Source organism: Lynx canadensis, chromosome A1 (genome assembly GCF_007474595.2).
Source record: "Lynx canadensis isolate LIC74 chromosome A1, mLynCan4.pri.v2, whole genome shotgun sequence".
NCBI lineage: Eukaryota > Metazoa > Chordata > Mammalia > Carnivora > Felidae > Lynx > Lynx canadensis.
The window spans coordinates 93,084,831-93,373,188 of NC_044303.2; the positions used below are offsets into that span (position 1 = coordinate 93,084,831).

At 41.1% G+C, this 288,358-nt stretch overlaps 1 protein-coding gene across 1 annotated transcript; it reads left to right on the forward strand.

Annotated features, from left to right (window-relative positions):
• Window positions 1–51,241: 51,241 nt before the first annotated feature.
• KCNN2 (potassium calcium-activated channel subfamily N member 2) lies at window positions 51,242–208,379 on the forward strand. Its single transcript, XM_032592690.1, has 8 exons — window positions 51,242–52,512; window positions 53,157–53,252; window positions 96,696–97,114; window positions 171,561–171,702; window positions 184,286–184,396; window positions 198,524–198,651; window positions 204,959–205,028; window positions 207,777–208,379. Exons 1-8 carry the CDS (start codon window positions 51,286–51,288, stop codon window positions 208,062–208,064), a joined length of 2,481 nt encoding a protein of 826 aa, XP_032448581.1. The 5' UTR covers window positions 51,242–51,285; the 3' UTR covers window positions 208,065–208,379.
• Window positions 208,380–288,358: the final 79,979 nt, after the last annotated feature.

A 288,358-nucleotide genomic window follows, 5' to 3' on the forward strand; every position in this document is an offset into this window, starting at 1 on the left:
GTACAGCCTTACGCTATGAGTCCAGGTTTCACTGGGTATAAATTGAAGCTTCTTAATGTACTTTGCTGCAATATTCAGAAGGAGAAAGCAACAACAGCATGGATTATTCCTTTGCAGAAAGGTCAAGAAGGTGTGATTATGGACCAGTGGACATAATGAAGAGTAGGGCAAATGAAGCCATTCATAGGTTTGTCAGAAAGATCCCCTAGGGAACTATGATACCCTGCCAGACTAGATGCCAAAAGGAATGTGGAGGGCCGGGGAGAGCTAGCTGTCCAGCAGAGCCAACCATTAAGTGCCAGGCAAGTATAACACAAGAAAGAATGTGATAGATGCTACAGGAGAGAAGGTGCAGAATGACTCCTGGCTCAAAAACATGGAGGTACACCTGGCTCAGTCACTTGAGCATCTGACTCTTGATTTCAGTTCAGGTCAAGATCCCAGGGTTGTGGGATCAAGCCCCACGTCGGACTCTGTGCTGAGTGTGGAGTCTGCCTAAGATTCTCTCTGTCTCTGTCTCTGTCTCTGTCTCTGTCTCTCTCTCTCTCTGCCCTTCTCCTGATTGTTCTTTCTGTCTCTAAAAATTAGAACAAAAACATGGAAAGAATATGTGAACAGTTTCTGATGTGGCATCAGGAATGGCTTTACAAATAGAGTCCAAACTGAACCTTGAAGAGACAGGCTGGATTTTGAAAGGTGACATAGAGATGGAAAGGCACACCAGGTAGGGAGAACATCTCTGCTGTCCTGAAGGCTCAACCCGATATGACTCCTTTCTCAAAGTCCTTCTTGTGACTTTCAAGTTGCAGGAACCACCCTCTCTTCAAGCTTTTGGTGGCCCCTTCTCTAGCATTGGCAGTGTTAGGTCTGGACGATTGCACGCATGTCCCAGTGCCCTTACCGAGACGAAGACAGCTTGAAGGCGGGATTCGAGTCAGACTCTGTCATGGAGGGCAGATATCCCGTCGAGTCCTCCAGTCGGAGGAAGTGCCCAGTAACATCAGTGCATGAATGAGAAAGGCAGACAGCTGTAGAGCCAGCACATCGTGTCCTGGTCTTATTTGAGAATTCTTAGTCTGTTCCCTTAGTGAGATTTTAAGTCCTCTTTTCCACCCTTTGGCAATGGACCCTCCTGTGTGTACACACTACACAAGAGAGAAAGGGAAGGTGGTAGGCAGGCAGGGAGGGGGAGGGAGTGGGGAGAGAGAGGATCACTGCCATGCACAGAAAACCATAGTGCTCCAGTGACCGCACTCCACACAATGAATGAAAGACCCTGTGCGAACACAGGACTGCCTCTCAGGAACATCTTTGTGGAAGAACAGTTTAGCAGCGCAGAAAGGATCAGTCGAGTTTTCTTTTCTCCATTAAAACAAAACAAAACAAAACAAAACAAAACAAAACAAAAACCTCTAAAGCACATTAAAAGTTTTAAAACACATTGCAAATGAAAAAATATCACTCAGGGGCGCCTGGGTGGTTCAATCAGTTAAGCACTGGACTTCAGCTCAAGTCATGATCTCACAGTTTGTGGGTTTGAGCCCCGCATTGGGCTCTGTTCTGACAGCTCGGAGCCTGGAGCCTGCTTTGGATTCTGTGTCTCCCTGTCTCTGCCCCTACCCCGCTCCCTTTCTGTCTCTCTCTCTCAAAAATAAACATTACAAAAATTTTTTAAAGAAAGAGTATCACTCTACTCATAGACATGGGACAGTTCAACATTTGTAGAATATGTCATTTTCTTGAGACTCTGTTTCTGGGGTACAGGATCCGTGCTAAAATAAGGTTCCAGTTTTAAAGGTTAAATTTTTTCAAGGGACCGTTGACAAAATGTATTCGGAGAAAACAGGAAAATTACAAATTAGAGAGATAGGACATAGCAACTGTGACTGTATCAAGATGCGGATGTTTCATAAATTATAAGCTCTTGAAGGGTTGGTGCTATGTATGCAAATGGGCAGATAAAAATCATAGTTCCCTTTCCCATAAAGCACAGTTGGAAGTAGAGGAAGTGGTGTATGTGAAACAGACGTCTATGTTCATCAACTGTGGACTGCGTCTAGCAAAATACTCTTTTTAAAGCAAAACTCATTTCCCTTTTCCTGAAGGCGCGTATGTGCCAGGAAATGAGGTACATCATGATCTACGGTCCAATATATCTTCATGTTGGACTTGCCCATCAATCAAAGTCTATCTGCTTTTGCAGCCACTTGACAGTTTCCTGTCTCACACAAGTCTGGAAACAAGCAAAGTTTCTGGCTGAAGACTCTACTTTTCTATAAATGTGGGTGATGGCTGGCTGAAAGAAAATCATATTAACATTAAGTCTGTGCGAACTTTTTAAGTGATTTTTTGTCTTTGCATTGATTGCCTATTTTTTTTTTTTAACATTAGGCATTGACACATTTCCTCCTAAAAAGATAAGGACACTGATTTCAAAATGATTGAACCCAGGCATGTTTGTGGTTATTGAAGTAAGAGGTAAAAATGTAAATAAAATAGCGTTTCATTTACTGTCTCATTTGTGGTTGATGAAGACGCTCTTTGGATTCTGGGAATTAAAGTCACTCTATTTAGCAATGACTGATTTATAAAATAAGAATCTCAACAGTGTAATAACCATGACTCTCACTGGACGGGCTGCTTTGGGGCCAGCACACTTTGGCAGAGACTTCTTTGTTTTTAGTTGGATGAAATTTAAAATTTTGCTTTTAGAAAGTTTGTTTTCAGGATGCCTGGGTGTCTCAGTAGGTTGAGTGTTCAGTTCTTGATTTCAGTTCAGATCATGATTCCAGGGTTGTGGGATCGAGCCCCGCATCGGGCTCCACACTGAGTGTGGAGCTTGCTTGGCATTCTCTTTCTCTCTCTCTGTCCCCTCCCTTGCTCTCTCTCTCCCCCCCCCCCCCGCCCCTCTCCCCTGCTTGCACACTTTCTCTCACAGAATTAAAAAAAAATGTTTATTTTCACTGTCTTTGGCAGGCTCCCTCTCTCCTGGAAAATCATTATCATGTCACCTCTGTCCACTTTGCGTCTTACATTGATATAAACATTTCTTCCCCTCTGCTTTGCTTAGTTTTATCAAGACTCAGTCAAGTGTGCTAAATACCTAGCACCGGGCCAGATATTTACTAGGTGCTCACTTTATTACTGTCATAACTAATAAGGTGTTTGCACATGGATTAGGGATGAATGTTCGGTTTCATTTCCAATATGCTTGATTTACATTTCCAAGTTCTTGCCCTGCTACTTACTTTTTTTAAGTTTTTTTTTTAATGTTTGTTTATTTTTTGAGAGTGTGAGACAGAGTGCAAGTGGGGGGAGGGGCAGACAGAGAGAGGGAGATGCAGAATACTAAGCAGGCTCCAGTCTCCAAGCTGTCAGCACAGAGTGTGATGCGGGACTCGAACCCACAGACCCTGAGATCATGACCTGAACCGAAGTCGGATGCTCAACAGGTCAATTGACGGAGCCACCCAGACGCCCCTCTCTGCTACTTATTATGTTGATACATTGGGCCAGTGACACTTTCCCTGAGTGCCACTTCTTCATCTGTAAATGGGGGAAGTCATACTATCTCACAAGGTGTAGTGAGGTTTCATAAGACAGTGAATGCAAAAGTGTTTTGGTTTCTGTCAGGTGCGTCACACACCGGTAGCTCTTGGTATTGAGAGGAAAAAGAATCCAAACCTCACAATGGATTACTTCCTTGTATTATCTACTCCTATGCAAAGAAAGATCTTTCCACGTTGGAAATAGAAGCAGCATGGCTTTCTCAGCCCCCTGGTGTGTGGGACCATTGAGATGCTAATTTATAGGACCGGGAGCTGCCCCAGCTCTTTCTCTCTGCTTCTTGGCATGAATTTCTGGCATGATCCCTTCTCTTCCTGCTGCTGGCTCTTTGAACAGGCTGTCCAGGCATTTTAAATTTGGCAACCAGTGCCGTGAATTGCTTCTTCTTAAAATAATTCAAATCATTTGATTTGGCTTGCCACTAAGCCTTTCCCCCCTCGATCCATTCTGTAGAAATAGAAGAGGGAAATGTGAATGTCCTCATGGACCCAGCCTAGTTCCATCTTCTGTTCAAGTACAAACCCCCATATGGTCAAGAACACAAGTGTTGCCCTTTCCCAGAACAGCTGACCCTGCCCAAAATTCTTAGCACTAATGCCTGAGGCCTTCTAAGGATCGAATGGAACCCCTGGAGAATTTATATTGGCGGAGGTATGTAAGCTGTCCTCCTGTAAATTCCTGTAGGGGTTAAGCCCTAATGATTGAGGAAGATCTAAAATGGAAAAATCAGCTCTAACTGGAGAGGGTTGCACTTGACAGAATTTCCTAGCAACCTCCCAGTTTTCAAGGCAATGTTTATGTGGTGCTTTTTGCAGTGATGCCTTTGTTATTGCTATGTAACATGGCTCATTTTCTCAGTAACCTATGTAGCTCAAGGAAGATCTATGGTAAAGACTGAAAAACCCCAATTGTCAGTAATTGCAAAGTACCTGGTTAATTACATTTTGAGCTGGAACATGCTTTTTTCGGATCTGCTGTACTGCTATTGTATTTATAAGCTCCCCTGCCTCTCAGAAATTTTATTTTGATCTCTGTAACAAAGAAGATATTAGTATGAGTTGCTATTACACATTTTCTTGGTTTTTGTTCAGTTGGCTTCCACTTACATTGCTCCTGAACCTGTTAGCTTCATTATTTGAACATTTATTCTGAAATAGAAGGGAATTTTCAATTTCCTTCTGCTGGGACACTGACTGTTGTCGATGCCTTCAAATTCAAGTGGACCTTTGCATTCACAAGGGGATCTTCCCAAGGTCTTCAAGAACCCTCAATTGATTGATTTCAAGGTACATTTGGTTTCCCCTCTCCATGGAACAACAGAAGAATTTTTTAAAATGTTTATTTATTTGTTGTTGAGAGAGAGTGTGCTCGAGAGTCGGGGAGGGGCAGAAAGCTAGAGAAAGAGAGAATCCCAAGCAGCCTGTGTGTCTGTGCTGTCAGCACAGAGCCTGACATGGGGCTCGATCTCACAAACTGTTGACATCATGATCTGAGCCGAAATCAAGAGTTGAACACTTATCCAACTGTACCATCCTGGCGCCCCAGAAGTAGAAGATTGTTTTTAAAATTTTTTTTTAATGTTTATTTATCTTTGAGAGAGAGAGAGAGACAGAGCACTAGTAGGGTAGGAGCAGAGAGGGAGGGAGACAGAATTTGAAGCAGGGTCCAGGCTCTGAGCTGTCAGCACAGAGCCCGATGTGGGGCTCGAACCCACAGACCTTGAGATCATGACCCAAGCTGAAGTCAGATGTTAACTGACTGAGCCACCCAGGCGCCCCACTAGAAGATCCTTAATGTTACTTTTCAGACCCTTAACAGTTCTAGATATATAAGCTTACGTCTTTTGTCTGCCTGTAGCTATTAACGACAGCTACTAAAATAAGCCCAACCCTTTACTACCGGATCATCTTTTGCTAGGAACCTAAATTAGCAAAAACTGTTACTGTGATAAGATATTCAGATGTGTGGACAAAGATGAAAGTGAAGAAGAAATATATTGCATGGCAGTTTAAAGCATATCACGGCAGCTCGTGAAGGTGACCCAAAGTTCTAGGGTGTAGCTGTCAGGTATCAGAGGAGATGACCTACCCTCAGATTTGTTTAGACTCACAGTTTCTTCCCTTTGGATATGCACATTTGCAAAAGGCATCTTCCTTTAATATATGTGCATTTCCTGTCTTGAACTCTGGAGATAGGTTTTTGCAGTTAAGTGGCCCTTCCCCTGTTAATTTCACACCATGGAACATTTACAAAAATGCTTCCTAAAATTTACACATGGAAATGGTCATTCCAGGCATTTTACTCGTTGCTTCATAGAAATATTTGTTTGGGCCATCTGCCAGTATGGCTGTTCAGTGAAAGGGTTTGTTTATTTATTTTTTCATAACTACGTGTTTAATTTTGATGAACATTTTATTTCTAATTTGATAAACTGCTTTTGCACAGGGTGTAAGCACTTGCTAAAATGGTTTCCTGGATCATTTTTCTGTTTCTACAGTATTTATGTAGTTGGCCCTGGTGTGTAGATCAGAGCCACCTTCTGATGCAATTTTTAAAATGAATATTCTTTAGGGGCACCTGGGTGGCTCAATCGGTTGAGCCTCTACCTCTGTATTTCGGCTCAGGTCATGATCTCCTGGTTTGTGGGATCGAGCCCCATGTCCAGCTCTGTGCTAACAGCTCGGAGCCTGCTTGGGATTGTCTCTCTCTCCTTCTCTCTCTGCCCCTCCCCCACAATGTTCACGCTGTAAGTAAGTAAGTAAGTAAATAAATAAATAAATAAACTAACTTTAAAAAATATGAATATTCTTTATTGTTGGGGTAGTTTTACATTCATAGGAAAATTGAGCCGAAAGCGCAGAGTTCCTATGTTTGCCCCTCCCCCTACACATAGCTTTCCTATTAATTCCGTGCTTTGGAGTGGTATATTTGTGACCATTGATGAGCCAGTATTGATACATTATTATTATTAACTGCAGCCCATAGTTTACATTAGGGTCAACTTTTGGGTTGTCCAGTTCTATGGCTTTTGCCAAATACTTACTGGCATATACTCTCCATTACAGTATCATAGAGACTATGTTCACTGTTGGAAAAATGCCTTGGGCTCCCCCTACTCATTCCTCTCCCTTCTGCCTCCCTCTCTCCTGGCAGCTCCTGGCAACCCCTGAATTTCTTACCACCTCTATACACCGGGTTGCCTTTTCTAATATAGCTGTTCCCTCTTCAAAACTTGTTTTAAAAAAAATTCTGGCCAAGAACTATGCTTTGGACTTGGATTATTTTCTGTTCATTTCCTCGCTGAACCAGCAGAAGATTTTCTTTTCAACAAGAATATGAATGGTACCACCCAAACGTTACTGCCAAGGTAGCAGAAGTGTAGGACAAAAATAGCCAGCCAGCGGTATAGGTAGGAAAAGGCCCGCTCCCTTGCTAAATGACTCCCTCTTGCATATGGAGCTTTGGAGCCTAAGAGTTAAATGTAGCAAAATGGTAAGTTGCTACGTGGCTTGGGTCTTTGGGTACTCTAGAGAGCCCTCCAAACCATGAGGGTTAGGTCCCCAAGTGCCAAAGATCCATTCCTCTAGGGGTTAAGCCCTAATGATCCAGGAAGATCTAAAATGGAAAAATCTGCTCTAACTAGAGAGGATTGCACTTGACAGAATTTCCTAGCAGGCTTGAGCACGTCCCTGAGGTTCTCTAGCAAGACCCCATGGGTTTGATTGCTGCCCTGCGTACCCACAGCCTAGCTTGATTCATAGACCATGAAATCACTGGAATTAGAAGGTATAAGTGACCCCAGTGTAGGAATCATAGAATGGGAGCCAACAGAAATCAGAGTCCTCTTATCCATGCTTCATGGCTTCCAAATGTCTCTACCCCATGAAGACATGAACACCTGAACACCTGGTCTCCTCTCCTTGTTGTGGGTCACATTCCCATAAGTGGTTTGTTATAACTGGTGATGCCAATTAATTCAAACAACACTCACTGGTTGCAGGCACCTAATAAAATAATTCCAGCGCTTTGGGTATCTGGTCAAATGGGGTGCCAACACTTATTTTACAAAGCTATTAAAAGGCAAGTTTATCGGGGAGCCTGGGTGGCTCAGCGGGTTAAACATCTTACTTCAGCTTAGGTCATGATCTCATGGTTCGTGGGTTTGAACCCCTGTACTGGGTTTTGGGCTGTCAGTGCAGAGCCTGCTTTGGATCCTCTGTCTCCTCCTCTCTCTGCCCCTCCCCTGCTTGCACTCCTGCTCTCTCTCTCAAAAATATATAAACATTGAAAAAAAAATGGCAAGTTTACTGTGTGCCATGGAACATAATTAAACAGTTTAAGGGGCGCCTGGGTGTCTCAGTTGGTTAAGCATTTGATTTTAGCTCAGGTCATGATCTCACGGTTGCTGAGTTCGAGCCCCGTGTCAGGCTCTGTGCTGACTGCTTGGAGTCTGCTTGGGATTCTGTGTCTCCCTCTCTCTGCCCCTCCCCCACTCAAGCTCTGTCTCTCTCAAAAATAAACAGCTTTATGCTATACAACCCAGCTGAGGCAGACTTTCTTTCTTTCTTTCTTTCTTTCTTTCTTTCTTTCTTTCTTTCTTTCTTTCTCTCTCTCTCTCTCTCTCTCTCTTTCTTTCTTTCTTTCTTTCTTTCTTTCTTTCTTTCACATCTCTCACTTCTATTTTACATCTCTCACTCTGTCTTAAAAAAAAGGGACTGGGGCGCCTGGGTGGCGCAGTAGGTTAAGCGTCCGACTTCAGCCAGGTCACGATCTCGCGGTCCGTGAGTTCGAGCCCCGCGTCAGGCTCTGGGCTGATGGCTCGGAGCCTGGAGCCTGTTTCCGATTCTGTGTCCCCCTCTCTCTCTGCCCCTCCCCCGTTCATGCTCTGTCTCTCTCTGTCCCAAAAATAAATAAACGTTGAAAAAAAAAATTAAAAAAAAAAAAGGGACTGTTTTCAGTATTTAGGATTCATACTATTTCATTGCTCTTTTCAGTGCTTAGATGGTTTAAAAATGAAATACTTTACTATATTTTCATCTTTCATGAAATAAGCAGCGTTGATTAAAAACAGACTGCAACAGTTGTCAGCTCCCATTACTGCAAATTCAGACTATTCATATTTCTTTATTTTATTGGATTTGGGCTAATTAAATATTTTGATTGTCGAAAGGATGTTTCTCGAAATAAAGCAACCCTGTTAACGCCCTTTGTAAGGTTATATCTAGAAAGATGTAACAGAAACATGTAAAGAACCCTTAAGAGGTCTCTGGGTCCTTGAACAGAGGAGCTTTTCTGTGGAATGATTGTACTGGAATATTCCATTCGTGGAAGCAAAGGTTATCCATGATGCATAGATACATAGAGTAGGGAAGCTGGCAGAGACCAGGTATTATCTTGAGGGTGAGATTTGAAGGGAGACCAGAAAACCATCCAGCCTAGGTCTTATATTAACCAGGGATCTCCAATTGAGAGACTGTCTCCCATAAGTTTATGCATGCAACATTGAGAAACATTGATAGCACTAAGGGATATTCACACATCTTCTATAATTTATCATTTTTGTAACCGATTTTAGCATTTCTTCATCTATCAGGAGCCCCCCAGATGGAAGCAGCCAGGGGGGTTTTTGATTTATAGGAGGTACGGTTATGGTACCTTACAGAACTTTCAGATCTGTATTATTATAAATCCTTTTTTAGCAATAAGCTTCTTTTTAGCCTGTGACATCTGTGCAGAGTCCCAACCTAGAAGACAGAACCAGAACTGCTTTTTGGAGTGAGAGGTCACCTCAGCCCTGTTCTGGCATCTAAGACACCTCTGGGGGCAGGGGGCAGGGGTGGGGGGAAGCACCTGGGTGGCTCAGTCAGTTAAGCTAGCTGCTGACTCTTGATTTCGGCTTGGGTCATGGTCTGGTAGTTCATGAGTTTAAGCCCCATATCTGTCTCTATGCTGCCAACTAGGAGCCTGCTTGGGATTCTCTCTCCCCCTCTCTCTCTCTGCCCCTTCCCTGTTCATGCGTGCTCTAAATAAACAAATAAATAAAATGGGGCACCTGGATGGCTCAGTCGGTTAAGCGTCTGACTTCTGCTTGGGTCACGATCTTGCGGTTCGTGAGTTCAGGTCCTGTATTTAGGCCCAGAGCCTGCCTCGTATTCTGTGTCTCCCTCGCTCTCTGCCCCTCCCCCACTCACACTCTGTCTCTCTCTCTCTCTCTCAAAAATAAACATTAAAAAAATTAAAAAAAATAAACTAACTTAAATTAAAAACAAAAACATGTGTATAAATATTTAATACATCTGGCTTTCTAGCCCAGCCACTTAAAACATGCTCCCATAAAGTTGTTATAGTATTAAGGCTCATGTATGCAATTTACAAATATGTATATATTCACACGTGAGGATCATGGTCGTATCTGAGATGCGATACACACATGCACGAAAGGAAGGTGAGGAAAGGAATGGTTTGGGGTGCTCTTTGAATCACTGCAGTTACTTTGTAAATGTTTATGGAATAAATTCCAGATTCTGGGCTTAGGCTAAAGCCCTCTGAGAGCAGCAAATGCCTTCCAGAAGGGGCTTTTCAGAAGGGCTGCATCCCTGCAACGTCTTCCCAGACGGTTTTGGGTTTTGTTTTGTTTTCTTTCTGGCCCTTGGTTCATGCCTTCATCTGTCTTCCTAGTGAACCCTAGCTGACCCTTTGCTGCCATCATAACTTTCTGCCTTTGAGACATAGCCCATTCATTGAGATCTTGTAGACATAGAAAGAAAATAGAGGCTTGTCTGGACTGCAGACATTTAGAAGGTTATCGATCTCATTTTTTTTTTTTTCTGGGAAGCCAGCTGTGTAATGTCTCAAACCCAGCTCAGAGGAATACACTTTTTGCAAAGCTTACATCACCTGGCCTTCAGACTCCCTCTGGGAATCATTTCTTCATTGACTCTCTGTTAAGCAACCCTCTTCCAAGGTGATTTTGACTTTGGAAACCCCAGCTCCTTAATCAAAAGACCCCCAAATGGCTCAGGACAGTTCTATTGAGCGTAGTTTAACCTGAGTTTGCAACAATAGCAAAACACATCCATCTTCCCTTAGATGGTGATTGTTGGACTCGAACCTGTGTTGGCCTGAGATTAACCTGCTTCTGACTTTGCTTCTTTTTCAGATCTTACTTTCATGTCTGACACCATCCCCTCCCCAGTTTTGGCTTTAGGGGTACTGTGGTAGTGTTGCTGGCTCCGAAGAGTCCTGCCCCTCTGTGAGATAGGTGCTACAGCTAGTCTTAGAGGGAGCAGGAATTTTGGAGATCGATCTAATGGTTAATTCCCGGCTGCAGAAACGAACTAGTGGCTCTGGGAGATAAAGCGCCATACAGAGTCAGGAGGCTATTGGTGGTATCAGTCAGTACAGGGTTAAAGGGAAGCAGCAGGAAGCAGATTCTATGTCGGGGAGTCAGGGAATGCCAATAGAAATGAAAGTGGCTTACACATTCGCTGTTACTTGCAATTCCATAATAATGCCATATTGAGCAAGATGGACTTGATGGGTTGCCAGGGAACTGCCCATGATGGGTGGTGTGCCTACTGGTCTGCGCAGTGGCTCAAATGTGACCATGAAATGGGTTGAGAGGCACTGAGGGGACAAGAGGAAAGGCACCAGAAGGAGCAGAGCTAATGGGCAGAGGAAGCCGCTGACCAACAGTACACCTGGCTCTTGGCTGTAGTGTATCAGTACTCTAAACAGGTGTGTACCCCCTATGCTTTTAGTTCCACCACTGCATGGCTGCCTCAGGCAACCAAACAACGCAACCCCGAGGTCTACTGTGCACCTGACAATGTCCTGCTTGTTACCTGTCTGCCCTTAGTTGGACTACATTTCTGCTTTCTGGCAGTGCTTATTAGTTTAGTTTCTTTCTTGACTAGGCAGGATAAAGCTGTGTTTTGAGGAAAAGTCAATGGAGTTTAAAGACAGGCACTTGAAGTGCCCGATCTATGGTCTATAACTCATTCTGGAATATTTGAAGTCTCTTGCCAAATTCTTATTAGCACCCATTATTTTTTTCTTTGATGGTATCTTCTAGTATCTTTCTTTGCTAGTAAAATCTGAAGGATGGCTGCTCACGTAGGTAATATAAGAGTATTTTGTTTAATGTATGGATTTATAATTCCAGATCTAAAAGAATTGAGACTTCAAATAATATATAAACTGTAGCTGTAGTATGTATCCTATATTATCATGCCATTATATGTAATTATATACTTATAACAATTATAATGCTCTATTGTATGAGAACATATAATTATATATGATAATTCATATGCATAAATTATTATATATAAATTGCTATTCCACATTACTGTTCACTAGTTGACAGGCACTTGAATTACATTATTTCTGTAATCTTAAATTTGTTCAGGATTCACTGACTGAATTTCTATGCTGTGGGTATAAATTATAACTGCATTGAAATTCTCTTCTTTCCTAACCCCTCCTCCATACTCCCTGCTGTCTGCTGCTTGGGAAGGTTCATTTCCTGTGAATGTGTGTTATTTCATTGTTTTGGTTGTGTTCCTTTCCACCATTTTCACTCAACAATTTAAGTGGTGGAGCTGAAAGAGACCTTGGAGAACCATGATTTCACTGTGGGTAAACTGAGGCTCAAAGATACTAAGTGAGGCATCAGGGATGCCATCCTACACTTTGATCACTCTAGGGTTCTTTCTGATGTCCCCCACCATATCCAGACCTCAGTGCAAAATACTGAAACTCTGGGGACGTATTCAGAAATGCTTAATGCGTCGCAATGGGCAACTTGCCAAGAATGGGGAAAATAAAGTCTCTCAAGGGTGCCCTTCATAAGCAAGGCTATGTTCTAGGTGGGAATGGAGAGAAGTCTGCTGGCCTCTTCTGTGGTCAGTCTCCTACCATGTTATCCTCAGTAGGATGGGGCTTCCAGCCCATCTCCATTGGGGCATCCACCCTGAGCTCCCTTGCAGGCAGGTTTCCTACAGGGGCAAGGCATTTCCCTGAAGAGCCCTGCAAAGGGAAAGAAAGCAGACGCTATTCAAATGCACCTACTAGAAGTTCAAACCCAGCCTTTCTATCATCATTTGGCTATTTGTATGAACATAGTGGAAATTCATAGTGGAAATGAATGCTCTCATATATAGCAACGTAGAATACAGCGTGAAGTTCAGAGAGATAAAAGGGGGTCCTTTAATACCCATAAATATATTTAAAGCTGAGGTGAGTGGCTGGGTAGGAAGTCATTGTTTTATATGAAAATATCCACTCTTTTGCCATGATTTTATTATATTCCTTGTTCATGATAAATAAATCTTTATGCATTGAGGAAAAAGTCTGACTTACATTGCATCCAGGTTAAGCAAAATGTAGTAGAACACAATTATTTATTGCTGCTACATCAAACTGTATAAAATATTTTTATAGTGTTTTTACTAGTGTTCCATTATCATACTAAAATACCGCCATTTTTTTTCATTTTTTTTAAAGAAGTTTAAACCAAAGAGACTTTGCGCCATCCCGTCTTCTGTCTCATTCTGTGTTTTTTATGTGCTAACCATGGCACATATACTGAGCTTGTAGAAATTCTCTGTCTTTGTCCTGGTTATTAGTCCAAGGAAAGAATCAAATGTAGCCTTTGACACAGAGCTCCAGGAAAGACTTCACTCATTTTCCATCTAGCTCGGGTCTCTCCTTAAAGCAGCTGTGGAGAAAATATTCAATAGTGATACCTCCTTGTCTTCTTAAATGGAAGTTTTAACAAAAGTAAAAGCTGATCCCCATTTTCTCCACCCCTCCCCTAATATGAATGAATAATCATTAAAGAGGAAAAGATTCAAGGGTAATCAACTAATGTATTGAATGGGCGGACTCCCTCCGGTGAGATCAGGTACAAGCTTTATGTTCAGATCACTTCTTTTAAATACTCTCTGTCCTTCTTTAATCTGAGTAATTATCTCAGGCAGCCCTCAGATCTTTTCTGGGTACTTGAGAGTATTAGATCAGTGAAGGTTAAAACAAAACAAAACACCTCAGTCCAATTTAAGTAGGAACTTATAAAGCATTCATCCAATTCCTAACTTCTTCCTCACCAGATCTGTCCCAGCTGGTGATGCCATAGCCAGGGCAGGGAGTGGGATGGGGGAGGGGATGATCTGTTCCTCTCAATGCTTGATGCATCTCTTTCCTTAATCATTCAAGAAAAAGCATAAGGTGGGGGATAGTGACAGGTAAAGGAGTAGAGGTTGTCTTGTCTTCGTCGGAAGATCTAGGAAGGAAGAAAATAAGAATAGTCGGAAGAAAGGAGGGAAGGAAGGAAGGGGAGAGAAAGGAAGGAAGGAAGAACGAAAGAAAGGAAAAAAGAAGGAAAGAAAAAAAAAGCAGGCAAGGAAGGAAGACAAGAAGAAGAAAGAAAGGAGGGAAGGAAGGAAGGAGGGAGGAGAGAAGCGAAAGAAAAGAAAGAAAAAGCAGAAGGAAAATTCCCGCCAGGCCTCAATAACTCCCTCATCAAAATGACGTCCCCCTTCGCTTCCGTCCTTCCTTCCTTCCTTCCTTCCTTCCTTCCTTCCTTCCTTCCTTCCCTGATGCTCTTTCACTTATATTACCTGTCAAATATTCTGTATCATGGCGAGCATTGAAATGCTAGCTTTTTCATGAGGTTCACTAGAGTAGACACCCTCTCCACAGGGTCCCCCACATTGTACAACACATCCCTGATAATCTCTAGTTGGACATTTTAGGATCCTTCCCCAGCTCCTGCCCCAGTTAGTGTGTCTCTGTGTTCCCCACATCTGTGCAGAGAGGTCCTTTCAAAAGGCTTTGAGCCCAGTTGCCTTCTTGAGCATTGAGTTGATTTATGGGAAACTCTGCTTTTCCAAACTCTAGAAGTACAATTTGCCCCAATTGTTGTCCTCTCTCCTCATTTTATATTGAGGGTAGTTCCAAACATGTTCCCACCTTCGTCTTCTACAGAAGAGGAGTCTTGTGTCCATATATGCTTTCAAACTCCAAGACCCCTGAGCTCTGCCAAGAACTATGTTATGCTCTTTCTTCTCTGGTAGCAGCATGGGGCAGGCCTACCTGTTTCTGCAGCTCAGGAATTATGGGGCAGGGTGCTGATGATGAGCTAGAAGTCTCCTCTTCTGGAAGACAACCCTGTTTTGTTTGTTTGTTTGTTTTTTAACCAGTAGCTTTCTTGGCCTTCCTCATTTGATCTGGTGGCAGAGAATTGGAAACCCAGGGAAGAAAGGTAAATGCCACAATGTTCTTGTCAACTATGAAAGATCCTTCAGGAAGTTTTCTCTCTGTCATGGATCTCTTGCCTTCTCTTGCATCAGCTTGTAGGTGTGAGGGGCACTGGACATTTTACAGGGGTTTGTAGACCTGTATCTATTTTTTTTTCAGAATATGGTAGAAATGATTTTCCAGTTTCCTCAGTTAGAAGTTTTAAATGAAATTCTAAGAGAACTCAAAATCCCATTCTGTATCCTGTTGCAATAAAACTTACAATTAAGTTGCAAATAACATGAAAACTTAATAGTTAGAATTTCCCATTTCTTGGCTGTATTTCAAAATGAATTTGTAGAACCCACTGTAGTAAGAGTTATTTAACCAAAAAATGGAAGAATGTTCATGTGTGAAGGGACCTTAAGATTTTTCTGGTCCAATCCTTTCACTCCTCAGTCCACATAACTGAAATCCAGAGGTGTTCATTAGCTTAATTGGAGACAGATAATGTGTTAATAGGTTAATAATTTGTTTAAGTCTTAGAAGAGTTTTTTTTTAATTTTCACATTTATTTATTTTTTGAGAGACAGAGAGAGAGAGAGCATGAGTAGGGGATGAGCAGAGAGAGGGGGAGACACAGAATCTGAAGAAGGATCCAGGCTCTGAGCTGTCAGTGCAGAGCCCGACATGGGATTGAACTCATGAACCATGAGATCATGACCTGAGCCCAACTCCAGATGCTTAAGTGACTGAGCCACTGAGTTGCCCCAAATCTTAGAAGAGTTTTTAATGATCTTTCAACTAAAACCTGAGATTTTTTCTTAATGTAATCTCTAAATTCTACTTGGAATCTGAATTTTCAGAATTTGATGGAGACTTAACTCCCATGTAGACATAATCCATTTATTTTAAAAGTAAAAATGCTAATTACAGCTCAAGGGTTATGAACCAAGCATTTTGATTCTCTTTGCTTTCTTCATTGAACTTGGGGATTTATTGCATGTGTGTGTTTGTACACACACACACACATACACACACACACACACACACACACACACATTTGGTTACAGAGCAGGAAAGGAGCAGAATATTTTTATAGATGTTGGAGGCCTCAGTTAAGCATGTAAGAGAGTTTGAGAGATTGGTTTTAAGAGAACCTTTGTGATGTCTTGCAAGCCTTCCTTTGTTATGTTTTTGATATATTAACTACACTTGACATTTTGATGGCAGTGTGTTTGGACACAACAAAATTACTATGCTTTTTTTAAAAGTGAGCTTCTGCTCAGTCTGGACAATGAGGAGCCCAGCTTACATTAGGGTTACCTAATTATACAGCTACAGTCAACAGTATATCATCTCATTAGGAATCTGCAAAGCATCATGGTCAAGAGCATAGACTCTGGAGTCACACTTTCTGGGTTTGTTTGTTTTTAATGTTTATTCATTTTTGAGAGAGAGAGAAAAAAATGCAAGCAGGAGAGGGACAGAGAGAAAGGGAGACACAGAATCAGAAGCAGGCTCCAGGCTCTGAGCTGTCAGTACAGAGTCTGACGCAGGGCTTAAACTCACAAACCGTGAGATCATGACCTGAGCCAAAGTCCGACGCTTAACCGACTGAGCCAACCAGTCACCCCCACTTTCTGAGTTTAAACCTGGATTTGTTACTAACCAGTTGCAAAACTTTGACAGAGTTACCTGAAGTCTATGTGGCAGAGTTTTTCTTACCTTTAAATTAAAAATAATAGAAATAGTCATCTCATTTTGCTGCCATCATAAGTTACAAATAGTGCATCTGCATTGAGTTGGTATTTAAAGGTCAAGCGCTTTAAGGTTAAATCCTTAATAACAGTAACCGAAGTTAACTTGTAAACAAAATATTTTTTTTTACTTACAGCATAAATTGGATTAATTTAGTAAACAATTTCACATTCACTGTATGCCGTATTCTTCTTGTCTAGATAGCAGGACAGAAAACACGTTGAACATAGGAAATACATATCACAATGTAAACATATCAAAAGATGTAATTATGTCATCATTGAGATCTGAAAGCACAGTGGATTCTATAAAGCCCTATAAAATCTAAAGTATTGACATCATTGTCCTATGCCTAATCTTGCTAGAATCCATATTAACACGTTAAAAAGTAGACACGGAGTAGAAATGAAAACACAGTGCGTGAAAATGATCATTAACTTGACCATATTTTGGTCATCTCCACTAAAAAATAACTTTTGTTATGACCCATTCTTCACACGCTGTGTACCAAATCCTATAAAATTCAAAGTAAGTGATAATGCAGTAGGCATTAATGTACCCCAAAATAATGTCCCCCAGTTGTCTATGCCCTAATCCTTGGAACATGGGACTATGTTACATGATGTGGAAAAAGGGTCTTTGCAAATCTGAGTAAGGTCAAGAACCTTGAGATGTAGAGGTTTTCTGGGATTGCCCAGGTGGACCTAACCTCATCAAGTAAGTACTTAACAAAGTAAAGAGCCTTGTCAGAATCGGGTTCAAAGCAGACGTTACCATGTAAGAAAGGTAGAAAGATGTAGTGCCGATGAATGAAGAAAACTGGAGGAAGAGGGCCAGAGTCAAGGAATATTGGTGGCCCCTAGGAGCTGGAAAAGGCAAGGAAATTGCTTTTCTCCTGAAGCTTCTAGAAAGGAACATAGCCTTAGTTTTTAGCTTGTTTAAATCCATGTTGGACTTCTCACCTGTGGAACAAAACTATAAGATAATAGCTTTGTTTTAAACTGCTAAATCGGTCTCCATATGTTATAGCTGCAATAAGAGCTAATACAGATTTTGGTACCAGAACATGGGATGCAGCTGTGGGACACGTGAAATGTGGAGGTGGCTTTGGAATTGGGCAGTGGGCAGAAGCTGGAAGAATTTGGAGGAGCATGATAAAAAAAAAAAACACGAGATTGTCTGGAACAGGCTGTTTGTAGGAAAATGGGTATTGATGACTCACCTAGTGGAGGCTCTGAAATAAGTCAGAAACACGGTAGAAAAACCATGAATTGTCTTAAAGAATACCTAAATCTTTGTGAAGACTGTTCTATAGAAATATAGGTGTCAGAGGCATCACAGGTGAGAGCTTAGAAGGAAATGAGAGCTGTGACTGGAAACTGAAGAACAGGGGCACCTGGGTGGCTCAATCGGTTGAGCATCCAGCTCTTGGATTCACCTCAGGTCATGATCTCACAGTCATGAGAGCATGGACTTTATTCTGTACCAATGGGAGCTTCTCAACAGGGCATTTCATGGCCAGTTCCACCTGTGGCCATGTTAAAGGGTGGGTGCGTCTAGAAAACTGTGCTTCTCCACAATTTCTCTAAAAGCCAAGCCTTGCCACAACGTGGTTAGAATTCCCTTTCTAACCTCTGGTCACTGTTCAGTTTACTCCCTATGTCTGGTTGCTTTCACAGCCCTGTGGCCATGCTAGGCATCCCAAGAAAGGATTTTGTGAAGGAGGTCCTATTTTAAAATTCTGGGTTTTCAATCTATTGTATATTCCAAGTTATGGGTCCTGTTCTTGCATTTCTGTTTGGCAAGTTGCCCCATGGCTATAGCAGCCATTTCTTTCTGGGACATACCAGATTCTGTTTTGTTAGCAGCAATGGACTCTGACTTGGAAGATGAGAAAAGATGCTGTTTATAAACTAAGGAACATTCTGCAGAAGGGAAGGGTTCTCCCTCCTCCACCTAGTGTCTCCTACTGACTATTGTTCAAGAAGCAGCCAGATTAAAGGGGCCAAGAGCAAATCACAGTGCCCATGTGTACACACACACACACACACACACACACACACACACGGACAGGAGATGGAGTGGGATCAAAGCAGGAAAGAATTGAAAACAATGTGTTTCCTGTCAATAACAAGTCACATATTCCTGGAGCCCAAATGAAAATAAATACTGGTTCTGATACTATGCAAAGTAGATATGCAATGCCAGCACTCTGCCCTCTAAGACAAATTGTGAATTGTCAATTGAAACAAAGTCTTAGTGGGTATTAAAGTGTCATTGGTTAAGTTTCTCATCTGCCTCCCTTGAAATAGATATTTGCAAGGTGGTCTTATTTCAGACTGGTATATTTGGGAGCAGAATCCCACAGCACCCAGAACCAAGCTGTCCTTCTGGAATGTCCTTCGCTACACAGTGGGATTCCAGTAAACATTTTGGTGCAGTGCTTTTTGATCTGTTAACACAGTTGCCATAATTATATCACTTCAAAGCACAGACCGAAATCACAAGGCTTTCCTGAAAAAAGCAATTAATTCTCTCTGAGTTGATTTCAACTACATTGTAAGAGCTGAAGCAGAACTTGCGAAAATAAATAAGTGAACAAACAAGATAGTGGAGGGTAGAGAAGCTTAGAATTATGTAAATGACTGAAAACTGTATCAAACTAAATTTGTGGAATCAAAAGGGCAATCTTCTGATAGTGGCAGTGGGTTGGCCATCATTATCATTGAAAACATCTTGGGCGCCTGGGTGGCTCAGTCAGTTGAGCGCCTGACTCTTAATTTCAGCTCACAGTTCATGAGTTGGAGCCTTGCATCAGGCTCTGTGCTGACAGTGCGGAGCCTGCTTGGGATTCTTTCTCTCTCTCCCTCTCTCTCTGTTCCTCTCCTGCTTGTGCTCACGCTCTCTCAAAATAATCAAGTAAACTTTAGAAAGTGTCTCAATCTGTGCTCTTTCTGTGCTATGCCTTCTTTTGGACCAAAGATGAGGCAGAACTTGGCAGTCACAAAGTCATGTTTATTATTCAGTCCCAAAAGAAGTGTTCAGCTTGTCTAATTTTATAAATCAAAGAGGTATATGAAAATACAATAAGTGGTAAGTTGTTGGTACCCCTCTAATTTTAATTTCCTTCTAAAACTACTACTACCTCAACCAGCCAATCCTTTTTTTTTTTTAATTTTTTAATGTTTATTCTTGAGAGAGAGAGAGAGAGAGAGAGAGAGAGAGAGACAGCCAGCATGAGTAGGGAAGAGAGAGAGACACACACAGAATCCGAAGCAGGCTCCAGGCTCTGAGCTGTCAGCCCAGAGCCCTATGCGAGGCTCGAACTCACCAACTCTGGGATCATGACCTCAGCCGAAGTCAGATGCTTAACCGACTGAGCCACCCAGGCACCCCTGAATCAGCCAGTCCTTTAAAATGACATCTGATTTTACTTCTACCAGAAAACCTATGGATATCACTAACTAAAGAGGCAAACAAATAGCCTTTTATGTAGATGTGGGTCTGAAGACTCTGGGCGCATACATGAGTGTCATGTACTTCGAGGCTTATCCTGGTTGCTGGCAGAGCACTTAGATCACTTTATTCTATGTCACCATCAATGTAATATCAGTCAACTTGTGAATAGCTTCTGTTTTTCTTTGTCTTGGTTTGTTTTGGGGGCGTCTCTAGCCACAGTCTCAATCATGTGGTATGCTCTTATTATAGTGTATAACTGCAGGATGTGCCAGCTCTGGTTGAATCATTCATAAGACCCTATCCTGGGTCACGCTAGGTGGATCCCTTAACAGACATGTTATCACTTGGCATATTCCAGAGTCTGACACTAATTCTCCAGCAGCCACAATACCATGGGTTAAGAAATAGACTTGACTGAGGATAAGAGAACCTGACGGAGCCATGAAGTAGCAAGAGAAAAAGAACCTTCGCCCTTTCCCTACCCTCCAACCCCTGCCAGTTCTCTGCCATCTTCCCATCTTCCCAGGATGCTTTGCTGAGATCGTTCATGTTCCTGGCCTTCCCAGTGTTTATTCTCTCATTTTGGTGCATGTGAATGTGACTTTGGCAGTGGGTGATGCCAAGTGGTCTGTGTGAATGACAGCAGTTTACAGGTGTGGTCTAGGGAGCCAGCTGCCTGGTGCCTGCAGAAGGGAAGGGTTCTCCTTTTCCAAGGAAGGCCCAAAGGGGGGCCCAAAGGAAGCTCTATTCCCCCTTTTCAGTAAAGAAGTCACAGTTCCTCTAAGAAATGGAACTTTGGAAGAGCACTTCCTATAGGGAGGACCCTCCTACCCCCAACTCATCCTAGCTAAGTCACCATAAGCAAAGTCACATGGGGACCAGGGCTCCCTTTTAGACACTTCTGATCATTGCTTCTCTCACTGCCAGCCTTGGATGGCAAATACCACAAGACATTCATCATTAGTTTCTTTAGGTGGCCGAAAAGGTAACTTTCTGCCTCATACCATCCTTGATTATATTCCCTTAGCCCTACCCCGAATTCATGCCTGTCCTCCTCATTCCTTACTTAGAACCTTCTGGTAGCCTCACAACCAATCTTTGTGCCTGTGTTTCCTTTCCTGTATTACCAGCTAAATGTTCTTTCTGTAGCCTACACTTCTCTTAGGATCCTCCTCTCTGGATGCTAATAGTATCCAGCCCCGAATGTCTTAGGCACACCATAGCCATCTCCTAATGCAGAATGCCCAGCCCCCTGCCCAGTCTAGCTCCCCAAGGACTCTTGAATCTTCTGAAGGTCTGTTCCCTTGGCACCTGCCTGCTGCCACTTCTCTGCTGGGCATGGTGGCGCCCTGATGCTGCTCTGTCCTCTTTTCTCCTCCCCCTCTGCTGGGCATAGTCTCTCTCTGCATGCAGCACCCCTGAGCCCCCTTGTGAGCACCACCATCTGCAGTGGTTTGTAACAGAAAAGGGAAGACTGGCTCTGTCTCCCGTAGACCTTGTTCTCTCACAGGGAGCCCAATGTGTTACCAAGTATGTCGGAACAGCCCGTTCAGTTACTATGTACAGCTCATTCTCCTATTTGGAACTTGACCTTTATCTAGCTGCCTGCGATAGAAGGGAGTTCTAGTATGAGCTACGGTGCTGAGGCTGAGTTTCAGATTCTTCCATTTTCTCACCTAAGGAGCGGCCATGTGTCAGTCTTACTGTGCCCAGAGAAGGCACTTCATGGGATGAGCTCTGTCCCAACGTGCTCTTTACTAACCCTGCACCCCACTCCCCATCGTAAACATGCACACATGCATACACGCTTCTAATGGAAACACTCCACACACTTTCCATGTATGTCCCCAGACTAGTTTTGAACTCCCAGCAATGCCCATGCTTAACTTAGGTATTTACCACATTTCAGAAAGTTGGCTTGCACGACCTTCATTCTTCAAAGACTCTCAATTATATACAACATGACAGAGTTCTCAGAGTGGCCCCAGTGATCCTGTGCAAAGCTCTTTCTCTCTCTCTCTCTTTTTTTTTGCCTCATTTCCTCCCATCCTGAAGCACCTGCCCTCTAGATAACAATCTCATGGGTAACTTTCTCAGCAGAATATGATTCTTAACAACACCCAGCCTCTACAAAGTCAGTCCCCTTTCTTGGAGCAGACTGTCCTCAATCTGTCTGTTTGACAAATGCTCACTCAGTCATAGAGGTGCAGTTCAAAACTCACTTCTCCGTGAAGTGTTCTTTGATGACTGTGGTTGCTTTTTCCGGTGCCTCTTGTGGGCGCTCGCCCACACTGGAGGACTTGCTATTTGTGCTGTTCATTACCTGTGAGCAGGATCGTTCTCCCACACTGGACCGTCCTTCCATGCCTGATGGGATGATCTTGACTTACCGAATTTTATATCTCAGTGGAGGGCAGAGAAAAGTAGCAGGTACCCAGTGTTTATTAAATGAGGGCGGAGCGTGAAAGAACAACACGATACCCACATCTGCATTTACAAAGCAGACCCACCTTATCCTTGTGAATTAACTTTGCATGGAGTATTCTCCTTCTCTAGTGGATTGTTGGCTCTCTTTCTATTACTGCTTAAAGAGCTGCAAAGTCAACAGGTGGGAGGAGCTTGGGAGGAAGACAATGGAAATGAAAAACGAACAAAGGAGCATTAGGGAGGGGAAAAAAGATCTAGAAGAGCTCACAGTTTGGAGACACAGAAAGAGAGAATAGTGAATGGGCTGGAAATGGAAAATGGGGCTGAGGGGCACAGGATGATTGTTGGGTGATGGAAGCTGAACTGGTCTACAAAATTCTGTTCTGCCCTCTCAGCCCGAACCAGGTAGTATGACATGGGGAGAGGCTCTCTAGCAGTGAATCAGCCACTTGAAGGCCATGAAGACTTTTTGGTATTTTATTAATATTAACAAGACATTAGGAAACAAAGAAGCTTCATTAATTTGAATCCCACTAATGTAGAATTTGTGGCATTTTAAGGGGCTGTGATAAAATGTAGCTTTATGCTCTATACAGAATTGACTATGCAAATTTATGGTATAAATAATTAATCTACTTAAGAAAATCAACTGCTCTTGAGTACCCTCAAGGACTTTAGAGGCACTGATTACATAAAAACAATGATTAATTCTCTTCTTCAACAGTGAGCAAGTATGTTCTCTATAAACATCTATCAGACTACAGTTGGTTCATGTATTTTAAATGACAAATGTGTCTGTAACAGGACTGCATTCCTTGAAAGGTATTCAAAATTTTCTATAAACGTAGAATGGTCTTCTACTCAGAGAACACGTATTGGTGGGTTTGGCCCATTCACTGTTGAACCCCTGTTGGATTCAAGGTCTTGTTCTGTCAGCTGGGGCGGTAAGAGAACCAAATTCAGATCTATACACAGGTTGCTGAGAATATAGTTGGGAGTTTTAATGTATGCAAAAATATCTACATGACAAAAGCTGAAAACCTAAAAAGTTCCACCAGGGAGAGGTATGTATGAGCTCTTTGGGAGTTTACAGGGGCAAAGATTTCTTTTTTATTTCATTTCATTTCATTTGCTTATTCTTGTAATTCTAGGGTTTTGAATTTCAGAGACCATGCTGATTGAAAGTATAGGCTATTCTGGGGGGCACCTGGATGGCTCAGTCCGTTGTGCCTCTGACTCTTGATTTAGGCTGGGGTTATCCCAGGGTCATGGGATCAAGCCCTACTTTGGGCTCTGTGCTGAGTGTGAAGCCTGCTTAGGATTCTCTGTCTTTCTCTCTCTCTCTCTCTCTCTCTCTCTCTCTCTCTCCCTGTCTCTCTCCCCCTGCCTTCCTCTGCCCTTCTCCTCCACTTGTGCATGCACTTTCTCTCTCTAAAATAAAAAAAGTATAAGCTATTCTGGATCCTCAAGAAGCTATTCTGGATCCTGGAGCAGGGTTGAGTAGAAGATACAGAATATGTGACAGAGATATACTAATTATACTTAGTGCAGAAGAGGATGATCTGTCTTAACTAGGTGTCCCCATCTCCTCAGCAGTGAGATAGATAGATAGGAGTTTAATTGACAGAGGAGAGGGGCACCTGGGGGCTCAGTCAGTTGAGTGTCGGACTTCAGCTCAGGTCATGATCCCTCAGCTGGTGAGTTCAAGCCCCACATCGGGCCCTGTGCTGACAACTCAGAGTGTTGAGCCTGCTTTGGATTCTCTCTCTCTCTCTCTCTCTCTCTCTCTCTCTCTCTGCCCACCCCCGCTCTGTCTCTGTCTCTGTCTCTCTCTCAAACTAAATAAACATTTAAAAAAAAAGAAAAAAAGCCTCCTCTACTCTCCCCAGCCCCTCCAAGGACCAAGAGCCAAGTGAAAGGAAATACCATAGAAGATTTCAGAAAAAAATAGTCCTTGGTAAGGCTAAATGGTAGGGAAACGAGTAGAACTGTGTGTGATTCGACAAAACTGGAGAGAGATCCTGACATGGCTTAATTGTCGTGATGAGGAGTGTGCCCTTGGTTTTGGCTTGTCACTCCACCAGATCTGAGGAGGATAAGATCTGAGGTGGACCTAGGCTCCTGCCCAGCTGCCCCATAGTAACAGAACTGTCTGTACCCAGCAAGCCGTGAGCACATTTATTACCACACTTGCTGAAGTAACCACCCACACACCTACCGTTGGCTTTAGGGGTAGGGGCATTTGTTGAAAACCACGGAGGGGAACCTCTTAGCTTCTCACCTTTCACAGATTGAAGTAAACATTCACAGAATCCCAAGAACCATTGTTTTCTGTGTGTCCCTCAGCTTGTCCAGATATTCCTCCTTTTGGCCTGCTTTCACGGGTATATAAATGTGGACTGGGAGGGGAGCACTCTTTTTTTTTTAATTTTTTAAAAATGTTTTCATTTTTCAGAGAGAGCGAGAGAGGGAGAGAGAGAGCATGAGCTGGGGAGAGGCAGAGAGAGAGTGAGACACAGAATCTGAAGCAGACTCCAGGCTCTGAGTTGTCAGCACAGAGCTTGAGGCGGGGCTCAAACCTGTGAATCGCGAGATCATGACCTGAGCCAAAGTCGGATGCTTAACTGACTGAGCCACCCAGGCACCCCATGAGAGGGGAGCACTCTTAATGTCAGAGTCACTTAATGCCTCTGGTGGGGGGGGGAATCCATTTCTCCTTGCCCACATTTATATGCCCCCTGACCTCACCTAATGATAGTACTCGCCTTGTTAACCTTAGTGGGTGCTCTTACCAGTAAACACTCGTGTTTATTTGGCAACGCATGGCGATCGTGCCCTGTCAGAAAGAAGAAATGCTTCTTTCCATGCATGAGGATACAGAGAGAAATGCTGATAAAGAAGGGGAACAACCATCTATTTTAAATAGAGTGAAGAGAAGGAAGGGGGGATGGGATGTGAGGAAAAAGCATGGTGGGGACACTTAGCAAACCATTCACCAAATGCAAATTGGAAGATGGATGGAACAAGTGACAAAGCTAAAAGGGGTGAAAAAATGGATGCGTGGAACACCGCAGAAGTTTCTTTACCCTTCTACCTACTTACGCCCTATGTTCTGCATTTTATTCCTGCCTGCTTTCTCTCATTATTTATCTTGAGGGTTGTCAACCAATCCTTCTTTTTCAGAATGTCTCTTCTCGAAGTTGACAACACAGAGGTTCTTTGCTCTCTTGGGCAGTCCATTCTGTTTGAGCAAAGTCTATTGGATTTGTGCTGGGTGTCATGGGGGCTGAGTGTCATAGGTGCTGGCTTCCTACATTTTCCAGGCAAGTGACTTGGTAAACAGAGTCATCAACTGTATTTCTGTAGATGACATTTATTATTTTTGTTGGGAGATTTCAGTAACAGAAAGCCTTTTGAAGAGATTGTCAGCTGCCTTTGAAACACCTCCATTTTACAGGTGTGCTATAGTTTTGTGGATTTATTGTGCCTAGGAATTGTGGAGCCATACAGCCATTGTTATAGTCCTTTAGTGCCCACCAGGTGCTGGGTAATGTGGGTATGTATAAAGGCAAGTCCTTCCTTTATACACTGTCCTGAAGCTTGGAGTCTAGAGCATTTTTTGTGCCATTTTTTAAAATTTTATTTCATTTTTTAAGATTTTATTTTACCTTTTATTTTCTTAATTAAGTTTTTATTTTGAGAAAGAGAGAGAGAGTGCATGCACAATAGTGGGGGAGGGGCAGAGAGAAGGACAGACAGAATCCCAAGCAGGCTCCGTGGTGTCAGTGGAGACCCCAGTGAGGGGCTTGAACCCACAAACCGTGAGATCGTGACCTGAGACAAGATCAAGATTTGGAGGCTTAATCGACTGTGCCACTCAGGTGCCCCTATTTTTTTTTAAGTTTATGTATTTATTTTGAGAGAGAGAGAGAGTGAGTGCAAGTGAGGGGAAGAGAGAGAAGGAGAGAGAATCCCAGGCAGGCTCCGTGCTGTCAGCGCAGAGCCTGATGCAGGACTCAATCCCATGAATCTTGAGATCATGACCTGAGCTGAATCAAGAGTGGGACACTTAACCGACTGAGCCACCCAAGCTCCCCTAAGATTTTATTTTTAAGTAATCCCTACACCCAATATGGGGCTTGAGCTCACAACCCTGAGATCAAGAATCATGTGCCCTACCAACTGAGACAGCCAGGAGACCCTGTTGTGCCATTTTAATTTTATGAGGTGGTTGACTATGATGGAGCTAGTTAAGTTTGGGACAAAAGCCAGCAGGATAATTTATTTATCTACTCATCTGAGTTTTGTTCTTTCTGCTGTAGCAATGGTGAGAGTTATTTTTCTTTTCACCATCCTAAGAAGCTCTCACTTACCAGTCTCGTGCCTGCCCTTCCATAAGCCATGTGGATGTGAATGTTCATCACATTGGGGTGCCATAAGCATTGTGTTGCATCAACTAATCTCAGTTGCAAACATAAAAGTGAGAAACTCGTCTCTATTTGTAGAATGCATCCATCAGACCCCACCCAGCACCACTGCTTCCCCAGGCTCAGGGAAACAGAATCTCTTCTCCAAATGTGGGAACAGTTTTTCTTTTGAATTCCCTTTAGTACAAGCTGCCTTCAATTTTCTTGTACTCTCCAAAGAGCCTGTAGGAGGAATAATCCCCTGGGTGTTTTGCAGCCTCTGGTTTTGGCTCTGTTAATTGAAACCATTCGTAAACACCTTAAACTTTGGAAACTAGACTTAGAACACAGGCTTCTTAATTTCTGTAGTAGAAACAACAAAATATAAATATCTCATTACAGTATCTTGACACAAAAACAAAGAGGAAAGTGGTACAAAAGAAGAAGAAAGGTTTTATATAAATTATATAAGGAACTATATGCAAAAACTATAAAGCTATATCAATAAGCAACTGTATATAAATACGGAACAGTGAATATTAATAGGCTACACCTCCATGCAATTACATGGATAAATCTTAAAACTGTAATAAAGGCAGGGGCACCTGGATGGCACAGTTGGTTAAGCATCCAGCTCTTGATTTCAGGTTGGGTCATGATCTCATAGTTGGTGGGGTCAAGCCCGGCGTCAGGCTCTGTGCTCTCTCTCTCTCCTGCCTCTACCCAGGATATGGTCAAACCCACCCAGATATGGTCAATTCATTTAGAACAAAGGAGCCAAGAGTATACAGTGAGGATAGGACAGGGTCTTTAATAAATGGTGTTGGGAAAATTGGGCAGCCACATGTAACACAATGAAACTGGATCAGTGTCTTACACCATACTCAAAAATTAACTCAAAACAGATTAAACACTTGAATATAAAACCTGAAACCATAAAAAACTCCTAGAAGAAAACCTAGGCATCACGTTAGCTTAGGTCTCCTTGACATAGTTCTTGGTGATGAATTTTTGAATCTGATATCAAAGGTGAAAGTAAAAAAGCAAAAATAAATATGTAGGACTACATTGAACTAAAAAGCTTCTGCAAAGCAGAGGAAACCACCAACAAATTGAAAAGGCAACCTCCTGAATGAGAGAAAGTAATTGCAAATCATATATCTGATAAGAGACCAATATCCCAAATAGACAACTCATACATCACAATAGCAAAAGAGTCAAAGAATCCACTTTAAAAATGGGCAGATTAGAATAGATATTTTTTCTAGAGATGGGCAACAGACACATGACAGTTGCTCAACATCACTCATCATCTGGGAAATGCAAATCAAAACCATGATGAGATACCACCTCACACCTGGCAGAATGGCTAGTATCAAAAAGACAATACATAACAAATGCTGGTGAGGATGTGGAGGATAGGGAACTCTCGTGCACTGTCGGTGGCAGTGTAAATTGGTGCAGCCACTACGAGAAACATATGGAGGTTCAAATATTCAAAATAGAACTACCCTATGATCCAGCAATTCCACTTTAGGGTATTTATCCAAAGGAAACAAAAACACAAATTTGAAGAGATATCTGCACCTGCATGTTCATTATAGCATTATTTACAATAGCCAAGATGTGAAAACAACCTAAGTGTCCATCAGTGGATGAATGGATGAAGAAAGCGTGGTGTGTGTGTGTGTGTGTGTGTGTGTGCGTGTGCGTACATTGTTGCCATTTGCAACAACATGAATGGATCTAGAGAGTATAATGCTAAGTGAAATACAAAAGACAAATACCATATGATTTCATTCATATGTGGAATTTGAGAAACAAAACAAATGAGCAAAGAAAAAGAGACAAACTGGAAAAAAAAACCAGATTCTTAACTCTAGAGAACACACTGAAGGTTACCAGAGGGGGGGGATGGGTTAAATAGGTGATGGAGATTAAGGAGGGTACTTGTTGTGATGAGCACTGTGTGATGTATGGCAGTGTTGAGTCGTTACATTGTACACCTGAAACTAATATAACACTGTTGTTAACTATACTTGAATTTAAAAAAAAAACATAAAAATTAAAAACCCTCAAATGATGAAAATGATTAAGAGTTGGCCTTCGAAAACATTCTAAAGTAACTGTTTGATATTGTTTAAGGCTGAAGGGTGGTGATAATTGCCTTTAAGAATAAGAATGATCCATTCACCAAACTTTGCAAATGCTTAGTGAAAGCAAATGTGTTTAAAGCACTCACATATAAGAAATAGCCATGAAACAGGGAAGAACATCTTGGGAGCTGTTAGAATATCTGACTGTAGTTATCTGTGAGAAGAGCATAGGTAATCATTATAAATGTATGTATGTATATGTATGTATGATCTGTTCAGGAAAGCAGAAAAGTGAAATGATATCTAGGTTCTTTTAAGAGCCATATTATGAATTCTTACTCTATAAAGGAATTGAATAATGGATCTGAAATGCCAACACCAATTCCTGTAACATAAAGAGTACTCAAATAATACTAGTCATCTTGTCACCAGCTCTAGATATTAATTCATTCATCCCAAAATTTATGTGTATCCGCTATCCTAGGTACTAGGGATGAATCACTGAACAAGACATTATACCATCACTCCTTACATCCTGTTGAAGGGGACATCTTGAAAAAAGTAAACATGGGAATAAAATACTTATAATTTGTTAGTTGTGGAGAAACCAAATAAGGGACAGAAGCACAAAGTGTGTGAGAAGGGAGTGCAGATAACTGCTTCAGAAAGATCTTTGATTCATTTAAAAATGATATGAACTGGGAGTGCCTGAGTGGCTCAGTAGGTTAAGTGTCTGACTTTGGCTCAGGTCACTATCTCGTGGTTCATGAGTTCGAGTCCCATGTCAGGCTCTCTGCTATCAACGCTGAGCCTGCTTTGGATCCTTCTCTTTTTCTACCCTTCCCCCACTCTCTCTGTCTCAAAAATAAATAAAACATTTTTTAAAAATGATATGAACTGATTTTTTGGAGTTTTGTAAAAACCCCTTGCCTTCTGTATAATGAAGAGGTCTGAGAAGGGTAGGAGTGGAAGTGAGAAGGCTAATGAATGAGATGTTCTAAATGACCACCAGAACCATGATGGAGAGATCAGAGATATGTTCTGGAGGCAGTATTTCCAGGACCTGCTGAAATTTGGACATGAAGGAGAGAGTTGAGGGAAAGAGATTTACACCATGGGCAACTGGGTGCCACAAACAGAACCAGGAAATTAAGAGGTGGATAAAATCTATAAGGGATGTGAGATGAGTAACTGAGTCTTAGAAGCTGCTGGGTTTGAGGTGCCTAGAACACTTGCTAGTTGTGATATCATAATAGATACGTGATTTAGAGAAGAGACCACTTGCGGGTAGTAATAACGGAACTTGGAGTTACTTATGGAAAAACATGTTGACATCTGAAAAACTGAATATAGTCTATTTAAGGACCAAGACTACACAGAGTTAATCTTTCCTGGAAATGATCAGGAAACATTTCTTATCTTGCATGCTCTTTGGCTGTATAGCTGGTGTCTCCTTTGTAGGAATATAAAAAGTTTGGAACGATAGCCAGAACTCACCTTACCACCATAACAAGGCTAGCTGAGTTGCTCTTGGAGAATGACCATAGTCAGTAGGGTTTTCATCCTGGAAAAAGAAAAAAACTGCTTTTGGCTTGTGTTGAATTTTAACATGCAGAGCCCAGCATGAATTCATAACTTGAGTCCAATTTGATTTCTTTATGGGACAAATAAGCTTACATATTAAAAGTTTCCTTTGACATTTGGCTTGCCTTGAGTCATTAGACAGAAAAATTAACGACATCTCCAAGTCTGAATTGTACCTTGGATAAAGCCAGTCACTGGGAAATAAAAGATTAGATGTGTTGAGTTTGTACCAGCTAACGAGACTAGATATGTTTTCCTCTGTCTCAGAGGCTTTCAAGTCATTTCCTTGAGCAAAATCAACCAGATATGCACTTTGAGTATCTTTTGCAGCACTTTTTATGAGTGGGGTTTTTTTAAGGTCCATTAAGCCAACATAGTCATTTCACATCTGTATTTTAATTTTTTTCTTTACTTTTTATTTTTCAGGCACAATTTGATAGGTGAACACAAATTATCCAAATGCTATTTCCACCTGAAACCATAATACCAACAACTGGTTGGAGCGAAAAGGACTTCCATGAATTAGTAATAAGCCCAGGGAGGTGATGATAAAGTGAATCCAAGCTGCCACTGATCCCTTCTAAATATGAATATTTATCTAGGGACAAGGAAACACAGTATTCTTGTTGTACATGTAAAAGAGTTTGAATATTTCAGGTCATGTCTAATTGGTGTTCTCAAGGTCCTTTGACACCTTAAGTACTAAATATGGGCCATTCTCATGACATTCCCAAATGGTAGGTACTGCTCTCACTTTACAGATTAAAATATTGAAATTTGGGAAGGATTAAGTAATCTGCCAAGAAAATGGATGGAGCAGGATTTTAAATCCACGTTTTCCTTCCTCTAGCTTTTTTTTTTTTTTACTTCTCCACATCACCGTAATAATGAGGTTAGGTGCCTGAACCAGCCCATAGAATTTGATATAACCATGGGGAGAATGAAGAATGGGGCTACAGTTAGAGTTTTGGAAAAACCCAGTAGTTGTTGTGGGTTTTGGATTTCCTGGAAGTTTCCTGGCCCCAGCCCCTATTGGGGGTCCCAGCAGCCTGAGACAGCACCCCCTCTGGGTATGAAGGTAAGGGGGGGAGGTGTCTAGTATGATGAGAGGCACCTGTTGATTTCTGTTGTACCCTTTCATAGAAGTCACTGAAGAATTTATTCCAGGGGTGCCTGGGTGGCTCAGTCGGTTAAGCATCTGACTTCAGCTCAGGTCATGATCTCGTGGTTTGTGAGTTCGAGCCCTGCGTCGGGCTCTGTGCTGACAGCTCAGAGCCTGGGGCCTGCTTTGGATTCTGTGTCTCCCTCTCTCTTTGCCCCTCCCATGCTCATGCTCTGTCTCTCTCTGTCTCTCAATAACAAATAAATGTTAAAATAAAAAAAAAAGGGGGTGCCTGGGTGGCTCAGTCAGTTAAGCGGCCGACTTCGGCTCAGGTCATGATCTCGCGGTCAGTGAGTTCAAGCCCCACGTCAGTCTCTGTGCTGACAGCTCAGAGACTGGAGCCTGTTTCAGATTCTGTGTCTCCCTCTCTCTGACCCTCCCCCGTTCATGCTCTGTCTCTCTCTGTCTCAAAAATAAATAAACGTTAAAAAAATTAAATCTAGTATTTAAAAAAAAGAAAGAATTTATTCCAGAAAAATGGGGGAGAAAACCCCAAAAGAAGAAAACATGAGTTCCAGGACCCATGAAGGATCTTGTTGGCCTTGGGCCATTCGGGAACTCGAGGACTTAGGGGTCAGTCCTTGGTGGGAGCCCCTGGTGTTGCTTGACCTATTCAGAGGGGGACAACCCCAGTGGTGTTTCTTTTTTTCTGCCAAACTCAGGGAAGGAGAATCATCACAAAGTTTCCCTAAGCGACAAGACTTAGTGTGGGTTTCTCATGGCCACCAAGACAGTGAACTTGCAGAGGTCTTGCCACCCCCAGAAGTCTTGCTGAGGTCTTGCCGTCTCAGAAAACCTGTGACTTGGGCTCCCTTCCCAGGTGTCATTTCTGGTTGGCCCCCGGTCACATCATGCAGTTTCAGCTCCTCATGGTCCTGGCCCCAAGTTGCAAATTGGTGGTGTCAGATGAACTCTGAGCAGTAGACATGCCTCACCCAGGACTTTGTATTTAAAAAAAATTTTTTTAAGCTTCAAATATTTAAAAATTGGGAGGGTTAACATAAAATGTTGGATTCATACTTATCTTAAAAAAGCAGGGGGATGCCTGGGTGGCTCGGTCGGTTGAGCGTCTGACTCTTGACTTCGGCTCAGGTCATGATCCCAGGGTTGTGGGATGGAGCCCTGCATTGGGCTCTGTGCTGAGCATGGAACTTGCTTGAGATTCTGTCTCTCTCTCCCTCTGTCCCTCTCCCTGTCTCATGCACGCCATCTCTCTCAAATAAAAATAAATAAAAACAAAAACAAAAAAAGACAGTAAATCTGGGAATATTGGTCCTGTAGACCTTGATGGCAATAGCTAGCTTGAAGCGAATTGGGTCAGCTTCCTTCGTGTGGGGCAGATGTGCTTCCCAGTGACCACACCTACCTATTGCCTGCCAATGACAGCCCTATTGTCCCGCCCAAAGGGATTTACCCCTGTATTTAAGGCTGGGCTCCTGTAGGTATCTGAGGTTACAGCCTCTACCCAGACCTTCAAACCACAAAGCCCAGTTTACTAGCCTCCCCCTGCTGGGTAAGGAAAGTCTCAGTTTGGGATCCAAAGTCCTAGATTCCTCTTGAAAAGGTTGAGGGAGGAGGGAGAACAGCACACAAGTTAATTTTTCACTAATCCTGCCACGTACAATGGAAAACGCTTTGCTTAGAGAAGATGGCGTGTGTCTCTGGATACATGACTCAGTCAGGATTTGAATTCAGGACTTGCTACCTCCACATCCAAATATTTTCCATGACACAGTGAACGTGAGCATTATGAAATAAAGCAGAAGTTAACATTTTTCCCCCAAAAGAGATTTTCTTGGTTCTGTCTCTACTTCACCTAAGAGAAATTCAAATGATCGCTTGCCCAAAGATTGAGCAGATTGTCATTGCTTAATTGTGTTCTATTTAGGTTTTTCTAACTTCCCACTTGCAAACCAAATTATAATGTATTGTACAAATATTTTCATTATTTGTAGCCAATTGATTATATGCCAGATGATTGGATTCTGAAGACTGCTGATTTATATATATATACATATATATATACATATATACATATATATATATACATATATATATACTTATTGTACACACGTATATGTGTATGTATATATATATGCCGATATGTTTATATAATATCTAGTTAATATATATTATCTACATCATACATACACATGCACATTTCCCTTGGTTGATGTTTCTTTCCCAAGCAAGTGTCTCCCGTTAAAATGATCAATAGCCTGAGTATGATAAAATGTCTATAAAAAATATAGCATTAGCCAGAGATTTTACTCATAAAGAACTAATGACCAAGGTTTATAGACTTTTCTGCTGTTAGGTTTGGTTTTACTGCCAAATTGTAGAAGTTTTAAAGAACTTTTAGTATTTTCAATTTTATTTGGTAATGACACAAATCTGCTATTTGTTAAAATAAGGCACAAACAACAACTGAAAAGTTCATACTGTTAAGAAATATATATCCCCAGAATTGTACTTTTCCAGTCCTTTTCATCATGTCATGAAACAGCATATTGAAATGTCTCCTTAGGCAAGGTGCTGTGAGGACGGTCATAAAAAGCAAGTTAAATAGATAGATTCCCTCAGAGCTTACATTTTAAAGGCATTCGTAAATTGATAGAGATGTACAGAATATTAAGAATTGTATTGTCAGGGTGCCTGGTTGGATCAGTTGGTTAAGCATCCGACTTCAGCACAGGTCATGATCTCACGGTTTGTGAGTTTGAGCCCCATGTCGGCTTCTGTGCTGACAGCTCAGAGCCTGCTTCGGATCCTCTGTCTCCCTCTCTCTCTCTGTCCCCTCCCCTGCTCTCTCTTCTCTCAAAAATAAATAAATAAACAAAAAGAATAAAAAAGAATTAGAGAAGTGTCTAATATCATGTAAGTCATGCTGTATATGTAAGGAGGTGGGTGTGGCAATCATCATATTCATGTACAACATGAAAGATTCCTTCCAGAAAGATTCCTTCTCAGCTAGTATTCACACAACCTATGGGACCTAAACCTCGGTTCTCTATGGTAGAGCCTTAACAAACTCTCAACTACAGTGAGTTCTTGGAAAGCTAGAATTATTTGTGGAAAACCGACATTCTAAGATAAGGTTACAGCGGTAAGATTTTTACACTAGTAATTTTGGAGGTAATTCTTGTAAAATGAGTTACATGCTTTCTTGTTTCATTACCTAGATTATAATGTACATAATTTAAAGGTTTCTTGATTACTCAGGCTTATCATCTGTGACAATCGATTTTGTGTGTCAGTTTTCAGGATGGTTGGCCAAACATAATTCTGCCAGAGTGTTTGTGGATGAAATTAACATTTGAATTGGTGGTCTGAATAAAGCAGACTGTCCTCCCTAATGTGTGTGGGCCTCATCCAATCAGGTGAAGGCCTGACTATAACAAAAAGGCTGAGTTAGAGTGAACTTCTGCCAGACTTCCTTGCACTGGTACATCAGTTTCTTCCTGCCTCTGGATGCAAACTGAAATACTAACTCATCTTGGGTCTCAAACCTCCTGGCTCTACAAGTCACACCATCAGCCCTCCTGCGTCTCCAGCTTGCTGACTAATGACCTTGGGACTTCTCAGCCTCCATTTATGGAGGAACTGAGCCAGTTCCTTATAATGAAGTGTATGTGTGTGTGTGTGTGCGCACACGTGTGCGTGTATAGTCTCATTTATTTTATTTCTCAGGAGAACCCCAACTAATACACCATCCAGACACATGTTAGCATCATTTTGAATTCAGGGGTGACACTAGGGATTATTCAAGTATGAAAGACCACTTACCACATACTGTGTTCTTTAAGTTCTCATGTTGCACAAGTCTTAATGTATGTTGCTTTGTTTATAAATTCACCATTAGTTAGTTTTTCAAGCAATCAGTTGTCATTTCCTCCTTGCTGTTTTCAACTGATCAGACTCCATAAATCTTTTGTTATTCTTATTTTGAGATTTTGACATGTTGGGGGGGGGAGGGGTGGTCAGGAAATCAGACAATCAGGATTCCTGGAAGTCTGAAGGCTTGCTTATGAATAACCAGCCCAGGCTTTTTGACATTGAGTTTTGGCCCTTGAGGGCTGTAGTTTGTTCTTAGTCTTTAGCTAAATTCTGGAAAGATGGATTGCTTGGTTAAGAGGGTGCTATATAGCTGAGTTCTGCTGTGTATTTGGTTTTTGGGATATAATAATTAATATTGCCCCAGTTCTAAAAATACTAAAGCATAAATGTGCATAAGGAGAAATGAATAAAAAAGAAGCTTGAGGTGTGAATACATCTTTCAACTGGGACTCAAATCCATAAGACAGGTAGAATTTGGAGGAAATGTCAGGTGCATCTGAGACCCTTGAATTTTCCATAGAAGCGATAGGGCTTCATGGTCTTTTATACTGGGGTCAGTTGGTGCTATGGGCTGAATGTTTGCATCCTCTCAAAATTCATATGTTGAAGACCTAATCCCCAATGGGATGGTATTTGGAGAGGTGGGGGCTATTTGGAGAAAAAAGAGAAAATGAGAGTGGAGCCCTCATGATTCATGCACTCATTGGAAAACAATGAGAGGATTTCTCTCTTCGCCATGTGAATATATCACACGATAGTGTGTGCAAACCAGGTAGCTATCTCTCACCAGGAACCATTTCAGCCAGCACCTTGACTTCAGCCTTCCCAAGTCTCCAGAAGTGTGAGAGATAAATGCTGTCTTTGTTGCAGAAGCCAGTCAGTCTATGGCACTGGTTATAGAAGCCTGAGCTAAGACAAGTGGGGAAGGGGAAGAGGAACATAGCAAGGAAATCAGAGTGGGAAGGAGAATGCTCATCTCTCCACAGTGGAGGGACGTAGGACAAAGACTACACTATCTTGGCTACTTGGGGGCAAAGATGTGTGGTATGTATAGGGAGCGGGGAGAGGTGGAGAGTGGCTCCCTCACGGAGATACCAGTGAATCACTATGGTACGTAGAGTATCTGTACCCACCTGCTTCCTATATAAGGTACGTTGAGAAGCTGTCCAATCCCTCTGATATCCCTCCCGAGTTATTCATTTAATACATTGACAAGCAAAAAAAAAAACAACACAAAAAACACACACACACTGTGAATCTTGGATGTTTATGTAGCCTCTAGGTGTTTCTTTTTTCCTAAAGCAGCAACTTTTCATTTATGAATTTAATTCAACATTAATTCAACAAACACCGATGGGACACTTCCCATGTGCCAGATGCTGTGGCCACAGAGAAGCGCTTGTCTAGTGGGGTTGGGGAATCACTGGTTACAGTGCTGGAGAGTACAGAAGTGGTGTCCGCTCTCTGTAAGAGATCAGGAGAGGGCTCAAGTACACTCACATGCCTAGGTGTTTTGTTTCTTCCTCTTTACTCTATTTTCGAAAATGTGTTTACTGTGTAAGCCTCACCCACCAGGCAACTTAACCTAAAAGCCGCCCTTTCTTCTTACAGCCACATCACTTCACAGCACTGACCACAACCATCCTGATGATCGCCTTCCTGTGAATTTATATAAACAGGAGCATATGACTTTTTATATGTGAGATCATACTTACCAATTGTTTTGTTACTTGGTTTTGTTTAATAGTTAAGTGTTGGTGATCACTCCAGTTTTCTAGACAGAAGTCTTTTTCGTTCTTTTAAAAAACATGGGAGGGTACTTTGTGGGGGGGCATTTTCCCCAATATATCACACTACAAGGAGCATCATTGTAAATATATCTTTGTACATATGTGCAATGTTTTTATTCACTTATTTTTATTTACTTATTTATTTTTTAAAGTCTATCCATTATTTTGAGAGAGAGAGCACGAGTGGGGGAGGGACAGAGAGAGGGAGAGAGAGAATCCCAAATGGGCTTTGCACTGACAGCACAGAGCCCAAGGTGGGGTTCGTTGCAGGGCTCAATCTCATGAACCATGAGACCATGACCTGAGCTGAAACCAAGAATTGGACGCTTAACCAACTGAGCCACCCAGACGCCCCAATGCAAATGTTTTTTCGAGTAGATACCTGTTGGTGGACAGTTGTGTATTTGACATTTTGGTCGGTATTAGCAAACAGGTTTTCACATAGGCTTTACCAATTTGTACTCCTGTCTGTTGGTGTATGAGCAAACTGGTTTCTTGCATTTCTTTGATTATTTAGGAGGTTTTCTTTCTTTCTTTGAAAATTGTATTTCATCTTCTCAGAGTTGCTTGTTCATACCCTTTTATTATTTCTCCATCGGTTTGTTTTTTTCATTTTCTGTTACCAATTTCTTAGACCTTAAAAAAATTTTTTTTATTCTTTATTTTTGAGAGAGAGAGCGTGAGGCAGAGTGTGAGTGGGGGAGGAACAAAGAGAGAAGGAGACACAGAATCTGAACCAGGCTCCAGGCTCCGAGCTGTCAGCACAGAGCCCGACATGGGGCTCAAACTCACAAACCGCGAGATCATAACCTGAGCCAAAGTCGGACGCTTAACCAACTGAACTACCAAAGGCACCCCGTCCCTCTTAGACCTTTTTTAAAACAAAAACATATTCTTGATTTTAATCCTCCGTGTGTTAAATATGATACTTGTCTTTTTGGTTTTGTCCCCTTTGGATGTTTGCTAATGCTGTAACGTCAAATCAGTTGTCTTTTCCTTTATGGCTGCTGGGTTTAGTCAATTGCTTAGGGAAACTTTACCTTGAGATTATAAAACCATATCTCCTTTATATTTTTCTCTATTTCTGTAGTTTTGTTTCATACATTTAGTGAGTTGTGTTTTTTAAGGATTAGTCAGTCCAGCTACATGAAGAAGGCTTAGAAAGTCTTCCTAAACATTCCTTTGAAGCAACTCTCCTAGTTTTAAAAAAGTTGAATGAGAAAGAAACAAGTTCCTTGTCCTTTGAGCTTCTCGGGGACATAATCTGTGTTGCATGTGTTGCTATCTTCATTGCGAACTAGGCCTTCCTCTTCTTGCCCATTTCATGTTTTAGTCTGTTGATAATTGGGGTCTGCCCAGTCATCAGAAAGTCTCCATCCTTCCCTTTTTCCCTTGAACTCTCCTGTGGACTGTGAAACCAAGGTCTTCCTTTAACCCGGGACGGGAGGATGAAGGTTGCTTCCTAGGAAAATCCAGAGACTCCTCTTAGGAACAAAAATGGAGAAAGAGAATGGAATAAGAAAAGAAAAGCAGAGAAGAGATCATAGGGCCTCCTAAGGACCATAATCCTAAGACCTATAAATACACGATATTTTCTCTGGTGTTTGTTAAAGAAAGTGACAAAAATGAAATGAAAGGGGGGTACCTGGCTGGCTCAGTGGGAAGAGCATGCAACTCTAAATCTCGGGGTCGTGAGTTTGAGCCCCACATTGGGTGTAGCGATTACTAAAAAAATAAATAAATAAACTTAAAAAATATTTTAGAAACAGAGGTGAAAAGCCCTTCCTTACCCCATCTTACATAACTGCCCTGCCCTCTGATGAAGTAGCATTCCATCAATTATTCTAATACCTGTAAGTAAGCCTAATTTTAAGACTCCTTTTTCTCTCTCGTCCTCCAGAGCCCTGATCTTGGGATAAGCAACATACTAAAATCTAGAACAGGAAATGTAAGCCTCCTTTATCTTGGAACTCTGCTTATTAATAACCTCGAAAAACCTTTTTGATTAATCGCATTTCAACAGTTTGGCCCATTTCACGTAATTTATCTTCGAGAACAAAGTGTTCTGTTTCCTACATCTCTTTCCCATTGTCTCTGGGACCACTAAAAAAGTTTTTTCCTCCTAGCAAAGTATTGAATCAATGGAAGCAACACCCTGGCTTTCATTTTGGCCAAAAAGACACGAACAAGAAGCTCCATGAACAAATTAGTTTTTCCCGGAGACAGGGAAGCGGTGGGGAATTTTAATTCCTGTGATGTAATACCCACCCCCGAGAGCCTCCGCAGACAGCCCTGCACGAGCCAGCTTTGCACTGTTGTCTCGGCTTTCATAAGAAAGCCCCTGGTCTGTCTTTTGAAGTGAGCGCTGAAGTGAGTCTCGTCCCCGGTGCTCCAGTCACTTGTCAATATCAAATGAGACCCCTGCCACTCTGCGGTGCCTGCCTCGTGCCATGTCTTCTTGACTGCTGAGTCCTTTAAGATGTATGCTTCAAACAGCCGAACCCCATGCTGCAGGCTGCATGTGGCGTGCACTTTGGCTGCCAGCCCTCAAGACTTCCACAACTGTCGCTGACAGCCTCTTAAAAAAGGCTTCCGTCTCACCGTATTTTAAACGTGTGTTGGAGCTGCTGGAGGGTGAGACAGGGAAGACATCACACAGGGGATGTTAATTAATGGCCCCAAGTAACCACTCAGTGCCGTCTTCAGAGAATGCTTTCATTCTCTTGCCTTCATTGGTTACGGTCATTGGAGGACAGTGATTTTTTTTTTTTTAATTGTAGCTTTCATACAAAATATACCTGTTCTGTTACTTATGTCAATACGAGAAATTTACATTTCCATAATTAAAAGTGCAACAGCTCCTGCTTCTGTTGAAATTCTTCTTAGGATATTCATTGGACCACGAGTCTCTTAGGATTTATAACTATCCAGGTAGAGTCTCCCAAGAAAAGAGCCTTGAATCCTCAAATGCCTTAAAATGCATAGGTTAATAGTCACTTGTGCTGCCTAGGAAAACTGACTCCTGCCCTTCTTTGATCTGAGAGGTCAATTGTTGGTTCACTAGTAGTCATTTTAAGTTGATTTTTTCATTTCAGTGATATATTTCCTTTTACTTGCATATTCAGTATTGTTTGGGGATTTCATGTGTCATATTTTTTATGAGAGAGCATGAATGGGCAAGGGGCAGGGGGGGGAAGAGAGAGAGAGAGAGAGAGAGAGAGAGAGAGAGAGAGAGAGAGAGAGTCTTAAGCAGGCTCTTGGCCCAGCACAGAGCCCAAGGTGGGGTGAGTCTCAAGATTTGTGATTCAAGATCATGACCTGAGCTGAAATCGAGAGTTGGATGCTTAAACCAACTGAGCCACCCAGGTGCCCCTTTTCTCATCATCTCAACTTTCTTGAGATACAATTCATATACCGTATAATTCACCCCCTTAAAGTGTACAAATCAATGATATTTCGTGTATTCATGGAGTTAAGTGACCATCATCATAATCAAATGTTTAAATATTTTTGTCACACCAAAAATAAACACTGTGCACACTCTCCATTTACTGCCCAAGATAATCACTGTATAACTTTTTGTTGATAGCTTGATCCTATTCTGGACATTTCCTATAGATGGAGTCATACAAGTGGTCTTTTGTGACTGGCTTTCCTTCACATGTCTTCAAGGTTCCTTCACGTTGTAGCATGCATCAAAACTTCATTTCTTTTTACCAATAAATAATATTCCATTGTAAGAGTATACCACATTTTATTTACACACGTGGGGGTTGATGGGCATTTGAATTCTTTCTAGTCCTAGGCTATTATTATGAACAATGCTTCTATAAACATTCATGGGCAAGTTTTTTTCTTAATTTTTTTTGGCATTTATTTATTTTTGAGAGAGAATGAGACAGAGCATGAAGAGGAGAGGGAGACACAGAATCTGAAGCAGGCTCCAGGCTCCGAGCTGTCAGCACAGAGTCCGGCGCGGGTCTCGAACTCATGCTTAACCACTCAGGCACCCCTACAAGTGATTTTTTTATGTTAATCTAGTATCCAAAAATCTCCTGAGCTTGTTTGTTAGTTCTGATAATATTTTAGTGGATTCCTTAAGATTTCCTATGTAAAAAATCATGTCATCTGTGAATATAATTTTACTTCTTCCTTTCCATCTGGATGCCTTTTATTTCTTCTTCTTGCCTAATTGCACTGGCCAGAACTTCCAGTACAATATTAATAGAAGCAGAAAGAACAGATATTGTCTCATTTCTGATTTTAGGAAGCACTTAGCCTTTCAACAGTAAATATGATATTAGCAGTGAATTTTTCATTGATGTCTTTTGTTGCATTGAGAAAATATCCTTCTATTTCTAGTTTGTTGCCTGTGTTCATTATGAAAGTGTTTTGAATTTTGTCAAATGTTTTTCTGTGTCTGTCAAGGTGATTATATAGTTTTTGCCCTTTATTCTATTGACATGTTGTATTACACTAATTGATTCTTTTTAAAGTTTTTATTTAAATTCCAGTTAGTTAACATACATCGTAATATTAGTTTCAAGTGTACAATACAGTGATTTGACACCTAAAACACCCAGTGCTCATTACAACATGTACAGCCAGGGCACATGTTGTTTTGTTAACTGTTGGTTTGTTAACTGACCTTATCTTTAGGGGAAACCCCACTTGGTCATAGTATATAATAATTTTTATATGTTGCCATATGCGATTTGATTATATTTTGTTGAGGATTTTTGCATCTATAATCCATAAATAATATCAGTCTGTCATTTTCTTGTGATGTCCTCAAATTCAGTGATTTTTGGTTTCTGCCCACTCAGGTGTACTCCTGAGCCTCTATAGTGAATTCTTTATTTTGGTTATCACACTTTTCAACTCCAGAATTTCCATTTGTTTTTTTTTAGTAATTTCTGTCTCTATATCAGTATTCTCTGTTTGATGAGTCATTCCCATCATACTTCTCTTTAACCTTTCTCTAGGTGTGGTTTAGAGCTGGGTACATGAACCAAACCAGGTCAACAGATGTGTCAGGAGATGTGTCAATGGATGTGTTTGGCAGGTGGGGGACAGAAGATGATCTGCTTTCTTCTGAATGATGGGGGTGTGGGTATGAAGTCTAGAACTGCCACAGCTATTTTCCCCACCTCAAGGTAAAACATTCTGGGGATTAAGCCAGTGTCTATGAAGGAGGTCAATGATAGGAAATAGCTGAGGAAAGTTGCTGGAACCCTGATGAAGTCTTTTTTTTTTTTAAAGATTTTATTTACTTATTTATTTTGAGAGAGAGATGGGGAGAGAGAAAGAATCCCAAGTGGGGGCTCTGCACTGTTGGCAGAGAGCCTGATGTGGGTCTCTATCCCATGGACTGTGAGATCATGACCTAAACCAAAGTCCAATGCCTAGCCAGCTGAGCCACCCAGGTGTCCCAACCCTGACAATGTCTTACTCTCTGAATCAAAAGCATTAAAGTCTTCCCTAGTTAAGACATGTTCAGTTATGTAAGGCTAGAAATACCCCTTGTTAAGAGGACTGGTGAATGAAAGTATCCAGTAGTTTTAAGTAATTAAAATACTTTTTTAATGTTTGTTTATTTTTGAGAGAGGGAGAGAGATAGTGCAAGCTGGGGAGGGGCAGAGACAGAGGGAGACAGAGGATCTGAAGCAGGCTCTGTGTTGACAGCAGAGAGACCGATGTGGGGCTCGAACTCATGAACTGTGAGATCATGAACTGAGCCAAAGTTGGGTGCTTAACCGACTGAGCCATCTAGGCACCCCACTAATTAAAACGTTTTTGAGAAGGAGTCCTCCTAAGTAGTGAGAGAGAAACACTGTCCCATAGTGAGTTTTGTCATTGTATTTGTCTAACTAATATCTGTTGTGGCTTTTCCTGATACATTGCTTCATGTGTATCATTTTGGATCATATGGATAATTTTCATACACTAATAACTGAAACAGGAGAGAAAAAGTGCTACTGAATCTACAGCCATAAAATACAACAGCAACATGGAACGCAACTCATTTTTAAGAAAAACATGGTATATTAGTTGATGAATATGCAAATCTTGAAGATTTGGCATGTACAGTATTCGGTTGCCAATGACCTTGTTATGCTTAATTCAACTTAGAACAACTGTTCTTTCCCTTCCTGTGAGTGGGCACCAACTCTCTCCTTGCCCTAAGACAATTTCTTGGGGGAATGGGCATTTACAAACAGTTCCAGAGAGGGAGACAACAGTATAAAGACCAGCAAAGGGAGATACATAGATTTCCTGAGCCTGTTTAGCAAAAGGCAGAAAAGCAAAAGGAAAACATCGAGCGTTTGATGAGTACATGGGAATGGCATTAACAGGAAAAGAGAAAAAAAGAACTAATGCATTGTATGCACTAATCCGGTAAAGAGGAGAATATAATGATGGGGAAATACATTGGATTTCAGAGAGAAAATAAACCTTCCAGAATTTTTGTAGCCTCATTATGGTTTTTTTTTTTTTAATGTTTATTTGTTTTGAGAGAGAGAGGGAGGGAGGGAGGGGCAAGAAAGAGAGGGAGAAAGAGAATCCCAAGCGGGCATTATGCTGTCAGCACTGAGCCTGATGCGGGGCTTGATCCCAGAACCCAGCCGTGAGATCATGACCTGAGTGGAAATCAAGAGTTGGATGCTTGACTGAGCCACCCAGGTGCCCTGAGCCTCATTATTTTTTTAGCACTAAGCAACCGTAGAATTTTTGGGATTACCAAGTGGGAGCTTTGACCTCGGTATTTAGGGATGGTTTTCCATGTCTTCGATCCATTTTTGCTGACTCTTTACCCCAACTGTGAGACACGTTGGTTTCTCTCTTCTTGTGGCACATAGCTTGGTTTCCTTTTTCTGGTTGTTACCAAACTGGTAGGTTCTTTCCCTACTCAGTACCTTTGGCCAAATAGTCAAAGAAGCAAACAGTATCAAAGGCAAGCAGGTAATTTACCCAGTGGGAGAAGGGAGAAGGGGAGCTCATGCTTCAAGGGCACAGAGAGGCAGAGGGGGCATAAGTTGGGCTGGTGGGGGGCCAGGATGTTTGATGGCAGCCAGATTCCCAGAAAGGGGTGGAGATTTCCAGGAGCTTAGGCCATGGCCCTTTCTCTTTCTTATTCAGTCAGGGGTTTCCTCTCATGGTGCCCCTAAGGAGGAGACCTTAGTTTGTTAATGTAGTGTAGTGAAGGAATAATGTGAATTTGGTCCACATTGTCTGCCATATTGGGTCTGTCTGGTTTGATCTGGTTTCTGGTGGTCTGTTGTGATCTGGCATCAAGCTCATCTGGGTAGGAGCACCTGTAGAGAAGGTACTAGAAAAAAATAGCCTTTAAATTTTATTTTATTTATTTTTAATTTTTGAGAGACAGAGAGAGAGCATGAGCAGGGGAGGGGCAGAGAGAGAGGATGACACAGAATCTGAAGCAGGCTCCAGGCTCTCAGCTGTCAGCACACAGCCTGGTGCGGGGCTCGAACTCACGAACCGTGCTATCATGACCTGAACCGAAGTCAGGCACTTAAACGACAGAGCCACCCAGGCACCCCAAAATACAGCTTTGAGACAAATTCTCTGCTAGGCTCTTTGAGACTCTTCTGGTGACATGGCTCTCCCCACTCTTTGGCATAAAGGAAGAAGCAGTGAGAAGACAAATGGCTACAGACAAGTTCCTCCAAGCCAGGGAGGGAGTCTGAGTCTCCCTTATTACAGAAAAAGGCAAAATGGGCTTGGTGTACTTTTCATTGCCCTACAGCTTCTACTATGGGTCAGGAATGGTGGACCTGCCATCAAACTAGGCAGAAAACTGTGTGTGATTGGACCAGAATCTCTATATTTTTTAAAGTTTTTCATGAGGCACCTTGGACCTGCTTGCGTACAGCACTACCATCTTATCCACACGTGTGTTAGATCCACAGAAATTATCCTGTTGAGCAGATGAAGTCGACAGGAGGACAATAGTCAAAAATCACAGAATCCCAATCACACCAGTGAGGAAATGTCCATGAGGCCATCCAAAGGCGGTGAATGGTAGTGATAAGCCACTACTGTCCATTCCTGGACAACTAGTAGTGGAGTACAAGCCCGTATAAGTAGGTAGAGTCAGCAGGCCATCCCCAGCTGTGGACGAAATGCTAGAAGAATGTGAAACAGACTCAGCAGACAGACTCACAAGGCTGTGTTTGAGGTCTGGACACTCCTCGGGTACTCATTAGCTGTGTGACTTGAGGTAGCCCAGGCACCGCATCACCTGAATTACCCTTTTCTATAAAATGGAAATGATAATGAAACCTTTCCCCTTTCCTACCTTCCCTAAGGGTTCTCATGATACAGAAGTAAGATAACATAGAAGCAACTGCTTTCTGCACTAGAATGTGCTGGGACACCTGTCTGGTTCAGTCTGTTGAGCATCTGACTCTTGGTTTTGGCTTGGGTCAGGGTCTTGTGGTTAGTGGGTTTGAGCCCCACGTCGGGCTCTGTGCTGGCAGTGCATTGGCGCTTCCTCACTCTCTCTCTCTCTCTTTCTGTAAATAAATAAATGAATGAATGAATGAATAAATAAATAAATAAATAAATAAATATTTTATATACATATATACGTATATATGTATATATATATACGTATATATGTATATACATATGTGTGTGTGTGTGTGTGTATATATATATATATATATATATATATATATATATATATAAACTAGAATGATTTAAACTGGGTTTAAACTAGGATTGCTGCCCTTGAAGGGTTTGTTTGGTTTGTTTTTAATGACTTTCTAGATTTGGATGTGTGTTTCTAGCTGCCAAGGGATATTTGTTTATGAAATTGCAAGCTATCTTAAAAAGACTTATCCTAGTCAATAATTTTAGCCTGGTGTTCACCTATTTAATTATGTAACAGGGTTCACTTCTAGCAAAACTAGTATATGTTCTTATTCTTCTTTTTTTTTTTTTTTTTGGCTGGCGCTCCTGAGACTTTGGCAGATTGGCCAATTAGCAAGACACAGATGATAGTAGAAAAAATTTGGAAAGTTAATGAAGTTAATGAATAGTCCCCAACATGGTAATCAGCCCCTGAATAATGGCACTATGGCTAAAAATTAACAAGACTGTCACCAATAAGCTCATTCAGGTCTAGACACTTTCTGATCATGATGCAGAAGTATAAAGAATACTTATAATGATTATTCTAATGTTTTCTTCAAATGTGGTTTATTTCTTAGGAGGTAGGATAATCTGTGGTTTAAAAATGACTGCTCTTGGGGTGCCTGGATGGCTTAGTCGGTTAAAGCATTGACTTCGGCGCAGGTCATGATCTCACAGTTTGTGGGTTCGAGCACTGCATCAGGCTCTGTGCTGACAGCTCAGAGCCTGGAACCTGCTTCGGATTCTGTGTCTTCCTCTCTCTCTCTCTGCCCCTCTCTGGCTTGTGCTCTGTCTCTCTCTCTCTCAAAAATAAATAAATGTTAAAAAAATTTTTTTAATATAAAAATAAAAATAACTGTCCTTATGGCCTCTTAATTGTTCTGTTTTGGCAAATGTGGACTTGTTATTGTGCTAAGAAAATAACTCTGGTATTACCGTGATTCCCCACTTAGATTTACCACTAAGCAGACTAAGTTCAGACAGGCTGTGTCTTTTTGCAACCTCTTTGTTTGGCACCAACCAAATGATTTTCTCATGTGGGCAAAGGAAAAAGAAAATCTCAGAAAAACATTTATTTTGTAGGTCAAAGTTTCCCTCAGACTGTGGGTACCAGATGCCCTGGGTGCCTGCCTCAACTGCTCTGATGGCCTTTGGAAATAGACCAGAAGTATCCAAATTCAGGGAGTCTTGCTTTTGAAGGCACAATGAAGGGGGAGGGCACAAATAATTCCTGTGAAAAAGAGAATTATCAGCAATGGCATATGCAAACCTGCCACTTTTTCCAAGCCCCCCCCCCCCCCCCCCAACGGGGGCTGGGAAAACCCTTCTTCTAAGACACCTAGTAAGTGTATGTGGGCGGGTGTGGGGGGTGTTATGTGTCTGTGCATGTTCACAAGCTTGGGAACATGTTCACAAATACGGGAACAAGCATGTTCACAAATACGGGAACACAGTTCTAGTCTATTCCAAAAAAACAGGTAATTTTTCAAAAAATGGTACTGGAAATCAAGGAAGGCATCTAATTGGTTAGATTTGAAATGCATTTTGTGGATGAGTATGACCTCTGGTGTTAAACTAGAGAAATTCCAGCACTTCTATATCTTCATGGCAGAAAGAGAAGCAAATGTAATTTTCCAAAAGCTTATCCTTCAGGGGTTATGGGGCTTGTTTTGCGACCTTTATTTCCAACTTTCTTCATTGCTTCCCTCTCTTTCCCTCCTGGGTCTTAGAAATATAAATGAGCATCTATTACATGCACAGCACCATCCCTGTGGAAGGACATTGTCTTTGTTGCTCTGTTTGACTTTGTTTCATGTTTCTCTATAATCCTTTATAGGAAAAAAAGGCAAAATTATGATAGTTTTTAAAGGTTTACATCTATATTTAAGACTCATTTGTTAATTTTATAAAGAAGAGAACAATGATGGAAACAGGAACTTCTTAAATGTGTCACAAACCAATAGAGTAAGATGCCCCAAACCAGCAGGTTATGAGGACACCGACAAAAAAAATGAAACAAGAGGCTGTTGGGGGCATCTTGAGGTTTTTCATCATCGTACTGAGAGAGGATTGTTGTACTCTCCACACACAGTCATTTATTAGCAAGGTGACTTTTTTTGGGTGTGTGTGAGCAGGTGATTCCTTAAAACAGAAAGATGATATACCTCTGATTGACTTCTCTCTCCCCAGTCATGGCGAGTTCCATGTTATGATTTCATGAGCTTTAAAAAAAAACAAAACAAAAAACAAAACAAAACAAAACAAAAAACCAGCTGGGTGGAAGCACTATCAATCTGAGTTTTGGTATTCTGGCAATTCCTTATGCTGTGGGTCAGATCTCCATTTCTTTCTTACTGTATGAATTCTGTCCTCCCCCTGAGCATCCTTTGTGAACGATGGGAACTCCGTACGTCATTGCCATAAATCTTAGTCAACGCTCTTTGTTTCTCTCTGATTCATGGTACTGCACCTAATCTCTAACCAAGGCATAGAGATATACATGGCAAACGACATGATATTTTGTCCCTGTTGTTTTGTGTATGGAACCTCTCTTTGAAGCCTTGAACTTGCTATTTGAGAAAGTCAGTGTGATACATAGAACACAGCCATTCCTTATGGTGTTTTACACCATATACCTTACAACCTTATACCTAATTTGCAGCTGGCAACAATTGTGATATTTGGGGAGGCAACTATGTCCTCTTTTTTCTAAATTTATGAAAGGTTAAGCAAAGTAGTGATTTACCGTGGTAACCCTTCCTTGAAGAATTTAATTTGTAAAGAAGAATCAAACTTTTCTCTTTTTTAAAATGTTTATTTTGAAAGAGAGCATGCGCATGGGGGAGGGTCAGAGAGAATCCCAAGCAGGCTCTGTGCTGTCAGTGCAGGGCCCAATGAGGCACTCCATCTCACCAACCCTGAGATCATGACCTGAGCTGAAATGGAGTCTGCTGCTTAACTGACTGAGCCACCCAGGCATCCCCTGCATTCGATTCAGCTACACAGAGCAACTGGAAGAAGCCTATAGAATGGGTTATAAAGTGAAAAGGAATGTATGATTGATTTTGTGCTTGAGTTGAATTTTGTTTCACCCCAGCAGGTGAATCACTTTTGATTTGGAAGGCTTCATTGTCATTTGAAATTCAGGTCATTAGAACTGTTTGCAATGGTCATGCTCACCATGAAATTCATGCACTATCTACTCAGCCACCCCAGCGATTCGATGACTTTCAGAATTCTAAACATGTTTTATTGAATTGCCAAAAATCATGGGAGATGATAAAAACAAAATGCTGTCTCCACTTTTTAGCTATTCAAATTCTATGCTTGACCAAGGCTATTGAAAACTGTCCATTGTGACAGTACTCAATGTCTGAAGTCGAGGTCTATGGGCCTAAAAGCAACCCTGTCCTTTTCTTCTTGTGGATCTGTTTACTTGCACGTACAAAACATTAAAATTGTTTAACCCGTGTCCAAAGGATATCCTAAAATGAATTATTCACTCCATGGCATTGAAAACGCGCACACACACTGAGGACAAGGTACCTGGTAAGCAACTTCAGGGCAGATGCCGAGTAGAATATCAAGAAATTGGATCCAGCTGAAAATTCCAATTACCTAATGAGGGTTATCTGCTTACACTCCAATTTCTTGGTCTAATTCATTATAATATTGATCATAAAAATCACGCTTTAAAATTACGATTTAAAACGGAAACAAATATTCAGCTGGCTAGTGTCTGCCATTTCCTTCCTCGGGGAGAAGGGGATTTCAATTTACAAAGAAAAACGAACTAGAAGGGCTTAAGACGGAACAGTCACAGCCCTCGAAAAGGGTCCCCTACTGCTTTGTGTTGGTATATCCCCTAAGAGAAGAGCACATTGCAGGAAATTGGTGAGACACAAAATGCCATTTTCATGGATTTATTAGAAAGTAAATAATTATACCCGACTCCGGCCAAACTCCAGCACTGTCCCCGGAGTGGACATTCAGCCGGAGTTGTCGTTATTAATAATTTCCCAGCCAGGCTGTAACTACCGGTGCGAATCAGCCCGCTCCAGGCCCCTCTCCCACCCGCCGCCGCAGTCAGGGCTCCGCCAAGGAGATGCTCGGTGTGTGCGCATCAGTGACACCCGCCTTTGCTTTGTCTGTGCTTTGCAGGTGGGGAGGAGGAAGAGGAACAGAAGAGGCGCTGGCGGCCGGCGGCCGCTGAGCAGCCCCCGTACCCTCGAGCAAGCCGCCTCTCCACCGCCGCAGAAGCCAACGGACCTACCCATTGGGGAAGCCAGAGGGCCAGAGCGCCAGAGCCCGGGGACCCGGCGGCCGGGGGCGCCAGCCCCTCATGTTCCGCGGAAGGCGCAAATGTGAGCGGGCGGTAGCTGGGAAAGCCCTCCGCCCCCGCCAGGGGGACCCGGGAAGCCCGCGCGGGCTCCTCCCGCGGACGGTGGGGATCCCCTCCTCCGGCCCCGCCCCCATCCTCCCCCGGCCCCGAGTGCCAAGGCGGTTAACCCTCCCAGCGCCGCAGCGCACTCGGGCCGGAGCGCCGCTCAGCCAATCCCGACTCCCGGGCCCCGGAGCCGAGCGGCGGGGGAATGATCGCGGCGCGGGGCTCGCTCGGAACTCGCAGCGGCCAAACCTGGGCTCAGGCTCCGGGGTTCTCCCTAAGCCCTGCTGCACTGGCGTAGCCAGTCGCCAAACTTTTTCTCTCCTAAGCGGGTGCCCCCGCAGTTATTTGGCGGGCAGCCCGCTGCCCACTCTCCGCGGGACGACTGGGGAGAGGTGGGCGTGAGGCGAGGGGGCTGCTGTTCTGCAGCCCAGCGAGGCGTGCACGCGGGCGGACGAGTGGCAGGGGTTCCGCACTGTCCCCGCGCCTGACCCTCTGCTGGGGTGGCCCAACGTGCTGCAGTGCCCGGCGCAGGTGATCTAGACTGCGCGTCCGGCACCAGCTGGGGGGGGGGGGCGGCGGCGGCGAGGGAGGGAAGGAAGGAGGGAGGCAGGGACACCCCTTTCTTCTCTCTTTTCCCTGCAGCCTGGCCGCACTGCCTGGGGCTCCCCAGCCGGGTGCTGTTCCCAGGCGCTCCCAAACGGCAGGTGCCCCCCCCTCACTCTGCCCTGGCCTGCGCACCCCAGGGTTCTCATCCTGCAGATTCCCTCCTCCCCATCTCTCTTTCACACACGCGCTCCCCTAAGCCGCGCGCGCCGCAAACTCAGTCTCGGTCCCCGCAGGTGATGTCATGCCCATTGTTTTGGTGCGCCCGACCAATCGGACTCTCCGCCTGGATTCTACCGGAGCCGGCATGGGCCCTTCCTCGCACCAGCAGCAGGAGTCCCCGCTCCCGACCATAACGCATTGCGCAGGGTGCACCACCGCCTGGTCTCCCTGCAGCTTTAACAGCCCTGACATGGAAACCCCATTGCAGTTCCAGCGCGGCTTCTTCTCAGAGCAGCCGCCGCCGCCGCGCTCCTCACACCTGCATTGCCAGCAGCAGCAACAGAGCCAGGACAAGCCGTGCCCGCCCTTCGCGTCCCTCCCGCACCCTCAGCACCACCCGCACCTCGCGCACCAGCAGCCGGGCAGCGGCGGCAGCAGCCCATGCCTCCGGTGCAACAGCTGCGCCTCCTCCGGTGCCCCGGCGGCGGGGGCGGGGGCGGGGGATAACCTGTCCCTGCTGCTCCGCACCTCCTCGCCCGGCGGCGCCTTCCGGACCCGCACCTCCTCGCCGCTGTCGGGCTCGTCGTGCTGCTGCTGCTGCTCGTCGCGCCGGGGCAGCCAGCTCAATGTGAGCGAGCTGACGCCGTCCAGCCATGCCAGTGCGCTCCGGCAGCAGTACACGCAGCAGCCGGCATCCGCCTCCCAGTACCACCAGTGCCACAGCCTGCAGCCCGCCGCCAGCCCCACGGGCAGCCTCGGCAGCCTGGGCTCCGGGCCCCCGCTCTCTCACCACCACCACCACCCGCACCCGGCGCACCACCAGCACCACCAGCCCCAGGCGCGCCGTGAGAGCAACCCCTTCACCGAAATAGCCATGAGCAGCTGCAGGTACAACGGGGGCGTCATGCGGCCGCTCAGCAACTTGAGCGCGTCCCGCCGGAACCTGCACGAAATGGACTCGGAGGCGCAGCCCTTACAGCCCCCCGCGCCCGTCGGAGGAGGTGGCTGCGCGTCCTCCCCGTCTGCAGCGGCCGCCGCCGCCGCCGCCGCTTCGTCCTCAGCCCCGGAGATCGTGGTGTCTAAGCCGGAGCACAACAACTCCAATAACCTGGCGCTCTACGGAGCCGGTGGCGGTGGCAGCGGCAGCGCTGGAGGCGGCGGTGGCGGCGGCGGCGGCGGCAGCGGGCATGGCAGCAGCAGTGGCACCAAATCCAGCAAAAAGAAGAACCAGAATATCGGCTACAAGCTGGGCCACCGGCGCGCCCTGTTCGAGAAGCGCAAGCGGCTCAGCGACTACGCGCTCATCTTCGGCATGTTCGGCATCGTGGTCATGGTCATCGAGACCGAGCTGTCATGGGGCGCCTACGACAAGGTAGGCTCTGGAATCCCCCCCCCCCCCCCCCCCCGCCCCAGCCTTCCGGGGCCGCGGGCCGGACGCTGGGTGGTTGGGGTAAGCACTGGTGGGAACTCTCTGCCGGCGGGTCCCGAGCCTCCTCTGGACGGTCGGAGGTGCCCGCCGGGACGGTGAGCACGGCTCGGACGCACCCCTGATCCTCCAGGCAACTCTAGGAGAGGAAGCCTTTCTGTGCGCAGCCAAAGTTCTAGAGGCAGCGAGTGCCCAGCTCATTTGGGCACATTAAATAAGTAGCTCCAGGAGTCAGTGGGGGAAAGCCTGCTCTATTCTTTTATGTGTGCTCGGGATTTCAGAGGCCCCTTTCAACCCAAAGCGCTTAAACTCAGCAATAACTCGCTCTCGGTTTCCAGAGCCGGGATCTGCGCTTGAGTCTGGGATGGCGCGGATGCGCTGCCTGGCCATCCGCCTGCCCTGTTCTCCTCTCCCTTCCCTTTGAGGCCAAGTGATCTGACAGATCACAGAGCCAAAACAGGTACTCCCCTCATCCCCATCCTCCTCCTGGGAGTTCGATTCCACTTGCTGGGGACTGACTGACCCCCACCCCCGGAAGGTGGTCAAAAGTACTTGTTTCTTAAAAGTGCTTCTGTCTGACTGTGTTGCAGGCGTCACTGTATTCCTTAGCTCTGAAATGCCTTATCAGTCTCTCCACAATCATCCTGCTCGGGCTGATCATCGTGTACCACGCCAGGGAAATACAGGTAACTTGGGCTCTGCTATTTATGAATGACCCAGAGCGCTGCCGCCTGCTTGGACAAGCAAGGCAGCTTTTTCCAAGCCCTTGTGTCCTTGCTTGAGGTTACAGAAGACACACGCTGTAGTCTTGCGTTAGCACCTGACCTGTTCTTTCAAGAAGTTCAAAACAAAACAACACAGCATGTTAACATGCAGTCGCTTCTGGGTTCTACCCTTTAAACCTTTAAGATTTCCCCCTCTATTCTTCAGGTAGATACAGTTCTCTAAATCAGTCACTGCATTTGCTTTCCTTAAGGCCAGTTAGGTGCTAGCCTTAATCGGTAGGGTAAATAAATGTGTATTCTTGATTGGTACACCCACTCCCAGTGGGTGCGTCATTACAGAACACAGGGTCCATCTCTGTACAGTATTTTTTATAACGTAGACATTAGAGAAGAAATGTCTCTTAGAAGAAAATAAGCGCATGTTATTCCTAGCTAATATATGTAAATAAGACATGAGAAAAACTCAAACTCTTTCCATATCCCCAAACATTAAAGAAAAAAAAAAATCTGTTCTAAGGTTAGCATACAAATTCTGTATATGTGGTAGTTGGGTCGATTTTTAGTTACAATCATTACATTGCCTTCTTTTTTTTTTAAATATCATTTAAGGGCAAAGGCCACTGCCCTTGTGAGCAGCCTTGTTAGGAAATGTTCTGTTTAAATGCAGCCAGGAACTCTATTGTTAGATTTGGCCATTACTAACAATTTCACAATCCTCGTATAAAATTCGTGGGTCATCTTTGAGTTGTTTACTTGGCTGTAGCCTTCTGTCAGAGGAATAGGAAGGTTTGTGAAGTAAAATAACTAGACTTTTCAAAAATTAAGCAGGATTTTCTAGTTTGGAATTTACACTGATACGTATTTTCTGATTTTTTTTTTTGTGGGGGGAGCAGTTGTTGAGTATTTTTTGGAACTATTAAACCCTCACATTTAGGATACTTTCCTTTGTAGTTGCCTTTAAATTTAAAACATCATATGAAACTTGCCATTTGAATGATTGTTAATTATAAGTTAAATCAGTTTTAGGTTAGTAATTAGCAAGCACATACCAAACATGGAAGAAACCAATTTTAACTATCATGCAAACAAAATAAAGACACCCCTGGCCCTAAAGGGGCCTGGAGAATTCCTTCATCCTACTTTAACATTTGCAGAAACTTGGGACAGTGCCACTTTGAAGGGATAAAGTTAGTGAATCAAGAGTGAGAATATTCAAAGGTAAGTCATAAAACTGTACTGGCCGAACAAGGCGAACGCACATTGGAACACTTTAATAATATGCAGAGGGTCATTTTAATTCAGTGCTTGTGATCGGGGGCTTCTGAGATTCTTTCGGACATTTTTCTTTTTGAAGAAAAGTGAGATCACGACCTGAGCTGAAATCGAGAAGTCAGACGCTTCACGGACAGAGCCACCCAGGCGCCCCTCTTTCGAGAACATTTTTTTAGCAATACTAAAATATGACTTGACACATAATGAGCATAGCTTCTTGTTTTGACTTTAAGAATAGACACTTGGAGCTGGGAAGAACAAAATAGGACTGAATGGTCCTTTGACTCAGTTTACTGATGAGGAATCTGAAATCGTAAGGGGTGAGTAGATTGCCAGATTGCCCAGCAACACAGGGCAGAGTGTGACCAGACCTCCAGCGTCTAGTCCAGATAGCTTCTTTGTCCATGTTTTCTCTCTAAATCTAAAAGTTTGGAATATGGGTAGGTTCAATGTATTAAAATCTTCTCAGGTATTTTTTAAAAAATCAAGTAACTGAAAACAAAACTTGGGGACTAGAGTGGTTTTACTTCATTCGTCCTGGAAAGAGAGCTTGCTGGTGTGTTTAGTAAGCATTGGCTTTCTCACCATTGGGCTTTCCTTCTGAAAAGCACACAACTACATGAGCATTCTCTAGGGAGACATTGGATGATATCAAGAGCAAAGTGTCTTCTGCCTGAAAACACTGACTTTTTCAGAATCATCGGGAGGCTTTTGTAAATAACTTAAAGGACTTTGCGAGGAGTGGCCACATGTTAATTATGTGTTGTTAACAATTTTTTTTGATACCATATTAGCACTCTTGAGCCTTCTAGAAACTAATAAAAATACAAGGAATCATATTTTTAAAGATTTTTCACGCTTGGAATTCCATTCACTGGCTCACTTTGAGGACTATTTCCGTTCCATAAATGCACAGATCTATTGATTAGAAGATGTATGGCATGGGTGACAAAATTGAGGACATGAGTTGTTCCTCTAAAACTTGTAAGCACAGTGAACTTCTCTACTGTTCAGGCGACGTAAATATCACAGGATGTTAGATTTTTTAAATTGGGTTTATTTTATATGATATATAGTTTCTGTTAAAGCAGCCACACTGAAGAGAATTTAAAGATAGATGCTCGGGTAATATCATTTGGTTGTTTTGGGTGTCGCTTTTACACTCAGCATTTTATCTGAGGGCATTTCTTCCTCATGCTGAAGCTGCAAATTCTTATCTGAGTTGCTTTTAAAAATGTATAAATTGGGGAAAGGACTAAATAGACTAAATACACTTAAGGACCCTGAGCTGGAAGTCAAGAGCCAAAAAAACACGTACTAATTTATTGAGATAATAGAGTCAGTGGTATCACCAAAGTAGTTCACCCTGAAGCCCAGTGGAACTAAGTAAGTGCACAGGTTTGTGCATATATGTATGGAAAATGAAGAATTGTTCTTTCTTTCTCTTTCTTTCTTTCTTTCTTTCTTTCTTTCTTTCTTTCTTTCTTTCTACTTATTGATGTCACTGCTATAAGTGTATTTCTTTCATAAGTTTTAAGCAAGTAGGAGTTTTTCAGTTTACTGTTAACAGTTCCAAACATACTGAGTTGCTCTGAGTGAAAGAATTCAGCACAGGGGTTATGTTGCTGATCAGAGCATGTCTTTGGATGTAGCATGTGGTCTTAAAAGGCAGGTTTTTCCTTTTCCCATTTAGCATACCAGCATGATGATTGGATGGTGAGAGCTAGCTAGTGTGGGTTTCTGGTACATGGTATGATTTCTCACTGCATTCAGGCAAAGCGTGATAGCCAGAGTTCTGGCTCTCTGTCCACCGGAATTGCTTAACGAAGCTTGGGGAGGCCCTGACATTTCCGTGGAGAACCTTGGAAAGTAAGTCAGTGTGACCTTTTATAAAATGTTTATACACACTCTGGCAAAATAAGATGGTTCAGGTGAGTCATGGTCGGAAGTGCCTGAATTAAAATAGTGTGATGAGGAGGCTTTGAAAGAACAGAGCTCAGTGCATTGCAGCTATGGTGTCGTTTTCAGTACCACAGACAGCTCAGTGCACCCAGCCTTAGTTTGTCCTTGCCACTAATTACTTGAATACCCCTCCCCAACCAAAAATGGAATCACTGTGTGTATGTATGTGTGTGTCAGAATGCTTCCATAAAATCAAATTTAGTGGGAGCAGTTTTGCAGCTGAGTAGATATTAGACTTTTTTTTCCCAGTAGACATTTGGCTTTACTTTCTATATATCCATTGGTAAAGCCAAGGCAGCAACAACAAAAATAAACCCTGACCCCGAGAATGAATGATGAATAAATAAACAAACTTCAGTAAATGCCTATGTATCACAGTCTTCTTCTTTTTTTTTTTCCAATGTGAATTTATTTATTTTGAGATGGGGCTCTGTGCTGTCAGCACAGAGTCCAGTGTGGGGCTCGATCTCATGACCATGAGATCATGACCTGAGCTAAAATCAAGAGTCGGATGCTTAACCAACTGAGCCACCCAGGAGCCCCCACAGTCTTCTGAAAAAGGAAAAACACTGTAGGGACTGCTTTTATATGATTTGGAAAGGTTACTCTTCTTAAGTCTCAGGTCATATAATAGGAAGAACAGAGGTATGATGTCTTGTGACTTTCCTTTTTGCCTCCTCTCCTTCTCCATGGGATTGGGGGCATGTCTTTGATGGAATAAGTACCCAGTCAAGTTCAAATACCCTTTAAGATCTTCAACATCGGAAAATTGGAATGTAGATTCCACTTCATCTTTGCAACTTCAGTATCCTTGAATTTCTTGTGTGGAAGCAAGTCTAGATGAAATAGTTGCTTAGTATTTTTGAGAGAGACAAACACAAGATTCTAAATTGGGAAAGAAAGCCCCGTGGACCTCCATCTTTCTGGGTCTCATGGAATTTGGAAGCACCGCAGGTACATACTTGAAAGTTGAAAACATTTTTGTTTGATTCTTGTCTCAGTAACAGTATAATTACATAAGTAGCATTAGAGGAAACACTCATAGTTCTTTTGGTATCTTTTGCAGTGGGATAACTAACTCTCTTTCAAGTTCACTTTTCAGTGATGGATGACTTAGACCTAAAACTGGAAGAACAGAAATGAAACATTCTTTCTACTTATGCATCTAGGCCACCCAAAGGAGGAAGGAGTGAGTGAGGGCAGGAGCCTTGATCATGTCTGAAGGCTGTGGCTGGAGAGGCGTGGCCAAACACCCATTTAGCAGACTCTGCCTTGCCTTGGGGAGCCTGGGGAGAATGCTCCCTTACCCCCTCCTACAAAGAGAAAGTAGATGCTTCTAGACCATGCAGAAAATATGGCATAGAGTTACCATTCTTACTCATAAAATAATAATACATGTAGTAATAAAACAGTACAGGAGAATTTAAAATAAATGAGATAGTCGCATTTCATATACTCTCAGACCTATTCTTGAGGGGTGACCACTTTTAAGTTTCTCATATACTCTTCTAGAATTCTTACAAATGACTCTTTAGATGTGTTGAGGTACAGACAACCCTTGCTTTTATTCCTTAATATCTGTTGGAGGTTTTTCCTCATCAACACATAGAGGCCTGTCTCGTTCTCTTTTAGCACCGGAATATTATCCCATTTTATGGCTGTACCATGGTTCACTAATAGGCATTTTGAGTTTTCTAGGTTCTTGCTATTATAAGCAATACCACAAATGAATGTTCTTTTGCATACTGACTTTAATCTACTAATTAGAGTATGTGCATGTGGTAAATATCCAGGAGTCCGATTGCTGAATCAAAGGGAGTTTGTGTTGTAAATTTTTTTTAAGTTTATTTATTTTGAGAGAAACAGGGACAGCATGAGACGGGGGAGGGACAGAACGAGAGGGCGAATCCTAAGCAGGCTCCACACTGTCAGTGCAGATCCCAACGCGGGGCTTCAACTCACGAAACTGTGAGATCATGAGCTGAGTGGAAACTCTGTTCAAGAGTCGGTTGGGTCGCTTAGCTTAGCCCACTGAGCCACCCAGGTGCCCCAAGGGCATTTGTGTTTTAAATGGAAAGGCATTACCCACCAGCCCTTCCAAAAGAGTTTATACATTCACTTCTTCCCCACACATTATTCCTCCACAGCGTCATTAACCCTGGAGATTACAAAAAGGAATTTTAAATATCTTTGGCTGTTTGAAGTTCAAAAAGTTCATTTGCCTGAGAACAGATTTTTTTTTTTTTTGAGAAAAATTTAAGGGCAAAGCTTATGGCTTCCAAAGCTTATTTGCAACATTGTGTGATATCTGGTGGTACCTTATCTGATCTGCTGACAAATAATCACGGGTAAAGATGCTGCCACCAGGGGCGACTGACTATTTGTCACACGTTTTAATGTTTTTACTTAAAACATTTAGAAATGAAGGAAGCTGAAAAAGTAGAAGAAGGAGGGCTTGTGCGTGGGTCCTGAGGTCTCTGCTCTTGTCAACAAGGTAGATGAGGATTGCGGTAGGACTCCAGAAGATAGAGAGGTGGGGAACTCGCCTGAATTGCTTTGTCCTGTGGCGGACAGCTCCGTGGCTGATACCTGCATTGCCAGTAGCTTCTACATCAGTTGTAATGGGACTCTCCGACCCTTTGACTTCGCGTATACGCTGTAGTAACGAAATCACTCAGGACTAATTTTCTCTGCCTGCCTCTGTAAAGATCGCTGCATTATTAATGGGTGTGACGCTAAATAAAGCGATCCTGGTGTGTTTACAGAGCAGCGTCACAAATGAATGGAGAGTGCAGCTTTAGGTTTACCGCAAGAGGGTTTCCTTGATCTGCCAGCTTGTTTCTGGGCCACGTGTTTGTAGAGCTTGGAAAGAAGGGCACCATGGGTTGTCCTCGTCCCCAACCACATCTGGCAGGCTGCGCAGAGGGAGGCCGCACTGATTTCACTTCAGGAAGTCACTGCTGGGCAGGATATCAAGTGGTTTTGCGGGGCCACTTTAGGAAAAATTTCTGCTCCAGAAAAAATAATAGGCTGTCTGCTACTTTGGGAGTGTATTTTTAACCTGAAACTCCTTACAAATTCTGTTTGTAAAACCAGAATCTGCATGGAAGGGATTATCTGGCCCAGTATCCCACCCTGCATGGGAAATCCCTTTCTGTCATCATAGATGAAAAGTGGTAACCCACCTTTCTGCTTGAACCCTTTTCCTGTGAACCGCAGTTTGTGCCCACAAGGCTGGCTGTTCCAGATGGCTGTTAGTTTTAGGAAGATTTTCTTTACATCGAGGTCAAGTCTGGTTTTATTCCTTTCTTGCTTCACATTGTAAAAGTTTTTGAGCCTTGCACATAGGATGGAGAATAAGGACATTCCAAGGACACAGGGTTCGGGAAAGAGGGAAATATTAAGAAACAAAATCCTTGGAAGTCATGATCAGTGCCAGGAAGGGGATAGAAAGGGCCGAGGTAGAACATAATAGGAGGTGTGGGGGGTGGTACACAGCAGACAGGGTAATCAGGGGAGCATTCTCTAAGGATTTGACTTTGAAACTGAGGCATGAAAGAAAAGAAGTCGTCAGCAGTTGGCAGAGTGTGTGGGAACAGTTTGTGCTAAGGCCTCGTGACCAGAAGGAGTTTCCTGCACTTAAAAAATGAGAGCAAACCAGTGTGGCCCGAGAGGGTGGAGAATGGTACTGGGTGTGGAGTGACAGGGATGTAGGATTGTGATATTGAAAGGTCTTGAGGCCTTGATAATGATTTGGAGATTCTTTTTTCTTTCCTTTTTTTTTGCAAAGTGCATGGCCTCGAAGTCATTAAAGAGTTGGGGCACCTGGGTGGCTCAGTCGGTTACGCATCTGACCCTAGACCTTAGCTCAGTTCATGATCTCACGGTTTGTGAGTTTGAACCCCATGTGGGGCTCTGCACTGACAGTGCAGAGCCCGCTTGAGATTCTCTCCCTCTCTCTGTCCCTTCCCCGCTCATGCACATAAATAAATAAATAAATAAATAAATAAATAAACAAACAAACAAACAAACAAACAAACTTAAAAATATTTGAAGAGGAGGTGGCAGACTAAGCTTTAAGGAAAAAAAAAACAAAAAACAGAACATTTAAAGCACGGGAGAGTCATGACCCAACATGTTTAAACAGACCTTTTGCTGATGTTCTGAGCAGACTGGTCTGGAGATGATCAGGAGGTTCTTGGGAAGCCATGTCATAGTGAGAGATGTTGAGGAGTAGTCTGACTTGAGACCCATGTTGAAGGTGGAGTGGACTTCCTAGCACCGTGTTGGATGTGACAGGTTAGGGCAAGGGATGTCACAGGGACAGATCCAAGGTTTCTGGTCGGAGCAACTGAGCCTATGGTGCTAGGAGGGGAAGACACACATTTAAACAAATTTTTTTTAAATGCTTATTTATTTTTGAGAGAGAGACAGAGTCAAGCAGGGGAGGGGTAGAGAGAGGGAGGCACAGAACCCGAAGCAGGCTCCAGGCTCTGAGCCATCAGCACAGAGCCCTATGCAGAGCTCGAACTCACGAACCACGAGATCGTGACCTGGCCCCAAGTCGGACGCTTAACTGACTGAGCCACCCAGGTGCCCTGGGGAAGACACACATTGAAGGGTAAAGATGAGGAGGCAGGAGTTTGTATTAACAGAGAACATTTGAAATGCTTCTGATTATACAGGGTTCTGAGGAAAAGTCTGTAGTGGAACTTTAAATGGGTGTGGTCAGCGTAGAGACTTTTTTTTTAGAGAAAGAGGGAGAGAAAGAGCGTGAGCTGGGGAAAGGGACAGAGAGACAGGGAGAGAGAGAATTCTACGCTGAGAGCATGGAGCCCAACATGGGGCTTGATCCCAAAACCTGAGGTAATGACCTGAGCTGAAATCCAGAGTCAGACGCTCAACCGACTGAGCCCCCTTGACACCCCAGTGTAGAGACTTTTTAAAGCCACGGGGATTGGTGAAGTCATTGAGCAAGAATAAAGATGAGGAAGTCAAGAGTTGATCAGCATCTGACATCTATAGGTTGTGTGAAGGAGGAACAGAAAAAAAGAGGTGAGGTGAAGTGTCCCAGACGAGCAGATGGCAGTCTTGTAAGGAGGGGCGCAGTGCTATGTATCGGATGCTGTGGAGTCTGTTACAGTGGGGTAGAGAAGTACCTTTTGGATGTGGCAAATTTGAAGGTCATTGCTGACCTTGACGCTCAGTTTCAGCGGAGTGGTAGAGACAAAAGACGACAGACTGCAGTTTCCAGTTTAGCAGAATAAATGGATGCCCCCCCCCCACCTTTGTAGAATCACAGAGCAAACATTGGTTAGTTCCCCTTAAATGCCCTCCTCATTAAATAGTCCCAGTTTCTTTGAATGTTCCTGATCAGACTTACAATGTCCCTGATCATATTCTTCTGTACTTGCCCTCTGTTGCTGAATTCCCTTTCCAAATAAGAAAGTTAGAAATGTACTCAGCACTTTCAGATGGGATTGTTAACATCCTTTGTCAAAGATGCCACATGGTACCGACTGTTGTTGGTCTAAAATGGTCATTGCTCACACAAACCTTGCCAAGTAACACTTGTAAAATTGTTCTTGAACTGAATGTATGGCTCTATATTTATTGACACTCTTCTGTAGCATCTTGGTTTCAGACCTGTGTTTCAGCCTGTCAGAATCATATGAATCATAATTCCAGTGTTTACTTATTTAGGTTCAGAAAATGCTGGCTATAGAGTTGCTCTGTTGGTGAGACCCAAATGTGTGCTCAATTCTGTTCCAGAAACATGGTCAGTATTAGTGGTTCTCCCCCCACACCCGCCCCCGATTTGCACGCCTGCCATTGACATATTTAACTCTTCCTCGGGGCTTCTCGCTAGCCGGGAGTTTGAAAAATGTACCCTGGGAATCCGGGCTCAAGGCATGAGTTCATCAGCCACAGCCAGAGCTCGGACATAGGACCTTTTGTGTTGTTAGACATCTGCTCATTCGTGATATTTGGTACAGCCTTAAAAGTAATAGCAACTCTGTGAACCCTGACTATCAGCCAGCCCACATTTCTCTACAAGAATGTCACCAGGGCTAGCAGATCCCTCACTGAATCCACGTATTCCTTGGGAACTGCAGTCTCATGATCTCCAAGTCTAGTGACAGTTAAGTTGACGCACTTACTATTTTAAACTTTGTAATAATGTAGGCTTCATGACCAAATGCCTTTCCTCTTAAAAGTTTCTTTTTCCTTTCCAGATTATAAAATTAATAACTCTTCGTATTAGAAAATTGGCAAACAGAAGCCATAAGAAACAATGTTTGTGTAGTCTCACCACCTGGAGATAATGATTATTTGTGTTATAATGTATTTATGCAAAGTGGATGGATACGGTATTTGCTTTGTATCTGTATAAAGAAACTTGGATTTCTTTTCATGTAATTTTCTATTGATTTCCCCATGCCATTAAACATTCTTAATAGATCCAATTTTTCCCCCATCATATGGCTGTAATCAGTTTAATCCTTTTCCTTATTTTGGATACTGAAAAAATAGAAAGAACCTATATAAGATCATTTTTTTAAAGGTTTTATTTTTAAGTCCTCTCTAAACCCAACGTGGGGCTCGAACTCACAACCCTGAGATCAAGAGTCGACTACACCAGCTGGGCACCCCTGAAATCATTTTTATAATGGTGAACATCCCTGATGATTTCTTGGGGAAAAATTGCCAAGAGAGAAGTTCCTGAGGTCAAGGATATCATTTAAGACAATTGACAGTTTTTCAGATTGTCCTCCCCCAAATTTATATCCTTCCTTTCATTTTTGAAGTGCTTACAAACCACTATGTTAAGTAACCAATGAAGTTGTTTTCTGGAGTGTCTCTGTCACATTTAGCGGTTAGTATCTTCAGTACTGTGCTACTTCGTGAGTCTGGAAATTTGCTTCTCTGTAGTTGGCTGTGTCTTCCTATTTGCCCATGGCTTCTAAATATCAGCTAACCAGGTTTGTAAAAGGGTATCCCTGTGTAACAATTAAAGTTGATATAGAAATAGTGTGTGAGCCGGCATTGGAAGATAACTTTGTCCCCAAATGTTCCCAGTCTTTTTTATTGTAGGAAGCTATAGAAATCCTAATTTCTGAAATTTTTCTCTGCAAACTTTCCTGCTGAGTGGAGCAATCAGACTCTCCTTTGGGTTGTTTACTGTTTTCCTGCAGCATGCCTCGTGGCTTTGTGTATTGCCTCTGGAGCCATTCTGTCTGGGCTCATACCCAGCTCTGCCACTAATTAGCTGTGTGACCTTGGACAAGTTACTTACTCTCTCTGTACTTGAGTTTCCCTGTCTGTAAAAAGAGAAATACAGAGTATGTCTCTCATCGGGTGGTTATGAAGATTACGTGAGTTTATATATACATTATGGCACTTAGTTAATATAAAATATATATATACATACACACACACACACACATATATATATATATATATATATACACACACACACATATATATATATATATGTATATATATGAAGGAATTGGAAGCCCAGCTTCTCTGGGCTTTGGGAAACAGTGATGAATTTTTCTTTCTTTCTTTCTTTCTTTCTTTCTTCTTTCTTTCTTCTTTCTTTCTTTCTTTCTTTTTCTTTCTTTCTTTCTTTTTCTTTCTTTCTTTCTTTCTCTCTCTCTCTCTCTCTCCCTCTCTCTCTCTCTCTCTCTCTTTCTCTCTTTTTCTTTCTTTCGCAAGTCTTATGAGTGGGAGCAGAAAAAAAAAGGTGGGCATTTGGACAGTGTTCATTGGTTTAACAATCTAGAGTGTGTGTGTGTGTCTGTTCTTTTTTTTTTTTTTTTTTTTTAATAAAAGCTTTGATATCTACTGAGGACAGCCACTATTTTTTTTTTTTTTTTTTTTTTTTTTGAACCGAGATACTTCACATTCTCCCTTTGGGCATGTTGGCTACCTGAGAAGGTAAGTGCTCATTTTCACTGTTAGGTTTCAGCTCTGTAAACGAGTGTGAAAGTACTCTAATGTTATGGCCAACAGTTTTTACCAAAATAACCATCCCCACCCCTCCCTGCCCCCAAAACCTGCCATACATGTGGCTTCATGCTGGAAGTAAGGCTTTGTGAGCTAAGTGTATGCAGGTCATAGCTGATGGCATCTCCTCATCACTAATGAGGACCCTGGTGACTTAAAAGAGTTAAATGAGGTGCTTTGAAAAGTAAGCAAAGGGAATAATTTGGATAATGGAAAATTCTGGTGTTAAATCCCTACTGAAAGGATAGGGGTAGTAAACAGCCAAAGGCATACGTGTAAAAGACATAATTGACAGCATTTCTGTGGGCATTCATCGTAGGGCTACGGGATATGTAAATCAAAAGCACTTTTTCTTTCCTGCCCTGGATTTGTCTCTGGCAAGAGTTTTGTTTAGTACGTCACAGTGCTTGGAGAACAGTGGTCTGAAGGAATGGAGAATTTTTGTGCGTAAATATGACAAGTAACATCTCTCAAAGTATTCTTGGTACACTGATTGGATTGACTTTTTCTCAGGGAGCTTGTGTCTTCTCTTCTGTTTCATGTCAAATAATCATTAGTTGAGTCTGTTTGATGCCAGTCTCTCTTTTTGAATGATGTGTTGTTGATGGGTGAGTTTTTGGACTTTGCTTTTTGAATCTGTAAAACACGTTAGGATTCAGACATCATAAACATTGAACCGAACTATTGTAGACAGGTTTTAACAGTCGGTATCTACAGGACTAATTTGTCCTTTGCTTTCTTGAGTATTTGGAGCATATTGGCCCAATAATGCATTTAGCCATAGTGGTTTTTATTTTTAATTTTTTTATGTTTCTTTATCTGTTTTGAGAGAGACAGAGACAGCGTGAGCGGGGAAGGGACAGACAGAGAGGGAGAGAGAGAATCCCAAGCAGGTTCTGTGCTGCCAGCGCAGAGCCAGATGTGGGTCTAGAACTCATGGAACTGTGGGATCATGACCCTAGCTGAAACCAAGAGTCGGGTGCTCAGCCGACTGAGCCTCCCAGGTACCCTATCCATAGTAGTTTTACTCAGTAGGTGTTAAGAAGGAGTTGTTTCCAAGTCATCTGACTACTGAGATTTGGTTATGTAGCTTTTATTGTATTGTCACTGAGGTAGTCTTCTTTCTTTCTGGAAGCTTCCAAGGAAATTCTATGTAATAGTTGTATATTAGTTTTGACACAAACATACTGAATTTTGCGGAGGAAGTGAAAGACACTTACCATGGTTTTGACCTTGGATCATGGTTTTCTGAGAATAGAGTCTACTGTCATGAGTGTTTAAAAAAACACATGGGTACTAATTCTTACAGTGCTGAACTTTTTGCTAGGTGGCTAAAGGAAATTGTGTCTTAGTATTGGGTTTATTCTTAAGATTATGTGTTATTTAAAATATTGAAAAATAATAATTAGGCTGAATGTTTATTGAGGCTGCATGCATATAATGTGACATAGAAGTGATGGCCATGGGGTTTATAATAGTCACCTCATGCTTTTCAAAGGCACATCTTGTACTTCTAGGCATATACCCAAGCAAAGCTTTTGACTGAAAACTTTGTGTGGATTTAGCTATGAAATTTTAAGGCTATAAGTTTTGGCTTTTAGAAACTCGCCATTGGTCAATTTTCATATTGGTAAATCTTCCCATACTCGGGAAAAAAGTTGTTATATCAAAGAGCATGGATTGCTGTCTGTCTTGAAGTGAGAATGGCTTAAGATGTATTTATGTAGTTAAGTACGCTGTTAGTTGAAAGCTTTAGCTCACTGCTTAAACCTGTGGCTGATGTTGCAAACTTTGATGCTGTTGAAAAATACTTTGAATAGAATCTCTACTGCTTTCTCATTAGAATTTCAGTCCAGAACCTCACTGTTTGTTCACATTTACCAATATCAAAAAGGATACTTCATGAAAGTGCCCTTGGCCAGACTTCCAAAAATTAAGCAGTAGTGATACAAAGTGAAATCTCTAATATGCTTTTTTGGGGGGTTGGGGGGAAGCCATAACATTTGCATTTAGGGATGAAAACTATTTTTAAAAAATTTTCTTGGGGCATGTAGGTGGCTCAGTCAGTTGAGCATCCAACTGTTGGTTTCGGCCCACTTCATCATCTCAGGGTTCGTGGGTTCAAGCCCCACATCTGGCTTTGGGCTGGCAATGCAGAGCCTGCTTGGGATTCTCTCTCTCCCTCTCCCTCTCCCTCTGTCCCTCCCTAGCTTGTGCTATCTCTGTCTCTTTCAAAATAAATAAATAAAACTTAAAAAAAATTTTCTTGATTTGGAACTCACTGATTGGCTCTAGTAGATTTCTTATATCACTTCAGAAAGATTCTACCTCCTGTATTTTTTGTTTTCTTCAGCATATCTATTTTACACAATCTCTTTCATCTGCTGTGACAACCACACCTATTTTTTCGGTTGTTGCGCTCTGGCCGTGTTCTGCTTCGCATCTCGGATGTGTCCCCTGGGTGTCCCTTGCGTTGGGGGGTGAGGATCCAGCCCGCTCACTGTCATGTTCACGGGCTTGCTTAGTCTGGTACCTTGTACACACAGATTGCTTCCCTGGCAGCTATTTTAAACTGATGTATCCAAGTCCTTTTCATGGCAACATTATGTACCTGGCCACAGGGGGAAAGCAGATGTGCGTGTAGGACTTAGTCCCTCAAGCCTGTGTCAGAACATCCCAGGTGGGGACCGCACAGCACTGTCAGTGGCAAACATTTATCCTGCTGCAAAAAGGTCTTCTCGGCACCATCGGACGGGAGCACACATGGCCACAGGGAGATGCTCCCTGTGATGGAGGGTGGGTTGAAGGCTCATTTTCAAGACCTGAATTAGGACGCATTGCCACATGGGAACACATTCCACAATTGCAAAGGAAGAGAGTCATCGGGGAGGCTGGTGGGGTGGAGGTGCTGAGCTCAGGCACCCCTGTGATGCTTGCTTTCGCTGCATTCCCAGGCTGCATGTGAACTTTGGTTCATTTGCTCTCAGATCCTTTCTCCTCTCTTGGTGTAGTGATGACGTGTACATTGTCAGTGGGGTCAGAGCAGTTCATGCTCTTTTTACCCGTTTTTATTCTTCTTAACCACACTGGAGGGCATTCCACAGAAGGGCTACAGTCTCTTCCTCCTTCCCAAGAAGAAGAGCAGGGTGTTAAAATCATCTCATTGACTTTGTTTCAGTTTTTCCTGTTGGATCTTTTCTGCTGAGAAGCAGCCTTCCCTCCCCAGCAGTCTCCAAGGCCCCAGCTGGATGTGTTTACATTATCCATTCCTCTCAGCTCCCCTAGCCTTGTTACCATGTGGGAATACTCTGGGGGAACACACGCTGCGTTTTGAGATTTCCAGGCACGGCAGGATTCCCTAACCAACTCTGATCCTAAGGGACAGAGTTGCGGATACAGGCTGATCTCTGATACCCTTGGGGGCTTGACTGCCGTGGGAGGCATGACATAGAGACATCCTTAATATATAGGCTTACAAACATGAACATTTTCTAGTCATAGTGGGATGGGACCTTCTCTGGCAGTTGTATTTGCGTTGCCTGTGAAAACGTTGTGAAAAGTAGAAGAGCTGTTGCCTGTAGGGGAAGATGCTATTTGGTGGGGCCTATCGCTGTCCAGTGGGGTTCGGTTATGACGCAAAGATGCGCCCCCCCCAGAGGATAGGAGAGGAAGAGCTGTTGGCGGACACCTGTCTAAGCAGCCACAGGTGCTGCTGGGAAGCAGCCCACTGAGCCTTTAAGAACCCTGCCTCTGCATCCAAACAGATTGGAATCAGAACTTGGCCTCACCCTGCATGGCCATGAAAAGAAAAAGGGACCCCTCTCAGCCTTAGTTTCTGTGTCTGTAAAATGGACATATAATTACACCCCTCTCATTAGGTTGTTTTGAGAATTTAGTAAGACAGTGTTTATGAAGAACCTAAGCGTGACACCAACACATTGTAAACGGCCATTCGGTGAACGTTCCTGGGCGATGGCTCAGTCAGTCGAGCGTCTGACTCTAGATTTCAGCTCAGGGCATGAACCCAGAGTTGTGGGATTGAGCCCTGTTTCAGGCTCCAGCATGGAGCCTACTTGGGATTCATTCTCTCTCTCTCTCTCTCTCTCTCTCTCTCTCTCCCTCTCCCCCCCCCCCCGCCCCTCTGCCCCTCTCCCCTGCTTTTGCAATCTTTCTCAAATAAAAGAAAGAATGAGAGAAAGAAAGAAGGAAAATACAAAGCCATAGCAGGGGAACAGGACCTAGAGTCTAGGTGGATCTCACAGTGGAGATGGAGAAAGGCAATAATATATTTCAAGGCAGCCGAACCTAGTTCTGGTAAGGGAGAATGTGGGCAGAGAAGGCAAATACTTGATTCATTAGGACAAGGGCTTGACAAACAATAGCCCATGGGCCAAAGATGGCCTCCTGGGCAATTCCAACCTGGCTGCTTTTAGCAACAAAGTTTTATTGGAACACAGCCATGCCCATTTGTTTACAAATTGGATATGGCGGTTTTTGGGAAACCAGCAGAGTTGAGTAGTTGCACCAGAGACTGTATGACCTGCAAAGTCAAAAAATGGTTACTCTGGTCTTTTACAGAAAGTTTGCCAACCCTTGAGTTGGAGAATGGGATGGTCCACAAAGCAGGAGGCTGTATGCGCCGAAGCGTTTCTTCTGCCTTTACATCACAAGCTTTTTTAGCTTTTAGCAAAGCTTTTAGCAAAGTTTGGCTCCGATTTTAGGCTTATTATTCAGGTAGACCTGCTCACCACCGGGGAAGGTCTTCTGCTGTGACTCAAGACATCACCTCCCTGTAGGATTGTGCACTAGTGGGATCGAGGTGAAATGGTGTGTTGGAATTAGAATTCCGTCCTCCATGTGAGGACAGTGTCTGCAGTAGGAACGAATGACGTCTGCTGGGAGTCTAAGCAGGGCCCTCAGGGTCTTTCCTGGACAAGGCCAGTAAGGAGGGGATGCTCCCGTCTGCACCCTGGTGCCCCATAACAGAGTCTCCGGACAGCTGGGCTGGGGGTGGTTTCAGGCTCCTGACTCCTCGGGTGTGGCTGGCCTCCGGCAAGGAAGGGAAGCTCATTGGTTTGCTCTTTTGAAGCAAGTGTTTTATGGCTGACTGTTCTCCAACTCCCTATTTTACCATAAAAAATCACCCAGCAAGTTGGGATGCAGTACATACAGAGTGTTGGTTTTTCTCTTTAGGTCTGTCTTTCTCGGAATTTTCTTGAGGCCTGGAGTGTGGAATCGATTGATTTGCTTATTTCCCTTCCCCCATGCTTAAAGTTCTATTTCCTGTAGATAATCTCCCCCCTCAGCTGCATGCTGGACCCCTCCCCTGGGAATCCTACAGGCCTTTCCCATTCCCGCAGGCCTCCTCCTCCTTGTCTCCCTCCCTGTGCTTTCCCAGCAAAGGACTCCCCTGGCCTCCTAGGGCTCCAGGGACGGGCCTGGCTCTTTACTCCCCACCCCTTCCCACACCCCCCACACCTCCTCGCTATCCATTGGAATCCCAGGATCCTAAAGATGTTTCCTGCTTAGTGCCTTTTGTATTACCACCTCTGCTGTCTGATAACTTTCTTAAATGCCTTAGTTCTGTGTTTCCTGAAATTCAACTTTTCCCCAGTTCTCCTACAATCTCTACTACATCTACATTTAATTACTATTTTATATTTTATTATTTATATTATATACTATGTTTTATATTATGTTGTGGTACTATAACATGCATTGTGTTAACATATAATATATAATTACATATATGTATATAACATGTATTTGCTTATAAAATATATATTTATATATTACACTGCAATGATATATATATAATAGCACAATACAGTACAATATACAATGTATATAGTACAATGTATATTATTAACCTTCTAAGTAAAATATAATACAATAATTATAAATTATGCATTATAATATACAATGTATTTGAACATTTATATAAATATGATTTCTGTAAAATATATTAAAATAATAAATAGTATTAAGTTAGATCATACATTATATCATGTTACATTATTCCTGTTTTAATGTTTATAGTATTTTATTCATCTACTATATTCAGTTTTTTTCTTTAAATCAATTCCCTTCTTGGGGCACCTGGGTGGCTCAGTCCGTGGAGCGTCCAGCTTTGGCTCAGGTCATGATCTCACAGTTCATGAGTTTGAGCCCCACCTTGGGCTCTATGCTGTCATTGTAGAGCCTGCTTCAGATCTTCTGTTCCACTTTCTTTCTGCCCTGCCCCTGCTCATTCTCTCTCTCAGTCTCCCTTTCAAAAATAAACAAACATTAAAAAAGTTTAAATCAGTTCCTTTCTTTTACCTTCATCTTAATAATATCCATGAAATTACGGATTGTAGTATAATATTGCATATGTGCTCTAATATACAATACATTAAAACTGTAGACTGACAATATAAGCCTAGAATCATCTCAGAGCAACACATAATGCCCCTTTTGGGAATTTCTACCTTGGTTTTCATCCTTATTATTATTATTTTTTAAATGTTTATTTTTGAGAGAGAGACAGAGAGAATGGGGGAGGGGCAGAGAAAGAGGGAGAGAGAATCCCAAGCAGGTGCTGTCAGCACAGAGCCTGGTGGAGGGCTGGATCTCAGGAACTCATGACCTAAGTGAGCCACCCAGGTGCCCCCCAAATGGAAGGTTTTTTAAAGGTAGAGAGGAGGTGGAAGGAAGGAGGAAGGAAGGACAAAGGAAAGAAGGAAGGAAAGAAGGAAGGAAGAAGGAAGGAAGGAAAGAAGGAAGGAAGGAGGAAGGAAGGAACTAATTAGCCAGGAATGCATTGCTTTAGGCAAGGTCTCCCTCCTAAGGGGATTGGAAGGGGTCTATTAAGGGGTTATCTCTTAATGTTAACCAGGAAATTCCAGTTTGGCTGGTTGAAGCATGGGGGAGGGGGGTGTTGAAACTGCAGTTAGGTTAGGTAGGAAGTCTTGGTTTGCTGACATGGGCCTTAACATAGGTGATACCATTTAAAAAAAAAATGTTTTTAATGTTTATTTTTGAAGGAGAGAGAGACTGAGCGCAAGCGGGGGGAGGGGCAAAGAGAGAGGGAGACACAGAATCTGAAGCAAGCTCCAGGCTCTGAGCTGTCAGCACAGATCCCAATGTGGGGCTCGAACTCATGAACCATGAGATCCTGACCTGAGCCGAAGTCGGATGCTTAACCAACTGAGCCACCCAGGTGCCCCTAAGTGATACCATTTTGGGCCCAAGTTTTCTTTGTAACTGTTCATACACCTTACTGTGTTCTCCATGACAGTAAACCGGAGTAGTCACCTAACCAGTCCCTGTGTCTTCATCTTTGAAGTGGGGACAGCCATAGCTACTTCTGCTTCTGAGTCCCCTGAAGGATAATTGACCATGTGTGCAAAATAAACCGTCTTGGAGGACAGTAGGACCATTGAATCCTAACAGTAGTTTAATAAACACGCCTTATCTTAGCATAAGCTGTTTCTACTCAGTTGTATTTTTCTGTCAACATTTCTATACCATTAAAATAATTTAGCTTTCACTGTTTGTAATTCAGCTTGACTGTGACTTAAAAACTAGATGTTAAAGTGAGTAAAAGTATCGTTAGATCTGTTGAGCCAGTCAGGGACCTTGGGGACAAGCCCCTGTGTGCCTGGGAACAACTCCCTGCTGGCTGGTGTCACTTTCCTTGCAGAGGGGAGGGCAGACCCAAGGAAGAGTCTGTAAACTTAGACCCATTCAAACTGGTCTAGGAGGATCTGACCTTCCACTGGCTTTCCCCCCTCATTTTCATGCTAAAAAACATGTCCAGAGGTGAGACTTAACGTGGTCCTGAAACCTAGGAGGGAGGAAGGCCCTTGGGCTGCCCACTTTCCTGCAATTCCCCACGCCCATACACTTAGCCATCATTCAGTTTCCGCCTCAGCCCCTTTGGAATGTTCCCTGGCCATCATTGGGGAGCCGGTCTAACACCCTGATCTGGACTATGTCTCCCTTCAGCTGCACCCGTTGCCTTAATCACGCTTTGCCTGTGTCTTTAAATTTTGGGTGCCGCCTCATTTCTACAGTTGTTGGGTCCAAGGACCCAGTGCAGTTACAGCACCCTTGGTTGAAGATGTAGCTGTGCATTTGTTTCTATTCTTTGTACCTCTATCAAAAGAGGCACATTTTGTAGATATGGCTGAAAGAATGTGAAAATGAATCTATCGATTTACGGCAGTGCTCTTCTTACGAAGCCCTGAGCATTTTAGGAGCGGGTTGGGAGTCAGGAGGCTCTAATAGGTGATAGGGTAGTTTCCAGTACTTGTGTTTGACAGCAGAGCCCCTCTCTTCGAGTCTCTCTGCTCTCACTACGATGGTCCTTCCTGATCCTCACAAAATACCCTGGGACTTTTTCAGGTCATCTCAAACACCCTCTTCTCTGGGAAGCCTCCTCTGATTATTTCAGACACTCTAGTCTTTTCCTTTCCTGAGTCACGTTTGCATTTACGGTCATTTTGTCTGTATAATTGAGTGTCGAAGCCTCCTTGAGTTGTTTTCTCTGCCTGTGCCGGGCCTCTCAAGGGTATTTCCGTATTGTTTTGCCCCCAGGCTGCATCACAGTCTGTGCTGTTGTATGCATGCTACGTTCTATTGTTCTTCTGGAATGGAACCAAGGTATGAGCCAGGCAGGACCTAGTCCTGTCCATGTTTTCTTCCTGACGGTGCCAGGACGGTGCTGGGCAAAGGGAGGAAGTAGGGATAATGCCAACACAAAATGAACACACTTTTCGGAGCCCAAGTTAAGACAGGTGCTCTGGATACACAACCTTCATAAAGAAAGAGAGCGTTGGGGCAAAGGAACATTTGGTGTAGGCTTGTATACATTTTTTTACATAAAAAGTTACACATCGTTAGACAAAGGACATTTCAGAAAGTTGCAGACCTCCTAAGTCCCTAGTGTATGCAGGGCTGTGTATGACTTTAATCTTAAGGAAACAAGGGCAGTTTCTTCCTTTTTCTTATCTTTTGTGTTCAGATCGCTCCTTTTTGGTTATTATTTTAATGAAGCAGATGTACAGTGAGTGTGTGCTCGGGACAGAAACAGAGCCCATGCTTTGAGGTATTGCTGAGTCATTTTTGACCTTGGTAAACGTTTAAGTACAGCTTTCCCTGGGAGCCCAGGAGCAGGGCCCACAGATGTGAAAAGCTGAAAATCTCTTTTATCGATAGCGATCTGTTGATTGCACAGATGTTTCTTTAACCTGGGATAATACGAGAATGTTCATGGGTCTGGAGCACTGTCCTTGCAAGAGAATACAGACTATCGTCCTGTTACTAGGTGAGCCCTGAAGTTGATGTTCTCTTGTGTATATAACTTTTCCCATGTTTTAGTCATGATTTGGAACGAGGATTTGGAAATGGTTTGGACAGTGGAATGGCATGGAAGGCCATGGAATATGTTTTCCTTTATTAAAAACCTGCTCTAGGGGCACCTGGGTGGCTCAGTCGGTTGAGCATCGGACTTCAGCTCAGGTCATGATCTCATGGTTCCTGAGCTCAAGCCCCGAACTAGGCTCTGTGCTGACAGCTCGGAGCCTGCTTCAGATTCTGTGTCTCCCTTTCTCCCAGCTCATTCTCTCTGTCTCTGTCTCTGTCTCTCTCTCAAAAATAAATAAACGCTAAAAAAAATTAAAAAAAACCAAAAACCCTGCAGTAAAGTCCTTGTTTCCCATGGCTTTTATAAATGGGTTTTCCCAGCTTTTCAGTCACTAGGTGACTGTCTCTGGCATCCATAGTATTTCCAAGTTGGCTGTCCCCTCTGGTCCTTTCTGTGAGAGACAGCCATTTGGGAGGGTTAGTAAATGAGGTCGATTGTCTGTGGCGCATATTTGCCAGCCTGAACTCCAGTTCTAATTGTCCGACGCATAGGTGTCCACATAAGACTATCGCCACCTGTGGGGAAACTAATAGCTCTAAGGTCTCGCATTCATTCTTGAGTTGGTGTTTGCATTCGGTGGGTTCATATGAGCACACTGGCAGGACCCACATAACTGCTTTCAGGCACGTGACATGTATGCCTCTTTTTCTGCATGTGACAGACAGAAAGCCAACAGCGAGAAGGCTCCTGGGAGACCATTCCTCTCCCTTTCTCTCAGGAGTTCGGAGTTCTCTTGCCTAACTAACAAGCTGTCCGCTTTTTCAGCTTTCTGCCATAAAACAAGTGGATGGATGGCACTTGCTGTCAGGACAATGGTCACACGTGCATCTCTGGAAATCAGCTGCTCGTGTTCAGACCTTCTGCCTGGGCTGTTTGTGTTTAGGGTCACGCCCTTGGCTTATGAGTTGTTTGAGTGACTTTTCTGTGCATGCGTGAGCCTTCTTAGGTATTGTAGCTGAAGTTCACAGGAATGAATCAGTGTCTCAGCGGAGTGTTTTCCAGTTTTCCCTGGTGTGAAACTACAGTAGCCAATCTGTGACAGCCAGTGGAAGACTGGTGTCTTTGGGTTTTGCACAATTATCGGAAGGGCCTGGGTAGATTTTCTCAGTAGAGTGTCCTGTTCTTGAATTAGAGCCTCTGGGCTACAGTGAAGTCTGTATGTGTCTGTCAACCCTCAGTTTGGTGATTATCTCATATAGTGTTTGGGGATTATCTCAAAAATTAGATGTGGCAACAAAGGAAATGATGAGATGAAGTGATATTCCCGAGGGAATGTGCTGAAGCTTGACTGCCTGAGGATAAATGTGGCCTTGGAAGGGAAGGTGAGGCAAAGGGAGGATAACAGAAGACTTAATAAGGACCATTAGTGCTTTTGGGTGGGTGGGGATAGGGACCGAAGACCACTGCCATGAGTAATTGTTCAGCAGTGTAAAAGAGAAGTCGGGGTTTGTTAGCTAAGTGCTTTATGGCTATTCTTTGGAAAGATAAAATAACTAATATGTATCAAAATAAACAATGTGTGTCATGTACTCCCTGTGAACACTAGTGCTGAGTATACCTCCATGCATTGTCTCATTTCATCTAGATTGTAATTCTTTTTTTTTTTAAATGTCTTTTTATTTTTGAGAGAGAGAGAGAGAGACAGAATGTGAGTGGGGGAGGGGCATAGAAGGAGACAGAATCCGAAGCAGGCTCCAGGCTCTGAGCTGTCAGCACAGATCCCGACGCGGGGCTCGAACCCTCAAAGTGGTGAGATCATGACCTGAGCCGAAGTCAGACACTTAACCAACCGAGCCACCCAGGTGCCCCAAGATCGTAACTCTTATTCGGCTAGTGAGTAGCAAAACTGAGACTCACATTCAGATCTATAACTTCAAATTTTCTTTTCTTTTGCAACACAGCCTTTACTGCCAGATATGGTTTCATCTGGAATATACGGGTAAAGTACCATCTCCCATGTCAGTTATCACCATAACAGAAAGTAAGCGCTTGCAAACTTAGGATGTCCAAACCTGTGGCTTCCCTTAATATAAGTGAGGGAGGTCATTTCTTCTGAATTTTACATTATCAGTTCGCCAGAGTCGATTCAAGGAGACTGTGGTAGAGTAATTTTGATGCATAATTAATTGTTCCATAAAATAGGTCTTATTTAGTCTTTTTCATCTGTCTCTCAATGGTTGTCTAGAAAGATCCACAGAGATGGGATTGAAGCCAATACTCAATTATCCATGAAGGTGAGGTAGAGAATCGCTGATGACTGTAACAAAATCCGGATGGTATCTGAGCCTGTGCTGCTCTCTGGGATTCCCATCTTAACCCCCTAATTCAGGCTGGACAACTTCTTCACATATTTCCCTAGTGGAGCCACATCTCAACCAAACCTCATGGCGTAGTGGAAAGTCCCGGGAAACATTCTTGGGAAGGAGCCCTGTGTTATTCTAGTTGGATGTGGTAAATAGGTTTCTTCTCACACATCAACTCCCATCAGTTGGTGGCCATCATCTGTAGCATGGCACTGAGAATGGTTCTTTAGCCCTCAGAAGGGCTGGACTGGTTGGGACCTTGACTGATTATTCCTATCTGCCATGAGTATAGGACAGGGAAGTGAGCAGCTGCTGGGGTGACCCAAATTTCTGTCATCTTAAGTATATCATTTATGTTTCCTTCTCTGTGCAAGTAGAGTCTGAAACCTTGCATGAAGCATTTTCTCCATTTCAAAAATAATCATTAAGGAAACTGTCTTAATTATGTTGTTTCGTTTTAGGAAGTTTGCTTGGATGAGTGTGGAATGAATGTGATGTGGTGAAATGCTCTACCTCCTAACAGGTTTGCAGATCAGTTGACCATTTGCTGTTGTTAAAATCAAGGAGTCTGAAGGTGTAAGAGACTGTGAAGCCACTGGTCTTCCTTATCTCTTCTGCCTGGTTGGCTGTGTGTCTATATGTGCCTCCTTCCTTCTTTTCCTTCTTCCCCTTCTTTTTTCCTTCCTTTCCTTTCTGCCCTCCCTTTTTCCCCCTCTCTCTGCCTTTCTGTCTTCCCATACAACATGAAATACATGTGAGACCCTGGTCACTAAAACTTTAATTTTTTCTTTTACTGTTCCAGATTTTTTATTTTTTAAAATTAAAAAAAATCTTTGTTTTTGAGAGACAGAGTGTGAACAGGGGAGGAACAGAGAGAAAGGGAGTCAGTGCGTGAGCCAGGGAGGGGCAGAGAGAGAGAGGGAGACACAAAATCCAAAGTGGGCTTCAGGCTCTGAGCCGTCAGTACAGAGCCCGACGTGGGGCTTGAACTCATGAACTGTGAGATCATGACCCGAGCCGAAGTTGGACGCTGAACCGACTGAGCCACCCAGGCGCCCCTACTGTTTCATATTTGAAACTTACAAAAATGTATTTATCTTGATTTAACTGTCCGTTAAATCATGAGGATCACGTTCAGTGCCTATAGTGAGTGCTAGGGGAACAGAGCCAAGTTGCTTCTTGGGGCCTAGAAGGTTCTTTGTGATCTCTTTTTTCCCACACCTTGAGCCTCGTTATTTACTAGCAGCACCCCCTCCTCGCCCTGTACACTCACATACACACACACTCAGACACACAACACTCACTTCCACACACACCCAACACACACACACACACACACACACACACACACACACACACCATTGGTACCACCCTAAACTGTCAGGAGAGCCAAAACCTGGCCATTCTTTCAGTGTTCTGTGTCTCTGTATGTGCTGCACCTGTTATCTGAAATATATTACTTCTGTCTGCCTTTGGACCCCGTTCAGGTTTCCCTCTCTGGGAAGCTTTTCCTGACTTAGTTGTCCTTCTCCTTTGTAATTAACATCTGGTAATATACTAGTACTAATCCAATCCTGTTACAAGTCATGATGATGATGCCCCGGGTAATATTCGCTCAGCCCTTTCTGTGTGCCAAGGACGGTGCTAGGGGCCATCCTTGGATATCTCGTAATCGTGTAATAACTTAGTGAAGTATTATCTTAGTGAGGAGACTGAAGCAGGCAGAAGTGACTGGCCTAAGAGAACAATTGCTTGAGTGTTGTGGAGGCTTTTCAACACAGTTTAAACTGTGGATTTGCAGAGTTTGCTCTCCTGCATTGTGAGCTCCTGGACATTGTGGACTTATTTCGTTGATTTTGTGTATCCACTGCAGGAGAGGGGGTAGAGGCTCAAAATGTTTGTCCCATTGAATTTGAAATCTTATTTCTTTTTTAATGTTTATTTCTTTTTGGGAGAAAGACACAGTATGAAGAGGGGTGGGGCAGAGTGAGAGAGAGAGAGAGAGAGAGAGAGAGAGAGAGAGAGAGAGAGAGAGAGAGGAAGACACAGAATCTGAAGCAGGCTCCAGGCTCCGAGCTGTCAGCACAGAGCCTGATGTGGGACTTGAACCCAAAAACTGAGATCATGACCTGAGCTGATGTTGGACACCCAACCCACTGAGCCACCCAGGTGCCCCTGCAGTCTTATTTCTAATAGGCTAAGCAGTCTTTCTATTTACCTCTCCAAGTTTTTTGTTTTGGTTTTATTTTTTTGAAAATTTTGTAATGTTTATTTATTTTTGAGACAGAAACAGAGCATCAATGGGGGAGGGGCAGAAAGAGGGAGACACAGAATCTGAAGCAGACTCTAGGGTCTCTGAGCTGTCAGCACAGAGCCCCACATGGGGCTTGAACCCATGAACTGTGAGATCATGACCTGTACCGAAGTCGGATGCTTAACTGAGCCATCCAGGTGCCCCTACCTCTCCAAATTTTAGAATGTAGGAACATACAGTAAACTGGTTTTCTCTTTCTTTGTTTTTCCTCAGATTTTTGTGTATCCTCTGCCAGTGTAATTAATGATCACGTATCATCAGTATCACTTTCTGGCAGTAGCCTCCGTTTTGAATTTAACATGTTCGAAAGACACAGGGAACTTTAAAATTCATGCCATCTGAAAGATGAGTGAAATTTCTTTCTCTCATTCTTTTTTTTTTTTAAGTTTATTCTGAGGGAGAGAGAGAGAGAGAGAGAGAGAGAGAGCAAGTGAGGAAGGGGCAGAGAGAGAGAGAAAGAGAGAGAGGGAGAGAAAGAGAGAATCCCAAGCAGGCTCTGCACCATGAGTGCAGAGCCTGATGTGGGGCTTGAACTCATGAGCAGTGAGATCATGACCTGAGCAGAAGTTGGACACTTAACCAACTGAGCCACCCAGGGTGCCCCTCTTTCTCTCATTCTTAATCTCTGTGTCCTTAGTATAAAAACCTAAGGAATTTAAGGGACAGGTGGTGTCATATGTAAGATAAAGAGCAAATCCCTTCTGCCTCTCAGAACTTTTTTTCTTTATTTTAGAGAAAGCGAGCAAGTGGGTGGGGTAGAAGGGCAGAGAGAGAGGGAGAGAGAAAATCTAAGCAGGCTCCACGCTCAGCACGGAGCCTGACATGGGGCTCAATTTTATGGCCCTGGGATCATGACCTGAGCTGAACTCAAGAGTCGGATGCTTAACCGACTGAGCCACCCAGGCACCCCTCTCAGAATGATTTTGCCGCAGGTAGCTTCCACTGTCAGATTACAACCACTCATTTATCAGCAAGGTTGGTGGTTCTTCTTTCTGATGGAGAACCTTCCTTGAGAAGTAGTCCGTGGAGTTTTCCTTTATACCTTCCTTATTTTCTCCATCCTATCTTTAGGATGTAGCACATCTCTGTCAGGCCAGTTGGTGATCCTGGAATCCAAGCATGACTACATATATGTCATTTCCCATCGTGTTAGGGCAGAAAAATGGACCACCCACGGGCACTGGAGAAAACCAGACTTCATCGTGGCCGGGAGATTGCTTCTGTAAGGAAGCAGTTAAGAAAGATGATTTGTCGGGTTTAAATTCAGAGAATACAAATTGATACACTGTATTAAAAATCACCAGTATCAGCCCTGCCTGATTGGTCTTAACTGTGCAGGTGTTCCGAGCTGGGAGTCACAATTTGGACTTAATTACAGTTAATTACAGGCATGGCTAGTTGTAACAGACTTGCCACTTAATGTTTATTTTGTCCCTTGTTCTTAAAACCAGGAAAGTAACTATTAATATAACACCACATGGCAGCCACTGAATAGTAAAGTAGAATGTTTTAAAAAAAGGAAGTTTTAGGGAATTAAACACTAAGCTACAGTGTAGTGCACTTGTGCTTAACCTTGACTGTCATCAGGCCGGGTTTAACGTGCTTTGTAACGCTCCATTGGAACTAACTTTGAGGGCTTGGCTTAGAAACACTTAAAAACAAACAAAAAAAAGCACAACACTAAAAAAATTGTTCCCTGGGGTTTGTACTTAGACTTTGGGCTCTTGTTTCATGAGTTTCTGGGATTTTTTTTTTTTTAAGTTTATTTTTGAGAGAGAGAGAGAAACAGAGCGTGAGTGGGGGAGGGGCAGAGAGAGAGGGAGACACAGAATCCGAAGCAGGCTTCGGGCTCTGAACTGTCAGCACAGAGCCTGAGGTGGGGCTCGAACTTACTGGACGGCAAGATTATGACCTGAGCCAGTCGATGCTTAACCCACTGGGCCACCCAGGTGCCCCTTTGGGATGTTTGTTCCCAGTTGCCAAGACTGCGAGCTCTTGAGCTTGAAGAATCTTTCTGGAGACTTTCCTCCTTCACATCTCCCCTGGCTTCAGTTCCAGCACAACCTTTTGTTGTACCAGAGAAGGGAAAGAAGAAAAGCCAGAGCCCCCCTTCTCCCCTTACCCACCCCCCCCCGCCCCCCACTGCCAGGAAGGAGTCTCAGATGAGCTTCCCTGACATTTCAGAACCTTTCCTTTCCAGAGGGCTCCCTCGCTCTTTACCTCTCAGCCATAGGGTTTTTTTTGTTGTTGTTGTTTGTTTGTTTGTTTGTTTCCCCCTCCAGATTATATTTCTCGTAGGTGAAAAATCACATCACAGCCAAAGGTGAACTTTTGTTCCAAGTCACATTTTCCTCCTCCTGGCCTGGCCGTAGCGGCACCTGCCATTCAGAATGGTACGTGCAGCCTTCCAGCTCATGGTTTTCTATGTTTGCTAAATGTTAACGTCTTTATAATCCATGTATAGTATTTGTAATTCCGTACATTTCACAGAGATGCTGTGCTGTGCCTATCATTTCGCAGCTGGCTTTCCTCTTTCACTCAACATTATACTTTGGGTGTATAGGCTAGTTTACTTACATTAATTATAGCAATGGATATTTTGGTACCTGTTTCTGACATTTATTTTGACTTCATAATGTTTTCTCACTGCTTCTATCTTTCTTCTTTCTTTATGTTGGGTGATGTGAGGATTTTTTAAAAATTCTTTTTTTTCCCCTCTAACAGCTTAGATGTTACACAATTTGTTTTCTCTTTTAGTGGTTATTTTATAATTTTTAGCAAATATGTATATTTAATGATGTCTGAAGTTAGTGAGAATTCCTCTTTCTTCTTGCACTCAATGTAACAACCCTTAGAAACCTTCCTTCTAATCCCCCTACCCTGTCCATCTATGTTATTAATATTTTTTTAATTTAATTTTTATTTTTTTTAATGTTTATTTTTGAGAGAGAGTGAAAGAGACCGTGAGTGGGGTAGGGACAGAGAGAGAGAGGGAGGAGAGGGATCTGAAGCGGGCTCTGTGCTGACAACAGAGCGCCGTTTGTGGGGCTCAGACTCAAAGTGTGTGATCATGACCTGAGCCGAAGTCAGATGCTCAACTGACTAAGCCACCCAGGTGCCCCCTTAAAATTGTTTTATGACTGGCTAAGTGATGAGCCACAGTGTCCTTACTGTGGGCACAGGTTCTAACATGGATTGCTTGGGCCCATCTCTTGGCCCCATACTTTAAAACCATACAGTGCTGGCTCATTCTCTAACTCCTGAGCCTCACTTAACCCATTCTTAAAATGGGGATGATGATAATAGCATTTACCTTCTTGGGTGGTTCTGTGTTTTATTATTTTTTTTTAATTTTTAAATGTTTGTTTATTTTTGAGAAAGAGAGACAGAGATAGAGACAGAGCGTGAGCAGGGGAGGGGCAGAGAGGGAGACACAGAATCCGAAGCAGCCTGCAGGCTCTGAGCTATTAGCACAGAGCCTGACACAGGTCTGGAACCCACGGACAGTGAGATCATGACCTGAGCTGAAGTGAGATGCTCAACTAACAGCCACCCAGGTACCCCATTGGGTGGTCATGTGTTTTAAATGAATGAATACACATAACAGGTTAGAGCAGTGCCTGGCCCTATTACATATGGTGAGTTGACCATACTTTCACACAGCTTTCATGTTTTCATCTCAAGTACTGTGGACAGTTTGAGGCTGGGTACTACCAAAGTTAGAAGAAAGTGTCCTGGCTGAAGACTGTAAGTTGGAGAAAGCCTAAACTTGGAAGCGGTCGATTTCTGTTACCACAGGGCACTGAATGTAACATGCAGGTTTATTTAAGTGTTTGCTTCTGCCAGAGAAGCGGGAGGTTCAAACAGCTGCTGTCGTCCAGGATCGTCAGAGAGTGAAGATGTGACATTTTAGAAATCATAATGTCAATTAGTGGGTAGGCGCTTATTTGGTTTATAAATATTTGATTTGCACCCAACCTTTCAGTTCAGCCGGCAGCCCCCATCAAATGATGTGAGTGCTGGGAGACATGAACTTGAGCTAACAGGTTTTCTTGGTAATTCATGATGTGACTGTGGCCAAGTTCTTTCAATTGTCTCTGCTTTAATTGGACTGTTATAACGGCAAATGATATAATAAAAGCGACTGGCTTTTAGCTAGCGTTTTAAGTGCTTAAAATAACTAAGGAGATGATAACACATTATAGCCAGTAGCAATAATTACTATAATGCTTCATATAAAAATATGCGGTTTTTATCAGTTCAGGTTAAATTTTTTGAATTAACTGGGTTGACTCGTATTGAGTTATTTCACAGCTTTAGGACTTGCCATGTTTATTTTATTTGCTTAGGATTTATTCCCTATCAACCTCCCAAATGATTTGAGGATGCTTTTCAGCATGTATAGACAGTTCATGTAAGCGTGTTGAGAAGTTAGTAGAGAAGTGACCAATGAAGAATTTTATTTCAGTTTCTCATTTCCTTTCATCTGGATTTTTATCCTTTCCAGTAGCTACGACCAGTGATGTCAGTGTGTCTGTCCATCTCTTCTCACTTCACCTTTCGTGCACTCATTCAGGGGAGTCTGGGTGGCTCAGTCGGTTGAACCTCTGATTCTTGATTTCAGCTCAGGTCATGATCTCGCAGTTCGTGGGTTGGAGTCCTGCATGGGGCTCTGTGCTGACAGTGCGGAACCTGTTAGGGATTTTCTCTCTTTCTCTCTGTCTGTCTGTCTTTCTCTGTCTCTGCCCCTCCAGCACCCCCCCCCAAATAAATAAATAAATGTAAAAAAATAAAAGAGGACATTCATTCATTGGAGGCCAACTGTGGACACAGAAACTGAAATTAATCGTCATCTAAGAAACTAACATCTGTTGAGCACTGTCTTACACTGAGAGAGAGATACACTCTGATTAGACCCTCCTTAAATGATAAAACTGAGGCTTAGAAAGTTTGAATAATTTTCCCGAAGTCACAGAACTAGTCACAGGTGGAAAGTCCAGCAGAACTTAAATCTTTCAGAATCTAGATCCTAGAGCCCAGGCTCCTCAGCCATTCGCCTCAGTGCTTTCTGTGACATCACTGTGCAGAGAACCGAGGTGGGAAAAAAATAATTCTCCTCTCTTTCTGGAGAAGTTCACAAGTAATTTTGAGAGTCAACTGACATAAATTGCAAGGCCATGTGAGAACAGTTTCCTGGCAATACATCAACATACGTAAAATGCCTAAGTGGGTCCGCAGAGGGTGTGAGCCTGGTTGAGAGAAGGCAGGTGAAAGGGGGTTAAGATTTTAAAGAAGTTTTTTTTTTTTTTATATATATATGAAATTTATTGACAAATTGGTTTCCATACAACACCCAGTGCTCATCCCAAAAGGTGCCCTCCTCAATACCCATCACCCACCCTCCCCTCCCTCCCACCCCCCATCAACCCTCAGTTTGTTCTCAGTTTTTAAGAGTCTCTTATGCTTTGGCTCTCTCCCACTCTAACCTCTTTTTTTTTTTTTTTCCTTCCCCTCCCCCATGGGTTCCTGTTAAGTTTCTCAGGATCCACATAAGAGTGAAACCATGTGGTATCTGTCTTTCTCTGTATGGCTTATTTCACTTAGCATTACACTCTCCAGTTCCATCCACGTTGCTACAAAAGGCCATATTTCATTTTTTCTCATTGCCACATAGTACTCCATTGTGTATATATACCACAATTTCTTTATCCATTCATCAGTTGATGGACATTTAGGCTCTTTCCATAATTTGGCTATTGTTGAGAGTGCTGCTATGAACATTGGGGTACAAGTGCCCCTATGCATCAGTACTCCTGTATTAAAAGCAGCAGGGTATAGATGTCGGATAACCATCCCTGGACCTCAGTGTTCTGTTCTAGAATTTTAGTCTGTAGATAGCTATTGTCTAAGAAGTGGAGAATGTCCGAAACACCTAATTTGAGCAAATGGTAAGAATTCTTTCAAAAATAGGTATGGTTGGAAGTTTTTGGAACTCTTTTTCAACACTGACTTTGCTTTAATATCCTTCCTTACAAAGTCCCTTCCTCCTCCTCCTTGATTAATTTTCCCATTTTTATATCACAAGTTGACATTGAATTCATGTGCTTTTGCCCTCTTGAGGGCTCATGCGATACTATTACTTATTCACGGGGTCACTTTTACTAGGGTGAGCCGAGTGGCTCTTGCCTCATTAATAACCATACAAGGTAGATGTTATTTTAAATTTCTGTAGTTGAACAGACCTAGGCTGGGAGAGATTAAGTATCTTGTGCAGGACCATTTAGCTAGTAAGTGGTCAAGCCAGAAATGAAATCCAAGCTTCTCTGACTCCAAATTGTGTGTGCATTTCCTATGAGTCACACTACACGATATTCTGAGCAGTTGGTTGATATTTAAAAGGCATGAACCAAAGCCACCCACCCGAAAGTAACTGCACCACTCAAGAGTTACTGTGCCTTAAATTCCAATACTTGAGATGCATCCCCTTTGAATTGTTTAGCTGCGCTCTCCCCGAAGTGTTTCAGTTAATGATCATTCTTTATCTTTTATAGACCTTCACACAGCACTTTAATGTGGATTAAATTAAACGTGGGCATACTTTTGCCTGTTCAAATGGGAGAAAACCCAGCTAACAGAGGCTTACACAAACCGGGTGAGCGATGGCTGGCTCAGTGGCATAAGATGTCGGGGCTGGTATTACTGTGATTCTTTTTTTTTTTTTTTAATGTTTATTTTTGAGAGAGAGCATGAGCAGGGGAGGGGCAGAGAGACAGGGAGACACAGGATCCTAGGCAGGCTCCAGGCCCCATGCTGGCAGCACAGAGCCCAGCACGGGGCTCAAACTCATGAACCGTGAGATCATGACCTGACCCGAAGTCAGATGCTCAACCGACTGAGCCACCCAGGTGCTCCAGTATTACTTTGATTCTTTTGGCCTTTTTCCTCAAGGTCACAAGATAGCTGCTGCAGACCTAGGGCATCCGTTCTTATTTAGGCTTAGAGGGAGGGAAGGAAGAGAGCAACGCCAGCCAGGTGTTATTTCTATCCAGAAAAGCAAAGCCTACCCAATGAGTCTTCCAGCAAACTTTGGCTTCTGACTTCCGGTGAGAGCTGCCTCACATGGCTGTACATACCTGCAAAAGAGTCTGGGGATGTGGGTATTTCTGTAATGGAGATGGGCAGGGTAGGAGAGGGATGAGAATGACACCGGGTCAGCCAGTCGACAGTGTTGCCCGCAACATACGATCTACGTTCATTTTATCCTCCAAACTATTTTCAGAGGCAGCAAAGAACATTATCTCCGTGTGACACATGATGGAAATAAGGTCCGTGAGGTTTGAATGACTTGCCAAGGTCAAAGGACAAGTTAGAGTATCTGGAATCTGAGCCTGGGTTTCCTGCATTCCAGGCAAGTTCTTTCTCTTCTACGCTCTTCGCCCAAGGAGGAGTGAGCAGTTCAGTGATTAAGACTTTGCTGCGTTGGTTCTGAAATCCTCCTCCCCGGAGGCAGAAATCTCTCTGTGCAGGAGGTTCCAAAAGCCAGGGAAAGGCTACGGGCTTGGGGTGAGGGAATGACAAGTACCAGTGCTGCTTGTTTCTTCCCAGTTTTGCTCGGGACTGGACATTGGACATGAATGCTGAACATAGCTTTTCTGTGTCTGCCTCCCACCGGTTCTGGGCTGAGGGTCTTGTAGGAAATTTCAGTGAGGCCATTGAAAAGACTGGTCTCTTTTCCCCTGTTTGTCCTTTGACCTAGTCTGGGACAGGAGGTTGCGGTCTAACTTCTGTGTTGATGGAGTCTCTCTTGGCCACGCTTTGATGAAGAAAAAGCCTCATTATTTGGCTTGCGTCTCTGGTGGCTTTTTCACCCGCCTTTATACAAAAGCTGGTTTCTAAGGAAGGGGCCTCTTTTTTGGATGAAGACATTTCCGTGTATTTTCTTCAGGGCCATTATCCTGCAAATATCCGAGTGCTGAACTTGGAAGGTCACAGTCCTGAGTTTTACGAAGGGTCCAGGCGACCCCAGCGGAAGGGAGGGGTGGGTACCACGTCCTGTTCCATGATGTAGCCTCTCCTGACCCCTCCTCTTCTGTGGCCCTTTCCACAGGCACTGTAACCATTCAGTTGCATTTCTCTTCCTCAGCTAACGCCGAGAGGGTTTTTAATCTTTGTATCCACAGAGTTTGACAAATAGAAGCATTCAATAACTGAATGAGGAAAAAAAAAATCTTGGCTTTCTTGAATATTTGGTTTAAAGGTTAACCAAGAAAGCTGACTTATTTTTGTTCACACTGCTGAAAACAGTTATGTAATGTAATGGTTCAAGGTTTCACCTTAGCAAGCAGAGCGTTTTGTTTATTTTTATTTACTTTATTTTATTATTTTGTGTGTGTGTGTGTGAGCAGAATAGATATAAATTGGATTCAGTGTGCTTGGTTCTGTAGGTCGTGGTGGTGACTGTCAGTTGCTACCTTCTAGTTTTGCACTTTTTCACATGTAGACTATTAGGATGTTTTCAAATGTCTGATGACCTCCTTTGTTCTCATTTTTCCTTCCTCTCGTGTGCCACTCATTATCCTTTATTTTTATCAATTAACTTACATTTATTTATTCACATGGTTTTGAAATAGCTAAGTAAATGATGGTGCCATTAGAAGTCTCCTTTACATTTCTAATCCCCAGCTACTCAGTTTACCTCCCCTAAGCCATACTTAGCATTCTTTCTAGAATATTCTTTCAGAGATATTGTGTGCACATACAAAACTACACAAGTAGTAGCATGTAGTTGTGTAATTTTTTAAACTCAGTTACTTCCAGGGGCGCCTGGGTGGCTCAGTCGGGTGAGTGTCCGACTTCAACTCAGGTCATGATCGCACATTCATGGGTTCAAGCCCATCAGGCTCTGTGCTGACAGCTCAGAGCCTGGAGCCTGCTTCGGATTCTGTGTCTCCCTCTCTCTCTGCCCCTCCCCCACTGGCCCACAGTGTCTCTCTCTCTCTCTCTCTCTCTCTCAGAATAAATAAACATAATAATAAAAAAAAATTTAACTCAGTTACTGCCTCCATCATTTTCTTCAATTGTATATAAAAATTTTCCTCATCTTGTTTTTTTTAATGTTTATTTTTGAGAGAGGACACACACAAGTCGGGGAGGGGCAGAGAGAAAAAGAGGCAGAGAATCCAAAGCAGGCTCTGTGCTGACAGCAGAGGGCCCAATGTGGGACTCAAACCCACGAACCATGAGATCATGAGCTGAGCAGAAGCCAGATGCTTACCCGACTAAGCCACTCAGGCTCCCCCTCATCTTGTTTTAATGTCATACTGTTCCACCTTGTGGAAGTCCCTAATGTGGTTACCTCCTCCCTTATTAGTGGATATTTAGATCAGTTCTAGTCTTTTGCTAATATGCTGGCAATGCCGTATTAAATGATCCTATATCTTCACTGATCACATGTGCAAATATATCAGTAGGACAAATTTCAAATGGAATGGTCTGGTCAAAGAATATGTGTGTTTCCAACCCGGTAATTCGCCTTCTCAAGGGTCATGTGGATGTGCAGTTCCACCTACAATGTATGACCGTAACTGTATCCCCATCCTGCCACTCTTCTAGTGTGTTACAAAGCTGTTTGATCTTTTTGCAACAGGACAGGTCAAAAAAAAAAAGGTATCTCATTTTCTTCCTATGATTAAAGTTGAGCATCTTTTTAAGAAAAAAACAATAGGTTGATGAGACATTTTTAGTTGCTTTTCCATGACCTGCTCTTTATGTCCTTTCCCCATTTTTCTGTGGATTGCTTATCTCTTTCTTAAGGATTTGTAGGAACCTATATACCAGGGAAACAAGTCCTTTGTTGTGAACATTTTCAGTTCCAATAACAGTTGTGAACATTTTCCCCACGTGGTATTTGTTTTGTTTTGTTTTGTTTTACATTTATTCATTTTTGAGGGGCAGAGAGAGAGAGAGCACAAGTGGGGGAGGGGCAGAGAGAGAGGGACACACAGAATCCAAAGCAGGCTCCAGGCTCTGAGCTGTCAGCACAGAGCCCGATGCGGGGTTCGAACCCACTGTAAGATCATGACCTGAGCCGAAGTCGAATGCTTAGCCAACTGAGCCACCTAGGTGATCCGTTAAGCATCTGAGTCTTGCTTTTGACTCAGGTCATGATTTCGCTCATTGTTTGTGGATTCAAGCCCCACATCAGGCTCTGCGCTCACGGTGTGGAGCCTGCTTGGGATTCTCTCTCTTTCTCTCTCTCTCTCTCTCTCTCTCTCTCTCTCTGTCTGTCTGTCTTCCCCCACCCCCCTGTGCCCCTCCTGTGCTCTCTCTCGAGATCAGTAAAATAAGCTTTAAAAAAATTATTACTTTGATAATATGTCGGGGCTGCTTCTCCCTTATTATTCTTCCTTTTCGGAGTTTCCTTTGTTATTTTACCTCTATTTGCTTTCTTAACAAATCCACGACTGTAGGTATTTTATTCAGTATCTACTTTTTAAGCACCACGTTTGTGCTGAGCACTGCCCTGGATTCTTTACTAGAAAGGAAATGCGGGATATGTAAGATGCTGTCCCAGATCAGACTGCAGAACTCAGAACCTCATTGAGGAGGAAAAGCACACACAGAAGGCAGCTGGGGCTTCTGCATGTGAGCCCCTCGCTCTGGAGGGCTGGGTGAGCAGAGGTCCCCACGCCAGCAGGTGACTTTATTGTGAGGAAGGTCTCTGTCACTAAGCTCCAGACCCTCTTCCTCCGAATGACCTCCACTGCAAGTTCATCTTGGAGAGTGGACTTCAAGGATAGGATATTTTGGGTATCAGAGCAGAAAGAAAACAGTTACATTGGGAAGCTCAAGCTTGTGGTGGGGGAGGGTATTTTCTGGGGACAGATTCTGTGTTATGCCTGCACATAACGTTACTTGAAACCTCTGGCAAAGACCATTAACCATAGCTCTAGAATGCAAGCAGATTGAACCGTCGTCATGCATTGCCCCTAAAATCTTTCTCATTAGCATCAATGTGAAAAATGAGTATAAAGATGTCTTGGCATCCGTCATTCTGATTACTCTAACTCCCCCACAAGCGAGCTTGAAACCCATCATATATTTTGATCATATGCGATATAATGGGAATATTTTTACAGGTGGATTTTAATACACAACATGGAATCCGGTGTTGAATGGCTAGGATGTTAAGAATGTTTTCCATTTTCTCTATGGAAATATTATTTTGCAGTTCGGAATGACAGCCCTCACCCTTGACTCCTTACTGCACTTTCCTGTCTTCCTACTTGACAGATTGGCTCGACCTTCCATCTGCCCTCTGTACTGAGGGGTCCTTCAGGACTTGGCCTTGTGTCCTGTCCTTTTCTCTCCACTTCCTCCAATTTTCCCACTCATCTCAGAAAACGACCTAACTAGTGATACCTTCCAAGTTCATTCCCCCGGTCTGGATTTCTCTCAGTGACTTGCATATACTGCTACCTGCGTGGCGTCTATGCTCAGATGACAGTGGCCAACGTAGAATCTTTGCTTCCCTCCTCCCCCCACCAGCCCACTGTACTCAGGAAATGGCATGGCCAGCCACTGTGTTTTCCAGAGTAGAAACTCAGCCACCTAGGATTCTTTTCTTTCTTTTATCACTCCCACATTCAGCCCCTCTGCAAGTTCTAGCAAGATCTGCAAACTATATCTCTAGCGCGCCCACTATCTCCATTTCCATGGCAACCCCACCCCCCCAGTCCAGGTCATGGGGATACTAACTGCAGCCAATCAGATGCAGTAGTCCTTCCTCCCCTGTGTCCTTGGTATCCCTTAAAGTGAGGATGAACCCTTCAAGCTGTAAACCAGATCATGCCATTCCTCTGCCTAATACCCTTCAGTGGATTCCTGCAGAGCCTGAAATGAAATCCAGTCTGGATACCGCAGCCAACAACGTCCTGCACGTCTGATCCCTATTTGTCTCTTTCAGTTCATCTCCTTCCACTCAGCCCCATGATCATTTAGTTTCAAACACCCTGGTATTCTTTTATTTCCTTAAGCACACTAAGCTTTACATTTTTTTTCTTTATGTTTATTTGTGAGAGAGGGAGAGACAGAGCATGAGCAGGGGAGGGGCAGAGAGAGAGGGAGCACAGAATCCGAAGCAGGCTCCAGGCTCTGAGCTGTCAGCACAGAGCCCGAGGCGGGGCTCAAACTCACGAACCATGAGATCATGACCTGAGCTGAAGTCGGACGCTCAGCTGACTAAGCCACCCAGGCGCCCCAAGCACGCTAAGCTTTATAAAGCTCATGCCCTTTCCCTGTCCATTTCCCCTGCCTAGAAGGTTCTTCTCCTGGCTGTTGATGGGACTGGCCCCCCTTCTCAGGAACTTAGGCACACGTTTTCCCCGGTGCCCACATCTTATGTCAACTCCAGTTTATTCTTCCCTGTTTCATCACTTGTTGGTTTTTCAGAGCAGTGTCCACAGACATAATTACTTTATCAAATTGCTTCAAGTCTGCTCTCTTGACTTTGTCTTTCTTTCCTGGTGAAAGTTAGCTTCTCAGAGCAGACCCTCTGTCTGCTGTAAATGCTGTTGTACGGCTAGCACGTAGCACAGTGCTTGGTGCACACTGAGTGTTGAGCACCCTGGATATTTAGCAAATGGATGAATAAGCAGCAGGTTACGCTGGGGATTATCTGCAGAGTAGAATAAATTATGTTTGTTTGTTTGTTTGTTTCCTTAACCTTGGCTTTGAAATATGTAGCGTGATCAAATGAAGCCAAAATAAAACTTATTTGAGGTGTGGATGAAACCACTTGTAGTAAAAAGCAACTACGTGATAGAAAGTTTTTCTGGGGAAGTTACTGAAGAAGAATGTTCTCTGGACTTCCTAGGGAGTTGCAAAATGATGTTGCTGTAATGCCTTGGCATTTAGTAGGATGTGTTCTGTACACATTTGAAACATGGCATAGATTCACTTCACTTGTATTACGCTTTTGTATGCCCAACTTCCATGAACATATTTAATTAACATTAGGACCTATGCAGTGATTAGGATAGTCAGTATTAAATGAACGTAATAAGGCACTTCATTAGAAAGTACTTATTGTTCTCTGCTAGGTAGACATGGCTCCTGTCCTCAAGGAGCCTCACAGACAAGTGGGGGTGATAATCTTGCAAGGAAATCCTTACTGTTCCTCTGTGGTATCAATAAGAGGCATATACAGAAATCATGGAATAAAGGAGGGAGTTTTTAGATTTGGCTAGGGCACGCACAATGTCCTAGAAAGAAGTGAGCGTGGAGTCTTGGTGTTAAAGGAGTAAGAATCTGCTAGGTGGGAAGACTTTGCAGTCCATGGAGCAGAATGTACAAACACACGGAAGCACTGTTAAGGTACTGTGTTCTGGAATTTCTGCACCCAGAGGGAGATAAAGGTAAGGGGAATAGGTGCTGAAGTTGAAGAGATAGGCAAAACCAGATTGCAGAATGGGGGCCTTTGAATGGCTTCCATCTTGACAGCAGGGGGCTGATATAATTGATATTTTTACCAAGGTTATTAAAAGGTGGAGGATAGTTTTTGGTAGAAGGCTCTGGTAGTGGAGATAGAAGGCATAGAGGAGATCGTCCAGGAAGGTACAGAGTGAGAGAAGCGTCAGAGATGGTCCTCAGGAGAGTAATGGCACTTAGCTGGGGAGGGAGGAGAAAGCTGGATTTTTTTTTAAGTTTATTTATTTATTTTGAGAGAGAGAGAGAGAGAGAGAAAGAGAGCGTGAGCATGAGTGGGGAGGAGCAGAGAAAGAGGGAGAAAGAAAATCCCAAGCAGGCTCTCTGCTCAGCACTGAGCCCAACGCGGGGCTCAATCTCACAACCATGAGAGCGTGACCTGAACTAATATCAAGAGTTGGACACTTAAAGGAAGGTGGATATTTAAGGAAAGAGAGATGGATCCTTTGGAGTGGCAGCAGATGGGGGTTGGGGGGAAGCCATATGTCACACAAGCCAAGAGATCTTTTTAAAAAATTTTTTTTAATGTTTATTTATTTTTGAGAGAAAGGGAGACAGAGCACAAGTAGGGGAGAGGCAGAGAGAGAGGGAGACACAGAATCTGAAGCAGGCTCCAGGCTCTGAGCCATCAGCACAGAGCCCTATGCGGAGCTCGAACTCATGAACCGCGAGATCATGACCTGAGCCGTAGTTGGACGCTCAACCGACCGAGCCACCCAAGCGCCCCAAGAGATCTTTTTTAGGAAGGAAGGAATGATTAATGTCAGGTCAAGTAAGAATTAAGATGGAAGGACTGGATTTCATAATTAAGATGTGTTTACTGACCTTCCCAAGAGTCCTGTTAGCGGGCTGATGGTGGCAAAAGCCATGTGGGCACGCTGGGGGATGAAGTAGAACAGAAAATATCACCTGTGGCACACAGAGCTGGGAGTGGGGGTGGTAGGAGGGATTGGGGGAGGGGTTCTTCTTTGTTTCTTTTCCTTTGTTTATAGTGAACCATCGAGATTTGCACTAACTGAGAGAGGAAGCACAAAAACCAGATTTTCCATGCAGAACTGGTTTGGGATATAGCATTGCTTTGGATTTTTCCTTATCGGAAAATAAGGGGAGAAGGGTGAGGTGTGGTGTGATGGTGGCTGAAGTAGAAAGTCGAGGGCATTTCTGATATTGGGGGGAAAGCATGGCCTTCAAGGGGAAAGGTGATTATTCAGAGTAGGCGCTAGGGAGGATGGGGGAATAGTCCTGTGTGAGGCTGCGGGTTCAGCTGAGCCCGAAGGCACAGGTGGCCCCAGTCCATCTGCAACACCCTGGACAGCAGGTCGCCGCTTGGAGGTTACCGGGGTGGGCCCACCTGCATGTAACAGCAGGGAGGGCAGCTGTGAATGTGGTGAGGTCACAGTTGAAGTGATGGGCACGAATGGCAGGAACCAGCCTGGTTCAGGAGGGGAGTAGCTGGGAGGTCTGAGGAACAGGTGCACTGTGAGTGATGGAGGGAAGGCCAGTCCTGGAAAGATAGGAGGCTCTTTGGGAGCAATGTCAGAATTCTCCCATCTAGCTTGGCATTTCTTCACCAGTTACCTGGGAAGGTACCTGTGCCGCATTTATGCCGCTGTTGCCCAGAACAGAGCGTGGAAAGCCTGTCTTGGAATTACTCTCTGAATCTGTGGCACAGCTTAGGACTACCTGGAGGCTTGGTGACCCTGAGCCCTTTTGGGGATGGATTTGACATTTTGCCAAGTCATCTGGAGCTAAGTTGGGTGAAGAAAATAGACAATCAAGCTGGGTAATATCATTTTCAGTAGAAATGGAAATGTGGATTTAAATAATAGGATTATTTTTCTTATGTGACTTGTGCCACGCCCTGACAGCAGTTTCTAAAGAGGACAGTGACAGCATCTTTGGAATGTATATAGCCTCTCAGAGTGACTAGTTTGAGGGTGCATTCTTTTGGATGTAAACATCTCAAGAGATTTGGGGATCCCAACACTCGCTGATACAAAGTTGAGCAGGCTTCTACCATTATATCCATACAATCTTTTTGTATCTGTTAGATTGAAATCCTTTATGTTAATATGGTATTGGAAGGGGTGAGACTCAACAAAAATATTTCTTTTTTTAAAAAAATTATTTATTTATTTTGAGAGAGAGAGAGAGAGAGAGAGAACGCAAACACGTTCACCAGCGGAGGAGGGGCAGAGAGAGAGAATCCCAAGCAGGCTCAGTGCTGTCAGCACAGAGCCTGATGTAGGGCTTGATCGCATAACTGTGAGATCGTGACCTGAGCTGAAACCAAGAGTTAGACGCTTAACCGACTGAACCACTGAGGCATCCCTGAGCAAGAATATTTCTGTAGTTAACTTGTCCTGCTCTGTATTTGCGACCTGTTTCTTTCCTGGAAACTGGAAAGTCTTCATTGTCTATTAGCATTTGTTCAAACTTTGAAAGTCCCCAGCTGAAAACTTAGGATAAAGGCAACACTCAAGCCGTTATGTTGCCAAATGTAACTTAATTTGTTAAAATTCGGTATGTGTATGAGAGATTCTGCTGGCTGTCCATCTCCTCGAGGTCCCGGAAAGAAGTGTGGTACATTTTGCTGTCAGATTCCGGTCCTTGCAGAGTAACACTGATAGCATTATTGGGATAATAACATGGGGAAAAGCTATGCCTACAGAATAATTAAACTAGAAGGGGGGTTTGTAGCCAACATGGGAAAATCGCTTTCCTGACTCTACAGGAGCAGAGTAGCTGGGCTCCAACTGTAGAGCAGACGAGCCCTGCCCGCCTCCGTTGCGAGTCAATTACCTGAGAATGCACTGTTCTCATTTTGGGTGGCATTCCTCTCATGCTTTCTGCTTAAGTTGGCTACTTACCAAAAGGCAAAGAATATGTCATCTCTTAGTGGGGGAGCTCCGCTGGCATTCTGGCAGACGGGTCTTTCTTGCGCGTGGGACTCCCAGAATTACAGCATGTGTGGCACCCTTGGCTTCCTGGCTCTAAATGCCAGGAGCCCCCACAAGTCGCTGTGCAGCCAGAAATGTCCCCGCACATTTCCAGATGATGCCTCTGATTTACAGACTCCTAGAGCCTGGTGGAGTCGTTTACCGAGAAGCCAGGGAAGATGCAGGAAACATTCTTTTCTGTCTCTTCCACTGTCTGCCTGAATGTGTGTCTATCTACTTACAATATCTATCTCTCTCCTTTTTCTTTGTTTTTTTTTTCATTGTGGCATGAGGAATGACAGAAGTTGTTTTTTAATTTTTTTTCTCTGAGTTTATTTATTTTGAGAGATAGTACGAGCAGAGGAGGAGGAGGAGAGAGAGAGGGAGAGAGAGAATCCCAAGAAAGCTCTGTACCATTGGTGCAAAGCCAGATGCAGGGCTTAGTCCCATAAACCACAAGATCATGACCTGTGCTAAAATCAAGAGTCTGATGCCTAACCTATTGAGCCACCCAGGCGCCCCAGAAATGACAGACATTTTTTTTTTTTTTAATTTTTTTTTTCAACGTTTATTTATTTTTGGGACAGAGAGAGACAGAGCATGAACGGGGGAGGGGCAGAGAGAGAGGGAGACACAGAATCGGAAACAGGCTCCAGGCTCTGAGCCATCAGCCCAGAGCCTGACGCGGGGCTCGAACTCACGGACCGCGAGATCGTGACCTGGCTGAAGTCGGACGCTTAACCGACTGCGCCACCCAGGCGCCCCGACAGACATTTTTTTAAAAGAACTTTTATTAAAGAAAGATTGGAAGGGCGCCTGGGTGGTTCAGTCAGTTAAGTGTCCGACTTCAGCTCAGGTCATGATCTCATGATTCGTAAGTTCGAGTCCCACATCGGGCTCTGTGCTGACAGTGTGGAGCCTGGAGCCTGGAGCCTGTTTCGGATTCTGTGTCTCCCTCTCTCTGCTTCTTCCCCACTCACACTGTCTCTTTCTCTCAAAAATAAATAAACATTAAAAAAAAAGAATCCTTACAATATTGAAAAAAAAAAGAAGAAGAAGGAAAGATTGGAAACAAATTAATAATCCAAGCAAAGGCTAAGGGAGAACAGAAGAAAAGAGAAGGTAGATCAGTAGGTGGAGAAGCCAGAAGGAATGTTTCTGCCACACTTGTCTGTGGTCCCTTGTGGTTTTCTCCCCAAAGCCAATTAAGATTTCCTATAAGGACGCTCATGTACAGTTGCATTATAGGCCATAAGCGACCGCAGAGGCACCGTAAATAGATTTCACTGAGAACGTGGTTAGAATTGAGGAAGGGATTAGATCCAGACCCTTGATGAGGAGAACAGACTGTTCCTAAGGCAAGTCCATTCCGGCTTCATCAAGGATGGGGTGGGGTGCCTTGCTGATAGGCGCAATCCTTTCTTTTAAAATGATGTGACTTACACGATCGTCCAGGAGCATCGACCCCGGAATAACTTCAGCTCCTTTGTAGCAAGTTTCACATTTTAATTTTTGCAAAACCAAGTTCTCCTTTTGTGCCAATACCATTTTCTAAAAATAGCGTACCTGGCTAGCATTTAAAAGTTAGAATCTTTACCTTGCCATGATTGCTAAAAAGTCACCTGTTATGTATTTTTAAAATCTGCACTAACACGTTGTAGACCGTTCATGCCATACTGAAGCTGATTTTCTACTTTATTTTTTCAGTTGTTCATGGTGGACAATGGAGCAGATGACTGGAGAATAGCCATGACTTATGAGCGTATTTTCTTCATCTGCTTGGAAATACTGGTGTGTGCTATTCATCCCATACCTGGGAATTATACGTTCACATGGACGGCCCGGCTTGCCTTCTCCTATGCCCCATCCACAACCACCGCTGATGTGGACATTATTTTATCTATACCAATGTTCTTAAGACTCTATCTGATTGCCAGAGTCATGCTTTTACATAGCAAACTTTTCACTGATGCCTCCTCTAGAAGCATTGGAGCACTTAATAAGATAAACTTCAATACACGTTTTGTTATGAAGACTTTAATGACTATATGTCCAGGAACTGTACTCTTGGTTTTTAGTATCTCCTTATGGATAATTGCCGCATGGACTGTCCGAGCTTGTGAAAGGTAAGTTTGTTTCTTTTCCTGAGAACGTAATTTGCCATATGGTGTCCTTGGAAGTGGGAGAAAGAACACGTTTTATTTAGACCAGAGGCACACATAGAGACTCACTCTTGAAAACTTTGGATTCTCCACTGGGCTTCTTTTAAATGAGCCTGACAAAACGTTGCTTAACAGTTTTGCTTACAGTAATGCCTTGATGATTATGTATTTTTCTTTCTGATTTGATCAGTTTTCAGTAGAGGGCTGTCTTTATAACCTGTGGCAAAATTTAGAAACCTACAAATCTTATAAGAGATTTCTGCCTGAAATGTGTGTTCAATGGTAATACCGAATCATGTTGGTGCCATGTTGGTTATAGCATGGATTATTGTTGAGACAGAAATCCAGTGGAAACATTGGATTCAAGCTGTCTGAACTTCAAGGAATATCTCAGTGTGGTTTGTCAGTTGTAGTCCTTATTTATAATGGTGTTCATGGGATTGTTGATAAGGAGCTTATAGATATAATATTTGGTTTTTATTGAACTCAACAGTTAGTGAGACGGGGAAGTATTTGTTTTACTATATGAGGTGCTCTGGTGGTTTAAAGCTAGACACACATTCTCAGAATTCAGGAGTTTCCCAGTGAGGCTGACTGAATTCATTAGTAAATAGTGTCAGTGATATTAACCTTGTCATGTAACAAACAAACAAAAATAGATTTGTTACATAAATAGAAGGAACTCTATCATAATGACGGGAGAGATCTCATGTGATCTTGGTTGGGAAAATCCAACTTGAAATTAGCAATAGACAGATAGGGGCAATTTCATGGTTTATAGAACTGTTACATATTTGGATGTTCTTTGTAGTAACCAGATTTTTTTTAAATTTAGCTTTTGAAAGTCAAAGGTGTATTATATATATTATATTATATATTATTATATATTACATATATTATTATAGATAGATAGATAAAGAAGAAAAATATCTGTGTGAGAATTGTTGCCAAAATAGCAAATCTATAATGCCCCTTCCCCATTTCAATTTTACAGAAGCAATCACTTAAAGTTTATTGAGCCAGGTTTTTGATAACTGCTTTTCATATTTCTAAATGATATTGCTTATTTTGCTACCACTAGATTTTTTTATCTAGATTTTTATGAAAGTTGGGGTTTGAGGGGTTTTTTCACACATGCACACCCCTTTCATGACTCTACCCCCAAAAGGGTAATTGCCATCTTCCCTATACATGCTATAAATGCCAATGATCTACATTCCACACTAACATTATTGAGTATATGATCTGCATTTGTAGTTGAACAGTGTAGTATGTTGTTAGCATTTTGATTTTTATTTTCCAGAAATCACCTCCATTATATAAATGCTCTTCTGCTAGATTCGTGTATATTGAGCAATCTATCAATTTCAGCTTGAAAAACAATTCTTGCTTCTAACTTCCTTGTCCATCATGTTAGGGATGTCCTTTGGCTTCTTTATATGCGGCATATGCTTTATATGCTGTATATGTAAGTCACAAAATAAACTTTTTCTTAAAGTTTATTTTACTTATTTTAAGAGAAAGCATGGGAGGGGCAGAAAGAGGTGGGGGAGGGAGGGAGGGAGGGAGGGGGAGAGAGAGAGAGAGAGAGAGAGAGAGAGAGAGAATCCCAAGTAGGCTCCATGCTCCAACTCACGAACCATGAGATCATGACCTGAGCCGAAGTCAAGAGTCAGACGTTTAACCAACTGAGCCACCCAGGCGCCCCTACTCTTTTTCTGGAACCTCATTTCTCCCTTTGTCTTTACTTATTCCTTCATTTTGGTGGAATTCTTCCTCCAGTAGCTTTTAAGAAAATGTGGGGGAGAGGGAGATTTTTTTCCAGAGCCTACATGTGTATATATGGCCTATCTTGTCTAGTGCTTCTTTGATAACTGGGCTGGGTATGAAACTCTAGATTGGAAATCACTTTCCCTCAGAATATTGAAGTCTTTATTTTCTTGTAGCATCCAGGATCCAACAGTCTGATAGTATTCTCACTTTTTCATGCCCCCCCCCCTTTTTTTCTGGAAGCTTTTAGGATCATTGTTCTACAATTGCATCAGAGTATATCTTGGAGTGAATCTATTTTGGTCTAGAGTACTGAGAATTTAATTCCTGTTCACTCTTGGAATTAGTGTCCTTCAGTTCCTGTAAATTTTCTTGAGTTATTTCATGATTTTTGTTCCTGTGTTTTGTTTTGTGGATAACCTCATTTTTATCTTCCAAACTTTCTATTGGAAATTAATTTCTTTTTAACATATATTGATTTCCAGTGTCTCATTTTTGATCCCTAAATGCCCATTAAAAAAAAATTAGCATCATTCTTTTATTGTTAGAGGCATTGTTTTATTTGCCCAGAGATGTTAATGATAGCTTTTGAAATTTTTTCTCTTTGTATATGCATTGTTTCCCCAAAGATTCACTTTTGTGTTGATTTTGGCTTCTGTTTTTTTTTTTTTTTAATGTTTGTTTATTTTTGAGTGAGAGACAGAGCATGAGTGGGGAAGGGACAGAGAGAGAGGGAGACACAGAATCTGAAGCAGGCTCCAGTCTCTGAGCTGTCAGCACAGAGCCCAATGTGGGGCTTGAACTCATGAGTTGTGAGATCATAACCTGAGCTGAAGCCGACTCTTAGCCGACTGAGCCACCCAGGCACCCCTTGGCTTCTTTTTAGGAGGTTTCCTTAAGTAGTTAGGTAGCCTCAGCTGTTGCTTGTACTTGCCAGTGAGGCACTCAGGATCTGAGTGATGGAAGTGTTTGTGCAAATCCAGAACTCTTGACTGTGGGCTTCACTGCAGGGACGTTTGGGTGGGGGTGGGGTGGGGCACAGAACACCATTTTCAGTATCTTTATGTATTTTCTCTTTCCTGAGCAATCTGACAGGCTCATGGGAAGTTAGTTCTCCTGTCCTACCATGAAGGTGCCAGCCTAGGTGATAGCATTGTGGGAACTGAAAGACAGGGCAGAGAAGAAGGCTCACCTGTTCATCTGTGAACCTTCTCCCTATGGTGCTTGATGCTCTGCAGTCAGCCCACAGATCTTGTGCTTTACCTCTCCTGACAGTAAACCTCCCGGCTTCCGCCAGGGTGGCGAAAAGGCACTATCAGTTGCACAGACTGGAGAAGGGAATGTAGGTGTCTACCCGTGTTTACACAGAATTTGAACCTGTCCTTGCATTTAAAACTCCGTCCTGATCTCCACTTGCAGAGGTACTGGTGCCAAGGATTCCTGAGTATTTGGGGTGGGGGTGAGTGGTTGATTCTCAGAGCCAATATGGCTGCTGCTTCATGTTTCACCACTCCTGGTCTAGTGTTCTCCTTCCTCAAGTCAGGCAGGTCAGTTCTCATGTGGCAGTTGGCTTTTCAGCTCCCTTAATATTGTCTTGTCACTCCTTGCTGTCCTTCTGAGTTTAAGCTTTTTTGTTTGTTTGTTTCTCTTGAAATTATCTACAGTCGTGTTAATGGGATCCAGGGAAAGAGCCTAGGCCAGCACGTTTGTTGACTCCATCCGCTTTTACGAGAAATTCTGTAGTGACTAGGCTTTAACATCAAGTATCTGAATCTGTTTTAGAACTTGTCTTCCTAAGGATGGCATTTGAAGGATTGAAGTTATTTATTTATTTATTCGTTTATTTTTAATGTTTATTTTTCAAAGAGACAGAGACAGAGTGTAAGTGGGGGAGGGGCAGAGAGAGAGGGACAGAATCCAAATCAGACTCCAGGCTCTGAGCTGTCAATATGGAGCCTGACGCCAGGCTTGAACTCACAAGTGGTGAGATCGTGACCTGAGCCAAAGTCAGACACTTAACCGACTGAGCCACCCAGGTGCCCCTAAAGTTTTCTTTTTAAAGAAAAGTAGACTCTTTTATGGTAATGCTTTGTTAGCTAAGAATCAAGGTATTTAGAGGCTTGTGATATTTTCTGGAGCAGATGGGCCTGTAAAGTTTGAAGAATAAGTATGGAAAACGTTGGCTGATAAACCCATTTAGTTTATGAAGATTGCCCTTAGTTAGAAATGACCCATAACAGCATAATAATGTGGGTAAAAGCATAATTTAAAGCTTTTTTAAAGTTTTATTTATTGTGAGAGAGAGAGAGAAGGTGGGAGGGGCAGAGAGAGAGGGAGAGAGAACACCAAGCAAGCTCCACGCTGTCAGCACAGAGCCTGATGTGGGGCTCGAACTGACAAATTGTGAGATCATGACCTGAGCTGAAACTTAACTGACTGAGCCACCCAGGCATCCCCTTTTTTTAAAGCTTTTTTTTTTCATAGTTTAACAGGATATACATCTGTACAAGTGGTTCCCTAGTGCATCTACTCTGCAAAGGGCCAGTGAAATAAAATAGCCTCAAAATTGTGCATGTGCCGTACATGTTCTTTTCAAAAGTGGTCCATCTTAACTGTTGTTAGCTGTTCCTTTACTAAATTCAGAAGGCCTGAGGCAAACTGCGTCACATCTTCTTCGCAGTGTGCATGGTTTTTAACATGCTGAGGTCACTCGGTGACAGACCAGTCCTATGGTCATATCACTAGAAAGTGAAAGTTGCCCATTTCCTATCAAGAATGAGAGTCTGTTGGGACACCTGGGTGGTGCAGTCAATTAAGCATCTGACTTCGGCTCAGGTCATGATCTCACAGCTCGTGAGTTCGAGCCCTGCATTGGCCTCTGTGCTGACAGCTCAGAGCCTGGAGCCTGATTCAGATTCTCTGTCTCCCTCTCTCTCTGCCCCTCCCCACTCAATCTCTGTCTCTCTCTGTCTCTCAAAAATAAATAAACATTAAAAAAAAAATGAGAGCCTGTGGCCTGCAGTTACATAAAGGACACAAAAGTAGTATGTCAGGGAAGGGAGAGAGACCAGACTCGGCCTGGGATGCTGGGATATCATTCCAGTTGTGCCATGGAGGGGCAGTGCGGCCTCAGACCAATCAGCTCACTTCTTCCTGTCTTCATTTCTTTTCTGTAAACAAAATGGATTGGTAAGCTTTCCTCTTCCTTTAAAAAAATTTTTTTTAAGATATATTTATTTTTGAGAGAGAGAGAGAAAGAGAGACAGAGTATGAGTGGGGGAGGGCCAGAGAGAGAGGGAGACAGAGAATCCAAAGCAGGCTCCAGGCTCCAAGCTGTCAGCACAGAGCCCGATGTGGGGCTCAAACTCACAAACTGTGAGATCATGACCTGAGCCCATGTCGGACGCTTCACCACACATGCTTTACCAACCAAGCCACCCAGGAGTCCCGATAAGCTTTCCTCCTCCCAAGGTAACATTTCCTAATTGTGTGAATATGCAAAGGAGAAGAAAATCATTAACCAGCTTTGTGATGGTAGATTTTCCCCACTTTTTTTTTTCATTTGATTTCCCATTCTGCTGTACAAAAATCTCCAGATTGTGACTGGTAAGATACAGAGGGAAAAAAAAAAGAAATTTGCCTTATTTTTTACAAAGTTGATTTTGATACAATGTCACCCACATCTTACACTTCTTAAATGTTTCCTTCCTTCCTTCCTCCCTCTCTCCTTCCCTCCCTCCTTTTGTGAAGTTTGCAATACCTCATACAACACACAGCTCTCCAGTATCCTTGGTTTGAAATTTGGATTTGAATGAACCCCACCAGGCCTGAGTATTCTCTCCATATTAAAGAAGGATTCACACCTAATAGAAATTCTCTTCTTAGTTAATTTGAACTAGTCCAGGAATATTTAAAAAAATTTTTTTTTAATTTTTTTAAATTTATTTTTGAGACTGAGAGAGACAGCTCATGAGCAGGGGAGGGGCAGAGTGAGAGGGAGACACAGAAGCCGAAGCAGGCTCCAGCCTCTGAGCTGTCAGCACAGAGCCTGATGCAGGGCTTGAGCTCATGGACTGTGAGATCATGACCTAAGCTGAAGTCAGACGCTCAACCGACTAAGCCACCCAGGCACCCCAAGAATATTTTTTTAAAAGGAGAGAGCTTTTGAGAGAGAGAGAGAGGGAGAGAGAGAGAGAGAGAGAGAAGAAAATGGCTCTCTAGAGAAGTTTGCTTTGCAGATCTATCCCTCTCCTGCCACTGAGCACAGCACATCTAGAGATTTCTGGAAAATGTTCTGTACTAATGAGGGCATCCTGTAGGAGGCGTCTCTTCCTGGTGATATTACTTATCCTGGCAGATCATGTACCTCTGATTTACCTGTAAGGAATAAAAACTCCTTTTTTCTTTGACTTATCTCCCACCCTTCCTCCCTCCCTCTCACTCTTCTCCCTATCCCCGTCTTTTCAGAAAGGTAGGAAGAAACCGAGTGATAACCATCTGGCATCATTTCTGTAGTCTACATTTGTTAGGAGGAGGCTTCCCTAGACCAGTATCTTTTCTCCCTCTTGTTTTTGCTTTGCCCTTATGTTGGGGCAGATATCAAGCCTGGAAAGAACACTTTTCTAATGACCAACCACGAAGTCACCACTTGAGCTAAAACCAACCCCAGAACACTTTCTGCTAAAACAACCTGGAAAGTGTGGCCTCGTGCTGTTAAGTGATTTCTTGTTCGTGCAGACTTAGGCTGAGGCATTTAATCAAATATTTCAAGAGAACCTTCAGGAACATTTATGTCTTACAGGAAGTCTAAACCCCATCGCTTGGGGCCCCCGAAACTGGGAATTATCCCGTCATGTACTTTTTAAGGGTTCACTGTTTTTATGAAGAGCATAGGTGAGTGTTCAATCCAAAGCGTGCTTCACTGGACACTGTTTTTGAGGAGTGAGACCAGATACTGTGGACCGGGGCTATATTACACAAAGGAAAGTGTCTTGCTGTGTTTCTTGTTTGTTTTGTTTTTAATTTTTTTGTTTATTATTTATTTTTGAGAGAGAGAGAGAGAACAAGTAGGGGGGGGCAGAGAGAGAGGGAGATGCAGAATCTAAAGCAGGCTCCAGGCTCTGAGCTGTCAGCACAGAGCCTGACACGGGGCTTGAACTCACAAAGCGGTAAAATCAGGTAAGGTGACCTGAGCTGAAGTCAGACACTTAATTGACTGAGCCACCCAGGCGCCCCTGTTTTGTGTTTTCTTTTTTCCTGCAAGAGTTCTCAGAGTGCGTAAGATGTACAGGTGCACCAGGACAGTCCAGGGGGAAAAGGGGGCATTTGCTTGGCCACATCTTCTGGGAACCCGCGTTGACATGTCAATAACTGAAGTGTCAGAGAATGAAAGGGGTTTTTACTTTCCGCACAATATTCTTGTCCTTTTTTTTTTTTATATACAGGTTTTATAAATGTGGGGGAGGGGGTCGAGTTTGGGACAGAGAGAAAGGAAGGGTAAAGAATGCGGAGCTAAGAACTCTGGTGGCAGTGTTACCAGGCAGAGAAGCAGACACGAACAATCTGTAATATCGTAGAGATGGTAGGTGCTGTTTGTCACTGGAAACGCTTTGTTCGGTTAAGAAAGACACCAGTGACCCAATAAATACACTGTTCCTATTGATCTGATTGCTCTGTCTCCAGGAGTGTTCAAGAATGCATTAACTAGTATGCATTACTTAAGAGGGAAAGTTTTCTAAAAATGACTTGAGAATGCCTTGCTCTTTTTCAAAGTGGGAAAATTGGACGGGCAAACAAGGGAACTTGTTTTGTATAGCTTCTTGTGAGCTAAAGTGCATTTTAGATGGATTAAGACATTCCTTTCACCACTAAAAACTGTTAAGTGAAAACAGGTTGGGCATTTAATTTTCAAATGATCAAAGACAGCCTGAGGAGCGGAGTTTCAGTTGTGTTGAGAATCGATTATTCGGGATCTTAAAAGCTTGTTTTATTTCTTTTATTAATCAAGTTAGACTTGTCTCTTTTTTAAAAAAAAAAAGCTGTCACTAATAGTCTGCTACATTGCATTTTTTCTAATTGCCTGGAAGATGATTTCTGAAATGCAGCTGAAACCTCTTTTTATTATGACAGTATATTGGGGAATATTACAGACAAGTTGTGTCCCACGGTAAAACTTGATCCAACATAAAACTTCATATAAAATAGCTGCTTTGAACACAAGGATTGGTTATGTCTTCTGATATCAGCATCATGAAGGAGTCGATAAGAAAAGTCCTTTGCACGATGAGAATATCCTATTTTGTAACTACACAGGTTTCCAGACTTTTAGCAGCAATTCATAGAGGATCTATGATCTGGGGTTCCCCTTTCATTGAATGTTTGCCTGAATTCCGTGTCATTTTTGTACATAGGGAGGTAAAACGGATACAGCCTTATTCCTGCATGGTAGCTGTTTACATCTAGGAAATTAATCAGCCTTGTGGTGGTTACTTTTTTGTGACCAGGTGTGAATCTGTTATTCTAAGATCATACATTGCCAACTTCCTCCCTCTAGAGCATGCTTTTTAAATAAAACAGCTTCAGGTTTCAATAGATAATGAACTATTCAGAATGCTTAAATGGTCTGGATTCTAATTTTCAAGTTTCTCATTTCAAAAGAGTTTTTAGTTTGCTTTGTTTTTTATATGCTATAAGCCAGATTTTCAAGAAGGAAGAGATTGATGGCATCTGAGAGTCTCATTTGTTCTATTTATTATTACTATTTTTAATTATTTACCTAGGATCCAGTGCAAGAGAATGTGACATGAGGAGCTACATCTTTGAACACTTGCTCGCTTGCTCGATGGGCCATCCGTGATTTTATTTCATATTCTTTAGGAGATTCTCAGAAAGGTCTACTCTTTTCTAAGCCCTGACCATCAGCGATGGCTCATTTCCTGTTGATTTCCTTAACTTTGAAGCATGTTACTTGTGATCAGGTTTCTTCAGTAGTTGTCAAAGTGATCATAAAAGATCCATTGCAGTGCTGCGGAAGCATCCAACGGGCATCTTGATTGATCACAGTGTATTAGATAATTAGATTATTTCTTACCACTTAAAGCTTCGCCGCTGCTAAGTAAACTCTAAGCATTTCATCAATGGATTTGTAATTTGTGGTTGATGGTAATGTAATACTTTGTAAACTTAGCCTTCCAGAGTCTGATTCATACATACGGATATAGCCTTTTCAGACTCATAAATGAGTCACAACTTTAAAACGGGCCTTTTCAAGTTATAAAAGTCAGCGGTTTGAAAGCATTCATCATCCATCTGTGACTTGCAAAGCATCAGTGCTTGGTATAATGTTTGCCAAATAAATTGGTCATTAAAGTCTTATGGAAAGAAAAGCCAATACTTTGTCAAGCTCAATTTTTTTCATTCTTCCATAGATAGGGTTTTTGTTTTTTGGGTTTCTTTTGTTTTGTTTTGTTTTTTGTCATCTTTTTGTCTGTGTTTGTTTTTGTTTTTGACCTTCTGAGAGAACAATGAGAAATTAATATTTATTGACAAGATGCTTGGAGATCTTGGTTTGAACAGTATGGTTTGAAAATACCAGCAGTGGTTATATTCAAGCAAGAAAAACAAAAGAAACAAGCAAAAAACAAGAAGCCAAAAACAGCTCAGGAATCCAAACTCACTGATCTTGTAATGATTTTTTTAAACTTTTTTTTTTTTTTCAACGTTTATTTATTTTTGGGACAGAGAGAGACAGAGCATGAACGGGGGAGGGGCAGAGAGAGAGGGAGACACAGAATCGGAAACAGGCTCCAGGCTCCGAGCCATCAGCCCAGAGCCTGACCCGGGGCTCGAACTCACGGACCGCGAGATCGTGACCTGGCTGAAGTCGGACGCTTAACCGACTGCGCCACCCAGGCGCCCCATGATCTTATAATGATTTTATTATAGTCCCTCCCCCCACCATCCTGACATTCATGCTGATGTACACATTTAATGGTCTATGGGTCCTGAGTGTCATCTGACTTTGGAAAATCCATACGGTGTATTAGGGTGTGTGTATGCAGTCCTGTGCAGCTTTCTCATGCCCTTGAGCTTCAGAACCACTGTGCCAGATAAAAAGAAAGACCATAAAGTCTAAATGTAGATGCCCTAACATTCAAGCTATTTTGTCTTTAAGAAAATTAATATATTTCTTAGATATTACAGTGAGGCTCTATTGGAGAAAACTCAACTTTTCCCCAGTTGCCTGAAGGAATATGTATGTTATTTTTTCTTTTAATATCCTCTGGGGTGCCCAGGTGGCTCATTCGGTTAAACATCCAGCTCTTGATTTCGGCTCAGGTCATAATCTCACAGTCGTGAGATCAAGTCCTGTGTTGGGCTCAGAGCCTGCTTGAGATTCTCTTTCTCCCTCCCTCTCTGCTCCTTCCCTACTCATGCTCTCTCTCTTTCTCTCTTTAAATAATAAATAAATTTATAATTTTTATTTTTAATGTTACCTTATTACAAAATAACTTTAAATTTTTTTTTTCAACGTTTATTTATTTTTGGGACAGAGAGAGACAGAGCATGAACGGGGGGAGGGGCAGAGAGAGAGGGAGACACAGAATCGGAAACAGGCTCCAGGCTCTGAGCCATCAGCCCAGAGCCTGACACGGGGCTCGAACTCCCGGACCGCGAGATCGTGACCTGGCTGAAGTCGGACGCTTAACCGACTGCGCCACCCAGGCGCCCCCAAAATAACTTTAAAATAGCAAAAGAAATTAGAGAAAAGAAAAGCACCTTTGCATGTAATAAAATATACAAATTTTGCGAATTTCCAGAGCTTGGACAAATCTGCCTTCTATCCTAACAAACTTTCATAGCCTTAGTACATATTAAAGGGCTTGCTTAATGTTATGGTTATTCATTTAAGGAATGAGATGAGTTTTAGAAGTGTATCCCAGAGTTGGTCTTGGGGGTGTAGAGCCCCCAAGAAGACTGCTTGGCTGGACACCCCAGGAAGTCCTGGATGTGCTGTTTCTCTGGTGCTTACCGGCTGGGTAGAGCAGTATCCAATCTTAGCAGTGCTTCCTGAGGTCCCACGAAGGGGAATGCCAGTTCTCAAACTCTCCCACTATGCCACATCCAGCCCTGTCCTGTCCCTGATTCAAAAGCCCATGGATTCATAAATAGTCTGATCACTGCCAAATTCCTAGGGATATTGGAAAAGGCCCAATCTTCAGAAGCCTTAATGTGGCCTGGTGGTGAAGTCAAAGCCGTTTTGAGAACATGGCCATCGTTTAGTACATGCTTGGTGAATACGTGAAGGAATAAAACAAAACAAAACAAAACAAAACACCCTCATGCTGAGTTTCACCATAATTTTTGGCTAACATGTAAGAAGAAAAGAGGATTTTGGTCATTCTTCCGGTTTTTGTTTGTTTTACAACGTTATTGAGGTATAACTTCTCTACCTATTTTAACTGTATATTTCAGTCATCTTTTAGTAAATGTTGAGAGCTATGCAATCATCACCTCTGTTGAGTTTTAAAAGTTTCCTCACCCCGGGGGCACCTGGGTGGCTCGGTCAGTTAAACTCCCTGCTTCAGCTCAGTTCACGATCTCACACTCTGTGAGTTCGAGCCCCACATCAGGCTCTGTGCTGACAGCTCAGAGCCTGGAGCCTGCTTCAGATTCTGTTCTCTCTCTTTCTGCCCCTCCCCCGCTGGCATTCTATCACTCTCCCAGAATAAGAAATAAAGACATAAAAACAATTTAAAAATGAAAAGTTGCCTCACCCCCAAAAGACCCCTTGTTCCCATTTGCTTGAAGTTTCTGCCCTGTTCAGACCCAGACCATCACCAGTACATTGTCTCCATAGATTGGCTTTGCTGAGCCTCTCACCGAGACGGAGTCACATAATGCACAGTTTTTTCTTTTGCCTCACTTAAAGGTTTTTTGATGTTGCTTCCTGCTGTAGCATGTATTACAGTTTGTTCCTTTTTATTGACCTATAGTGTTCTGGTGGTAAGGACATGTCACACTGCATTCACCCACTCACCAGTTGGTACACATTAGAAGGCTTCCTGTTTGGGGGCTGTTGCAAATAGAATCGCTGTGAACTCTTTGCCCAGAGGTCTCTGTGCAAAATGGGTTTTGTTTTTCTTGGGTAGGCATCTAGCAGTGGCCTGTACCATCTTACCTTCCCACCAAAAATCAACCATCTGTGAGGGGTTAATGGGGGAGGGGCAGAGAGAGAGGGAGACACAGAATCCACAGCAGGCTCCAGGCTCTGAGCTGTCAGTACAGAGCCCGACGTGGGGCTCAAACTCTTGAACCGCGAGATCATGACCTGAGGCGAAGACTGACGCTCAACCAACTGAGCCACCCAGGCGCCCCTATTTATATAATCTTATAACCATTCTAGCAAGTGCAAAGTAGTGTTTTACTGTGGTAATTGGCAGTTCTCCACTGACCAATGATGACGAACACCTTTTGTATAATCATCAGACATGTATGTATCTTCTTGGGGAAATGTCTTTTTAAATTGTTTGCCCATTTTCACATTGGATCGTTTATCTTACCATGGCATAAGAGTTTTTGCTATATTCCAGGGCGCCTAGGTGACTCAGTCAGTTAAGCGTTTGATTCTTGATTTCGGCTCATGTCATATTCTCGTGGTTTGTGAGATCGAGCCCCACGTCAGCACAGAGCCTGCTTGGGATTCTCTCTATCCCTCTCTCTGCCCCTCCCCTACTCATGCTCTTTCTCTCTCTCTCAAAAATAAATAAAAAAAAAAACATTAAAAGATCTTTAAAGATTGTTTTCTCTATATTCTGATTACCGGTCCTTTCTCAGATATGTGATTTGCACATATTTTCTTCGGCTTGTCTTCTTGTGTTCATTCATGTGTTTTTTGAACACCATATTTTCTGCAGCGACCGTCTTTTCTTGCTCTAAACCACTCTCACATGGCCTCCCAAAGACTGCAAAAAAAGCCAGCTACTCGTACCCAGGGGGCTGTGATGAACTCTTTGAAGAGACTTGACTCCCTTGTTAAGTTTTTCTGCTTTGTATGCTGCTTCTTGCTGCTTTTTGCTACCCTGAAGTCTTGCATTTCTAGTAACCACTATTTTCTAGTAACAGAAAGCCAGGAAGGAGCAAGGGAGATTGTTTATTTAACCCAAGTTAAAAAAATATCTTTCCTGTTCTTGCATTGCTTTGATGATTGTAATAACTAGGAAAGGGGAAGTCTAGAGAGTGTCCGTCCCTTTAATATTTAGGGGGAAGATGTTCCTGACTTGCATCTATTGGGGATATTTAAAATTCCTTTTTTTTGTCCCAGTTAAGGCAATAATTTGCTTTAAACGATCCATAGGTATCTTTGGGACTAAGGGTAAATGGTTGTAACAGGCGGGACCCTGTTTTAGGGATGTAGCTAAAGATTGTTAGAAACCAAGCCCCCCTCCCCTAGTTTGTGTGACCTCACTGGACTTTATGACAGTCCAGTGTCATGGCTTTGGAAGAGTGACGCTCTAGCCATGGGCTGCCTGGCCAGATCCCATTGCTTGATTATCCTTCATAGTATGCTTGGTATCACAGTGACAGGGTATCGTAGTACGACTCACAGGAAAGTGCACCTGGTATCTGACATTCAGTATTCCACAATGGCTCAGAGGCAAGGGATTTTTGAGTAGCCACTCCTAATATCTATTGCTTGTCATAGATTTAATATTCTAAAAGCTTTCTGTGTTACATAAGGAAGACTGTTTTAGTTTACTGAATTGCATTGAATAGTCTAACAGAAGAAGATGCCAATTTAAAATAAATTCTTTGCAGGGGCACCTGGGTGGCTCAGTTGGTTGAGCATCTGAGTCTTGATCTCGGCTCAGGTTCGCGAGTTCAAGCCTTCATTGGGCTCTGCACTGACGGCATAGACCCTGCTTGGGATTCTGTCTCTCCTTCTCTCCTCTGCCCCTCCCCCATTTGCTCTCTCAAAATAAATAAAAAATACTTACATAAATAAAATTTTGCGGGCGTTGTGATATCTAGTGTGGGGCTTTAGAACTACTTATGCAACGTCCATGTAAGGATCATGGTCTGTAAATGTGAAAGCCACAAAATGAGGCAAAAAGTATTCAGATCGGGCTGCCTGGACTTCCAACTTTGGCTCAGGTCATAATCCCACGGTTCGTGAGTTTATGCTCTGTATCAGGCTCATGCTGTCAGCGAGGAGCCTGCCTTGGATCCTCTGTCCCCCTCTCTCTTCCCCTCTCCTGCTCGCACTCTCCCTTTCAAAAACAAACATTAGAAAAAAAAAACACCTTATATTAAAGACATATTCAGATCAACCTGGATTGAAGAAAATATCTTTTGCCAGTGGTCAGAGTGAAAAGTTAAATATAATAACTTTCCGGATTTAAGTAAATGGTTCCCAATATTTCATGTGAGTGGGCACTTTAGTGGTTATAAGCTCTCTGTTTTGAACAAAACCAAACCTGTGTTAGACATCTATGGAGAAGCATCCTGGATCTCCACTTATTATTACTTTGGGGTAATTGTATGCTTTTTTCCCAGAAGTCATTATAAAATTTTTTTTATTATGTTTCTTTATTTTTGAGAGCAGAGAGAGACAGAGCATGAGTGGGGGAGGGGCAGAGAGAGAGGGATACACAGAATTTGAAGCAGGCTCCAGGCCCTGAGCCCCTGGACACAGGGCTGTAACCCACGAACCGTGAGATCATGACCTGAGCTGAAGACTGACACTCAACGAACTGAGCCACCCAGGCGCCCCTGCCCCACCCAGAAGGCATTATAAAATGAAGCATCTAATACAGAAAGATCAGCTTTGGTCAGTAATTTTAATCTGGCTTAGTGGTGGCCAGCTCTTAGAATTTCTGGCTCACTGTGTGTCTGAAAAGGAGTGAGTATTCTTAGATTTCCTACTGTTATTTTTCTCATCTGCCTACTGTGCTTTCTAGTGGTTACTAAGGTGTTTTTATTTTGTATCTTTATATAGGTTCTACAAAGCTCAGGGGTGTCACTTTAAAGTGAGAGGCCACTCTGTCGGGTTTTGCATTCCTGATTAAGGATTCTTCATTTTTTATAATACCAATAGCTTTTGTTTCTCTTCTCATCCACCATTCACCCACTGTATCTTCCTGATTCCTGTTCTTTGAGCCCTACCAAGGCCATTGGCACTTAGAGTGATGTGACAGGTGTTTTGTGTAGGGGTGTGATGATGGATATAGTAAGGGGGATGAAGGTCCATCATAGGCAGGTTTGATGTGGTCTTTGAGAAGAACCAGAAAGACTATTGAAGTCTTTAGTCACTAATATAATATAATATGCTCAAAACCTTCATCTGATGCTGGTTAGGTAAGGAGATGTGTTCTCTCTCCAGTGTCAAGGTATTCATTGAGCATCTATGGTATTTTCCACCCTGTGTAAATGAAGGTATAAAAGTCCCACTTGAACCAAACTCTTCAAGGATAAAAACCATATCTAGTAACATCTTGATCCCCAGAGCACAGAGCCCTTTAGCACCTTGGTCTTGTAAGACCTTATGAGTTTTCTAGTTCTCTCAGATCAAGACCAACAACAACTATCATCACTCCATGAGGACTTGTGAGGGAAATGTTTCTGCACAAATGTGTGCCCATCAGTCAGAACTATAGAGGGCTGATGAGTAACGCTCCATGAGTGACTTCACGTAGTAAGTTTAAACCTCCAAGAAACATAGAGAATACTTCTAATAGGAATAAGGTATGTTAAATATAGAAAAAAAAAAATCTTATGTCTTTATTTTATTATCTTCTAGAAACTGGTTCATTTGTAAGCAGTTAGAGTTTTACTATTTAGTAAGTTAACAAAAGTTAATGAGGAGCTCTGTGTTAATTGAGAAAATATTTTTTTTTCTAGAGAGAGAGCATGAGCAGGGGAGAGGGGCAGAGGGAGACAGAGAGAATCTTAAGCAGGCTCCATGCTCAGTGTGGAGCCCAACACAGGGCTCCATTCATTCCATGACCCTGGGATAAGGACCGGAGCGGAAATCAAGAGTTGGATGCTCAATTGACTGAGCCACCCGGGTCAGTCTGAAGCAGGGGCAAAAATAGCATTTGTTGAGTTTTTTTGTTTTTTTTTTTTTTAACATTGGTATGTAACATTATATAAGTTTCAGGTATGCAACATTAAAATTAGACAATTGTATCTACTACAAAATGATCACTGTGAAAAGTCTAGTTACCATTCATTACCATACAATTGACCCCCTTCACCCATTTCATACACCCCACATCCCCCTTCCCCTCTGGTAACCGTCAACCTGTTCTCTGTATTTATGAGTTGGTTTCTATATTGTTTTGTCTGTTCATTTTTTTGGGTCCTTTTTAGATTCCACATATTAGTGAAGTTATATGGTATTTGTCTTTCTGCATCTGTTTTATTTTACTTAGCATAGTATCCTTAAGGCCCCTCCATGTTGTTACAAATGTCAATATTTCCTTCTTGTTTATGGCTGTGGACTACTCCATATACCACCTCCTTTATCCTTTCATCTGTTGATGGACGCTTCCATCTGTTGATGGACACTTACTTTCCATATCATGGACACTTTGTAAATAATGCTGCAGTGAATATAGGGGTGCATACATCTTTTCAAATTAGTGTTTTAATATTCTTCAAATAACTACCCTGAAGTGGGATAGCTGCAGCATATGGTAGATCTGTTCTTAATTTTTTGAAGATCCTCCATATTGTTTTCCAGAATGGCTGCACCTGTTGACATTCCCACACACAGTGTATGAGGGTTCCCTTTTCTCCATATGCTCTCAATACTTATTTCTTGTCTTTTTGATCCTAGCCATTCTAACAGGTGGGAAGTGACATCTCATTGTGGTTTTGATTTGCATTCCCCTAATAGTGAGGTTGAACATCTTTTCATGTCCCTGTTGGGCATCTCTATGTCTTATTTGGAAAAATGTCTATTCAGATCCTCTTCCCACTTTTGTTTTTTAAAGTTTCTTTGAGAGAGAGAGAGAGAGAGAGAGAGAGAGTAGGGGAAGGGCGGAGCAAGAGAGAGAGAGAGAATCCCAAGCAGGCATCACTTTATCAGTGCAGAGCTCAATCTCACAAACCATGAAATCATCACCTGAAGCCAAAATCAAGAGTTGGAGGCTTAACCGACTAAGCCAGATGGGCACCCCTGTGCCCACCTTTTTAATCTCTTTTTAAAATCATTGAGTTTTATGAGTTCTTTATACATTTTATATATTAACCGTTTCTTGGATATATGATTTGCAAGTATCTTCTCTCATTCAGTAGGTTCACTTTTCATTTTGATAATGGTTTCCTTCACTGTACACACACTTTTTTAGTTTGAAGTAGTCCCATTTGATGATTATGACTTTTGTCTCCTTCGTTTTGGAGTTAGATCCACAAACATATCACAAAGACAGATGTCAAGCGGCTTACTGCCTACGTTTTCTTCTAGGAATTTATTGTTATTGGGTCTTACCTTTAAGTCTTTAACCATTTTGAGTTAATTTTTGTGTATGGTGTAAGGTAGTTGTCCAGTTTCATTCTTTTCCATGTGGCTGTAAGGTTTTCCCAGAACCATTTGTTGAAGGGATTGTCCCTTCTGTATTTTATGTTCTTGGCTCCTTTGTCATAAATTACTTGTTAATACCTCTGGCTTTATTCTTCTTTCTCAAGATTGCTTTGGCTATTTGGGATCTTTTGAGGTTTCATTAAATTTTAGAATTGTTTTAGTTCTGTGAAAAATGTCATTGGATTTTAATATGGATTGCATTGGCTCTGTAGATTGCTTTGGGTAGTATGAACATTTAACAATATTGATTCTTGTAGTTCATGAGCATTGTATAGCTTTCCAATTATTTGTGTTTTCAATTTCTTTCATCAGTGTCTTACAGTTTTCAGTGTACAAATCTTTCACCTCTGTGCTTAAATTCATTCTTCATTCCTGGTATTTTATTCTCTTTGATTCAGTTATAAATAGAATTGCTGTCTTAATTTTTACTTTCTGATAGTTCATATATAAACTATAAACATATAAATACATATAAACATATATATATATTAGTGTACAGAAATGCCACAGATTTCTGTTTAATGATTTTATGCCCTGCAGCTTTACTGAATTCATTTCTTCTAACATTTTTTTCTGATGGAGACTTCAGGGTTTCTATATATAATATCCTGTCATCTGCACGTAGTGGCAGTTTCACTTCTTCCTTTCCAATTTTGATGCCTTTTATCTCCTTTTCTTGCCTTACTGCTTTGACTACTTGCTCAATTTTTGAAGACTGCAGGCACATTGGTCTTGGGAATTTGAAACCTTCATAATGTGGTAGACGGACAGGCAGAAGGCCTCACAGAAATTGACAGACATGGTATAGCATTGCTTCAAATGCTTTTCAGTGTTCAGCCTGGTAATGTTTTCATTTACTCCATCAGAGCACACAGACTTCTGATGGAGTATCTGTCTTTCATCTCATGTATTGCTTTATGGGCTTTCAGCATCTGTGTGGTTACAGCCACTGACTGGGATTTGCAAAGGGAAGGCAGAGGGAACCCCATCCTGAGGCAACACTCGGATAGAGCTCCACAGTACAGAGAAACATGCAGATGATATGAGTGCCCCAAAAGCATCATTCCATCTTTTCTTTCTCAAAATCTACTGTTCGAAGATCACTGCTGTTGTCCCCCCTGGCACTCAGCTTGGGTCCCACAGTGTGTTTAATGTCATGGGTACTTCCTGAAAGTCTCATTAACAGTAATGTGCAACTTAACATCACTCCTTCTGGAAATGCACACAGCAAGTGTGCTAAACTTGAACTAATGCTAAACAGGAACTACTTCCTCTGTCCACCTAAAGTGAATGCAGCAAGATATGAAAGAAAGGCTCTGATCTATTGGACGATCCTGGGCTCTGACCTCACTGACTTTGGGTAACATCATGGTCCAAAGAACTTCTGAGAATTCTGAACATGGCCTTCCGAAAAAGAACAACATGGGTTTCACACCATACAGTCGTATCTTCAAGTAACCACAGCACTGTAGCGATCCAAGCAGGCTCTTTGAAAGATAACATAAGAAGTTTTTCATGGCATTTTCTCCAGTTTTATTTTTTATTAAACAATTTATCTGGCTTGGTCTTTGTCTTACTATGTGTTTTTTCTTGATCATTTTTTTTGTAGGGACACATATCAGGAAGCACTGAGGAAACAAAATTATTCTTTCCAGTGTACTAAGCTATTTAAAGCAAGGATTCACAAACTATGGATGGCCCATGAGCCAAATTTGGCCCACTTCTTGTTTTTGGACATCCCATGTGCTAAGAACAGTTTTTACCTTTTTAAATAATTTCACAGAAGGGTAGAATATGTGACAAGACCATATGCAGTCTGCAAAGCCTAAAATATTTACTATCCAGCCTTTTCTGGAACAAGTTTGTTGACCCCAATCTTAAAAGTGTCATTATTGTCAGATTTGTTTTAAGCAAAATGTGATACTATAAATTACAAAGAATTCTAATTTTACTTTGAAGTTCAGACAGTAAATGTATATTTGTTGCAGCTTAAATGAGTTTTTTTAATAGCCATTGTGATATATTTAAAGGCTAAATATATAAAGGACTTGGGTGACCAAGGAGGAAACATTGACATTGGCTCAAGTGATAGGTATGAGTGTCATAGGGATGTTACTCACTACCCTAAGCCATACTGAGTAGTTCTAGCTAGAACCCAGTAGAATTCATTTTTTTTTTTTATACATGCTAAACAAGAACTACTTCCTCTGCCCACCTAAAGTGAATGCAGCAAGATATGAAAGAAGGGCTCTGATCTATTGGACGATCCTGGGCTCTGACCTCACTGACTTTGGGCAACATCAGTAGGAACACCAAGTCATTAAGAAATCTAATATAGAGGTTGTGGGGGAGCAGATCTTGGGATGGATTTAAAATGGAAGCTCCCAAAATGTTGTCATCGAACATTGGCAGAATGACTTTCCTTTGACTAGGAAAGCAATCTAAAGTCCTCTTGCAGTGTTATTGTCCCCAACATGGAGGCTGAACTACAGGTAAAGCAATGGCTCCATGCTGCTTATGGTTGGCATTTTCAAGGTGAAACAGCCTTTATATCTGTTACATAATGGAGTATCGTCATAAAATACCACGAATGTCTTGGTCCTGTGGTCACTGCTTCCAAATTCAGTACTGTTTCTATCAAGTCAGTTTCTGTTGCTTAACATGGGAGGAATTGGCCAGCGAGACATTAAAATAATTCCCATTTGATTTTCTTATATGAATCTCTGCTCGGCCCTTTCATGAGCTTTGCTTTATATGTCTCTTAAGCATTACTGCCTTTTCCATCGACATAATGCTCATTCTTCACAAGAGCAGAAGCTATAATTTGGCAAAGATACCAGGTATCTGGGACAATATCGTGGTTGTGGTAACATTTTATATTAAGAAAGCATCCCACATAGCATGGTTCATAGGCTATCCAGAACTTCAGTGGCATTTTTGCCTGATAAGAATTTCATATTGTCACATAACCACACACCCCTCCTCCCTTCCTCATTCCATTATCCTTCAGACTGGCTATAGATTCATCTCCTTTCTGCTGAGCCTGTTCTGGCCTCAGAGGACTGTCATTTCATTGCGCTTCTCAAGCTAGGTAAAAATGATGTTCCCCTTTCCTTCCCCACTGTTTTAGATGGACACATTTTTCATATTTAAGACAGGTGGGATGTGACTAAAAATTGCAATGCGCTTCTTTCCCAAAACAAGTTTATTTTTTGAATGCCAAAGATTTCTGTACCTTTCCGGGACAGCCTTAACCACCTTCCCATCTATTTTGCACATGGCCTTGGATGGTCTTGATTTAAGCATATATTACATTTCCTTTTTATAGATTGTCTTTGCTGGAAAGGAAGAAATTCTGACTTATGGTTAAACTAGTGATCTAACATATATAGGTGAAACTGTAAAAAAGAAGACAAAGAAAGCCAACATGTGGGTTAAGCCTTGTTAAGTTACACTAGATTTTAAAAGGATGTGTTTGCAATTTGCCCACTTTCATTCAAATGAAAATGCATTTTTGGGCACCTGGGTGGCTCAGTGTATTGAACTTCCAACTTCAGTTCAGGTCATGCTCTCATGGTCATGAGTTTGAGCCCTGCATGGAGCTCTCTGCTGTCAGCACAGAGCCCACTTTGGATCCTGTCCCCTCTCTCTCTGCCCCTCCCCGCTCAGGCGTGCACGCGCACACTCTCTCTTTCAAAAATAAATAAAACATTAAAAAAAGGTTTAAAATGCATTTTTTTTGGTATATTTTGCAAGGAAGCACAGCCTTAGAATCACCCTTATGTTTTCCCAGTTTTTCATTGTCAGTTTTTAGTTACTGACACTGTACTAAACCTCTTGCGTTCATCCGTCTTTTCTAAAATGACAGCCAGGCAAGGAGAAAATCTGACTTCATCAGAAAGAGAGCTTGAGCTGCTGTAGCTGGCATCTCCATCTTAAGGAGATGGTTGAGCCTGACTTAGGCTTCCAAAAAACAGAAAAAGGCTGTGTGTGTGTGTGTGTGTGTGTGTGCGTGTGTGTGTGCGCGCGTGCGCGCGCAGGTCTCTTCAGGACTAGAAATGGCTGGGTAATCAAAAATGTATATACATTTATGTATTATAAAATTAAATATACATATAGCATATAAAATATGCATAAAGTTATGTTTATATATCATAATATGTATACATTTATATATATTTATATAAATATAGTTGTATAAATTTCTGTTATATAATACATATTTGTATAAATATAAATTAGTATTTCTATACATATACTTATATGTATTTAATAAATTAAACATTAGATTGCATATACTACATTAGTACATATATTTTAAATATAAATAATATACATAATATGTAATATATAATTAATATATATTATATAATTTATAACATATTATAACTATATATATACATACATTTATGTATACATATGTATATATATATGTGTGTGTATATGTGTGTGTATATATATATATATATATATATATAAAATTTGATTGCCACTTTGTGAATATCCTTTGAATGAGGGCAAGGTCAGTCATCATGGCCACTTTGGAGACGAGACCAAGCCGGGGAGTCTAACCTGTTTGAATCTTCACCTGACTGTGGAGACAGCCATAAGCTGTTCTCTGTGAGCAGATATGGGCCTGTAGGGCAGACCATCATCAGAGACTCCAAGGTCACTGGCACGAACTGACTGGAATTGCTCAGAAAAGCAAGTTCTAGTAAAGTCAGTTGGGATTTCGCCAGGCAGATGCTTGGTGCTTTTATAATCATTAGCGTCCACAGGTTTTTGAGCCTCGGGACTGGTCATTATGGGTTGGACAGATACTGTCTTAGGAGGTGAAAGTCACCAATCATCAATACTATGGCAAATGAAGTTAAAACAGAGAAGTCTGCAAGTTTCCAGAACCCAGCACATGAGCTGGCAAAAAAAAAAAAACAAAACAAAACAAACCCTGGAGTGCCATAAGTTTATTAACCGCCAGTTGGGAGTTCCGTGGAGCAGAACGGGGGACATAACCCTGTTTTCACGTAGCCCTATGTAACCAATTCACAGCCTCACCCCTGCTGAGTAGGCTGGTGGCTTCGGTTTTCTCTGTGTATAACACCAAGCATAAAACCTGGAGCAAAGTCAGCAATCAATCTGTAGTTGTTGGATAAGAGAATGAGTGGTGCATTCTGGATGTTTTGGTAATTTTTAAGGTCCGTTCCTCCCATCCTCAGAGCTAATTACATGAGAACACAGTTCCCCACTCACTCATCACCCCCCCCAACAGGCAAAAAAGCGAAATGAAACAAAACAAAACACACAACAACAACCTGAATCATATGAGTTTAAATACGGAGACTAATAAAAATCTCTCCTCTCCAGGGACTTAGGAAGTGTGTTGTAAGTTGTTTTTCACTCAGTAACTTACAGTTGTCCTTATTTATATTAAGGTCTACTTCTAAAGATGCTCATGTAGTAAGAGAAAAAAATGCTACAAATGGCTTCTAGGTCAGGCAACAAGATGAGACACAAAATTTCCACCCATTATCTCATTTATAAATATATATATTATATATAAATAATATATATAAATAATATATATCTGTGTGTGTGTGTATATATATATGTGTGTGTATATATATATATATATATATATATATATGGGCATTCCTACTTTGTTGTAGGGAGCATAAATATAAAAATGGTATAGTCTTTGCTGTCCAAGAATTTATAATGTACACTTGACACTTGAACAACACAGTTTGAACTGCACAGGTTTACTTATACATGGATTTGTTTCAGTAAATACTACTATAGATGCATTTTCTCTTATTATTTTTCCTTCCTTCCTTCCTTCCTTCCTTCCTTCCTTCCTTCCTTCCTTCTTTCATTCCTTTTAGAGAGACAGAGTGCACAATCAGGGGGGAGAGAGAGAGAGAGAGAGAGAGAGAGAGAGAGAGAGAATCCCAAGCAAGCACCATACTCAGCGCAGAGCCCAATGTGGGGCTCAATCCCACGACCCTGGTATCATGACCTGAGCGGAAACCAAGAGTCAGACGCTCAAGCAACTGAGCCACCCAGGCGTGCCTATAGTTTTCTTAATAGTATATTCCTTTCCCTAGCTTTATTGTAAGAATATAGTATAAAATACACATAGAACATATGTGTCCATCAACTGTTAGCAATAAGGCTTCTGGTCAACAGTGACTCTTAGTAGTTAAATTTGGGGGCAGTCAAAAGTCAGGCGTGGAGTTTTGACTCTGGAGGGGGAGGAGGGTCAGCACCCCTAAACCCTGAGTTGCTCAAGAGTCAGCTGTAGTAGGGTAAAGTTGTAAACAAACTCTAATATGAGAGAAAATAAGCTGAGGGACAAACACATGGGTGATTAAATCATAATTTCAAGACTTAGTGGAAGGCTTCCTAGGGAAGGAAACATTTGATTTGTTGCTTCAAATAAATAGAATTTCAAAAGGCCCAAAGTGAGGCAGGCTAGTACCATAGGAATGACCCAAATAAGTCTTCCCAAATACAGTAGAACCTTGGTTTGCGAGCATAATTTGTTCCGGAAACCATGCTTGTAATCCAGAGCACTTGCGTATCAAAGCGAATTTCAAGAACCACTGACTCAGTGGTGATCATGTGATGTTCAGCATCACGTACTACTCGTCTTGCAAGACATCACTCGTTTATCAGGTTAAAATTTATTACAAATGTTTGCTCTACTTGCAGAACAAGTTACTTGCAATCCAAGGTTTTACTGTACTTCCTTCATGGAGTTTACATCACCTATAATATTAACAAAATTTTTTTTAATGTTTACTTATTTTGAGACAGAGAGAGACAGGGCGTGAGTGGGGGAGGGGCAGAGAGAGAGGGAGACACAGAATCTGAAGCAGGTTCCAGGCTCTGAACTGTCAGCACAGAGCCTGATGCAGGGCTGGAACCCACCAGCCATGAGATCATGACCTGAGCCGAAGTCGGATGCTTAACTGACTGAGCCACCCAGGTGCCTCATCACATGTATTATTTATTTTTTATTAGAATTTTCATTAAATTGATACTTATTTTTCTGGAATACTTTCATTGAAAAGGAACTTCGTAAATAATAAACCTAGATTACTTGCTGTAAATAATTCCAACCAATCCAACACCATTACTAAATTCTAATTTGACACTGTTCCTTCGCTGCTGCTCAGAGCTGAGTCTAGCAGCTTGTTATAAAGGGAGATCAGTAGGTGTCTAAGGCTCGAACATGACCTACTAGCACTAAACAGATGCTTGTTCTTAGACATCTCAGAAGGACCCAAAAAGGATCGAAATGAAAACAAATGACTGACCGAAGTGTATAGTATTTTTTAATCCGGTGTCTCTGTGCTAGTGACATTCATCTCAAATACCCCCTAAAACCTTAGCCTGGACCACTGCCTGCGTCTTGCACTTTTGGAAATTCTCCTAGAGATGGCAGTGAGGGTCTGAAGGGCTTTAGGTATCTGAGTAACACAAAGATTGCCCTTGGTTTAGAAGGAGAACCCTGTTGCAAAGAACAGCTGGGAACAGGCAAATCAGCTGAGCCGCTTGGAACTTGAACCCATGAACCATGAGATCATGACCGAGCCGAAGCAGAGGTTTAACTGACCAAGCCACCCAGGTGCCCCAAGAAGAGAGACTTGAAGAGAGGGGCAGTGGAGGGATTGATATTGGAGATGCCAGAAAGATGTGGAAAGAAGACAATCAGGTCATTAAGGGAAGCTCAGGTACCATCTTCATCTAAAGAGATGGGAAGAGGGGAAATGGGTGAAGGCCCAAAGAGAGGGAAATTCTTTAAAAAATATTTTTAAGTAATCTCCACCCATCGTGGGGCTTGAACTCTCAACCCCGAGAGTTGCATGGTCTACCATGAGTGAGTCAGCCAGGCACCTGGAAGAAAGTGAAATTAAGGGAATTCCCATCACATGACCTTTGGTCTCCATGGGAGACCAAATGGGAGATAAAGCTATGTATGGAAAGGAAACCTGGTGAAGAAATGACAGTGAATTCAGTAACGTAAGATACTATAATCTGTTTTACCCAAGGCATGAGTAAGCAGCTTAACTGTCATGATTTTAAATATGAACTCTGCAAAAATCTTAAGATGTCGCAACCTCAGATACACACAGCTACCACGGAGATTCAGCTAGGAGCTAATGTGCTCTGGTTCTCGCCTGTCTTAAGGGCCCCACATTCCTAATTCTACATTACCTACACCAGCCATCCTAAAATACACATATCTCTGTGTCAGAGTCACGGGATTTTGGAAGATGGTAGGGACTCTCAAGGTTACTTTGTCCAACTAGTAATTTAATTCTTGGATCCTGTCAACCACACCAAGGGTCATTCACCAAGGACCATACTTGGAACCTCAAAGGATGCCCTTACCAACTCCTGAAAAAGCCTAGTCTGTCCTTGGACCAATTCGTTCTATTTTTAAATACACTAAAATTCTTCCAGAGCCTAATAAAAATGTTAGTGTCTTTACGGGCTGACTAAACCTGAGTTTCTTGGTGACGCCCTCCCTTGTACTAAACTTCACTAGAACAAGAAGTTGAGAATCATGCTTACATCTCAGTTGATGGCACCAGAGTTTACCTGATACAAATATGGGGTTGCCTCTGTTCGGTGATGCTTAGAATCATTTAATTAAATATTTATAGTGAAAGACCATTTGAATACAGATTTTGAGATGCCCTGTGTCTCTTTCTTTGGTGCTTCTAAAGGATTTTCATCTCAGACCTACCTGAGTACCTCTCCTCACCATCCACCATGGTGGATGTTATACTATGATGGCCGTGTGTTAGACCACAGACCGCAAGCTCTCCAAGAGAGTCATTTCTCTCTCATGCATCCCATCCGTCAACCACATGCCGACTGCCTGTACCACGCTGTACCCTCCGGGTCCTCGCTGAGGACGATGACAGGTTCCATTCTACAGACTCCTCTGTGGATGAGTCAGCGCGCCTCGCCCAGGGCTGAGCACATGCAACCGCTCCATAAATAGCTGACAAACCAGTGGAATGTGCCGGAGAATGTGTCGGAGTAGGATACACTATTTCGCCGCTGGTTGGACAGATGAGATGAGATGCCACAGCCCTAGCTCAGGTCTCAAACCTCATAGGGTTGATGGTTTTGACAGGCATTCAGACAAACAACAAACAGAACTATGTGCCTGTACCCGGCCCCGGGGACATCCGAGGGCCACAGGGATGAGAAGGTGGGTAGAAGGCGTGGGGTGAAAGCAGCACATGCGACTGCCTCACTCCCTGCTTCCTCCTTCTGAGACTCAGCAGCCCTTCTAGCGGGAGCTCTTTCTCTGCCCAATGAGCACACAATTTCTGCCGGAGGTGGCCTCGACTCCCAGCATGGCTGATGTCACACTCTTTTCAAAAATGTTTGACGGGACGGCAGAAGTGTGAATACGTGCAGGGTTGAACTTGCCCTGCTTTAGTGCTGTGGGAAGTTGGGGACAACTGGTACCACTAGGTGACCGGTCACAGTCCAAGAGCACCTGTCATGGTCTTTCTGCCCCTTACTCTCCATGGGCAGCTCAGAGAAACACATTCCAGGGCTGGATTGCATCTGCTTCAACCCTGTCCTAGGGGTCACTTTCCTACTGTGTGTTACCTTTGCTCTTTGCTGTCCTAGTAGTGATAAATTCTCTCTGTTGGCTCCTTGGGGCATAGTTTTGCTTTATTTCAGATGGGAAGGAAAAGACTTGCAGTGCTTTGAGATTGAGTCTTTGGGTTCTTTGTCTAGTCTGTGCAGAAATGAGCAAATAGGTTTTTTTTTTCCCCTAAAAATAACTGGAGAACAAGGATGTTCATATTCTCCTCAGTCAAGAAGACCAAACCCAGAATTTTGGATGGCAGGGAAAAAAAGAGAGGGTAACATTCCCTTTGGTTACATTCATGAAATAATTGTATCTGACTGTATGTGAGCTATGGTCTTCTTGGGTTTTGTGATTCCAAAACTTTATTGAAAAGCTCAGAAATTAGGAGAAACAGAAGTGAATAAAGTGTGTTTCACAGACCCTTCCAAATATCCAGCAGTCTTTTTTGTATTAAATAAACAGCATAAAGGAGTTTTTTTAAAAAAATACCTTCAATTATGTTCTCAAGTTAGAGCACCATTGAATCTTATGTTTTTGCCTTTCCTTTATTAAAATTTCACAAATTAAAAAGAGGGCAAACATTTCCATGAGAATTTTGCCGAGACATACTGCCTATCCATACCTAAATATGCTTGTAGCTCTGGGAGGGACTCCTTCTTGGGAACTTAGGTGAAAAAGAAACTACGCATCGAAAATGGATCTGCTTTACTCATTTGTAAAATGGAGGAGTTGGACTTACCAGTTCATTGCTTTCCACCTCAGATCCCGGGCTTTGCCTCTGTGATGATTTGGAGGCTGTTGGCACATGCCCTAGAGATGTATCTTTAGTCCCGTGACCAAGTTTTGCTGATCCATTTATATTGTTGAGCCCAGTCTAGCACTGTGCAGTATAGTGATACATTGTGATAAAGAATAATCATTCCCAGGTTCTCAGGGAGGCTTGATATCCTTAGTGAAACCACTAAAATATCAGCCCCATGAGAGAAGAATATGCACCATGCCTGGTGCATACTCATGTTCATTGTCTCTCTGCTGAAATACCCTGGGAAACAGAAATCATTATCCCATCCATTCTCAGTAGGGAAGATGTCACTTTAAGGGAGCAAACATTGGCTCTTCAGAGGTGAACAAATTGTACTCTTTATGCATCACAGTTAAATATACATAAAGGACAAAGTCCTGTGGTATCCTATGATATTAAAATATAGTGGGGGTGATTAGGCTAAAGAAAAAAAAAGGCTTCTTAGGGGCATGATATGGAAAAACAAAAGTCGAGAAATGGAAGTTATCCCTAAAGTTATAGCTGGGGAGTCTGAGAAAGTCACGGTAACCTGACTTTGGTTACCTGGTGGGCAAGTGGCCTGTCTGGCCCTTGGCCCTGCCCTGACTGACCTTGAAGACCACTATACATTGCAAACTTGTTAGCTGGTTTATAGGGTGCAGCAATGCAGGATATATTATGTTCGTAATACTTAGCCAAATGTTGATGGAGGCACTGAGGAAGCAGGGAGGGGTAAGCCCCAAATGTTTCTTTCTTTCTTTTTTTAATGTTTATTTATTTTTGAGACAGAGAGAGACAGAGCATGAGCAGAGGAGGGGCAGAGAGAGAGGGAGACACAGAATCCGAAGCAGGCTCCAGGCTCTGAGCTGTCAGCACAGAGCCCAACGCGGGGCTCGAACTCACAAGCTGTGAGATCATGACCTGAGCTGAAGTCGGACGCCCAACCGACTGAGCCACCCCGGTGCCCCAAGCCCTAAATGTTTCTAAGCAGACCATTGAGTTGTACAGATGAATGTCTTGTAGTTGTGCATGTTCTAAATTCATTTTACTTATTTTTATGACAGCAAGGGTGGATCTTTTCAAAGTATATTTTAAAAGGAATTCCTGGGATTCTAAAGATATGACATTGCCAATTGAAGATCCCTGTACTTACTTCTGACTTACGTTATTAGCATAGGTGAAATCCACATAGACAGATCGTTGCACATATCTGCTGCTTCCCGGTGATTCATTATTTCTCGGCACCCAAGGAGCTCAGTGCCCTGAAACACTGAATTCTTAGCGTTGAATTCCTGTGATCACTGCAGATAGTGTTGCTAGCTAATGACACAGGTGGGGGAGATGGAGATTTGTAAGAAGAGCATCGCAGGTTCAGCAGCACCACCGCCCCCCGCCCTGTATATTTAGCCAGAATCTCTGGGTCGTGTTTACTGAGAGTGAGAGTCAAGAACAGAACATCTCCTTGGTGACACATGGTTGTCCCCAGAGCCTCAGCACTGAAGTATTTTCCACTCGAGTCACATAAGGACATGCCGCCACAACCCCTTTGATGTTCCTGACTTCTAATGCTCCAAGTTGAGCAAAGATTAGCAAGGGAATCACAGTTGGACTTAGTCTAATGATGTAATGATTCAGCACAGGAAGTTTCTAGGATGTGAAAGGAAAACAAGGAGGGTGGGAGGTGTCCCCAAAATGGAATAGATCCGAAATTTCAGAGCCCGGCAGGCTGGTCTTCAGAAAAGTTGCAGAGGGAAAGCGTGCTTAAATTGCAATTGGAATGCTTGAGGTTAAGTTAGCATACGTTAGTAAGTCAAGTGTAAGGAAGAACACCTTGGCAGTTGGAGGCATCTGACATTGGAATCAGTTATCAAGGGAAGTGATGCCCTGGCCTTCTCTAAGGCTCTTTCAATGGAAGATTGATTTCTTATCTGTCTGGAATGGACTTAGGATAAGTCTACCTGTAGAGTAAAGTAGTCCCCTCTTATCCGTGGTTTCATTTTCCATGGTTTCAGTAACCCGCGGTCAGCCGAGGTCCAGAAGCAGATGATCCTCCCTCTGACACATTGAAAGTCCGCAGTTAGTAGCCTCACGGCTGGCATGGCACGCCTGTGTCATTGACTTCACTTCACTTCATTGACTTCACTTCATCCCATCACGCAGGCATTTTATCATCTCACAGCTTCCCAAGAAGAGTGAGCACAGCAAAGCAAGATTTTTTTTTAAGGTTTTATTTATTTATTTTGAGAGAGACAGAAACAGCATGAGTGGGGGAGGGGCAGAGAGAGCAAGAGGGAGAGAGAATCCCAAGCAGTCCCCACACTGTCAGCGCAGAGCCCGATGTGGGGCTCAAACTGATGAACCCTGTGAGATCATGACCTGAGCTGAAACCAAGAGTCAGACACTCAACCAACTAAGCCACCCAGGTGCCCCGCCAAAGCAAGGTATTTTGAGAAAGAGAGGAGACCACATTCACATAACTTTTATTACAGTATATTATCGTAATTGTTCTATGTTATTAGTTTTTGTTGTTGATCTCTTACTGTGCCTGATTTATAAATTACACTTTATCACAGGTATGTATGTATAGGAAAACGTGTAGTTCATGTATGGCTCAGTACTATCTCAGATTTCAGGCATCCCCTGGGGGTCCTGGAACAAAACCCCTAGTGTAAACATAGCCTTAGCTCCATGAGTCTCTGATTTTTTTTTTCAAAGCAACTTTTATATACCAAGTTGAAGAGAAGCAGCACAGTGGTTTCGGCACAGACCCTGAATCTTGATTCTGCTCTCTACCCACTGCGAGATCTTGTGGAACTTACCTGAACTTTTGTGTGCCTCTGTTTTACTCATCTGTGAAACAGTACCTATCTGTAGGTCTATAGGTGTTAGGAGGCTTCAGTAAGTGAATACTTAAAATAGTTTTTAATGTTTATTTTTGAGAGAGACAGAGGATGAGTGGGGGAGGGGCAGAGAGGGAGGGAGACAGAGTCCGAAGCAGGCTCCAGGGTCTGAGCCATCAGCACAGATCCCAATGCTGGGCTCGAACTCACCTGAGCCGAAGTCAAACACTTAACCCAATAAGTTAATATTTAATATGCCGCCCAAAGGTTTATTAAAATAAAATCTTTTAAAGGCTTAATACATGAAGGCTTTATGTCATCTTTATTTAACAGCTGAAAAAGATTCTTACCAGTGCCTTTGAAGTTGTGTGTGTACCTTGCTATCTCATATCCCCAAGCACATTATTTAAATGAACTTTTGCTTGCTTTTCAAGGATTTCGTGTTGAGAGATTCAGGTGTTTGCAGAGTATGCTTGAATTGTCAGGAGAACCCAAAGAAACAAAACCTGCCCCCTTTTGATGCGTCTGGCATCTTGACAGCTGTGGGTCGGATGGTGTGTTAGTGTTACATTCGGTAACCTAGACGGGCTGCCTCTGAGGACGCTGCTTTTCTGGAAGCTTTCTCAGGTGCTGGCTGTTTTCACTTGCACACCTCATAGAAACCGGAGATGTTGCCGGGGTCCTTGCTCCCGGTTTCTGCTCTCAGACCAGTGTTCCTCTCTCCCTACTCCTTAACACACCGCAGCACTTCTGGGGGCACCTGGGTGGCTCAGTCAGTTAAGCGTCTGACTCTTGGTTTTGGCTCAGGTCATGATCTCTCGTTTCATGAGTTTGAGCCCCACATGGGGCTCTGCGCTGACAGCACAGAGCCTGTTTGGGATTTTCTCTCTCTCTCTCTGCCCCTCCCCTGCTCATGCTCTCTGTCTCTCTCTCAAAATAAATACATAAACATTAGGAAAAAAACACCCCAACATTTCTGCAACACATCATTCCTGATGATGCACCCACACAGGTAGCACATCTGTCACCCTCTCCTTGAGCTCCTTGACCTTGTCCTCTCTCCCCCTCCATCCCCCACCTATGGAATCACCCTAATCTAGTGCTTCTCAACCTTCACCATTCAGAGAAGTTGCCTAGAGATATTATTAAACTGCCGCCTAGATTCAGTAGGTCTGGCAGGGGGTCTGAGAGTCTGCTGGTCTTACAGGCTCCCAGGTGATACTGAGGCTGCTGGTCCAAGGACCATGTTTGAAGTAATAAGGCTCTTGGCTGTCAGAAGCACCGCCTGCAAATCCTGCTGGCTGTCCCTTCAAAACTGCATCCTGCGGCCATCTGTTTCCAGCACCTCCTCAGCCACCACCCTAGTGCACATCACCCCTATTTCTCGCTCTCAAGGGAAAACAGGTTGTAAAGAATTACTCCTTTGGTTGCCTTGGACATGACATGGGTTCCTCGTGGCACCCACCCTTCTCCCTTTGGTCAGACCCCCACACAACAGCCAGAGACCCTTGAGGAATATAAACAGGATCATAGAACTTTCCTGATTAGAACCATCCAGTGGCTTCCGTTACACTTTGAACAAATCCGAAGGCCTTTCGGGGATCTGCCTTCTGGGTATTTCTCTGCAGGGACCTCCTTCTCTTCCCTGGGGCCTTTGCACACCCCTCTGCCCAGAATGTCCTTCCCGGTTTCGAACAGGCTCTTCTCTGCCGCACTCAGCCCTTGGATCAGATAGCCCCTCTTTAGGGCAACGGGTCCTGCCTGACAACATAATTTAAAATTGTTCCCTATCCTTTCCCAGGTCCGTCACTGTCTGTTCCCTTACTCTGCGCTATTTTCTTTTCTTTTCTTTTTTTTTTCTTTTTCTTTTTCTTTTTCTCTTTCTTTTTCTTTTTCTTTTTAAAAAGTTTATTTATTTTGAGAAAGACAGCATGTGAGCAGGGGAAGAGAGGGGGTGGGGTGGGGAAGAATCCCAGGCAGGCCTCCACGCTGTCAGCTCAGAGGCCGATGTGGGGCTGAAACTAATGAAACGGTGAGCTCATGATCTGAGCTGAAATCAAGAGCTGGACACTTAAGCGACTAAGCCGCCCAGGCACCCCTGCCCTACTTCTTTCTTGGCGCTTACTACCTGACATTTTCTGTAACAAAAAATGCATAGTACTTTCTGTGTTCTGGGCGATGTTCTAAGTGCTTTACAAATACTGATTGACTCATCTTCTCAGGAGCCCTATGGGGTAGCTCTGTTATTATCCCCATTCTACAAAGGAAGAAACTGAGTCACCACAAGGGTAAGTCACTTTTTGAGATCACCTAGCTTATGTATTAGGGCCGGAATTTGAGCTCAGCTGTCTGGCTTCAGAATCTGTGCCCTAGGCCACTAGACTATTCTGCCCTCCACTCTTTGTGTGACTTAAATGTATTTTTAGGAATATTCCCGACTATATATGTGTTTGTTACCGCCTGTCTCTCCCTTCTAGAATGTAAATTATGTGCGGGCAGAAACTTGATTTTTTCTAGTTACTGCTGCATTCTCAGCACCTCGTACCCTTGTGTGGCTCTCCAGAACATTTATGGGACAAATGAATTCTTTCTTTAAATCTCTTGTTTAAAGAGATTTATGCAAAGATGAGTATTTTCATGAGTCTGAATGGGGCCTTTTTCACATTAGAAGAGTATATGTTACTTTGGTTGTAAATTTTTAATCTATTTAACATTACATATTTAAAACCTAGTTTCCCTTAAGAATTTAAGCTCAACTTTACAAATCTTAATATACTATTGATAAATACAGTAAAATAAAAAAAAAGCAGCTTTACTGTTTCTCTTATTACTGGTTGATTAATTCAAGTTGATCAGACTAAATTCTTAAACAGTAGCTCTCATTTACAAACGTGGCTAATGAAATTCCCTTCCCTCTTTTAAGTTCTGTAATAATTTAATGTATTCATTTTTCTCTTTAAGCATTTCAAATGCCTGACAAGAAGCATTTACAACACAAACAAGCCAAACTCCTCCAACAGTTAAATTATTCTTATTGATCTAATCCACTAAACTTACAGCAAATCAAATTCCCTTAAACATTCTAATACTGCTTTATAAACGTAGTCAAATTATTTTATATCTCTTTAGCATGAAGTCACAATTCTAGTAGAAATGATAAATTATTCTTAAATTTTTAATATTTTATTTATTTATTTTTTTGAGAGAGAGAGAGGGCACGAGCTGAGGAGGGGCAGAGAGAGAGGGAGACACAGAATGAGAAGCAGGCTTCAGGCTCTGAGCTGTCAGTACAGAGCCCAACTTGGGGCTTGAACCCACAAACTGTGAGATCATGACCTGAGCCGAAGTTGGACGCTTAACTGACTGAGCCATCCAGGTGCCCCATTATTTTTAAACTTAACCTAAAAAATAACTCATATGAAAGGGTTGACATATAGCATTGTTTGTATTAATAATAATAAAAGCCTATGGGCGCCTGGGTGGCTCAGTCAGTTTAGTGTCTGATTCTTGGTTTCAGCTCAGGTCATGATCTCACGGTTCGTGAATTCAAGCCTCACATTGGGCTCTGTGCTGACAGTGTGGAGCTTGCTTGGGATTCTCTCTCTTTCCCACTCTCTCTCTCTGCCCCTCCCCACTCGTTCTCTATGTCTCTCTCTCTCTCTCAAAATAAATAAATAAATATTTTTAAAAACAGTAATAAAAGCCTAGGTAGTGTTCAAACATTCGGCCAGCCTTTAAGAGAGTTTTTGTGAAGGACTGACCCAGCTGATCATCAAGGTTGGACACAAGACAGAGCAGGTGCTAATGTGAACAGCAGTTCTATTCAAGCTACAGATGGATATGCCAGGACTTTTCTTCCAGCTGCTCTGGAAAGGGGTTCTCAGGCTACCTTTCTTGGATGGAGTTGATTCTCAACACCCAACCCCCACCCCCAGCCTCACCTTCACATTCCTCCCTCACCTAATGCTTTAGCAACTTCTTTTGCCCACATTGAGACTTGGTTGTAACCCTTTCCCTGAATATGCAATTGAATTCTGCATCCTTTCCCATTGTTTTGGCTCATTCCCATGCCAGTGAATGACAGTCTATATTTGTTGTACTGTGTGTGCATTTCAGCTTTATTTATTTTAAAAAAAATTTTAATATTTACTTTTGAAAGAGAGACAGAGCACAAGTGGGAGAGGGGCAGAGAGAGAGAGGGATACATGGAATCAGAAGTAGGCTCCAGGCTCTGAGCTGTCAGCACAGAGTCCGACATGGGGCTCGAACCCAGGAACTGTGAGATGGTGACCTGAGCCGAAGTCGGACGCTTCACTGAGTCACCCAGGTGCCCCATGTTACTGATTTTTTAAATATCTTTATTAGATGTAGTTCACATGTATCAGTACTTCATTCCTTTTTATGGCCCAGTAATATTCCATTGTATGAATATATCACATTTTGAATATCCATTAGTTGATGGGCATATGGGATGTTTCCCCCTTTTGTCTATTATGAATAATGCTGCTGTGAACATTCATGTCCCGGTTTTTGTGTGGACATATATTTTCATTCTTTTGGGTATATTTCTAGCAGTGGAATTGCTAGATCATGTCGTAACACTATGTTTAATCATTTGAGGAGCTTTCAGATAGTTTTCCAATCTGGTTGTACCATTTTACTACAGGAATGTGTAAGTGTTCAAATTTCTTCACATCATCACCAACATTTACTACTGTCTGACTTTTTGAGTCTAGCCAGTATATTGAATGTGATATGATATCTCATTGTGGTTCTTATTTGCCTTTCTCTAGAGACCAATGACTATGTACATGTTTTTCATGTGCTTAATGGCCTTTGTATATATTCTTTGGAGAAATGTCTATTCAGATTCCCCCCCCCATATTTTAGTGGGGTTGTTTTTCAATTGTTGAGTTACCAGAGTTCTTTATATATTCTAGATACCGTTCTCTTATCAGGTGTATGATTTGCAAATATTTTCTCTCATTATGTGTTTTGTCTCTTCATTTTCTTGATAGTGTACTTGGAAGCACAGAAGTTTTCAATAAAGCCCAATTTATGTATTTTTTTCTTTTGTCACTCATGCTTTTGATGTCACATCTAAGAATCCATTGCTAAACTCAATGTAATGTAGATCTACCCCTAAGTTTTCTTCTGAGAGTTGTATTATTATATCTTTCATGTACTTTGAGTAATTTTTATATGTAGTGTGAGATAAGAATCCAAATGTATTCTATGTGGCTATCAAATTGTCCCAGCATCATTTGTTGAAAGACTATTCTTTCCACCATTGGATGTTTTTGGTATGCTTGTTGAAAGTAAGTTGACCACAGATCTGTAGGTTGATTTCTGGCCTCCCAGTTTCTATTCCATGTATCTCTGTGTCTGTTCTTACTCCAGTACTATTTTTTCTTGACTACTATTGCATTGTAGCAAGTTTCACAATTGGTATATATGAATCCACAGCTTTGTTCCTCTTATTCAAGATTGTTTTGGCTATTTCTGCTATTCCTTTCCAATCCCATATGAGTTTTAGGATCAGCTTGTCAATGTCTACAAAGACAACATCTGGGATTCTGATAGGGATTGCACTGAATCTGTAACCAGTCTGGGAGTCTGTCTTAACAATATGCACTTTTCTGATCCATGAACATGGTATGTCTTTCCATTTATTTGAGTCTTCCTTGATTTATTTCAAGAATGTTTTATACTTTTCAGAGTATGTGTTTTGCACTTCTTTTCTTGAATTCCTAAGTATTCCTTTTTATACTATTTTAAATGAGGAATTGGTTTTTAATTTTATTTTTGGACTGTTTGCTACAAATATACAATAGATTTGTGTGTATTTATTTATACATAATCCTGACACCTTGCTGAATTTATTAGCTCTATTTGCATTGAATTTCTTAGTGAATTTATATATATACAAGATCATGTTGTCTGTGAATAGGGGTAGTTTCACTTCTTCCTTTCGAAAATGAATGCCTTTTAGTTCTTGTTTTGGCTAATTGCCATGCTACGATATCTCCTACACTGTTGAATAGAAATAGTGAGAGTGGACACCCATGTTTTGTTCCAAATCTTAGAAGGAGAGTGTCCAGTCTTTTTTTTTTTTTTTTTTTTTAAATTTTTTTTTCAACGTTTATTTATTTTTGGGACAGAGAGAGACAGAGCATGAACGGGGGAGGGGCAGAGAGAGAGGGAGACACAGAATCGGAAACAGGCTCCAGGCTCTGAGCCATCAGCCCAAAGCCTGACGCGGGGCTCGAACTCACGGACCGCGAGATCGTGACCTGGCTGAAGTCGGACGCTCAACCGACGGCGCCACCCAGGCGCCCCGTGTCCAGTCTTTTATCATTAAGCATGATGTTAGCTTGGCCTTCTTCAGGCTGAAGAAGTTTTCTTACTTTCTTAGATTATGGAATATTTTTATCATGAAAACGTGTTGGATTTTGGCAAATACTTTCTCTATGTTAATTGAGATGATCATGTGATTTTTTTATTCTGTCAATGGGGTGTATTACGTTAATTGATTTTTTGATGTTAAACCAACGTTGTGTTCCTGCGATAAATCCCACTTGATCATGTTGTATAATTCTTATTATGTATTATTGGATTGGGGTTGCTAGTGTATTTTTTTCTTTAGAATTTTTACATCCATGTTTATAATATATATTGGTCCATAACCTTATGATGTCTTTGGTTGGGGTATCAGGTAAACACTAGATAATAGAATGAGTTAGGAAGTATTCCCCCTAATTGTTTTGGGACGTATTTATGAAGAGTTAGTTATTAATTCCCCTTTAAATGTTTAGTAGAACTCATTGATGTCTTTTTAGACCTCTCTTCTGGCTTTCTGTTCCATCTTGCTCTTTTTTAAACTATATGCTGAATGTGAGTATCTGAAATATTTGTACTCATTTGAACTAAGTTTTTAAAATATGGTAGCATTTTTTTATTGCCATTGTGGGATGAAGCAAAGCACCCAGATGGAAACATTTTTAGACTTGTGTATCGAATGATTTCATATGGCAGAGAGAGGAAAATAACCTGGCTGTTCACATCACATCATGTCTAGTAGGGTGTGTTTGGAGGTTATAGGTTTACCTTTCCAATCTTTTCCGTCAGGTTTTAGGCAGGTTATCTAATGGAAATGCAGCATCTTTCCATTAGTCAAAGCACTAGAGAACTCTCAGAGGAGAGAAAAGTTTCACATTTCCTGCACTACAAGATACATTTGCTTAGTGTGGAACAGGAAACCTGTCAATGATTGCTTCTAGATGAACCACGTGGGGACATACCCATTGCCTGTCACCCTACAGATCCTGAAGCCATTTCTGCCCTGTCCCTGCACACACCATCTTTTCCTGACTTGTTCCCTTCTCATTCTGTACCTTTTCCCAGAGCACACTTAGCCAGGAATGTCCCCTGAATTCGAGCCTACCAAGCCTTCTTTTGTCTCACCGTGTACTTTAGGAATCTTGCCATTTCTTTGAATATTTTCCAATTAACAAAAACCATCAAAATTGACATGTAGGTGCAATGGAAATGCTCAGACTGCAGGGGAGAAAGAAGAGAAGGAGGTAATATGAAATAGGGCCAGGTGGAGGGGAAGTGGTATTGGCCAATGTGAGGACTGTCCAATGGGTGAGGTAATGGATTGCAGATGACAACATAGCCTATGTGGCTATTCAGGTACTTTTCTGGATTCTAAATTACCATCAGACCCACCCTAGTCTTGTCTGAATAATGTTCATGTTGGTCTCAGTGTTTATAGGATCTATCCTCTGAATCTTTCACTCCGGTTGGTAATAAAAAGTACTGTAGAAGAATAATCCACTGTGTGTTGATTTCTACTGGAATGTTTCCTTCCAGTTTTCAGTAAATGGGGTCTTCCCAGATAAAGGAAGTCTCTGCCTTGAAAATTCTTTGAAGGTTGGTTTGGAATGCCAAGGGATAGCCTTATTAATCAGGTGGGGAATAAACTAAATGACCTACAGGCCATTGGACACTTACATGTTTTATTCCATTTAATCTTTTAATGATGGCTTAGGGCCTCTTTAGCCTTACATCACAACAGAGTGGATCCATCGTAGACATGCATAGATAAATTAGTAGCATTAATTTAACAGTGCTATTTCAGACTGAAATTTTATGTGCCTCTATTACTTGTGAAATTGCAATGCATGCTAATGGGAGTATGGCCATATTTGAAAGCACAAAATGTGCATTAGAAGATAAAGCAGGGCTAATGTCATACCACAGGCCTAATTCTGTCACAGGTTAGGAGTAAACCATATACATTTCAGTTCATTTAGGGGCTGGTCAATGATGATTGTCTCTTCCTCTCTTTCTTTATATCTTTCATATTTATCCAATGAAAATATGTTAGCTCTTTTATCTGTATTCAATCTCCGTTTTACAAAGTAATTTTGTTAGACTGTGGTTTTTCATTTTACTCTCTCGGTTTTATGGGGATTTTCTCATTCAAATAATGAAAGTATGTGTTTTAATAACACATACAAAGAGTAATAAATGCTGTATAGGCATTTACATATAAGCATTAAATGAATCCGCTTCATCCATTAAGAGGAAATATGTTCTTTCAGACGTATTTGCAATATGTTGTTATACTCACAGAATAGTTGATACCTTTTAAAGTATAATTCCCATCGCATTCCTTGAACCTATTAAATACTAGTTTTGAACACTTTAAAAAGACATGTTTTGATGTAAGTTCATTTTTCATCTATAGAAGTAGCACATGTTTATTATAAAAGTATTTTTTAAACACAAGTGAAAGTTTTACAAGATCACCTAAAATAATTTAACCCAGTTGTACTCAATGTCAATACTACTGTCTTTCCTAATTTTTTAAATGTTTATTTATTTGTATTTGAGAGACAGAGAGGAAGGTGGCAGGGGGTAGGCACAGAGAGAGGGAGAGAGAGAGAATCCCAATTCCAGGCAGGCTCCACACCCGACACGGGGCTCCATCCCACGAATTGCGAGATCATGACCTGAGCAGAAGTCAACAGTTGGAATGCTCAACTGACTGAGCCACCCAGGCTGTCCCTTAATTTTTGAAAAAAAAAAAAATTATTTCTGGGAGTGCCTGGGTGGCTCAGTCAGTTGAGTGTCCCGACTTCAGCTCAGGTCATTATCTCGAGGTTTGTGAGCTCAAGCCCCGCATCAGGCTCCGTGCTGACAGCTTGGACCCTGGAGCCTGCTTTGGATTCTGTGTCTCCCTCTCACTCTGCACCTCCCTCTCTCTGCCCCTCCCCTGCTCACGCTCTGTCTCTGTCTCAAAAAGAAACAGGCATTAGAAAGTAAATTATTTCTGTTCCTTGGCTTTTCATTTCTCAAGACTCTGTGGCTAGGATAGACTCTGAGCCCTCAGCGAGGTCCTAGGGATGCACTGGCCTGGCCTACGCCTTCCCCCACCTATTTCATATTTAGCCACACTCTCCTCTCCCCTCTCCCCTCCAACTTCCGCTGCTCCGGATACCACGCAAGTGCTAGTTTGGGCTCTTCAGAAAGCCAGGACTTTTCTTGCCTCACTGCCTCAGAGTATCATGTTTCCTCTTACCAGAATATTCCCCTTCCAGTGTCTTCTTTCTTTCTTTTTCTGTGCCTCACTTGCAGAGTTTAGTTTGTCACACTCTGTGATGCTTATCATCTTGATTAGTCTTTCATTAGTTTTATTATCCCCCCCTTCACTTTTATTAAGTGTATGTTTTAAGATATGTCCGTCTTTGAAAGAGTGTTTTCTGTGAGTGCATGTGTGTTTGAGTTTGTTGAATGGCATTGTACAACAAACCTTATTCCATTTCTCGTTCCGTTTCTCTTTCCAGCTCAACACTGTTTTGGACCTATCTGGGTTGCTGTTGGCAACCTAAGCTTGGCCCTTCTGATGTCATGCAGCCTATTGTGTGCACTTACCGTACTTAATCTTTTCCCCCGGTGATGGACACCCAAGCACTGCTGGGACCAACATCCTCAGCCATGTCTATCTTCCAGCTCTTCACAAGTTCCTCCCTACTCCTAATTTAAATCCCACCCTTAGTGTCACTTCCTCAAAGTCACATTGTTTGACCCTTAGTACCACTCTACTCACACTCCGTGTCTCAATTAGGCCCTGTGGTGGGCTCCTGGGACATTTCTGGACAACACTCGTTGTAGGTGGGAACTGCATGTTTATTTGTGTGACCTTCTGTTTTGATGATTGTCTCTCTCACTAGACTGCAAGCTTTCACTATGGGGACTGCATCTCCATAGCTCAGAGCATCCTTGTTAACTTGCTGCTGAACATAATGCCTTCTCCTCAGTTAGGGTCATACGATATGTAATTGTGTCTTTTTCACAGTATAATATTATAATCGATTGTATATGGAAGCATTTTTATATTTAATGGACTATATTTTTTTAAGTTTATTTACTTATTTTGAGAGAGAGGGAGAGAAGGAGAGACGGAGAGAGAGCACAAGCGAGGGAGAGGCAGAGAGAGAAGGAGAGAGAGAATCCCAAGCAGACTCGGCACTGTCAGCGCAGAGCCTGACACAGGGCTCGAACTTGTGAGACCATGAGAGATCATGACTGACCTGAAATCAAGAGTCAGACGCTTAAATGACTGAGCCACCCAAGAACCCTTGTTTATTAATTTTTTTAATGTTTATTTTTGAGAGAGAGAGAATGAGCATGGAAGGGGCAGAGAGAGCAGGGGACAGAGGATCCAAAGTGGGTTCTGCACTGACAGCAGTGAACCCAATGATGGGCTTGAACTCCCAAACCATGAGATCATGACCTGAGCCGAAGTTGGGCACTCAACTGACTGAGCCATTCAGGTGCCCCTGGAGTATTTTCTAGACCAGCTTGAGGCCCACAGCAAAATGGAGCAGGAAGTAGAGAGAATTCCCACAACCTCCCACAACCCTTTCCCCACGCACAACCTCCTTCACCATCAACATTCAGAATCAGTTCACTTGTTATGGGTGATGCACCATCACTGATATATCATTATTGAGCAAAGCCCATAGTTTACATTAGGGTTCAGTCTTGGCGCTGTACGTTCTGTGGGTTTTCACAGATGTGTAATGAGCTGTATCTATCATTACAGTGTCATATAAAGTAGTTTCACTGCCCCAAAAATCCCATTTTTCACCAATTTATCCATTCCCTTCTTCTCACCGAACTCTTTGGCAACCATTGATCTTTTAACAGCCTACCTAGTTTTTGCCTCTTCTAGAATGTCGTGTAGCTGGAATCATACATTATGTAGCCTTTTAAAGACTGGCTTCTTTCGCTTAGCAGTATGTATTTAAGCTCCCTGCATGCCTTTCTATGGCTCAATAGCTCACTACTTTTTAGCAGTGCATAATATTCTACTGTTCCACAGTATGCTTTTTCCTTTATCTATTAAGGGATGTCTGGTTGCTTCCCAGTTTTGACAATTACAAGTAAAGGTTCTAGCACCATTTTGTGCACAGGTGTTCATGTGGACATTAAATTTTCAATTCATTTGGGTAAATACCTAGCAGTATGATTGAGCCATTGTATGAGAGAAGGGTATGTTTGGATTTTGTAAGACTACCATACTACCTTCCAAAGTGGTTGTACCATTTTGCCTTCCCACCTCCCCCACATCAGACTCCTTGGGGGCTGGAGTTGGGTATTTCCCTGGTTGGTTAGGCTCTGATGAAATAATTTCCTATGAAGGCAGCTTTTGTTGAGGGGAACCCAATGCCCTGGGCTTGCTATAAAATGGTTATTTTTCCCTTGTCCCTTTTGGAAGCAGGAGGGGGTTTTTCTATGGTCTGTCCCCCAACATCCTAGAGGGGCCCCTGGAGGCAAAATTCACAGGAGTGTGATGCCACCCCCACTGTGGAGTCTTTCTCTCTGGGGCTAGTTCAAGCTCAGCCTCCATCAGTTATCAGTCACTCTTCATTGAAGTATTCTTATGTGATACTTACTGGCTTCAGAGGTGGTTTCTCACAAGTTTCTGTAGCAGGTAAGCTCTAGTTTTCTGTCTGCTGGTGCCTGTAGTTTTCAGGTAAGTGGTTTGTCCTTTGACCTCAAATCTCTGCTGGATAAGAAGAGTTGCTGGTTTTCACTTGTTCACCTTTTTCTTGTGAATATGAAAGTGACAACTTCTCAAGTTTCTTACGTGTCAGTCTAGAGCCCGGAGGTCTATGTTTTTTATTTATTTTGAGAGACAGAGAAAGAATGTAAGTTGGGGGTGGGGCAGAAAGAGGGAGAGAGAGAATCCCAAGCAGGCTCCACGCTGTCAGCAGAGCCTGGTGTGGGGCTCTGTCTCACAAATTGAGAGACCGTCACCTGACCTGAAGTCAGACGCTTAACCGACTGAGCCACCCAGGCACCCCTAGAAGCCTTGCTTTTAATTCTTGCCTCGTACTCCAGTGTGTGGATGTACACCTGACCCTTGACAACATTTTCTTTTGAAAGAAGCAAAAATATTTCAGCTTTATCAAAGACCCAAGTGTAAACATCCCATAATTTTTTTATTCCAAGAATCCACTTAATTAATTAATTTTTATTTTTAAAATATTTTTTAATGTTTATTTATTTTGGAGAGAGGGACAGAGTGCAAGTGAGGGAGGGGCAGAGAGAGGGAGACACAGAGTCCAAAGCAGGCTCCAGGGTCTGAGCTGTGAGCACAGAGCCCGATATGGGGCTCGAACTCCTGAACTGTGAGATCATGACCTGAACCAACATCAGATGCTCAACCAACTGAGCCACCCGGGCACCCCAAGAATCCACTTAACTTAGATATCTGTAATTTTATTTATTAACTTCGGCTTTTTAGATTCTTCCCACGCAAGCCTGCCCTTCCACACTGTCAGGAATAAATACGAAGCATTGGATGAGAATTCTTTTTAAATCTTTTTATTTTGAATTTGTACACAAATATAAAGGCAAAGTTTAGTCATTCCTTATATAAGGAAACTCTCCGTATTGTGGCGTATTTTCAGGAAGGCACGGTTCATTAACTAGATAAATTAATGAGAATTTGAACTTTCATTTTTTTTTAGTTCTTAAGCTTCTTAGTAAGGATTGCCGTTAAGTTCTGCCTGTCCCCGTTTTCCCCCAGGTGTGGGTTCATATCGCCGCAGACCTGGAACTGGTTAGCTCTGGAGCTTGTTTGTTTTAATCTGCTTGCATGTACCCTGGAAAGCTGCCTTCCACATTTTCTGCTCAAATGGAGTAATCAAGGTCATCTCATTGTAGGTGAAATATGAAATCATACCCTGCATCATCCACAAATTTAAAAATAAGGAATCTCGCTTAAGAAAAGGCTCTCCCAGCCATGGGTTATAAATATCAAAGTGGTTTTAATACTTAGAGCGGTTTTTCTGGTATTTCTTAGGCTTAGGTGTTTTATCCATGCAATAGATTTAAGAGTGGTTTTCTATCAAGGTAGACCATAACATACTGTTTTGGACTCCAGTGTATAGATGTGATAATAAACAGTTCAGGTGATTCTCCTGTTAACCCTTAGGAACCATTAAGCTATTGTAGAGTTGGAGCAGAGAATGTCTGAAATTGAACCATCTTGGTTTTTCACTTGAATATGATGTTAATGATTAGGTGGCTATGGCTTTGGAAAATCAACCCTATGAAGTCAGCATTGGAAGTCCTGACTTATGACCTTGATGTTTCTTCTAAAACTCTCCCTGGACACACACCTGAGGGTTGTTTGTTTTGTATCCTTATGAAACTGCGTTTCTCCATCTTTTGGACTATATCTAATGGTGACATTTAGCGAAAGACGTGTTTACAGATTGTGTCTTTGTTAAATGAAGGCATAAAAGGGGGAAAAACCCAGTGAATCATGTATTTCTGCTTTCCAGTGTTATTTCCAAATTCTGTAGATATTTGTAAAACAATACTGTCCAGTTGAACTTTCTACAGTGATGATCCTGTTCTTTTACACCAATTCAGTATGATACCTACTGGCTATATGTGGGTATTGAAATGTGCGCATTATTTGGGAACAGATTTTAATGTTTTTAATTTTAATTTGTCATTTATTTTTTATTATTTTTAATATGAAATTTATCGTCAAATTGGTTTCCATACAACACCCATTTTATTATTATTTTTTAATGTTTATTTATTTTCAAGAGAGAGAGCACAACAGGGGAGGGGCAGAGAGAGAGAGACACGGAATCCAAAGCAGGCTCCGGGCTCTGAGCCGTCAGCACAGAGCCCAACACGAGGCTTGAACTCAAAAATCGCGAGATCATGACCTGAGCTGAAGTTGGACGCTTAACTGACTTAGCCACCCCAGGTGCCCCCCCACCCCAAATTTAAATGTAATTAGACACTTTGGCTACTGGCTCCTAAATTGGACTGAGGAGATTTAGGTTTTTGTGTGTTGACTGTTTGGTTTTTTAGCGTGTATGAAGTTGGGTGTGTGTGTGTGTATGTGTATGTGTTGTAAGAAGAAGTTGGGCTCTAAGTACAACTCTTTCATCCAAAGAAAGCTATCAAGAAGAAAAATTGGCACAAAAACTATAGAACCAGTTATATATAGCATCTGTAAGAATTGCCCGAGAGATAATTTAAAGCATAATAAATTTGGTACACAGAATTAAATGGACCTCTTCCCAGAACAATGGAAGAGCAGTCTAGGAATTGAAAACAGTGTCTGCTAGAAAGAGGGAGAAGGGGGGGGGCGGGGAGGAAAGGAGGATATAGATGAAGGTAGGAGTTATGTAAATTTCGGAAATTGTAACTGAGGGGATGGCCCCGCACTGGATCTCTAATACAGCTGGCGGGAAAACACTCATTGGACCTAGCTGCTTTTCGTTGCAGAGACTTGAGGTACAGTTAAATAAACATTCTTCCTTCACAACAGTGAACTTCAATTTCAGATGCAAGCTGGAAAAAGCTAAAAGTAGCAAATAAAAAAGTGTTAAACTTACCAATTTGGGGACTGACTACTCAAAGTGTTACATAATTCAAATCCTTTTTGATGAACTCAAGGGTTTTTCCAGCTATTTGTTGTCTTAGAACAGTAGGAAAAAAGAACCAACTCTCTGGTGTAAGAGAGTCCCTGCCCTCCGGGGACAGTGGCAGATTGTGAGTCTGAGGGACAGGGGGTTCAGACAGTGCTGCCAGAGGGACAAAGGTTGGGTCTGGGTAGGCAGTAATTTTTTTTTCTTTTTCATTCCTAAGCATTGTTTCTCTCTCTCTCTCTCTCTTTTTTTTTTTTTCCTTAAACATGTCTTTTTCTCTAGTTCCAGTAAAACCTTGGTTTGTGAGCATAATTCGTTCTGGAAACATGCTTGTAATAGAAAGCACTTGTATATCAGAGCAAATCTCCCCATAAGAAATAATGGAAACTCTGATGATTCATTCCACAACCCAAGAATATTCCTATAAAAATGATTACACTATGGTAATATAATACAAAATAATAAAGAAAATACAAAATATAAAGAAAAATAAATTAACCTGCACTTGCCTTTGAAAACCTTCATGGTTGGTGAGGGAGACAAGAGAGAGGAGGGTTATTATGTAGGATGTCGTTCACTATCACTAACAGAACCATTGCTCTCTCCTGGGTTCAGTGGAATCTTTTTCTTTTCATGAAACTTTAACAAGGAACCTGTCCAATGACCTAGAATGAAGCAAAGCATTCCTAAGCTTACTCTTGTATGGAAAAGCAAAGGACTGTCTGTCCATAGGTGCTTTGAAGTGACAAAAAATACACTAGTGCCAGTTTGGGCACCTTCCAACGTTCTGAAAAATCACTGATTTCTGCCAAACACTGTGGCCTGAGATGGAGCATGGGAGATGACCACCCACAACCCTGCAGTGAGAGAGAGAGAGAGAAGAACCATTGGCTCGGTTGTGATCATGTGACGTTCGGCATCACATATGACTCATATTGCAAGACATCATTCGTTTATCAAGTTAAAATTTACTAGAAATGTTTGCTTGTCTTGCAGAACACTCACAGAACAGGTTACTCACAGTCCAAGGTTTTACCCTCCATTTCTCTTGCTTTTTCTTTTTCCCTAGCTCAGAGGATTATCATCCAGTTCTGTGCGCCTAGTAACAGATTTAAATGTTTTGATCAGTTAAATGGAATCAAAATAAAACCAAAGCCGCACCTTACCTCAGTCAATCTGTTAGTATATTTCATTTCACCTTGATCGCCTTAGTATTTCTGGGAGCAATTGTGCAGCTGTTTACTTCCTTGGAGAGAGAAAACAGATTGCCAGCAATCTGCCAGATTTCAGCGTGTGATCTGGGTGTGACAGTTCTGAACGGCTGATTCTAGAACATGCTATATTCACCATCGAAAATGTCGGAACTCCCGCAACAGTAACATAAAGGCGGGGGAATCAACAGTTTTAGATAATGGGACGCTTAGCACTGGCCTGGTTTGGCCAAAATGCGCTCTGAACCAATTCCCATCACTCCATGTGGTTGGATGGAATTTTGGCTGGGTCAGTGGCATTCAGGAGGATTAAGTTTCAAGAGAAAGTGTTGAATTCCAGAGATGGTACGTGGCAATATTAGAAAAATATTTCTGTTGCCTCTTTTGATGTGTTGGGGACAGGATAGACAAAGGGCTTAAAGGCTAGATTCCCTAATCTCACATCTCATTTGAAAAAAAAAAAATGGATCCAGAAGAGCTTTAGGAATATCCCAGATGTTCCCAGTAGCTAGGTCAGCCTTGCAACGAGAGCAACAACAAACACAGTCTCGATGATGCCTTCTCCTGCCCCAGTGTATGGGGAGGAGTGGTAACGTCTCCATCCTTAAGTCTTTGTAGAATAGATTAACATCAACAGAGCATAATCACAGCATGTGGTTTACACAGCAAGTGTAAAATCAACTTAGATATTATAGTACATACTTGTGACATGAAGTTCCAAGAAAACAGAATTGAATAAAGAAATCAGGAATCCCATGTTCATCAATATGGTAGACTGGATTTCCTGGTAGCCTTGTACAAAACACCCAGAGGAGCTGGGAAAAAATGAAATGCATAACCGAACATCCAAAAAAGCCCAGGAAACCTACACACACACACACACACACACACACACACACACACACACACACACACATTTGCAGTAGAAATGCAGGGAATAAACTGCTTCCCAAATGTCAGCTACTCTGAGGACAACATCTAATCTTGGTAACCAAGAGGCTTAACTTTTTTAGACCTTTTTAAAAGGGACAACCACAGGAAAGAATATAATTTATATTAGGACATGATACATAATCACACACATACCACTGAGCAGATTTTGCACGAATATGCCCAGTTCTTACTGAGGATCAATGTTAATGTACCTTCTGTTCTGTTGTATTCCATTCTATTTTATTCTATTTTATTATCAAATGTTGGTTATGATGGCGGTTCTCAATCTTTTGGCTCATTATTTGGGTCACCTGGGAGCAATAAAAATATACATTGCTGGTCCTATCCTCTCTGATTCTGATTTAATTGGTATTGGGTTGTGGCCTGGGATCCAGGGTTTTAAAGCTCCCTGGGTGATTCTAATGCATAGCCAAGGTGGAGAACCACCACACTAAATTGATTTTACTGTCTACTAATGGTACTTGACAGCAGTTTGAAAACCACCTACTTTAAGGAGGTATATACCTTAAATGAAAGAGTAGATTAAATATAAAATCTCCACAGAAGGAAACCATCCAAACAAAATCATACCCATAGCTCAGACTGGGTGGTGGGATTGAGAATGGGGAGTGGTCTCCCCTGAAGAATATGAAACCACATGCCTGCTTACACTTGCTTTTGAATCTACACTACTACATGTTAAGAATGCATCGTTTCAATCCCTGGTAAGAAGCACCCTCCATCACCTGGCAGAAGCAAACACCAGTCTCTGCAGAAAGACATACCTCAACTCAGGTCTGGATGTCTTTCCTGACATAAGGCATAAGCCGTCCCCCATCCCCACCAACCAACCAGAGCTGCAACATGCATGAGGATACACAAGCAGAAATAACCAACAGAACAATTGAACACCATGCTCCACCCCAGAACTTTAAATACGGAGAATGGGGAAAGAAAAAAAATAAAACATGTCTGAATGGATGGAAGAAAGGTGAAATAAGCAGGAATGCAGAAGTATGCTCTGAACAAGGCCAGGAAAAACGTTAAAAGACCCAAACAGAAATCTCAGCAGTTAAGCTAAGTAGCAGACCAAACACAGTTAATTCATAGAGAATTTGTAAACTGGAGATCGAGCTGAAGAAAAAAAAATTAATGTTTATTTTTGAGAGAGAAAGAGAGGCAGAGTGTGAGAGGCAGAGGGCAGAGAGAGAGGGAGACACAGAATCTGAAGTAGGCTCCAGGCTCTGAGCTGTCAGCACAGAGCCCAACGTGGGGCTCGAACCCACGAACTGTGAGATCATGACCTGAGCTGAAGTTAGATGCTTAACCGACTGAGCCGGGCGCCCCTGAAGAAACAATTTTTGAATGTTACATATTCTTTATCTCTGGAAGTACATGGAAGATACGAATGAAATGGAGAGACACATGGGTATTTGAGGTGTAAGTACTTCAAATTAGACTTCTAGAAGAAGAAAGTTGTGCCAATGAAGATGTGGTTTGTAAGTTTTTTTAAATTGCTGAGATGTGAATCCTCAGATTCAGGAAGCCCAGCAAATCCCAAGCAGGGTCAAGAAGAAGAAATCCACATGTAGTAAAATTACAGGACATCAAGTAAAAGATTTTAAAAGGAATCAGAAGGAGAAAAGAAACACGTCACACTGATGGTCTTCCTATCTAGGTACACGTCCCAACTTAAAAAAACAGAAGCTGGAATACAGCAGTATATCTTCAAAGAGCTGGAAGAAGGTAACTGTAGATCTAGAATTCTATACCTACCTGAATTTCATTAAAAAACAAGGTCAGGGGCGCCTGGATGGCTCAGTCAGTTAAGCGTCGGATTCTTGATTTTGGCTCAGGTCATGATTTCACAGTTTGTGGGTTCGAGACCTGGGTGGGGCTCTGTGCTGACACCACAGAGCCTGCTTGGGAGTCTCTCTCTCTTTGCTCCTCCCCTGCTCTCTCTCAAAAATAAATAACCATAAAAAAAAAAACAAGGTCAGAATAAAGGTATTCATAGATATTCAAAAAGTGAGGGTGTTTGCCACTGACACATCCTCCCTAAAGGGCCTTCTAGAGGATGTCCCCAAGAAAAGAAGCCTTCCAAGGGCCATGTGCAGCTCAGGCAGAAGGTGGGCTATTGACCTGAAATCTAGTCACATAAGTCTCATTGAACGTTTCAAGGATAGTCAGTAAAATAATAAAGGTAGAACGTATAATACCTAAGCAAATGGAGAACAGAACAAGAGTGTGTTATGGAGGAAGCATTTCACAAATAGGGCAATTAGAAATTTCAAAATAGTGTGAGAGAAACCCACAGATACCATAGTAGTCACTATAAATGAGATTATTAATTGTGTTTTAAATTCTACCTATCTAAAGTCTAAAATAAAAGTGCTATATCTAACAGAAAAGTACATGAATGGGTTGAAATTTAAAAATGGGAAAATACACAGCAGGCAAATAATAATCAAGGAGGTTGGTGTGGCTTGGTTAAGATCAGATCAAAGTCGTCTTTAAAGAGAAACTTTGTTAAGACTAAAAAAGGCCATTACATAATATAAAGGTACAATTCACCAGAAAGGTATAATAATTCTAAACCGGTTTTATGTATCAAATTATATAGCTTCAAAAATAAGTAAGATGAGACAATTAGCAAATTAGGACCAGAAATTTACAATGAACCATCATAGTGGGAAATTAATACAACTCGCCATTGAATGGGTCATACAAACAAAAGGTTAGTGTGTATATATGACTCACAGTATTTAAATAACCCAATTAATAAGCTTGATCGAATATACACACATTGAACCCTGTAGCCAGCAATTAGTGAATATATGTCCCTTTCTAGCATTTGTGGACTTTTTCAATAATTGACTACGTATGATCCATGAAATATGTCTCCGAGAGATTTGACAGAATTAGCATCCATGTATATTACAGTGTGTGTTCTTAGGCAACAATTCAGAGGAGTTCGAAATCAAAACTAAAGGTACCTAAATCTAACCCCAAATCATTCTCGTTTACACCTCCTCCTCACTGGTAATAATAACTGTTTTCCCTAGCAAAAATTCCATGTTAATATAGGGTTTGGATCCTTCCAAACTGTCCATCGACATACAATTTTTTTCCAAGGCAAAAACAGGATCATTCTTAGGATTATATCATTCTGTATTTCCATTTAACTCAGGTTATCACATTTATGTTTTCATGGTAGCACATATGGGTGCCCTTCTATGATAGATTACTGATAATACCATCTATCTAAACCAAAAGATTCATACAAGAGGCACATGACCTTCGGTCGCCCCACTTTGCTCCCAGTGAGTCTAGTATCAAACATCCTGTCCTTCCAGAATTCAGCTAAGAAAGAATCAGGACTGTCAGTGAATAGCCAAAAATACAGGTCTTAACAGCTGTGATGGGCTTTATTCATAGAAAAAAATAATTGGCGGTCTTGAGGAGAGCTTCTTGCCTTTCATTAGACATGATTTTAGTGCATCTCAGAATTCCATTTCTTCAACAACTACAATTTGGAAAGAGAAGGAAGCCACTGGAGTGGGGATAACAAGTTAGTGGCCACCCAGCTGTGTGGGGATGGGATAAACAAAACTGTGCAAAGGGTACTATATCAGAAACCATAGTCTAGCATGATTTTGTATGAGGACAAATGTCCCTTCCCTAGCACAGTGTCACTATTTCAGCAGAACACATATCTAGAGTCTGAGAGAGAGAGAGAGAGAGAGAGAGAGAGAGAGAGAGAGAGAGAAGAGGCCATTTTGGTCTTGAAATAAAAACTAATGTAGTCGAATTAGGAGGACAGGGACGGTTATGTAGCGAATTTTGGAAAAAAAAAAAAAAAACCTAAGCAATAAAGTTGGTTTGATGCAGAAAGTTACCTGGTTGTTCAGGATTCAATGATTGGAAATTTACCCAATATTGTCTAAACTTTGGCAAGACCCCTTCACCACTGTGGACCTCCCTGGGTGTCACAGCTACACCTGTGTTTCTCTGCCGGGTTACAGTCGTCTTTTTCCTGCCCTCACTCACCAAACACTCCTTGAGTACCTGCTGTCTCTAACAGGCCATGCCAGATGTTGTCAGAGCTGGTTGGGGGTATTTAAAGAAGGCTTGGGCCATGGACCTGTCTCTGGGGTTTACAGTCCAGGATAGCTGGAAGATATGCCTCAGTAAGCACTAATTGGAAAAGGAGCAGATGTCCAAGACTGGGACAGAGGATCTATAGGTAGTATGAAACAAGTTTCCTTTGAATAAGATCTTGAGAATATCAAACAGTTGTGGACCTAGTTAAAGAGAGAACACTCTGTTTGAGAATATGGCATGTAAAGATAAGATCGAAAGGGTGGATTTCATCCTCATTTAGAAAACACTAAATGACAACTGTTGTTGGGAATGCAAACTGGTGCAGCCATTCTGAAAAACAGTATGCAGTTTCCTCAGAATATTAAAAATAGAACTACCCTACGACCCAGCAATTGCGCTACTAGGTATTTATCCAAGGGATAGAGGTGTGCCGTTTCGAAGGGGCACATGCACCCCCATGTTTATAGCAGCGCTATCGACAATAGCCAAAGTATGGAAAGTGCGCAAATGTCCATTGATGAATGGATAAAGAAGATATTGTGTATGTGTGTGTGCGCACGTGCACACTCGTGTGTGCTCGTGTGTGCATATATACTTAGCAACCAAAATATTACTCAGCAATCAAAAAGAATGAAATCTTGCCATTTGCAACAACATGGATGCAACTAGAGTGTCTTATGCTAAGCAAAATAAGTCAGTCAGAGAAAGACAAATATAAACAGTTGAACATAGGGGAAAGGAAGGAAAAAGAAAATAAAATACAAACAGAGAGGGAGGCAAACCATAAGAGACTCTTAAATACAGAGAGCAAACTGAGGGTTGCTGGAGGGAGGTGAGTGAGGGATGGGCTAAATGGGTGATGGGCATTCAGGAGGCCACTTGTTGGGATGACCACCGGGTGTTATATGTAAGAGATGAATCACTAAATCCTACTCCTGAAACCAATGCTACACTATATGTTAACTAACTTGAATTTCAATATAAATAAATAAATAGGGGAAAAAAAGAAGAAACTGCTAAATACCAGCCTAAGAGATGTTGAAAGTGTTTTCTACAAGGAATGACTAATTATTTAAATGCTGGAGCACATGGGGGTCTTTAATACAGTACTAACAGTTGATTGAAATTTTTTCTGCTTCAGTGAAAGTCTTGTCGGTTATTTTCAGCATGTGGTCCCATAATGTTCTTTGTTCTCCTGTAGAAAGAACTTGAGAATCATTAGGAGCTGTTTCATTGGGATTATGTAAGGAATGTCTTGCTTCCTGAGTCTAAATCGGATTGAAGAGTTAAAAAAGAACAAGAACACAAGGATCTCAAATTATCCATTGCATGAAATATTTAATTTCTTATGAATAAGTGGATTTTACTAAAATTATTTTTCTGCCCTCGAGGGCTCTCAGGAAAGCAGCTTAATGAAGGGTACCGATTTTAGAAGCTTTTAAAACTTTTATAGTAGAAATCAGCTGTGAAGGCACATGAAACAGATCCCTGGGTAGCAAGTTTTGAAACCTGGATGCCCATTGGCGACCCTCAGATGTACTAAGGCGGGGAAGCCTCAGTGTGTGGCTGCAAGCCAAGAGACCTGGGTGCTGGCTTTTGTCTGCTAATGATTAGTTCAGTCACCTTGGACAGCCCATGCACATTTCTGGGCTTCAGTTTCTTTAGCTGCTAAATGAGAAGGTTGAACTGGATGGTTTCAAAGAGCCATTTATCAGTTCCTAAATGCAGGGAAATTAGTGAATACACAGGGGGAAAAACTTCAGGGAGAAGAAATGTAAGTTTTAGTCACTAGTGTATTCAGTTTTCTTTCTCTAAACTGTAAGTGACAAGAGAAGGGTTGTTGTTGTTGTTTCTAGTCCAAGCTATTTCTCCATCTTATGGGTACATCTTGTATTTAGTAAGTTGCTTTGTTGATTGCCATTAGAATCAGGCAACTGTGTGTGTGTAGGGGGGGTCAGCGCCTGGGTGGCTCGGTTAAGTGTCCGATTTTGGCTCAGGTCATGATCTCACCGTTCTTGCATTCAAGCTCCACCATTGGGCTCTGTGCTGATAGCTCAGAGCCTGGAGCCTGCTTTGGATTCTATGTCTCCCTCCCTCTCTGCCCCTCCCCTGCTTGCACTCTGTCTCTCTCTCTCTCTCAAAAAAAAAAAAAAATTAAAAAAAATTTTTAGACCAGGCGACTGTGTTACTTCATTTTCTGCAGAGCCGTGTGTTACCCTTTGTCTTATGGATTTTGTAATCATTAGACCCTCTGGAACTGAGGCATGTTCCTGTTTCTCTGTGACACACATAATATGGCAATAACTTGGGGCATTTAATACACTAATAACACTTATTTTAAAATTTGTTTTCTCTTTCAGTGTGTAAATCTCATAGGCTATTTCTAGCATTTTGGCACAGAATCTTCGCTGTTCACATATGGAAAGAATTTTAGAATGATTAGGTGCTGTTTCATTAGGATTATATAAGGAATATCTTTCTTCTAGACTCAAAATCAAGCAGAAGAATTAAAAAAGGAAGAAGAACACAAGAATCACAAATTGGCCAATGTCTAAAGTACGTAGTATCCTACACATTGAAGAATTTGTCCTTTTATTTTGGGGAGAGGGGTTTTAATACTTTTAATTAATTTGATAGGGTTCAAATCATGAAAGGAAAACTGATATAAAATCCAGGTTTTCTTTGAATTCACTGAATTTTGTGAAATTTGTCAGAAGTTGAAACTCATGAGCAATCAACAAATTACAACACATCACAACACGAAGCAATAAAAACCTATAAGTAAGAGCATAGGCATTAATATTCTAGGTAATGCACTGATTTTACTCTCTGGCCATATAACAAAATTACCACTGTGTTACGTTTTATATATCTGGCCTCTACGTTCCTATTTAAGGCAAGTAGCTTCCCAAATCAAAACCCTAGTGATTAGGCATGTACGATTTGGACTTTCTGTAATTTGTTATACAAACATTTATTGGGCTCCTGCTGAGAACCAAGTATTGAGCCAGTCCGTGGGATTTCTGAGACAGTCCCCCCTTGGGTTGTCAGTGACCAGTGGAAGAGACAAATAAATAACAAAATAAAATTACATTTTAACATAAATGCTGTGATGTCCATTTGGACTTGTGCCTAAGGGGCGTAGGAAATACTTCTCAGATGGGATGGGCATTGAAGATGGAGAACTTGTGGGGCACCTGGGTGCCTCAGCCACTTGAGTGTCCGACTTTGGCTCAGGTCATGATCTCGTGGTTCACAAGTTTGAGCCCCGCATTGGGCTCTGTGCTGACAGCTCAGAGCCCAGAGCCTGCTTCGGATTCTATGTCTCCCTCCCTCTCTGCCCCTCCCCTGCTAGTGCTCTGTGTCTCTCTGTCTCCAGAAATGAATAAACACACACACACACAAAGAAGAAGATGATGGAGAACTTAGATGAGGACAGTTAGAAGCAAAGGGGCAAAAGCGGCAGTGTTTGGCTGGTAGCCAGAGATAGGAAAAAAATGGCAGGAATGGTGGGCAGGGAGCAAATTGCAAATGGCCTTGGATATCATGCTAAAGAGATGTGACTTTGCTTCCTAACAGAGGGAAGCCATCCAAGGTTTGAGGCAAAATGGCACCATTAGATTTACATTTAAGAAACACAGTTGAAGGAACATTGAGGAGGAGGGTGCTGAGGGACAGGCTGGAGACAAGTCAAGTTGGCATTGACTATACCTCTGTCATCCCAGTCCTAGAAGAAGATGCTGGAAAGGGAGATTCTCTCTTATTCATGTATTAAAAATCAGGTTTTTTTAGGGTTGCCTGGGCAGCTCAGTTGGTTAAGTGTCCAACTCTTGATTTCGGCTCAGGTCATGATCTCATGGTTTGTGAGTTCCAGCCCCGTGTTGGGCTCTGCGCTGGCGGTGTGGAACGTGCTTGGGATTCTCCTGCTCTCCTCTCTGTCTGCCCCTTCCCTGCTCATGCTTTATCCCTTTCTCAAAATAAATAAACTTAAAAAAAATCTTTTTTTTTTTTAAGTATCTACCATGTAATAGTCAATGGTACTAAGTGGCACTGGCCTCATGCTTTGAACAGGGCACAGGGTGCACCCCCCAAGGAGCACTCATGGGAAAAGTGTGGCAGGACTGGCTACAGGTGCCATGGGCCCAGACAGAAGGGGACACATGACCCACCCTTAGGAGGAGGGAGGATGAAGGTGTTAAGAAATGTTTGGAGGCGGGATGTGAAGGACTGAAGCCAGGCTACTTATAAGGGGGCTGAAGGTCATAGAAGAAGGGACAGCACGTGCACAGAGGCCCCAAGGAGCTGGGGTGGGCACAACATATGCCCCATATATTGAAGGTACTTCCACTGGAGTACAGAGGGAACATTTGAGACCAGCAAGAATTAAGACTGGAGAGGCCGGCAGAGACCAGGCCCCAAAGAAATGGCTCTGTTTAGGATTGTTTGAAGGTGGACGCTCCGGAGTATCATAGCTCTTTGATTATAGGGATGAGGCCCAGCTAAGTTAGGTGATCCCAGTTTGTCTGAAGCAGCACAGCCTGCTGTCTGGAGGGACCCTTCACAGAGATGAGGAATATGGCAGGAGGTGAGCTGTGTGCCGCATAAAGGACACTGATTGGAAACAGTATCATCCGTACATAGGGGTGCAGCACTGACCTGAGCCTCCCCAGAGGCCCATGTGCAGCCCAGCTGTGGGGGTAAGCAATGCACTTGTCTGCCATCAAGTCAGAGAATTAGGACACCGAGCTGCGGAAGCCCTCTGCTCTGCTCTGCTCAGCCACCCCCACATTGCCCCCCAAATAGTTTGCCTTCTAGCATCCCAGATTGCATTGAGGACATTGGCTTGCGTGGCGTGTGCCTTCATTTTCTACGCGCTGTGTTCTGTTCCTATGCCACCATAACAAGGCCACCGGGGGTCCTTTTAGTCATTCTCAGAAAACAAAGCTCAGATGGTTCCTGAGTTGTATAGGATGGAGGAGATCGTAGTTGTGAATGCAGTAGTCACAGACCATACATAGTTATATATGATGCATTGTGGGTTTGAAAGGTATGCATTCTCTGGACTGCATATAAAATGACACATGCCAAGTGAAAGACAGATAAGCATGATGTGTATTAATTACATATGTGTGTGCATATCAACTGAGGATCAAATCCTGTATAGAATAGAAATAAAAATGCCCTACAACCCACCTTACCTCCATTTGCTAAGAAGAAATGTCTGGCAGCTATTACCAAACTCCTTTAAAAATTTTTTTAAGTTGATTTATTTATTTGGAGAGAGAGAGAGAGTGAGCAGGGAAGGGGCAGAGAGAGAGGGAGAGAGAGAGAGACAGAATCCCAAGCAAGCTCTACACTTTCAGCGCAGAGCCCAACCCGGGGCTCGAACTCACGAACCATGTGTGAGATTACAACCTGAGGCAAAATCGAGTCAGATACTTAACTGACTGAGCCACTCAGGTGCCCCCATACTGAACTCCTTTCATTTTAAAAGTCCACACTTTCCTGAAGTGTTCAGCTGCTTTTCACATCAGTGATAGACTCTATGAAAAGGTTATTTTTAAGTAAAATATACAAGGAACAAACATACCAGTTAAATCAAATGGAGCAAAAGAAAGCCATTGTGGGCTATGTTCCCCTTCACACTGCTTTGTAACTCTTTCTCTGCGAGCTAAGCAGCTGCATAAGAAAAATAGTCACACTACGGAAGCATTGGTTTTCAAATAATTTTGACGTATCAAAAGGCGCAGAGTGAAAAAAGGTCACCACCTATGCACACATCCCCATGACTTTTTTTCCTTGTAGTTTGCTATCAACGTCCATATCACTAAACAGTATACAAAATGATCTGGTAAGTACATGAGTTGGAGCCCTGCTTCTGTCATTGTTTCAAGAAGATGCCAGGTGAGCAGAGCTTAAATAGAGGGACAGACTCCGGTGTTCAGGTTGTTTGATTTGGAAAGCTGTCGACCCAAAAGGCACCTGGCCTATGCTAACTTTTTTTGTGGGTCCCTTCTGGGCATCAGCTGTATTCCACAATATGCATGGAATCATGGAAAGTGACAAAAGTAAGGATGACCCAGGGGTGCCTGGATGGCTCAGTCGGTTAAGCGTCTGACTTTGGCTCAGGTCATGATCTCACAGTTTGTGAGTTCTAGCCCCACATTAGGCTCTGTGCTAACAGCTTGGAGTCTGGAGCCTGCTTCGGATTCTGTGTCTCCCTCTCTCTCTGCCCTTCCCCTGCTCGCTTGTTCTCTCCCTCTCTCTCCCTCTCTTTCTCTTTCTCTCTCTCTCTCAAAAATAAACATTTAAAAAAATTTTGTAAAAAAAGTAAGGATGACCCAAAGAACAGAGGTGCTTTGCCAGCCTGTGGAGATAAAGGTAATTCTTCACTCACCGTGGATGTCAGAACCATTGGGTGGGGCTGCTTCACCTCCCAGCTTCAGATACAGTCTGTCCATGAACTAGGGGAGCATTGCATGTTGGAATGAATTAATACACAGATTAATCAAAATTCAATTTATTTGTTTTTTTTAGGGGAGGAGGGGCAGAGAGAGGGGGAGAGAGAGAATCTTAAGCAGGCTCTGCATTCAGTGTGGAGCCCAATATGGGGCTCGATCCCATGACTCTGGGATCATGATCTGAGCCCAAATCAGAAGAGTCAGATACTTAACTGACCGAGCCACCTAGGCGCTCCTCAATTTATTTCTTTAAAATACTCCTTTTCTTTAGCTAAGAAGCATAACCACAAAAAATACACAAGCAAATGACAACGGAGCATAGAAGATTGTGTCAAACGTATATATGGTTTCAGGTCCTGAAAGTCAGGGAATGTATTATAATACTTCTTTTCCCCATTGCACTTTGGCAGAAAGAAAGTTCAGAGGGAACACTATGGCCGAATTAAAATTAGCTGTGCTATTAAGGCATAATTATGTGTGTTCTCTGGTTCTCCTGTCTCCAACTTGACCTTCTGGTACTCGCTATCTGATATGGCAGCCATTCACCCCCTATGACTAATTTTAATTTAAAATTGGTTAAAATGATGGAGTGCCTGGGGAGCTCAGTCAATTAAGCATCCAACTCTTGATTTCGGCTCAGATCATGATCTCATGGTTTGTGAGTTCGAGCTCTGCATCAGCCTCTACACTTGACAGCATGGAGCCTGCTTAGGATTCTCTCTCTCCCTCTCTCTCTCTGCCCCTCCCCTACTTTCTCTCTCTCTTTCAAATAAACTTAAAAAAAAATAAATTGGTTACAATGAAATAAAACTAAAAACTCAGTTCCTCATTTGTACCAGTCACCGTTCCAGGGCTCAGGAGGCATGTGGGGTGGCCAGTGGCTATTGAAGTGGATAGCACAGATACGGGAAATTTTTCATAATTTTTGCAGATCAGATATTTCCTATAGGCTGTCTCAAAGCCTATGTAGAACACATGCAAACACTTTATCCCGTGGGGCACGACCCGGTGGTTGCCAAGCTGTGCATGTAGCAATTTGTAACCTGATTTGGTAGGAGGGAGAAGAAAATGAGTATTGATTGATCGACATTTATCTGCATAGCTAGGTCTTCACCATCTAAGTGCACCACACGGAAGGCTCTGGGCTTTTAGATGTCAGCTATTGCATTTGGGCAAAGGGTTTGGCTGCCAGAAGCCTGATGTTGTCCTTTTGAATGGCAGGAAATGTTAATGGCTTGGTAGGTTCACATTTGGTTAGCACAGGGGAACAGGCACAGAATTGAAGAAGATCACGTCATTGCCATGTGGCTGTACTGACGAGGTGATGGATGTACATTACGCAGCCCAGCCTAAGCCCCCAGGTCTGTTCAGTTGTCATTCTGCTCCTTGATGCAGCTTTTGGTTACCAGCAAACAGCCCCCATGCAGAGATCATTTCCCACCCAAGCTTCCTCGTGCAATACTCGTTTTTATTGGTTCTTGAATTCTCTAGGTTAAAAAAAAAAAAAAAAAGGATCTCACCGATTTGGCAAACTAAAATTTTGATTCTTTGTGGGGGGAAATGTCTGCCTCACTTGGCGTCAGCCCCCGTTTTTCCAGTGTACTTTGCTAAGAATGTAGCCTGCTTTACTGAGTGTGCCCTCTCCTCACTTGGCTTCTCCACCCCCCCACAATGTTTATTTGTTTTTTAAAGGGAGAGAGAGAACGCATGCATGCAAGTGGGGGAGGGGAGGGGAAGAGAGAGGGAGAGAGGGAGGATCCCAAGCAGGCGTCACACTGTCAGCACAGAGCCTGATGTGGGGTTCGAACTCACAAACTGTGAAATCATGACCTGTGCTGAAATCCAGGGACACCTAACCCACTGAGCCACCCAGGCTCCCATCCCTGCTTGGCATCTAAAGTTGATGTACCCTCAGCCAGTAGCTGTTTCGGATTGCCATCTTAAAGACTTCAAACACTAAAAATTGAAAAATACTGGAAGAATGCTGGATTGGCCTTTTTCTCATTCTTCTTTCTTTGGAGTAGTTGGAAGCCTTTGTAGGAACTAGTAAAAGCTATGTGATCTATTTAATGCTTGAAGAAATGAGGTTGATTTTTAAATTCTTTTTTTTAAAGTTTATTTATTTATATTGAGAGAAAGGGAGCTCTCTGAAGTCAAGAGCTGGGCGCTTAACCTAGTGAGCCACCCAGGTGCCTTGATTTTTTAATTTTTGTCAGTGGGTAAGTAGGCCGCCCAGAGTCCCAAGACTGTGCAGTGATTGTGGTTTATGCAGTGATGTTTTCCTCCACTCACCTGTGTACATGTTGCCAGAATTTTATTGACAGTCATTTCCGCAGTCTTTCTCACTGTTGTTACTTTTGGCCTCTTTCTTCCTTGCCTTCCTCTCCTTCTCTTCTTTCACTTTCCGCTTGTGTAAAAAATATTTCTGTGCGTTTCACGAAACATACTGTCCCAACGGCAGACCTCTGAGGACTTGACCCAGGAGAGGATCGATCGGCCCTTGGTGGCCAGTGGGTTGGGTTTAAGGAAGCCCTGTGCTCCTCACAAATGCTCCTCTGGCACAAACCAAGACCTGTGTTTTTAATTCAGTTCGCGATTTTTGGGCACTGCAGTCTCTATTTTAGCTGCCCAGGCTGAAGCAAGCAAGGTGCAAGAAAGTACGCCCGTCAGGAAGAGCAGCACATGACCTTCTGAAAAAATCTGCGGTTCCTTCTCCCCTTCTTCTTGGCCATGCCTGAGTCACCGTCAGCTCAGCTGTCTCTGCCCTCTCTGGTTGGTGGCTCAGTGTTCTGCCTCCCCCCTCTCTCTCTCTCTGAGGACAAAGATGACATCGAGGAATATTTGCTTCTAAGCATAGCCCAGAACTATGCCAGGCTGGAGGCTCCTGCTTCTAGTCATCACCTGTTCTAAGTAGGAATTTTCACTTGCTTGTATTTGGAAAATGAGAGATTTCGAATCAGTGCATGATCATCGCCTCCTGTCGATGGGGCAGCTTGGCTGTGGATTGATGTGGATCATGGGGGCCTCTTCTTTTGCAGTTGACTGAAAGCCCTAAACAGAAACCCTGTCCAAAATTTCTCAGGAGTCCCTAAGAGATGGTAGGTCCACAAATGGACCTTCCTCCTCCCCTGGCCCCTGACGGTGGAAATGCTAGTATTGGAGAGAGGGAGGGTGGCTGGCAGAGGACTCAGGAGAACAGAATGGCATGGAAAGATTGTCAGCTTTTGCTGTTTCTGCTTTGTTTCTTGCTTGGACCTCCGGTTGCAGAACATACCTCCTTCTCCCTACTCTCCTTATTTTGTGGACCAATGTCCTCTCCCGCCACGGTGTCCAGACAGCTCCTCACTTGCACTTCCTCTCTCTCCCCTCCTTCCACCAGTCCTCTTCCTGCTCTGTTCCGTCTCAGTGGTACTAGTCACTGTGCCACAGGGAGCAAAATCAGAGCTGCCCGTGCGCGGGAAAGCCCTCATGTCCACCGCGTCACCTGTGTGCGGGCAGGTGCACTTGCAAATGTAGACACTTTCCTTTGTGTCCCCTCGTACACAAATGGAGAATCTTCTCAGTGTAGAACACCCAGCCGGTCTTTCTGGACAGATCAGGCGGCGTTTGGATAGCACTTCTTCGTCCTCGAAGCCACTCGGGAGGTAGATGGTGTGATCCTTGTGTTAGAGCAAAAGGAAGCTGGGCCTGGAGACTCACTGCTGTGGGCCACACAGAGCTGACAGGAGGGTACAGAGCAGCTCTGAACACAGGCGGGTCCCGGGGTAAGTCAACAAGCCCCTGACCGCCATAGCCTCAAATGCATGTTCAGTTCCAACATGGACAAGTTAGAAAAAAATCCACATTTTTTTTTTTCTTACAGATTTAGGAGATAAGGTCTGGCCTTTGATATAGAGAATGTCAGGTCGGAGGGTGAAGACGGGCTGTTGGCTTAGATCTATATTATATTGGATCTAGGATGGAGTCTGTGTCCAGACAATCAATCTCTTTCTCTTTCTCTTTCTCTTTCTCTTTCTCTTTCTCTTCTCTTTATCTTTGTGTTCTAGGTCTCTTTCTCTGTCTATTTATTTAGATTTATCTTTCCTCTTTCTCTTTCTCTTGTATCTTGCGTCTATTCTTTCTATCATCTCATCTCGCTCTCCTACTCTCGAGCTCTTTCTCTTTCCCCCTCACCCACTCATCACTCTCTCACTGAAGGAGATGCCCCTAAGATCTTTTTTTTAAGTTCATTATTTTTGAGAGAGAGAGAGCACAAGCAGGGGAGAGGGGCAGAGAGAGAGAGAGAGAGAGAAGGAGAAAGAGAATCCCAAGCAGGCTTTGCGCTGTCAGCCTGGAGTCCAATGCAGGGCTCAAACCCACGAATCATGAGATCATGAGCTGAGCAGAAATCAAGAGTAGCACACTTAACTGACTGAGCCACCCAGGCGCCGGTCCCTGAGATTCTTGGTAACACCTGAGGCTCTCCAGGCGTAGGAGTGGCCTGGGACTGTCTGTATCACCCATCACTGCTGTTTCTCACACGGAACAGCCCCTGCTTGCAGGATGCCCAGTTCAGAGGCTTTCACGGAAAGGCATTCCCAGCTAAGACCCCTCACAACCCTGACTCCAGCATGGCCTGGCCAGCCTCAGCTGGAACAGCCTTGGAGATAAACTGGTGTGGCAGTGCCACCTAGTGACTGACCTCCCCGCCACTCTTCTCGGCCTCCCAGAAGGAAGGTGAATCTGTCTGCAGGCTGCTGCACGTGCCTGTGGAAGATCACGGTGGGGACTTCTGAAACTACGGCCTGATGGGCCGTGTAGACTAGCTGTGCCTGCCATTGGCGAGCCTGGCATGTGTCAGACACGAGCTATGTGAAGCGTTTTCTAGCGCTGACTTTCTGGTAAGGGAATCTTTGGGCCTGACCCCACATGACTCCAACTCTGTCTGCTGGGGCTCCACCTGCCCCTTGGGGGAGCCTACAGTGTGTGCGAGGTGCCTGGCACAGAGCGGGAGCTGGAGGAATGCAGGGTGCCCCAGAAAATTCAAATAACTATGGGTTGGGAAGTTAAAGAATCGAGGAGAAACTCGGTCAGAAATGCAGGCCTGGGTTATGACGTAGTTCGGGAACTTGATCTATCTTTGATTGCCTGGGGAGTAGCAGGGGCTCGAGGATAGAATTTTGTGCCAAATTCTAAGCTTTTCCAGTTTGTCTCCTCTCCAGATGTGTTGAAATACAGCCAGCCCCAGATTTTCTGATGGCTATTACAGAATCCCAGCTGAAGTGATAGACCAGTGTTTCTCACGGGGCATGGTGGGGTGTGGGTAGTTCTGCCCCCAGGGGCCCTTTTGGAGAAAGTTTTCTTTGTTCATCCCCGGGCCCGGGGGGGGGGGGGGGGGGGGGGGGGGGGTGGGTAGGACCAGGGATGCTCTGTGTTCTGTTGTGCTTGGGACAGTCCCATCCAACAGAAGATCTGTGTCCCACTTGACCTTGAACTGACCTGCTGGACATTCTGTGTACTAAAAACCTGTTCATAATTTTCATAGTTTAGACCTAAATCCATTTTAAATATCCACATGAAATATTTTTGCTCAATTGTAATATATACACTTTTAAATAAGGCTGTTATTTATAACGTGATTTATAATCATATAATTTGTAACACATTTATAATGTAGAAATTGAGGGAATATCGTCATTTGTTGTATTTGGGATTTGGCCAAAAGTTTTTCACTTTTCAGAAAATCACATCAGCTATGGCCGTGCCCCTGTGGCTCTTAAATTACCAGAACAGTTCACTTTGGCTGGACTAAATTGCATCCAAGTGCTTTTACATAAAAGGTGCAAACTAACTGCTCTTTATGTCTTCTAGGTTAGTCCTTTTTTAAATTTTTATTTATTTATATTTTTTGAGAGAGAGAGCAGGGGAGGGGCAAAAAGAGAAGGGGAGAGAGAGAATCCAAGCAGGCTTCCGGCTATCAGCACAAATCCAGACTCAGGGCTCGATCTCAGATCAAGAGTCGGATGCTTAACCCACTGAGCCACCTGGGCACCCCCTAGGTTAGTATTGCCCAAGGGTTTAGATACTGAAATACATGCTGTATTTTAAATTGTTACTCCAATTTAATTCTCTGTATTTCAGTTAAGGTGTTATATTATTTTTGTTTTATAAATCATGTATACAGGAGCTCCGGGGTGGCTCAGTCAATTGAGTGTCAGACTCTTGATTTCAGCTCAGGTCTCTGATCTCACCATTCATGAGATTGAGTCCCACATTGGGCTCCGAGCTGAAGGCATGGAGCTGCTTGGGATTCTCTCTCTCCCTGTCTCTCTCTGCCCCTCACATGGCTTGTGCTCGCTCGCTCTCTCTCTCTCTCTCTCTCTCTCTCACCTTCCCTCTCTCTCTCAAAAATAATGTAGCTTTAAAAAAAATCATGTATTTAGATAAGGTATACTATTTGAGTTCCATTTCAAGATCTTAAAAAGGGGGATTGGGTCCTCTAGGATTGAGAACTATTGCTTAAATGCAGGTCTCTGTTCAGGGAAATCTTTCCTGATGGGCACACACACCCTCGGGCTTTCTCCATCTTTACTTTTAGGAACCAACTTGGTACCATGGCTCTCAGACCTGAAAGTTCTCTCCAGAGAGGGTCATATTTCACTAAACTCTTTATCAAAGAGACCCCGAATGCTGCTAAGTCTTCGAAGTATGTTGAGGGTATGTTAATGTGATACCATTGTCTTCCTGTAGGTTTTTAACCTAGATCATTGTAAAATAATTATGGAGAACTAAGACTGGTAACGTATTGACAGGCAAGTCATTTCTGAACTCCCTCATTCTCACAGAAATGAAAATGCATAAATGAATAATAGACAACGTCTTCTCAGGGAAACATAATGTCATTCTTCAAGTTTAAAAATCCATTCTATTATCCCCATTATTTCCTATAGAGACTTTTAGCTTTATTTCACAGGAAGCCTATGCTCTTACAACATATCCACTGATGGCAGTTACCCAAAGATCAATCTTCTGTATCCACACAGTGGATGAAATTCTCATTAGCCACAGTTAAACACATGAAAAGAAATCGGTCAATTTATAGAACTACTCTCCCTCCAACACACACACACACACACACACAGGCACAGAACAGGTGAGGAGGAAGCAAAAGGCAGAGAGAAATGGGGGAAGGAGAGAGGAAGAGAGAGAAGCATTTAGCTTTGCGATTTTCCAAATTACCAGAAGAGAGGAAAACATTCCAAATGTGCAAGCGTACAAGAGCAGGATGAAATCAAAATAGAAAACTCACTTTGGTGGGGTATCCCAGTGACTCAGTCAGTTAAGCATCCAACTCTTGATTTAGGCATGGGTCGTGATCTCACAGTTGATGAGTTCAAGCCCTGCATCAGACTCTGTACTGACAGCATGGAGCCTGCTTGGGATTCGCTCTCTGCCTCTCCCCTACTCACACTGTCATCTCTGTCTCTCCAAATAAATAAACAAACTTAAAAAAGAAAAGAAAACTGACTTTGGTGTGTTTTAGAGTTAATAAAGAATTATGCATTTAATGAAAATCAGAACTGGCTCTGGCCTAAATTACAATGGGGCTTTACAAGTAGCCTTTTACTACCTATCTCTGCTGCTTTTCTTGGGATCTACTTATCAGTAGTGAAGGAAGTCAATATGTTGGGACCCCCAAGGTCGTAAAGACATGTTTATGTTTTCACAACTCACTGATAAAAAGAAAAGCAGGGAAACAGGAAGGGATAAGAAGAAAGTCACATTGATTGGGGCTGTTCACGTTCTCTGGCCTGAAGGAACTTTGTGTAAATTATTTATGGAGTAATGTTATACATAAAATTACTAACATCTTCACTTTAGAGGGCCTTCGCTTAGAAAGGTATTTAGTATAATGCTAAGTGAAATAAGCCATACAGAGAAAGACAGATACCATATGGTTTCACTCTTATGTGGATCCTGAGAAACTTAACAGGAACCCATGGGGGAGGGGAAGAAAAAAAAAAAAAAGAGGTTAGAGTGGGAGAGAGCCAAAGCATAAGAGACTGTTAAAAACTGAGAACAAACTGAGGGTTGATGGGGGGTGGGAGGGAGGGGAGGGTGGGTGATGGGTATTGAGGAGGGCACCTTTTGGGATGAGCACTGGGTGTTGTATGGAAACCAATTTGTCAATAAATTTCATATATATATAAAAAAAATAAAAAAAAGAAAGGTATTTAGTAAAATCTTTGCACCTACTGGATTTTACATTTTATTTGAATTTAAAAGGATAATTTTAGGTGTCAGTGTTAACATTATTACATACTCATATCATTACTTTCAATCTGTTATATATTTTTTCCTCGATCTGTCTTTACCTTTCATATTCACACTTAGTACAACTTACATGTCACCTTAGTATTCTTTGCCATCAGTTTTTCTCCGTTACCATATTTTGAACTTCTCATAAACACTTAACTATTTTTTGCTCATATACACGTTTCTGTGTAGATGTTCCACATGTTATTGAATGAAGAACTTCTGAAATAAAGCTAATAGATGGTTCTCAGCCTTGACAACACATTAAAATCACCTGGAAGCTTAAAAAAATATATCTGTGTCATGGGATACCAGACTTTTGCATAGTTATTTTTTTTAAATGTTTATTATTGAGAAAGCACAAGTGGGTGAGGGGCAGAGAGACAGGGAGACACAGAATCCAAAGCAGGATCCAGGCTCTGAGCTGTCAGCACAGAGCCTGATGTGGGACTCGAACCCACGAACTGTGATATCATGACCTGAGCTGAAGTAGGACGCTCAACAGACTGAGCCACCCAGGCGCCCCTTGCATATTTAGTTTTTAATGCTCCCCAGGTGATTCTAATATGCAGGTACAGGTGGCCACCTTTGATTTGGACCAGTGGCAAATAAGAGATACATGTCCCCCCTCCTTTCTGAGCGGTTGACACTCAGTACTTTTCTCCTTTGGCCCTAGGTGTAAGCCTTCATTGGAGCTCTTTTTATGGTTGTATGTCTTAATTGAATCGCTTATTTTATTTGCTTTTACTTAAAATCAAAATTACAAGTACGTAGTTGGGGTTTGGAGCAAGATCATGTAGATCTTTCACTTCTCTGGGTCTTCAACTGGTAGACATCAAAGTATCAGCTTCATTATGGACATAAAATGGATCTGGACACCATCCCTTTGACTACAGCCCATTGGGCTGCCCAGTGTTCTGATGATTCACCACCAAAGTAGATGGAGTTGTAGGTACACCTCATAACCCAGGGGGAGTCATCTCTCCTTGGGGAAGCTTATTGCACAGAAAACCAGATAGGTCTGCTCTGTGGGTAAGTAGAGCAGGGAGAGGGGCTGAGCTATGCCTGTTTGGTTCCTTTGCCCAGATTCTCCATCCCTCACCTCTTCAAATCCAGGAGTAATAGATTGCCTCCACCTTTCCCACCACAATACACAATACACAGGTTAAATGATTAAATAATGTTAGAGACAACCATTTTTCATCTTTAGCTGTGATCTCTTTTTCCCCCTCTTTGAAACTTTTTAAGATCTCCTTATTCCTAGTACTTTGAAATTGACTGTGGGGGCTCCTAGCTGGCTCAGTCGGTAGAGCATGTGACTCTTGATCTCGGGGTCATGAGTTCAAGTTCCATGTTGGGTGTGGAGCCTACTTTAAAAAAAAGACTTAAAAATTAATAAAATAAAAACCGAAGCTCAGAATAATTAGAAAAATAATAAAAATGAAAAAAATAAATAAAATTTACTGTGACCACCCCCCACTCCCATTGACTTAGGTCTTTTCTTATTCCCAATGCAGATACCAACTAGAATCTTTGAGATCCCTGCCTTCCAGTTTTCCTGGAAAAACCAAAGAAATAAAAGAATGTTTTCATTTCTTTCCTCCCACTTTCTGTGTTCTAGAAATTCAGTTATTAGGCCATCTATGTTGATTCTCTGAGAACCAACCTTTATCTTCTCCTTTACCCTTGTCTTTTTGTCTTTTCTACTTTCTGGGAGGTTTCTTCCAATTTATATTCTTATCATGTTATGTTATTTTTTTCACTATAATATTTTTTTAAGTTCCCCTCTTTTATTCTTTGCACATTTTTGTTAGTATCCTGTTCCTGTTTTATGGATGCCATCATTTCCCTTAGGTCTTTCCTGACAGAAATTAGAGAGTTCAGGACTCCTGTCCCCATCACCCTGCATTGTGTCCAGGTTCTCCGGTTTCTTCCCTCCTCCCATTCTTTCTTTGCTTTCTTCCTTTTTTGTCTGTATCTTTTCTATAGAGAATATGCTTCAAATGTGCGCTGACCATCTATGGTTCTTTCATGTCAGGAGTGGGAATTGGGAGCTCTGTATGGGGAGAAGAGCTTGTTGTCTGGTGAAACTTCCTGTAGGGTGGGTAAGTGGACAGCTGCATTTTTCGTGAGGGAATCCTTGATGTTGGTACATGAATGCCTTTTCACTGAAACTGTTCTGTTTCTCCAAAGGAAAATATTCTTTGTCTATAAAAGTGAATTCTATTATAGGGTCTGGGATGGGGAGTGAAGAAAGGAAACTGGAGAAGCTGTTATTCAGTTTGGAAACTTGAATTTCATCCCCATGTTTTCGGCCCCAAACAACTTTCCTGACCTTAGCTGGGCCCTGGGTCAGAATCTCCAGTCTGTCCCCAGAGAATGAACTCTGTCTCCTGTTAGTTGTCTGGTAGTACCAACCAGGGACAGGCACCTGACCCTCTGCATGATACCTGGTTTCTTGAAGTTGTGAACCTTCCATGGGTTCTATGACACTTTGTGCCTTTTAATTGGAGGTATTTAGGCCATTTATATTTAATATGGTTACCAATATGCTTGGATAAATCTGTCCTCTGGCTGTTTGTTTTCTATTTGTCCCATCTTTTCTTTGTCCCTTTTATCTATTTCTGCTTTCTTTTTGGATTACTTATTTTTTATTTTTCCATCTTGTATCCTTTAATGTGTTATTAGTTACTACACTTTGGTGTATTATTTTAGTGGGTCTTTTAGGGTTACAGCATACCTAGACACTTAGGTATACTGTAACTAAATTATCACAGTCTTATCTTCATTTAAAATGATACCACTTACTACAACCTGTCTTTAAGTGATATTGAACTACTTTACATATAGTACTTGTACTTCTCCAGCCTTGGGGTTTTATATCCATGTACTGATCACTACTCAGCTGAATAATCAGGAAGACTCCTGTGCAGATCTCTGGGTCTCCCTCAGTGCAGACTTCTGTCTGGATTTTGACGCTTTGAACTCCAGATCTCTCTGGATTTCCAACTCTGTCCCTGAACTTGGGGAGAATTTTGGACAGTGCCTGGTTTCTCTCCCTCAGCTACATCCTGCAGATTCTCTTCAGATATTAAGCTGAGGCGATTGTATGACCACTTTGGTTGTTTACTATCTCTCAGGGATCACTGTCCTTTTTTAGTAGATGATCTATGTCTTGTTAACCATTGTTTCAAATATTTGGTCTGGTTTTGTAGTTGTTTCAGGAGGCAGTGTAAATCCAGTCCCTTGTTTCTTCTTGGCTGGAAATAGAATTCCTTGTGTACTTTTGTTTGTATAAAAATGTGTTATTTTTCATGCTCTGATTTCTCCTTTCTTTCTTTTTGTTCTTGTGGGTTTAGACATTTTTTTCAACTGCCTTACTATCCTTTAGTGGTATCTTTGGAGAGAAAGGTGGATTCACAAGAGGCAACGGGTGGTGGATCAATCACATGCATTTAAATCTCCATAATACTTTTTACTCTACAACCAAGGCTGGTATGTGAGATCAGAGGTGACAATTGAGATGAAGTCTTTTTGCCATTTGTAGTATTAACAGTATGTTTAACAGAAGAAGACTAATGAATGTAGTTTGTCAGCTGTTAACCTCCAGTGTTGAATTATTTTTTGTCAGTGTAAAAATACCTAGAAGTTGCCCACAGATCTTGGAACAGAACATGACAGATCTGATTCGCGTTAATTGATGAGCAAGACTCATTCCTGTCCCCTTTTTGTATCTCTGTATATGTGATCCTGAAGGCCTAGAATGTGGCTAGGGGCACATCAGTTTGAGAACAAATGTTTCACATTGTCATGCTACTTAATTCAATAAAGACATAGTCTTTGTCCTTAAATTCTTTATAGTTAAGATTCTAGGGGCACGTTAGATGAGCAAATTACACATTACATGTCTTATGACCCAAGTTAACGTTGGCTGATGGTGCTAGACATCTCTACAGAGGACCACCTGAAGTACCCTGTTGACCAAAAGCTATGTGGAGTCTGGAAAAGGGGACCAATGAGTAGATTCTCAAAATACAAATCAGGGCTAGGGGGGTGGAGGAGGAATTGCACCTGTAAACAAAGCCATGAAAGAGGATGGCATAGTGCCAGCCACTCGTGTGGCCAAAGCTCCTGTTGCTTCTGGAAAGATGCTGAGAGAGAGTCCGGGGTGCAGGGCAGATGCTACCTCATTCAGGGAAGAATTCAGTAATGCCCTGGGAAAGATAACCTGGCAAATTTAAACAAGTATCACAGAAAGCTGTCATATTTGTGATATAAGAACAAGTGGGAGACCCACTTGAGAAAATGGCAACAGTGAAAAAATGAATGGAAACCAAGAAAAGGAATATTTTGCCTTTTTTCCAAACCTTAAAGCCGATCTCACAACCATTATGTCTATGAAACGTGCACTGCTCTAAAACAGTGCAGTAAGTCTTCTCTCCAAACTCCAGAGTTCTTATTTTAAAAGCTTGAGATCATCAGGCCTCCCTTGCTCTAATTTTAATCTTATTTGATGTATTTTTAATTAAATAGGGATTCATACTGATCAGAATTTGAAATTTGCCACTTTGAGTCATTTCTTCACGTCTTTCATAGAATAGTTCTTGTGAAGAAGGTTGGAATTGTCTAAGTTTGTGAAATAAACATCTGTAAATAGTGTCTTGAAATTTTTTTCTTTACCCTTTACATTGTGCAGATTAATCACTCACAGTGGTGTGAATCTGGCATAGTTCCAAACCTGGCAGTGTTCTAAGGGATAATATCATCCTGCTGATAAGTTTGATATTTTAGTTGCCAGGAAAGAAATCTTGATTATTCAAATAGTGCCTAATGCGATTCCCTAATTGCTTCTCTCTTGACTATTCACAAGTAAGTATGTCTGAATGTAATATAAACATTAGTCCAAGATGTTATTTTTCCATATTGGTGAGCTACGTTTCAGGCAGATTTATTATTTCATAAGCAGAAAAAAAAAATAATTTACCATTGAATCCCAAGCCCTAAAATACCAATTCCTAGAAAGTTTATTTCTAATTAGGCCCTTCACTACAGGATTACAGTGTCTGACCCAAAATAATGTGCGTAGTATATAATGAATATTGACAGAACGATAGAATGGTGTAATGCTTGAGAGTCTTTGCAAAGAGTCAAATTTGTGTATTTAAAACCTGGGCATTTATTAAGGTAAGCAACTAAAGAGGAATCGGGTTGCCTAAACGTTCCACTGAATGCTTTTTATGGTAATTTTCAAAACTGTTTACTTCTCCGAGCTTTGGAAACCAAATTGGAAAGAACAGATGGGCAAGCTCTCCATACCCATGACGAAGTTGAGATATCTTTGTGGACACCAGCCATGAAGGTTTCCCTTAGAGACCTTTGTTCATAGTCTGAAATCTCACACGCCTCTTTGTAGGTGCACATGTGTCCTGGCCATTCATGGTGTGGAAATAACTTGAGGATTTCACTGGCACACGATCGCATTTTCTAAGTGATTGAGGACACTTGGTTGATAGAGGGTGGGGACTATCACTGTTTTGGCCAAAAGGTTGCCTTGGTCTTAAAGTAATGATGTAACATGAGAAAATCCAACCCAAGGGCTGAACACATAGTGGGTGCTCCACAAATACTACAGATGCATCAGGGAATTAGAGTCTTCACCTCTTCAGTGTCTCAGATCTTTATGTCGATCGTGCTTTGTTAAGAGGCCTTGTCTCACAACTAAAGACTGTATGGAACCTGAGTGCCCCTGCCACCCCTCTCTTGTGCAGCACACACCCACACTAGGGGAATGTGTTCCCTATTTTAGGCAGGTGCTTGATGAAAAATACAGAGAGCCCCAATATCATGAAAGAGTTATCATCTAAAGCTTATTTCAAAGGGTCTTGTTTTAAAAAATTGTTTTAATGCTTATTTTTGAAAGAGAGAGAGAGCATGAGTGAGGAAGGGGCAGAGAGTGAGAGAGAGAGAGAGAGAGGGAGACACAGAATCCAAAGCAGGCTCCAGGCTCTGAACTGTCAGCACAGAGCCTGATGCGGGGCTCAAACCTACCAACCATGAGATTGTGACCTGAGCTGAAGTCGGACGCTTAACCGACTGAGCCACTCAGGCGCCCCTAAGTGTCTTGTTTAAAATAAAAACCACATTCGCCCATGGAGGTCTTATTACACAGGCCCAGCATGCCCCCAGAGTAGGTCACAGAGCCCATTAGCTCATGTTGCAGCTGAAGTATAGCACCGATTGCATCACAGATGAGGGTGAATGCACTCATCTGTCTTCCTGGAAAGCTAGGAATGCACTTGACCTCTATTTTGGCAATGACAGCCTCTCGACCTGGCCATTCTGGGAAGAGGAGATTCTACAGCTGGGTCCTGGTGGCAGTTCACTAGGGTGGAATGGTGGAGATTTCTAGCCTCCTACCACCCAAGACTCACGGTGTGCTCTTCGGCAAGGATTGAGCATGGGCAAGCTAGGAGATTATGAGCATGCTTTGGAGAGCAAGAAATGAGGCCAGGAAATACCTCTCAGTGGTATCTGAGAGCTGTGAAGGAAAGTGGTCCTTAGGAGACGTTGGGTGAAGAGCCAAGAATACCCGTGGTGACCAGAGTCTGGGGTCTGACTGCCACGGAGACTAGAGGAGGGGCACTCTGCTCCATGACTACATAGCACACGCATCCAGGGCAAGTTCTTCTGGGGTAACAACTCACTTGGCCTCACTGTCGTGTGCATGGCGGATAGCAGTGTCTCCATGATGGGCCAGCATTACTGTTCAGTGCTGCTAATTCAAATAAACACTATAGGATATCTTTTTTTAAGGTTTATTTATTTTTGAGAGAGAGCGCGAACGTGCAAGCAGGGGAGGGGCAGAGAGAGAAGGGGACAGAGGATCTGAAGCAGGCCCCACGCTGACAGCAGCGAGCCTCACTCAGGGCTCGAACTCAGAAACCGAGAGATCATGACCTGAGCCAAAGTTGGATGCTCAACCGACTGAGCCACCCAGGTGCCCCCATAGGATATATATTTCTGATATAAAAACGCTCCTCCTCCCCCACACCACGAAAATCTTGATACCTCAAAGACTAATTAGGATAAACTATATCCCTCCCTCTCTTTTTGACTGCAAGCTTTTCGTGTGTAACTACTGAGGCAGTGATTTCTATCAAGCTCCGGTTCTGGGCAGGGACTGTGCAATCAGTGGCACATTTGTGTCTTCAAGGAAGCCAGCTAGAGCAGGACCTTCAGGTAGACAGTCTCAGTAATGTCCTGTGGGGGAGGAATACAGAGGATGCTGAGGGCATGTAGGGGAGGGGCTGGGAGAAGAGCAGACAGAAAAGGCTCCACCTGCATTTAATTTGAAGGATGACTAGGAGTTGGCTCATCACAGAAATAAAGGTAGCAAAGGGAACAGCATGGCTCCTCCTACTGGAAGGGTGCGGGGAGAGATTACAGATTGCATGCAGTAGTACCACATACGGTCCCATTAAGTTGGGCACGTCAGCAGGCGTCAAGGAATGAGGAACCACGAGAAAGGCATGGGCAGAGTTCAGAAAGAAATGTGCATTTGTCAGTTTCTACCAGTGAAAAAAGCGCTTGTCCTGTTTTATAGCTTCCCTTTCAGACTGTTTTTCAAGTTGAGGAATGTCCTGATGTCTGTCAGATTGCTCAGGGACACCTCAATTTTATTGACACATAATAGTGAGATTTGAAAACCTTCCGGTAGATCAGTTTATGGAAGCTACTTAGTGAATTCGCTGGATTGGATCAAATTGCCCTTGGCAGCCATACTGCAGATTAATTATAAAGGACCGGCTCTGTTTGCTGTTTTGCAGGTACCATGATCAACAGGATGTTACTAGCAACTTCCTCGGAGCGATGTGGTTGATATCAATAACTTTTCTCTCCATTGGTTATGGTGACATGGTACCTAACACATACTGTGGGAAAGGAGTCTGTTTGCTTACTGGAATTATGGTAAGTGTCTTTTTACTTTGTTTCTTTTGCTTATCCTCTTAGACCATGAAGGCATGAAGGTGCACAGTGTGATTTGATTGCAAGCCACTAGGTTTCCCAACAGCCAGCAGCCAGTATAAATAATCAGTTCTAGGTTGGGAGAGAACATGGCTGGTTTTGATCTTCATTCTTAGCGTGATACAGCTCCATGAAGCATCAGTGGCTGTTGGATTGCTTTTTGTGGGGAGAGGCACTCGTTTTGATGAGCAAATCTGGTCTCCAAGCTGCAGCCAGGAAGTTCTTCATTTCAGTCTGGGTCCTCTCATTGTCATAAGAGCGAGGTACACTTTCTCTTCTCTGAAACACGCTTTCCTTATCTGCAAAATGCGGACCACAACAACCTATCCTGAAGTGTGCTGAAGGGCTGAAAAATTGCGTTTTCTCAATCACAGAATTAGATTACAGTTGACCCTCAAGCAACATGGGTTTTGACTGCACGGTCTAAGGATATGCAGATTTTTTTTTTCCAATAAATACAGTGTAGTACTGTAAATGTATTTTCTCTTCCTTATGAGTTTCTTTCTTTCTTTCTTTCTTTCTTTCTTTCTTTCTTTCTTTCTTTCTTTCTTTCTTTCTTTCTTGGTTTATTTATTTATTTTGCGAGAGGGAGAGAGAGCATGAGCAGGGGAGAGGCAGAGAGAGAAAGAGACAGAGAATCCTAGCACAGAGCCTGACGCAAGGCTCGAACTCATGAATAATGATGTCATGACCTAAGCTGAGACCAAGAGTGGGACACTTAACCGACTGAGCCACCCAGATGCCCCTTCCTTATGGTTTTCTTAATAATATTTTCTTTCCTCCATCCCGGGAAAGTTGACTTCTGAGCTCAGGTGTGAAGGGTGAATAGCCAGGCAGTGTGGCAAGAAGGAAGGGGATCCAGGAGGAGGAAATGGTTTATTTGAAGGTAGTGAGTCAAGGGGGAGCTTGGTACCTTCGAGCAAGGTCATTGGGCCAGGGGTGAAAAGTGGGACAGTGCCATGGCATGAGGCTGGGAGGGGTGGCCAGGTCTTGCGGAACCCTTGAGAAAAGTCTGCTGCCCGTAGCGACATGTCACTGTTCTTCTGTGATGCAGCACAAGTTCCTACGTGATCACTACCCCGTACCCACCCCGATTTGACCAGGACTAATTGGTTCCATGTATTTTAGGTGTATACACATTGGAGGCCAGCAGGTTATCTCAAATTGATGACAATGTAGTATGAACTTTTCAGTGTTTAAGCCAGACGTAGCTTCTAATCGATGCACTGTGTTCAGTGACCTGGGTTCTGTCCATTTCTCATCTGCTTTGTGTAGTTTGGCGACAGCAAAAAGTATCATCTTGATGCTTCTTTGATCTTCTGCTTACATGTTGGGCTATGAGAACGAGTACCAGGAGCTCCTAAGCCAGGAAATTCCCAGCATTTCTGATGTTAGGCATCCCTCCCAATGCCCCCACTGTGTCCACCCCCATGCTGGCAGCAGAGGGACAGGATCTCCATGTGAGGGCCTCTGAATGGTGGCCAGGGCAACACGCACCCTGCTAGCAGCTGCCTCAGAAGATTGTTCCAAGAGTTCTAACTGGCTGGAAGGACTGAGCTGCCCAGGGCATAGATGGAGTGGGAACATTCTTCTCCCACTTGGTAGTAACCAAACGGGGATTAAGGCAGCTAGATGTGAAAATAAAATCTGGGCCAATTTTAAGGTCATCAGTGGTAATGAGAGGCCCATTTCAAGTCCCAATTGTACAGAATACGATCTGGGGTTATAATTTAACATGGTTTGCTTGTACAAGAAAAATAGTTTTGTGCATTTTAATGAACTTTTTTGTTTTTTTGTTTTTTGTTTTTTTCATTACAACGGGTAGCGCCCATTCTGCTCACTGTTGGATCATTTCCTCCTTTTTCCTCAGAAGAGATAGCATTTTATCATATAGCATAATGCTTTGGGAAATGAAATGTGCATGGGTGTATTTTTGGAGGGCCATAACAAGCCCACAAGGGACATGAATGATGCTATTTATACACACAGAACTGGTAATTACAGAGTCTTTCCCCTTAAGCTTCTTAGAAACAATTTCCTTGGTGTTCCTTTCTGGCAAGATGTCCCCCCCCCCACCCCCACTCCTTTATTGTTGAATCAGGTATGACTCAGGGCTTGTGCAAATAGCCTAATATGCAGTGGATCATAGCCAGATTGGAGATTAACCTTGCCTGGATTCTGTGGTACTTGTAGCTTTCCTTGCTTTTTTCTTTGCCCTTCCTGTCTTTCTAGCCTCATCAGACAGCACAAATCTTCTATTTAGTTGTTTGAACCACTCCTTTGCTTAGATGTCACTGGTGATCCTACTTCACAAAAGAAATGAAGTTATAATCCACTTATAATCTATATGGACACAAATGTGTTATGTGCACTGAAATTTATAGCGACCTCATTGCCACTGTCGAGATTCATGGTGAAACAGGCCCTCTGTTCTCAGCCTGAAAAGCTCCACTCTATTTCCCTTCTAAGGGACAGATCCCTTCCCTTCCCTTCCCTTCCCTTCCCTTCCCTTCCCTTCCCTTCCCTTCCCTTCCCTTCCCTTCCCTTCCCTTCCTTTCCCTTCCCTTTTTCCTTCCCTTCCCTTTCCTTTTTCCTTCCCTTTCCTTTCCTTTTTCCTTCCCTTCCCTTTCTTTCAACATTTATTTGTTTTTGAGAGACTGAGGGAGACAGAGCCCGAGCAGGGGAGGGACAAATAGAGAGGGAGACACAGAATCCGAAACAGACTTCAGGCTCTGAGCTGTCAGCACAGAGCCTGGCATGGGGCTCGAACCCACGAACTATGAGATCATGACCTGAGCTGAAGTTGGACGCTCAACCAACTGAGCCACCCAGGCACCCCGGGACAGATTTCTTTCTTAACTGGCCCCACCCAAAATGGTTTACTTGCATGTAGAGAAATTCAGTAATCTCGGACGAGCCTATGTGAAATGCTAGGAGGAATAGGATTGTGTCTGTCCCTAGCCCAGGCAGCCTCCCGTTGAGTTGGGCCCCAGAGCAGTCTCCTGGGGGTGAGCTTGGGGAGTTAATTCTATCCCTTGTAAATTTCCCAGGGATCGGCAGTGTATGGCTGGAGGTTTCCTACAAACTTGTACAGTGTTTGCCTGTACAGTGTTTGGCTGGCAGTATAGATACCTAGAAAAAGATCACTTGTTTTCACAGTTCATATAAAAGGTTAGTTCCCTTAAGCTGAAATATGTTTTGTCAGATACTGCCCCCCTCCAAGAGACTTAAATACTAGTTTGTCACCTGGGGATTATCTAAGCCAGATATGGCTTCCTTTTGGGGGGGGGATTTATTTGCCTGTTGCCCCTTGGGCTTTCTGCAATGCATGTTTAGATAAACTGTACAATGTCAGATTTCCCCTGGGCCATCTCTCTCTCTCCCTCTCTCCATCTGGCCCCTACTAAATTGTGAAAAAGAAATACGACTTACAATACTTCTGAGAGAGGACAGGGCCATCCCTGAATCATCTTGTATATTTTCTCCAAAGTACTGTATTTCTTTGTTTTCTCTTATATTTGAATTTTCTGGTTCTTGTGTTTTGAAATTGAAAGAATTTATACCTTTATGTGTTTTTTTTTACTTTGACATAAGATACAGTCGATCCATATGCTAACATCTAAAACACTTACCCATTTCAAAAATGTACAAATAAAGAAATGAGCACTGCATTTCTTGATAAAGCTAATGAAACGAATGAATTATTTTGTGGCATCGTCTTAGATGTTCACATTTCATTGGTTACAAACTCAAAATTAAACCGTGATTTAAAATTTTTAAATAGCTTAATCTGTGTCATGAGTGATATTTTTGGGAGCCAAGGACATTAAGATTAATCTGCAGTGCTCTGGGCAGAAATATATTGTTAGACAATGAGGAGAGAGAGTTTTCCAGAATATTTCTAAGAGAGTAACAAGTGAACATTTCAAAAAATAACCTCTCCTCACTTGAAATATCAATTGTGAATACAATCCAATCAGGCAAAGCTTTTCTCATAGTTTTTACAACTTCGTTTACAATGTTCTACATAAATGATGATGGAAATGCTAGAATAACGGGATCTCAGATACTGAAATGTGTGAAGAGGTATTACACTGTGATAGGTCAGACAAATCACGCAGAAAGTTCCTTTTTACCAAGACCTACCTGATAGTAAAGCTGAGGAGACAAAGATCTCATTCTCTCTCCTGGATAGTATTTTAAAACCATAAAATCCTAGGATCGTATAATAAGTCACTCATCACCCTTCCAGAGAAAAGCCATGAAGGTTGTAATTCCTTTTTTCTCCTTATTCATCTGTCTTTCCTCTGTGGGGTTGTACCAAGGACCTGAGGATTCATTAGTGTGGATGTCACCATAACCAATGGCATGAACTCTCTCAATGGCTTTATTCTTTTGGTTGAAGGTGGCAGGCAGACAACCTTGTGAGATTGTTGTGTCTTCGCTATTGTCGGCTCGAGCTGGTTTCTCATGATCTCCAACTGGATGCAGAGAAGGGAATTGTTTTGCTTAGCATTTAAAAGGTTATCCTGTCTGCCCTTTCATATCTGCACATCTAGACAAAACACATTCTGGAAGCTCTCATCTCCCCTTGCTTATGAATACAGATGATTGTTTTAAGAGGAGAATACAACCTCATTGGTGACAGAGTATCTCCTGTCTTATAGGAGAATGAAGGTCCTTCGTTCATTTGCAATTTTCGCTTCTCCATTTCTGTGGAATTATGATGTCTCTTGTGGGCCCTTTGTGTAGAATATGGATGACCAGATTTGGGGGCAAAATTACCTTTAAACATGAAGTATCATCTGCCCCATCCTAGGGACACAGGTTGGTGTGTGATAAATGGTCCCCTTGGACTTCCACAGGGTCCCCCCATGGATTCCTCAACTCAAGTGAGTCCCTTTCAGAAGTGTGATTTAGGTTTTGCTCAAACACTTCTGCATTTCATAATAATTGAAAAATCATGGCACCAGTGAATCTTTCAAGTTTTACTTAGGGAACAACAACAATAATATAGTCATTAATTTTTATACCATCTTAGGATGAGAACTTCGGATAATAATCCTGTCAGCATCAATTTACCCCAGTGTTGAGGAGCCTTAATTGAAGGTCCCATGGTGGTTCAGTCAACTGTCAGAGGTCAGCAGTTTTAATCCTGAAGGGTAGGATTACACACTACACTGTCCACTCAGTCTGAGAGTATTCCAAAACATAGCCATAAATTAGCAAGAGCTTATAAGGAAAATGACTGGTATTCAAGAGGGCTAAACCTAAGGTCTGGTTATATTCCTGCTACTTTCTGTCTTTCCATTAGGCGATTTTTCTTTCCCCTGCCAATGGATATGGAAATCCCAAGAAACTTGGTACTGCATGTATGAATAAGCAAAATAATAATAATAAAATAAAAACCTAGGATCCTTTATGTGTGTCTTACACAATTTGGCATCAGGTGTTTACTATCAAATACTAACTTTGAAGAAGTTTTTAATTTACTTTTCATTTATTTTGGGGGGTCTTTCTGGTGTATTCACCGAATCTCATCAAATAAAGGCTCAGTGTGGAAAGCCTATCTTTAAATTCTTAGGATAGTTCCTATTTTGTGCAGGGTAGCAGGAGGGGCACCACGGGCCTATTCAGCCCTAAGGCTAAATTCCCCACTAATGCCCCCAAGCCGACCTTCATTTCTGCACAAGAAACTTCCTTAAGAAAGATGACCGCTGGTTTCTCTCAAGCACAGGCAAATAGAGGCGGCAGTTGTTGTGACCTTCTAGCTTTTGCCTTGTAGATGCCATGGTTCCACCTAAGTTTTCTAAACTATCAGCATTTTTAGTTGGCAAGGCTGGCCTTCCTGTCTCTAAAGTACATGCACTCACACTAGCGCCGTTGCTAATAAGGAGATTTAAACCCGGGGATGAGTCATTGTTGATGACCAGAGTTCTGTGCCACTTTCCAACCATCCAAGTACAAGAATGAGCTGAACAAGTAATTCACTCTGAGGGAGACCTGGGTTTTCCAGGCACCAGTTTTATCCCTGAACTCAAAAAACCACACACACCTCCCCTCTTCCATTGGATGAGGACATCGTACCTGACCTCTGCCCTCCTATCCGCAAGTACCACCCCGTCTTTGATAAACTCGGGGCATTTCTCATCAAAATTACCTTGTCATTGATTTTCACGACCCAAGGAGATCTTGCAGAATTCCAGTAGGATGTAACAACAAAGCTGAGTCTTTTAGAGAATTCTATTTGCCAGAACTTTCATGAAATAATATTTATATCAGACAAGGGCACTAAAATCTATTTATTGTTCTATATACTGAGTCACTCAAGCCCAGGGACAGAAACATGGGCAGTATTTTCAAACACTCATTTTACCTTCCTCTTGGAGGATAAGCTGATATTTTTAAATGAAAAATATTAATCAGGCTTAAAGCTGCTTTATTAATTTGGATGTATCTTAAGGAAAAAGCATGACTTTTTTTTTCAAATTAACTATGTTTTGATAAATTTTAATTACTGTTAGTCAAAGAAATTGGCTATCACACTGAAGTTTGAGCTTTTAGGAGTGATTATTAGAACTGCAGGAAGATAATTAATTTAACACTGGAGTATTTTGAACACTAGCATTTTTTTCATTAGTCCTTCTTGGTGAGGGTGGGGATTCTGGGACTTCTAAAAGAAAATTACACATTTCAGTATTTGCGTTAAATCTTTGGCAGCTGCCTTTTTAAAATCAGAATCAAAACCTTTACCCAAACGTCCTAATAAAGGAATTTCCCTTCTGTACAGGCTTGCATCCTTAAATGGTTAAAAGCTTGCTCCCAGAATGCTTTATCGAAAAGCTTCTCGAAAGTATTTGCAGGATGAGAACAACCAGGTGACCTGAAGTAAAATTATGGGAGTACTTTGAACTTTTCCAACATTGTGTGATAAAATTACCTAGGGGAAGATGAACGTCTCTTTCGGGCATCCTGGGGACCAACATGACTTACGATTTCTGTGCTCTGATGAGGAAATATAGAGTGGAGAAAAGTACCATATTTTAAATTTTTTAAAGTTTATTTATTTTGAGAGACAGAGTCAGCAGGGGAGGGGCAGAGAGAGAAAGGGAGAGAGAATCCCAAGCAGGCTCCATGCCATCAGCACAGTCTAATGTGGGGCTTGAACTCACAAAATGTGAAATCATGACCTGAGCTGAAACCAAGAGTCCCACTCTTAAATGACCAAGCCACTGAGGTGCCCTGAAAAGTATTGTATTTTATTTTTAAAGTGTATTTATTTATTTTGAGGGGGTAGGGCAGAGAGAATCCCAAGCAGGCTCCACACTGCAACACAGAGCCTGATGTGGGGCTCGAACCCATGAACCGTGAGCTCATGACCTGAGCCAAAACCAAGAGTGGGACGCCCAACTGACTGAGCCACCCAGGTGCCCCAGAAAGTCCTGTATTTTAATTTGGCAGCAGCTAAGACTCTTCAGGTGTTGGTATTCAACTACTACTTAGGCACTCTGGTCGTCATTTGTGTGCTTCACACTGAGCTGACATAGGGAGATGAACATTCGTAATTACCTCTTCTATGGACAAGGCCTTTCTCCCTCCTCTTCCTCTCTCTCCCTTGCAACATCTAATTTGTTAGAAGGAAAGAAGATACACCAGCTAAGGAGAGCCTCAAGATTTGCTTTTAATATATTGGCTTCATAAACACTGTGTTCTCTTCATTTAGTTTTTAGGTGCCTGAGCATCTTGAAGGGACAGGCCAATGATCTGTTTAGTTTTTCCATCGTAACATAAACGAAATGGGAGAAAAGTAACCAGGATACACTTTCTGACTCTGGTGAAAGGAATATGACTCATCTTGTTAAAGACATACAGGGATCTTCATTTCAGAGAGTAACATATGTTCATCCCAACTGTTTCCACATCCATTGTGATGACGACAACTTTGGAGAAAATGTTGTAAAAGCATGTTTACTCTCATTTGTATTCATTTGATGAAACAGAACGCTCCTGGAAATAGATACTGAGTGGACAGCAGCGTCACACCGTGACTTAAATGACTTAAATGACATTCATGTTGGCAGGGATTTACTTCGGACCTAGAAAGCTTTCGGAGGTGAACCAGCAATTTTGCATATCTCCACATTTATTTTATTTTTGTAAAGTTACTGTTTTGAAACCCAATTCTATACACATGGCATCCTCGTCTGGTTTATTCAGGACCTGGGGACATAGAAGTGTATGGCTTCCCTAATTAAAATGAAAGTAAAGGAGGGGCACATGGGTGGCTCAGTTGGTTAAGCGTCCAACTCTTGATTTCAGCCCAGGTCATGTCTCATGGTTTGTGAGTTCAGGGCCCTCATCAGCGAAGAGCCTGCTTAGGATTCTCTCTGTCCTCTCTCTCTATGCCCCTCCCTCAATCATGCTCGTTGTCTCTCTCTCAAAATAAATAAACTAAAACTAAAAATAAATAAAGGAGTGACTGTATATGAACAGAAAGAGGTTTCTTAAGTGGCTCTTGAGGTACCATCAAAGGGTACAGCTAGGATAATGGAGTGACATACACAGGTAATAGTTGCAGTAATTCCCAAATTGTCACACTCCTTTGCTTTTGCAGTTTGCAACAGCGATACTCATTTTCGTGCACAAGACTTAGGGGGATCTAGAGAACACTCAGCAAGGAATGGGCCAGTAGCAGGAAAAAAGAGAGCCCAAGAATAAACACAAATAAAAATCGACTTTCAAAGGCACTTGATACCAGTGATTTTCCACTCCTGTTAGGATGTTGATTTCTTTCCAGAAGGATCTCAGCAGTGGCCACCTGCCAGGGGAAAACAATACTCAACTTTGAGTGCCAACTGCCGCTCTCAGATATCTAACAGCGGAAGCCCCTCAGATTTTTACATTTTCTGCTTATTCAGAAAGCATCCCTGCTCTTGAATCTCTTGTAACTCACTGACTGACAAGCACCTGGGAACAGCCTGCAGGTGATCCTATATTTCTCGAGCAAGTGTTTCCCTCCAGTGGGTAGGTATAGACAGCCATCTTGAGTGGCCACAGATTCCATCCACTGACTGTGATTAGCCCCTTATCAGTACACCAAAACTGTGTACATTTTGTGGCAAACATCTGAAAGTGAACAGAATAGATGGGTATGCTTCCAAAGGCCATTTTTTTTAATTTCAAGTATAGCTGATATACAATATAAGTTTCAGTGTATAACGCAGTGACCTGACATTTCTATACATTAGAAAATGATCCCCGTAGGTCTAGCTACCCTCTGTCACCCATATAAAGTTACCACAATATTATTTACTATATTCCCTGGAATGTATTTTCTATCCCTATGATTTATTTTATAATTGCAAGTTTGTTTTCTATATTTATTAGTCTCTTTCTGTGATGTCCGTTTTTTTTTAAAACTCCACATACAAGAGAAACCATATAGTACGTGTCTTTCTCCGACTTCTTTCACTTAGCATAAAACTTTCTAGTTCCATTCATGCTGTCTCCAGTGGCAAGATCACATTCTTTATGGCTGAGTAATATTCCATTGTGTAGACATACACAACATTTTTATCAGTTCATCTATTGATAGACACTTAGGTTGCTTCTGTGCCTTGGCTATCTTAAATAATACTGCAATAAACATAGGGATGCATATATCTTTCCAAATTATGGCTTTCATTTCCTTCAGGTAAACACCCAGAAGTGGAATTACTGGATCATATGGCAGTTCTATTTTGAACATTTTTTGAGGAACTGCCATGGTGTTTTCCTCAGTGGTTGTACCAGTTTGCATTCCCACCAACAGTGCACGACGAGGGGTCCTTTTTCTCCACATCTTTGCCAACACTTGTTATTTCCTTTTGGTATCAGCCATTACGACAGGTGTGAGGTGGTATGGATTGGATTTGTATTTCCCTGATGATTAGTGACGTTGAACATCTTTTCATGTGTCTATTGGCCATCTGGATGTCTTCCTAGGAGAAATGTCTGTTTGGGTTCTCTGCCCATTTTTGATCAAGTTATTTGATTTTTCTGGCTATTGAGTGAGTTGTAGGAGTTCTTTATATATTTTGGATATTAACCCCTTATCTGAATACCTATCATTTGCAGATATCTTCTCTGTTAGGTAGGTATGTTGCCTTTTTGTTTTGTTGATGATTTCCTTCACTGTGCAAAAGCTTTTTAGTTTGATATTGTCCTTTTATTTTTTGCTTTTGTTGCCCATGCCTGAAGAAACAAATCTAAAATTTACTCCTCAGAGTGATGGCCAAGAGTTTACTGCCTATGTTTTCTCCTAAGACTTTTATGGTTTCAGGTCTAACAGGTAGATCTTTAATTCATTTGCAGTTTATTTCTGTGTATGGTATAAGAAAGTGGTCCAGTTTTCCCAACACCATTTATTGAAAAGACTGTCTTTTCCCCAGTTTTTTATTCTTGTCCCCTTTGATGTAAATTGACCATATAAGCATGGGCTTATTTCTGGGCTGTCTATCCCGTTCCATTGATGTATGTGTCCGTTTTTGTGCTAGTACCGTACTGTTTTGATTACCATAGCTTTCCAGTGTAGATTGAGATCAGGGAGCATGCTACCCAGCCGTGTTCTCTGTGGTTCTGTACAAATTTGGGGCTCATTTGTTCTAGTTCTGTGACAAATACCATTGGAATTTTAATAGGGATTGCAATAAATCTGTAGATTGTTAATTCTTCCCATTCATGAGCCTGTTATATCTTTCCATGGATTTGTGTCCTTTTCAGTGTCTTTCATCAGTGTCTTACAGTTTTCAGAGTACAGGTTGCTCGCCTCCTTAAATTTGTTCCCAACTGTGGGTCCTTTCTAAAAAATAAAATTAGGAGCAAATTAGGCATATAATTTTCTGACTTGCTTATTTAAATATTACGTTGTCTTTAAGCATCGCAGAAATAAAATTTTAATACAGCCATAACATATTACGGACACGGGCATGCTAGGAATAACTACCACTCCTCAATATTAGATCCTGACGATGAAGACTACCTTATATGGAAGATGCAGAGTTACTTTCATAATGAGTGATTTTCAGACCTATTTGTCATAAGGAAAGCCAGGTTACCTTACGGGAACTTGAGACTCTCCTGGCTAACTAGCCAGTGAGCACATTACCATTTTTGCGAACATAAAGGTGATGCTATTAAAAACTAGTTCAGGGGTGACTCAGTTGGTTAGGCATCTGACGCTTGATCTCAGCTCAGTTCATGATCTCACGGTGAGATGGAACCCCATATCAGGCTCTGCGCTGGCAGTGCGGAACCTGCTTGAGATTCTCTCTCCCACTCAAAATAAATAAATACACTTAAAAAAACTAGTTTAAGAGGATTCAAGTCTGTTGAAAGATCCACAGTTGTAACATCATGCTGTTGGGTGTCCCTCTTCACTGGGCTCCTGCGTGGACCCTGCCTTCATTGCTCTGTGTCCACTGAGACAGTTGGGCAATATCTACTGCCCTGTGGCCCTCTCAGGGGAGTGATTCCTTCTGGAGGGCTGGACTTCCCTTTCACAGGCCTGTCAGGAGCTCTTCAGGCTGTGACAGCTCCTCAGTAGTTCCCCCTTCTCTCCTGGTAAGTCAGTTGTGCCCAGGACCCATGAGGTGGCAGCAACAGCATGACTTTGCCTAGACCGCCTCCTGCCCCCCACCCCCCAAGAGGTGCCCCAGCCCTGCCTCCTGGCCCTGTATGTAATCACTGCTCTTACAACCAAGAAGTCCTCACACCTCATGCCCGTGATCATGGAGAAGGAAACTCTAATCCCTGGGGTACCACACAGTGTCTCACATCTCTTCCCAAGAGACCTGCACAGGGGCCTATCATTCAAAACACAGCGCTGCTGATCTTTTGCAAAATAAAGGTAACCCATGCCTTTCTTAGTATTGGTAAGCATCTGAACAGGACGACTATGCCTTATGTTCAACACTTTCTATGTCTCCATTGTCCAGGTTCAAATCACAGAGATCCTCCCATATCTTGAAGTTGTGCATCCACCGAGATAATGCAGCTCTCTCTTTTCATTCCTGGTACATCACAGTCAATTGGGTGGAAGACCTCTGGTCTTATCTTGATAGAAGATTATGCAGTGATATTTTTTTAAAGAATAATTGTTATTTCTACTCCATGCATTTATGCTAATTTACTCATCTATTACTTGTTCCTGTTATATTTCCAGACAGACTTGCTCTGTTTTTTAACAAATGTCTGCAATTTCAGCAAGTTGCCCCTTTACCATTTATTTATTAGTATTAAAATATGTTTGATTCACATATTATGCTTGAGATCTTAAAATACGTGAACTAAGGTTTTGAATCCCAATCTCCGGGCATGCTACTTGTGTTTGTTGACCATGCATTTTTGGTCATAATTATTAAAGCCACTGAATGCTACTTTTTTTTTTAATCTCCAGCTTCTTATGTACTTGGTGAAAAACATTTTTTACTGTGGCTGAGACCAAAAATCATAACTTGTTGGGGTTCTCTTCTCTTCTGATTTTCAGGGTGCTGGTTGCACAGCCCTGGTGGTAGCTGTCGTGGCAAGGAAGCTAGAACTTACCAAAGCAGAAAAACACGTGCACAACTTCATGATGGATACTCAGCTGACTAAAAGGGTGAGTTACCACCCCATGGATCTTCAGAGGGAAGATTTTCGTGTGCTTTCCATTGCAGGGGTGGGCAATCGATTTCTGTTTTGACCTCTCAAGCTGAAACAACCTGGTTTAAAGTTAAGGCCTTCTTGGAATCTGTTCCATTTTTTCCCCCCACATTTTGAGAATAGGCCAGTCCTAACTTTACGTCAGCTAGGAAATAATTGGACAACCTTGGTATTTACTCAAGGATAAACCTAGACCACGTCAGTATAAACAAAGAGGCACACTTAACATTTCAGTTTGCAGGATACAAGAAGGGAGTGATATTAGATTGAATAGGAAGGGGCAGGCTGTCAATGTTATCTAGAAATTTAGAGTGTCATCTAGAGTGATGTAACAATGTTTTACTGAGCTTCTGTGAGCCAGTCTCTGGTCTAAAGACTGGGTGTGCAGGGACAATAAGAAACCACCAGTGACTTGTAGGACTCCAAGGAGCACAGACAGGCCCTTTCTGTGATTTAAAGGCTATGCAAGAGATGAAGGGCAGCAGAGCCCACTGGGAAAATATGGCAGAAAACAGGAATCCCGGTGTTGACACTCTCTCTGTACGAGGCTTGGCTCCCAGTATGTCACCTGTGTAAACTGGTGTCATACGCAGACAACTTTCTGAGAGAGGCACTAGCATTCTGCCCATTTTACAAATGTGGAAGCCAAGACACAGAGAGGTAGCTTGCTCAACGTCACTATATCCAAGAGGAAAAAGCTTCTTCTCCCACTCCCGCCAAATGTTTAGCCTCTCTTCCTAGTCACTTGAGAGACCAAAATACAAGGTCATAAATAAAGCTAAAAATCCTTTTTTAGCAGTGTCATGTTGCTAACATAACTCAAAGGAGAATCCAATCGGGCTGTCATCCAAATAACAAAACACATTGTCATTTGGTAACTTTACCCATAAAAGAATCCATGGCTGGTTCAAGGAGAGTTCCAATTTTCAGTGGTTTTACGCACTTAAAAAAATTTTCTTTAATGTTTATTTATTTTTGAGATGGGGGGGAGGGGCAGAGAGAAAGGGAGACACAGAATCTGAAGCAGGCTCCAGGTTCTGAGTTGTCAACACAGAGCCTGATGTGGGACTCGAACCCACAAGCAGCAAGATCATGACCTGAGCTGAGGTCGGATGCTCAACCGACTGAGCCACCCAGGCACCCCTGTTTTTACTCACTTTTGATTTTGGTTGCATATATAAAAGTAATCATGGTTCAGTTGGTAAATACTTCCTAATAGCTCTGTCATTTCAATGTGCCTATTTATGTATAAGGACAGTATTTACAAAATGTAAGCATGGATTCCAGTTGCCTTGCTATTTTCTAAGTCTTACCACCAGACACTATTGTGAGACTTTATTGCATTTGGAAGGTCCACATATAGTCTAGGTGATCTCAGCCACTCGATTGCAGATATCATGCTTTTGGCCTGGAGGTGCCCCTTTAGAATGTCTTCTACTCTGCACAGCTTTCTCTCAACTCCGGAATTTGCTCTCCAAACTCATGAACATTGGTGAATGTTACAGAAAAGCACAAGGAGAGCCATAAATTCAGAGCTGTTAGTCCACATATAATCCAAAATCGTAACAGATGTTTTGTGGATTTTGGATGCATTTCATACTGTACGGTTTGTATTGAGAGTCAAAAGAACTTTACTTTATCAAAAGAACTCTTCCCAAAAAGTCCCCTGTGTAATCCAAACAATTTTATCATGAAGATCATACCTTATAAATTTCATAAGAATTAACTGAATGCCACACTGAGGTAGAAAATTCCATTAAAACACCATATAGCCCATACATCTGCATGTAAATCTTTTCAGCAACAACACCAAAAGCTGGGACAGGATCACAAATTAGAAGAACCAAGTTAGCACACTGAGACAGATTTCCCCGCGTTTCCTAAGCAGGTACTTAGTTTTATCTTAAGAAGGTAAGATGCCATTTCTTTAGATTTACTTTGGGACATCAATATTCCATATCCTACTTACTGAACAGACTATGATGTTAAAATCCGTGAGATTTGTACAGGTCTCCCAGGTTCAGTTGGGAGCCATTCCAGGTTGGTTTTATAATTTAATTAGTTTAGCTCAAGATCACTCAGCCTCAGCACCATTGACCTTTGGGACTGGATAGTTCTCTGTTGTGCAGATGTCCTTGTACATTGTTGACTGGTTAGTGGCATCCTTGGTAGATGCCAGTAGCATTTTCTCTGATTTGTGACAACCAAAAAAATGTCTCTAGACATGGCTGGGACAAAATTGCCCACAGTGAGAACTGCTGCTTTGGTTTGTTATTCCCCAAGGATTTGGAGCCTGGGACAGTCCTCATAGTGGATATTCTTCATATATACTGAATTTATCATAATCTTCCTGGGAATAAAATGTAATTATTTAACAAAATATATAGCATACCTATTAGAGTTGCAGTTCGCCTAATATTGTTGGAGTTCTGTGTTAACTGCTGAGGATATAGAACTGAAATACCAAACTCCAGGACTCAGGAAATTGTAAGCTTTTCTGGTACTCTTCCTTCAGCAAATCAGATATAAGAACTGTTTTTTTGTTTCCTGTACTTGGGGCAGAAAAATTGGCTTGTGTTCTTGCTTATGTTGCTTATGACCCCACCCCCCCAAGCCCATTCTTGGCCCCTTTTGGAGCGCTGTGGATCTAGATGACTTCCATTCGTTTTTATGAATGGGACTCATTTCCCCAAGTGGATCATGTTTTCTGATCTTACAGCTCTTCTGTTACAAGTTCTTGTATACTTTAGCTTGACTCATTATCTATAGGGAATCTGTTTATAGAACGCTTTTTCATAAGAAGTATTATTGTAAATTCAAAATTCACATTCTCCATGATGCTTTATTAATTCTCTTATTTTATTACGCCTCCTTAAAAGTTTAGCTACTTTGCAGTATTACTTCGGACCAAGGGACTCCAAGAAGTCTTGCTGACAGCTTGATTTTTATAGGCAAAATGTCATTTAGTGCAGATACAAATGTTAAAACGTCATTAGAACCAAATATCAATTTCTCATTTATGATACCCATTTCATTATTATAGTCAATACAATATATGAAAATAATAGCCCTTTTATAGTCCTCTTCAACTTAATGAGTACCATTTACTTGGAACTTGATTCCATTTGGTCATTTATGGAATTTCTAAATGACCCTACTTTTAATTTTAAGTTTTTAAATAAAAATTCTAAAATACCAGAATAGTAAGGTCCTGGGCTCACCTCTTCCTATGGATATACCAAGGCTACAACTACAGATAATGCAACTGACTCTGAAAACGACCTGAACACTAACAGAACAGGTCTTCCACAACTGAAGACTTAAAAGAAAAAGGTACATGGAGAAGCAGCGAACATGGACCTGAGAACCAAATTGCCTGTATGGCGACCCATAGGATGGACGGAGGTCACAGGTACAGGGATCCTACCTAAGGCACAAAAGCAGCAAACATCACATAATGGGTATCCCCTGTTACTGGGGACCTTCAACAGAAAGGTGAGTCCCCATACGTTCAGAATTCAAAAGTTGACAGGGCTTACCTCTGAAAGACATGGGGGCCTACAGGCCTCTGAGACTCTGCTCTTAAAGGGCCAGTGCACTGTATCTCTCAGTCCCTCTCAATCCAAGACCCAGCACAGACAACAGACTGGAAAGCACCTAGATTATACATGAAGGAAATTTATTGAATAATTTTAGGGTATGTGCTGGAGAGGCAAGAATGGGTAGGAACTTGTCCAGGAATGGAAGTGCTGGTGGATACAATTTTTTTTTTTTTCTCTCCTGCAGCCTGGGTTGGCAAGACTTTGTCGGAGCCAATTTTGGTACTCTCCATCCTCCTTGCTAGCACTGTTCACCCCACCGCACCTGGCAATCATTCCCCTGAACCAACTACTGCCCCAGGGAGGGGGACCAGCCTCACCTGCCAGTAGGCCCAGAGCAGTCCAGCCCAGGCACAACAGGAGGGCACATGCAACCCACACAGCAGACACCCCTGAAGTACCTGGTTCTGCTGACCAGGGTGGACTGCACAAGTGGGCCCCACAGGATACCTGACTTCTAAGACCAGGAGACTTAGCTGATCTACCTAATACATTGTAACAAACATGGAGAGTGAGACAAAATGAAGGCACAGAGGAATATGTTCCAAAAGAAAGAGGTCCAGGAAGCACAGAAAACCCCACACAAGATGAATCCAAAGACATCCATACTGCAACACAAAATAACTAAAATAGCAAAAGTTAAACAGAGAATCTTAAAAGTAATGGGAGAAAAGCAATTAGTTATGTACAAGGGAAACTCCATAAAGCTATCAGCTGAGTTTTTAGCAGACTCTGCAGGTGAGAAGGGAGTGGCATGTGATCTATTAAAATTGCTGAAGGGAAAAAACCTACAATCAAGAATATTGTACACAGGTAGTTTATTATTCAGAATTGAAGGAGACATAAAGAGTTTCCCAGACAAACAAAAGCTAAAGGAGTTCATTACCACTCAATCATCCTTAAAAGAAATGTTAAAGGGACTTCTTTAAGTGGGAAAGAAGGGTCTTAACAAAATTATGAAAGGAAAAAATTTCACTGGCAAAAGCATATATGAAGTAAAGGTAGTGCATCAGTCACTTACAAAGCTAGTATTAAGGGGAAAAGGCAAAAGTAGTAAAATCAGTTACATTATACAAAAATTAGTTAAGGGATACACTAAAGATGTAAAATATGTCATACACATAGAACATGAGTGGCAAATAGAAAGATAGTGTTTTTAGAATGTCTGCGAACTTCAGCAACCCTCAACTTAATATACACTGTTATACACATTGGATATTATGTATGCACTTTGTTGTAACCACAGGCCAAACACCAGTAAGTAATAAGTTTACACAAAAGAAACAGAATCCTAACACAAAACTACAGAAAGTTATCAAACCAGGAGAGATCAAGAGAAGAAAGAAACAGAAAAACTACAGAAACAACCAGAAAACAACAAAATGGCAATAAGTACATACCTGTCAACAATTACTTCAAATGAAAGTGGACTAAATGATCCAGTCAAAAGACACAAGGTGACTAAATAGATAGGAAAATAGGACCCATCTCTGTGCTGCCTACAAGAGACTCACTTCAGACACAGGGACACATACAAACTGAGAGTGAAGGAATAGAAAAAGATATTCTACACCAATGGAAGGTGAAAAAAATCTGGAGTAGCAATACTTATCTCAGGCAAAATAGACTTTAAACCAAGATTGTAACCAGAGACCAAGAAAGGTGCTACATAATGATAAAGGGATCAGGCCAACAGTCAGGATATAACAATTGTAAATATCTATATACCCAACCTAAATACATAAGCAAATATTAACAGACAAAAAAAGAAAAATTGACTGTAATACAATAATAGTAGGAGACTTTAACACTTCACCTACATCAATGGATAGATCATTCCAAACAGAATCAACCAGGAAACAGTGGCTTTGAACACACATTAGACCAGATGGACTTAACAGGTATATACAGAACATTCCATCCCAAAACAGCAAGAATACATGTTCTTCTCAAGTGTGTATGGAACATTCTCCAGGAAAGATCACATATTAGGCCACAAAACAAGGCTCAATAAATTTAAGAAGATTGAAATCATATCAAGCACCTTTTCCAGCCACAACACTATGAAACTAGAAATCCGTTACAAGAAAAAAGCTGGAAAAAATACATGGAGGCTATACAACATGCTGCTAAATAACCAGTGGATCTATGAAGAAATAAAAGGGGAAATTAAAAAAAAATACCTTTAGACAAATGACAATGGAAATACAACAGTCCAAAGCATTAGGGATGCAGCAAAAGCATTTCTTAGAGGGCAATTCATAACAATACAGGCCTACTTCAAGAAACAAGAAAAATAATAAATACATAATTGAAACTTACATTTAAATAAACTAGAAAAAAGAATAAATTATGCCCAAAGTTAGTAGAGGGAAAGAAATAATAAAAATCAGAGCCAAAATAAATAGAGACTAAAACAGAATAGAAAGGATCAATGAAACTAAGAGCTGATTCACTGAAAAGGTAAAGAAAATTGATAAGCTTTTAGCCAGAGTCTTCATGAAAAAAAAAAAAAAAAAAGAGCAAGGACTCAAGTATATAAAATCAGAAATAAAAGAGGAGAAATAATTAACACCACAGAAATGAAAAGGATTATGAGAGACTACTACAAAAAATTATATGTCAACAAATTGGACAATCTAGAAGAAATGGATAAATTCTTAGAAACATACCATCTTCCAAGACTGAATCAGAAAGTAGAAAATCTGAACACACCAATTCCTAGTAATAAAACTCATCCCATACCAAACCCATGCCAACTACTACTACTAATAAACTGCCAACAAATGTCCAAGACCAAATGGCTTCACAGGTGAATTCTACCAAACATTTAAAGAAGAGCTAACACTTCTCCTTCTCACACTATCCCAAAAGGTTAGAAGATGAAAGAATGCTTCCACATTCATTCTATGAGGCCATCACTACCCTGATTCCAAAACTAAAGACACTACAAAAAATAGAAAACTACAGACCAATATTCCTGATGAACACAGATATAAAAATCCTCAGCAAAATATGAGCAAAGCACATTCAACAATACATTAAAAGGATCATCCACCAACAAAATAAAAAGGCAATCTACTTACTGAATGGGAGAATACATTTGCAAATGATAGATATATCAATACGGGGTTAATATTCAAGATATTTAAATAACTCCTACAACTCAACATCAAAAAGAACAAATAACCCAATTAAAAAATGGATAGAGAGGGGTGTCTGGGTGGCTCAGTCAGTTAAGCTTCCGACTCTTAATTTTGGCTTAGGTCATGATCTCACAGTTTGTGAGTTCAAGTCCCACATCGGCCTCTGCACTGATAGTGCAGAGTCTGCTTGGGAATCTCTCCCCCATCCTGCCCCCCCCCCCTTACTCATGCGCATGCAGTCTTTCTGCTCTCTCTCTCTCTCAAAATAAATAAGCATTTTTAAAAAAATGGATAGAGAACCTGAACAGAAATTTCCAAAGAAGACATACAGATAACCAACAGGCACTTGAAAAGATGTTCAACATTCCACATCATTAGGGAAATCCAAATCAAAACAGTATCAGAAAGACAATATATAACAAGTGTTGGCAAAGATGTGGAGAAAAGGGAACCCTTGTGCACTGTTGGTGGGAATGTAAACTGGTGCAGCCACTATGAAAAACAATATAGTCATTCCTAAAAAAAAAATTAAAAATAGAAATACTATACAACCCAGCTCTGGGTATTGAAGAGTAAAACACTAATTAGAAAGGGTATATAAATCCCTATATTTATTGCATTATTTAAAATAGTTAAGATATGGAAGCAATGTAAGTTTCAATCAATGGATGAATGGATAAAGAAGATGCGATACAGATACACACAATGGAATATTACTCAACCATAAAAAGAGTGAAATGTTGCCGTTTGCAACGATATGGATGAAGCCAGAGTATAATGCGAAGTGAAATAAGTCAGACAAATACATATTCCATATGATTTTACTCATATGTATAAGTTAAGAAACAAATGAATAAACAAAGTAAAAAAAAAAAAGACACAGACTAAAAAAACCAAGCTTTTAAATACCCAGAACCAACTGATGGTTGCCAGAGAGGTTGAGGTATGGGATGGGCAAAACAGTTGAAGGAGATTAAGACACACCAACTTCCAGTTATAAAATAATCAAGTCACAGGGAGGAACAGTACAGCATCAGGAGTAGATTCCATATTCTTGGAACAACTTCGTACAGTGATTTAAAGATGTAACTGTACTTAGGCTGAGCATGTTGTAACATGTAGAACTGTCAAGTCACTATGTTGTACACATGCAACTAACGTCATGTTGTATGTCAACTACAATTTCAAAAGAGTTCTAAAATCTGAATGATCATTCATGAATGATTCTGGGACATAATAGAGAATAAACAAGCACCTAAACACCATACATAGTTACCAAGACGAAGCTTAAAAATACAAGGTCAAGGGTGCTCCTTACCGCTGGAGAAAACTACCACTATCCCCTGAAGCAGTGCGGCAGAAGAAATCCTTTTTTTCTCATGGTCAACAGAGGTAATGATGATAGACATTCTGAAATCTGAACATGACTGTAAAAAAAAAAAAAAAAAGCAGTGTGAGTGTTAAACGATTGATTATGCTTCTGAGAAGAAATGTAACTTTCCAAGCCTCCCATTGTGTTTCGTAACTGAACTGAACAGTTTCCATGAAAAATTATTCACTGTGCACAAGTTTTCAGAGGAACAATTTCACATAGAAATCGTTTCTCTGTTGGACAACATCAGCCACATGAAATACCATGTGTGAAAGTACAGCACATTATGCCTTGCACAGTCTATTAAGGGAGATTGTTCTGTGCAATTCCAAAAGTTTAACATGCCACTCTACAATTCAGAAGTGGCCACGTACCCAGAATAATCTAATGATTTCAAAATGAAATCATTAGCCTAAGGACAATAACCTGTCACTGGGCTTTTAGTAAGATGGGACCAGCAACTTAATAGATTTGCAATTTATCACCCTTCCAGAGATACTATAGCATAGATACTGTGCTATATCTTTTGGAAATGTTATTACTCCTCAGTCGCATCTGAACCAAGAAGAAATCCTGTAGTTTGGCCCTCTGCACACTTTCATTTTGGAAGGAAACTTGAAAACAAGCAATTCTGAGAGCCCAGACGTAATTTTTAAAGTAGCTAGATGTACCACAAAGGATAATTATACATATTAATGTCCACTGTGGGTGTTTCCAATCCTGTTAAGAATTCTCAATAAGATCCATAATAAGAACACCATTATGCAGTTATATAATTTTTTGTCCTACGTATCTCTTAACAAGCGAACAGAAATTCTGGAGGATTGAGTCTCTGGAGCTTTTACATGGTGCTTGGAGACACAGCCCCGTGGGTGAGAAAGCAAAGTGACTGGATCGCTTGACCTTGCCCTGTTCCAAAGCTATAGCACTCACCCAGCCCCAGGTATCTGCTCTCAAGAGGGCCTGGGCGGCATGTGGTCCTAGTGTCCAGGTTTAGAAGTGTGGTCTATGTTTGTCCCCGGCAGCCTGGAGGCATCGCCCACAGCCTGTGAAGCAACATTTTACCCATTTTACCACAGTTACAAGAACGAGAGGTGGAAAACTCTTGTTTCTTAAGTCAGAGGTTATGTCCCTTCTCTTAAATCTGATAAGAATGGAAGCATTGCACCAAAATAAGTCTCTGAAGGGAGAGGCAAGGGGAAACTGGACCAAACAAACAAACAAACAAAAAAATCAATTAAATAACAATCAGAAGAGTCAAAAGCAAAGGAAAACTATAAACAAAGTACTCTTTAAAACAGTGCTTTAATGTGTATCTGTATAGGTTTGAGCAAGGCAAAGTTTCAGTGAAAAGTCAGTCAGCTTTTAAGTGCTTCTGTGGTTTATCAAGTATTATTACACTTAAAAATATATTTTACCTTACGACCTCTGGCTTTAATATTTCATCACTACCTGTAAACGTCAGCGATAGAACATTTCATGACTTTTTTAACTGCAAAGGTGGTTTTAAGGCATCTGGGTAAGTACTGTTATCTTTAATAGTATTATTGATTTTAGGGCTTTTGTTTTCTCAACATAATTGATTATTATTATGCCTTTCAAAATGTTTCTGATGAAAGATTTTAATTGCAATGGAGCATGAGTCAGGCAGAGCAAATGTTCATGTTTTCCTTTTCTCCCTGGCTGTAGGAAGGGATGATGGGAGGGGAGAAGTTTCCTGCTAAGAAAGAACCTTCCCCTCACTCTCCTTGTTTCTTGACATTAGGAAAGTATTGCACAGAGTTGTTGGCTCATTAATTGGCACAAGAATCACTACAGCTACTAATTTTTGAGGGCTAGATCTGTGATCCCGCATAACAACCATCATGGGCTCTAGCATATGGTAGACACTTCATAAATTTGAATTAGTAAATGGAAATTAGGGAAGACGTAGTTAGATCTTACGTCTCTTCTGTAACCTGTATACCCTTCTTATCAAGAGGGTCCTTTGGTCGGGGCACCTGGGTAGCTCAGTTGATTGGGCGTCTGACTTTGGCTCAGGTCATAATCTCACGATCTGTGAGTTCAAGCCCTGCATCAGGCTCTGTGCTGACAGCTCAGAGCCTGGAGCCTGTTTCAGATTCTGTGTCTCCCCCTCTCTCTCTGCCCCTCTCCTGCTCATAATGTCTCTCAAAAATAAATATTCATTTTTTTTTAAAAGAAGGTCCTGTGGTCAATAAATATGTATCTGTGGCTCATGATTAGAATTTATGATGCAGGGCACCTGGGTGGCTCAGTCGGTTGAGTGATTGCCTTCAACTCAGGTTATGATCTCACGGTACATGGGTTCAAACCCTGCATCAGGCTCTGTGCTGACAGCTCAGAGCCTGGGGCCTGCTTCAGATTCTGTGTCTCCCTCTCTCTCTGCCCTCCCCTGCTCATGCACTCTCTCTCTCTCTCAAAAATAAATAATAAAAACACTAAAAAAAAAAAAAAAAAAGGAGTTCTTATGATACAATGTATACACTATGGTACCAAATACTTAGCGCAACCTATGTCCGAAGCCCTGAGCTAGGGAGACACAAAGGTTAGTGACAATACCCCTGTCCTCTGAGAGTCTATAAATGCCCTCGAAGGGCAGGACAGAGCTCTAGGTTTACACTGTTAGACGTCACGGCAGCATTCTTAAGTACATAAGCAGAGGAAACTTTCCCTCCAAGTCAACTTTTCTTCTCCAGTTTCCCCTATAAGTTTTCTGTCATGGTCATGTAACAGATAGTTCCCCATTGTTTGAGCTTGTGAAACACTGAGGTGCTTTCTACCCTGTCCCTTCCAACCCAAAGACAGACCAGAAAAACATATTCCAGACACATGTGACCAGTAAGCAGAGAGCATATATTTCTACTTTTGGACACATGTCTTGTGACCGCTACTTTGAAAAAGCAGCAGATGGGATGCTTCCAGAGTTTTCTTCCTGGGTTTCACCACCTATTAGAGAGTCAGAAAGGGAAATGTTTCAACATAAATGCCTGTGTTTCACAGTTTTTAAAAGCAGCTGTAGGGATTTCATTTTCAGACGAGGAATCATGTTCATTTTTAGCCTGTCAACTACAATGAGCATTTTGTGCATGTGAACCCTGCAACAAAGAACTTGGGGGTTTCACTCACCCCCATGAATTCAGAAATTGAGGTTCCCTACTCCCCTTCAGCCATTCCCCTGCCATCCCAAAGAGGAAAAACAATCATATAAAATACACCGATGACAAGCAATGAATCGCCTTGTTCAAGATTTAAGGACTTGGGTCATTTGGCGTTTGCTGTGTGCGGATGGGAATCCAAAGTGAAATCAATTGTTTTGTTCTCTTGCAAACGTTACTATGTTCAACTGCTGTGTTATGGTCCCACCTGTTTTTACCAAGTTTTCTAGCTTCCTCCTCTGTGTCTTGAGCTGATAAAATCAGGGAGGGGGCGGCCACCCAGCCCCCTTGCCTTCTTCCAGGTGGTAAAGCTGTTCAGAGAGCTGAGACCTCGCTTAACTGGCCCTTCTGCTTCCTAGTGTGGAAGGACCCTATTCCAACCCCAGTCAGTGTTGGCCAGTAACTTCCCACCCCTCTCCCTTTAAAAGCAAGGTCCTCAGGGTGCCTGGGGGGCTCAAGTCAGTTGAGTGCTCCAATCTTGATTTCAGCTCAGGTCATGATCTCACGGTTTGTGAGTATGAGCCCCATGTTGGGCTCTGTACTGGCAGTATAGAACCTGCTTGGGATTCTCTCTCTCTCTCTCTCTCTCTCTCTAAACAAACAAACAAACAAACAAACAAACAAACTTTCATTTAAAAAATGAATAAAAAATAAAAGCAATGTCCTCAACCGTTAGCCACTTATATAGTATCCTTACCTCTGAAAAGAACATGAGGACCAAATGGAAAAGCATTCCCTACCCCTGTAAAGAAGAGAAATGTGTTTCCATGAGAATGAAGAGCAAAGAATTTAACTGGAACACCTTTGGACTTCACTGCGGATAGTGGTGCTGCTTCTCAGATGCTCTGCTGGTGCTCAGCACCTGACGTTTCATTTTTCCACTGGTCTCAGAATGCATGCTCTCTGTGCAGGCTCTGATGAATATCCAGAGAAAGTGCATTATAGACCAAAGTCAGTGCTAAAAGCAGTTTTAGGAGAGCGTCGTTTTCTTCAAATGGGTTCTAGCAATTTCCCTCAAAAAGAAACCTTTTCAGCAGCGTGAAAAAGATTCACCGTCAGCTACCAAACCTGATGCTTTTGGTGCTCAAAGTCAAAAAATACAGATACCTCCTTGGGATCATAGTTGTCATGTAATTTTAAGACTCTTCCTTATTGAAAGTCTAAGGCCTGAAACAGACTTGAGTGATAATTCTCTGTACTTTTCTCATGTAGGGAAGAGAAAACTAAAGTCCTGCAAGGGTTAGCTCATCCCCTTGACTTCACTTGGTTAGTACAAAGTCAAGAACTTAGAACCCTTTCTCAAGTCCAGTTTGTGGCTCTCTCTTCCCTACTACAGTGCCTTTCTTAAAAAGTGGTCTTCCTCCACCCAACCCCCCAGCCGCCTGCTCTTTGTGAAACAGCCTTTATCCATCACTCAAAAGAATTCAATGGATCAATTTCTTAGAGTAAGCCATTAACAACAAGCTTAAGGGGAAGCTCTGGGTCATCAGAACCTGTAGCGTGAGCAAGGAAGGACGAACTTGTCCGTGGCTGGGCCTTTATCAATGTCCAGAAATTGATGAAGAGCTAATCACAAAAGTAAGTGCTTGAATATTACTAGGAAGTATTCATACCTTCCATCAACCACAGTAGGTCTCAGCCGTGTCATTAAAACACTTGTATCGGGCGCCTGGGTGGCGCAGTCGGTTAAGCGTCCGACTTCAGCCAGGTCACGATCTCGCGGTCCGTGAGTTCCAGCCCCGCGTTGGGCTCTGGGCTGATGGCTCAGAGCCTGGAGCCTGTTTCCGATTCTGTGTCTCCCTCTCTCTCTGCCCCTCGCCCATTCATGCTCTGTCTCTCTCTGTCCCAAAAATAAATAAACGTTGAAAAAAAAAAAAACCACTTGTATCGTTTAGGTTTGTCCCATCCGTTTGAAATGCAGTGTACTCAAATTAACCCACAAAATCATGACAACATAGACTGTCAGCTCATTAAAGCATGCTAACAGTTTGCTGAGTCACTCAGAAAGGGCAGAAGAATAGGTCTGCTTGGACACTGAGCAGTGGAAACATGCCCTTCCTGTAGTTTACAGCCAAAAATGCCAAGCAAGCTTGCAAAAGACAAGATTCACCTTGGCCTTCTGGCATTTTGCCTCTCTCCAGGGAAATGGAGAACATGGGGAAAACAAATGGAATACAAGGTGCAGAATTCAGCACCTCTTCCAACCTCCCCCTGACGCCCCCTGCAATGTTGCCAGACAGGTTACAACCACCTCTTGCTTTTTAAAAGAACTGGTTGGATGAAAATGTTCCTGATGGGTAGAAGTTAGCCCAGAAAGAGATCAGTACCTCCCTAATATTTCAACCTAAATGTTGTGCCAGACAGATAGAGGTACCTTTTAAAATGCACAGATTCAAGAAAAATACTCTTTTGAGAAATAGTTACTAAACAGAGCTAGAATTTACCGTGATCTTTGGGATTAAGAATAGGACCCCTGGGGGGCGTCTGGGGGGCTCAGTCGGTTAAGCATCCAACTTCAGCTCTGGTCATGGTCTCATAGTCTGTGAGTTCAAGCCCCGCATCAGGCTCTGTGCTGACAGCTCAGAGCCTGGAGCTTGCTTCAGATTCTGTGTCTCCCTCTTTCTCTGCCCCTCCCCTGCTCATGCTTTGTCTCTCTCTGTCTCAAAAATAAATAAAAGCTTAAAAAATATATATTAAAAAAAAAAAAAAGAATAGGACCCCTGGCCATGTTTGCAAAGGATTCTGCTCTGGGAATTTATCAACTGCTTTGTTTGTTTGTTTTCTTAACAGGTGAAAAACGCAGCTGCCAATGTACTCAGGGAAACATGGCTAATTTACAAAAATACAAAGCTAGTAAAAAAGATAGATCATGCAAAAGTAAGAAAACATCAACGAAAATTCTTGCAAGCTATTCATCAGTAAGTACCATTTTTCATTCATTGTCATCCTGCTTTTTGTAACTCTGGGTCTTAATTTCCCATACTTGGTTATTCTTCTTTTGTGAGAGGGGGAAAAAAGAAAACACTGTCATGTGTGTTCCCAGAAGACATTATTTGGCAATTTAATAATTCCATAAATGAAATGCTGAGAAAATTGTCAGTTCTTTTTTGGACTCAAAATCATCCCTTATTGGGAGCAGAGTCATTTAATATATTAATTAAAATGTCTTCTCAGTTTCTCTCTTTAGAAACCTTATTTTCAGTTGCAATTGTATATCTTAATATAACTTATTTATTCATATGGCTTGCCCTTGGATGTTTCGTTTGTATTGACTGCAAAATCTTGAAAAACATTTAATATTTTATGATCGCTCTGGGTTTTTTTTTAAACAGGCTGCCGACATCTTTGTATGAAGGCAGTACCTACACTTGATTTAATACTTGCATTTTTAAACTAGTCTTTACTCAGGACATAGGGGATTTTCTATTTGCTGTATGTTCATTATAGATTTTATAGTGCCTTTTACAATGATTCTGACCTTACGGAGGCCACCATTATTCCATATGCTTAAGTTCTTTCATGTTATCTTGTTTCTATGCTATATATAACTATCATAGACTTTGAAAAGACAAATGTCTATGTAGTAAGTATCAATAATGACTTGAAAGCCACCAGCTCTTTCTCCCCCAGGCTGGCAGCATCCTTACCGTAAGTACATTCATGTGGGCATCAGTCTCGAGGCCGTGCAGCCTTGCTCTTAACTCAGTGGCATTTCTGTATGGGGAAGAGCAGCTCAGTCACATGCGTGGGTCAGAAACGTGGCTTTTCTCATGCAGCCTACCAGGGCAATCACAGAAAGGTGGGTAAACGCTAGGTGTCTGGATTACACAGTAAGGTGGGTCTTCTCGGAGCTGCCTAGCACAGCAGACCGGAAAAGCTCTGAAGCTGGAGTTTTTATTTTGTATATTTAGGTAGTTCATAGGTACTGTATCACACTTCACATTCTATGGGAAATCACTAAGCATTCAAATGCTACCCTTTAACCTCTCCCTCTGACTATGTTTTTTGAATAACTATCGCTGGAAATGTGGACTGCGTCTAGAAATTGCTGCCTGCCTTAATGAGAATCAAATCCAGGCACTCTGAGATCTACAAGAGAGGGAGATTCTGCATGGATGGTAGAGTGGCCAGCCCTCCTGGCCACTCAGAGCTATTCAGTCATGATCTTGCCACTACCAGCACCAAAGTGACATCATTTCACCTTTAGTTCTGTGACTTCACACCGGGCCCACAACTGTGCTTTCTGTCCCTTGTAAGGAAAGGCTAGAATCTTAAGGTAACACTCTTTCAAAGTGTGGGAAATTATAAAAGCGAAACACAGAGGAACATGTAGGAGATCTGGCTCACACAGGGAGCTGCTTTGCTGAAGCTCATGGCCACCTTTATAACCAAATACCCACCCTGTGGAGCCTCCACATCTTTATTCCTTCAAGTTTAGATCTCAGAGAGCGAGTCCCCTAAGGGATGCTGGGCCTTCACTTCTGAGGACAGGCCTCTCCCTCCAGGGTCACCAGACATAGCCCTCCTGGCACAGAGGGCATTCCTACACACCCACAACCATATAGGAACCTAACATTCGTAGAAGAAGTATACACGGTATAATGTATATATACTGGGAAAGCATTCTTTGTACTTTTAATGGTTTGCCACTAACCTATACCGCTCAAGTATATTAAAAAGAAAACTTACCTTTGTTGGTGTGGGTCTATGGGTCAAGCAGCCACATATCCCATGTCCTCCGGGATCGTATTTATAACCCTTTCTATCAGAATGATGTACCTATTAAATAGATAATGAAATGAAATTGGCCTTTGATGCCATTGGTGAGTTTTTATATCTAACAAAAACACTGGGAAAAAATGCTTTGGTAGTTTCTGTAGTAATTTTGTAGCCACATGTGAATGGTGGGTATTTATACATTTATATTTTTATTATGAAATGCATTCATGCTGAAACCTCAGGGGACAGACAGCTTAGGGATGGTCGCTGTAAGTTTTTTTTTCAACTTTGTTCTAGGTTTGAAAATTTTTATAGTATGCTAGGAAAAAATATTTGGGGAAGCAAAGTTGACACATTGTCCCTAAGCCATTGTTAGATTGCTGGAAGGTGGCCTGGCCCGATTTTAAGAGTTTCAAGGTACAGCTTATGTGGGTCTTCCCAATGCTGCTTCAGGATAGAGTAACAGAGGAAACCCCCCATGAATTCTTCTGCTTCTTTGGCATTTCTCAGTCTGTTTCTTCGGTAGCAACATGAACTTCTAAAGTAGATGAGCTTCGAGCAGCTCAAATGTTCTGAATTGTTTTTATGATATAGTCTTGGGGTTAGATTTCCTTTGAGGTGGGAGGGGTACTTTGTAAAAAAAAAATACAATTAGAAATTTATATGGGCTGGGTTTGGCTAGATGATTCTAATCGTGCATAATCTCTCATTTTAAGTTAGTGATACAGGAAAGCACACAGGGCTCGATTCTTAAGGGCAAGACTCCCATTGCCTCCCATTCAGACACAGTGAGACCATCAGCCTTGGTGAAATGGCATCGGGTGAAATCAGACCTTGTTGCTTGAGGGAGAAGTTACAAACTCATTTGATAGAGCTCTCTCCCTGGCCTCTCCCATCCTCCCGTTTGACCTGAGAGCTTTTCCAGAGCTCTGTCTGGACTCCCCTCTTTTCCAAACTTCACAGCCTCTCTCCCTGACACGTGGCCTCCCTCGTCTCTGGTGGATGCCTGCTTCTCCAGGCTTGTGTCCTCTGTTTCACTAACGGATCTGTCTTTTTAGATCATCACTCAATGCCTTGAAGCATTCTGTTCCTAAATACCTTTGAATACTTTTTCTGGTATCAACTTTAACCTTAAAGCTCATCACTCTTCTATCTCAACCGTAGACTCAGCAGTCGACATGAACTTGTCTCAGAGCCGAGAAATTCAATACACATAATTTCTCTAACACTGAGTTTCAGATGACCCACCTGTCAGAAAACCAGGCTTCTAAGAAGCCCCAACTCGGAAGAGATGGACGCCGTCCAAAAAACACCACCAACATTATAATCATCCTACTATGTAGAACACTGTCCTTTTAACCCCATGACATTCATATTAGGTCAAAACGGTTCCTACAGTTTACTTGGACATCGTGTATCAAAGAGGCCGTGATGACTTCCTAGAGGGTCTTCCTTCTGAACCTCGTTCTGGAGGAAGCGCTGTATTTCAGGGGCGGGACGGAGGGGGGAGTCTCAGCAATGAAGGATGATACCATAAGCGAACCGTGTTTTTCTTTGATCACCATGCCAAGATCCTACAGAGCCTTAACAGGATCTCTCAGCTAATGAATCGAGCCCCCTGTGCACAACTGAACACCACACTGTGTTACTCTGTTCTGGAATATTTTACAGTTTTCTTTTCTTTTGTTTTGTCTTTTTATTTCAACAAAATGAAAATAGAGCTCGGAAGTAAGTTGTGTGAGCCGCTCCTCTCGACATTTGCAGAATTTTCTACCGGCTGCATGCATCCAAGCGGGTCCTTTATTTGTGAATTTCAGTAGTCTGATTGCTGCTATGGACATGTGATCCAAAATCATGATACTTTCCTGTGATAAGTGAAGTTCACAAGGAAGAAGTCAACATACGTTCCTTATTCTTCTTTTTTTTGCGGGGGGCGGGGGGGGGGGAGAAAGTAAAATACACATGCATGTTACCTTTTATTCTGGCAGCTGCAGCTTTAAGTAGGCTTTTTCTACCAGTTCTAGGGTACAGTCTCAGGAACAGCAAGGCAAGATGATTTAAGTTCAAGGAGCTTAAAGGGATTCTGATTCAATAGGGGGCTACCCTATGTCAGCTTTCCAGATTAGTGGAAAAAAAAACCAACAACTGGGCAAAATTCTACTGTCAGAAACATAATATATGGTAATTCAAGAGCAGAGTACCCACCTCAGCTAAGGGACACGCACTGGCCCTTTCACTGGGCTTGCCAACCTCAGGGCCTTGCCTGCACTCCCAAGTGGTTGGAGGCTTCTGATCTGGTTCCCCAGACTTGAGTCATTCATGTGCTAAGGGTCCCATTCCTTGAATTTGAAAATAAAGCTTGGTGTAAATCATTATCACAAAATGGCTAACCCAACAAAAACAAAAATGAAACAAAAACAAAAAGCCGCTCCTGCTCCCAGCAAAGAGAAGGAGAGGTCGCATCCACCAACATTTGAAACACTGGGGTTGAATTCTAGCCATGGAACTGCTGCATGCAGGAAGCACTCAGCTGAAATCCTGCTCTCTTTTCAAAAAGGAGAGAAGAGCAGGTGTTGGGAGATAAAAACAGGAGAGGACCAGCCTGAGACATTTTTCTTGTAATAATCAAGAATTGGAAGAGGATAAAAGGGAGTAACTGTCTCTCCATCTGGTTTAGTATTTAATGTCTTCTGGTTTGAGTATCACATAGCCACCTCGAACACCTCTGTCGGTACAAATACAGCACTTTAGAAATACCATCCTATCCTAACCCACTTCATTTCATACATTAAGAAACTGAAGGTCAAATAGGGCCAGGGAGAAGGGAGTCCACATCTGACACTGTTGCTCTCTCTAGTACATTTCTGTAGAATGACCTCACACATGTTTAAAGGGTTGTTTTTTGTTTTTCGTTTCTTGCAGGGGGGAGAGGGGTGGAAGGGGACTTGTTTTTAAAAGGTGTACATCAAGAATTGTAATCCTGTGAGTACTTAGAGAAGCCTATCTCAACAACATGTTAGATTCGAATACCTGTTTGTAAATTCCTTTTACACTTACACCCAGTCCATCTCTATAATAGTGTAGAAAAAAGCCAATTAACTTACTTCCAAGCATTCTAATAGGGAAACACAGACTCCCAACGGCAAGTGATAACCTTAAGCTGTTTTACATTGTTAAATATCATGTTATAGGCAGGTGTCAGTTAAACCCATACTGGCAGAAGGAAGTCTGTCTTCACTGTCAAGCAGACTTGGTGACATATTGCATAGCGTAGTTTCAAAACAAAATCACTGCGCACTACTGAACATTTGTTGTAAAAATCTCCCTGGCAGTAAAATCTTGCCCTGTGAATTTTTCATCCTTTTTTTTTGTAACTACCTTTCGTTGAAATTGGGAAATTATAAAGATTACTGTCTCCAACATCGACACTATACTCTGTAAATGACATGTCATTTACAGGTAATAAGGTTAGCATGGATTTTGTTTTTTGTTTTTTGTTTTTAAACTAAGTACCCAAGAGAAATGTGCTTCTCATTTGGAGCATGGCTCGGATTGTTGGCTTAAAGAACAAACAACCCCTTTTCTCCTGTTGGAAAATCTTAATTTCTTTGTAGGGAGTAAGCACCCAATAAATATGTTTTCAAAAATATTATAGTAAATAAAGTAAGGACTAGTAAAAGTCATCCTTAAGAAAGATTTTTTTTTAACAGCAGTGTTTTGACTGTCAATCAGATATATGCACTGATATTTAAAAGCATCTAAAAGTAAGTTTACAACCAGAAACCCCATCTGTCAGACATTTTAATTGTCCGCTGACTTTTATCTACAAGAAAAAAATTAAGGGAAATTCTCCCAAGGAAATGGCCTGGCTTCCCTTCAAATTCGATGGCAGTTTAAGATAAAAGTCGAGCAAAACACAATGAAGAATAAGAGACTTATGTGTTTTGGGTTCTCTTGCTGCTGGTTGAATAAAAGTCTTATTTTTGCTACTAAGAATCTCACTTATCACTGTGTTTTCATCAGGTTCAAATACCTAACCCAATCCATCTCAAACTGAACAGGGCTATCCTGTGTATCTAGTCATGTAGGCATAGGAAGGTGCTCACTGCTCCAACATTGATGAAAGTCTAGTCGCTTTGCCTATTTCTTCCTATGTCTATTTGAAATGATACTGGGATTTTAAGGAATGTTTTGGCTTTTCTCATATGGTTAAGTCCTTATGAGCCTCTCTCCCGATTCAACTTTTAACTCCCTGGTAAATAGTTGTCCTAAGGACACCTCATCTCTTACTCTCCTCTCTCTCTCTCTCCTTTCCTTTTTGCGGTGTTGGGGAAGCATGCTTCTCATTGTTCCAGATACATAACCAGTTTGAACTTGACCCCCAAATGTTCAAGGCATTATCCATGCAGTTATTTGCTCTTGTCGATTTTATGCATGCTCTTTGGAAGGCGTTATGACAGCAGTAGACAGGAAGGAACCCTTCTGACTTGAGATTCTGTCTTTTAGATTAAGAAGTGTAAAAATGGAGCAGAGGAAACTGAATGACCAAGCCAACACCTTGGTGGACCTAGCAAAGGTAAGCATGGGTGAGGTCTCAGCCTTCATGGTGAGGTGTGTTGGAATGAAGCCCTGCACGGTGACTGATAATGCACTGGGAGGAGGATACCCCAACTTTGTGTTGCACATCAAACCAACAATTAGCCCTAACATGATGGTCCACCTTAAAAGATTTTTCTTCACATGCTCTTTCCCTATATAAATTATTCAAACCCCATTCTAAAAGCCTTCCTACTTACAGTGACTTGAAAGTACCGTGGAAAATGTACATGGAATATGAGACAATACCATTGGGTTTCATATTTGTCCTTCAGTCTCCTCCCTCTGAGAGGAGAACTGCATTCTGGGTTTGACCATGACCTTCAGGGCTCCATAGGACTCATTGATAAAATTATTGTTTTTTATTTACTTTTAAGCCAACTCAGAAGACTGTGAAATAGTTTTTTAAGAACATGGACATCATCTTTTAAAAAAAAAGGGAATCAGTTTTCATAATTTATGATTCTTTTTTCATTATTTAAAAAAATCATACTACTTTTTAAAAGGACATTAATAGTTCCCAGATTCCTCTTTCACACTTATAAGATTTATCTGGTTGATTTTTGGTTGTCCCTTTCAAGTAAATTCCACTTTAAAAATATGAATATTTAGGGCTGTCTGGGTGGCTCAGTCAGTTAAGCATCCGACCCTTGATTTCAGCTCAGGTCATGATCCCAAGGTTCATGGGATCAAGTCCTGCGTTGGGCTCCACACTAAGCACGGAGCCTGCTTAAGATGTTCTCTCATGTGTGTTCTCTTTCTCCCTCTGCCCCTCCCCCGCTCACACTCTGTCTTTCTCAAAATAAACATTTAAACAAATATTTTTAATTTGTTTTAATGTCTTATTTATTTTTCAGAAAGGGAGAGACAGCAAGTGAGCAGGGGAGGGGCAGAGAGAGGGAGACACAGAATCTGAAGCAGGCTCCAGGCTCTCAGCTGTCAGCACAGAGCCCGATGCGGGGCTCAAACCCACAAACCATGAGATCATGCCCTGAGATGAAGTCAGACACTTAACCGACTGAGCCACTCAGGCTCCCCTAAACAGATATATTTTTTTTAAATATGAGTATTTGTCATCAGTGACCTTCCATTTTCCTGAGCTAGGTCCAAAAGAGGTATTATAGCATATATGGAAGTTTTTAGCCTTTTAACACAAATGCTTTTTAAAACTTTTTTTTCAACATTTATTTCTGAGAAACAGAGAGAGACAGAGCATGAGCAGGGGAGGGGCAGAGAGAAAGAGAGAGGGAGACACAGAATCTGAAGCAGGCTCCAGGCTCTGAGCTGTCAGCACAGAGCCCAATGAGGGGCTCGAACTCACAAACCGTGAGATCATGACCTGAGCCGAAGTCGGACGCTTAACCGACCAAGCCACCCAGGTGCCCCTTAACAACAAATGCTTTTAAAGGGGCCTCTCTCAATACATTTTGTTGTTTGTTCGATAAATCAGCTATGTTCTTTATAAAGCTTCCAATATCATCTATGAAAATCACACCTCTTTGTCCTAGTCTCATAAAATAACACAAGTAAATCATATTCATTTTCATGTATATCAATAACATACTATATAAGCATGTAAATGTTGAATATTTGATGCTTTTTAAAAAAGTGTTTCTTTACTTTTGAGAGCGAGAGACACACACAGAGCATGAGAAGGAGAGGGGCAGAGAGAGGAAACACAGAACTCAAAGCAGGCTCTAGGCTCTGAGCTGTCAGCACAGAGCCCGACACGGGGCTCAAACTCATGAACTGTGAGATCATGGCTTGAGCCAAAGTCGGATGTTTAACCGAATAAGCCACCCAGGTGCACCTGAATATTTGATGTCTTATGAATAGAAGATAGTGACATCCTCAACAACTTACCTGTAGGACAGCATACATATATCATACATATAAGGTGGGTAGCACATGTGAGACTGAAAGATGTTCTCGATTAATATTTACAAACGTGGCTCTCCCATAGACACACCTTGAACAAAGATGGGGCAGACTCTTACATCACTGTAAGGTCAAATGATAAAACAGACCACTTGGAAATAATATAACATTTTACTAGATATATAATTGATAATGATAAGTATATACTGCATAATGTCATCTCAGGAATATATCTATGAGGCAAGACACTATTCCTTTCAAAGTATTTCTTTAGTGCTGTGCTTACTAATACGGCTCTAGCGCTGCCATGCCATAGGGGTTCAGTATTTTCTGAATGAATGGATGTTGTTCACATAGCCTCCAGACTATGTAGTAAAAAATAAAGCTAATGCACTCTGTCTCCGTGGCCAAACTCAAATGAGGTGCCTGTATCATGAACAGTAACTCCCTTATTCAGTTGGTTCATTTATCACCATTAAGAGGTTGTGAAGCAGCTAAGAGCACATTTTGTTATTTTTTTTTTAATTTATTTTGAGAGCGAGAGAGAGAAAGCAAGCACAAACGGGGGGGGGGAGGGGGGAGAGAATGAGAGAGAGAGAGGATCCTAAGCAGGCTCCTCGCTGGCAGCACGGAGCCCAACCTTGGGCTCCATTCCATGAACCGTGAGATCATGACCAGACCCAAAATCAAGAGTGGGTCACTTAACCGGATGAGCTACCCAGGCGGCCCTCTAGAGGGAAACAAGACAGCTTCAACAAAGGGTTGAAGAGAGCGGACAGCTCACTTCCTGGGCAAGTGTCGTGAAACCTTGAGTTCCTGTTGCTCTACCCGTGTCCGCCCTGTTTTGCAGACCCAGAACATCATGTATGACATGATTTCCGACCTAAATGAGCGGAGCGAAGACTTTGAGAAGAGGATTGTTACCGTGGAAACGAAACTGGAGACTTTGATTGGCAGCATCCACGCCCTTCCTGGGCTCATCAGCCAGACCATCAGACAGCAGCAGAGAGATGTCCTGGAGGCTCAGATGGAGAACTACGACAAGCATGTCACCTACAACGCCGAGCGGTCCCGATCCTCGTCCAGGAGACGGCGGTCCTCCTCCACAGCGCCACCAACTTCATCAGAGAGTAGCTAGAAGAGAATCAGTTAACCACAAACTAAGACTTTTTGCCATCATATGGTCAATATTTTAGCTTTTATTGTAAAGCCCCTATGGTTCTAATCAGCGTTATCCGGGTTCTGATGTCAGAATCCTGGGAACCTGACACTAAGTTTTAGGCCAAAATGAGTGAAAACTCTTTTTTCTTTTCCTTTCAGATGCACAAGGAATGCACCTATTATCGCTCTATAGATTGTTCCTCCTGTAATTTCACTAACTTTTTATTCATGCACTTCAAACTTTACTACTACATTATATGATATATAATAAAAAAAAAAGTTAATTTCTGCACATACCTGTTTGGTCACTTGACATTTCTAAAGGTTCACTTCCCACATTATTTGCAAGCTAAAATGACTGGTTATTGTCTGATATGTGTTGATACCTTTGATCACCCAATGTCTGGCCGGTCAGAAGACGATTTGCCATCACTCTGTAACCTATTCATTCGCTAACATTTTCCCCATTATGAAACATTATAGTCACATTTCATTTGATACAGCCAGCTTATTATTCTGAGTTTACAGTGTCTCATTTTTTTTAAGTTTATGTATTTTGAGAGAAACAGAGAGGATGCAAGTGGGGGAGGGGCAGAGAGAGGGGGAGACTCTCAAACAGGTTCCACGCTGTCAGCACAGAGCCCAATGCCAGGCTGAGATTCATGAACCATGAGATCATGACCTGAGCCGAAATCAAGAGTCGGATGCTTAATTGAGCCACCCAGGCGCCCCTACAGTTCCATTTGTCCCTTACTAATTCTATTTGTTTCCAAATTATGTGGAAGGTGGAGCGGTTATATCAAAGCATATATAGATAGATAATCAATCGATCTGGGGTGCAAAAATACTTTCAAGAATTATTTTTATTCCTGGGGTGCCTGGCTGGCTCAGTTGGTTAAGTGTCCGACTTCGGCTCAGGTCATGATCTCATGGTTCGTGGGTCTGAGCCCCACATCGGGCTCTGTGCTAAAAGCTCAAAGCCTGGAGCCTGCTCTGGATTCTGTCTTCTTCTCTCTCTGCCCCTCCCCCACTCATGCTCTGTTTCTGTCTCAAAAATAAATAAACGTTAAAAAAAAAGAATTATTTTTATTCCCAATTTACCAGGAAATTCATTCAAAGAAAGGGGCAGAGTATACCACTGTGAACTCATACCAAAGAATTTTTGCTGTCAACTAGTTATTTCATCTTTTCCCTTGTGTTTGTTTATGATGGGAGGCCCTTGATATGCTCAGTTTGGATTATACACCTGCATATCCATATATGCATCCGTTTGCATAGTTCCTAACAGTATAATGTATATTAACGAGCCTAACTCTTAACATGTCACTTATCACCTTACAAATGGCCCTCTCTGGGTCTGTAACTCACATATTTGGTACAAAGTAAATAGCACCTAGTAAATTTCATGAATTTCATCACATCTGTTTCACGGGTGGTTTAAAGTCAGATGCAGTGAAAGGGGATGGGATAGTTAGCTGTGGCCAGCACATCTCTTCCCAGATTTACTATAAGAATCGACTGGGTTGAAGAGAACCATTGTAGAGGTGATAGCAGTGTGGAATCCCCTCATCTGGCGGTGTTCTTCAGAGCCTACAGGGAGAGCTGATAGCAGTGATAGGGGTAACACGTCACAAAAATAAGGCACAAATTGGAAAGTTCTTCAACTAATCTGCTTGGATTGATCCAAACCTAAAATTTACTCCTTCATTTTCAGAGAAATCTGCTCTTGCCCTCTCCCCCCTTTATTTTACACCATACACCATGTCTGGTGTACCATAACCATACCAGGCTGCGAGATGCTAGCATGCCAAGTATTTTTCTTCTATAACACAAAACACTAGAGTAATTGATTTCATCACTTTTCACAGTTCAATAATTCAATCACTTTCACATTTATTCTCCATAACTGATGCAAAAATCAAACATTTCCATTCAAGATCAAGGACATAAAGGTATGATTCCTTTAGATTGCATGAGAATTGCTTACAGTTTACTACCCGTCTGAAGTGGCTGAAAAGGAAACTCATTTGCACATCTTGTATATGTCCATGTAGGATGAGGACAAGACCTCATCAAGGATGAGGAAAGTCTTTTAATAGTAAGTGAGAAAGAAAAACTTCTAGAGCAGATTAAAGGAACATACTTCTGAGTTCAGTGAACTCCCAAATCCCACTTCACAGGGATGTCGATTCCAAGGACAAAATTAAAATTTTCTTTTAGGTATTCGGGGTTGTATACAAGAGTAGATCATATATTTGTGGTAGACACTGGATGTAATAGAGAGAAATTTTGAAAAGATGATTTGTTCTGGCAACTGATGCAGTTAATTCTTGTCTATTCTACCTTTATTGTGACTAAAAGGCAGAATAGCAGATGTTTATTATCTTGTTGACCAACTGGCACCACCATCCCAGAATATGTGACAAGAGTAGGGAAAGAATAACATATAGTTCCTCTTGTTGAAGAAGAGAGAAATTAGATTTTAGATTTCATTACCTTGTGTTTGTTCTCCTCTTCCTGATTAACTGCAGCTCCTATACATTGGCATTCTTCAGTTCCCCAATTTGATCAAGTTTTTCCCGTACAACAAAGTACAACAAAACCTTGGATTGTGAGTCACTTGTTCTGTGAGTATTCTGCAAGGCAAGCAAACATTTCTAATACATTTTAACTTGATAAATGAGCGATGTCTTGCAATATGAGTAGTACATGACACCAAACGTCACATGATCACAACTGAGCCAATGGTTCTTGAAATGTGCTTTGGCATACAAGTGCTTTGGATTATAAGCATGTTTCTGGAAGGAATTATGCTTACAAAGCAAGGTTTTACTGTGTATGAAGACTGGTAATGATTCAACAAAAGCATATGATCTTCTGTTTGTGTATTTAAAAAAATACCAAATAACCACAATTTGGAAGAGGCAGAGAAGACCCGTCCATTACATAGGTATTGTGGTCGATTGCTGAATGAACCCTACTTCATGCAACATCACCAAGGTCTCTTCCCACATGGCTTCAACGTGAGGCAGAATCCTCTCAGGGCTCCTCAGAGGGCTTCTCTTTTATGGGGATCTATGCCTTGCTCTAATTTGCACATTGTTTTTCAAAATTTCTACCAATAATTGAGTATGTTGTTACACCTACCAGCCTACCACCAGGTCTCCCTGTTTCTCTACAGCCAGTGCAAGAACACATGGCTACCACAAATCATTTTGAATTACCACAGCACCACCTTCCTCAGTAATTTTCTTAATTTCTCCTACTTATACACAGTGTCACAGTCTGGCCATTACAGAGAAGATCCCATGCTTATCAAGAAATGCAGATGAACCAAGTTTATAGCAGGTAATAGATCTAGGAATTTTTTTATTTTTCTAAACATTTGTTCATTTTTGAGAGAGAGTGAGCACAAATAGGGAGGGGGAGAGAGAGACACACACACACACACACACACAGAATCCGAAGCAGGCTCCAGGCTCTCAGCTGTCAGCATAGAGCCTGACTCGGGGCTCAAACCCACGAACCGTGAGATCATGGCCTGAGCCAAAGTTGGATGCTCCACTGACAAAGCCACCCAGTTTCCTCATCTAGGACATTTTATAAGCTTTCTCCCTCATGGTTCCTCCCTTGGTAATTGTTTTTCCAAGAACCCCTTCACACCAAAGCATCTGCAATAATCAAATAATTATGTTCCAAAAGGAGGGTATTATATTCGAAAAGAGAGTATGGTTATTGGGGGGGAAACCTGTTGGTTAGGTTTAATACAAATCTCAAGGGGTGGATTAAAATTCTATAGACTTACTGTTTTTCAACTTTGCCTGGTCTTGAGAGGTGGAATAACGAAGTGGAAAGAGCATGAGGTTCAAAGAATGGGGTTTAGAACTGAGTCCTGACATTTGCTAGCTCTATGCACTTGAATAGCCTCAATCCTGCTGAGCCTCTTTCTTCTCAGCCACAAAACTAATGTACAAAGAGATATCAGAAGGGCTTTAGGAAGCCTAGCATCTATTTTTCCAAATGATGGTAGACATTTTTTATTACCATTTCCAGTAAAAGGCAACAAATGCTCATCAACCCCAGTACCTGCCTGTCTTACAACTTTGAACACCTGGCAGTGTAGTTTATAAATTCTCCCATTTGTCTCATTAATCCTTAAAGGAAGTTACTGGACTCTGGATTTGTTTATTCATTTCCTGATCCTATGGCTATTTTTTGTGTCATGTGATGTAGACTATCAACAGGCACATATTCTTTGTCTTTGTTAGTCTGACCTACTCTTTCCTCTTCTTGCCATATCCACTGTTGGTAAATAAGACCCAGAAATGCGGAGGGTCCTTGGGCCCGGTGCTGAGGACTTGGGATACTTGATTAGGGCTCTACTGGTATGTCCACCCAAGAGTTGTACCAAAGGGCTCAATTCCTTTTCCAAACCCAACCCTATGGCTGGTGAGCATGCTCGTACTTCTTCCCATCTGTAACGCACACGATACAGTTTGTGTTCTAACTGAACTGTCCAGCCAATCCACTAAGAAAATACTATCAAACCTACTGTTTGACAAATGAATCCTGGTAGATGTTGCAAGGCTGGGAATTAACACACACACACACACACACACACACACACACACACACGGGGCCAGGAGGACACCAGCAACTTCTCCATCTCACTGACACTATTGCTAGAGCCCCTGATGGGCATGCTCTTTTTCAATTTCTTAGGCCAGGGAAGGACCCACCCCCCAAAAACAGCCCACAAATGCTGCTTTCTAGTACTTGTATGAAATATGTCTCAAGTCAGTGAATGCAGAAATGGAAAATACAGATTTTAACTTTGCAGATACCTCCCATTTCAAAGGTTTAGGAATAATTTTAAAAATTTCCCCTGGACACGCCTTTACTCTAGTTATGGGTTTTCTTCTGCCCCAGCATTCATGGTCCCCACGTGGCAGGGTTGGGGAAGGGTTTACCAAAGTAATTAGAAATTCCTGAGGCAATTTATCCTGGCAGTGTTAGGGGTTCTGGATTAGAGCTGGCTCAACTTTAGGTCCTGCTCTAAGTTGAGTGTGAGGGAGACAGGGGTCAGCAGATTGTGGCCAAGCAGAAAGCTGAAGAGGGATCCTTTCTCTCCAGGCTTCCTACTTTGCTAATAACTTGACTCCTTGACTCCAGGTTAGGAAAGTAGTTCTTATCTCTCTCCATAGCCTAACCACTTAATCATCATCTTCCCTGAGGTCTCCTATGTACCCGACATTCCCAAAAATCTGTAGACAAGATATTTCTTGTAGTCAATCCTGTTCCTTAACATATTTTGTGACAGAGAAAACCTAGTGCCCTCAGCTAAGGTAAAAGAATGGAAATATTTGAGGGGTGCCTGGCTGGCTCAGTTGGTAGCGCATGTGACTCTTGATCTCAGGGTTGAGCTTGAGCCCCACATTGGGTGTAGAGATTTAAAAGAGAAAAAATATTTAAAATAGTGGAAATAGGGGTGCCTGGGTAGCTCATTTGGTTAAGTGACCAACTCTTGGTTTTGGCTCTGGTCATGATCTCACAGTTCATGAATTTGAGACCTGCATCAGGCTCCATGCTAACAGTGCGGAGCCTGCTTGGGATTCTCTCTCTCCCTCTCTCTCTCTGCCCCTCCCCTGCTTGTGCGCTCCCTCTCTCTCTCTCTCTCTCTCTTTCTCTCTCTCTCTCTCCCCCTCCCTCTCTAAATAAAGTTAAAAATATATATAATAAAAATAAAAAATGGAAATACTTGAATTCGTTTACATTAAATTAGTTGAGCTCAAAGGGAAAATGCACACGTGCTGTGGGATATTTTGTGGGTATGAGTGACAGGGAATCAAACAGGTGACAGAAGAAACTCTGTGTTGCCACCTGTTACCTCCGCTGAAGCTGGACCAGTTAATGAAGGCCAGCACCTCAGATGCTGCAGAGATTGTGGCCATCAGCCCTACTCAGATGGTGCATGAAGGATGATTTGAGACACTAAAATAAAGATATCTCTATCTTCACTGTACAGGAAGAATCAAAATTGCTTTAGTAAGAAGACATTTGGTATAATGTACAACAAAAATCTAACACCTTCTGGTCATAACATTCTAAATCTACATTATTCTAAAAGACCAGAATTTTCACTGTGCCCACCTACCATCCCTTCAGGGGGGCTAGAATAGAGACATGCCTCTCTCTCTCCAGTTTTTACACATGTAATGTGATTATGCATAATTCTGCATCACAGATGAACCTATTGTCTATCTCGTTTCTTCCCACTTTTGTTTTACTGCTTATAAAAGGAATCGTTAGGTTGGACATTCTTATTTTTATAGGCTTTGGGAATATAAATCCAAAATAACCATTCTGTTGGGTAAAATCACAGTGCCTCAGAAAGGAAACTAACAGTGAATAGATCAAAGGCGTTAAGTAAGCCAATATTTTTATTTTTGAGTTTGTAAGGGGAAAGAACATAATATGACTTCAAAAGGGCACTTTTCACTTATTTCTTTAAAAACTTAATTTTGTACCATTTGTATGCTTTTTAAAACATGTTCAGGGAATTTGAGGATTATATTTCACTTCAAAGAGAGCAATGGTGACAAAGGAGTTATTGCTCTTAAAACAGGACACAGTGGGGGGAATAAAGCTGTACAAACATTTTCTAGTGATGATGAAACAGCTCCAGTATGGAATCTCTTGTATCTTCATGATATCCCTGCTCCTTATGTCATCTAGAATTAGTCACATTAAGGGACACCTGGGTGGCTCAATCGGTTGAGTGTCCAACTCTTGATTTCCACTCAGGTCACAATCTCAGGGTCATGAGATCTAGCCCCACGTCAGGCTCAATGCTCAGTGTTGAGCCTACTTAAGATTCTCTCTCTCCTTTTCTCTCTGCACCTGCCCCACTAACACACTCTTTCTGAAATAAAATAAAAAAAGGAAATAGTCACATTAAGAGGACATTTCTTCTATATCCTTAATAAAGAAGACCTGAAAAATTAGTAAAACAAAACAAATAATGCTTTTTTAAAAGCAGTCCTTTCATTAAAAAAAAATAGAAGACTGCATTTTAAAGGAATAACCCTTTATAAAGGTATTTGATGAAAACACACTTCTAAAAAGGAAGGGATAAAAGTAATAACATGTGTTTTCATTCTTGACTTTGATAATTAAGAAGCTAGAATTTTTTTAAAATGTTTATTGATTTTTGAGAGAGAGAGAGAGAGAGAGAGAGAGAGAGCGCGAGCAGGGAAGGGGCAGAGAAAGGAGACACAGAATCCAAAGCAGGCTGCAGGCTCCAGGCTCCAAGCTGTCAGCACAGAGCACAACACGGGGCTCAAACTCACGAGCTGTGAGATCATGACCTGAGCTGAAGTCGGACACTCAACTGACTGAGCCACCCAGGTGCCCCTAAAAACCTAGAAATTAAAATGATTTCAAAGCAACAAACAAAAAAAAACCCCTGCAAGAAAGCATAAAAAGTGAGAAAGCATGAAGCAAGGAATCCAAAGTAAGATGAAAGCTAGCAGACTGGCTATAAGTAACCATGGATGAATTTCTACTCTTAATGAACGGAGAATTTAAAGATTGGGTTAAAAAGAAAACATGTCTATGTGCTTTTTACAAAAAGCATGTGAAATACAATGATAGGAGAAGGTAAAACCCAAATTACAGGGAAGGTTTAGGCCAGTGTGAACAAACAAATAAACAGGGCGGTGGCAATATTCATGTCAGACTAATGGAACTCAAGGGAAAGCAATATGAACTCACAAAAGAATGGCCCATGTTAGATTGATAGAAGTTCATTTCACAGTGAAAAGAAAGTGGACACGAATTGTAGGCACTAAATATCAAAGCATATAAAGCAAAACTATCAGAAATAACATTGTGGGAAATTTTAAGATGTCTTTGCAGCCTCAGGGTGCCTTGGTGGCTCAGTTGGTTAAGTGCCCAACTTCGGCTCAAGTCATGATCTCATGGTTCACGGGTTTGAGCCCTGCATTGGGCTCTGTGCTGACAGCTCGGAGTCTGGGTCCTGCTTTGGATTCTATGTCTCCCTCTCTCTCTGCCCCTCCCCTGCTCATGCTCTGTCTCTCTCTCTCTCTCTCTCTCTCAAAAATAAATAAACATTAAAAAAAAAAAAGGTGTCTCTGCAGCCTGGAGAGTTCAAATAAACCAAACATTAATAATCATGGTTTTGGCAAACTGGCGCAGTCACTTTCGAAGACAGTACGGAGATTCCTCAAAAAGTTAGAAATAGAACTACCCTGTGATCCAGCAATTGTACTACTAGGTATTTACTTAAAGGATACAAGAACATTAGTTCAAAGGGATACATGCACCCCTGTGATTATAGCAGCACTATCAACAATAGCCAAATTATGGAGACAGCCCAACAGTCCACTGACTGCTGAGTGGATAAAGAAGTTGTGGTGTGTGGCATGCGTGCACACACACACACACACACACACACACACAATGGAATATTAGCCATGAAAAAGAATGAAATCTTGCAATTTGCAACAAAGTGGATGCAGCTAGAGAGTATTGTGATAAGCAAAATAAGTCAGAAAAAGACAGATATCATATGATTTCACTCCTATACGGAATTTGAGAAACAAAACAAATGAACATGGCGGGGAAAGAGAAGAAAACCAAGAAGCCGACTCTTAACTCTAGAGAACAAACTGATGGTCACTAGAGGGGAGGTGGGCAGAGGGATGGATGAAATAGGTGTTGGAGATTAAGGAGTGTACCTGTCATGATGAGCGCTGGGTGTTGCATGGAACAGTCATGGTTTTAAAAGAAAAATAAATATCAGAATAGACTCAAGACCTAGTAGAAACATGAAAGACGTACTTTTTAAATTTTTTTTTTCAACGTTTATTTGTTTTTGGGACAGAGAGAGACAGAGCATGAACCAGGCGAGGGGCAGAGAGAGAGGGAGACACAGAATCGGAAACAGGCTCCAGGCTCTGAGCCATCAGCCCAGAGCCCGACGCGGGGCTCGAACTCACGGACCGCAAGATCGTGACCTGGCTGAAGTCGGACGCTTAACCGACTGCGCCACCCAGGCGCCCCGAAAGACGTACTTTTTAATAAGTGACCTGTGAGAACTGGATAGGTGTTTTCAAAAGGATAATATTAGATCCATACTTTACATCATACAAAAGATTTCACTCCAAATGGATCACAGAGCTAAATGTAAAACTGAAACTTTACAAGTATTGGAATATAAGATGGATGAATTTCTCTAATGTATAATGAAAGGCTTATTGGAATTCGGAGGTAATAAAAGACACACACATTTGCTTTTGTAAAAATAAAAGAAGTTTTCCATAGCAATAAAGATTGTAAGCAAAGTTAAAAGTAGGTGATAAACTACAAGAAACTATTTGCAATATTAATTGCAGAGAAAGGACTAAAATAATTAATATAGAGAAAGAATCCTTTTTTTAAAGTTTTTATTTATTTAATCTCTATACCTTACCTGGGACTTGAACTCATGACCCTGAGATCAAGAGTTGCATGTTCTTCCGAGTAAGCCAGACAGGCACCCCTAGAAAAAGAATTCTTAAAATTGAGAGGGAGGGGCACCTGGGTGGCGCAGTCGGTTAAGCGTCCGACTTCAGCCAGGTCACGATCTCGCGGTCCGGGAGTTCGAGCCCCGCGTCGGGCTCTGGGCTGATGGCTCAGAGCCTGGAGCCTGTTTCCGATTCTGTGTCTCCCTCTCTCTCTGCCCCTCCCCCGTTCATGCTCTGTCTCTCTCTGTCCCAAAAATAAATAAACGTTGAAAAAAAAAATTAAAAAAAAAAAATTGAGAGGGAAAGATCTAAAACCCTAATAGAAAAAAATTTTAATGGGTAAAAGACAGATGATTTTCAAAAAAAAAAAAAAAAAAAAAAAAAAAAAAAAGACAAAAAAACACCCAGATATAAAATGATTCTTAAACAGATGAAAAGATATTTTATTAATAATAAGAGAGGTGCAAATTGAAACAACACTGATAGGCCATTTCTCTCTCACCCATTCAACTGGCAAAAATGGAATGTATGACAGCCCAGTTCACTGGTGGGAATGTGGAAGGACACAACCCTCTCAAAGGGAAATTGGCCATATCTAAGAAAACTACATTTATTTTTTTAATGTTTTATTTGTGAGAGAGAGTGTGAATGGGGGAGGGGCAGAAAGAGAGGGAGAGAGAAAATCCCAGGCAGGCTCCACACCGCCAGTGCAGAGCCCCACAGGGGGCTCGAACCCACGAACCAAGAGATCATGACCTGAGCCAAAGTCAGATGCTCAACCAACTGAGCCACCCTGGTGCCTGGATTTATTTCTGAGCCAGAAATCTCTCTTCTAGGTTTTGACTCTGAAGATACAACTTCAAACACTACAGGAGTATCTACAAATGAGGTTGTGAATTACAGCATTACCGATGATTACAAAACATTGCATACAACATAGATGCTCACATTTTAAAATGTTTTTCTTCAAAATGGAATAACAAGTGGCTGCATAAAAGAATAAGGAAGATCCCCATGAACAGACAGGGAATGACATCAAGGATTTATTGACAGATGTCAAGTAAGCAAAGTGTAAAGATGTACCTGTAGTGTATTTGTGTAAAAAAGAGAAATAAGAAAAGCACGTTTATTTTTACAACAGGAAATACCAGTATAAGTCAGAAACTAAAAAAATTATATACTACAGGAGATAGGGTGAGAAGGAATAGGGAGGGATGATACTTGTCTAGGTATATTATTAATAATTATTAGTTTTTGAACCACATCAATAGTTTACATGCTCAAAAAATTCTGAGTGGAAAAAAAATTGTATCCATGAGAATATGGGAAAAACCCTAAAACAGAACAAAATTAAATGAACCCCATGGTAACCTCAAATGAAAAATATAATCAGGGGCTCCTGGGTGGCTCAGTTGGCAAAGCGTCTGACATCAGCTCAGGTCATGATCTCACGGTTTGTGAGTTCGAGTCCCATGTCGGGCTCTGTGCTGACGCTGGGAGCCTGCTTCAGATTCTGTCTGTCTGTCTCTCACTCTCGCTCTCTGCCTCTCTCCTGCTCACACTCGCTCTGTCTCTCAAAAATAAGTTAAAATGTTCAAAAAATTTAAAAAAAGAAAAATATAATCATATTCAAAGTGTGTGTGTTGCAGGGGAGGAAACAACCTTAGTAATTTTTTATGACTTTTTATTTTGCATAATAATAGACTTGCAGAAAAGTTGCAAAAAAAAGTACAAGGGTTTCCTTATATCCCTACCCATTTACTCAATGGTAACATCTTACAAAACCCTCATATAATTATAAAAACAAGAAATTAACATTGGTACGATATTAATCAGTCCACAGACCTCACTTGGACGAAATTACCTCAATCTAAAGACATTTATTATGCTTGTTTTTCCATAGCAGTGTGGGTAAGCAGTTGTAAAACTACTTTCTGTATACTAGAAGGTTGAGAAACTAAATATACACTGAGGACCGCAGAAGCAGATTTCTCAGTGTTGGAGAAGGGAGTTGCAAATGCAGAGTGGGGTCAGACTGGGAGGAACCTTGTGGTATTAGACAGGAATTGGAAGCATCAGTATGAACTTACGGATCTAGAAACAGATACAGATACGTATTTAAATAAACATGTTTGTGTATTCATTTCCGAATTGTGTTTTGCGAAAGAGACCTAGCAGCAAAAGAATCCCACACCTTGTGCTTGACCTTGAATTCTTAATACTAGTCTCCACTAAATACTGAATACCGTTCTCCTGGTAGAAACGGCAGATTACAGAAGTAGGACAGGAAAGTTCAAGTTGAGCCAGAAACATCTCATGCCAGAAAAGAAGAAACATTCAAATGTGGATATGAAGGACATAAGGGACACACAGGGCAGCCTGAAGGGGCACAAATCATAAAATCACAAATCTGGGAGAGTCCGTGCATCCAAAGAATACTGATATTAAGAGTTTATGAGTAAAAATATAAAATAAATATATGTTATATAAAATATGTGAAATAAATGAATAAAAATATGAAATAAAAAACTGAAGTAAATGAAATCCTTAGGTACTTGCTTAATAAATAAAAGGAAAAAACTGTTCCTATGGTGAGGGAAAGTATGTGAAGATCAGAATGGTTATTTCCATGGTATCAAAATACCTTACAAAACATTGTTTTACTACTTACAAAAGGTTAATAGTAATTTTGCTGTTTAAAAAAATAAGAGAAGAAGGGCACCTGGATGGCTCAGTTGGCTATGGGTCTGACTCCGGCTCAAGTCATGTCCTCACAGTTTGTGACTTTGAGTCCTGCAATGAGCTCACTGCTGTCAGCACAGAGCCTGGTTCAGATTCTCTGTCTCCCTCTCTCTCTCTGCCTCTCTCTCTCTCTCTCTCTCTCTCTCTCAAAATAAATAAACATTTAAAAAACCAAAACAAAACAAAACGAGGAAAGGCAAACGTAGCAACTACTTCCTCAACCAAGGAAACAAAGTAACACTATCAATAAATGTGAAGACCAATGTCATATGCCTGCTGATATGATGTAAGAAAGGAAGACCAATCATTTATGTGTTCATCCCACCAAAAATACATAATGTGAATCTAATAGTGAGGAGCTATCAGACAATCTCAAAGACATAAACCAAAATTAAATGTAAACTATTTTTTTAATTTAAAAAAAAATTTTAATGTTTCATTTATTTTTTAGACAGAGAGAGACAAAGCATGAGTGGGGATGGGGCAGAGAGAGAGGGAGAGACAGAATATGAAGCAGGCTCCAGGCTCTGAGCTGTCAGCACAGAGCCAAGCGCGGGGCTCAAACTCACAAACTGTGAGATCATGACCTGAGCCAAAGTTGTATGCTTAACCAACTGAGCCACCCGGATGCCCCATAAACTGACTTTTTAAAAAAAAAACTAACCAGTCTTCATAAATGTTTTTATGAATCTTCATAAATGATTTTAGAAAGGACAAAGAAATCCAATTGTGGGAAACTTGATAGATACAACTAAATGCAAGTCAACTTTCTAGACCAGGAGGATAAAACAAATTATAAAGGACATACAGAGACAACTGGCCAAATTTGAATATCGGTCATAGATTAAGTACTAGTTTTGTATCGATCTTAAATTTTCTTATTTGCTAACTATATTGTGGTTATAAAAGATAAAACTTTATTCTTAACAAATACAGATTCAAAAATATATCATAAGGGCGAGGGGGCGCCTGGGTGGTTCAGTCAGTTGAGCATCCAACTCTTGATTTTGGCTCAGGTCATGATCTCACGGTCATGAGATGGAGTCATGCATCAGGCTCTGTGCTGCCCATGTAGCCTGCTTGGAATTTCCTCTCTCTCTCTCTCTCTCTCTCTCTCTCTCTCTCTCTCCCCGCCCCCCACTGCCGCTCCCCCACTCATGCTCACTCTTACTCTCTCTCAAAAAATAATAAAACAATTAAAATTTTTTTTAAAAATGTATCATAAAGGAGTATAATGTCCTCAACTCATTCTCAAAGGGTTCAGGGTTCAGAAAAATGTGACTTGTACAGGAGGCAGAAGGGGGGATTGGAGAGAGAACTACCGACAAAGCAATTTGGAAAAATGTTAACGACTAGTGAATTTAGTTAAATAGTATACATAGGATCTTTGTATTATTCCTAAAACTTTTTTGTAAGTTTGAAATTATATCAAAATAAAACATCCCATGAAAGTAAAGAACCATCAATAGGGGGCGGGTAGAAGTTTGGGGCACCTGGGTGGCTTAGTCAGTTGAGCAACCGACTAGATTTCAGCTCAGGTTGTGATCTCACCATCACGAGTTTGAGCCCTGTGTCGGTCTCCAACTGAGCACGGAGCTTGCTTGGGATTCTCTCTCTCCCTCTCTGTCTGCCCCTCCCCTGCTCATGCACACAGGCACGCGCTCTCTCTCTTTCTCAAAATAAATAAATAAACATTTAAAAAAAAGAAGAGTTTTTTTTTACAGAAAGTAAAAAAAACAGAAAGAGAGGTCTATATATAGTCATGGAAAGCTCTCCAGGGCACATAGTATTGTAGGTTTTTAAAGCTTGGATAATAAATAAATTATTGTCTCACGTAACACACACAAGTGTACATGTTTCCACATTCATATAAATATGTGCACATACATAGAGAAAAATATGATGGAAAGTACTAAAAGTACAAAGTTGGTTACCTCTGGGCAGAAGTAAAAATGTGGTTGGAGCGATCAAGGAAGACTCCCATGTCAACTGTATTGGTTAATTTTTTTTTCTTTAAGGAAAATGTCTTCTTGTATTAATGAAGACAAACTAAAAGGGAAAGTGTTTAAAACATTCCAGAAAGTGAGTAAGCAATGAAACAGGAGAAAATGGGAGAAGATGGACTCAACAGTACTAGGAAACGTCACCCTTGAATAGGGGAATCATTTGTTCTGATATACAGAAAGGGAGGTCGTGAAACTTGAGGCAGGTAGCCACACATTTGGAGGCTGGGTTAGGGAAGCTAGTTCAAATCCAAAGGCCTCTGTTTTTGTGTGAAGTAGGATGTGAGATCAACTATAAATAAGTTAAAGAGGGGGCTTTCAGAGTAAATTTAGTCTAGAAGACTACACCCATGGAAGACAGAAAAGTTGTCTTCAGATACTTGGAGGGAGAGAGAATGGAACCATTCTACATGGGCAAAGACCATCAAGTCATTGAAAGGCTGATTTTTGGCTTCAAACCATGGCTGTCCAACAATGGAACAGGCTCTCTTAATAGAAAGTGAGTCCCCTGCTGTTTGAGTTGTTTAAGCAGAGGTTGGAGGATGCTGACAACTACATTCTATTTGTATCAAGACATCTCAAGTCCCTGCTTCTTGTTTATCCCACAACCACACCCCACAATGTTCTATCATAAGTGATGGAACTCTGCAGTAGGACCTTCCTGTTAGCAAATTATTGCTCTGGAACTTATCTCTCAAAAAATTATAAACTGTATTTTAAGTTTAATTATTTAGTTTGAGAGAGAGGAGCACAAGGAGGGGAAGGGCAGATGGAGAGGGACAGAGAGAAAGAATCCCAAGCAGGCTCTGCACTGTCAATGTGGAGCCCGACGTGGGGGTCAAACTCACAAACCTTGAGATCGTGACCGGAGCAGAAATCAAGAATTGGTCGCTTAACTGATTGAGCCACCCAGGCACCCCTATAAACTATTTTTAAAGATACTGTAATATATAAAAACAACCTAGCTTAAGAAAATAAAATATGACAAGTACATTTGAAATCCACTGTACTTCTATTATATTCCATTTCCTTCTCAGTGCACCTCCCTCTCTTTCCCACCAGGGGTATCCATTATCCTAAGCTTAATATTTGTCTTCCTGTTGCTTTTCTTATATTTTCATAGGGTGTATTCTCTGTTTTTATGTATTTATTTAATATAATTTTAAACTACTAAAACATTATTTAGTATATTTTACTATATGTACTTTATTGATTCCCTTTTTTTAGTCAACATTAGAAAATTCATAAGTGTGTGTGTGTGTGTGTGTGTGTGTGTGTGTGTGTGTGGGTGCATGTGATGGACATTTAAGTCAATTTCAGTATTATCATCATGATACATGATGCTGATATGAAAATCCTTGTACATATCTTCTTGCATATCTCCTATGTGTGTATGACGGTTGCTGGAACAGAGCTCACCAACCAGTGTGACACAGGTCCTCTGTTGGCCATGACTGCTTTAGTTAGTGAGCAGAGATGATGGCCCGTGTTTGGCTTGAAGTTGGCCAGGTAGGGCCTGGGGTAAGGGAAGTACACAGTTACCCATGGGCACAAAGAGTACTGTGCATTTACTCTAGTGTGCCATGAACTATTATCATTGCCTATATCCCCCAAGTCACATATGAATGTTATACAGAGCAGTGTGCTTTTTTTAATGTTTATTTATTTATTTTTGAGAGAGAGAGAGAGAGAGAGCAAGCATGAGTGGGGAAGGGGCAGAGAGAGAAAGAGAGAGAGAATCAGAAGCAGGCTCCACATTCAGTATGGAGCCTGATACAGAGCTCAATCCCATGACTCTAGGATCATGACCTGAGCCAACCAAGAGTCAGATGCTCAAATGACTGAGCCACCCAGGTGCCTCCAGACCTGTGCTTCTAAAACTATCTACAAGGAAGGATTTGTAAGTTTTCCAATTGGCTACAGACAGATACTTTCATAAAACACAAAATAGATGACATTGCAATGTCAAATTACTATCAAAGCTTCTAAATGCTTACTCTAAAATTTTTGTTTTTATTTCTGCATGGACTGGTCAGGACAACTTGCAGAGTCATATCTATCTGAGGACCCTGCTTTGAGTAGCACTCTTCTTGATGATACATCTCAGAGTTGAACTGCCATGCAATGGAATGTGCGTGTGTTCAAATTTACCAATTTGGTCAAATTGTTCTCCAAAGTAATGAAACCAATTTATACCCTACCAATGGAAGAAAACTGTTCATGTTGTATCACACAGTTTTAGTGTTGACACAATTTTTAAATTTGGCAATCTTATATGTGTGAAGCTCGGTTTCCTTGTGGTTTGGAGTTGGAAGATCTTCTCACCTTTATTGGACATTTGAGGTTCTTCTTCTGTTCAGGTGCTCATTCATTCCTTTGCTCTTTATTTTCCCCCCTCTGGAGAGTATTTTATTTACTGATCTGTCAAGTCTTCTTAGGTTTTGAAATATTCTTTGTATTACTTTGGTTATAGTTTTGAACATATATGCTTATTGCAAACTTTAATTTGCTAATGTTTTGCTTTGTGTTCTTACATGATATCAGTCTATAATTCTATTTTCTTATACTGTACAGGCATGGGAGAAGTGACTGTTGGGGGCTGGAGTAATGCCTTTTGTTTTATTTTAGGCTTCTCTCTTTTTAGATTTATAAAATTGGACTTAGGTGCTACTTGAGGGTTTGCATGAACTTGTCTAGAAAATCATTTGGCCTCTGGTTTTCCATGAGAAGATATTTTATCGCTCATTGATTCATGTTTTTAAAAGTTAGTTCTGAGTCTATTGAAGAATTTTTTTTTCTGAGTCAGTTAAAGTACTTTCTTTTCAAAGAACAATTCCATTATGTTTTCAGTTTCATTTGAATGAAGTTACTCGTGTATTCTCTCACTTAAAAAAATCTACATATCCATTGCTATAACATCTATTTAAATTCCTAGAATTGCTTGTTTGTACCTTTACTTTTTTTTACTATAAGAATATTTCCCTAAAGGCTTATCTGTTTTATTACCCTCTTCAAGGACCCAAATTTTGGCCTTGCTTCAATTTCTTCTATTTAAATTTTACTAAATACTACTCTTAACAGTTTCACTTTTATTCCTTAAACTTTGTCTGGCTTCATTGTTTTTGTAACATCTATTTCTTTCTCTATCCATATTTCCTTCCCTCTTCATTTTATTTTCATAGTGGTTTTTTCTTCATACTTCATAAGGCACACACTTAGCTCACCCTAAAATTTCTTCCTTTAGGAATCTGTTAGTATCTTTCAGTTTTAAAAAAATAAACCTTTTTGAAGTATCAACATACAGAAAGGTACACAAATCATAAGATTGCAACCCAGCACATTTTGCCAGGAGCCCAGATGCCCCCACTGCAACCTCTTTAGAAACTATTCACTTTCCTCTTCCAAGGTAACCATTATTCCAACCATTATTCTTTAGCTTATTTTGAACTTGATGTAAATAAAATCATATAGTATGCGTGCCTTTGTATATTGCTTTTCGCATACAACATTCGATATGTGATGTCCATCTGCGTGGTACTAGCTGCTGGAGTTTGTTCATTCCTATTGCTAAATTTCCACTCTATGCTCCTATCACAATTTACTTCTCTTTTCTACTGTTAACATTCATTTGGTTTGTGTTTAGTTTTGTTTTGTTTTTTTAATATGTATTTACTTTGAGAGAGAGAGAGACAGAAAGAGAGGGAGAGGGAGCATTCCAAGCAGGCTTTTTGCTGTCAGCACAGAGCCCAACACAGGGCTTGATCCCACGTACCCAGAGATCATGACCTGAGCCAAGATCAAAAGTCTGACGCCTAACCAACTGAGCCACCCAGATGTCCCGGTGGTTATGTTTCATTTCGATTACTAAGAATAATGCTACTGTAAACATTCCTATACATGTATTTTAGGAAACATATCCTTGCATTTCTGTCAAATGTAAATGTAGGAGTGGAATTACTGAAGCACAGATCATGCAAATACGCTCAACTTTAGGAGTTGAAAGAGTTACTGCTAAATAATTTTCCAAACTGGTTGTATTTATTTGCATCCCCAGAAATAATATAGGAGAGTTCCAATCCTACATTCTCAGAAATAATAGATATCGTTGGTCTTTTTAATATTGGCTGTGCAGCAATCACTCAGTATAGTTAAAATTTACATTTTTACAATCATTAGTGATAGCTAACACCTTTTTATATAGATATCACTCATTTTCCTACTGATTTGTAGGAATTCACGCCACATAAAATCAGGTGCTTTTTGGCCTATATTGTCATAATTAGAAAGCACCTTTTCGTCAGTTTTTTAAAAAGACAATTTAGGAGCGCCTGGGTTCCTCAGTCGGTTAAGCATCTGACTTTGGCTGAGATCATTATCTTGCAGTTTGTGAGTTCAAGCCCCGTGTTGGACTCTGTGCTGACAGCTCAAAACCTGAAACCTGCTTTGGATTCTATGTCTCCTTCTCTCTCTGCCCCTCCCCCACTTGCTCTCTTTCTAGAAAATAAACATTAAAAAAATTTTTTAAGACAATTTAACTTTTTTCTCTTGCTAACTTTTGGATCTAAGTCTGTGATATAGTTTCATTAGGATTTGTCTAGATGTTAATTTCTATTATTTATTTTGCTTGAGACTTGATATACTTCCTTAATTTATGAAGTCATATATTTCAGCAATTCTGAAAAAGATCTTATTTTTAAATTTTTTAAATGTTTATTTATTTTTGAGAGAGACAGAGACAGAATGTGAGTGGGTTAGAGGCAGAAAGAGAGGAAGACACAGAATTCGAAGCAGGCTCCAGGCTCCGAGCTGTCAGCACAGAGCCCCACATGGGGCTCGAACTCACGAGCCATGAGATCATGACCTGAGCCAAAGCTGGACACTCAACTGACTGAGCCACCCAGGCACCCCAGATCTTCCTTATTTTTAAATGTTGTTTTCACTTCTCTCTCTATTCTTCTTTACTAGAATTCCAACTAGGTTAATATTAGATATCCTCATTCCAGAATCCCTGTACCCTAACCTCACTTTGTTATTCTAGAGGGCATTCTGGATATTATCTCCAGATCTACTGTCTGGTTCAGTGATTGTCTCAGTGTTTGGTCTGTGCTTTATTTCTTTTTGTTTTTTTGTTGTTGTTGTTGTTGTTTTTGTTTTTTTTTTTAATTTTTTTTCTATGTTTTTATTTATTTTTGGGACAGAGAGAGACAGAGCATGAACGGGGGAGGAGCAGAGAGAGAGGGAGACACAGAATCGGAAACAGGCTCCAGGCTCCGAGCCATCAGCCCAGAGCCTGATGCGGGGCTCGAACTCACAGACCGCGAGATCGTGACCTGGCTGAAGTCGGACGCCCAACCGACTGCGCCACCCAGGCGCCCCTATTTCTTTTTGTTTTTGTTTTTTTTTTATTACTAAATTTATTCTCAAATTGGTTTCCATACAACACCCAGTGCTCATCCCAACAGATGACCTCCTCAATGCCCATCACCCACTTTCCCCTCCCTCCCACCCTCCCATCAACCATTAGTTAATTCTCAGTTTTTAAGAATCTCTTATGGTTTGTCTCCCTCCCTCTCTAATTTTCCCCCCTTCCCCTCCCCTATGGTCCTCCGCCAAGTTTCTCAGGATCCACATAAGAGTGAAAACATATGGTACCTGTCTTTCTCTGTATAACTTATTTCACTTAGCATCACACTCTCCAGTTCCATCCACGTTGCTACAAAAGGCCATATTTCATTCTTTCTCATTGCCACGTAGTATTCCATTGTGTATATAAACCACAATTTCTTTATCCATTCATCAGTTGATGGACATTTAGGCTCTTTCCATAATTTAGCTATTGTTGAGAGTGCTGCTATAAACATTGGGGTACAAGTGCCCTTATGTATCAGCATTCCTGTATCCGTTGGGTAAATTCCTAACTGCTATTGCTGGGTCATAGGGTAGATCTATTTTTAATTTTTTGAGGAACCTCCACACTGTTTTCCAGGGCGGCTGCACCAGTTTGCGTTCCCACCAACAGTGCAAGAGGGTTCCCATTTCTCCACATCCTCTCCAGCATCTAGAGCCTCCTGATATGTTCACTTTAGCCACTCTGACTGGCATGAGGTGATATCTCAGTGTGGTTTTGATTTGTATTTCCCTGATGAGGAGTGACATGGAGCATCTTTTCATGTGCCTGTTGGCCATCTGGATGTCTTATTTAGAGAAGTGTCTATTCGTGTCTTCTGCCCATTTCTTCATTGGATTGTTTGTTTTTCGGGTGTGGAGTTTGGTGAGCTCTTTATAGATTTTGGATACAAGCCCTTTGTCTGATATGTCATTTGCAAATATCTTTTCCTATTCTGTCAATTGCCTTTTAGTTTTGTTGATTGTTTCCTTTGCAGTGCAGAAGCTTTTTATCTTCATGAAGTCCCAATAGTTCATTTTTGCTTTTAATTCCCTTGCCTTTGGAGATGTGTCAAGTAAGAAATTGCTGCAGCTGAGGTCAGAGAGGTTTTTTTCCTGCTTTCTCCTCTAGGGTTTTGATGGTTTCCTGTTTCACATTCAGGTTCTTGATCCATTTTGAGTTTATTTTTGCGAATGGTGTAAGAAAATGGTTTAGTTTCATTCTGCACGTTGCTGTTTAGTTCTACTAGCACCATTTGTTAAAGAGACTGTCTTTTTTTCCATTGGATATTCTTTCCTGCTTTGTCAAAGATTAGTTGGCCATACTTTTGTGGGTCCAATTCTGGAATCTCTATTCAATTCCATTGGTCTATGTGTCTGTTTTTGTGCCAATACCATGCTGTCTTGATGATTATAGCTTTGTAGTAGAGGTTAAAGTCCGGGATTGTGATGCCTCCCACATTGGTCTTCCTCTTCAATATTACTTTGGCTATTCAGGGTCTTTTGTGGTTCCATACAAATTTTAGGATTGCTTGTTCTAGCTTCGAGAAGAATGCTGGTGCAATTTTGATTGGGATTGCATTGAATGTGTAGATTGCTTTGGGTAGTATTGACATTTAACAATATTTATTCTTCCAATCCATGAGCACGGAATGTTTTTCCATTTCTTTGTATCTTCTTCAATTTCCTTTATAAGCTTTCTATAGTTTTCAGCATACAGATCTTTTACATCTTTGGTTAGGTTTATTCCTAGGTATTTTATGATTCTTGGTGCAATTGTGAAAAGATAAGAACCATATTATCCTGTCAATTGATGCAGAAAAAGCATTTGACAATATTCAGCATTGTTTCTTAGTAAAAACTGTCAGAAAGTCGGGATAGAAGGATCACACTTAAACATCATAAAAGCCATTTATGAAAATCCCACAGCTATTATCATCCTCAATGGGGGGAAACTGAGATCTTTCCCCCTGAGATCAGGAACATGATAGGGATGTCTACTCTCACCATTGTTGTTTAACATAGTATTGGAAGTGCTAGCATCAGTGATCAGACAACAAAATGAAATAAAAGACATCAATATTGGCAAAGATGAAGTCAAGCTTTCACTTTTTGCAGATGACAAGTTATTATACATGGATAACCCAATAGACTCCACCAAAAGTCTGCTAGAACTGATACATGAATTCAGCAAAGTCGCAGGATACAAAATTAATGTACAGAAATCAGTTGCCCTCTGGTATGTGCTTTAGATAGCATTTGTTTCCTTTCTTCATTAACACTGGCCTTCTTTCACTCACTGAGTTCTTTTCTGCCTCAGAGTCTGTATATAGGCCATTGCTTTTGGCCTCAAAGCTCTGTATCCCAGACAGAGCACAGTTTTCTGGATACAGTTAATTCTTCATCATCAGGCTTCCATATCAGGGAGAGCTCCTCGAAAGTGACTAATAATGAAACTGCATCATCAAACTTGTATTATGCGATTAAACTCATGCTTAGAAGGAGATACATAGCTTTGAGTTGGAGTTATTACAAAGATGGTCAGAGTATCATGAATGAATGAAGTAGAAACCATATTAAAATACAGAGGATTCTAACAGCCAGAATTTGGTTCCTTGAACAGATTTGGAAGATCAATAAGCCTTTGGCAAGTGTGATTAAGACCAACACAAAGCCAAACAAAACAACTAGTCAATGTAACCAATGATAAAGGAGACTTGGTGAAGGATATCACAGATATTAAAATTGCCTAAGAGGACATTATGAACAAACTATTAGCAATAAGTTTGAAAATGTAGAAAAGAAAAACTAGACTATTTCCTAGAAAAATGTAGCATACCAAGACTGACAAAAATAGAAATAGAAAATATAAAGAGTCCTATATTATAAAGTAATTAAATTTGTAATTAGAACCTCACAACAGAAAATTCCAGGATTCAATAAACATCAGTGAATTCTACCAAACACTTAAACAAGCAATAATAAAAATAGAAAATTTTAAAGACTTTTTAGTTCATTTTTTGAGGGCAGAAAAAACTTTACACCAAAACCTGAAAAGCATATGACAAGAAAAAATATTACCAGTCCATCTGCCTCATGGATACCACTTCAAAAATTATAAAACAATATACGGACACACTAAATACATTAATTGTATATCTATGTATCCATATGTTTCTCCATCTATCTGAATTTTATTTAATAATTTCAAGGTGGACTAATATTCAAGATTTAGAGTGACTTGGGGGTGCCTGGGTGGCTCAGTTGGTTAAGTGGCTGACTTCAGCTCTGGTCATGATCTCACAGTTCATGAGTTTGAGTCCTGAATCAGGCTATCTGCTGTCAACATGAAACCTGCTTCAAATCCTCTATCCCCCTCTGTCTCTGCCCCTTGTCCACTGGCTCATTCTCTCTGTCTCTCCCTCTCTCCCTCTCTCTCTCTCTCTCTCTCTCTCTCTGTGTCTCTCTCTCTCAAAATAAAACACTTAAAAAAAAGATTTAGAGTGATTTGAAATTCAGTGCATTAACAGAAGAAAGGGAAAATAAAGATCTTTTCAAATATCCCTAAAAATAATTTCACAAAATTAAACATCCATTCCTTAAAATAACTGGCAAATTACGAAGAGAAAGTCTTTCTTCAATCTAATAGAAGGTACCTACACAAGACCTACAATAGACATCTTATTTAGTGGTAAAATGTTGAAAGATCACCCTCTGAGATCATGTGGAGGACAAGATAACTACTATCATCACTTCACACTTATCTAGAAGTTCTAGACAATGCAATGAAGCAAAATAAAATAACTATGGGACTACAAAGGAAGAAATAATACTATCCACACAGTATTACTACAATAACATAGTAATGTGGACAATATGATTATGTACATAGACATTGCAAAACAGCTCATAGCTTAATTATAAAATTGATAACAGAGGTCAGCCAAGTTGATGGGTAAAGGCCAATATAGAAAAGCCAATTATCAACAAATAATTGTAAATTAATAATCTTTAAAAGAGACAATTTGAAATAGGATAAATTACACCAAATACCTAGGTGTAAATTTAATGGAAGACACAAATGATCCCTACAGAGGAAAATATTCATCAAGATAATTAAAAGATCTATAGAGGTATTATTATTATTTAAAATGAATTCATCACATTTCTCCACAAACTGTTTCCTCTTCATGGCAAATATCTTTTTAAGTATGTTACATAAAATATATCATTTAATCCAAGAGCTAAGCCTCAGATATAGACATTATTCTCTCTGTTTTGCAGCTTACAAAACACGCAAGAGCTAAATGATGCCCTTAAGGTCTCTTACTGGTAGGTGGCCCAGGCAGGATCAAATCCAGGTGATTCTAAATCCCATTCACTCAACAACTATGCTACATTTTCTTGACTCTTAAACCTTCACAATAAAATTTTCCCTCATTCTTGCTTGTTCTCTCATTCATGTCCAATCAACCAACTAAACAAGTAACTGGTCTTTACCTTTGTTGGATGCTTTTCCAGTGAAATGATTCCTATTAGTCTCTCCTTCCTTCTCCCATCCAACCTTCCCAGCCCAGATCCTGACATTTTCCCTGGTCTCCTACAAAGATCTCCTCACTATTCTGTACACCCTAGTCTCTTCCCATCCCAAGACACTCTGCTCAGTATGAGCCTGCTGAGGATGAGTGTTCTGAAGAATGTACTTTGAAAATTTGTCCATGAAATCAACCAAAAATTCTTTACACAGACCCAAATATTCCTTGTATGTCATCAGGTCATATGTTCAAGTATTAAACCTATCATTCTCGAGTATTACAGGATTTTTTGATTGGATGAATACCAGTGCAGAGCCATTATCTTTCAGGGATCCTTCTCTGGATTCCTAGTCCTCTCAGAACTCAAATACATGCAGTCTCTCTGGCTGCTGTTTGCATTGGTGCCACCATGGCATTGCTTTCCTCCCCAAACATGGCCATCATGGTATCATGGATCTCCTTCTTAAATTCTTGCTGGTTGTTCTGTAATGGTTCCCTGCCATGACTACTCACAGAGGTGATTTCCTGTGAAGTGAAGAGGAAATAAAAACCTCTCTTTTCCAATATTCTCTTTTAGAAGAGTTACATAGAATTTCTTGGTTCTCATGATGTAAAATTTGACAATCTCCTTTGTTCTTTTTAGGTTTCCTCTCTGACCTCCAGAACATTATGCAGAGTCTAACTCACCATGCTTACCTTCCTGGGGTTTCTTTTCTAAAAGCTCTGCAGTTCCTTTCTAAAATCTAGTTTCCTGATGGTCTCTCCCATCTCTTTGCTATGCATATCTATATAGGTCAACTTTAAGCAGAAACAAGATTCAAGTTCCTTTCTCAAGAAGCTTCTATATCTCTAAGAAAATCAGTGGATTCTAGGGTGTGGATATTGGCTAACCACACATACCCTAGATGTATCTAAACCATTGCAGTCCAGATATGACTGTGCATATCGGTTATTCAAGACCTTCCATTATTTCACCCCATATCTTACCCTTTCACTTTCTTGACCTTGCTTTCATTTAATGTGTTTCTTGGAATTCTCTTCTCTTCCCCTAATCCTGCTATTCTAATCTTAACTCTCCCTCTGGGACTCAATTCAAAGGCTGCTTCCTCTGTAGCATCCCCCACTAATCCCAGCTGAAAACTGAGGCTCCTTCTTCTAGGCTCCCAGCTTCTGCAACACTGTCCTTGTGTGCTTAACACAACCTGCCTCCTGCTGTAGCTGAGACATGGAAGATCTCTCACCCTTGAACAGAGAACGATATCGTGTTTATCTGGGGATCCCTCAAAGAATCAAAGCACTATGCATTGTCCGTACTATGTGGTGATGAATGTTTGTTAGCTGAGCAGAAATGCATTGGCTTTGCAAGCCAGTATCCTAGCAAGAATCCCTGGTCCCAATTAGGAGAAAAATACTCATTGTCTCATGTCAGCCTGTTTTGAGTTCTCAGTGTTCTATGGATGGCATCTTGAGCAGTCAGTTTATCTTCACACAGAGAGCTTGATCTGGGGCTCCTGCTGCTTGGAGCCTACCAGAAGGCTGAACACGGCTGAACCCCACCGAGGCCACGCTCCAGAGATATTTGCTTTCAAACACTTAACATTTGCTTTCTGTTACCCTTTTATTAGGAAGATTAAAATTGAAAAGGAATCAAGTGAGGCCGGGCTTTCTTCTTTTCTTTCTGCGAGAACAGCTTGTTTCCATGACATTTATATGGGGAGCTTTTTCTAAATGACAAGCAGATTGTTAGAAGATGTTATTTTCTGTCTCTTTGCTTTGGATCTTCACTTAGTGGGTGTAATGTAAGAGAGACAGCCTCACCGGGAGGGTGACTGTCAGGTATACGGATTCAGGAGGGGATCGGGTGGGGGTTTGTTGAATCCTTTCTGTTGGGGTTGCTATAGCAGCAACCTAACAGATCCTGGCTAGAAGTTGTAAGATGTATTAGTGTTATCTTTTTTTTTTTTTTTATGTATACGGAGTAACATTCCTGCAGATTTAAGTGTCTGCTCTCTGTAGCTTTTTCTCTTCGTGAAGAAAATGGAATGCTCATAGAAAAAGCCATCCATGCGGGCAGCAGGAAAACCTGAGCATTCAGACCCAGGAGAAATGGCTAAGACCCGTCTTCTGCAGAATAGAGGTCAGTCTCAGAGGCATCGTCCCATACCTCCTCCTCACCCCAACCCCTGAGTGACCAAGAGGCCATGACAATGAGAGCAGGGAACTGTCCAACAAGGCTGTCCAACACTGATACCAGCTACACTCCAGGGGGGCTAATATCACCTCCCACCTGCACCACACTGTGCTGGCTACAAACGGCTTTCATTCACCTTATCCCTTTGAAAGAGCCCCTGGGAGACTGGCTTCATTCTGCATCAGAAGTCTATCCTTTTCCTAAGCCCCCTCTTCCAATGTCACTGTCACTGCCCTGGTTCAGGCCTCATCACTGCTCACATGGATTTGTGCAAAGTGTCTGAGCTCTCAACATCCAGTCCACTCTCCTTACTCTTTATTTTTTAATTTTTAACGTTTATTTATTTTTAAGAGATAAAGACAGAGTGTGAGTGGGGCAGGGGCAGGGAGAGAGACACACACAGAATCCAAAGCAGACTCCAGGCTCTGAGCTGTCAGCACAGCTCATGGGGCTCGAACCTACCAACTGTGAGATTATGACCTGAGCCAGAGTCAGACGCTTAACCAACTGAGCCACTCAGGTGCCCCTCCTTCCTCTTTTTTAAAAAAATATTTATTTTGAGACACAGAAAAGTGGGGGAGGGGCAAAGAAAGAGGGAGAGAATCCCAAGCAGGTTCCATGCTGTCAGCACAGAGCCCGACATGGGGCTTGACCCCATGAACTGTGAGATCATGGCCTGAGCTGAAACCAAGAGTCAGACACTTGACCAACAGAGCCATCCAGATGCCCCTCTCCTTATTCTCTTAAGGATGATACCTTATAAAACAAACTTAATTATGTCACTCTACCTAATTGAAGAACTCAATTGCCTCCCTGCTATATACAAGATAAAATCCAGACTCCTTAGGCCAACACAGAAGGCCCTTCACATCTACTTCCAGATGTATGTTCTCCTTTGCACTTTCCCCCAACTGTGCTAACTGCCCCTATGCCCCACCCCCAAGCATCCTACAATGTGTTCCTCGAACACATTATGCATAGAATCACCACTCTCTGCCTACAGATTTCTGTTTGTTTGGTCCGATGAGTTTTTAAAAAATTGTTTTGAGCTTGAACAGCTTTGAACAGGCACACACTCTCCAGTTTGCCACAGGCTCTTTAGTATCCCGCCTACCCCGCTCCTCTTTGCTTATTTATATCACTTGCCTGGCCCCCAAAGGCATCTGAATGTATGCCTGGTGAACAGGAACAGTGTTTCCTCTTGGTAATTAAATCCCCACCTTTCACAATGGGACAAATATCAGAACCAATTCAAAACATGTCATGGCTTCCCCAGGAATGGGGGCTGCCGCATTTGCTGGTCTCTCTCTTCCACCCTTAACTCCTTTACAATGGCACCAATGAAATCATTATGATTATAGTTTATGCCCTTCAATTCAACAATATCGTCCCCTCCATGGAAGAAGTCAATCTTAAAAATTTCTGTATATGTACTGACTAGTGGAATTTGTTAGATATATGATCACCATTTTTCAGGTGACAAAACCAGGTCTCAAGTTGGTTATGCATATTCAATGGCACAGACCTTTATATCTGGCAAGAGCTCAGGTTGGGGGCTGGATGTCTAACTATAAGACCAGGTCTCCCATAGATCCCCACATTTTCAGAGGCTGAGAAACAAAAGGATTTAGGAGTGCCTAGGAAAAGAAAGATGAGACATGGCTTTCTGGACACCAGAGAAGTCATTTTAGGCTTTGGCCATTTTCATGATCTATGCCTGACCAGCATTCTTACCCAAGCACACTACATGCAGAACTTTCTAGGAGGTGCCAGAGTTACAAATAAATGTGAAACCATCAGTAGTTAATGATTTTAAGGGAACAAGGGGATGCAAATACAGTCTTTATCAGGCCAGGAGATAGCCTGACTATATCAGAGATGGTAAATCAGTGATAGAACCCCCAGTGCTATCTCAAAAGCAAAGATTTACCAAACGTACATTCTTGAGTCTTTTTGGCAGAATTCAACTCACTTTGAGCACCCAAACTCCAGACTAACTGAAGCCAGAGAATTGACGGTGCTGATCCCCGCTGGCCCTTGCGACTCTGATCAACTAAGACCTGGACTCTGTCATTAGAAGATTACTTTTGCCCCAATTTCATGCTGAATCTCTCACTGCACAAGTCTCTTTGTCAATATGCATGCAGACTTTGCTGAAAACTTTCCAAGTTTTGTAATCTGAGGAGACACTGCTTTGGGAAATATCCCCAATGTCCTCTGTTACTTGTTGCAAGTAAAAACCTTTCTTTTCCTGTAATTTGGCTTGGTTGTATCTTTTGGCTGGACACCCAACAAGAGGTGAACTCAGTTTCTGGTAATAACCCCTTTGTTCTAGGCAACTTAGTCACAGAGTACAGCTGGATTCTTCCATCAGGGAGGTATCAAAGTTAAAATATCCATAAACTTCCCAAACTTTTTCTCTTTCTCCGTTTCTAAGAAGGAGCTTGAATGTGTGGGTCCACTGTTGTGCCTCCAAGGGCAATGAAAAGAAACAGAAATGAGGAAACAAGCCCTGAGAAGGGGGTAGATGGTTCTAAGAGTAGACGTGGAGGCATGCAGAGAAGTAAAGATTCAGGAGTAAGACAAGAAAAGATGGGAAGGGAAGAAAACACAACGGGGTCATGTCGGACTTGGTGAGCAACATGGTTCAAGAGAGGTTTTAGGAAATTTTGTTCTCTGTGGAGTAAATGCTTTGCCTCACTCCTCCATTGAAGAAGACCTTCTGGTAGAGGGCTCTGTGGCTCCATTAAGCCTGGGGAGCCATTTTTGTGTCTTTTCGGAATATGTCACATGCTATGTTACATAGAACAACAGCATGAAGGCTCAGGGCCACTTGGTGGCATGTTTCATGTTCAATCACACTGAAGATTCAGCTGTAGGAGGGGCGCCTGGGTGGCTCAGTTGGTTAAGCATCTGACTCTTGATTTTGGCTCAGGTCATGATATCACCTGAGTTCATGATTTCATGAGTTCATGAGTTCATCGAGCCCACATCGGTCTCTGCACTGACAGCACAGAGTCTACTTAAGATTCTTTCTCTCTCTCTCTTTCTCTCTCTCTCTCTCTCTGTCTCTCTCTCTCACTCTTAAAATAAATAAATAAACTTAAAAAAATCAACTGTAGGAATTCTAACAATACTGACTCCATGATTGGCACTCCAACTTGTCCATGTCTGCCCAGTGACCTCCCTCAGGGCTACATGTTCCAGGCCTGTGGAGGTTAATGTTTGCTGTGACCAGAATGTGGGAAGGCTCCTTCTGATCTCGCATGTGGTGCAAAACTGACACTGCTTTAGATAACTACCCTTTGACCTCACTCACAATGACCTCTGTACATCCCCTTGCATTATAAAATCCACAGAGTAAGGTCTGCACTTGGCCGAGAATAGCTTCACAGTGCCTGGCTCGTGGCCTGGCCAATTGCCCCTATAAATTACCCTGAATACAACTGTGTAAAACCATAAAACAGACTCTTAACTCTAAAGAACAATCATGGCTACCAGAGGGGAGTTGGGTGGGGGATGGTGAAATAGGTGATGGGCATCACCTATTGTGATGAGCACTGGGTATTGTATGTAAGTGATCAATTTCTAAATTCTACTTCTACTTTGAAACCTCAAAGTGCCTTCCCAGTGTGGAGGATAGCTTCCTATCCCCCTGCCACCTTCTAACAATCATTGTATAAGGTATTAAAGCAGAAACCGAGAGAAACTACCTGATTTGTTGAGTTTCTTCCAAAATCAGAAGAGAGATTACAAAAAAAAAAAAAAAAATCAGGTGCTGAAGTAAGCCCACCTAAAGAAAAAAGGGAAGAGCTAGGATTCTCTGGGATGTTAAGAAATAAATTTTAATCAGATGAATTAAATAAAGTATATATTTTTAAAAAATATCTTTGGGTGAAAACTGAAACTTTCAGCCATGAAGAAGAAAGCAGGTTGCTCTTCTGTACAATGGCATTGATAATTCGTGTTTTCTCATCCCCCTGCATCCCTGCCCCTAGATCTAAAGAAGGGGTGCCTGGGTGGCTCAGTCAGTCAAGTGTCCAAATTTGGCTCAGGTCATGATTTCCTGGTTCATGGGTTCAAGCCCTGCATTGGGTTCTGTGTGGACAGCTCGAAGCCTGGATCCTGCTTCCGATTCTGTGTCTCCCTCTCTCTCTGCCCCTTCCCCACTCACATTCTGTCTCTCTCTGTCTCTCTCTCTCTCTTTCTCAGAAATAAATAAATATTGATTAAATAAATAAATAAATAAATAAATAAATAAATAAATAAGGGGCAGGTGAAGCAATGCTGAAAACTTTGTGTGGACAATTCAGCTCTTCACTAACGCACAAGTCAGTTCACTATCATTACACTAGTTGTCTCCAGTCCATCCATTTTGGGATCAAGTTAAGACCATGGGAGACACATTCTGATAACAGTGTGTCTTGAAACCCTTCCAACAGCACTATATTTTCATTTCACCTTAGTGCAGCTGCATAAAGAGAAATCACTTTTTCACTGTAACTAAAATAATGTTTCGAAAGTGACTCCAAGAGGTAAGGAGAAATACTCTGCCCAGGACAAGTGCCCTGTAAGAGGCAAGAGAGGAACAAATACCCAAATCAGATATGAAACCGCTGAAGGCATATTACTGTCTATACTACAGTATATATACACTAAGGATGTTGGGCTGAATGACCCAGCAGTGTACTACTGACTGTCTGGTGTGTTCATCACCCTCCATTTCTGCCATCAACTGACTGTATGACTGTCCAAAGCACTCAACTTTCTGGTTCTCTAGTCTTTCAAGTATAGTATACTCATGCATGGAGTACTCAGTATGGTGTTAAGTCATTAACTCTCCCTGAATTCATCTACAGACTCAATGCTAATCCATTAAAAGCCCAGCCAGGTATTTCTGATGAGTTGATTAAAAAATGTATAAGGGCAATACAATGCAAACTGCCAAAATAATATTGACAAAGAAGAACAGGTTTATGTGAAGTCAGTGTTCTAATAGCATTGTGATATAACATATAAAACAAGGGAACAAATCAGGATCCATAAATAAATTTATAAATATTCAGAGACAATATCTGTAATATATAGATGTAAACGCACACACACGTGTACATGTGCTATACATGTATGTGCACAAAGATAAATGAAGAAAGGATAAATTCTCAACAAATGAAGGTGAACAACTGGATATCCACATTCAAAAAGTAACACTGAGGGGCACCTGGGTGGCTCAGTCAGTTCAGCGTCCGACTTCAGCTTGGGTCATGATCTCACGGTTCATCAATTCGAGCCCCGCATCGGGCTCTGTGCTGACAGCTCAGAGCCTGGAACCTGCTTCGGATTCTATGTCTCCTTCTCTCTGCCCCTCCCCCACTCGTGCTCTGTCTCTTCCTTTCTCTCAGAAATAAACATTAAAAACAAAAATTAAAAAAAAGTAATACTGGCCTTTCCACTTCAGACCACGTATGAGAATTAACTAGAAATTGATCAGGTCCTGGGGCGCCTGGGTGGCGCAGTCGGTTAAGCGTCCGACTTCAGCCAGGTCACGATCTTGCGGTCCTTGAGTTCGAGCCCCGCGTCAGGCTCTGGGCTGATGGCTCAGAGCCTGGAGCCTGTTTCCCATTCTGTGTCTCCCTCTCTCTCTGGCCCTCCCCCGTTCATGCTCTGTCTCTCTCTCTGTCCCAAAAATAAATAAACGTTGAAAAAAAAAATTAAAAAAAAAAAAAAAAGAAATTGATCAGGTCCTCAAACACAAGAAATAAAACTGTGAAATGGCTCAAATACAATAGAGTAGAAAGTGTTTTGGACCTTAGGATAAGTGAGGATTTCACAGACAGGACATGAAGAGCAGGAACCATAAAATAAAACAGTGATGAACTCAACTTTGTATGTACAATTACCTTGGAAAACGTCTGGACATTTTCCTCTCAAGTTAAACATATATGTTATGAAATAATCCAGAAGTTCCACTGCTAATTATATACCTTCAAAAATGAAAACTATATGTCCACAAAACACCTTTATATAAATGTTCATAGAAGCCAAAAACTGGGAGGGAAAATCAACCAACAGACAGATTTATAAACAAGTTGTGGTATATTCATAAATTAAATACTACTTGGCAAAAGGAAGAAATGAACTATATGCACAGAATCATGGACGAATCTTAAATATATTAGGCTGAGCAGCAAGAGCCAGACACAAAAGAGTCCATATTATGGTTCCATTCATGAGAGGCAAAGTTAATCCATAGTGATAAAATTAGATCAGTGGTTGCCTAAGGCAGGGAAGGACAAGAAATGATTCCAAAGGGGTATGACAGAACCTTCTTGGGCAGGTGGACATGTCCTATATCTTGATTTGGACGGTGCTTACACGAGTGCATGCGTCAAGTCTTAGACTGGCCATTTCTGTGTCTTCTTTGGAGAGAAGTCTGTTTAGGTCTTTTTCCACTTCTGAATTGGGTTGTGTTTTCTTGTTAACTTTTAGGAGTTCTCTATACATTCCACATATATGTAATTATATATATGTGTGTGTGTGTGTGTGTGTATGTATATATATATATATATATATATATATATGTTTTAGGAGTTATCTATAACTTCCATATAATAATATATATGTATATATTAGAAAGTGAGCATAAGTGAGCAGGGGAAAGGGGCAGAGGAAGGGAGGGAGGGAGGGAGAGGGAGAGGGAGAGGGAGAGGGAGAGGGAGAGAGAGAGAGAGAGAGAGAGAGAGAGAGAGAATCTCAAGCAGGCTCCACACTCAGTGCAGAGCCTGATGTGGGGCTCAATTGCACGACCGTGGGATCATGACCTGAGTGGAAATCAAGAGTCAGACACTCAACCAATTGAGCAACCCAGACACTTCATATTCCAGATATGATTTCCTATCAAATATAGGATTTGCAAATATTTTCCCCCACTCTGTGGGTTGTCTTTTCACACTGCTGATAGTGTCTTCTGATGCACAAAATGTTTAAATTTTCACTAAGTCCATTTGTCCATTTTTTGTTACCTGTGCTCTTTCATGTCATATCCAAGAAATCACTGCCAAATCCAATATTGTAAAGGATCCGTCCTGTTTTCTACCAAGAGTTTTATTGCTCTAAGTCTTACATTTATATTACTTAACACGGGTGCATTTTACTGTATACAAATTACACTCTACTCAATTTTTTTAAAGTGTAATTGCATTGCAGCTCAATCTAATGATGAAGCTGAGGAAATCGCTTTATTGCCACTGGATTTTTGGTCTTAAAATAGGTGGAATATGGGTTTGTTTGTTTTTTTTAATCCTTGACTTCACAGCTAGCACTACTCAATGGGTGCTTGTTTCAGGAGCCAGACTCATGCTGAACTCAGAATAAAGGTAAATCAGAACAGCTGTTCTTTACTTCCATGATGTTAAATGATAGCAAGAAAACTAGGGCACTGTTTTTTTAGTTTTCCAAAATGGGATGGGGTTTGGAAGTCCAAAGAAGATTTTTGTCCTCATAAGTTTACACAAGTTCTCTACCAGGTGTACCATGAATCCAGCACCATTCTTGGAAAAAATTTTCTCTGAAAGCATTCATTGGTATTCTCCTTATTTACTCCATACTTTTTACCCTTAAGGGTATAGGAAAATGTCACGTTTATTCAGGGGAAATTCTCTGCAATTTCACGGACTCTGATTATTAAACGCACATTTGTTATGTATTCCTTCACTGTATTTTTCAGCAACAGAGAAAAGCATGAAAAGTATTTGGGTTTTAGTGTTATTTTTATTATCTTCATAAAACTAGCAATTTGGGATACTTTGGCACCCAAACAAGCTGAAGCTACTGGCATTGTGGATTTTAAGAAATGTTGTGTTGGATGTAGTTAAAAACTGCCCAAGCATGTTCACTGTGCTGAATGACCATTCTGATGTTGCAATTCACCATTGAAGCCATTAGCTTCTTGACTGCCATAGCCCATCCATAGCAAAATAAAAATTCTTCAATTATCCCTAAGGAAAAAATCAACTAACTTGCTAACTTCTCTGTAAGGCAGTAAGGTGGAGTCCATGGGTCAATGATTTAAGAAAATATGGGCAAGAGTTTCAACCCATTATTAGGAACCTCCAGTATGCCCTACAGTGTACCAGATAGGAGATCCAGAAATGGAGAAGACATGGGTCTGTTATGTAGGAATTCAGAACCGTGGCTCTGCAGAGTTTGGGTGAAATGTATCTGGATAATGTCAGATATATCCACATGACTCAAGGTAGAAATCTCAGAATTACATTAATTCTATGATTGCTCCAGTTTTCTATACAGTCTCTCACAGTGATCTTGGTCTGATAAAGAAATGAACTGGGAAACAAATCATCTAACCAGTATTTTTTTTACATTTATTTATTTATGAGAGACAGAGAGACAGAGCACAATTGGGGGAGGGGCAGAGAGAGAGAAGGAGACACAGAATCCAAAGCAGGCTCCAGGCTCCGGCTGTCAGCACAGAGCCCGACACGGGGCTAGAACTCACAAACCATGATATCATGACCTGAGCCAAAGTCGGATGCTCAAACAACTGAGCCACCCAGGCACCCCTCTAACCAGCAATTTGTATCACTTATCTGCTACACGACAATTTATCTCCCCAGAAGAATGTACGGTTCTTCTTACATTTACCTTTGAATCCTGAGTCTCTCCCAAAGTATCTGGCACAGAGTCGAACGAATGGATGCTACATGTTAACTCCAATCATCTAAGAAATTTTAAGTTGTGATTCTTCATCTTTTCTGACTCATGAACTCCTTTGGGAATTGGGAAGACAACCTTCCCTTGACCAGAGACAAATGCACACATTACAATATAATGTAGATTATTTGGGGCGTACCCTAAAGCCCTTAGCTGGTCCATGTATTTCTTTTGTACAAAAATGTAAAACATTAGTAAGTATTCTCCTATCTGTGAACTATATATCTGCTATTTAGCCTTGTGATTTATATATTTATAGTTGCATGTAACCTGTTAGATCTTTTAAAATCTGTTTTGGAATGAAAAGTACTCTAGAGGGCTTGGATCCAAATGATTCTGGTTGTATTTCCAGCTCTTCCATTAACCAGCTGTGCGACTTTGGATAAGTTCCACTGACAATCTGGGCTTCGGTTCCAGATCTGTAAACTAAGGCGGGTGAACAAAGATGAGTTTTAATGTTCCTTATAGCTCTGAAATTCTCAGTTCCAAAGCAATGGAGTCTTCCTGATGAAGGAAGGGAGATGTGCAATGTAAATAGGATTTACAATCTGCCATGAGCGGGAGGCACAAAGCATCACAAAGGCTCAATGATTTTCTTTTAATTACTTAAGTCAGTGCTGTGAAGGCAGCTGCAGGTGTCCAAGGATCCAATCTATAGGTTAGACACATCCGTTTTTAGGACCTTTGAGATTTCCACTGTGTAAGGAAGCACATAACCTCTCTCCCCAGTGGCTATTTGACTTTTAACATGATATAAATATTGAGAACAGCCCATCGACCAAAATTACTTCTGGTGCCCAAGTCTAAAATAAGGGATGCCTCTAGAAAATAAGTTTTGGGTAAGAATAGCTACAAGAACTGATGGTGGTATTCAAAATATAGTTCTTCCTGTGAGACTAAGGTCTTTTCTTGGCATCAGATTCAATATTCTGTGATATCAGTGCATGCAAGACAGTAATCTGTAAGATTCATCCTTCTAAAATGCCACTTAAATCATTTCTCTCCCCCACTCCTAAATCCTGAGCATCTCACCACTCACCAGCAGGATAAAATCCAAGCTTCTAACTATGCACCTGAAACCCACCCATCATGTAGCTCCAGTGGACAGTGGCTCTCCTTTTCTCTTCAAACAGCATTCTATTCTAGACCAGTTAGTCGAGTTCTGCCAATATTACCAAATTTGACTCCTTTCATGTCATGCTCAGGCCATTATTTTTTCTCACAATCAAAATCTCACTAAACACCAAGTTCTGTTTCCAGTAATGGGGGACAATTAAATTTGACCAACCTTGTTCATGAAACTATAGCTAGAAAAAAATTATAAGATGACATCCATTTATAGATATCAAGGATTAAAAAAAGCAAAGAATTATAGGTTAATGTCTGGGAGACAAACGAAAAGTAGATAATTGAGCAGAGCATTGTGAGCTGATTTTGTCCAAGCTGTCTGCTAATTCTTCAAGAGTCTGTTGAGACACGAAGAGCTGAGCGGAACTTTTGATAATCGCAGGGAAGGAATGACATGAATTTGACTTCAGGGTATATAAAGGAGGAAAGGGAGAGTGACACCTTAGCAAGAGAGGTGAACTAGAAATTGACCCTGTTTCAGAACTGAAGTCCCAGATTGATATCATTTCTAATTCTAATTGGATTAAGATGATCCAGATGTGGTTGAGTTTATAACTTTCTGTGAGAATGAAAAATAAATCTTGAGCAAAGGATGATAAAACAGAAAATAAGTTTTAGGTTGTACATTATCTCTAAATCATTTCATATACCAAATTTCACATAAATTGAACACAATTTTAAAAACCACCAGCTGCTGGAGCACCTGAGTGGCTCAGTTTGTTGAGTGTCTGAATCTTGAGTTCGGCTTAGGTCATGATCTCACAGTTTGTGGGATTGAGCCCTGCATTGGACTCTGTGTTGACATCACAGAGCCTGCTTGGGATTCTTTCTCTCCCATGACTCCCCTCTCCCTCCTCTTGTATACACTGTCTCTCTAAAATAAAAAAAAAATTAAATCACCAGCTATAGAGGAGAAAAAACATATTATAAAGTGAAGAAAAACAACAGGTGATAGAAATGAACCCACAAAGGGTTTATCAGACAGATTATAAATTAACTATATATGTTTGAAAAACTGAAGGCAAGATTAAGATTTGTTCTTAAAGAAGAAAAGAATCGATTGAAAATCCTGAAAAAAGGAAAACCAAATAACTGATATTAACAAATAAAAAGATAGAATTAAAAGCAGATTAGATATCATGACAGGGAGAATTAGTGAATTGGAATAAATGTCAGGAAAATATCCATAATGGAGGATCAATTTTTTTTAAGAGAAAAAACATGGAAAAAAGTATATGACAGTATATTCAAAAAAGGAATGTAAGAGTACTGCAGTGAAAAAAAATCGGGGGTGCCTGGGTGGCTCAGTCGGTTGAGCAGCCGACTTCGGCTCAGGTCACGATTTCACAGTCTGTGAGTTCGAGCCCCACGTCAGGCTCTGGGCTGACAGCTCAGAGCCTTGAGCCTGTTTCAGATTCTGTGTCTCCCTCTCTCTGACTCTCCCCTGTTCATGCTCTGTCTCTCCCTGTCTCAAAAAAAAAAAAAAAAAAAAAAAAAAAAAACCGCAAAAACGTTAAATTGTTTAAAAAAATCTAACATACATATAATTAGAACCCCAAATAAGGAGATAAAAGAAAATGGAAGAGAAGCAATATTTTAAAATATAATAACTAAGAAAACCTATTCAGTCCAAATCTAAGAAGCCTCTGAATGTCAAGCATGATGAATGCGAATTTAAAAGAAAACAACACTAAAATGCATCACATAAAGCTATACAATTTTTGAAAAGATTATTTTTAAAAGCTGGGGTTATAAAAGATAAATTATCTTCAAAGAAGTAAAAAGATAACTGATAGCTAACTTCGAAGGAAGCAAAGAAACTATAACTGCCAATATAATATTTCAAAATAAGCAAATGTTTTCCTTCAAAGATAAATGTAAAAGAAAACATTTTTATAGAAAGAATAAAAGAAATACTACTGAAAAAAAGTTCAATGCTAGGGAGAAACTCAAAGATAAAAAGAATGAAGAGTAATGTAAAAGAATAATGCATGGGAACTTGAATTACCATTAACAGGAGAAACTATTAATAATGATTCATTGTGGGATTTAAACATATATTTAACGAATACACACCCAAAACAATAGTGTAACACAGAAAGGGAATAAAGAGAATTAAAGAATTTTAAAATCCTTACATTCTCAAGAAAGAGAGAAAATACAAATTTGTAATAAGGACTGAGAAGTGAATGACACACACTGTAATCACTGGGTTAACTCTTAAAAGAAAAATAAAACCATGGATAAATAACAAATTCATAGAGGATAAAAGGAGATAATAATAATAATTAATCCAGAAGAAGTCAAGAGAAAAGAAAGTGAACCTTATCAAATATGAAGGATGAGAAGGAAGATTTAAAATCACACATAAAAATAATCATATTAAATTTAAGTGTGCTAAATATCCAAAATTTTTTTTAATATTTTAATTTTAAGCAATCTTTATACCCAAAGTGGGTGCTCAAACTCACAACCCCAAGATCAAGAGTCGCACGCTCTACTGACTGAGTCAGCCAGGTGCCCCTAAACATCCAAATTTTAAAAAGATCATCAACATATTTCAAAATATTAAACCCAACTATATGCTGCTTTTAGATACAACTGAAAAGTGAAAGAATATCAGATATTTAAACTAAAAATATTTTTAAAATCTTCCATAAAGAATACTTAACAAAGCTAGTGTACCTATACTAACCAAAGAGAGTTTGCTGTAAGGGAAAAAGCATTAGTTGAGATAAAGAGGAACATTTTATAATGATAAAACCATCAAGTCACCAGGAAGAGTTAATAATTACAAATACATGTGCCTTTAATAAGAGAGCATCTAAACCTATAACATATAAAATAAAAATAGGAAGAAAAGAAAAATCTGTGATTGTAGTTAGAGACTTTAACACACTTAGTAGTCACTGAGATCAAGCAGATTGAAAAAAATAATTCAAAAATCCTATGAAAGATTTGACCAACACAGTGAGTAAGCCAGACAGAAGTGAATGCCTAGTACAGAAAGTAGAAATTATTGGGGCACCTGGGTGGCTCAGGTGGTTAAGCATCTGGCTCTTGATTTTGGCTCAGGTCATGATCTCACAGTTTGTGAGTTTGAGCCCTACAGAGCCTGCTTGGGATTCTCTCTCTCCCCCTCTCTCTCTGCCCCTCCTCTGTTCTCTCTCTCTCAAAAAATAAATAAACTAAAAAATTTTTAGAAAAAAAAAAGAAGTAGGCATTATTTGCAAAGATTGGAGAACACTTATCTTACGTTGCCTGCAAAAAGTCTCCAGAACTGTCAAATGATTGGAATCATACAGGGTATCCTCTCTGATCACAGTGGAATTAAGCTAGAAATAACTTTAAAAATGTTAACTGAAAGATCTCCATTCATTGGAGGGTAACCAAAACATGGATAAATAAACCATGAAACAAAAAAGAAATCATGAGGCACCTGGGTGGCTCAGTCCTATGAGCGTCTGACTCTTGATTTTCTTTCAGGTCATGATCCCAGGATCATGGTATCAAGCCCGTCACTGAGTTCTGTGCTGAGTGTGGAGCCTGCTTAAGATTCTCTCTCTCCCTCTGCTCCTCTCTCCCACTTGAACTCTCTTTCTCTGTTTCTAAAATAAAATAAAATTAAAAAATCGCAATGGAAATGAAGCCTATTTAAAATAAATTAATATAAAAAAGAACAACATTTATAGAATACAGGCAAAGGGATCTTAGAAGAAAAAGAATTGATATAGCTTCTCATGTATATAGGCTTACATTTTTTTCATATATTTATAGCTCTCATTAGAAAAGAAACATGCTTTAAAAAATCTGCATTATAGTCCTCTATGTTCAGAAGTTAGAAAAGTCATGCATGCATATCAAACTTAAGAGAAATCAGGTCACAAAAAAGAGCAGAAAGAAATAAAATAGAAACTAAAATTGTAATTAAGATTATCAGGGGCGCCTGGGCAGCTCAGTCAGTTGAGCATCCAACTCTTGATTGTGGCTGAGGTCAAGATCCCAGGGTTGTGGGATCAAGCCTTCCATTGGTCTCCACGCTGAGCATGGAGCATGCTTGAAAATCTCTCTCTCTCTCTCTCTCTCTCTCTCTCTCTCTCTCTCTCTCTGTCTACCTCCTGCCTCTCTCCCCTGCTTGTGTGCTCTCTCTCTCAAAAAATTAAATAAAAAAATATAATGAAGATAATCAAAGTTAAAAAATAGTGTCTTAAAAACATGAATCAAAGTGATTACGCTTAGTGAAAGTGAATTAATAAATAGGAGAGAAAGAAAAAAAGCAATACAGAGGATGAGAAGAGGTTATGGGTCAGATACTGCAAATATTAAAAAGATAAGAAGAGGATATTACCAAGATTTTGATACCAATGCTTATCAAATTTCAGATAAGTAAAAATTCCTGGAAAAATCTTTTAACAAAAAGAAAAAAATGACTACCCTGTAACTATAAGGTAATTGAATCTATAATTAAAAACATAGCCATGAGGAAAAATCTGGGTCCAGATGGCTTTATCAATGAATTCAACAACTATTTAAGGAAAAACTACCACCCATCTTACTCAAACTTTTCCAAACAGAAAAAAGAGGAAAAACTTTCTGGATCATTTTAAAAGCCTGGCATAATCTTATCAAAACTAGTTATGCATATTAAAAGGAAGCAAAGTTAAGATACATATTTAATAATGATTGGTTGAAAAATATTTGTGAAAGATCAAAATCAGCAATATATAAAAAGGCTAATATGTCATAAAGAGATCAGACTTACTCTGGAAAAGAAAAGTTGGTTCAACATTTGAAAATAATCAATTTAATTCACTTCATTAAGAGAATAGACAAGGGGGGGAAGTCATCTCAACTGATACATACAGAAAGAGCATTTGAAAAAATTTAACACCCATTCATACTAATGAAAAACAAAACAATAAGCAAACTAAGAACCAAAGAGAAATTTCTTGATTTGAGCAAGGAGGAAGCATATACATGCAAACAACCTACGGTAAAATCACCTCAGTAGAAAAATGTTTAAAATTTTGCCTCATAAAATCAGAAATGATACCAGAATGTTAACACCACCATTGTATTGAACACAGCATTGAAGTTCCTTCTCAGTGTAATAAGTCAAGAAAAGAAGAAAAAAGGTAACAGAACCAGAAGGGAGGAAATAATACTGTTATTTATAAGTGACAGATTACTATATAAAAATTCAAAAGAAAACAAATGATCAAGTTAATAAATGTACTGGTGATATCCAAAAATGTACTGGTGATATCCAAAAATTAATTTGTATTTCTATAGCAGCAACAATTGGAAAATAAAATTTTAAAACAGATGTAATTTACTGCAGCATCAAAAATTATCAAATACCTAGGAAAATCTATAAAAACATATGTAAGATCCCTAATCATAAAGCCAAAAATCATCACTAAGATTAATTTTTAAAAAGTGACATAGAGATATTTATGTTCATGAATCAATTAACTGAGTTCTGTGAGAATAAGTGTCAGTCATTTGTCCTTAGAACGATCTATAGATTCAAAGCAAACTCAGTAAAAATCCAAGCAACCATCGTTTGGGGAAACTGACAAGCTAATTCTAAAGTTCACAAGAAAACTACAAAATGTGAAAACATTCAAGCCACTCCTGAAAAATAACAAGAAGGGATTATTATCCTATCAGGGTTTAACTTTTTTTTTTAAGTAATAAAACGATGAAGCACTTGACTTATACTGGAGAATAGTTTCATAATCTGAATTACAAAAAAAAATCCATAAACATAATAAAAGTGCTACCCATAAAGGAAAATTTTGCTAAAATGAATGATATTAAAATGAAGAAATTCTGTTCATTATAAGATGCCACTGAGACAGTGAAAAAGCAAACCAGAGAGAGGAGAGAGAATGTCTGTTGTACTTATTATAACCAGCAAAGGATTCCCCTTCTGAATCTAGAAAGACATCATACCAATGAAAAAGAGGAAGACTGATATTCCAATAGAAATAAAGAAAACATGCGAACAGGTGCTTCGCCAAAGAGGATATTCAAATGGCAATATGTATTTGAAAAGGTCTTAGACCTCAGGACTTCACAGAGAACTGGAGATGAGAAATGTAATATTACCACCACACACCCACAGGAGTAGCAGTAATAAAAATTATGGATAATATCAAATGTTCTATGCAGGGGAGCAGCATATGCAGATGATTGTGATATTGGTTATTCTGAATTCAAGTTACTTGAGAAACAGTGCAAGAAGGACATTGGTCCTGGTCTCCCTGGAAGCAGGAAATGTGTCTCCCATGTGAAAGGTGCCCCCCCTTGCACAAAGAGAGTACAGGCCATCCTTATCATCAGAGATAGGAATTAAGGACTGAGAAGGCTGTATAAACAAACCTATTCCTTCCTCACTAATTTACTACTGCAAGCCCCAAGCCCCTTAGTCTTGTCAATTCTTCACAAATTTATTATTTCCTCATCTAAAAGTTATAAAAGCCTCCTGCTTTGATAACTTTGGAGTCTTGTATTTTTTAAGGGGCTCCCATAAGTATGCAATTAAATTTGTTTTTCCCTTGTTAATTTGTCTTAAGTCAATTAATTAGGCCAACCAAAGAACCTGGAAAGGTAGAAGGAAAATTTTTCTGCCCCCTACATGTAGAACATATGGATCAAGATGAACTCTCATCCGCTATTTCCTAGGATCAATAGAACTACAAATTGGTGTAGCTACTTGGGAAAAGTTTGTCAATAGCTACTTACACATGGGGTTGCCCTAGGACCAAACAATGCCGTTCCTAGGCAGATATCCAACAGAATCACATGTACATATGTACCGAAAGATATTTTCAAGAACATGCATGGAAACGTGATTTATTCAAGCTATATAAATTAGAAACAATCCAAATGTCAATCAGCAATAGGATGAATATATTATAATATATGCATACAATAAGACACTAACCATAAATATGATAAAAAATATATGATAGATCTGTAAAGTATGATGATAAGCAAAAGATGCCAGCCACAAAGGTATGCAGTGTAGTTTTCTTTTATGTAAACTTAGAAAATAACCTGCAGGAATAAAGTCATGATGGTGATCACCAGGAGGAGCAGTCTATTAATAAGAAGCATAAAAAGGTTCCTGGGTGGCTCAGTTGGTTCAGTATCCAACTCTTGATTTCAGCTCAGGTCATGATCTCACGGTTGGTGAGCTCAAGCCCTGAGTTGGGCTCTGTGCTGACAGCGTGGCATCCTTGGGATTCTCTCTCTGTCTCTCTCTGACTCTCTCTCTCTCTGCCTGCCCCCCATTCATATGTGTGCTCTCTCTCAAAATAAACTTTTAAAAAAAGCATTAGGAGGACTTTTGGGAGACAGGGATGAATCTTTTATTTTCTATAACATCAACCCTGATGTTATATTAATATTATATATTGGATATTGATACATGAATATCTTTACCCCAATGTGCATGACTGTCAGGACTGTTCATTGTGTAACTTAAAATTTAAGGACAAAAGAATATAGAGCTACGTGGCTAGCAAAGTAGTTCAGCTGAAAGTCCCCAAGCTTGGGTGTCTCCCTATGTGGCTGTGATCCATACTTGTGTTAGTCTTTGTCAAACTGGTGACCTACATGGATCCTCATGCAATGATTTGGGGCATCAGAAGCTGCATCGGAGTGTCTGAGGTCTCTGTAATGAAGTTGCAGATTGGCTTAAATTTTTTTTAAAGCTAAGTAAAGCTGGTGCTGCATACATCTAATTGCACATCTTATATCTGGGAATTCAAACCTATAACCCGCTCAAGTGGTCTTATTAATTGTAAGTCACGTACATGCGTTTGCTTTGTGATGATTCATTTATTTGTGTACTTTGGGGGATGTGTTTTTACTTCAATGAAAAAGCTTAATACCATGAACCAACCTGTATGTCCCATCTTTAGTCTTCTCATTTCCATGTAGGGCTCTCTGCCTACCATGATGGAACACAGATATGTATGTATATGTACATATGTATATGTTTGTGTGTATACGAGTGTGCATGGGCATATCACTACTGGTTAGAATTATAATTCTTCTTTGCTCCTGAGTGATTAACTCCTACATTTGTAAAGAAAGAGTTCTATAGTTTCTGGCTTTCTCCAAAATTCTATTTCGGGGGGTGGGGGAGAGTTTTCTGTTTCCTACCTCTACATGCCTACTTCAAGTGAGCCACCTCTTCAGTTTTTCCATTACAGTTTTTGTCACTTGGTGATCACAGTTTTCCACAATGAAGCCTTTTACCTATTTTACAGGAGTTACAAGGAATTGAAAAGATCATGTAGGCCAAGTTGTATACAAAGTGCAAAGTAGCTGGTGAGGCCCACTTACTAAGTCATTAACTACTTCTGCACACCAGTAGCAAGGTATAAGCACTTGTGAGCCATGCCCCTGGATGATTTCAAATTTCTACACGTTGTGGACATGGCTGCCTGACCAAGTTGTAACTCCGACTGCAAAATCCACACATGCCAAGAGATGAGACAATTATATTTTTTTCATTTCTCCCCTCCCCTAATCAAGTGCAAGCCATTTGCGATCAGCTCTGTTCCTGCCAAATACATTTTGAGTACATTTTAACAAAATAAGTAAAATGAATGAAAATGGAGTATGTTTCTTTATTCTTCACTTATTTACTATGACACATCAAGAATCCTTCTAGGGCTAGCAAAAGCGAAGAAATTCTTGGGTTTTGAGCGGTCACGTGTGATGGTTTACCCAGGACAGTCCTTGTATATATGTGTTATCCTACGTCACTATTAATAGTCACTCTTCTGCTTAAAATCCCAATTAGGACAGAAATTCAAACAGTTACTTTACTTCCCTGTATTTGTACCAGTTATAGTCACAATAACGTTGTGTAACAACCACAAAATGTCAGGATCATACAGTAAGTATTTGTTTATCTCATGAGAACGTGCACAGCCTGTAGTTAGCTAATTTAAGCCAAGGTGACTACTTCACATGTCTCTCTTCATCCTCCTCAGACTCAATGGCAAACATGGGCATCTTCTCCCATCATGGCAAAGAGCAAGACCAAATGCATAATACTCCCCATGCTTTTCATGACATCATGCCCACTAACATCCCACTGACTCAAGCAAACCACACAGAAATTCCAAGTTAAGGGGCATAAAAATATACTCTATGTCTTTAGTGGAAGGAGCTACAAAGTCATATGGCAAAGAATCTGAAAACAGGGAGGATGCTCTCTACTATAGCTCTTCATGAGTGCCAATAATGGCCACCATGTTTGAGAAGTCTATGAAGGAGATCTTCAACATTGCAAGCTGGAAAGATGATCTTACCAGTCACATTACCCTGTGGTATCTTTTGTAGGACCATGTGAGATGACTGTTATCACAAGCTGAAGCTATCTGGCTTCAGCATCTAAGCCCAGTAGATAAGACTGACACTGGTAGAGCTGTGATGCTTTTCTCTCAGAACACTGCCTCTAATTCTGTACATTGACTGCACATGAGTGAGGCTGAGAGTCCCCAAAGTGTGTGCAAGCCCAACTTTTCTTCTGCTGCCTGTTACAGAACACTCACTTTCTGCTCAGCCTTTTCATGGACAGACAACAGAAACAGAGGCAGGAACAATCAAGCACAGCTTGAGGTACAGAAACACTTTTCCTTAAAGACAAAAGCAGAATTGGACAGAGCTAATGGACTTCTCCCAAACTGTGTAAACCATATTCCATTAATAATGAGGGAAATCTCACATGTACTTCAGTGAAATGTTCCAGAAGCCATCAAAGTTGCATCATTGTACTCTCTGTGCTGGGTTTAAGGAGACAGATTTATATAGTCTCCCTATTTCCACTTGCTCTAAGGTTCTTACCCGGTCATTCAAGTGGGGGACTGTCCAATAGGAAAGAAACTCTCTAGCAATACCTACCATCTCTTGCTCTCTTCGTATTTCCTATCCATAGAGAAAGTGAAATTATGTGTATACATCTAAGAAGGTGTCAATTTTCAAGGCTCTGAAAAATTAGACAAGTACATACTGGCTGTCACAGCTGACCATTCTAGCTCAATAGACAGAAGCAATTATCTAAAAACTATCCTGGTCAAATTAGATGGGATGGCTGGAACACAGCCCTGGCGCTGGGAGATGAGTAACCAAATTAAGCTGTACCATTAAGGTGATGTGAGATATTAGGTCATAGAGCCTCCATTTCCTTATCTAAACCAAATTATACTGAACAGTTTCCATGAGTCCTGCTAATTATCTCCAAATTTATGGAGTCAACGATGAACTCATGATGCAGTGCCCACTGTGGGTGCTCAAATTTCACTGGGAAGAAAAGACCCAGCCATTATGGTATCCTGGACAAGGACAGAGGTACTAATACTTCTCAGAGAGAACCTGTTCTTTCTTCTCATCCTCTTTTCATTTATTAATTTCCTAAACGAATCCTCCAACTCTCCAGTTAGGAACCTAATGCTTCCCATTACTCAGTCCATCTTAACCTGCACAATTCCTTTTGTGGGTTGGAGACTATAAAACAATAAATGGATAAATGGTCAATGACAGAAATAATGATGTACCATAAATCCTTTGTCCTCTACTTTAATATCATTCACTCATTCATTCATTCATTCATTCATTCAAACATTTCTAGAACCAGGCAGCAAATGAATGCAAAGATTATTTCTTTGAAAGGGTACAGAATCCAGTAGGCATATGAGTTCACACATAATGACCCCTCAGCTCTAGCAATGCCACACATGTTGTTATTACGATTCATACAAAGGTTGTGGATGTCCAAGGAAATGAAGACCTAACTGTAAATAACTTTTCAAGCAATGATTCACACTCTTAAACTGAGCTGTGCTTTACAAAGTCTTTGATGCTGATGATTTTATTCCCCAATGTCCTATGCTGGAGATCTAAGGCTTTCCTTACCAATATCCTCTTTTTGCAGAAAAAGCTAAGGCTGAGAGAGGTTTAATATCTTGCTTTTAGATATTATTGGAATTATACAGATATTACACACACATATACATAAACATATAAAGATACTCCTAACCTTTATATTTTAACATTTTTTTTTTTAATTTTAGAGAGGGAGAGAGTATGAGAGCAGGGGAGAAGGGCAGAGAGACACAGAGAGAGAATCCCAAGCAGGCTCCACACCTAGTGTGGAGCCCAACACGGGGTTCTTTCCCATGACCCTGGGATCATGACCTGAGCCAAAATCGAGTCAGATGCCCTACTGAGTCACCCAGGTATCCCAAGACACTCTTTGTAATTTAAACTAGCAATCACACACCTAAGAATTTAGCTAGTTTGACTTTCTTGAATATACAATATATCCTGTGGGAAGTTTATTGTTAGTCCAGATTCCTGTACAATAGATAGATGATAAGGCTGATGATCCCTAAGTGTGGAAATACTCTTGACCAAAAAAACCTTAAATATCTCAATTATATTAATTATCATATTTCCCTGAGATCAAAAAATACATTATGCATATTGAAAAGATTTTCCAACAAAGATAAATATAGATGATTCCCTGTCATTAATAAAATGATTAGTGTGTTAATAAAAATAACTAAATGAAAATGTATTAACCAAAAATCTATATTCCCTAAGTAGCTAGTTCAATATATTATTATGTTCAATTTAGAGCAAAAAATAAAGAATAATTTAGATAAAACTGTTTCCCAATCTGTATTTTTTCCCAACTTTTAAAATGTATTTTATTTTTCAAATCTCTAGAAACCTGTCTTCTTGATACTTCATATATACTTCATAAATGAAATCAGATTTCTTTTTCCCATTAAAAATATGCTTAAATTTTTCCAATGTACAGTCTCTACCTCCCAAGTCCAGATTTGGATAGTTTGTAAAATCTCTGAAAGAAAAATCACAACATCTTAGAGAAGAAAGCAAAACTTTTTATTCCTCAAATAAATGATACCATGTTAAAAAAATCTCTAAGAAATATATTAAATATACTCATGTTCAATGCCACAGTTTTAAATTCTTTTAAATTGTTTATTTTATTTTGTTTTTGTTTTTATTTCAGAGAGAGAGAGATAGTGAGATCAGGGGAGGGGCGGCGGGGGGGAGAGAGAGACAGACAGACAGACAGAATCCTAAGTAGGCTCTACTCTCAGCGCAGAGCCTGATGCAGGGATTGAACCCATGACCCTGGGGCCATGACCTGAGCCAAAATCAAAAGTCAGATGCTCAGGTTCCCCTCAATGCCACAGTTTTAAGTATAACTCACAGTGAAGGAAAAATTACTTTACAAAATACAATGGTGTGCCTTACTTTAAGCAAATCTGTGGAAATAAAATGATGGTTTGCATTACATTAAAATTCTCCACTCTAGTGAAAACCTCATGACCAGAATCAACTGTTGTTATACAGTAGGTAACTAGGCAGGGGGAAGAATGGGGTAGGTCAAAAATTAGGGTGAGGTAAGATAAAAGCCACAAATAATCAGTAAAGAAGATAAATATTCTTAAAATCACAGTGTAAATCAACAAAAAAAGTATTATTGAATTTACAAACGTACACACATGCAAAGAGATAGAACTTGCTTTACCCCCAATTTCAGACCTTTATCTGTTACATGAAATGAATCACAACTTTGTAAACAGTCAATATTATTGAGCATTTCTCAGTAACTTCACAGTCTCATTATTAATAATTTCAACTTACTGAGGGTTTATTTTTGCCATCAGTGGGACTAGGCACTTTATGTAGCATTGGATTTCAATTTTAATTGTCACATTTCTCCCTATAACAGAAAACAATCACAGGTTAATTGATGTGTCCAAGATGACATAACTAATAAGACACAGAGTTAGGATTTGAATCCAGCTTTAATTAATTACAAGTAGTTGGTCAATTCCACCACACTATTCAACTTTTAGTGTGTGTGTCTGTGTTTGTGTATGTGTGTATGTGGGCATGTGTGTATTTATGTGTATATGTGTACACATTTGTGTATGTGTTTGTGCGTGGATGTGTGCGGACACATGGATAAGTGTGGATGTGTGCATATGTGTAAAGATGTGTGTGTGGATGTGGATGTATAGGTGTGTGTGCATTTGTGTGTATGTATGTATATGTTTGGGTATGTGTATATCTATGGATACATATGCGTGGATGTATGTGTGTGCATGTATGTATATGTGTGGTGTGTATGTATATGTGTATGTGCATTTGTGTAAATGTGTGTGCATTCATGTAAATGTGTGTGTGGGTGTGGATGTATGTGTACATGTGTGTATGTACGTGTACATGTGTATACATGTGTAGGTGTGGGTGTGCATGTATATGAATATGTGTGCATATATGTGTATTTCCTTTATTTCCTTCATCACAGACTCTAGTTTTGAAGGTCCACAGATTCAAGGATATTTTACTTACCATTATGCTTCTACCATCTAACTACCTCATGGCGTGGGGTAAACACTCAGTAAATATTCTTTCGCTGATTGGCCCATAAGACCCAGGCCAGTATTCTACCAACTATATCGTGATCCTGCTGTTGAAATACTAAGCATTCAGGACCTCAGAGGAATGCTACCTCTACTCCCCAGAAGAGCTCAAAATATACATGACAAAACATAATGATGAATTAAGTCACCACCATCACAGATTAGCAGGAGAACTATACCAATTTCAGGGGAACAGCATGGAGAAAACACGGTTCCAATCCTTGTTCAGTTTTAAGAAATAACACATTTACTTCTGAGTGAGCAAATCATGTCCCCATTTCCAAACCGGGGAATCACATTCACAAAACAGTTATTAAAAGCTTAAAAATCAGAGTTTAAAAGTTCAACGTGTCAGTTTCCCGGATTCATGTCCCCTGATGGCATAACATAGTATTAACTATGTGCTTTTCTCTTTTCCAGTCAGATTGGAAGGAAAAAATGATCTTTTATTTAGCCATTCAATATAATGCCCATGATCAGAGTGAGGCCACACCATCAAATGGGCACATGACTGAGTGCCAGTCACCCAATTAACACTGACAGCCCCTTCCTAGGGGCTAATGTGGCCATGACTCCCCTAGTCTGGAGCCACTTTGGCAGTGATGATTTTAGAGAGTTATTAAAACCTTGCTCGACTCTGGGTAGTATACCTCCTTACAAAAGCCATATATGCACTTACTGGCCCTGACGTAATGGATAGCGCTTTGGAAACTCTCTGGTAATGAATTCTGGCAAACAAAGAGAAACATCTCAAGGAAAGTGATTTACATTCTGCTTACAAAGAGATAGTAGGTGCCTGGATATAATTCAGCTCAAAACTTATTTGTCCTAATATATGACCATACATACAGAGAGCATTTCCACCTTACTCTACCCATGATCTAAAACGCTTTGACATCGATTACTTTTTGGGAAATAGAGCAAAAAGGCAAGAAAAATAGACTATGTCAGTGAATATCTTTGTATATACCAATATTCTATTAGGTCTTAAATTCCTCCAATAATCCTGTGGGGCAAGCACTACTGTCCCATTTTACAGGTGAGGAAATTGAGATTCAGAGAAGCGAAGCATATTTTCCAGATCACCAATTTACTCAGAGACGAAACCCATTTTCAGTGCACAAGGTCCGGTTCTTTCCATGATTCTACCTACTCTTTTCTTCTGGACTGTGTTTGCAAATGGTATGACGTCCCATCACACCTTGCCCGGTGCTGTGGTCACTTCCGTAAGAAGTTCTACTTCCTTAGGCTCTACATTACAGATCCAATAAATCAATTTCTGATAATTTTGGAAACTCAAATATGAAGAAATGAAGCATGAAAAGGAGAATAGAAACAGTGAGGGTCATGGCTGCACTGTTCATAATTATAAAAACAGATAAATAAAAATAAGGAAACAATCACAAGTGCATTGATAGCAGATTGAATAAAGTACAATGATTTTTTAAAGATTTTTTTAACGTTTATTTATTTTTGAGAGAAAGAGAAAGAGTGCAGACTGGGGAGGGGCAGAGAGAGAAGGAGACACAGAATCCGAAGCAGACCAGGCTCTGAGCTGTCAGCACAGAGCCTGATGCGGGGCTCGAACTCACAGACCGCGGGATCATGACCTGAGCCAAAGGCAGCCGCTTAACCAAGTCACCCAAGCACCCCTAGAGTACACTGATTAAAAATGACATATAATACAGTAATAAATATGAATCCAAACCAGCTTCTCACATTAAAATAAAATGAAGGCCTTTCAGGCTATTATCATATATAATCCTAGTATTATCATATGTGTAACCATGATGGCTAATTTTATGTGTCAACTTGACTGGGCTACAAGGTGCCTATATATTTAGTTAAATGTTATTCTGGGTGTGTCTGTGAGGGTGCTTTGGGATGAGATTAACATATGAATTGGTAGACAAGTAAAACAGACTGCTCTCCCCAGTGTGGGTGGGCTTTTTCCAATCTGCTAAATGCCTGAATCGACAAAAAGGCTTAGTAATATAGACTGTATTCTCTCTTTCTCCCAGTCTTCCAGCTGGGATACTGGTCTCCTCCTGTCTTTGGACTTGGACTCACATTACAATTACAACATTGACTCTCCTGCTTTTAAGACCTTTATACTCAGACTGTAACTATACCTATGGCTCTCTTGGGTCTCCGGTTTGCCGACTATAGATCTTGGGACTTCTTAGTCTCCATAATCATATGAATCAATTCCCTATAATAAACCTCTCTCTACACACACACACATGCTCTATTGGTTCTGTGGTGCAAGCTGACTAATACACTCCAGAAATTTTCTGGACATTTGTTGGAATCAGCATCTAGAGGAAGATGTGGCCCAGAGTCTTGGGGTGAGGAAACCAGAGACCTCTGAGGCACCTGATCTCTAATCCCACAGAAGCAACCAAAAGGAGAGCTTTTGAAAACAAGTAAACCAATCTTCAACAAATAAACAAAATTCAATGAGCAAATAAATTAGATGACCAATGAGAAATTGGTAAGATAGAAATTTTCAGCTTCAGGAAATCAAACAAGAAAAAGGGGACTAACTGAAAAATCTTTTTTCCTTCCATTATAATAACCAGCTTGAATGGTGAGAGAGAAGGGGATGATAACAAAGTCGTCAGAATAGCAGAAAAATAGAAGACTTCAATAAGGCTTCAATAAGTCTTCAATAAGTGTTTGTTCATCCTTTCAACAAATATCAAGTACATATTAACTACAAGGTCATACTCATCTTGGAAGTGTACCCATGAACAACAACAACCTGGAACTTTCCGTTAGGTTTTGAAACAAGATGGGAGGTTTTGTTTGAGACAGATCTAATTTAAGGCGAAGCAGAGTATTTAGATGAAGGTGTCTAGTACATAGATAGGGATTGGGATTAGAGTCTGGGAGAAAAATAAAGAATAGAGATTTAGATTTTAGAATCAGAAAGACATGAGTGGTGAAGCCATAAAGAGGAGGTAAAAGACTATGTGAAAGAGGAGTGCAGGTTAAGAGAGGTATGTGATTTAGAGACAGCAAGAAGAAAAGAAGTCAAGGAGAAATGACACAACCTTCCAGAGACACAGAAGACCAGGGTATGGAGGGTAGGATGGAAAAGAAGGCAAAAGAGGAAAACCTTTCAAAGGTCAGAGGAGGGAGAAGAGAGCTTCCCAAAAAAGGCAGATGAGGGGAGAAGGAAGGACAGAGGGTTAGAACCATGGGATTGGGGAGGCAGAGTTGCCTCCTGCCATGACCTGAGTCCTAGGGAAGAGCACATACCACCAGTTATGTTCATCAATTTCAGGGCACAGAGAACCTGTGTAGGGGTCTGGAAGGCAGTTGGTTTTCCAGGGTTTCCAACATCTGCATAGTACCCTGAAAAGGAGGTGCATCAAGAAAGGTAGGTCTGAGAAAGCAGAGAATTGGAGAAAACACAGAGGCCTCTGAGTCTCAAGCAGTGTATTCTTTTGCTGGGGTGTGGAAAAGAGCCACAGGGTGATAGAATGCAGTGTAGACTGCAGTGCAGAAGAATAGTTCAGGCTACTGAACTGCATACATTCAGGTTACTGTCTAATGCCAGCATGAGCTGGTGAATAACGGGCACCAGATGCTCCCCACTCCCTTTATGCCCTGACTTTACATAAAATTCCATGGAAACTACCCAAAGTCCAGAGGACAAGAAGAAGATGGGAGCTCTAATTTGAGAAAAATCTGAATTAAACGTATTTGCCATAAATTCGCTCTGATTAACTTTCCATGATTTGGCAGAATTTGACTTATTATAGAAACAAAGTGAAGATTCAGCATATCTTATAGGATGAGAGCACAGATTCTGAAGAATGGCTGCTTGAGTTCAAACCTCAGTCCCATCACTGATGAGCCGTGTGACCTTGAGCAAGTCACTTAACTTCCCTATGCCTCAGGGTCTTCATTTATAAGCACAGTTAATAATAGATGTGCCCCATAATATTGTTATGAAGATTGAGTGAGTTAATATTTGAATACTACACAGAGTAGTTTTTAGCAGGTAGTAAGAGCTTTATATGGTGTTTGATGCTACTGGTACCACCCAAACATCCATAGAATTTCCTAGAAACCTAACAAGAGGAGTCACTAATGGAAAAAGGAAAACGAGAATGACCAATAAGAAGAATCCACTGGATTTGATAATGAGAAGGTCCTCACGGACTTTGAGGTCAAGCTACAACCAGGTGGCAGAGATTGAAAACAGTTCATACAGGAGAATGGGGGTGGGGGATTCAGGGGATGAGAATGTAGGGGAAGAAGAGTTTCATCACTAGAGATGTCTGGCTGTAGAAAAATGGGCTAATAGTTCTAAGACATCTTGGACTATAGATTTTATGTTTATCATAAAAAAAAACACTCCCCTAGCACTCTGGACCAAATGGTAATAATATATGTGTATTATGTTACTTCTTATATGCATAACCCAAATGTACCTATATAATTATTCCAGGATTAGGTGGTCAAAGACCAATTCTGAAGACTGCCTTAACATTCAAGACAGTACAGTGGCAGAAATTGCTGGCTGCTCCCTCTCTTCTCATGTCCATAGCTGGCCTACTTGTTATAATCTTTCTTGAAGTTAGCAGTGGCCTCCCAAGTGAGTTTGATCAGAAGGATGAGGAGTAGAAGAGTTGCGTGTCAGATTCAGGCTTCGATGGCAAAAGCCTCCCATGCTCAGGCACCATGCTGTTTTCCCAGCAGCCAGAATGAAGACAACCCTCGGGGTTCTCTTGAAACCACGTGGAGAAGACGGAAGAGCCTCTATGAGCTACCACCCTGATTCTGCATGGAGTAGGGTGGCATGCCCACCTACCACCTGCTGGTTCTGGTAAGAACAGTGAAAAAGAAACTACTGTGTTTGGACAACACAAACCTGTGCACAGTTATATCAGTTATTGCATTCTGTAAGGCAAAAGTTAGATTGCTACCTCTGCAGAGTGGATGTGTAATAAAATGTTGATACAAATGAGAGTTAAGCATTCAAGTTGCAAATGAAACTATGGCCGTGTGTGTTTTCAGAGTTTCCCCCCAAACTTGTTATTTTTATTCCAGATTCACAATTTTTACTGGACTGAAGGTATCATTTTATCCCTAGCACTTGACACAACATCTGGCCCATGGAAAGTACTCAAAAGACATTTTGTTAAAATACATATATGGGCGCCTGGATGACTCAGCCGGTTGAACCTTGGGCTCTTGAATTTGGCTTCTGTGATGATCTCACGGTGTAGGATGCAACCCTGCATCAGGCTCTGCAATCTCCCTGACTGAGATTCTCCCTCTCTCTCTCTCTGTTCCTCCCCCGCTCTTTCTCATGTGCACACACACTCTGTCTCTAAAAGAAAATATATATATATATATATACACACATTATCATCTGTACTTAATATTTTTCTTTCAATAATTTTTAAACTTAAACACCCACTTTAATATTATGTTAAGTAAATTGCACATTATGCATATATACATATACGTATACATGAGAGTACATGGATACATACACATATGTATATATAAAAACAAATACATGTGAAATCAGTGGTTTGATATTCTAGTTATGTTTCTTCTAGTTTGTGTTAAAAGAGCTAAAATTCCAGCAAAATAAACACTTAGAATATATTCTCACAACTAATTAATTTTGTGTACCACCAGAGGTAGTACGCATTCAGAAACACCAATTTAATGTTTTTAGCTTGCTTATGATGCAACCCACCAGTACTTTGTTCCCCTTGAGGTCATGAAATAAATCCACCCCAGTGAGATAACAAAGTTCACTTCCACTTAACCATCAGAGTGAGGCCCAATGAATTCCTTACTATAATACCATTACTTGCTAATAATGAATGTGGGAGTAATACATAACAATGTTTGGAACCCGGTAGAGTATTTATTACTTTGTATTTAGTTTGCTTGATTTTGTGAATCTTAAGCCTTATTTTTGTTAACATTTTGAGGTAAAATTATGTATCTCAAATCAGAATTACAGAACTTACATTTATTTCTACATTTCTAGATAATTCAGTCTCATAGGAAAAACAACAACAAATATAGATTTGTAGAGAAAAATATCAGAGTGCTTCATTTTATATTTTGTGTTGTTTTGAAAAAAAAAACAGCTCTTTTTAAAATGGCAATTTCTTCAAGTGATCAAGACTTATCTGGAAAATTTAAGAAAAGAATTAGTCTAAAACTGTCTGCTGGTATAGCTTTTGCAGAAATTATTTCAGCAGAGTACTTAAAAATTTTTAAACATATATTTTTTGACCCAGACATTCCATTTTAGAGCTTCTTAGAGGGGAAAAATAGTACCAATACATAATGACAAAGGATATTTATTGAATCACTATTTATAGTGGCAAATAATCTGAATACCCAATAGTAAGAAAATAGTTCCATAAATTATGGTACATCCATTCTAAAGAATGTAAGCAGAGAAAAAAACAACTTAGATCTCTACCCACTCCCCTGATGGCTATCTATTATACACGGATACATAAAAAATGCAAGCAGTAGAGAAACATGTACAGTAGGATCTCATTTTTACAAACAATCTTTTTATAAAAGTTTTATTTATTTCTTTTGAGAGAGAGTAGGGGAGGGGCAGAGAGAAAGGGAGAGAGAGAGAATTCCAAGCAGGCTCCATATTGTCAGCATGGAGCCCTATGCAGGGCTTGAACTCACTAATCATGAGATCATGACCTGATCTGAAATCAAGAGTCAGATCCTTAACCAACTCAGCCATCCAGGCACCCCTCATTTTTATAAACAATCTTATACCCAGATTTACATGAGTAAGAATAATGGCAAAAGTATACACCAGGTTATTTCAGGGATGTCAAAGGGGAGATGGTTATGTAATTCTTTATATTATTTTACTTATAATAACCCTGTATTTCTTCTTTAACTAAGAGAACATGACATTAAAAATGATTTTTTTTTCAATAGCAGGAAAGAGCATAGTTATTTTAAGGGTATGCCATATTACCTCCTTCATTTGCTATTAAAAAAATGATGTTTTAGTAATTAGGAAAGTTTTTTTTTCTGGGAAGCATATATTCATGCCTATTTAATATTTAGTATGTACTTTTTATACACGTGTTGCTTTAATTAAATGCTACATTTGCAGGTTGACAGTGAAGGGTGAAAAAACTTTTGAACAAATGTAGGCTTATATTCATTAAACTCACAACACCATTTGGAAACAGCCCAATATACTAACCATGGGTTCTCCTCACCAAAGCTGCTCTTGTTGACTTTTAATCAATCCTGTTGACTGAACCTAATTAAAACACACTAGCTTTAATGGGTCTAAGGGGATCTTAATTGATGTTCTACTAACAAACCAACATTTTAAGAGGAAAATTCAAGGCCGAGCTGGATCAGTTTTTAGCAATGCCAGAAGTCAGTTCAATTTATAGCCTTTTGTTGTGGATGGATGATTGGTAGGGGCATGGGGTATATAAATATGGTAAAAAGAACCAAAGCTTGAGAAGACGTGACTCTGTTTAGACACACCTAACCCACAGGAAATGACATAAGTATACATACTCACATAGACACTTGGAGAAATATTTGGAAGCGGAACATAGGTTTGGAAAAAAACAGACACCTTAATATGGTTTGAAAAGTTCTTACTGAGATCACATATGTTCATTTATCTATTTATCCTGTAAATCTTTTGTTTAAATTTCACAGTACACTACCGAGTTCACTACCATAAGGATAAAGCAAAGAAAAAGACCAACCCTGTCACCAGTCCAAATGCTACCATGTGAAGATCTAGAAGTTGCCACCCCTTTCACAAGATGTTTTGCTGCCATCTAACTGAAAAGCGTTGTGAGAAATATACACGTCTAAGATGACTATAGTATGAATGGTTAGTCTGGAGTAATACGGCGCCCAATGTACATCGTACCCTAGGAACTGGTAACACACATCAGACCCTTTCAGTACAATGGTGACTGTCTAAGTCAGAGATATATACCAGGGGCTAGGAGGCTCCAGTCTAAAAGTTCAGAAAATGCTTTCTTTTTTTAAAATTAATGTTATTCAAATTTTAGTTAACATACCATGCAATATTGGTTCCAGGAGTAGGACTCAATGATTCATCACTTCCATACAACACTCAGTGCTCATCACAAGTGCCCTCCTTAATACCCAACACCCATCTAGCTCATCCCCCACCCACCTCCCTCCATCAACCCTCAATTTGTTCTCCATTGTTAAGAGTTTGTGTTTCTTTTCCATTTTTTTCTTTTTTATCTGACCCTTTCCCATATGTTCATCTGTTTTGTTTCTTAAATTCTACATATGAGTGAAATCATGTGGTATTTGTCTTTCTCTGACTGACTTACTTTGCTTACGATAATACATTCTAGCTCCATCCACTTCATTGCAAATGGCAAGATTTCATTCTGTTTGATGGCTGAATAGTATTCCATTGCATGCATATATATATATATATATATATATATATATACACATACATACATTACATACATACATATACACACACACCATATCTTCCTTATCCATTCATCAGTTGATGGACATTTGGGCTCACTCCATAGTTTGGCTATTGTTGATAATGCTGATATAAACATTAGGTGCATGTACCCCTTCACATTTGTATTTTTGTATCCTTTGGGTAAACACCTAGTAGTGTAATTGCCAGATCATAGGGCAGTTCTATTTTTAATGTCTTGAGGAACCTCCATACTGTTCTCCAGAGCAGCTACACCAGTTTGCATTCCCACCAACAGTGCAAGAGGATTTCCCTTTCTCTGTATCCTTGCAACTGTTGTGTCTTGTGTTCTTAATTTTAGCCATCTGACAGGTGTGAGGCGATATCAGCATGGTTTTGATTTGTATTTCCCTGATAATGAGTGATGGAGAGCATCATTTCATGTGTCTGTTAGCCATCTTGATTTCTTCTTTGGAAAACTGTCTATTCATGTCTTCTGCCCATTTCTTAACTGGGTTATTTGGTTTTTGGTTGTTGCTTTCTTGAAGATATGAAAAATGATTTGTATTTGAGCCAACTTTTCCAATTTTAATATACTTCTATCTAAATATAAAGAAAAAGTGACTCTCTAATAGAACTAGACCAGAGAAGTGAAGGATTCTTTAGGTAGAGAAGTGAGTAAATGTGGCAGGGAGGACCATCCCATCACTTGAAAGTGATTTTCTTCAGAATAAAGAAAGCCCCAGACACTCTATTCCTCTCTTCTCTTCTGTAAGAAGTCTCAACATTTTGGAAGCTACCCCATGAACATCCCCTGGATCTAAAATATTAAGATCATTCTTTTTAGGAAGGGCTGGACAGCTGGGAAGACAGGGAAGGAAGAAGTTCACAGATCAGCATTCTTGGGGCCTCTCCAGAGAAGAAATTGCAACCATGACTCAGTATTATGCAAATGACCTCTACTCTTAAAATTCAGCTGACAATGAGGAAATCCACCATAGACAGATCCACCATAAGATAAAGCAAGAATGGGGAGAACAAAAGTATTACTTAAAAAGAAATATACCATATAATTCTCCCCTTGCATTATCCAAATCAAACATTTTTAAAGCACCAGGCCTCTGTCCACAGCTTAGAAACTGGAAAAGGAAAGAAAAAAAAAAAAAAGGTTTTCACATTTTTCTTAGGCTTTCTTTCCCACTTAAGAACATTTTAGAAAACATGGTTCCAAGCCTAATATATAATTCATGTGTTTCTTTTATTCAACAGCACATATATCATGAAAAAGAAGAAAGGGGAGCGATTGCCTTGGGTGGTACCATATATAAAATGATCAATGGCAAATACATTTGAACAGAACATGTGTAGGTGTTTCTCTGGATTTAATCACTGGGCAAGAGTCTTACCGGGAACCAAGAAAAAAGTAACAAAGATTGGGGAAGGAGACAGGGTTGTTTGCAATCACTTTTCTTCAGGGTACTCAAAGTGTTGGATTCAAAATACAGAATGATTGGGGCGCCTGGGTGGCGCAGTGGGTTAAGCGTCCGACTTCAGCCAGGTCACGATCTCGCGGTCTGTGAGTTCGAGCCCCGCGTCAGGCTCTGGGCTGATGGCTCAGAGCCTGGAGCCTGTTTCCGATTCTGTGTCTCCTTCTCTCTCTGCCCCTCCCCCGTTCATGCTCTGTCTCTCTCTGTCCCAAAAATAAATAAACGTTGAAAAAAAAATTAAAAAAAAAAAAACAAAAAAAAACAAAATACAGAATGATTTTGTCAAGTAAGTAGAAGATAGGATTATTTGTATCCATTTTTCAAGTACTGGAAATAAAATACCAAAAGAATAGAGAGTTTATGCACAAAGTGAGGCAGTAATAGGAACTCTGCTTCCTCCACATAAAACCCCTCAAACCCCATCTCCCCCTGCCTCGTCACTGGATGATACTATTTTAACATTTTTAGTCTTTCATTAAAATATTCACTTTTATTACTTTAACAAGTTTTAAATGGTTGTGCAGGATTGAGATGACAGGAAAATGTGTGGCCTAATGCACTTTATAGCCAGTAAACATTTGGCCACCTTTTCCTTATGTGAGCTAGGTAAACATTTCTATATATTTTACTAAGTTCTCATCCATTATATGAGTGATCATGAACAATTACATGTACTGAGTCATAAAAGTACAGAGACACTCAACATAGTAAGAAAACCACAGCCCAAGATTTTCTGTGAGGTTATTTTGATAAGCAGATTCTGGCCACAATTTTTTGAAGTGTAAAGTCTAGTATTAGTCCAGAGATTAGGTTTCACAAGTCTTGTGAGTATCTGAATGGTGACCATTGTGCACTTGTGCTCTTACATCTTCCCTAGGAAGTGAACAGAACTGCCCCACTGTGATTGAACAAGAAGACTTACCTAAATACAAAGCAAATCTGTATTCAGAGTTTCAGTTTTATAAGGCAGTCTTTAAGGGCACCTAGGTGGCTCAGTTGGTTAGGCATCCAACTCTTGATTTTGACTCAGGTCATGATCTCAGGGTTGTGGGATTGAGCCCCACATCAGGCTCCAAGCTCAGCGTGGAGCCTACTTAAGATTTTCTCTCCCTATCCCTTTACCCTCCCCCTGCTCGCTCATGCTCTCCCTCTAAAAAAAATATTATAGTCTTTAAATATCTTTTGTCATTGTTGTTAAAGGTCAGTAGACTTTTTTCTTTTGTGTTCACTTTTTTTTTTTTAGTATTGTTGACACACAATGTTACATTAGTTTTAGGTGTACAACTTAGTGTTCTCCTGACAAGTTTAGATGTTGCGCCATGTTCACCACAAGTATACCTACCATCTGTCCCTATACACTATTACAGTATTATTGACTATATTCCTTATGTCATGTCTTTTATTCCCGTAACGTACTCATTTCATAACTGGAAACTTGTATGTCCCACTCCCCTTCACCCATTTTGCCCAATCTCCCACTCCTTTTCCCTCCGGCAACCATTAGTTTGTTCTCTGTATTTATAGGTCTGATTCTACTTTTGGGTTTTCTTTTTTTTTTTTTAGATTCCACTTATAAGAGGGATGATATGGTATTTGTCTTTCTCAGTCTGGCTTATTTCACTCAGCATAATACCCTCTAGATCCAACCATGCTGTCTTAAATGGCATGATCTCATCCTTTTTTATGGCTATATAACATTCCATTATGTGTATGTATGTGTATTTGTGTGTGTGTGTGTATTCACACATTTTTCTTATCTTTCATCTCTTGATGAACACTTAGGTTGCTTCCTTATCTTGGCTCCTGTAAATAATGGTGCAATAAACATAGGGGTGCATATATGTTTTCAAATTAGTGTTTTCATTTTCTTTTGATAAATACTCAATAGTGGAATTCTTTGATCATATGGTATTTCTATTTTAATTTTTTGAGTACCTTGCATACTGTTTTCCACAGTGGCTGCACCAATTTACCTCCCTACCAACAGTGCACAAGGGTTCCTTTTTCTCCACATCCTTGCCAACACTTCTTATTTCTTCTCTTTTTGATTTGAATCATCCAAGAGTGATCAGGTCTAGCGCCATCATGAAAAGAATGCTCCCTTTCCAGTCTGGTTACAGTCTGTAAGTCCCCAGTGGCTAGAACTTTCCTACACCTATTTTACCCCCTCTATGCTAGAGAGTAAAATACATCAAAGAATCTAAGTTCTTTCCTAGGTGTCTCAATGTCAGAATGGACCCAATCTTTTGTGAAAGTTTGGCTAACTCTCAGTGTACTGGGAACATACCTTGTAGATCTCAAGCCTCAAGTTTAACTAGAGTGGCAGATAAAGTCTAAGATGAGTGGCAAATGAAATCATCATGGGGTAAAAAAAGACCCCAGTGAGATGAATCTAACTTCAGACACAACCAATTCAAGGGCTTTCAGAACGTCATGTAATACTGCTGCCTCTAAGTTATACAAAAAGATTTACTCACAGTCTTCTGATCAACTAAAGGAGGACAAGGAGGCATTCACAGAGGAGGCTTATATGTCCTCATCTGAAACTGTTATTTCCAAATGTAATAATGTCAAATTATAACCAGAAGCTAGACCTTTTTCTCTTCTGAAATGGGCAGATTCAAGCCTTGGAAACACTAGTGAAATAAAGAGCTCATCACAGAGGGTGGGGTTTTGAGAAATTGATCCTAACTTAAAAGCTTTAATTAAATGCCCCCACATCAGTTACCAATAGATTAATGCTTTTGTTCTTGGCTCCACTACCTTTATAAAAAATACATGGGTGAAAATGTGAAGAAATAAAAGGGATGATGAATGTACTCACATTTCAAGATGGAAAAGAGAGAAGAGAAACCTTTTCAAATACCCCGTGGGAGAAGAGCTTGGTATTTCCTACTTGGAAGATGTTTAGCAGATTTCCTGCCCGTTTGTTCAACTTATATTCACTATTCTAGTTTTTACTGAAACTTAAACCTACTTGGGATGGAGACACAAGCAAGATTTTGGGTGACTATGGAATGCTAATAATTGCTTCCCCATTTTTTGAACCTAACAATATGCCTTTGTGGAACACTTTTTTTATTAATAGACTTAATTTTTAAAACAGTTTTCTTTTCACGGCAAAACTAAGTGGCAAGTACAGAGACCTCCCTCATACTTCTTCCCTCACACATGCATAATTTCCCCCATTAACAACATACCCCACCAGAATGCTACTTTCGTTATAAGTGATGAACCTACATTGACAAGTCATTGTCACCTAAAGAATTATAGTTTCCATTAGGATTCTTTCTTGGTATTGTACATTCTGTGGGTTTGGATGAATGTATAATGACATGTATCCACAATAATATCATACAGAAGAGTTTCACTGCCCTAAAAATCCTCTGATCTGCCTATTCACCTCTCCCCTCCCCTAACCCCCCTGACAATCACTGATCTTCTCACTGTCTCCATAGTTTTGCCTTTTCCAGAATGTCATATAGTTGGAATCATACAGTGTGTAGCCTTTTCAGATTGGCTTCTTTCACTTAGTAATATGCATTTAAGTTTCCTCCACATCTTTTCATAGCTTGACAGCTCATTTCCTTTTAGCACTGAATAATATTGTCTGGATGTACCACAGTTTATTTATCCATTCACCTACTGAAGGACATCTAGGTTGCTTCCAAGTTTTGGCGGTTACTAACAAAGCTGCTATAAACATCCATGTGCACGTTTGTGTGAACATAAGTTTTCAACTCCACTGGGTAAATATCAAAGAGTGTGACTCCTAGATTGTATGGTAAGAGTATGTTTAATTCTTTAAGAAACAGCCAAACTGTCTTCCAAAGTAGCTGTACCATTTTGTACTCCCGCCAGTAATGAAAGAGAGTTCCTGATGCTCCAGATCCTGGCCAGCATTTGGTGCTGTCAGTGTTCTGGATTTTGGCTAGGCTAAATTAGTATGTGGGGGTATCTCATTGTTTCAATTTGCAATTCCCTGATGAGACAGGTTGTTGGGTATATTTTCACATGCTTATTTGTCAGTTGTGTATGTTCTTTGGTAGTATATCAGTTAGGACTTTTGCCCATTTTTAAATGGGGCTCATTTTCTTATTGCTGAGTTTTAAGAGTTCTTTGTATATTTGGGGTAACTGTCCTTTCTTGGTTATGTCTCCAGCAAATATATTCTCCTCATCTGTGGCCAGCCTTATTTTCTCTTGACACACTCAGTTTTATTTCTCATAGAAAAAGGTGCTAATTTGGGAAAACAGGGTATGTCTTTGGCAGTCTATCTCTGCAAGTTATGCTGTCGATATCCAATTTATAATTCTAGGAAGTAAGAAATAGTTTCTGCCTCCTCCCTCATTCTGAAAAGCAGGTGTTTAATCCAACCTATAATGATCCTGTTCACAAATTTATTTGATTAGACCTGACCCTTCAAACTCCCTTTTATTTCTCAATGATTTCATTCCTCTTATCCTACCCATTTCAAAATTTCAAAATAGGTAGGTTTTAATATCCAGCTGATCTTTGCTGGAAATCAGCAACAAATTGATCTCGGCCAGAGAGGGCTAGGAGAGGAAAAGTAAGTTGGAAAGGAAATTTCTGTCCCATTTTTTCAGAAGAAAGAGGCATATCTCCCTCAGATACCCAGCTATGTGTGACTTTATGGACTGACACTTTCTCAGGGTTATTAGTGGGACAGCCACAAAGAAATATTACTTATCATTAATGCTATGCACTCCAAAGAGAAAACCATATATCTCTGGTGGGGAAGAGAATAGAGGACAATTCCTATTTTACAGTGTCCCATTAGAACATTCAAGAAGGTTTGACAAAGAGCAATGGCATTGACCACAGTAAGGAACAACACTATTAATAAAGACTAACTCACAGGGATTCCCTCCCCAGCCTCGGCAAGGTCAGATGGAAAATAACCTCATGTAAGTTTGCCTAGAGTGAAAACCAACTGCTTGTCTTTACTGAATACTTACAAGGCTTGAGAGCAAACTGCCACATCTTTGAGTTAGGTAAACACAAGACAATGTTCATTATTTCCTAGAATAAGTGTGTGAGAGGAGGCCAGAAAACAGATCTGTCAGGTATCAGATGGTTTAAATGAAGCCTTGCTTGAAGACAAAGACACTGATCCTCTGTGCTAAATTCACTTTTCTTTACAAGAGGTGTGGTCCTTGGTACTGGCTGCAGTTGAGCACCGGATATTTCAACAGGGTGAGCTTGGCTGGTAACAGCAAAGAAATATCTTAAGCTTACATCAAAATGATATGAGACTCATAATAAAATGAACTACTTTGTTGAAAAAAACCCCACAAAGTCTCATCCAGGTCTACACATTCAGACCATACTGAGAGACTGGAGGTAGGGAGAATTATCTAGAAGAAATCCATGTGTCCTATCAGAAAATCCCAGAAGGAAAGACCTCTCCTTATCAAACTGAATTAAAAACAAAACCTCTAAGATGGGGTTTATAAAAAAGTTCCCCCACACAACAAAAAAGAACAACTATCATGAAGAAAAGCATGTGGTTTGGTATTACTTTGTGTAGGAAAACAGAAACATGAACACAATCCCTAGTTCATACCATCGCTAATCTTTATTTTTATGTTTTTAATGCTCTTTTAATGTTTATTTTTGAGAGAGAGAGAAAGACAGAGACAGAGACAGAGGATGAGCTGGGGAGGGGCAGAGAGAGAGAGGGAGACACAGAATCCGAAACAGGCTCCAGGCTCTGAGCTGTCAGCACAGAGCCCGCCACAGGGCTCAAACCCATGAACCATGAGATCATGACTTGAGCTGAAGTCAGACACTCAACTGACTGAGCCACCCAGGCACCCCCGTATCAGCACTAATCTTTAATAAGGGACACAGTTCAGGGTGATCTGGTCCACAGAAGTGTGCTATTTGGCTCCACCAAACAATGTGTATTATATATGTAAATTATAGGCATTTCCTTTTTTAAAATGTGGATTTCTTGCTTCTTTTGTTAAATGAAGAGATCTGGCAGTATTTGGTCCCTGTCTCCATGTACAGACCAATGAGCTGGAACTGAGGAACGGCCATCCCTCAGATGGGCTCATGCACTCACCGCTGGTCGGATCTTTATCACACAACTCGATTCTCATGTATGTCACCCATCTGACCCCTGTAGGAGTTTGGAGTCACAACCCTGATATATACAAAACATGGATTCAATGAAGCCACAGGAGTCTCGGGAAGTCATCTGCAGTTAAGATAAATATGCAAGAATTGGACATATGGAAGGGTGGAATGAGGGCCTCCATAAATCTGCTCTGCCATAAAATCAATTAAAGTACAAGTAAATTCATCAAAAGCAACTTTTTTATAACTCTGGGAATTAACACAAGGCTTGCAACAGCCAGAAGAGCAATCTTTTGAAGAAAAACTACAAAACCTCAGTAAGAGTGGTAGGGATTGTAGCATTTAACTAGTCCTTTTTCCTTTCCTTTCTTCTCCATTCCACAGAACCTTGAAAACCAGCAGCCCTGCAAACACAGTAGCTGTGAAAAACAGCAGGTCCAGCTGATAACACAGGGGGGTTAAATGGGTGTGGTACTCCCCAACAAGCCCCATTGCCAAGGCATTGTCACTATTTGTCTGTCTCCTGGGTCCCTGGAAAAAAACCCTTTGCACGACACGGTCATCATTTGACCGGACATGGAGCTTACTCTGTGGGAAATGCCCCATCCCAAGGGTTTTTTTTTTTAAGGAGCTATTGTTTAATAATGCTTAAGACTGGGATACTAGTTGGGGCAAACAAGAGCCCGTCCAAAAATGTAAAAGGAAAATCTGGAGAACGAGATGCCCGCAGATTGTTCTGAGAGCCCTGACCTGTTCCTGGGGTAATAAAAGATCACACAAATGTTCAAGGCTATGCATATGCCCCAGAAAGACCTGAGAGGGCACTAGCCACTCTCTTCTGGATTACCCTAAAGCCCTGCACAAGCAGGAAGTAAAGACTAAGGTAGACTTGCAAGCTGTCTTAAGATTGAATGCATCCCCTAGCGTGTGAGTGCACACGTGCGCGCGCGCGCGCGCGCACACACACACACACACACACACACACACACACACGTCTTCCACAAAAGACTTCTTAAATGCTTGAGAGCATTTCAGAGATGCTTTTTCGATCATTAACTGACTACTAAGCTACAGAGTAGAGATTTCTATAGTGACACACTGTAGGGAATCAAGATTTTATAGAATGAATTTTGACCTTGACATCACTTGTTCCCTTCTGATAATGGGGTTTAACCCAGGTCTTGTTACTTAAAATATTTTGTATTAAGACAGAGGTCCTTCTACATGTGTTGTGATTCTTTGTAACCATTTGCTGGGATTCATTCTAATTATATTGAGATGTTTATGGTAGCATTATTTGTGACATTTGGGATTTGGAAGGCAATTTAGGGATTTGTCACAGGGGAATGGATAGACTATATAGAGGCATTCTGTGAAATAGTGTGCAGCAAAAAAGAAGCAACTAACTAGATGAACATATAGTAAAATGAATGGATTATAAACAGTCAACACTGTAAAAAAAATAAAGCAGTTTGCCCTCACACATACACATGAAAGAATAGTCTGTATTTTCCAACAATGTGTACAAATAAAGGATATGCATAAAATACTGAAAGGTGTTGCCTGTAGGGTAGTGGTGTCAAATGAGAGTGTACAATCAGTGTAAGAAAATTTTCAGGGACTGATGTAGGTGATGAGTACTGATGTCAGATGGCTGACTGAGTCAACCTGCAAGCAAGGAAGGAGGGATAGGAAAGGGAGGAAGGAAGGGAGGGAGGGAAAAAGGTGGAGAAAAAGAAAAAAACATGGAGAAGGGTGAGAGAAAGCAATAGAGAATCATGGGGGAAAATCTGCATTTGAGGTGAAAGAGAATTCACCTTATAAAAAATCAAATCAGAGATAAAATGTTCTAGAGAGATGGCATTTCTGGACATCTGGAAAGCTAGAGGCACAGAGGGGACCCAGGCACACCTGGACAGTGAGGCTACCTTTCCTCTTTGCCTCTTTCCTGCCTCTAATGATGAACGGGTGGCATTTCTGGTGCTCAGCATGACTCAAGAACGGGAAAAACCTGTGTGTTAAACATTCTTTTAAATAAGAGTATTTGATTTTTGCTGTGAGCACTTCTGAGAAGGATGGTATAAGCCTGAGTATAAAAGGGCAATGGTCTCATGAGAATTTTGATTTTTATTAATGCCAACAAGATTCTGACTCCAGGAATACCCCATTGGGAAAATTCATGGCAAGTTAAACTTGGTGTTACTAACATTTACCAACGTTTTTAAATCATGTGTTCTGTCTTAAAAAAAAAAAAAAAACCGAAAGCTTTCTTACCCCAAGATAGTTAAAAATAGATACAATCTGGAAAAGTTTTAATTCCCTATATGTGTGGCTGCACTGGTCCAATGGTGAGTAAGAAACTTTCGAAAGCCAGAATACACTAAAACAGGGCTTATGTTTGGCTGAGTTTGACTATAAACAAGGTCACTAATTATTATGAGAATGAGGTGTGGCCTTAAAATTACATTTACCCTTCTGAGAATGGGGTTTGATCCAGGCCCTAGCACTTACGGTATTTTATACAAGACAGAGGTACTTCCTGTGTATCATGATTCTTAACAACTATTTGCTGTGATCTAAGCCCACCCTCTGGCAAATAATTCATCCCCTCCACTTATCCACACAAATGAAACTTGTGAAATAGTAAATCTTGTCCCTATCCATTTTAAATGAACTCACGGGCAGTACCTCTGGCTGTCTTCCCAAACTGTGTTGTGAATTCAATGATTATAAACCTATATTTGTCCAAAGTTTTGCACCCTTCCCAGTAAACCTGTAAATTGTGGCACTTAAAAACAACATGTGTATAAAAAGTTCATACTAAATATTAAATATGCATGCATATATGATTATTAGAAAATAAAATTTCCAATTACATAAAAATTAGTCTGATTTTACCACCAGGAAAGGTGTAAAAATACAGTAACAATGAGCTATGGGGATAAAGAATTAAATGGAACTTTCATTGTACGTTATAGGCAGTTATCACATGCTCAGGCACAGAGGACGAGATGTGTAAGAAAAGTAAAAGTAAACTTTGTGGAGGAAATAGGCTGTAAAGAAACTCACAAATGAAGGAAGAGACAAGGCTTTGTGATCTAGAGGCAATGGTGTTATATATCAGGACACAGCAGAAATGATTTTGGAAGAGTCATATATTCAGTAAATTAAGATGGGGATTAACAGGTAATGCTAGAAATAGCAGACAAACTAAGTTGGTGACTAGGAGGGAGGAAAACGTCAATAAATAGAAAAGCTAGTCTCAGGCTGTCACCAGACCATACACAAAAGAAAAGGAAGAAGATTAGAATACATTCAGAAATGATTGATTGAAGCTTCAGCCCAGACTGTTCAATCTAATTTATAAAGGACCAAACAGTCCACTGTAGAGTAGATTTCGGTCAATAAAAAACAGGAAAAGTACTTACTAAGTGCTTATTAGGTGCTGAGCAACACTGCATCTTATGTTTTACAAAAGTTAGAGCTTGGTTTGCTATTTTCTCACCACTATATATAGATGTTTGTATCCTTGAGAAAGACTTCATTTTTTTGCAGTTGGCAAAATTACCATAATGCCTGCTAACGGTGCCATGCATTCATTATACTCACTTGGTGCGGTATGAATTCCAGAATGAATTTACTACATTTTACTAAACTAAGTTTCTTGAGCTAAATAGTATGTACTTACCCGAGGCTAACCTTTCTTTAAGTATCACGAGAGTGGACCCAGTTAGTCAAAGTATCAGAAACTTTTCAGACCAGGAGAAACAAAACACATTTCTCACACAAAAATATGTATTTCAAGTTTTATGTTTACTTCATTCCTATTCTTTGTCCTGCCTAGATTTTTTACAGCTGCACCAGCAAGCAACAGCATGTGCCTTAATTCAATGTTTTTTGGTGAATGTAAATACATTTCTGAATAACGCTATCATTTTTAGAAAATAGTTGCTCAGTAAATCCAATGTGGGATGAAGCAACTATGCTCTCTGAATCTCTAATTAAAAACATGTATACAGAGGATGGAGTTAAGATGGCAGAGCAGTACGGGGACCCTGAGCTTGTCTTGTCCCTGAAATGCAGCTAGACCAGCACCAAACAGTTTTGAACACCTAGGAAATTTATCTAAGGATTAACACAACAAACTGCATAATTGGAGCCAGAGAACTTTCAGATGGAGGAATTCACCCTAAAAGAAAGAACAGGAACAAATCATGGCCAGAAATTTAATCAACATAGATACAAGTAAGATGTATTATAAGAATATATAATTATATACTCGTAATTATATAATTATAAGAATTATAAGAATACTAGATGTAGCTGAAAAAAGCATAGAAGGCACCAGAGAATCCCTTTCTGTAGAGATAAAAGGACTAAAAGCTAATCAGGCTGAAATTAAAAATGCTATAACTGCACTGACATGCAGTCTTGAATGGATGCCACGATAGTGAGGATGGACAAAGCTGAGCAGCCAATCAGTGAGATTGAAGATAAAATTATGGAAAATAATGAAGCAGAAAAAAAAGAGGGAAACAAAGGCAAAAGATCACAATACAAGACTTAGATAACTTAGTGACTTATTAAGGAGGAATAACATTCATATTACAGGAGTCCCAGAAGATGAGAGAGAAAAAGGGACAGAAGGTTTATGTGAGAAAATTATAGTTGAAAACTTTCCTAACCTGGGGAAGGACACATACATCAAAATCCAAGAAGTACACAGAACTCCCATTAGATTCAACAAAAACCAAGGCATATCAGCCAAATTCACAAATTACACAGACAAGGAAAGAATAATAATGCACCAAGGGGGAAAAAGTCCTTAACCTCCAGGGGGAGACAGATCAGGTTCGCAACGGATCTATCCACAGAAACTCGGCAGGCCAGAAAGGAGTGGCAGGATATATTCAACAGGCTGAATTGGAAAAATATGCAGCCAAAAAGTCATTATCCAGCAAGGCTGTCATTCAAAATAGAAGGAGAGATGAAGAGTTTCTCAGGCAAACAAAAATGAAAGGAGTTATTGACCACTAAACCAGCCCTGCAAGAAAATTTAAGGGGGGGCGGGCACTCTCTGAGTGGAGAAAAAACAAAACAAAAGATCAAAGCAACAAAGACTAGAAAGGACCAGAGAACATCATGAGAAACACCAACTCTATAGGCAACACAATGGCACTAAATTCCTATCTTTTAATTATCACTGTAAATGTAAATGGATTAAATGTTTCCATCAAAAGACATAGGGTATCAGAATGGATAAAAAAAAAAAAGATCCATCTATATACTACTTACAAGAGACTGATTCTAGACCTAAAGACACCTGCAGATTGAAAGTAAGGGGATGGAGAACCATCTATTGTGCTCAAGGAGGTCAAAAGAAAGACAGAGTAGCCGTACTTAGATCAATTAAACTAGATTTTAAAACAAAGACTATAATAAGAGATGAAGAAAGACATTATATCATCATTAAGGCATCTATCTACTAAGAAGATCTAATAATTGTAAATATTTATGCTCCCAACATGAAGTACCCAAATATATAAATCAATTAATCACAAGCATAAAGAAACTCATTGATAATAATACTATCATAGTAGGGGGCTTTAACACCCCACTTACAACAATGGACAGATCACTGAAGCAGAAAAATCAACAAGGAAACAATGACTTTGAATGACACACTGGATCAGATGGACCTAATAGATATATTCAGAGCATTTCATCCTAAAGCAGAATACACATTCTTCTGGAGTGCACATGGACCAGTCTCCAGAAAAGATCATAGACTTGGTCACAAATCAGCCTTCAACAAATAGAAAGGGATTGAAATCATACCATGTATATTTTCAGACCACAATTCTATGAAACTTGAAATCAACCACAAGAAAAAATTTGGAAAGACCACAAATACTTGGAGATTAAAGAAAATCCTACTAAAGAATGAATGGGTTAACCAAAAAATTAAAAAGGAAATTAAAAAGTACATGTAAGCCAATGAAAATGAAAACATGACAGTTCAAAACCTTTGGGATGCAGCAAGGGTGGTCATAAGAGGGAAGTATATAGGAATCCAGACCTTCCTAAAGGAGGAAGAAATGTCTCAAACATACAACCTAAACTTACACCTAAAGTAGCTGGAAAAAGAATAGGAAATAAAGCCCAAAACTAGCATAAGAAGGTAAATAATAAAGATTAGAGTAGAAATCAATGATATTGAAATAAAAAACCAGTAGAGTAGATCAAAAAACTAGGAGCTGTTTCTTTGAAAGAATTAACAAATTGAGAAGCCCTAAGCCACATTTATCAAAAAGAAAAAGGACTCAAATAAATAAAATTACTAATGAAAAAGATCAGTACCAACACTGTAGAAATATAAACAACAATAAGAGAATATTATGAGCAATTATATGCCAACAAATTGGGCAATCTGGAAGAAATGGATAAATTTATAGAAACCTGTAAACTACCAAAACTGAAATAGGAAGAAGTAGAAAATCTGAACAGACCCATAACCAGTAAAGAAATTGAATCAGTAATCAAAAATCTCCCAACAAACACAAGTCCAGGGCCAGATGGCTTCCCAGGAGAATTCTACAAAACATTTAAAGAAAAGTTAACACCTATTCTCTTGAAGCTATTCCAAAAAATATAAATGGAAGGAAAACTTCCAAATTCATTCTATGAGGCCAACATTACCTTGATTCCAAAACCAGAAAGACTCAACTAAAAAGAAGAATTACAAGCCAATTTCCCTGGTGAACATGGATGCAAAAATTCTGAACAAGATACTAGCAAATCAAATTCAACAATACATTAAAAGAATTATTCACCACGATCAACTGGGATTTATTACTGGGTAGCAGGGTTAGTTCAATATCCACAAATCAATCAATGTGATACACCACATGAATAAAAGAAAGAATAAGAATCACATGATCCTCTCAATAGATGCTGAAAAAGCATTTGACAAAATACAGCAAACTTTCTTGATAAAACTCTCAAGAAAGTAGGTATAGAAGGAATATACCCAAACATCATAAAAGCCATATACAAAAGACCCACAGCTAATATCATCCTCAATGGGGAAAAACTGAGACCTTTCCCACTAGGGTCAGGAACATGATAGGGATGTCCACTCTTACCACTGTTGTTCAACATAGTACCAGAAGTCCTAGCCTCAGTAATCAGACAACACAAAGAATAAAAGTCATCCGAACTGGCAAGAAAGAAGTCAAACTTTCACTCTCCACAGAGGACATGATACTCTATGTGGAAAACCTGAAGGATTCCACCAAAAAACTGTTAGAACTGATATATGAATTCCGCAAAACTGCAGAATATAAAATCAATATGCAGAAATCAATTGCATTTCTATACACCCATAATGAAGCAGCAGAAAGAGAAATCAAGGAATCGATCCCATTTACAAGTGCACCAAAAACCATAAAATACCTGGGAATAAACCTAACCAAATAGGTAAAAGGTCTCTATGCTGAAAACTATAGAAATCTTATAAAAGAAATTGAAGATGACACAAAGAAATGGAAAAAATACTTCCTGCTCATGGACTGGTACAACAAATATTGCTACAATGTTTATACTACCCAAAGCAATCTAAGCCATTCAATGTAATTCCTGTCAAAATAACACCAGTGTTCTTCACAGAGCAAGACCAAACAATTCTAAAATTACAATGGAACCAGAAAAAATCCCGAATAGCCAAAGTCATGTTGAAAAAGAACCAAAGCTGGAGGCATCACAATTGGAGATTTATTTATTACAAAGCTGTAATCATCAAGATAGTATGGTACTGGCACAAAAACAGACACAAAGATCAATGGAACAGAATAGAAAACCAAGAAAGAGACCCACAAATGCATGCCCAACTAATCTTTGACAAAGCAGGAAAGAATAACCACTGGAAAAAAGAGTCTCTTCAGCAAACAGTATTGGCAAAACTGGACAGAAACATGCAGAAGAATGAACCTGGACCACTTTCTTACACCATACACAAAAATTAACTCAAAACGGATGAAAGACCTAAATGTAAGACAGGCCACCATTAAAACGCTAGAGGAAAACACAGGCAACAACCTCTTTGACCTCTGTCACAGCAACTTCTTACTAGACATATCTATAGAGACAAGGGAAACAAAACAAAATGAACTATTGGGACCTCATCAAGATGAAAAGCTTCTGCACAGCAAAGGAAAACAATCAACAAAACTAAAAGGCAACCAATGGAATAGAAGATATTTGCAAATGCCATATCAGATAAAGGGTTAGTATTTAAAAATCTATAAAGAACTTATCAAACTCAACACCCAGAAAACAAAAAAATCCAAAGAATAAGGGGGCAAAAGACATGAACAGACACTTTTCAAAAGAGGACATCCAGATGGCGAACAGACACACGAAAAGAATGTTGATGCGCAACATCACGCATCATCAGGGAAATACAAATAAAAACCACAATGAGATGTCACCTCATCCATCAGAATGGCTAAATTAACAACTCAGGAAACAACAGATGTTGTTGAGGATGCAGAGAAATGGGAACACTTTTGCACTGCTGGTGGGAACTGATCCAGTCACTCTGGAAAACAGTATGAAGTTCCTCAAAAAATTAAAAATAGAGTTAAGTTATACAACTCAGCAATTGCACTACTAGGTTAAATACCTAGTATTCAAAGGATGCCAAAAAATTGCTGATACAAAGGGGTGCATGCACCCCAATGTTTAGAGCAGCACTATCAACAGTAGCTAATTTATGGAAAGAGCCCAATGTCCATTGACAGGTGAATGGATAAAAAAAGATGTGATATATAAAACAATGGAATATTACTTGGGTATATGTAACAATGGAATACCACTCAGTGATCAAAAGGAATGAAATCTTGCCATTTGCAACAATGTGGATGGAAATAGAATGTATTATGCTAAGCCAAATAAATCAGTCAAAGACAGATACATGATTTCACTCATATGTGAAATTTAAGAAACTTTTGTTTCTTAACAAATGTTTAACAGATGAACATAGGGGAAGGGAAGGAAATATAAGACAAAAACAGAGGGAGACAAACTATAAGAGACTCTAAAATAAAGAGAACAAACTGAGGATTGCTGGAGGAGTGTTGCAGGAGGATGGGCTAGATGGGTGATGGGTATTAAGGAGGGCACTTGTTAAGATGTAACAACTATTATATGTAAGTGATGAATCACTAAGTTCTACTCCTGAAAGTGTAACACATAAACTATAGTGTTAGTTAACACTATATGTTAACTAACTTGGATTTAAATAAAAATAAAAATTAAATTTAAAAATTAAAAAATTAAAAATTAAAATAAACACAAAGCTACAGAAACAAGGTACATAGAGTTTTAAAAACATACATAATAAAAGCCACAGATCATTATCAATCAGTTCCCAAATTGAGAGATTCTCCTGTAATCTCAGGGCTAAATGGTAGGGACTGAGGGGCTCAGTTGGCATCTCTCATGCTTTGCCTACCAAAAGAGATGAGCACCACCTTCCTGGCAGGTGAGAGGAGGGCAGAAGGGTCCTTACCCACCCGAGCCTTGGAGAAGCTGCCTCCTATCCCACTGCTGTGTGTGCTTCCATCTGAGAAAGCCAGAGTCATGTCTATTTAAATATGAAATGTTATGTCCATCCATGCGTTTTATTATGAGTGAATAGGCTAAACAAAACAAAACAAAACAAAACAAAAAAACCTAGTTGGACTAATTAGAATTTTGTGCATTAATATTTGTTGGAGCTTATCCTATGGAAAACAGGGTAAGACACATAGGAGAAACCTGGTTAACTCCAAATTAAGATATTCTGGATTAAAAATAAAAAGAAATGAAAGATTATTAAAGAAATTAGAAAAGGACGTATACACACATGTATTTGTACAAATCTTTTTCAATTTATGATGTGGTTATATCCCAACAAACTTATCGTAAATTTAAAAAATCATGAGTCAAAAGTGCATTTAATATACCTAACCTACCAAACATTGTAGGGTTAGCATAGCCTATCTTAAACAAGCTCAGAACACTTACATTAGCCCACAGTTGGACGAAATCATCTAAGACAAAGACTGTTTTATAATAAAATATATTGTAAAATGTTTACTTATTTATTTTGAGAGAGTGAGCAAATGTGAGCAGGGAAGGGGTAGAGAGAGGAAGAGAGAGCAAGCGAGAGAGACAGAGAGAGAGAGACACAGAGAGAGAATCCCAAGCTGTCAGCACGGAGCCTGACTCGGGGCTTAATCCCACCAACAGTGACATCATGACCTGAATATCTGACGCCCAACTGACTGAGCTTCCCAGCTGCCTGTATTGAATATTTCATGTAATGTATTAAATACTCTACTGAAAGTGAAAAACGGAATGGTTGCATGGGTACAGAACAGTTGTAAATGTATCAGTTCTTTACTCTTGTAATCAAACAGCTGATGGGTAGCTGTGGCTCACTGCCACTGCCCAGCATCAAAAGAGAGTATTGTAAGGCGTATCACTAGCCTAGAATAAGATAAAAATTCAAACTTTAAAATATGGTTTCTAATGAATGCATATCACTTTTATACCGTTGCAAAGTCAAAAAATATCTTAAGTCAAACCATCATAAGTCAAGGACCATCTGTAGAGATGTACAGATATATATATATATACACAAACACACACACATTTATAAATGGGAAATGAGGAGATTGATTGTGCCTATTTTGGGTCTAGCTACCATGAGCTTAATTAAATAAAGCATAAAGAGGAGCTTAAGGAAATAAAACATAAATAAGGATTTAATTAAAAATTCACAATTAAGACTTCCGGTTTCTGGTTCCACATGTAAGGAGCTTGGAAGTCAACACTCTAACAATTCAAAGCTGAGCAGGCTGAAAAGTCAACAATTCTTCTTGGATCCATAAAACAGGAGAGGACACAGGGCATATCACTGCCCCAAGATTGGAAAGACAGACAAGCAAATATAGAGAGACATAGCTTACTGGAGCAGAGACTTACAGCAAGCAGAAACTACTGTGGGAACCAGTACTGGCACAGAAAAGTCTGAACTGTAATTGATGAATTGCTGGACGCTCAGCAGAGACAACTCTGAGAGCTAAAATTTCCAGGGAGACCCAGTTTTAGGGAGCCCCCCACAATATTGTGAGATTTACCTTTAGCAGCTCAACCAGACTCCTACAGTAAATATTGAGTAAAAAGTCACCTTGTGCTTTGAGCCGGAGGAAGAGGGGAAAGGAACCATTTTCCAATACCTTGGATCACTCTTGTTCTCAACAAAGGGAAACTTGTGAATAAGCCTAATGAGTTGGCTTATTATCAATGCCTTAATGACCAGGGAGTGCAAAACCCAAATTCTTCTAGCCAGTCTGTCCCACCTAAGTGGGGAGGAAAAATCTGAGAAACACTTGTGAAGTTCACAATCTAGAGGCACCAGCTCACTAGACCACTGAGACCTGACAATAGGGCTGTCAAGGGTTTCTCCTTCCTCCACACTTTACCACAACATTAGTGAAGCCTATTTATAGTACTTCCTTCTACCCAGTATATCACATCCAGCTACCAAGAAAAAATTACAAGGACAATGATCATAAAGCAATATTTTCTAAAAATGTTTGTCTTCCCCCCAACAGAAAAAAAGAAAAGGAAAAAAAATTGTAAGGCATACCAAAAAGCAAAAAACAAACAAACACACAAACAAATCCCCAAAACTTCAAACCACAGTGTGAGGAAACAAAGCAAACATCAGAACCAGACATGAAAGGGATGTTGGGATTATCAAATGGGGAATTTAAAATATCTAAGATTAATTAATATGTAAGAGCTTTAATGGATAAAGTAGATGGTATGCAAGAACAGATGGTGAATGTAAGCAGGGAAATGGAAATCTCTATTTAAAAAAAACTGAAAAGAGTTACTAGAAATCAAAAACACGAACAGAAATGAAGAATGCCTTTGATCAGGCTTATTAGGAGACTGGACACAGTTGAGGACAGAATCTCTGCACAAGAGGATGATCAGAATTCACAAAATCCAAAAAGCAAAAAGAACAAAGACTGAAGAAAAGCATAGACAGGGGGCCCTCCAAGGATTGTGGGACAATTACACAAGGAATGGGAATGCCAGAAGGAGAAGAAAGAGAGAAAGGAACCAGAAGTGGTATTTGGAACAACAGTGACTGAGAATTTCTCTGTATTAATTTCAGACACCCAACCAAAGATCCAGGAAGCTCAGGGAACACAAAACAGGATAAATGCCAAAAAGGTGACACCGAGGTGTATCACTTTCAAATGAAAGAAAATCAAAGGTAAAGGAGAAACCCTAAAAAAAAACAAAGGCAAGAAAGCAACTTACCCATGGAGAAACAAAGATAAGAGTTATATATGACTTCTCAGAAACCGTGCAAGCAAGAAGAAAGTAGAGTGAAGCATTTACAACGTTAAGCAGGGAGGAAAAATAACCTAGAGTTTTGTACTCAGTGAAATGGTTCCCCCAAACTGAAGGAGAAATAAGGACTTTTCTCAAACAAACAAAAATGGAGGGAATGTGGTGCCAGTAGACCTACCTTATAACAAATGGTAAGAGTTCTTTAGGGAGAAGGAAATTAATACAGGTCGGAAGCCCCAGATCTACATAAAGACCTGAAGAGCAGAGAAGGACCAAGTGAAGGTAAAGCAAAGTCCATGCTGAGACCTTGAGTGAAATGGAAGTGTGATTGTTGGGGGCAGTCTAGGAGACTGAGAAGGTTTATCCAGTTGGGTTTCATTAAAATGGTGGGAGTAGCTCCATTTCCCAGGTTGTGGCAAAAATGTGGAAGGATGGACATAAGCGAAGGAAGGGAGATAAGAAAGGAAGCTACTTCCAAAAACTCTGTCTACACTTTCTGCAGTAAGAGAACTTTTTTTTTTTGAGAGAGAGAGAGGGAGAGAGAGAGAGCACGCACAGGGGGAAGGGGTAGAGGGAGAAGGGGCATGAGAGAGAATCTTAAGCAGTCTCCATGCTCAGCATGGAGCCCAACACGGGACTGGATCCCATCACCCTGTGGTCATGACCTGAGCTGAAGTTAGGAGTCAAATGCTCAACTGACTGAGCCACCCAGGCACCCCAGTTAGAGAAATTCCAAATGATCTCCTCATTGCTACCTTTTCTTCCAATTCTCCCTCATATATTACCCATGCTGACTTGATCCAAATTATATAAGCTTCTAAAAGCCTTAATTCTAATCCATACTCTCCTAACCTGGTCATTTATGAGAGATCCAGATCCCTCTCTGGGCCCCAGTTTCTTCATCTAGAAAATGGGGACAGTTAGTGAGCCTAGGTTAAAATTTCTGAAGATCCCTGTGTTTTTAAGATTCTTTGAGTTAGGAGAAATTCCAAGGGTTATAAGAAAATTCTTAAGAAGTGTTTCCCTGCTAAAATTTCTGGCATTGATTTCACAGATGTCATGCAAATATCTATGGTAGAGAAGAAGATTGTAAAACCAATTTCCATGTATATAGATTAATTGCCATCAAGGTGGTTTCATGGTGGTAATAATAAAAAAAAGTTGGGACACCTGGGTGGCTCAGTCGTTTGAATGTCTGATTTCAGCTCAGGTCACAATCTCATGGTTCATGAGTTCGAGCCCTGCATCAGGCTCTGTGCTGTTAGTACAGAGCCCGCTTCAGATCTACTGTCCCCCTTTCCCTCTGCCCCTACCCCACTCGTTCTCTCTCTCTCTCTCTCTCTCTCCGTCTCTCTCTCTCTCTCAAAACTAAATAAGCATTTAAAAGTATAAAAGAATAGGGGCGCCTGGGTGGCGCAGTCGGTTAAGCGTCCGACTTCAGCCAGGTCACGATCTCGCGGTCCGTGAGTTCGAGCCCCGCGTCGGGCTCTGGGCTGATGGCTCGGAGCCTGGAGCCTGTTTCCGATTCTGTGTCTCCCTCTCTCTCTGCCCCTCCCCCGTTCATGCTCTCTCTCTGTCCCAAAAATAAATAAACGTTGAAAAAAAAAATTAAAAATATAAAAGAATAAAAAGTCAAGAATTCCTTTATGCCTTCAGGTAGAAAGAAAAGGACAAGAGTTCTAAGGCCATCAGCATATGGAATGCCAGTCTCTGATTGTGTTTCTCATTCAATCAATTTTCTTTTCTTCTCTGTCTCAACACTTTGAGACTTCTAAGCAAAGCTACAAAGCCCTTCTTGATCCTGTTTACTAGAAGAGGCTTCTCCATACTCTGAGTTCCTGCCGGCCCTCATACCTCTCCCATGGCTCCACTCATTTTCCCCACTGCATTATAATGATATGAATACAGATGTGACCAAGGTGCCTGTGTGGCTCAGTTGGTTAAGCGTCCCATTACGCATCCAACTCTTGGTTTTGGCTCAGGTCATGATCTCACCATTCGTGAGTTCGAGCCCCACGTCTGGCTCTGCACTGACAGCGTGAAGCCTGCTTG

Bases quoted from the DNA above. Each gene is read 5' to 3' on its own strand.
- KCNN2 (XM_032592690.1), top strand. From the start codon at position 51,286: ATGGGCCCTTCCTCGCACCAGCAGCAGGAGTCCCCGCTCCCGACCATA. The intron at 184,397-198,523 runs GTGAGTTACCAC...TTTTCTTAACAG, and splicing joins ATACTCAGCTGACTAAAAGG to GTGAAAAACGCAGCTGCCAA. The intron at 205,029-207,776 runs GTAAGCATGGGT...CCTGTTTTGCAG, and splicing joins CCTTGGTGGACCTAGCAAAG to ACCCAGAACATCATGTATGA.